The sequence below is a fragment of the Scomber japonicus genome, chromosome 23 (genome assembly GCF_027409825.1).
Source record: "Scomber japonicus isolate fScoJap1 chromosome 23, fScoJap1.pri, whole genome shotgun sequence".
Lineage (NCBI taxonomy): Eukaryota > Metazoa > Chordata > Actinopteri > Scombriformes > Scombridae > Scomber > Scomber japonicus.
The window spans coordinates 15,142,974-15,431,331 of NC_070600.1; the positions used below are offsets into that span (position 1 = coordinate 15,142,974).

Consider the following 288,358-nt stretch of genomic DNA (forward strand, 5'->3'; position numbering starts at 1 on the left):
GTGTTTTTATGAGGGTGTAATTGGTTTTCCATATGATTTATAGCAGTGAAGAGGAATGATTAAATTAAGGCCTATTTTTTGTTTACCTCAGCTCTGCTCAAACAGCACCATCATCACTACAGAATCATGATCCTGATACCCATTTTAGTGAAGACAGTAGGTAAGTACACACACAGAGACACACACAAATTATAGCTGTATGATTTAAAATGAGGAATGACAATCCAGAGAAAGTCTTGTTATTCCCAATAAAACAACCTCAAGCTAAAGATTTAGAAGGAGGAAACTGCATTTGTACTGGTATTCTTTATTATTCCCTGGGCCTTCTTTTACAACATATGTTCACTTTTATATAGCTCATTTACTGGTACTGTAAAAGCTGTGCACAAACACTCAGTGAGTACACACAAATACACCCACTCATAAATTCAGATTTTATGGCTTTTGCTGATTTTTGACTCCCCAGTGTGTACACTTGCTTAATAAACAAGCTTACCACACAAATTGGCTACAAATATCAGATGTTAATATAGTATGTGTGTGTTGTGCATGTCCACGCAGTTTATTTTAGTATCTTCTCTCCAGAGATTACATTTTAGATACATTTGACTTCTATTAAAATGTATTTCATGTTCTCAGAAGGAAAGTTTTACTGAACTTGTGGAAAATCTTCAAGTTCTGTCAGCGTGGTCAGAGTGATATATACCTCCAGTATGTACAGTTAGCATTACTCAGCCCTTCAGTATTTCTATAAAGGATTCCAGACATCTATGTGCTTGTCAGCACCACTCTTCATAGGGATGTGTCTCTACTTGTGAGTCTCTGTCTCACTTATTGTAACAGAGGAATCTGTTGTATTATTGGGATGGGAGTTTTGCTTTTCAGTGTGAGTTTTTTGTGTGAGTGTGTATAAGTTTACATGACTGAAATAAATAACATAAACTTGTACCTGTTTGTTAAATGAGTAGCAATCCCCAAATTACACACATTATTGATGTTGAGGCATGCATGCAATTCATTTTGTCATCATTCCCAGCACCAGCATGGGAACACTGGTCCCTCTTGGTATGATGGTAACATTTCCAAAGGCATTCTGCCCAACTGTCTCTATATTTTATGCAGTTCTCTTCTTGGCACCAGTGCCTATAAAAACTTTATTTTTATTTCACTATCCACAAGATACCTTTCTCTGCATGCATTTCTGACCCCCCTTTCTCTTCTTGCCTGTCTCTTTTTTTTGCCTTCTACATGTGAGTTGTAATTCTCTCTGTTCTTTCTTTTATTCGTCACACAAACAGCTCAGATGAGTCTCGTGCGAGTTCAGTGTTGTCTGTGCCCAGTTCAGCCGGGGCGTTGTCTGTCCTGGGACACACCTTGGAAACACACAAAGGTTTGATGTTGTTGTTGTTTGCCATTTCAGGAATTTTCTTTTTATTGAAATATGGAGAGAGCACAGAAAACAGAGACAGATGGTGTGCGTGTTATTTTTGAACAATCAAGGAAGAGATAATTTGGTCTTTTGTTGTAGTATTATTATTATGCTTTTTGACACTAATCCACATCATCTATATTTTCCCACATAGTTTTGTCATTTATTTTAGTTTTTTGAGTAGATAATAAGAACAAAATCAGATTACAGTGTTGATGTGGCTCTATATCTGTGCTTTTATCAAGTCAAATATTTTCATTTCAGACCACATGACATCTGACCAAACTCCTGATGATGCCAATCCAGGCACAGATCACCTAGCTACTGTCATTACTCCCTCTTCTGAAAGAAGGCCTGGATCCAACATCAAGCCCATCTTACCACCAATCCCCACTGGGCGCAAGACCCCTGCAGCACTCAGCCTGTCTCCCTCACCCAGTCCTAACCCAGCAGTAAGAGAACAAGGAGAGGCAGACAAGGAGGGGTAGCTTTTAAGGTTTTTTCACAATCTGACGGCAACTCAAGCTGCACATATTCACAATTAAAAATGTTTTCAACATTAACAGAAAATGTAATCAAGTCTATCAATCATTGAAGCTCTTGTTCTTCATATGACACAGTACTTATATGATGAGCTCAGCCTCAAGATAACATCAGAAATTTGTACAGTTGACCACAAAATCACAATCTTAACACAAACTCTACAAACTGATGTGATACAACCAAGCCAAACACTTGAGGATAGATTTCACTGTCAGCACTTGCCTTTTCCTGTGATCTGTTGCTCATGCCACAACACGTCTGAATCTTTTGAACTAGCTATATTGCGAATTCACGATGAGTGATGACGTTAATGACCATCTATAAGGTGACTACAGTATAATTACAGGCAAAGTTGTGCTATTCCTCTTCTTGTAACAATTGGCCTGCTGGCATAAAGATGCACAATGTTGACACATGTCATGATGCAGTTGACATTGACACTCATATTTTGATGTGTTTGTCAGTCAGTCATGCTAAAAATAAGTAATATAGAGAAGCAGCTCTTCTTGTGTTTTAACCTTAATATGTACAGATTCATTATGGCATCTGGAAAAGTTAATGGCTTCAAAATATATGGTGCATGTCATGTTTATAAATGCAGCATTCAATTTAATGACAAGGAAGTGGCATTCTATTTCCTACTCTTCAGTAATCTCATCAAATTGGATCTGCCATTGACATGTTGATACTGATCATTTATGTGTTGCATGGAGCTCTTGTCATTGGATGATAAGTACATCATTAATCTTTATCTCTTCTGGTGGGATTATTTATTCAACTGGAAATGTGTTCACATGCAAGTTGTTGACAGGTATTGAACAGTGAGCCATCATAAACAAGTTTGTGTGTGTATGTGTCAGGGATTTTTTATTTTGTGTGTGTCTTGCACTCAGTATGTGCACCCATGTGTTTGTGCATTTTTTGTTCATTTTTGATTCACAGTAAATTGAAATTGTCATCTGTCACAGATGTGTGTATTGCTTATTTAACTGGTGCCTCAGCCGGTCTGCTTGTAGACACATGCGAATGTGCCCATACAGTATGAATGCTCTGTTATCTGTGCTGTACGTGTGTGTGTGTGTGTGTGTGTGTGTGTGTGTGTGTGTGTGTGTGTGTGTGTGTGTGTGTGTGTGTGTGTGTGTGTGTGTGTGTGTGTGTGTGTGTGTGTGCGCAGCACTTCTACACACACACACACACCAAAAACACCTGGCCATCCATCACTGTCTGTCTTCCTCTCAGGCAGCAGATGTTGCAACCGTGTCATAATTCTTTGGCTGTTTGAAACCAGACAGTGTCTTTAGGGCCCCTGGGGTCTAACCTACTTACACCGCAGTCTGCACCCCTTACTATAGCTCATCATGGACTAAGATGTTGCCTTCCTGTGCACTAACACTACATTAGATGCAACTATGGCCAAGATGAAGTATGCAAAGGCCATTTAAAGAGAAGTACAGAATGACAGAGTGATGCTGAGTGACTGAGAACTTAGCTCCCTGCCAGTGTTGATGTGTAATCATATTTATGTTCTGTTTTCCAGTCTGCTATCATACAGTACCTACTGTTTGTTAATCTATTTTTGATGCATCTACATCTGTTACTGTCTGTTGTCTTTGTGCTTACTTGTTTGCAGTGTTAGATTACATGAGCGCAGCATCCATAAATGTTGAACTGAAAGAAAATGAGTACTGTACATTGTAAATTTCATGGTTGCAAAAGGAACAGTTATATTTCTATCTCTCTTTACATCATAAACCACTGCAAAGCAAGTTCATATCAGAGAAAGTTTATTTTAACAGCTTCTAGTATGTGTGTGCACTACTGAACCTCTTGTCTTCACCAGCTTATGAAAAATAAACATGTCACACACTTTCATCCGGACATTACTCCAAAATAAAGCAACACTTCACCAAAGAGACAAGGAGAGAACATTTTGTGGGAGAAACAGACTTGCTTGCATCTGAGATTAATGTCTGCAGGAAAGAGTTGTCATTGGATAGATATGCACAGGCACGTTATCAATTTTCGCCAAGCTGAAGTGCCCAATTGTATTAATTTATTTTAATCATATTTGTTAGACTTGGGCTATGGAATGAGGGAGCATTAATCTATACTTTGAATACAAAGAGGATTTTGTAAGAAATAACATGAGTCACACTATCATCAGTTTTACTGACTGAAAGAATAACCAGGTTTTGATTCTGGATTGTGGTCTTGAATAGTTGTGTCCCTGTATGAATCAACAGGATAGAATGAACACATCAAGACTCACAGAATCAAGGATATGCATGTCTAAAAATGTCTACATGAAAAAAGAGAGTAAAAGGACTTCTTGAAAATGTATATTTTGAGTGATTTTGTGACTAGAGTACTGCTACACTATAACTACTCTATACTATTACTGTAATTTGTTATACTATGACTATACAATTTACAATGCTACATATTATATTTTAACCTGTCATCTCCTAAATTAACCTATCTATCTTAGAAACTTCACTAGAACTTCAACATAGTATACAGCACCAATCAGAAGTTTGTATACACTTGATAATTGAAGTGAATAGGAAAGTACCAAGCCATTATTTAACTGCACTACTACATTGTTATATAACATTTTTATTATGTTATACTACACTAATCTGTCTTAACTATACTACTACTGCTTTAATATACTATACTATACTGTACTGTACTGTTCTATACTATAATGTACTATACTGTACTATACTATACTATACCACTTTTTCATTCTCCAAATTTTCCCAATTTAGAGCTGAATATAACACTGATTATACGGTATATAGTCCTTATGCTAACATTTTGATTTATATTAAGGAAAAAACATAAACAAAATTGTGATTTAAAATGTTCAGCCTTTTCAAGATAGAAAGTTTAAACTATAGGAGATGGTTGAAACTGTAATAGATGGTCTTTAGACAGCTAATATTCAGCCATGTTCAGCAGTCAATTTCAGTTTAATGATACCCTTTTATTGCCAGAGCTATTTCCACACTCCATTTCACTGTGCCAACACAGGATAAAGCTCTGACTGAACCTGCTGTCACTCTGCGATAGTTCACAAAAACGATCTGGAATCATCAATGGTTGGCCTAAACTGTGCTATGTTCATGTACTCCGTTTAAATATAGTGCTGTTTTTGAGAGTCAAATATAGACCTACTTCTCCATTTACTAACTATTTTGACTGCTTGCCTATATTCCCACAGTGTTTTTTTTTTCTCACTAGGCTTTCTCACCAGGTGGACACGACCACCATCGAGCCTTATGAGCTGCCACAATATTTCAAACCACTTTCAATTATACACCTTGCTTTACAGTGACTGTGATATGTTACAAGATACAGGGCGGCAGCTAGTTTTCCCTTTAAAATGTCTTGTGAAAAGACAGGAGGAGAGTGGAAATGTTATGAGGCTCTAAACCGACTTGGAAAATAGTCTGTAAAAGTACAATAATATGTTACTGGTGTGGCTGTAAACGTGTTAACTAACCTTTGCACATATTGAATGCACAGTGTGAGGTAGAAGCAAGCACGCACCTACTCATTTACACACACTTCTTTCCTACAGAGATGCAATTATATTCTCCATCTTTGATGATTCCTGGCCCACATCACAGTCATTGGCTGCCTTTCTTTCCTCATTCCCAACATAAGAAAAGAACGAGTGGTTTGAAGAATCAATATCACTTGACATTAGCTTGCATCAGTAGGTCTGTTTGTGTAAATCTGTTTTGACAGTTTCTTGAAAATAGAGGAGAGAGAATATTTCGGTAAAGGACTATGAGGGAGGATGGGTCCCATGTGTTTTGGATTTGTGCTGAACTTGCTGTTTTGATTACCAGACGTTTGCATGGATGAATTACTGTTGCACTGTCCTTTATGTTCTGGACTCTCCACCTTTCTTTCACATACCTTTATCCCACTAATTCACTCCTTCAATCAATCTCACACAGTGAGGTAAAGTAACCATGTAAATTTACTTTAGTTCTTGTACTTAACTTGAATATTTCCATTCTATGCTACTTTGTACTTCTACTGCTACGCTTCAGAGTGAAATATTACTATACTACTGCAGTGTGGTGTTGCTACTTTTACATAAATAGATGATCAGAATATTTCTTTCACTGCTACTATTACATCACAAACCCATACATGCTTTTAACACAAATAGTCATGCAAGAGTTAACCAGGCTATACAGTATTCAAGCACCCAAAGGAACACTGTTTTAGGCCTTTTTTAATGTGTATCTTTACTTTCCAATATATATATGTACTTTCAGTTTACATCACCCACCACATAAGCATAAATGATGCTTCACCTCAAGGGTAAGAGCTTCAGATTGGAGGCAGTAACCATTGGCCAAGAGTTTGCTGTTTCAGCAGGAACACTCTTGAGTTTATCTCTGCAACTTTTCTCTCTGTGTGCTTGTGGACAGGATGTTGGAATAGGTCAGGGTGGTGATATAATGAAAGCTTAAATAAGACACACAAACACACACACACACACACAAACACACACGTCTGCATTAACTCTGCAGCATGAGGTGGCGCCATGCTCAGTAACTATGGCAACGGCACTCTGCACTGCACCTCCCCATATGTGTGTGTGTGTGTGTGTGTCTGTCTGTGTATAACTCCTCACTGTGTTCCCTGCGGACAGATTAATTCCCTGCCAGATTCATTCCCTGTCAACTTGCTGAAACAAAAAGTTTCTGTTTTAATTAGTTCGGTGCAGTGTTTCGCTTCATCTATTTATCTGTATAGTCTCTCTCTCCCTCTCTCTCTGTCCTCCACTCTTCCTCTTGCTCTCTAGTGTAATTAAAGACAGTCAGTGTGGATAATAGAACCGTAATCATGTGTAATTGCAATAATCAATACACAGTGCATCCTAAAGAACTTACCTTTTATCAATGTACAGATAAAGAGAGAGGAGGCTGGATGTCTCACAGCAAACTTGGCCCTTGTCCATGTGCTCATTATTTATGCTACATAATAGTAAGCTAGATATATATGATGTTCTCATACAGTAAGTAGCAAGTCTTATACTATTTGTTTCAATGGTGTCTTCTCTAACCTTTTCTGGATAGACTACTTTTCCAGTGACAGGCCTATACTCATCACATCCCACATTAGATAGTACAGCATTTTTGGAAATATGGTTATAGTTGTTGAGAGTTACAAGAGAGAGTGTATATATGTACTCTCATGTCTGTATGGTAAATATGGCACCACAGCCATGAACTGATTAACTTAGCTTAGCATAAAGAACATGCTAGCTAGCCTAAACTAGCTTTATATGAAGGTAGATAGTTCTTCACATAGCACTCCAAAACACTTTTTATACTTTCCTGTGTACAGACTAAACAAACAAGATAATGTATTCATTAGTAAGGTCTGGAGACTTTTAGTACAGGTATTGAACCTCAATATATGTCGCTGCAGTCGAAAATGCTTCCGTAACAAATATTGAAGGCTGCCATCGAACGTCTAGTCGGATTTGTAATCTTGTTCACTTGATTTAAATTCAAATACTAGACTGTTTGGTTTGGACAAAGTTTTTTTTACGGCTGCTTGTGTTCAGACATTTACCTCTGAGAGCTTTGGCTGATTTTGTTAAATAAAAAGGAGGATTTGTAGGAAAACATGTTTATTGCTCAACATAAAGTATTGAAAACAGTATTGTTGGTAATCTAATGAAAATCAATATTATATTGGCAGTGATATTGAACAATTTCAAACAATAAGACCCTACTTTACACTGCTATTATGCAACCGGGTAGCCTATGTCTGGTGGTGGTCATGAGCATTTGTAGCTTCTAAACAGGCACAGTAAATTATATTTCTGAGATGTTTCTTGCCTCTTTTTTATTTTTATTTTTTTTACTGATTTAATTTTGCCTTGTGAATGTCTCAATGACAGTAAACTGTAAACAACTGGGTGCACAGACACACAAGAGTGCATGCATTTGCTTTGTTCTTACTTGTAATTTGCATATTTTATTTGTTTGTTTGTTTTTAAATTGGCAAGTGACACATACAGAAACAGCTGTCATCTTGGCCTCTTTGGTGGAGAATTATGTAGCATTTTCACATTCATGAAGCAGTAAGAACATTAACAACAGTACATTATACTGCTGGTTCTGATAAGGAGTATAAATACCCCTTTCTTTCCTCTCTGCATTGCATACACATACACGATAGATAGATAGATATGTTCGATATTCAAAGGTTTATTAGTCCACACAGGTTAATAACGTGAAGTATATTTTGACAGAATATATTAAGTACTTTGCACTGTACGTGCGGCTTATATTGATATAAGAACTCTGCTCTTTCACCTCATTAATAAACCTTGTTTCTAATTCTCCTAATTTCCTAACTCACCATGTCATATCTTGACACCAGTAATTGGATTCACAAAACTTTGATGACAATAACTTTTCTCAGTAATTCACTTTTCCTACATCAAAGACCCTCTCTGAGAGTTGTAGTATCACAAAGTTTTCCAAGTTTTCTTATGTAAGAACACAAACTTAGCCCCTGCACTTGAGCAAAATTACATAACGGTATTTTTGTACCTAAAATGTTTCGCTTTTTGTCAGCTTGCAGAGACACTGGACACTACAGTTGACAAGCCAGCACAGCAATAATGTCAAAAAGGTCAACAGAAAGAAAACTAAAATGTACAGAGAAATAAAAACACACACACAGAAACACACACGTGTCTATCTTTCTCCCTGTCATACCTCATCTGACTGGTCACCTCAGGCTGTGGGTCAGGTGGGGGGAGATCTCACTAAGTTGACATGCCTGGACAAATCCCCTTACTGGAACAATACTGCCCCCTCCAGGGTGGGCTGACCTCACCTCAGAGCCAGGGAATGGTAGCCTCAGGGGAGCAGGGCTACAGCTGGGCTGAACAGAGGAAGGGAAAGGGCTTTGTGGGTTTCTATTACAACTAAGTGGGATTTCACAGTTTGTGCATGTGTGTGAGAAAGGAAGAGAAAGTGTGAATGTGTTAATGTGGACACTTATTTGATCTTTTCTTTGATTTTTAGAGGTTTTGACCCTTGATCATACTTTTGACCTTTGAATTGTCTCTCCAACAGTTTTAAACCTTTTATCTCCCTCCCATCCAACCATCGTTTCTGTCTTCCTCTTTCTCTTTTCCAGTCTTTTCTCCATCTGTCTCACCTTTTCTGTCCTCCCTCTACATGTGTTTCTCTCTCTCTCTGCAGATGTTATTCTCATTAGTCTGCTTCTCTACCTCCTCTACAGGTTGTCTCCATCACTTCATTTCTCTGTCTCCCACTCTGTCCTCTCCTGTGAGAAGTGCTGAACCATACAGTGATAGAAAGATAGGCCAGACTGGACCATGTGTTAGCAATAACCTTGCTTTCTGGGTCATTATTTCTTTCTTCTCCTTTAATGCTCCATTTCTCTAGAATCTTTGTACTTCATGCCGTCATTCAGTAATCATTACTTTTCGGCTGCTGTCCACAAGCCTTTTCCATTTCTGTGACACTCCAGCCTCCAAGGGCAATTCTAGGATCAGACCTTTAGGGTTGCTAAAAATAAAAACAAAAACAAAAAAACTGCTAAATCATCTCACTGAATAACAATGAATACATTCATATTTCAAATGTTACCTTTAGAAGAAGCAATCTAATTAGTTGAATCGTCTATTGTTGGTTATAATAATAGTTCTAAATGAACACATTTTAATATCCTAATATTCCTGTTTCAGAGAGGGCTCTCATGCAGTCAGTTAATGAAACCTGAAGCAGACTCAATGACACTGACCAGAACTTTACGTTAGCAAACCTTAAAGTAATAGAAAAGCAGAAATAAGGAAAACAGTATTAAACAGTGTTTCAGTCTCTGAACTATACATGGGGACAGTCCCCCAAATCATCAAGCAATGAAAGGACCATCATGCAATGTAAGCTTCCCTCCAATCTGTGCACGTGGGAAAGATGCCAAATGGAAAGAGATAATCTGAGACCAAAAACAACTTTGAAAAAGTTCAGTAGCTGCAAGAAAGAGTGCCCAAGTCACATTTTCAGTTCCAGTGCTTCAATTCACTGCCCATAAATGTGCTGGAAATATACAAGGACCAATTTCATCAGAATAAGAAACACAGTGACAACTGAACTAAAATGATGAAGTACACTATAGTTACCTTGTTTGCTGGTAAGTGTCAACTGATAACTTCTTCACCTATAAGCCAAATACATAGAACAGTACAAACAACCAATCTGACCCAATGTTTCATCTCAGAACATTCAAACTTAACATCTCACACGTTAAGTTTGAAAGTAGGGCTCAGTAGGAAGTCAAACAGTGCTGATTTTCAGTTAACAAGCACTTAATGCCTCAGACAGGTTTACAAAATCTAACTTTAGAGTAAAAATACTCTAAAATTGCAAATAGCAGCCTCTATCTCTCATTGTATCCCTTTACTGCTTCTTATTCCCAGTCCAAAGTTGTTGCCTTGTATACCCACAGTCCACTTCCCTTGAAATTGAGTGATCCACTGAATGCCTCAGACTGTCCAACAAATTACTGTCCTTGTACCCCCTACTGTGCCATGCATATTAAATTAGACCAAAGTGGGACATTTCAAAGGGCACATGGAAGAGGAGAGTCAAAAGACAAGATTACAGCAGAGGCAGAGTTAGATTATGAGGACAAAGGTTATGTGATGGTTGTGAACCCCCCCAGGGTGTCCCCACTTTGAAATCTTTCACCCCACCGTATGCATTTGTGATCCATTTTCTCCTTGCTAGTAAGAATTGGTGGACTTCAGTGACAAGGGCTTGATGTGTCAGTGGATGAAGGAGGGTATGTACGCATGTGTCTCTGTTTACCTTAATTTTGTTTTTGTTTCCATCAAATCTGAATATTGTGAAGGTCAGTAAACAGCAACCTGGCCTGCAGTTAATGAAAACACATGCCAGGTCATGGATAATGTTAGGAATTATGCTAAGATCTTTTTTCTAAATTGCTGAACTGTATTTACCTCTCCGTATCTCTGTTGCCTGTCATGTTTATATGCAAAAAAAGTACTTTTCTGTATTTTTATGCAAACACTTAGTTATGTATAATGTGCATGAAGCAGCAGCTTTCATAGCAGCGGTCCGCCCCCCTGGCCATTTTCCATTCCATTGAGTACTGCCGCAGAGCTCCAGTGACCTGCTCTCAGCAGACATACAGCAGACTTGTCTCTGCTTGTGGGTGTGTGTGTGTCATCTCTCAGCCGTGGCCAACATGAAATATTATACAATACAAGACACATTCTACTGAGTTCACTGCCTGACTGATGGAGGGAATTTTTTTTTTATAAGTAAGTGTATTTATACAGCATGAATTCCTCAGATATGAGCTTATATCCTGGTTAATTGTAACCAGTTTTAATTGTTTGTGTCTTCAGCAGGAACAAATAGGCTGGAGGCTGATTGAAACAGACAGGAAAGTATTGAGAGATGAAAGTTGGGCTTTTTTTGTCTTGCTTTTTTTTTAAGACTTGTTGACAGTAATATAAAAGACACAATATTGCTAGCTTCGTCTGACATCAGAAACTCATATCTATATTAAAAAGATGTAATGTGTAGCCAAGTCTTCTTCAGAATACTGCACAATGGTGTTGTTCTTCAAAGTTCCCAAAGTCATACTGCTCTTAATTTTCCTCGTAAAATTGTACTTTTCCAGCACTAATGTGACTATACTGCATACCTGAATAAACTTTGCAGTGTCCTTCACAGTCCTGCTTGGTGAGCTCAGTTAAATCCAGTTCTGCTCTGCTCACTAAAGCTGGATTATGTTCAGCTGTGCAGAAAAAAGCATTGAATCATAATTCTTGCAGTGAACTCCTTCAACATGATCACCTTTATAACTGAACTCCCTTTGTTTTTCAATAAATATTGCATGTTTTTACAAGGGATCAGGATGAAGAATCAACCTTTTGGATTAGCTGGGTGACAAAAACAGACCAGTCAGTTAAATATACAGCAGTAGTTTCTACATGTCTGTGCTTATCTATATTTATTATCATAATCATCAATGTTTTATTCAAATACTGAATATTCAGCAACCAGGGATAACATTTTCTGTCATTTTCTGCCAACTGGGTTGTACAGAGGTTGCTCATTTTAAGCATTTACCTTAACGCACTGTTTATTCTGTCAGTTTTCCCTTCTACTCTCTTAGAAGTTTAATTAGCAGAGTTTAGTCAAAATTCTCATGCTTTACCAAGCAGTATCATTTTACAGGAACACCTGGGTTTACAAGTCAGTAGCTTAACCTCTCTGCAGTTTGTGCTTTGCAGCCAAATGTTTGGACTGCCAAGTGAGAGGAGTCTGTATGAGACTGTATGATAGGGTGCAGCATTCAGGCAGGCAGGCAGGCAGGCAGGCAGGCACCTCAGCTAATAAATCATTCAAAATAACTAAATACTAGATAAAATAAATGAAGGTGCACACACACGCACGCACAGCCCAACTACTGAAGGTTCTTGTTTTCCCCTTGAGCAAAGCTTCATCATATATGCACAGTTTAAAACATTATCTCTAGACGTTGCTTCAACAAGTTCACTCAAATCCTCTGTGAGTGTTGGAGTATGATGCAGACAGAGAGGGATGTTTGGAAGCTGGGCAGGACTTTTCCTCCTCTGCACTGAGCTATGATACTGCAGTTATAGCCCTTCCATCAGTTGTAAACTTCATTATTTTCTCTGACAGACACATATTCACAGAGGCAGAGACATTATGTCTATCCTTACTGAATTCAAAAAGTTGCTCTGTTCACTGTCTCCTTTTTTGACAGACAAAATCTATCTCTGTCTCTTTGGTACCTGAAAGGTTCAAAAGTCAAGTGTGGACAGCTGTTGCCTTTTGACCTTTAAAGATTATCAAGTTCCTAAAAATCCCACATGCATGTAAAGTATCTCTCCAGGTCAGGCACACACTCATTACCCTTGAGATGCAAAGGGTTGTCTTCTGTTATCAACAGCCACGATCTCTTAGATCTGCTGTATTCTGCATAAAGCTACATGATCTGCACTCACATTTTAATCGACTAGATGGCTTTTAAAGTCCCTAACTTTATGTTGCTATATAATTAGCATAATTTCATCCTTACATTTCAGTGTAATCTATATAATCATGACATTATGTACCATGGCTAAATGACATACAACAGACAACTGTACAATCTAATATTCATAATGACACACTGATTTTAATCTCTGGTATTTCATTTGCAAACAAGAAATGAAGCTCTTGTGGTTATGTTATTCGTAGGACTCAATTTTAGGCTTAAATCCAGAACAACAGAGAGTAGTTGTTTCTGCAAGGTTATTGACTCACATTTCTACATGTGTAGCTCTAGTTTTCTCTTTGTGTTGAATATTGGATTTACTGTGACACCGTGTCTTCTTAAGTACAGTGAAGAGAACTGGTTTTGTTCATTATTTTTATATCTGTTGTCGGCCTCAGAGTGGTAGTCTAATTGGACACACACTCATGACTAATTCTTCCAGCCCAGACTTCTGCTGCATCTCAATTCTATGCTCTGGTGTAGCTTTTCCCAACAAACCAGCCCTAATGCTGCAACCGCTGTTTTCTTCTGTTGCCATGACAGCTCGTATCTCAGTCAGAGTCGGGAAGTCGCATGGCTTATGAAATGAATTTATCATGAGGAAAATTGTCTGCAAGAGGCGAGCGAGAGGGTGTGGATGTGTACGTCTGTGCACATGTCTTTTTTGGTCACTGTGGCTTTTTCTGACTGTGTGAGTCTCTGCTCTGCGTGTTTGTGTGTGCATGTATGTTTGTACTCCTAAAAGGCTTGGCACAGAGAAGACCTTTTGTAGATGGCAACAGCGGGCACTGTGCCCAGCTCATATGGTTTGTAGATGTGAGTCAGAATTGCATTAGCCTCCAGCAAGAGAGAGACGGCCCATCCTCCTGGTGTGAAGCTCCAACCAATGTGCCAATGCTGACAGCATTAAACAGAAACTGATACAAGCATCAAACTTGTCTGACATGCATCTCATGCTGTCAGTCTATCAATAGTTACATTAACAGCACACAAATGGAGGCAGGAAAACAAATTAAAACAAGCCTCTGAGGCTGATTTCACGCTACAGCAGCAGGTGAAATGTCCCGATTCTTAAAGTTTAATTGTAAAATGTACCAAAGTGTCGGCGGTCAAAGTTCAGCTGATATATTTTAGGAAAAAAAGCCCTCTACCATATCCATTTTGAGTTCAATCTAATGATATTACTGTAATATACCCACCAATTATACGGAACACTGTATATGAAATAATCAATTCTGAATTTTAACTGAAAGTCTCAGCTTTACATAATTAAAGTGCCATGTGAGAACTTGCACAATTAACAGAGTGCCTTCCAACCAGCGGCTGAAGTAATGTTTGATTCTCATAACCTTTGTGATGGAACCAGTGGAGCGCAAAAAAAAGAAGAAAAAAAAGAGGAGAAATGAAGATTTCAGAAATGCATTAAATCTGTATTTCATCAAATTAGAAGAAGTAGCTCCTTGAAAAGCTGCCACGAGGCATGAATGGTGAATGACCAAGGCTCCTCCAAACTGAATATTAATAGGTAATTATATTCACTTGTACCTCCATTGCGTACATCATCATGGCCTTGGCAGTAACACAGTAGTTATGGAATTGATATAGCTTTTAAGAAGAGGGAACTGTCATGAACAAGATGTCTGCATAGTTTTTATTTTGACCTTTTTGTCATCTGCATTTTGGGAGGAGAAAGGATGGAGAGAAGAGTTTTAGATCATATTTAAAAGAAGTGAAACCAGGGAGATTGAATTACCTGAGATTGATATGTTTATTGGGCTGTCATTTGGCCATCATTCCTACTGTTAAGAATGACAACCACATACCTGTGTGCTTGCATTTGATTTATTCGTTTTTCTTCTGTATTTACTCCCAGTTCAACCATGTACCTATTATAACCCACCCAACTCACACCATTCCTCCTGAACTCCCGATGGCTTTGCTAATTTACTGTGCTTTTGCTAGTTTTCCCTCCCTCTTTTCCTTTCTTCCTCTCCCTTTTATTCTTTCTCTTGACTCCCAATGCACATGATTGTTTTGTGGTTAGCCTACAGCATGAATTTAATCAAAGCTCACTTTCGTGCTGGCACCTCTCATGACTGGGGGGGATTTAGGAGCCCACTTGGAGAAGGAGTGCAATTAGCTGAGACAAGGCTGGTTAATATTCCCCATCTGAATACCCCCAACAGGTCCACAACACCTTTTATTTCTAATCACACCTGCTATTGAAAGATAGTTCAGCTCATTCATCCATGATGTAACCAAGCTTGAGAAGCTATTAAGACTGTACAGTGGTGAATGTTGTAGATGGTTTACAGTGTAAGGTACCTCCAGGTTATATTTCTCTTAAAGTCTGACCTGAAATCAGGATTGACACCATAATATAACCCTAATAAAGGCTTCTCTTTATGTTGATGCCCATTTTACAATACCAGGGTAAAACAATGATGTGAAAAGTGGTTTACACACAGACACAATCACCTTTGACTGTCTAGTGAAAGTGGTCCTGATTGATGCGCCCTCCTGAACTTCCTTAACATGCACAGAAGGTCAGCAGCAGGGCAACATGTAGCTCAGACAGCCCTGAGGCCAAACCAAAGTATACCACCATATACAACCTCCCAACTCCCCCATATATGATGGTCTGTGTACAGATGCACATCAGATGATTTATCAAGTACATGTTTGCTGCAATTCTGCTACCTTGTGACACCAACCCCAAAAGGGTTTGTTTGGAAGTGAATGGAGATGATAGTGGCTGCCAGCGTAATTTTGAATGTGTTTTAGATATTGTAGCTTACAATTGGGTAATTGCAAACATATATCGTTGTACATTGTACCTTTTTCTACACTGTCATCTAAATTTGTATCAACCAGATCCCACTGTTGTCCTGGCTGAAGAACGTGTGTTACTGTTGAGTTACAGCATGTCAAGACTGACAGCTGGCTAAACCCTATTAAATTGGTCACCACATTCCTGGGGTCCACCATTAAAGATGACCCACTGCCACCCTATATATACACAAAACACACACACACACACATGCACACACAAACTAAGAATGGCTTGTAAAACATGACTGATTTATCCTCTTTAGGTGTTTGCTCTACACCTTATTTGGGTTGGGTTTATGTTTAAGTATACACACTTGAATACAGAGGTATGTGAGTAATACAAGAGCTCTGGCTTCAACAAATTGACGTCAGCCGTGTTTGTTATTTTTATCATCTGGTATTTCACTTATTTTGGCAAAAGGCTTATTGTTAGAGTGAATACAACAACATGTACAGGCAGGGTACTAATATGGTTGAAATCACAGCATAGATCATTTTTAACGTCAAAAAAATATTTCAGTGCCATCTCAAATGGCAGAAATGAAAGAAGCAGTTAAAGACACGTGAACAGCACTGAATGAGTCAATTGTCAAATCTTGAATATTATTTTTACTTCATCACAGAGGTTGCTTGCTCATGCTGACCAAAAAGACTGCAATACTGTTTTTTGAGTGGATTTTCACATTCCTGACTTAAAGAAGATCAAACTTACATTATGATTATCTGCGATGACAGACTTAACCTCTTAGTAGTTTTCATCATTTTACTTTACTGCTTGTTCTGGCACCCTGAGGTGAAAGCTTGACAGTCTGTGTCTCCATGCACTACACGAATGTACATGCATGTGTACTGTAGCACAGTAGCAATGCGTTTCTGACAGGGTCAAAGCTCTTCAGTAAACCTCTCTCTCTCTCTCTCTCTCTCTCTCTCTCTCTGTCTCTCTCTCTCTCTCTCACACCCTCTCACTCTTTCTCTCTTTGTGTCGCTCTGTCTCCCCCTCTCCGAGCCAACAGGTTGCAGGAGCTTCACCCCCACCCCTCTTCCCAAACTTTTCTGCGCTTCAGCAGAGCCCAGGAAAGAAAGTCTCATTCATTCACTCTCATACACATTTAAACACACCTACCACCTCTTTCACTCAGATGCAGACAAACACATACACAGATTAATTCTCATGTAGCATTCAGTTGATTATCTCTGATAACCACATTTGCAGGAATACAATATCAATTCCAGATTTTCTTGACTTGACTTGGATAAAACTTTTTTGTTTGTTTTCGGGGATATTTTTCCCCTCAAGATATCACCTGGATTGGGAAGATAATGATGATACACTTGTCTGAAGTGGTAAGTGAGTGGCCATTTTAGGGCCATAGTCAAAACTCATTAGTTTTACTGCACTTTAATACTGTGCTTTACAGAGTAGCTTTGGATTCTTAACTGCCCGGATACCCATTCCACAGCCCAAGTGTGTGGACTAAGGCCAATACTTTTTGTATTGTGCCTTTACTGTTGCTCTTTACAGCACAATTTCCACTTAAGCAGCATAAAGTGTCTGGTTTGTATTTGCTGGTTGCCTCCTTTCTGTTTGTCTCAATTGCTTTTCGCAATAAGTTTAAATAATTGCTGCAAATGTACCGTCTGACTTAGTCAAAGATCATGTACTTGCAAATAGACACACTGTCAACTCAGTGCCTGATGTCTTGCATGTATGCATTCTTCTTTGAGCACTCTGCTTCTCAGCAGGAGTTAATGCAAAGATTTTACAATTCAAAACTCAATGGGAGCATAAAACCAAGATGTCTTGAATTTTACAATCACGTTAGCTTGAGTGCATTTATGAATTATAAGAGGATAGCAGGTTGTGTTGTGTCTCTGTAAGAGCGTTGTCAGGAGATGAAAGTATGCCCCCCACCACCCCATGCATAGACTTGTCTGTGTTGTCTGACTGCAAATGCAAAGTGATATTACAAAAGGGTGTACACTGCAGCTTGTGAGCTGTGTATTTGTTACTGTGTGTTTTAGCTGTAAATCTGAATTATGTTGCACCAAAGATATCTGCTATCATAGTTCTGAGCAGTGTGTGTGTGTGTGTGTGTCTGTGTGCGCACACATCTGTGCGTGTGTGTGTGTGTATGTGTGTGTGTGTGTGTGTGCGCGCTTTCACTGTTTCCAGCTTCCCACCTAGAGGGATAATCCATCCTGTGAAGTGGTGAGGTGGAAAATGCCATTATGTAGAAATAGCTGACGCACAGTTAGACTTGCAGGGCCTTCGATGTGTGAGCGAGTGTGTGAGTGCGTGTAAAAAAATGGAGATAGGGAAAAGAGAGGGAGCACGGGGGCCAGAGACAGTAAACTTCATTTTATAACATTATTTAATCCTCGAGGGTAGTGATAAACTAAAGGCCTTAGACACACTTACTTTCTCCTTGGCAAGGCTGGACAAGGTGCTCGTGATCCCAGCGTGCTGTGAGTGATGGATGCATTGTTATGCAACAGTTTTTTTTTCTTTTTTCAAGGATATGTTTTTGAGCAATTTTGCCTTCATTCAACAGTTGACAGTGGAGAAGCAGACAGGAACCAGGGGGGAAGGGAGAGAGGCATGACATGCAGCTGTTTTGGATGTTGGATCATGCTGTCTAACTCATAATAGCAGAATGTCTAAAGGTATTATTGGAATGAGCTGTGATTGATGTAGTGAAGTAATTGGTGGGTCATGTTTTAACTTCATCAAACCTTTTAGAAATTGTTTTGTGACTCACATCTATGTTGATCTTTTTCTCTTTTTGTTCAAAAAATCTCTTTCACTTTTGTCCTCTGATGACATGAAAAGAAAAAATGGTTTCATAATATTGAAGCCATCGTAAAACTCAGGTTCTGCTTGCCTGGAGGTTTGCTGTACTCCCGTGCAAACCTGTTTGAAAGCCAGTTGTAGGATGGATACAAAGTAGTAAGTGTGTACTTCTGCACTGGCTGTCATTCATCAAACCACTTGTGTTTGAGTTTCCGATCAACACTCCAGTAATAAGAAGATGCATGCAGAGACAGATCTCAGATCTGCATTGGTATGTGAGGGGGGAGATTGCAGGTTTTTGGCTGTGTTACATTCGAGTTCAAGCCCTGCCAGCCCTCACTTTCATCTGCAGAGGTTGTAAACGAATCAGCCTTCAGCTATTCTGACTTTGTTAGACCAGGTGGTCAAATCACTGTGAGGAATTTTCTGAAATTCAAATTGCTTCCCATTGATCTGATTTATTTTTCTCTTATTATTACATTCATTTCTAGTTGAAATATGGCCGCATGAAGGCATCACTGGAACAGTGCAGTACAGTATCAGTGCATAGGTGGATAGCTTGATGGATGGAAAGTGGAGCTTTAAAGCCAAAAAGAAATCTGTTATGTTTTCATCTTGTGCATCGGAGTTAAGTGAAGGCAGATCTGTCTTTGATGTTATGCTTATGAATTTGCAAAAGCACATACCCATACAGTGCACACATGCACTGACATTTAAGCACACACGCACACTTATGTGGAGACGTGTGGAGGATATCAAGCTAATGTAAAACATAACAGCATGAACATTTCCCTAGATCACTGTTAATGTGTCGAACGTGCTGCTCTCTGATGGAGGTTCATTCATTTCAAATGGGATAATCCGTTACTGCTGCATGATTCATTTGCCAGGGTATCATGTGCTGATTTAAGTGTTGGATTTACTTTACTTAGGCAATAATTATGCTCACTTAACTGAATGGTGTTCAGCACTTTCTGCTGATACATTTCTGTGGTACTCACTACACATACAAGAGGTTTTAACACTCATCACATTTTGGCCACAGAGTTGAATTTAGAGTGTGCAGTAAAGTAGCACAGATGTATTAAAGACACTGCAATGAGATAATATCACTGCAGCATACTTCCATTCTCTTCGATGTTGCTTCCCAAGGTACATGTGTCAGTGGGAGATAACGTGCCAGTAAAGCAGCTTCAACGTTTCAATGGGACAGAATTGCCTCCACTTAGTGTATTATGCCAAGTCAAAAGCTGTAGCCTTGGGGCTAATCTCTGTCAAGCTAATCTGAAATTTCCTCTGTCTGTCGAGGAAGAAAAAGAGGAGGATTTTCTTTATCCTAGAGCGTTACTATACCTCCATACCTCCATTTACTCTCATGGACAGCTTGTAGTGTCCATCTAGATTGCTGTGAAGAATGGCTGTGCTTTTTGTCTAAATGTACCTGTCCTCCTGTAATTTCCAAGAAACACCATCTCTATTACCCTATCTCTCACACATGTACAGTTGACTTTTGATTATGTTGATTTCAGAAGTATTGGTAAAAAGAAAGCAAAATTACAGTGAATTGAAAATGAAATGAAACCACCACAGGATCACAGTAAATTTAAGACTAAATAAATTTAAGACCATATTTTGGATTGGAGATAAGACAAAGTCAGGTGAGTGTGTGTTTATTCATCCGTCTTTGTAACTGCTTGAATAATATGCCCACATGCAAGTTGAGATAAGAATTTGATTCACATGGTGTGGTGCATTTTTAACACAAATTTGCTCTGGTGTCACCGTGACCTGGTCAATCATAAAGCACCAAAAGAGACACACTCACACACAAAACATAACAGAGGGCAGGTGGAAACTGTAATTAGTCACACTTGGCGCCTGTTATTGCAGATTTGCTGTGGTGCTATCTTTTTTTTTTTTTTTTTTTGACCAAGCGCAAGGTAGTATGTGTGCACACATCGGAAGCGATTAGCCATGCTGTCCGGGCCTTTGCTCTGTAAATAACTATCTCTGCAGTGTGAGTTCGAGGGCATTGCCGGCCGTCTGGGTGTTTGGGTAATCCTCTGTCTAGGTTCACATGGTCCAGAGGTTTGGCTGACTAGTCCAAATTCAAATGTGGAATCACGCAAGAGCTTCCTCGCACCTGTCAGTCTACTTGGATTAATTAAACAGGGCTTTGTTACAAGCTTTTTCTACTCTTTTTGCAGTTTTGTTTTTCAGTATGAAAAGCATGTTAACCAACCAGTACACAATTAAACTTAAATGTAGCCTGAATTAAAGCAAGACAGACCATACAAACTGTCATTTTCAAGTAATTTCAAGGAGTGGTTTTGTCTCTCAGTAAAATATAATAGTATGATGGAACATTTTATTTTACTTCCATGAGCTTGCTTTCATAGTCAGACCTTTTCGCATTTACATTATTACTGTGTGTTTGAAGGAAAGCAAGCCTAGCATTTAGTTAGGGTGCCTTCATGATTTGAAAATGTCCTGTAACATAAAATGATCTGTTTTATACAAGTGATATGTTTCAGCAGCCATTTGTTGTGCCAAAATTGCCTTAAGCTGCAAGCAGTAATGTTTAAATAAATCGTTAAACAAAGTGAAATTTTATGTATTTCTTTTACGTGTAAAAAGTCATATTCATATTCAATCATTGTAATATTTAGAAGATGGACTTGCTGTGCTTTTGTTAGAGTAGAAATAATAGAAATAGAAAGACTGGCGTTATAAGATTGCACACACGACTTGGTTCCAATTGTGAGTTGCACAGTTTTTATTCATTGATGTGAATAACAGTGGCATGCATCCAGGTCATACTGCGGCTTGAATCAGGGAGTAACTGCTATGTAAGACAGCTACAATGGATTATTGAAGTAATAACTTTTAATGTTCACCTTTGTCTGGACTCCCCAATAACTGGTTTTGATAGCTGGCTTTGTATTAAACAGTTTAAAAGCTCTGTGATGCTTTTATACCCTTGGCCTCATTGAGATCTGTTGTAAATCTGTTTATAGGGAGGACACCTGTCTGCAACTGTAATCATACAATGAAAGGAGCTAGTACAGCATTATTCGTACCAAGATTGAATAGCTAATAAATGCTGCAATGGTATGACTGATTCATACATCCAATGCATACCTCCAAGATGCATATTTTTCTTGTGTATATGGTATGTATTTATTTATATTTATAGCTGTGAAACTAAATAGCATATAAGCTGAGCTGTCAAAGTTGTGTTACCTGTCTGCAAGTCTATAAGGGTGAGTCAGAGTCTGGTACTTTGCACATTTATTTAACACTGTTACTGGAAGGAAAAACTTGAAAGCTTGACTTTGCATTAGAGTCACAAGTCCTTTACAAATTAGAATTGCCTGATTATGTTTTATCTTTGAGTGCCTTTAATGACTTTTCCCTCACTCTCTGTTCATCTGTATACTTTCAGATAAGCGGAAAGAAGAGTTGGAATTGATGATTGTGGAGCACATTTTAGAAAGGGGATTTTTGAAGAGAAGAACCGGGGAAGAGGAGCAGGTGATTGAAAGAGGAAGAGGAGGAGAGAAAGAGTATGGGCCGCTCTTCTGTTTGGATCTTTCTGCTGTCCCTTTCTCTCTCCCATCAAAGTGTCACAGCACAAGCTGAAGGTAATAGATGATTTTCCTACACCCAAATGACACACTCACACACATACACAATCTGTGAATTTGCTTCTAATGTTCCTATTCTTTATTATTTTCAACCACACATATAACAATATCAAGCCTTTTCTTTTCTTTTCTTTTCTAGTTATTCATTGTTCAAAAATCACTTCCTTTTTCTCATGTTATTTCTACTTTAAACCATTCACTCACTGAAGTAAGTGTCAAATACTGCTCTTGTGATACCACCACTTTCTGAATTCAAGTCAAAAACACGTCTTATTGTCAGATTTATGAATTAGAAGAGCCGGATATTCAGGCCAAATAAAGGGCAGGTGCTCGGTGAACACAGTCTGTGCAAGTCCCTCATCATTAAAATCACCACACATGGACTGGTACATGGACAGACACTAACCCAGCTCTACTTTCGCTCCAGACGGGGAATTTAAACATCTGCTTGCCTCATGTAGAGTAACAGCACTCTGTCTGCCAACCTGTCAGACCCATCCACTAGATAGAGAACCTTAGCCTCTGATGCTATTGGATGTCACCAAAAGGTCAATCAGCCAATCAAAAGTTTGATTTTGTCCAAATGTTACGTAGTTGGCAGAAAGTAATTGGTAAAGTTGTTGGGCAGACTTAAGGAAGGACAAAAATAGCCCAAGGCCATATTTGAAGCTACAGCTCCTTTGCTGTATAACTGTTATTTTTTTATTCTGACAATGTTAATTCACATATGAATGTCCTTGCCGTCATATGACTTGTGTTTCATATTACATAAGAACTAGTAGGCCTACCTGGTCAATTTTTAATCAATAAGCCAACTGTCTTCTTAAAGCTCCATTCATCAATATTTATATTAACAATGACTCAAGAGAACCATCACAAGCTCTATGGAGCTTTTTAGCTTCCTTTACTGTAATGTTAGGTCAGTGTTGTAGGCATATGTTTTAACTTTTAAGCACTTAAATAACGGTTGTTGTTTTTTTTACTTTCGGGCAGTGGAATTAAGCTGTTAACACAATTCGATGTATCCTTATAAAGTAAAACAAACATGTTAGCAAATAGTTAGCTAATTACACATCCAGCTAACTAGGACATTTTATGTTACATTAACATTAGCATTCATTTGGAAGTGTATTCCTTTCCAAATGTAAACTAGTTACATCAAATATTCATTCTCATTTCACTCATTTCATCCAAGTTCAAAATATCTTTATTGTCCCTGAGGGGCAATTTGTGGTGCAGCCAGCAGCAAAACAATAGAAATGACAATGGCATTTACAGTTACAATTTAAAAATAAACAATCCACAAAAGTACAATAGAGAATAACAATAAAAAGTAAAAACAAAAGATGCTCAAAAATGCTCAAAAGAGGAAAGAAAGATGAATTTTTTTACAAGAAGTTTGGCTCATATCTAATTTTTCACAACTATTAAATATTATATATAACTGTAATCAGAAGAACCAGACCCTTTTAAAGGATAACCTCTGATCTGGATGATGTCATTGATGGTCTTAGCCATGGTGAACTATAAGAAGGTTAGGTCAACCTACAGACCCCGGATGTTGATAACATGCCACCACGGGCTCGGAGGGGAATAGCACTAACGTATCATAACAAAATATTGTTGAAATGAACTATTTTCGCGGCAGATAATGCGTTATATAGAGGCTGCGCTTCGGTGCCCCGTGTACTCGCATTATACGGATAGCCTATACGCAGAGCAACACTGGAGCTAATTTCGTCCTCCAAATGACACCATAGTTGTCTGGGTGAGTAGCCTAAATGGTCGTATTTTATGCTAGAAATAAACGGGTTAAAAAACGGTAATTATCCATTAAGTGTCGCAAACAACATGCTATTTTATGTATTAAGGAGGGTAATAATGCAAGATTTTAAGGGCTACTTTTTAAAAAGGGAAATATTTATGGTTTACTCAAAATAATATGGATTTGTCTTACTTCAATCATATCAATGTCAAAAAGCCTAAAGAAAAAGCCCATGTGATGCAAAAGACAGTAGGACATACCTAAACATATGCACAGTCAGGGTTCAGAAACAACCAGTTCCAAGAGGTTGACCCAGGTGTCCATTTGGTGTCAACAACCTAAGAAACAGACTGTGTGCTTCCCTCTAGGCCTTTATTTCCCCTTGCATGATGAACTAAGTGAAATTCATATCAGAAGCACAACATTATGAGTACACTAGCAGACTCAGGTCTAAAACCTAGCAGACTGACTTGCTCGTTTAAATCCAGTGACTGTCCCAAAGGTCCAGGTAGGCAGGAACTTTAACATTAATTTGTCTGGATGAAATCTGAACCTGATGCCCCTTTGTGTTTCTTAGACTTCTACTCTCCAACGGCTTAAGTCTTTTCCCCCCTCTATCTTATTTCGACTAATTGCAGTTGTGCATTGTTATTTCTTAGACTATTCCTTTCCTGGCAGATTTTCTGCAGCATATGCTAGAGCCACTGAACTACATCTAATGTGGAAATCAGTGGTGGTCCAACACAGAGCTGTATACAACCTTTGAAATATCAGCATAGATAACCTTCAAGAAAACCATTCTAATCCCTCAGCGTGTGTTATCTCCTTATCCTAGGCATGTGGTTCTCACCTGCCAGCTCATACAGACAAACTTCTGGATAATTGATCATGTTTTCCACCTCAGTCTGTCTGTGTCTGACAGAGACCAGTCTCCAGCTGCTTCCTTGCTCAAAGTCTCCACCTTGTTTTGTGTGCTTTTACAGAAATCTGTGGAGTAAAAAATGTTTCCCAATAAATGGAACAGCCACATGAATATGCTAGAGTGACTGGCTGCCTATATTAGGCTGGATGAACATTGCCGTATCCTGTGAATTAACATCAGTGGTTCTATAACACTATAGCTTTTTTAGGTAAAGATAGGCAAAGCTCTGCACAGGAGAGGGACAGAGAATGGTATTCCCAAGGATAGTTTGTTTCCTTGGTACATGGCCAGAGATGTATAGTGTGTGAAGGAGAACATAATGTTAGGTCGCCATGGGCTGGAGACATATGTCCCCCCCAGTGAATCCTGGGATTGCAGCCAAAGGAAGAAGGGCAAGATAATAGAAGCGAGAAAGCTTGGTAATGAAATAGAGGACAGCAGAGGAGCTGACTTATCACTTACAGAACAATCAGTGGTGCCTATCTCTTATTCACAAGCCTAATCAATGCTGTAGTCACTGTAGTTTATTGCATATATAATGCCAGAATATTGACTCAGAGGGCGTTTGCAGACGCAGCACATCTCTGTGTGTGTATGTGTACTGTACGGGTATGTGTGTAAGTGTGTGCATCTGAGACAGAGTTGTGAGAGCTACACATTGAAAAGCATATGAGCCCTTCCAAACACAGCAGATCCTGACTGTATGTTAAATGCATTTGCTTTCATGTGCAAGGGGACTGACCCTGATTTTGGGTGTGTTTACCTTATTATTCTAAGCGTTCCTCATCGCTGTACTAAAGTTTTATTGCTGGAGTGCTCAGAATATTGATAGTCTCTTCGGCTCACTTGTGTCTCATTAAAAATTCATGGGGATTTGTGTGGTGCTCTGGCTTCATGACAGAGGCAAGTAAAAGAAAAACCCTCTACATGATGGGACAAGACTGCTATCTGGTGGCCAGTGTTGGAATAAAACATTGCTTTAGTTGCACTGTTAAATTACCAACTTTACTCTTAACCTTTGAAAAAAAATTGCATTGGATTTCTTTCAAATCTATTTGAGTATTAAAGGTTAAGGGAAGATAAATCAACTGTCTGAATTTCAAAAAGCTATTGGGAAAAAAACATTTGTACACACACACTAATTAAACCATTCTTCTTCCCTCAGCATGCAGGACGGTGGTGCAGGCAGACATAGTGTTTCTGGTGGATGAGTCATGGAGTGTGGGCCAGACCAGCTTCTCCAGTGTTAAAGACTTCATCTCAGCCATCGTCTCTTCCTTCCAGAACAGTGTAGTGGGAAATGAAGGGGTTCGCTTTGGAGTCACTGTTTTTGGGGATGTCTCAAGGTAAATCTTAAATTATGAACATGGACACAAAATATCAAAGGGTAGCACACAGAAAACAATGTGTGACTAATTAGCATCCAGCCAGGCTTATTTAGCTTTACTGCAGATGAGATTTATTGGTGAATAATCAAAGAAATAATGTATAACGAAAAATCAAGCCATCCTTATAATTTGCTATATAGTAAAGGTCATCCATTCGTCCCAATTTGTGGGAAAGTTCTCCTTATTCCTCAGAGAATTTATAGTGTTTAATTCCATAGATTGTTTTAATTTTGGAGTTCCCATTTTATACCACTTTTTTGCACCCAACCATTATAATTCTACGTAGATACAAGTTGCTTCCTCTATTGCTATTCCACAATACAATATTTCTCGAGAGCTTTCTCAAGTTGAAAATCCAAGGGGAAAAAAAAGTGCCTCTTTTGCCAGTTTTGAGTTAATCCAAGCAAGCAGAGTTATACACACCGATAACAATGTTGTTAGGTCTTTTCCACATGGTCCAGGTTTTCCAGTAAATCTTTCCTTTGCAGGATGCGGATTGCTTTGACAGACTACAGCTCACTGGATGAGGTGCTCAGAGCCATCAGAGACATTCGCTATGAAGGTGGATCCAAGAGGATTGGCAATGCCCTCCATTTTCTGGTCAATCCTGTTTTCAGCCCTGTCATCAGTCGAGACTATGCCCCAAAGGTATGATGCTTTGACAAGTGAGATATTAAGACAGAACCAGGGTATCTGCTTATTTCTGCAATATTGTGATTATTTGGCATGCAGTGAGTGTCTTTCACAGACAAGGTAGCAAAGTTGAGAAAAAGCTATCCAGTATCCTTGAAACAATCCCACAAATCCTGAAGGTAATAGCAAACAAAAGCAAAGGTGAAAGAAGTCATTTAAAGACCCTTAAACTTCTTCCATGCACATCTTAAACAGCAGGGCTTCCATTTTACTACATCTATGACAAAGTGTGGATATAAACACTACAGGGAAGTTATTTTGGGTTACAACTCAGACTGCAAAGACTATAGTTGCCAGCTGACCACCAACATGCATGTATGTATGTATGTTCTTCCCCGCTGGAAAGGAAAGGAAATAACTTTGTTTTTGTGCTGCTAAGAATATTGCAGAAAAAGCTAACAAAACAAACTGGTCTACCATTTTCACACCACTGTGAATCTGGTTAAATAGTCCTGTTATATTCTTGGAACATAAATTGACAATATGTCTGATCGAAACTTGCAAGCGAGAACATATTTTGCTTTGTTTTGCTTGGAGAAGAAGAGAAGGAAAAGGTGGAGGCGATTTTGATTCAACATGCTCAATCGGCTGAATAGCTGTCGATAAGGTACAACTAGTCAGCAGTGCCAGACACACTGGGAAAAAAAACAATTGATGGTCTTCCACGGATTGTCAGTGATGGAAATTGAACTGCTTTCTGACAGGGTCCTAAACATTATGTATTAGATAAATATCGTTCTTAACCTTCGACCCAATCCCACATAAAATAGTCAGTAATTGAATTAAACGTGTTGCAGAAGTGCCTTGTCAAATATTGAAATGCACTTTCCTTCCAAGTGCTCTACTTTTTTATCAGCTACATTTCCCCGACAGTGTTATGCTGTAGTGTAGACTCAGTATAACACAGCTGGTTAGCATTCCAATCAGCTCTCTATCTCTGAGTGTGGAGTGCGAATCATCTTGCACACCAGCACACTGGACGTGGGAAGGCAGAGAATTGAGGATTAGACTGATATATTGAATTTGTACTGTCAGAGCACATGCAAAAAGAGGCTACATTCTCATATTGATGCTTTCCAATGCCCTCTTCATTGACTGAGTGATGAACTTTGAATGAACTCAGTAAATTTTTCCTTAATGGGCAAATTATCAGTGTAAGTTGTGAGCCAGCATGCTTGTATTGCACTTTGTCTTCAGATTTGATTAATTTAATTATGTATTTAATTATGAGCTAAACCATATCAAAATCCCATGATGTCATATTATGAGTTTAATACTCTTGGCAAAAGATACTCTTTCTACCCTGGAGGGTAGATTTGAACTTCAAATACAACCCATACATTTGGTAAAAACCAAAACGCACAATAGTCAAATGTTGATCCAGAGCCACTAAAACTAACACTGAAACCCCTCAGTCACATGAATTAATATCCAAAGGGTATAAATGTGCATTAGGAAACTGAGGAAGTAAGTGATAAATTATGCTTGCTGTCATTCAAATCCCATGCATTGTAGTGTGTAGTGTGTAAGCTGTTGTTATATTACATTAAAGATCTTTACATACGTGATTTTCTGTCTCATTAATTCGTAGCACGTCCGTTATTCATTACAGATTGCTGTTTTGATCACAAATGGACGTTCAGACGACCAGGTGGATGCTGCAGCCAGAGCTGTAGCTGACAATGGGATTTCTCTCTTCGCAGTAGGTGAGTGGGGAGCATGGTATTGTGAATTCCTTCAACATCCCCACTGCAGCGGCTTCTCAGATTTTATCCCAGCTCTGCCGGCTTATCTGCAGTGTTTGCAGTTAGAAATTCATGTCCTGTACATTTGAATTTATTGAATTGAGTGTGGGCATTTGTGAGTATGTGTGAGATTCTCGTTTCTGAGTGCACTCATGCAAGTTTATGCAATGTATATGTATGTGCAAACAAAACAACATCTACTAAATATGTATGTTAGAATAAGTGAGTGGTTAATACAGCTCCATTGAAGTGTATGTAAAGGTGCACTCTCATACTGTGTGTTGCATCAGCATAGCTAGTTTAGCCTACACCTCCCTGCCCATGTATACACTCTGCTGTATATACACAAGTTTACTTACACTTCCCTTCCCTTCTCTCTTTCTCCTACACACACACATAAACACACACAACTCACTCTCCTTGCTGGGAGCGGCGCAATAATTACTGCTCATTAGCCGATGGTGTACTAATCGCAGCCATTTTTCATTAGGCGATTCAGTGTCCCCCATCTGCACCTCTGACACCAAGGCCTGCTCCTCTCATTTATCACTCCTGCAGAGAAGCTCCACATGCAACTTGTCTACCAGTGCGAAACCAATAGGCCTGTAGAGTCTGTGTTGCAAGAACAACACATATGTATTGCATGCATGTTCTGGACATGCAAAGTGCCAGTATGAAAACACATGTTAACTATCTTGTCCAGATGTGCAGTCCAAAAAACTGTAACTGTGAATTATCCCTCTAAGAACTTGCAACACTGTCATCCATGCCTCTTAAAATGTTTTTTATGTAGTTAAGTCCACCACATATTTGCTCTTTATCAGCACCAACAAACCCATGTAATGTCCCAGAAACCCTTAGATTAAGCCTGTGTATGCATTATAAATAAATCACTCAAAATGCCACAGCTCCCCCTAGTGTTGTCTGCGAGAACACCTTTGGAGAAAATCCATAGAAATTATGTTGATCATAGGAATGACACTGCGTAAATTATGCTTGAATTTCACAGAAATTACGGCATGGTACTCAGTTGGTACTCATTATGTTAATGAATGTATCTTTGAAATGTTGCTTGGGCACAGTCCTGTTCATGTATCTACTTTGTCTGACTGTTTTTTCCAGGTGTCAGGGGAGCTGACGAATCAGAGCTGAGGAGAATTGTGTCAGAGCCATATGAGGAGCATCTATTGATGGGTGCTGACTTCACTCTCCTGGAAACCATCCTCCCCAAATTGTCCCGCAGAGTGTGTTTTACTGCCTCTGAACCACCACGGCCTGTGAAAACCTCCCAGCCTGGTAAGTGACATATGAAATCGAAGCTCTTCATAAAGAACTCAGATCTCTGTAAGACACTTCCCTCCTTCTGGCAGCTGTTTGCATTTATATTGATGAATTGTATTTTACCCCAAAGCATGAAAAGTATCATAAAACAGTACAAGTATTTTTCTCTTATTTCAATCTGCCCTGAAGCTTTCTCACTAAGATGGATTTATATTTCAAATTATACATCCAAACCAACTTGCACACTATGGGTTCTTCTCCTCTCCTATCCTCCCCTCTCCTCTCCTCTCCTCTCCTCTTTCTCATCTCTCTTTCTGTACCTTCCACTACCACATCTAGTTGAACAGCGTGTGGTGGGTCCCAGAGACCTGCAGGTCAGTGAGTTGGGCCACAATTCCCTCAGACTGACATGGAGCCAGGCCACAGGTGATGTCACTGGATATCGACTCCTGGTCACCCCTCTCAACTCCAAAGGACATCAGAGACCCCAACAACAGAGTCAGGTGAGAAATGTATCCATGTGCACGATGGTAGTTGTGTTGATATAGAGTTTTACTGTAAGAGCATGGACAGTATAATCAGATTGGAGGTAATCAGATGGCTTATTAGTGTAACTGCTACTAATCATTTTGTGACATTGACAGTAATTACAGAATGTAGACTAAAATGTTATACCTCTATTATGGGGACAGTTGAGAGATGACAGGAAATTAAGGGAGTGAGAGATGAGGGGTGACATGCAACAGAGGTCAAACCGAGGATGTTATGGTTATGTTGCATGTGTTTTAACTACCAGGGCACACCATGTAATCACTGTCTTTTGAGTCGTACTTGAAAAATACCACTGCATTTTAAAAGAAAGTTTAATTTACAGATGCTCCTCATTCTGTTTTTTTAAAATTCAGTTATGCTTGTAAGTTGTGCAATGACACAGAGATGATTTGTTGTTGCTGTGTTACTGTTTTTGTAACAATAATTACCAGTTCAAAAATTCATTCTGAAATGATTTCCAAATTTTCAAGCATGATTGGAAATGTTGAGTAGTGGGCTGAGGGGTAATGAGCGGGAATAATTATTGATGTGGAACTTCAGGGACTGATAGAATAGCAGATATCTCTATGAATCCTTCTGTAACCACTGCAACCTTTAGTGTATCAAGGAGGTCAGGATCATTCTCAGGACTACTTGTGACCTTGGTGATCCCAAGTAATGTGATCCCAGTTCTGTCATCTCTGGAAAGAACTCAGGCTCATAACTGCAGTTCACAAGGCCTGAGTTTATGTTTCCATCTGTGTAACTTCTCAAAGCTGTCAATTATATTGATGCCCATTTCTCCAACAAAAACATGCGTCTGTGTTTGTGTTTGTGTAGATTTGTTTTTTTTATAAAACAGCAATCATAATAGTACCTCAACAGAGATGGAGAATTAGTTTTAAAAGGTGTCATTTATATTCTGCATTGTATGAGAAAGCACAGCATGCCACTTAATTTAAATATATTGGGGAAGAGGGTTTGGACCAGAAGTATAAACAAACAGTATGGATGCTGGTAAATTACTGAGGTAGACGCTTATATTTTTACATTTACTCAAGCATACTCTAGTTCTGCTTTCTGTTCTGACATCATCACCATCTTGATCAATTATCTTTCACTCTCGCTCAGTCTGTCTCACACAAACTCACACGCTATGCTCCTCTTTTTTTCTTTTTTCTTTTTTTTTGATATAACAGATTGATCTGAAGGCAGATGTGAGCACAGCGGTAGTGACAGAGATGAGTCCTAAAACAGACTATTCCCTCACTGTCTATGCCATCTACCCAAGCCTCATTGGAGACTCTGCGACAATCACTGTCAAGACAAGTGGGTGCAACACATTATTGTACATGCCCCTATGTAAAATGATATATAAATAATCTTACAAAATACATACATGCCTTACATTTGCTTATGTAAACTGACTTTGCATCTCATGTGTATAGATGCATGCATCTGTTGGATTTCACTATACCTGCCTCCCCTGAGCAACAAATCTCTGCTTTTTAGCCCCTCTACCACAGGTGTCAAACTTCCGTGTTATTGAGGAGGGTCTGTTCTCTCTGCGTCTGGGCTGGACCCCTCCTCTAGGAAAGCTCAATGGATTCAAGATCTTCATCCCAAGATGTATGCTGACATACCACAATTTAGTTCTAATCAGAATAAAGATTGAAACTGATTGAAATCATTTAAATCTACATTTTTAAATCAATTTAACACGTTCAATAGATGTATACAGTAAGATTTTAATCATGATCAGTCTGCAGTTGCTTTTCATGTGCTTGATACTGAAGGCAGCCTGTATCACAGCGATAAATTATTTGAAAGGAAAACTTTGTTGAGTATTGATTATGCTGGATTTATATTCATCCTGCAGCCAACCGACCAGGCTTTACTTATGAGCAGCTGCTTCCTGGAGACACTTCTTCTCATGTGATTGACAGCCTGGAGGAGGATAAGAAGTACACCATCAGTATTTATGCTGTTTACCCCCAGGGACCAAATGAGCCAGTTTCAATAGTGGGCAAGACGTGTAAGTGTATTGGCTTCAGTTAAATCATAATATATTTATTTATATATTTAAAGAAATTCAGATATTGAACAACAGCTCTGAGATTGCTATAATTACTATATTAAATACTGCAACATGGAATAGAATGGGGCGGGGGGGGGGGGGGTGCAAAGTGTAGTACTATAATATATCCACAGGAGGGAGATGTTGTTCTGGAAGAAATACTGGTAAACATCAAATCTATAATATGGAAGCCTATAGGAGACTATATTAAACAACATTCTAATGTTCTAATGCAGTAAGTGCAACAGCGTCCTCAGTCTTTTGGTGTCAAAATGAAAATGAAAATGCACTGTCTATCTTCTTATCAAGGAGGGCCTTCAGTTAGAATGTCACTTCTTCGTTTATTTATTTGGTTAGGGAGAGACTACCCAGTGTGCCTTGCAGTCTGACAAAGATACCCATGGGAAATGGTGGAGATTTTGAGCCAGGCTGTTCTAATTTTGGCTCTTTACATTACTTTACGTTGTCATTTTAATATAGTCCCTCATTGGCTTCCATACTCTCACACAGCAGAGGCCTTTCATTGTATATTATGGAAGTATATCTAGATGCTGTATTTAGATTAGTATTTTTCTGATGTATTATTCAATTACTTTAAATAATAATTCTCTCTATCAAAAACAGGGTCAATAAAATGACTTTCCATCATTTTGTAAATTATTAAATTAACTAAAATCAAAAAATTTTTGTTTAAATTTGTGGATATATGTGTGTTTAACAGTAAAACTGGTACCAGTTCAGCAGTTCCTTGTCCAGAACGCCACTACAGACACTCTCCAGGCGAGGTGGTCATCAGTTAAAGGTGCTACAGGATACCGTCTGACATGGGCGGCCCCAGGTACCAACTTACACCACCTTTTTTTTTTTTTTTTTTTATTGTGCTTGAGTAGATACAAGCTTCATGAATATCATTCAAAGAACCAATCATTTACATGCAGCTACTCAGGAATATACATTTTTGGTTAATTAAATAGAAAACAAATGTTTAATGTTAATATTGGTACCATCAGACATAAGGCTGCTCTTGATTTCTGTCAAATTGGACATCATTTTATGACCATTTATTTCCTCTGCTTTGTCTTTAAGATGGCCACATAGAAAACATAAATCTCGGGGACAACTATAATTTCTACATGATCCAGGGCCTCCACCTAGGCTCAGAATACACTGTCACAATTAACCCCATCTTCGGAGACATCGAGGGGCCCATCACGACCACCAACGTCAAGACATGTAACTAGATTGCTTGCAAGAAATTACAAAAATGCAGTGATTATAGTATTGAAGACATAAGCAAGACTAGATTTGAAGATAATTTGCTGCCCTCTCTGTCTTCATATCTCTCCCTCAGTGGAAACCAGTGCTGTACAAACTCTGAAGGTATCTGCTGTGAGCACCAACACTGCTGTCATCTCATGGAACAGTGTCCCAGGGGCCACAGGATACAGACTAGCCTGGGGACCCACCACAGGTGATTTCACTTTCTCCCTCTTTCATAATTCATGTTTTCCAGACCTTCCAGTGATGCATCTTTTGATTCACGCCCATGATACAGGCCCACAACCCTTCTCTAGCAAGTGTAGGCGAAAGGACATTTGCTTGTGTATGCTTGCATGGTTTTGCTGGTGTTGTTGCCCAGCTCTTTTTCTCTGACGCACTCACTCTGGCAAGAACATTTGTAATGCCACTGCTTACACTTTGGACACGTCCACCCTGCCAGTCTGCTAGGAGGATGTGTCAGGTGGCACAGGGACTCACTTTGATGAAATACAAATATTGGAATAAAACAAGGCTGATGTTTTCTGCAGAAGAGCAGCCTCAGATGCTGAGCCAAAGTTGACGGTTATTGCAGGACAGTGAGGAATAATCAACTGAAAGAAAAAGACTTCGTGACTGTACTGTTAATGTTAATATTATTTTCAGAGTTTGTCGGTCGAGATCGTCCCAGACAGTTGGCTCTGAATGGCAGCACCACAGAGTACCAGATGAAGAATGTAGCCCATGATACTGAGTATGTCCTGACTCTCTATGTGCTGTTTGGATCCGTGGTTGGGCCTGGCATCCCTGCTACCTTCCGAACTTGTGAGTACCAGTGTTAAGCATGTCTCTTACCCATCTAGAGCTCCATAGTCTGCTGAAATATGCTGTTTATCTTACATTGTTGTTGTTATTGTTTGATGCCAAGTCAACTATAATGATTGTAGTATTTCACACCTTTGTGGTGTCTGTGTTTGATTGACAAGTCGTGTGCTTTGGTTTTCCCATTTTAACCACCAGCTCTGTCCTTGTCACTTGTACTATGTATCAACAAGCTTGAGTATGCAATGCAAGTTGAACACTTCACAACACAAGTTCAAAGGGATTTAATTTTTACTTGGCATATTTTTTCACTCCTGTGGCACAAAACATAAATAGTATAACACTGTATGTCCCTTTATTCATCAAAATCTTATAAAATTACATAAGATCTTCTGTTGTGAAAATGCCAATATGATAAAATGAAAAAAACATATTGAACTATTTAATTACTGCCACAAAGGCAATTTCAGTAAAAGATACAGTAGTTGCTCGTTGAACAGCTTTCCAGTCAAGGTGTACAGACACTAGGCTAGAGTATTATTACAATGAAAGAAACAGTCCACAGTATTCATGTAACACATATTGTACAATATGTGTTTAAATCCAGTTCATGGCCTTTGTTTTTATTAATCATATTCCTTTCAATGACTGTGAACCTGTACAGACTACAGACTTTTGATGTTCCCTCTTCATCTTTTTCAGCTCCATTGGGCTATGTGTCCAACTTCAAGGTGACATCCTACACCAGTACCTCCATAGATGTGGAGTGGAGTCCCATCGTTGGAGCAACTGAGTACAAACTCTCCTGGAACACAGGTGTTGTATTTAACTTTGTTTTCTCCTGGTCCAGCCTTCATTTAGTTAACCTATGGATTTAGATCTATTTGGGGAATATTTTTTCTTAGCTCCCTAATTAAAAGAGAACCATTGCATAGGTTTACAGAAATAATATTATGTTTGTGTATAGGTTGGACAAAAAGCTAGCACGCCTCACATTCACTTTGTGTCCAATAAAAAACCTTCTCTATGACTTTGTTAAATTCAGTCTGTAAATATATCTAAACATTGGCTGTATATTGTGTTTTATTATGTATTTGTGTGTACCTGTATGCTTGCAGATGATAGCAGCCCCCAGTCCCGTTACCTGGACCGCAATGTTCTTTTCCATCGTATTGAAGACCTGAACCCACAGTCAACCTACACTATCACCATCTGTGCAGTATACGGCAACTCAGAGGGACCAGAAATCTCTTTATCTCAGCTCACAGGTACTGAACAGAATTGAAGTCACACAGTGTATTTTCAATGATAATGAGTCATCTTTAGATCTAAATAGCTCTGTGCAGCTGTGCATGCATTGTAATTAAATGGGTTGGGGCAGCGGAGTTCCTAATCCCGTGCCACGACACCCTCATGGTGTCTCTGTTTGACTGACATGACATGTATTTTGTTCTTCCCACTTTAACCACAGTTCCCGCTGTCTTTGCTGCAGTGTGTGTCACTGAGTCAGCAGGGTTGCTATCATTTTATCACTGTCAAAGTTACACGAAGCTCCAAGTGCCAAGTTCATTACACTGCCAAATAAATATGTGAATCAAGCCACATCAATCCATCTAACTCTGTGATTTTGCATTGCCCCAGCTTATTTTTCAGTTTTTATGCATCATGATTTGAATCGACTCTATTTAAAAAATGTAAATGAATTTAAAATTTGTCATCTAAAGTAGTTGTGTGGTGTTATTTCTCAGCTACTGCCTCAGACTCAGCACCAATCCAGGCAGTGAGGGAGGTGAAGGTTGTGGACATTGGAGTCAACTCCTTCACCCTATCCTGGAGGAAAACACCAGGGGCAACTGGTTACAAAATCTCCTGGACACCCTTCCTAGGTACGATCATATACACAGTGTGTCATGTGTGATTACACCCCAGTACTCAAACTCATGTATGCATGTAGACACATACATGTGCTTATGTTGCCCTCAGTTCTGATCAGTAGAGTTTCATTCACAGTTTTGAGATTGCATCTGTCCATTTACCAGGTGCAATCCCAAAGTTAATTCAAGTGTTGCTTCATTAATCTTCCCTTCAAAAAACAATTTTTTTGGCAGTGGGATACTATTTAATATTGTGGACTAAAATGATTAAACATTTCTTGGATGTTTGCATAATTTTTCAATTACTGCAACTGTTCTTTTTTCTATTTGCATAATGGGTAATTCCTCATTACACTTTAAAAAATCACTGTTGGGATTCTTGTGGCTCATTACAGTTATTACAACAAATGAAAACACAACACAGTTGTTTCTCACTCTCCTTATCTGTGCATGCTATGTTTTACTATTCCCTGTTCTAGGTGGTGATGAGAAGTCCCACGTGGTTCCTGCTGCTACCACCACATTTGCTATTAAGAATCTGCGTGAGAGCTCAGCTTACAAAATCCAGGTGTCCTCGATGTTGGGCAACAGGGAAGGAAGCCCTGCCCTGGTCACTGTACGCACCTGTGAGTCCTGCCTGCCCCAAACAGTGAGGAACAGTATGAAACCTGTTCTCAACCAGATGCTCCAGGGAGGTGTTTACACATTGTGTGACACAAATTAATAGTAGAAATGTGTCCAAAGTGCCTCAAACCATAAAGTTTCACTGTTTTTACTCTGTTAAAATTACCTTGAGCTGACACATCCAGCGATTCTGCAACTCAGGGGAAGGCATGCTAAAGAGAACATCACAGTTTAGTTTTAGTGTTGGTGTTGAATTTCTTTTCTATCAGATTTGCATTTTTTTCCACGTTTTATTGCCTATTAGGGGTGCACCTGCTCAATCCACTAGATTGGGCTGAGGGTTAGGGATAGGGAATTGAAGTATATGAATCAATATTAGACAAGAAACATTGCATTGCATGAATTATACCTGATTTTTTTTTTCGTTCTTCATCTGTCTTCTTTCCTGTTTCAGTGGATCTTCCCAAAGTGAATGGCTTTGCTGCTCTGAACACTACAGACAGCAGCACTGTTCTGAACTGGACTCGTGTTGCAGGCGTCTCTGGATATCGTCTTTCCTGGAGGCACATCTCAGGTCAGTGGTAAACCACCACAAAGTTTAACCCAGCATTATATTGATGCAATTTTCAGTCGACAAACTAGCCTGGAGTTTAATTCCTGTTATGTGCAAATATTATTGCTTTGCATATTGAGCTACAACACTGTTTAGTTTAAAGGATGCATGTGTCTCTTTTATTTAATGGTATCATTTGTTTCAGGGTCCTCCAGGTCTTGGAAGAGGATACGTTTAGCATGATGTGTGTTATTGCATTGTGTTTTGAGTCTCAGAATAAGCATCTTTTTACTGAAAGGGAAAAGATGAAGGAGAACATTCACACAACTAATATTGTAATACTAATATGTTTTATTATACACAGAGTTTTTACAAGCTCATTTACTGTTGTAATCAAAATCTGATATACATGAGTTAGAGTGCTCTTTTGGATTGATGTAAAATGTTTGTTGCTTGGGGATTTTTTTTTTAATACAGGAACTGTGTCCATTTAGAAATGCTCACCGAGACAACATTCTCATTTGATTATTTATTTGTTCTAAATCATTTGAAATGACTTCTCTGCAACTTCTTTGTGTCTCCTTTCAGTGTTGGACACTAAAACAGAGACTCTGGGCCCTGGTTTCTCCTCCTATAAGATCAATGATCTTCTCTATGGGAGAACGTATATTTTCACCATCAGGCCTTTGTATGGAGAAGTGGAGGGGCCAATAAGCACTGTGTACCAGAGAATATGTAAGGCAATCTGCATATTGTTGATCACATCATAAACATGAATACCTATCTGATATGATGATCTGAGGGGTAATTAAATAATTAACATAACAGAACATGCAAGCATAAAAAACTTATTTCTGCTACATGAAATGATGATTCTCTTTTCTATATCACTGAGTAGACTGTGGCCAAAAGTGCATCATACTTCAAAGTTTAAACCCACAGTGAGCAGAGCAGCAGCAGTTTCTTCCCTGTGTGTGAATTTACACATATAGTATCCTATTCTTCCTTTATTCCATTATTACCTCAGCAATCACACAGTTTCCCCCCAGAGACATTTTGAGTTTGATTTAATTTTTTGATAAGCGATGTAATGGCTCTCTGCTTCTCAGTGGGACAGGATCCTCCAGTGGTAAAAGTCCATACTGTGCAAGCCACAGTGGCCCCCCATTCCCTTCGTATCACGACTGCCTCACAGACTGTCTCCATTACCAACACTTCCATCGCTCACACGGCCACCAGGACCACCCGGCACCCCATTGCTGTGCCGTCGCCTAAAACCACTAAAAAGCCTCCAGGTCAGCCAAGTGTCACTAAAGCTAAAACTGCAGCAGTCACCTCCCTGCGATTAACCACGTTCAGCACAGAGACAACAGCTCCACCAATACCAGGTATTATACAGAAATGATCTGCTGGCTTATAACATTGAACGCTGAATATGTATGATTAAGTTTTCTATTTTTTGTGTTTTCTCAGTGTGTGGTAAGGCCAAAGCAGACATAGTATTCTTAGTGGATGAGTCCTCGAGCATTGGTGCTAACAACTTTAACAAGATAAAGGACTTTATATTCCGAGTGACCACCTACTTCCCTGCCATTGGTCCTCAGGACACACAGGTTAGTGTCACAGTGAAAAATGTCTTTCTTGTTCCACTTTTATGCTGTGTTGATGTCATGGCTAGAGGTAAATATCTTTTTGGCCGTTAGTTTGTTTTAGGATGGCAGGGCAATTAAATAATAGCTGCCTGCAAGTTAGCAAAAGTGCTGCATTGGGTCTCCTGTGAAGGCCAGTACATTAGTGGGAAAATAATGTGCAATTCTTTCACCAAGTGGGCAGAGTCGGACGTCAACATTGGCAGAAAGGACAAGGCACACTGCCACATGGCTTGTGGTTAGCTGAGTAAAGTGTTGCAGCCAAGGAAGAGACACATCTGATAGTCATGCAAAAACTGAAATTCACATTTCCCATTATGCACAGTCTGAGAAGAAAGGATTTGGATTCAATTTGTTGTATAATTATGGCTTAAAATTTAATTACACTCATTCAATTGTTTCCATCAGAAAAGTTAAGATAATAACATGATTTGTTCCCATCAATCTTCTCGCAGATAGCCGTGGTTCATTACAGCGATGAGCCTCGAATTGAATTCCGTCTGAATGACTACAAAGACAGAAACTCTGTGCTTAGGGCGCTCAGAGGCCTACGTTATGTAGGGGGCAACACCAAGACAGGTTAGTGACACTCACACTTACACAAATGTGCACACTGTTTTCCCTCGTTTTACCACTTTTAAAATGTGTCAGATAAATCCTATGACACTAGTAAGATCCTGCTGTTGATGTCAAATAAAGGAATTCTCAGTCCCGCCAACTTATAGATGTATTAATACTGACTGTTGATGGCACTTTTTCATGTAAAATTATTGTTTCCACCATGCAGGACATGTTGTGTAAACAAAATGTATAAATAGCACAAATAGTACATTTTTTTTCAATGTATGTCATCAGCAATTAAAAGAATAGACTACAAAAGAAGAGATGAGTTGAAATTGTTTGAAGTTTCAAACTGACAGACTTTGCAGTGATCATTTTATAAATGGAAAAAAAAAATCTGCCCCATTTAGTGACTAATTCACAAACACTAATTGATTAGCCATTGCTGATTATAGAGATGTTCATCGCTTAGGCACTTCTATATAGTGCACAGTGCTATATGGTGACCTCACAGCTTTATTTTTAGTACTTTCAGTCCACAGATGTTTAACAAAAGGCAACTCTCTGAAAAGTTAAACTATTTTTTGTACTCACAGGAAAAGGCATCAGTTACGTCCTCCAGGAACTGTTTCAGGAGTCTCTGGGGATGAGGCAAGATAAGTCTCATGTCCTGGTCCTGATTACAGATGGCAGGGCACAGGATAATGTGCTGCCACCCTCCAGAATTGCACGTGCACTGGGTGAGTCAAAGTTGTTGTATAGGTTAGGCAGAGCAATAGGTTATATTTCTTTATTAATTACTCCTCATACCTGGAGGATAACTCTGGTTTGAATCTGTCTCTCTAAAGGTGTCAGTGTCCTGGCAGTTGGAGTTTCTAATGCAGACATGGAGGAGCTGAATAAAATAGCAGCTCCCACCACCTACAAGAATATCTTCTACTCACCGACCTTTGAGGACTTTCCATCTGTAGAGAGAGAATTTATCAACAGTATCTGTAGTGAGGAACTCCTCTCAGAGTACAAACTACATGATGAGGTGAGCAAAAAATGTGAAAAATAGAAACTTTAAAAAATGATTTAGTTTTTTGTTATATTGAGATACGTTTATAGTTTTATCTGGCTGTTTAAGAAACTTTAAATAAACAATATCTTCTGTCCATACTGCAATTTAAGATGTAATTTATCTGCAAAAAGGCTTGAGGATAGCTCAGGTTGTCCAAACCATCTGTGGAGGTGGTTAGACTTGCAGAGTAACTACATACAATTATGAAGGTGGGAGCTTTTTAAATCCACACACAAAGACTCTGCAGGAGGAAACACTCCAGCGGTTTTGACTTAATTATGAACAGAGGAGGGTGTGACTGCAGATCAAATGAAAGCAGGTGCGTTCGGTAATGCAGTCATTTTCCCTCTTTCTTATTTTCAGGATACTCAGCTGGACACCCCAACTGAAGACCCAGAGGAGCTGCTTAAGCCTCAGGGTCCCTGCTCTTCCCAGTGTGGGAAGGTTGGTATTTCACACAAACATATTTATCCTCCTCCTCCTCCTCCTCCTCCTCCTCCTCCTCCTCCTCCTCCTCCTCCTCCTCCTCCTCTTCCCACCGTCACTGTTGTCATCATTGTTACCATCATCTCTGTCAATAGCTTATCTTCAGTCATGATGAAGCCAAATGTGTATGAGGGTACATAATATACACTGATTATGTATGTGTGTGTGTGTGTGTGTGTGTGTGTGTGTGTGTATGTGTATATGTATATATATATATATATATATATATATATACACATACTCACACACATGCTGAAGATGATGATGTCACTGTAAGCACTTATGAATGTTGCCACTGCTTTTTGTTGTTCAATGTGAATTGAAAGCAGCACAATGCGTCTTTTCCTTATTTGCATGATTTTACCCGTTTAAAGTTCACTGAAGGTGCTGACATTTATCTGAACTTCACACATGATGGCTGGTTTGATTAATGAGTTCTTCTCTGTGTAAATCATCAACTATTAATCATATAAATTGTTTGTTTTTCCAGGGTCAGAAAGGTGAAAAGGTGAGTTAATTGAGACATGTTAAAGTTTAAACCAATTTATGAATGGATGGAGAACCAGTGATTTTTTTTTTTGTAATAATCTCCCTCTATCTTTCAGGGAGATGGTTTTGGCATTGGAGGTCTGGTATGTTTTATTAAGATTTTTACAATGTAATACCTGTTAAGCGAAAAGCTGAAACTGTATTCCTACAATATTTCCATACATGCTCCATCTCTTTTTCCTGCATAAATGGCTACTCATTTAACTTCATTAACTTTATTATTAATTCAACTTCAAAATAAACAGTGGTATTTGTTGTCTATGTAGAGATTTAGGCAAAGCCCAGGACAGTTTGACCCTTTCACTTCTTCCAAAGGAGAGAAGGGAGAGCGGGTAAGCAGCAGTATACACACACAAACTCACTACACATTACCCACTACTACTGCCTTCATTGTCATCGTCATCAATAATCATTTGTTGTCAAGAATAGTCTACCTGTCTGCTGTCTGTCATATAAAAGAGTTAAAAAAGGCATCTTTAATTTCATTCCATCCAATGATTTCCAACAAGTGCTTCTAACTGTACTTCAAAACAGTTTCAGTTCTGTTATTCTTTAAGTATTACTTTATCCATAAGCCTCTTTTTAAAGTAATTACATTCATTCATTCATTCATTCTTTCCAGGCGAGGCATAAAAACTCAGAGAGCTCAGATATTACCTTTTTAAACATATCAAAACATAAAAAGATAAATAAAAGTATCCAGTTTCTCTGCAGCTAAGGACATCACATTTGCTGGTTGCTGGTTACTCGTAGTAATGGGGTGGAGGGTGCAGGGCCTGGAGATTCTGTTTTAATTGCAGCCATAAAGACTCATCCTTCATTTAACCTAAGCAACCCAAAGATGTTAAAACTACATTATCTATGTTGGGGTTTGACAGATTTACAGGTCAACAGATGTTTTGGGATATACACACTATGCTGGATGTGGAAATGTGATGCATCCGTTTTTTAGTGTATATGATTAAGGGAGAACATCTGACAGAAATATGCACAGATTAAGGATAATAGCGTTCTGTTCACTGTTACGAAACCCTTGAATCAGTTATGGAAAACTCAGACTTTCAGCCCTCATAGCTCCAGCGTTTATTGTCAGTTATTGTCATCATTACTTTTTCATTTATATTGTGTCCAGTCTCATAACCGTGCTGTGATTGTGTGAGTGTATCGCTGTGGCTGTGCTATTATTTTATTTTCCAGCACGAATGATGACGAATGAATGATTTAATTTAACAGGGACCTCCTGGAACAGATGGTGTTCCTGGGTTGCCTGGACGACCAGGGAGAACTGGACCCACTGGTTCTGCTGGGCAGCGGGTAACTAAATTCAGGGAAAAACAAGACCTCACACTGACGTGGTTAAAATTTATTTCATTCAGGCCTAACTCTGAAAATAATATCTATTGTTGTTTTTTTCAGGGCCCTCCAGGCATTGCAGGTGACATGGTAAGATAAAATATGACAAATGCATTTACAAAAGAAAATCTTTTTAGAGCCTTATGTTGGCAAATACTCATATCATAGAGGAAGTCAGGGAAAAAGTTTTATATTTATTGGCAAACTTTTAAATTACATCAGAATTTTAAATTGTTGTTATTCTCAATACGTTTATGTGAATGAATCTAATAAAAACTGTTCATGTCCCTAAATGACAGGGTCTCCCTGGACTCACTGGTCCAAAGGGCCAAAGAGGAGAGAGAGTAAGTCTAAACTGACTGATGTCTGTACCAGTTGGCAACTCTGCTTTTCTCTCTTGGTTTATCTATTTTCATGTAAAGGGATGAAGTGCTACAACAACCATGAGAAGGATAGGAATACTGTGTTGTACATCCGCTCTAATGCTTTTTCATGTTTCTACACAGGGAGAGCCTGGATATGTTATAGCAGGCACAGATGCAAATTTCGTCCCTGGACGAAAAGGAGAACCAGGGTCTTCAGTGAGTCTTCAAAAAAGTTCAGGATTTTTGTCTGGTAACAGTTTTGGGAAAATTAAATATATTTATTTACTGAATGTTACAGGGTCCCCAGGGGCCAGCTGGTGTACCAGGGGTCAATGGAGCTCCAGGCCTACCTGGTCAGCAAGGTCCATCAGGATTACCAGGAATATCTGTCAAGGTAACATGGAATAACCAGAAAAACAGCACACTGTACTACCTGTGGCTAATTTGTGACGTCTCACCATAATATATGAGGTATAAAGTATTGCAGACATTTCTTGGCTTTACCTCCATATCCTATCACAATGTATTGCATTAGATCATTTCATGTTTACTTACAATATTTAATGTGAAATGTCACTAAATGTTTAAACATGTTTGATAGTGACCAACCAGTTGTATTTACGGTTTGTACTTTTTAGGGAGATCATGGTGAACCAGGAGCAAAAGTAAGTAAAAAGGCTGTTTTGTATCCCTTCATCAGTGTTTAGAGAGTTGGTTATGTTTTTGTTTAATTTTGATCTGATAATACTTTCAATATTTTTGAAAGGGTTTACGTGGGAAGCAGGGTTTGAAAGGAGACAAAGGAGAGTCTGGAAGAGATGTAAGTGCAAAGCTAATACCAGAGTGGCAAAATACATTGCATAACAGAACACTTATACAGAGTTGCCATGTGACGAAATAATGTGTATAAAGTGTGTTTCTCTGTTCTTTGTTTCCTTCTTGCTGTTGCACAAACTCTGATATACAAACACAAATACACACTAGGGCATTGCAGGTTTGCCTGGTCCAATCGGCATTGATGGGGTGCCAGGATTACCAGGTCAGAAAGGAAACAAGGTAAATGTGTCCTTTAATCATCAAGAAATCACAAAGGTCCACTGAAAATATGTGAGAATAACACTGACTCATAGATCTGATAAATAAACACTTTTGTAGGGTGAAGAAGGAATCGGTATACAAGGTATTCAAGGTCCTCGAGGAGCGCTGGGAGAGAAGGTACATCGCATTGAACAGTAGAAATCATTAGTAGAATATATTAATACATATTATGATGATCTTATAATTTTATTCCATTTAGAATACAAAGTTCATTCATGAATTAACCAATACCTGATCCCAGTGAAATAAAAGTTAAGGCTAAGAAAGATTCCATTGATAATGAATAGGAGTCTAAATTTGTAGATTCAAAATTGGTTCATGCTTCTACAGCTAATTGAGTGATGACATAACTGGAATAAAAAATGTAGAATAAACTGCCACAAGGTCTATTCAATGTCAGCATATCACAGTGGTTTCTGTCAACTAGGCTGTGCAGTATAATGACAATAACAAGCTAATGGTGTTATTGGACAGATTTTTAAAGTGATACATGATTGTTCTGAATATGTTTTACTGTTTAAACTTTTGTTTTGCAGGGAGATATGGGTTTAACAGGACCACTCGGCCTAAAGGTACCCAACATTGAAAAGAAATGTCAACATAAAGTAGTCTGTTTACTGAAAGTGAAAAGCTTTTGTTGAATGATAGTGTTTTGCACTTTATCTTTGAAGGGTGAGCGAGGAGAACAGGGCATCCAAGGAGTCATCGGTCCTCGGGTGTGCATTCATCATTATCTCCATTTCAATAGCTAGCAACGAGTTCTTGCATATTTTACCCTCAAACACATATAAATTAATTCCAGTTTAGTGTAATGAGATAAAACCAAACCTTTCTAACTAGGGGAGAATAATGTTTAAGAATCAGTGATGAAAGGATTCAGAGCTGGTGTTTTTTTTTTTGTTTTTTTACCTGCAGGGAAAGAAGGGATTCAAAGGGGAACAAGGGGACAAGGTGAGTTCATCCTACACACACATCTCCTCTTTCTTCATTATGCTGAAAATACTCATTTTATTAGTAATATGATAAAATGTAATAATGATTTTAAGTCAGCCAAAAGTATAGCTAAGATATTGGAATGACACTGAACACCTGAATAAGAGTTTGTATATGTGAGTGAGTGCATGTGTAGTTTTCAAGACCAAATGAACACTTTTTAATGTTTGAACAGGGAGAACGAGGAGAAATGGGACCTATAGGACCATACGGATCCACAGTGAGTGAGAATTACATTCGATAGAAAATGACCTTAATTAACAATAGTTAAATAATAATTAAATTAGATTACATTTTTGAAGCCAGTCAAGCCTCCACTGACTTACCTGAGCACATTTAAATCCACTTTTTAATTTCTTTTTGATTACAAAGAAAGCCTGAGGCAGAAGCAGTATACTTAATGGAGATCCAGTGTGAATTGGACTGGAGATAGTGATGCACTATTCAATAACTGCTTTCTAATGTCTCCTAACAGACTTTTAGATTGATAAATGAACAAATAAGGAAGCCATTTTGTTCTAGGCTCTCACGATTAGGCTCTATTAGAGATGGATTTGATTACATTTGATTATGAGCCAAACTGACAAACATCAGTGGGTATCTTTTATAAATGGACTATTTTACATCGCATCACTGATTTTTAATTTGAGGATGCACAATCCTTCGGAGGAAATTATCGCAAAAATGCCGTCATGAGGATCATCTTCCCGTCTTTTGTAATATAGTTTTCATGTTCCAATTCAAAAAGCAGCTACTAAAGTGTTACTTCACTAATGCTAGAACAGAATAATGGCTACTTCAGGCTACTTTATAGTTTACGATACGTGAAGGTGAATTGAAAATTAGAAACAGTGTAGATATATGTTTTGATTTTTCTGTTGTACAGTGCAGTACAGTACAGTCAACAATGTAAGCACTGCTGGCAGAGAGGCTTAGAGTTCAGTATCAGTTATAGCAGAAATAGAAATACAGAAATTAAAGTTATTTACATTTACCTTTATTATTCCAGGGGGTGATGGGGCCAATGGGGTTAAAAGGAGATGAAGGCCCAAGAGGAGTCCCTGGAGATCCTGCCAAGGGTGTAAGAACACTGTTTCACTCAAACTATATAAATACATGCTCAGGATTCTCATATCTCAGTCTTACTTCTTTCATCACAACAGATTATTGGCCCAACTGGAAAAAAGGGTGCCAGGGTAAGTACCCAAAGTCAGCTTTTTATAACTTTTATTTATACAGGAAAAAAAATGTCCATGGCAGAGTTCACCCTATGCAAGCACTGTAGTCCACACTAATATTACATACAAACTGAGTTGTGTAGCACATCCACAGTTTTTCAGATTGAAGTAATTGTTTTACACCAAAGAAAAAGGCAAAGGTTAATAATCCATGTATATTTTACTTGTTCTTTGGATTTACTGACTCCAGTGATGCTGTGCCTCTAAGATAATTACAATTCCCATTTGCAGTAGTCTTCCTTTGACCAAGTGTAGTGAACTACAGATGCAGGGTTTTAGATGTTGTTCAAAGGTAATAAAGTGTATCTCCTTTCCTGGTTAGGTTTTCCCAATAAGCCATTATTAAATTGAGTCACCAACTCACATATATGTCAAGTTGTTTGCTTGGATTTATCTTCCCCGGCTTAAAATCAGTAAATCAGCTGAAGGGCAGTGATTCTCTTAATGTGTTATACTGTTGAAACATTGTTAATTAATTGTTCTGGGTATTCCTGCATGCTCAGACTCATACCTTTGGGTCTGCTTATCAAACACAATTAAGATTTTGTCTCATTAGCTTTTGCAGAGGGACTGAATGCTTCATTGAATGAGTTCTCTTTAATATTAGTCCACTGGGTACCATTTAAAGTGAAGAGAGTTTTGTTTTGAAACTGTTGCGATAATTTGGCCCAGTGACCACAATCACTGGTTGATGTGGTGTGAATGTGTGCGTGTTTGTGCATATTTCTTGTCCTTCAGGGAGATGTTGGTCCAGTCGGTCCTACGGGTCCACAAGGAATAAAGGGTGAACAAGGATCCAAAGGAGAAAAGGTTAATGATGAGAAATACTTTACATCATGCGTGTATTTTTCCAATTTCTACATGTTTGTTATTCACTCGTGTATGAATAAAGCAAATTGCTGTTACTCTAAAAAACTATGAGCTATGTAAGGATATGGCTATGACGTGTACAGTACGTATGACGTTTTGATGTGTGCAGGGCAGTCCTGGTTTTGGGATTCCTGGGCAGCGAGGACCAAAGGGAGAAAATGGCGAGAGGGTGAGCCACCTATCAATGAATTCACTAATTTAACACTTTAACCCGCTGTTATCCTGTAATACTGAAGCAACCAATAGCTGTTGATTGCTATTATATTATATTATCCTTATTGTTATTTACAGGGAAATGTTGGTTTGTCTGGAAAACCAGGACCAAAGGTAAGTGAAAACTGATTATTTTACTGAAGGTTAACAACAATTAACAATCTCACGACACTGTAATGTGAAAGAGGTTGCAAGAAACACATCTACCAAATTTGCAGTTCCCCTCAACACCATGGAGCATTTTATCATAATAAGTAAAATTGTGTTATGCAGCCTGCAACTTTACTGTTTTGGTTGTCTGTTGAACCTATCATCAATCTTGTAAAACAGTTTTAAGCAAAAACAATAAAGCTATAAAAAGCTCACTACATGCTACTGCCCAGTACCACACTGCAGGTAGACAAAGTTAACAGTAAGCTGGCAAACAGTTGTCTATGACAAGCCTCCATCTATTAAAAACTCCTAAAATTCTAACTTTTACGGATGTTAAAGTTGCTCAATCGATTTGTTTGTACAGGGGCAGGATGGCTTTAAAGGTGACAAAGGGAGTATTGGTTTACCCGGCAATGGTGGAGAACCAGGATTAAGAGGTAAAGATGTAAGTAAATCCTGAGTGGTTGTTTCAGCAATGATACAAGTTGTTTGCAATTCAGATATATCTATGTTTACAAGGGTTTGTTTGGATTCAATAACATCAGGATATGCATAGAACATTATAAATAATCTCTAGATAAGTCAGTGTGTGGTATGTTCAACTAAACTAGAGTTTTGTGAACAATCAATTATGTTTTTTTTCTATATAAAAACTTAATTTATTTGCACAAATTGCTAAATATTTACATTGCACATTACTGTTGACCTTATGTGTAGGGTGCACCTGGAACTAAAGGAGACCAAGGAATAAAGGTACAGTATTAGCTGGTTTAACCATGATTCATACTTTACACTCAGAATTAGACGATATTAATCAGGTGGGTATGAAAATTAACAGATAAATTAATTTTGTCTTTCACAGGGTGAACAAGGATCACCTGGAGAACCTGGTGACAGAGGAATTAGGGTATTTCTTTGGCATTTCCATAACTAAAGCAGCAATGTAGTACAAAAAAAAAAAAAGTTATATTTATAAACATACACAAAATATACACAAAAAAGCAACGGTGACAGAAGCTGTCTTATATAAATAAATGTTGAGAAGATATTTAGAAGAAGTTTAGCAGGCACAGTGTTTGGGGCCCTGATTGCAAAGGTCTGACTAATTAGCCTTCTAGTCACCATCCGTGACTAGACAGCAACTAGCAGCACTTGATCAACATATTTTAGAGGGAACTCTGGCACATAAGGGTTTAATAACTGAATAATACAGTAAGAAAAAAATTAAATCTGCACATTGCTTGGGCCAGATGGTTAGATTGCTGAAATTAAGTCTAAACTAACTTGTCAAAAAAAATCCAAAAAAAACCCAATTATACACACATTTATTTTGCAGTTTGCAAGGACCAGTGCAAGGATACTATGCAGTTTCATTTCATGTTCTCTATTAATGACTTTCTTAATTGTGGTCAGGGTCCACTGGGTTTGCCGGGACGACCAGGGGACCCTGGAGAGAAAGGAGATACTGGGAATATTGGCTCGTCTGTAAGTTTTCTCGCAATTAACAGAAGATAACTACTGCCTGAAAGTTTATTTCTCTATTGAACACAACCTTACTGTCCATTTATATCATTGAGTGAATGTCACTAAACTGCTGAAATAATTTGTCATAAATTGCAGTGCTCCAAGTTAAACTGTGATTTTTTTTTTTTTTTTAAGGGACCTGATGGAAAGAAAGGCGATAAAGGAGAGCCAGTATGTTTGTATTCATCATCCCTCTCACTGATGAGCATGTTTATTGTTTCTCTTGGTTGATCGCCTTGTAATCATTCCTCTATGTTAGTCACCATGTCACGTCTTCACAACCTTTTATCCTCCTGTGACTTCATGATTCCCATTTCGATATGTTGAGTAATTAAGTTTGGCTTTTTGTGTGACCACGCTTCAGTGAACCTTCTATTTTCCATTGTATTGTGAATATGGAGTTTATTTAGCAGTGTGACATGGTAGATTTTAACTGTGTTTTCTTGTGCTTTTATTTTTATCCTGCTGCTGTTGTCACAAAGGGAAAACCTGGACCTCCGGGAGAGCAAGTAAACAAACCTTTATTATCATTTTTGACAGCTAGTCATCAGTTCAGCCATCTTTAACAGGGCATTCGTTGCAACAAAGCTCATGAAGAACAAAAGAAAAAACACACCCTAACCCTAACCCTCTCATAAGACACTGGACAACCAATGGCTCTTCTCAATCAACTGAAATTGTTTGTCATTTAGCAAGTTAATATTTGTGCTTTTTCATGTTTTTCTACCAGATTGTTGCAGACAACAACATACTGACCAGAGTCATTAAGGTAATTTAAGGAATAACTTTCTTTATTTTATTTTATTTTTTCATGAGGGACTTGAAATTTGTCCTCTCCTCATCTCGTCTTGTCTCCTTTTGTTTCCTCTGGTCTCCTCTCCTCTGGTCTCCTATCTTTTTGTGCGTGTGTCTTGTTTTTATCTGGTTGACATGTTTTTATTTGTCTTTAAAGCACAAATGGAGTGGCACCTGTAATCTCATTATATGTAAATATAATGACAATAAAACTTTCTATTCTTCTATTCTTTCAGGGTGAACAAGGAGAGCCAGGTCAGCCTGGTTTGAGAGGAGAAACAGGTCTGCCTGGACCAAGAGTGAGTATCCCATTTCTTGTTCCACAGACAGTACATGTCATGAATGAGCCATGCCTTGGTTCAAATCCTTATATCCTACCTCTGTTTCAAGGACACTCTGCAGCCGCATTTGTTAACTTACTACTACATTGTTTCTCAACGTTTACGGTCACAAAATTTGTGTGTTACAAGTTCCATATACTGCAGTTTATATGCATCTTCACTTCAAACAAACTCAATAAATATACTGTAAAAGTCAACAGTTTTTATTCAACACAGGCTGATTATGAATACCATTAATAGTAGTGCAGTCAAACAAAGTATCATGTAGAATAAATAAATGAACCTAAGGTGATAAAGGTAGGATACTGGCACATACAGATGCAATGACTATTTGTTGTGATTCTGCCATTGTTACTTTTCTACATTTGCTACATTGTGTTTCTTCACAGGGTCCAGAGGGTAAACCAGGATTACCAGGGCCATCTCTGGTATGTGTATACATCATTCAAATTGCATGTGTTGTGGTACTGTTTGTGTCAATGTGACTCACATCTGTGTAAAAATGTGTGTATTGATTTGCAGGGTGGTTCGGGAATAAGTGGACTTGATGGTTTACCAGGGAAACCGGGAGTAAAGGTTACACAAACCTTTAGCATGCTTCATTCAATTCAATTTATGTGAACTGCTTTGATCTTGAATTTCAGGGTTACTCACTAGATTTTTCATACTAACTACAGGGTGAAGAAGGACAAAAGGGAGAGATTGGTTTGGTAAGTGTACCAATGCTTTTTTACTGTACACACTTATACTGTACATGTATATTATGGTCAACAACACATGAAGTAAAAGTCACTCACATATCAGAATATCAGAAATAGAGTTGCCTCACATCAGAGAACATGTGAGGCAAAATTAGTTTTACTTAAAGTGAAATATCTTATTAGTAATATAATTTAAGGCATTATCTGGTCATCCCCAGATGTAAATACCAGTTTAAGCAAATGTGGCAAAGATTTCAGGTTAAAAAATGATTGATTGTACAGTAAAAAACAAACAAACAAAACATTGAATATATACTCAAGAGTTGGGGAAATTAAATGTTTGTTTATGTATGTGTGCCTGTGAACAGACAGGAGACAAAGGAGATCAAGGCCGTGTTGGGATTGCAGGAATGCCTGGTTTACCGGGAACTCCAGTGAGTATCACTCTGATTCACAGTGTCTATGGCTGAAACATTGACTAATCATCCTTTATATGTTTCTAATGGTGTCTGTCAATACTGGAGTCTACATTCACGCCAATATAACAAAATATATTGTTGTTTCAGGCGTGTAATTAGCATGGGCCTTCTGTTTTTTTTATCATAATGATCAATCTGAAGAATATCTCCAGAAATTGTGTTTGTTTTATTCTCTTCTCTACAGGGGAGACCTGGTGTTGATGGGAAGAGAGGACTTCAAGGAAAAGATGTGAGGAACATTTTCATGCAACAATTACGGCACTATGCTCTGTGATACCAACTGCTTTACTTTTATACTGATGCTGAAGTTATTTAGAGACTTTTTGCTATTAAACGGATTACATTTTTCGGGTAAATTACTGAAATTCAAAATGTATTTTCCTACCACAGGGAGAAAGAGGACAAAACGGAGATGATGGCAAGAAGGTCCTTCACATTCATCTTTGTTACCAACTTAAAGATTTATGAAGCTGTTTTTTGAGGACTCTCATTAACTTTTTTCTCATTCCAGGGGGATAAGGGAGATGCAGGTGCAGATGTAAGTGCTTTTGAGATTAAAAAGAGAAGAAATGTGAGAAGATTGAGGTTGCAACACTGAGGTGTTTTTGTTTCTTCTCAGGGTAAAGATGGTAGTAAGGGGGAACCAGGACCACCAGGTTTGCCTGGTCGGCAAGTGCTTGTCACTACAGAGGTAAAAATAATCACTTTCATTTTTAGTGATTTAACAGAGAAGGAGAGTTTTAGGTTTGATGATTTATTTTCTGTAGAGTAATAAGTGTACATAGGGGTATACTGACAGTCATTATCGCTTTGGCTCAATTCTGTTTTTTGATGATTCAGAAAACTATTAAGCAAGTCCACCTAGACCTGCCTGGCAGTTTAAAGTGTACTGTTTTTTACATGGATCTGTTTACAGAGCGCAACTATTGACGAAATTCGAGAAGCATTTCCAATGCCAATGGGTCCTCCCGGAGCTACTGTGAGTTTAATATAACACACATGCTTCTACACATTTGTAGCTCATGAATAATGGCATCATTTCAGCTGCTGCATGGTGCAATTCATATTTACCTGCATGGCATCTGAGTCATCATTCAGCAATGACTCCACAGCATTTATCGTGGGTTGCAATGAGTTGTGCCATTATCTGTGAATAGATATGGCTAGCTTGATGCCATGTCATGCATTGCAGATGCATGTTCCAATGTATTGCACCTCTGTTTCTGTGTGTTTAGGGTGCACCAGGAATGAAGGTAAGATGGTGATGGGGTTGATACTAAGCTGAGTTACAAAAAAAAGAAATATTGACTGTGTAACTCATTTGTTGTTGTTTTTCATTTTTGCAGGGTGATAAAGGAGAAAGAGGCCTGCAAGGAGAGAAGGTAATGCTGATCAGAGTAATCCCTCAAAAACACATGTATATAGAAATGGAAATGACATCACGTTCACCACATTTACTTTCATGTGTCTTTAGGGTGAAAATGGAGCCCCTGGAAAATCTATTGATATGAAGGTGAATACAGAATGTAGTTCCTCCTCCACTAGGACACATGCTCTAATTTTGTATTATTGAGTTGTTGAGCAACATGCATTCCTTCTTATTTAGGGCATTGAAGAGATGTTTGAAGCCTACGGCATCAGGGTGAGCTCTGAGCATGAAATCGTACCTATTTCAAGGTTGACAGAATTTGTGCGAGTATTTCAATTTGACTTAAATAAAACCTGTTTCTCTCCTCAGCTGCCTTTGCTGAAGGCTCTGATTGACAGGCTGCTACAGGATGGAATAGAGGAGGTGCTTCATGTGCTCGGCACCTCCAAAAAAACAAAGGAAAACACTGAAACTCACACATCCAACATCATCACTAAGTATACAGTATGTAAACATGAAAAAGTGTTAGAGTTCATTCATAGTAAATGTATGAGTAGTTTAATGTACCTATGACAGATGCATTTTAATGTGTAAATGGTTGGACAAGTATGTCATCTGTAAGACAAACTCTAAGACCTCTTCAGAGGGTTTGAATGCTGTTCTTTACAAAGACGAATCTATAAATCTTTTACATTACAACATACCACTTATACCAGCTGGTTGTGTTATTTGAACAGTTAAGTTTGACCTTCCAAACAGGCCTTGTCAGACCTGGACACCATTAAGGACCCTGAGTTAGACGGACAGCTTTCAGAATCTTTAAAAGTTGTAAGTAACCCAGCTAATAAAAGTCTCTTGAGTCATTAAATCTAAAAGAAATCTGCTAGTTGTAGAGATTTTTAAACTTATTTCCAAGACCAAGAAACTGAAAAATTAAGTTAAAAGTTTATATTTTGGTTAATTATACCAGTTCAGTGATCTGCTGTATGTTTTCTTGATTGAAGATACTGTACTGACACTAACAGAACATCCACTGTAGCTATAAATGATAAATATTTCCATTAATTTAAAATACAAAATATGTAATAACATCCTCCAATTCACTTTTTTTTTTACCAGTTCAGTATTTATTTTAGCACACCTTGTTGTCCATGTTTCAGCTGTATGACCACATGTAACTTCCTGGACATTGTTGTGTATAAGTAGACTGAGAGCCACTATAGAAAACACATTCCTGGTATGCATGAACATACTTGGCCAATATGTGATACTAATCAGGATGTTGCAGCTAATTTTTTTTTAACTCTCTCTCTGTGTAAATGAGAAGATATCAGCATGTTTTAAATCTCACACTCCTATAAATTTAAAGATGGCATATTTTATTGTACTGTAATCTTACTTCCTGGGTTGAAGTACAGTCACATTCATTTTAAGTGAAGATCTTTGGCTGCCGTCCCCGTCTACCATCTTGTTCTAACTCTGATCAACATATTACATATTATATATTGATTTGATAATATGTTTCACATGAGTTGACTGACTGGATTAAAAAAATCAAATATATGCTTGTGGTACAAAACTGACACAGACACAACTTGTGTCTTTTCACATGCAGGACCCTTTGAATGAAACTGCAGAGGGTCCTATATTACGGAGAGTCACCACACTGAACAGAGAGCAGAAGTCTGGCAGGACTGAGGCCAAGTTGAAGGCATCTGAAGGGAAGGAGATTGTAGACGGGGGCGGCAGCGAAACATCTTCACTCAAAATGAATGCGACTGTACTCAACTCTACTTTCAATTATACATCAACCCAGGAGGTAAGATTACTGTACAGTGAAATATGCCATCATTACATTTATAATTTAAAACATGCATTTTAAAAATGCTTATATTTTATGTTCACAGTTCACATTTCTTTGCAGCAACATCCTGATTAGTGTCACATATTCACATTGCTGATAACATTTTCCCTTGAAATCTGTTTATATGCAGTTTAAAACCTTAATAATATGTTTTTCTCTTTTGTCAATTTGCCCTTGACCCTTTACTAAACACAGAAAATCTGTAAATTAACCCTCAAAACACAACTTCAATCATAACATTAACTGTTGCAAAAGAGCTGCAGGAGCCCTTAACAACTACAATCTTTTATGAAGGGCAAAGGATGAAGACTCAAATCGGCTAGCTTTAATATAAAAAATGATTGTGTTTTTGGGTAAAATTAAGATATTGGAAACGTGACAAAACACTAAAGTCAGAATTTGGAAAGACTATGTACTGTCTAACATTTATGTTCTGTTTATTTTAAATATCAATAAAAACATTTAAATGTGTATGTCAGACGGTTTCAGGGTTACCAGAAACTGTGGTGGAGACTGTTCTCCTCACTCAGGAGGACTCTCTGAAGAAAAATTCAGGACAAAAGAAAAAGAACAGGGAACGTGGGAAGGTAAAGCTTCCATAGACATCTAATTAATGACTGGGTGTGCCCTGAGGGATCGTAGATGAGCATGAGTATTGATTCATCTGTTACATTCAACATATAACATTAATGTGGGTTACTTTTTAACAAGTGTAATTATGTTTCTCGATTGCCATTGGCCATTTAAATGTGTGTTATTATAGGAACATACTGGTGTTGCATGTTTTAGCCCTGTATATATTAATGAATATCAACTCTCCAAGACACATTTTTAGCTATCTTCCATACATTCGCTGATTTCAGATCATTCAAGTACAGAGATTTTAAACTGGCCCAGACATAGGTTACAGAAACACTTCTTCACCATCATGTTTTTAAAAGAAATTGAAATGATGGTATTGTTGCAATGTAATGCCGATGGAGGTATAGGTGCTTTTTGTAGGTGTTTTTAAGGACACTCAGACATCCAGGAGTTAGAGCACACCTGTTGTCAGAATATTAAATCTAAAAGAGTTTAGGGAACACAATTCAGGGCAAGAAGTGCTCACTGTGAAAATATGTATCAAGTCTCTACAAGCAGATATGTATAACTTATTCCTTCTGTTTACTGTAATTGTACTGTGTTCCATACATACAGAAATTACCTTGTAATTACATTGCACCACTTCAATGATTTAACCAATGATTCAATCGTAAAACCAATATAATACTGCTATGAAACCAACCATAAATCCAGCTGCTACCTGCAGGGAATCCTTAAGGAATTTCTCAAAAAATGGTCAACCATACATTTGTAATGAATGGGCTGAAACATACAAAACCATCGTTGTGATCATACAAGTATAAAAAGGTCAAAACTATTTGGTAACTTTTAACACTGAGGGCTCCTAAACATCTTAATCTTTTATAATTATTAACTACTTATTCCCCTCTTAAATATCTGCCTAAACCTATCAACTGGTTGTTTTGTACTTGATCTTCAACAGTTTCTGAAGCATGAGAAACCTTTATCTTTTTTCTCTCTGACTGTGAACTTCTTAACCAGGGCAAAGGAAATAAAGGACGACATAAGAGGCAGAGACAACGCCTGGTAAATGTCCTTGAAGGGGTCAAACAAACTTAACTTCGTCTTTGCCCCAACTAAACCAAAATAAACCAACTAACACAGCTGTCTCACCCTGCAGAATTTAAACACAGACTCTAACACTGGCTTGATATTAACATAACATTATTTGTGTATAAATAACTGCTTTGTTGTTTTTTTTACTAAAATATAATAACAAATAATTAGAATAAATTAACACATTTTAATCAATCAGTAAGAATTAAGCAGTAACTGTATATGTGCTGTGGCTGGTATAAAGCATGCATTTGTCATCCATGTGCTTCTCATTATATTGATAACAGTTCTGATCATTTTGGTTAATTGGTTGCCTTGTACAGTAATGTCTCCTAGTTATTATGACACATGATAAATTATGATCTGTAACAGTATCTTTTTGTAATTATTGTCGTCTTTTCCTTTATCTGAAGACAAGGGAAGAGGATGAGCAAGCGGAAGATAATGAAGAGGAGTTTTATAATGGCGAAGAATACAGTTATGAGTATGAGGTAGGCAGCTTCAGTGAATGACTAATTCTTACAACGTGGGAAACTCAATTTAAAGAGATGATTGATGATATGGGGTTGTTACAGATTTTTGAAGCATTGTCATAGTGAGTGCCTTCTTGTTAACAGCCCTGTCAGACTCATAATCAAATCACTTGTTTTTTCTTTTTAAATAGCATCGTCTCTGGGGACTGAAATATATGTGCCCACATTTAACACCGGAAAGAGTTGATTAATGACACACCCACTACCTGAATTCATTATTAAGAATAAATTAGTTTGTCATCATGGTCCACTGCATCAGCTTTGCACGTCACACTCCCGAGTGTCTCTGGTGTGTTACAAAGTTAGGATGAAATTAATATACATATATATATATATATAGTATTAGTACAAAGTTTGGACATACTTTCTCTTTCAAGGCAATAATAAGGTGTGACTGCACACAATGTGAGGATAGTGGTGAAGGAGAGCCCTCTCTAACACGTCAGTCCAAACTCTCCTATAGGTGTTCAGTTGGATTGACAGTAAAGGCCATAGTATATGATTCATATCATTTTCATACTCATCAAATGTTCAGTGATCCCTCGTGCCCTCAAGTGTTTCATCACTCAGAACAACTTTGTATTGATTTGCAGTAACCCTTCCCTTTAACAGTTCAAGGGACCCTGTTTACTAATGTGTTTCCCATAAATCTAAATGAAGTCACTTTAGTCACTGTTCCTAGAAACACCAGCCAGGTGAGCAGTCTTTGTGACTGAAGCTCCTGCCATCTGTGCCCAAACAATGAACCCTCTTTCAAAGTCACTCAGATCTTTTCGTCTTGCCATGTTGATACAGAATCAGAATCAAGTGGGCCTGGTCAGCATTTTTATACAAGCCACAAAACATGATTGGATGTCAATTGCTTAATTATATCATGAAGTGCACCTACGTGGAAGCAGATTTGTTATCTTTCTCCACTCATTTATTCAGGTTTCAGGTCTCAGGAGGTGAATTTACTGCAAACAGTATACTCTCATCTGTTTCAGCCAGGTTAGGTGAAAGTGTTATGATTCATTCATGTTTAATGCTTTTTTATCATATGCTGCTTCAAGTCCAAACAGACGAATTTCATATGCACTGGATAACAAGGTGTGCATTAATAATTCTATAGCCCAGATGATGTTGGTAATTACAAAAACTCATTCACGATTGCAAGACTGTACTCTGATAGAAAAGGAGCAGAGACAGCTGAGCTCAGTTTGTGATGCTCTCTCTTATGTTTTCTTTTTTTTTTTGCTTTGCAAGAATAATAACATTTATGCCGTTTTATCTGTGTAGGAGGAACACTCAACATCACACAATCCCGTCCAATCAGAAGCGTTGGCAGAGATCTCCATTCATCCTCTGACGTCCCTCTCAGCCGGAGACATAAATTCACAGGTAAAACTACAGTATCTGTGTGATGTATTAGTCATATTGAAATGAATCAGAAACACAAATATAAAAGTATTTGGCGTGTCTGCTATTATTGTAATGTTCAGTAATTTAAATGAATTTAGAGAGATGTCTTGTTACATACACATAGTTCTTTCCTCATAAAAATACTTTGCATCACTGACTTTTTAAATATTTTAGTACTGCCACTAACTGTTGATCAGCTAGTCCTTCTTACGAAATGCACACATGCACATTAAGAGGGGGAGGAGGAGATGGATGGAGCTGCAGCATTGAGCTTTAAAAGTGTTTTTTTTCCAATGCATGTCATGTTGTTATCTATTCTTTATTGTCACAAACAGGATGAAGTGTCACTGCCTATACCTCCCACCACCACAACAGAAGGAGCAGACAAGGTAAGATACAGACTTAAATCTCACCTGAATGTTTCTTAAGATCCTTGCATGCCTTGGAATGCAAATCTTCTTTATTTAAACTTAACACAAAAGGTCTGAAAGTGATGGACAAGTGCTTTAATAAAATGAAGGATGGGCTTCACTTCTTTCTACGTGTTATAATGTAAAGTATCCTTTAAATAAATCATGATTTAAGTGATAGAAATTAAGCACTTGGCATCATATTTCAAGACCTTTTCTTCTGTCTACTTCCTGTGAAAATTTCACCAGTGCAAAAATGTGCACATGTTTGTCTAAGGCTAATGTGTATATTATGGGAATGGAAACATGACAGATTCTATAATCCACGAACATTACCAAAGCATGAGATAGAGCAGCATTTTTGAGCAGCATGCTTTGAGCATGATTTCTCTAAAGCTTGACTGAATGGGAATGATCAGAATTAGTAGCAGAGTTCGACTCTTCAGGAATTATTTACTAAGAATAGATTCCTGAGAGTTACTTTTAATACTTTCTCTCTCTCATTTTTTTAAACAGGACATCTCTTAAATCCAGAGAGACTGTGACTATAGAGTTGTAAGTTTTCATAAGAAAACACTCTACATGGTGAGAGTGAATAAACTGTGAACTGTATTGCGGGTGAGGAGCCCTGAACCTGACCAACGTTTCATGAGGGGGGACTTCTTTTCACACAGCGATGATGTCACTCACCCAAAGCCAAAGCCGTGCCAAAATTCATTCCTTGTACTGGGGCTTTTTTTATTTTTATGTAGAGCTCTATATAAAATCAGGCGCCACTGTTAGACATGAGAATTGTGACCTCGTGTCCAAGTTATAGTCATTCTTCAGTTTGTTTAATGTAAACTCAAGTGTAGCCTTTACTTTACTTACCTTGTCTATGATTCCTAATTTATTTATTAAGGCAAATATTTCTGTGTAACAAATATCACATTAGGTAAACCTTGCTCAAACATGTGCCACAATTTTAATGCATATCTTCCTTGTGTCAAATTGTACTTGTACAACTTTTTATTTATTGAAAAGCAGACAGGTGTGATGTTTTACCTCCCTAAATATTTTTGAATACCAGTGATATTATTCTGAATATTGAAATACTATAAACACTTTTGTAGCCAGATCAAACACTTTTTCACTGGTGAACATTTTCTCAGTTATTACATTGTTGTGTCTGTGTTTAACCTCTCTGTGCATGTATCCCTCAGTAAAAACATGTTAAAATAACTTCCTAAGCAAGTCTGTGTCTTTATTTTTTTTTTGTTATCATACACATCAAGTTACACACAGTGTCATGGATGTTCATGATAGATAGAATTACAGTCATTAACAGTTCTGGGGACATGACAGGTCCCTCAATCCCTGATTAGGGTCAAGAAAAGCGCCCCCTGGCCCAATTCTATGGTAAGTGTCACCTGGTATTATAGAAGACAAATTGATGACAATGATGAAATGGCAGAAGTAATCATTATTTATATTTTAGGTATTCATGCCAGGTGCTCCAGGTGGAAGAAATCGCTTCATGGAGGCACAAAAAGTAATTTTTTAAATACTAGATATTTCCAGTCTTTAAAAACTCAAACTCAAACGGCACTCAAATAAAATATGCAATTTCATGGCTATGGTGAACTGCATGTGAGATTTACCTCTTCATTGTAATTTCAGTATTTGTCCTCTGGAGCTCAAGGTTACAACAGCTGGAATGTAAGTCTACAATCCATGAAGTAGATAATAATTATATTTCCAAAGAAAAAGGTTATTACTCATATGGTTTGTGTCATGAAACTTGTTCTTCTAGATGAAAAAGCAAGGAAACCCTGACCTTCAAACAAATACCAAGAGTGGGAGCCAACAGCAGAGATGGAGACAGCGATACAGTGATATAGAAAAAGAGATTGATCCAGAAACGCAGGGTGGAGAAGTGGAACAGGGTAGAATTGAAGAAGTAGAGGGGAGGGAAGTGGAGAAAGAGGAAGGAGTAGAACCAGATGGATTTAAAGAATCAGGCCCTGATCCAGTTTATGGCGAGGAGGAGATGAGCGGGGACTATGACTGGGAGACAGATGAGGACATAGATCAAGAGAGGGAAGGGGAGGAGGAGGAGCTAGAGAGGGAGAGAGAGAGGGAGAGATTAGCGATGGAGAGGGAGAGGACAGAGCAGGAGGGGGAAAGAGACTTGGAGAAGGAGAGGGAAGAATGGGAGAGGAGGAGGGCGGAGATGGAGAGGGGGCAGGGGGGGCATTATGATGAAGAAACTGGGCAGCCATACCCATATCCTCCAGAGTATTTTAACCTCAAGGTAAGAAACGATAGAACACTGTATAATCTTAACACACTCGCCATCATAAAACCCTTCATTACCTGTTATAATTTAAAAATAGATCAATTACATGTCCAGTTTAATTATGTAAAAGTTAATTATTAACTTACTGTATATTTCTTTTTGCAATAGGGACAACCAGGTGAGAATGGAAAACGAGGACAAAAGGTGAATAAAACTGTTTAAAATCTGATGAAGCTGTGATAAACATAATTATCCTGTTACAGCCACATACAATCAAAAAAAGTTATGATGGGAAACATTTAATTTTGATTTTTTTTTTCTCAACGACAAGATCTAAGAGAAAAGTATTGTTCAAATTTGGCAAGTCAAATTCCAGGTTTTAAGTCTGATTTCTGTCGCTGCCAATTATGGTGAATGGATATTTAGTTAGTGTTGCTCACTGCTTTGAAAAATAACATTTAACAAGAGAAAGGGTTTGCATCTATGCTAGGAGCTCTGAGAGGCTGAGTGACAATGATAAAATGCTGATATTTAGTAGGTAGTACCCAGCCAACATAAACTTATGAAACACTAAAATACAGTTGCAGTGGTGAAACATTTGTTAAACATAAGAACATAAGAACACAACATCTTACATTACATTGCCAACAAATAACTTCTGAACCGTGCACTACAAATAAAATCAGCCACACATAAGGTTCCCGTCCTGAAATGTATAATAATAATATTTCATCCAGAAAAACTTAATCAGAAATAGAAGACAACTACAGTAGCACTAAACACTTGTGCAGTGAGGCTGATGGGCATGTCATTTCATCACAAACCAAAGTATTGGACAAATTAAGATTTTGACCTGATGATGATGATGCTATGAAATTCAGTGGATGGCCAAAGTTATTACAATTCAACACCAAATTTCATGGGAATCAATCCAATAATAAGGGTTGACACTGCCATGCCACGGGCCACACCATGAGCAGAGTTTAAAGTTTCAATGATGAACCCCACAACACAATGCCACAGTCCTCCATTGTACTGGTGTGGAGGCAGAAATTTCAGAGACTGAACCTATGTACATAACAACATTACTGTCTTTTGGCTAGACACCACTAGAGGGGAGAACTGTTGTTTTGTCATTTGTGTGGGACCCTTTAAACTGAAACATATCTTCTGATTGTCAAGATTCGCTGATATCTTCCTACTGAATATCCTGATTAAAAGCATCGTTTTCATCATCATCCCAAGATCATAGAACAGGAATGACAGTTGTCACATGAAATGTGCCACCAGTTCATAAAAATATCATCGTTGCTCTCCCCGCCTACCCACATTGCGTCAGTAAATGACATCAGAGCTTAGGGAGAACTTCTCTCCTGTCTCGCCTGTCAGTAAAGCCAGTCGAGCCCAGGTCTTTGATGTCCCCTGCTCTATTTCTGTTTGACTGTGAGACAGTAGATTAAAGCAGACATGAATAATTCCCCTTGTTAAACATACTGACAAGTCTGCTTATACTTTTGTGGGGTTTTTATTTCAAATTCCTCTCTGTTGGCTTATACTGGTGCACGAAAAAGGATGTTTTGAGGTGCACTCCAACTTTATAACAGATATATGCTCTTTTCATCCACTTTTCAGGGTGAAATTGGCGAAAAAGGGCAAAAGGTATGTACAAGGTTCATGTATAATCATGATTTCTATGATTTCTGACAGAAAATCTTGGGAGTTTAGATTGTCATTTAAAGGCACAAAAGTGAAACATTTTGTTTGTTTTGTGTGTTCAGGGAGAGCCAGGCATTGGTCACAGAGGGCCAGAAGGCCAGGCTGGTCCTCCAGGCCAGAAGGTAAAATTCACTGTAAAAAAAAAAAAAAAAAAAGGAATGTACAAAGCCATGGTCATTTTGATTGACAGGTCTAAATTGACTTTCTCATTACAATTTTAAATTGGAGAATTTAATTGGCCCAAAGATTCATTTGCTTCAATTGTGTATGAGCATATAAATTGATAAAGACCTGAAGTACTTTATTTGAAAGCAATTATTCAAGAGCAATAGACAAGCTGAATAATAAGATTACATGAAACAAGTGACCTTTAACTGTGTTTGTCTGCCAACACTTTTCTTTTTTTTTCTTTTTTTCTTTTTTTTCTCTCCATGCGTTAAAATAGGGTGAACCAGGCAATTCAGGGCCTCCAGGTGCTCAGGGCATCCAAGGTATCCGTGGTAACCCTGGCTTCCAGGGTATCCCAGGAGTTAGGGGTCTCCATGGTGACCCAGGAAATCCAGGTAGAGAGGTACATCATCTTATATCATCCTACAAGTTAGAAGACAGGAGAATGAAAGTATGTACTTATCTATTTATGTACAGCACTTTGTTTCAGCTGTGGTTGTTTTAAAGTGCTATATAAATAAAGTTGAGTTGAGTTGAGTTGAGTAAATAAATGATGTTTGAGTGTGAATGAAATTAGTATAATATGGAGAAACAGGTGTAGAGAAGGTTGTGACATTTGGTTTCAAAGAAACTGTATTACTTCACTGTATGAAAAGTGGAGCAAGGCCAGATTGTATGTGTGTTGATGCAGGGAGAGAGGGGTAAACGAGGTAAAAACGGATCACCAGGAGCCTCTGGACCTCGAGGAGCACTAGGACCTCAGGTTAGCTATGCATCCTTTACTTTTTTCCCCCTACATTTTTATACCTGATTGCAAACTGGAATGAAGGTTAACCATATTTTTTGCAACTACTGCATCTCTCTAATAAAGGGTCCTCCTGGTGTGTCCGGAGTAAAAGGAGAAAAGGTACAAATATTTTACAAAATACATTCTCAAATCCAATTTTATTCCCAAAGGTTTCAACTACATATTGTTTCTCAGTGAATAGATTTTCTCAGTTGGAGGTTATTTTGTTGATGTCACATTTATAGAACTTCAATCGCACATTTGTGATGGAGGGAGATTATTATGACGCCAGTGTCTGTTCAAGGATGTCATCAGAGAAACACTTAGCAAGTTGTACCTTTGAGAATTAATTTTTCTAAGGTCAAGAATGAATCATGATGATATCACATCATGTTATTTCATTTAAAACTAATGGTATTTTGCTCGGTATGAGTTGGTTATGAGGCAGCTTCTCTGTAACAAACCAGCAGGTTCCACCTAGTTAAAATTAAAAGTATTGATGTATGCATGCAGAAGTCACATATTTTTGTAAGAAATGTGTTTATACCATCATAATTTTACAATTGTGTTTGTTAATTCTAAATAGTGCAATGTATAAAATGTTAATTACAACTATCTTATTCTCATCAGGGTGACAGTATTCCAGGAGAGCCTGGGGGCAGAGGGTTGTCTGGCTTCCCTGGGAGAAGAGTGAGTTCAGCATCAGACAACGTCCACTATTGTGTATCAGTGATGCTGAGCAACATTTTTACCAGGTTTAGTTGACAGTATGTGTAGTTTTAGGTAAAAATTCCTGTTCTCAGCTCATGTTATGTAAAACATCACACATGCGCTGTGATCAGCAACAGGCAGCATAGCATAACAGTTTAGGATTGGGTATTATCTGCTGGGATCTTCTGTCATAGTTTTTGTCATCTCTGATGTTTTGCATTCAAAGCAAAACAAATGATGACTAGTTTTATCCACACAACACATAACAAACTAACATAACAGTAATGTTGGCTTATTGTGTTAAATACTTGTTTTATTTCAGGGTGATACAGGGACTCCGGGTGTTAAAGGAACTCCAGGAAATATTGTAAGTGTGTCTTGATGGAAAATGATCTGAGAGCATTTTAATTCCACTCATGTTCACTTCAAGACAAAATTTTTCTTTTGCATTCCCTCATGTTCTAGGGTCCGAAAGGCTTGCGTGGCAACAAAGGTGAAAAGGTGAGTTGTTGTTACATAAAATATCAAATCTTTACCCGTGTTAATATGGCAGCACTTACTCACTAAGTAAGTGAAATTGTAGTATAATTTTGCAAATTATGCAAAATGTATTTTGTTGACACCTGGAATTCAAATAATCATGTTTGGAGAGTTATTTAAAAAAAGATCTTTCTTTTCAGGGTGACCGTGGGTTACCTGGAGTCAGAGGAGAACGGGTATGATGATTTTCATGTTGGTCTATTGGTGAAGCACAGTTGGTTTATTTAACTTTGGCACTGATGCATCACAGGTGCACAACAAATAGCAGCATGGCTTCACATGCAGTACTGAATATCATATAAGATCAAACATAAACACACAAATATACATAAATGCATATTAATTGCTTTATTTGTTGCAAACTATATTGATTGCACCTCATATTCACAATTTCATTCCTTTCTACAGGGAAGTGTGCTTCAAATGCAAGGGCCTCGTGGATTTAAGGGTTCCAAAGGGGATTCGGTGAGATCTTATATAAGTTGTCGTCATCCTATTACGATTGTTGTACAAGTGAAGTAATGTGAATAAAGTGTTTATTTTCCCATTTGGTTTGTTTCAGGGTGAGCGAGGCCTACCGGGTTTTGATGGAGATAAAGGAGAAAAGGGTGAAGATGGTCCCCCTGGATTCAAGGTACTACATCTTAATGCTTTTCCCCATGCTTTTCACAGTGAAAAGTGAAAAGTTAATGGTTCAGTGCCATGACACCTCAACAGTGACATCACTCTAGTCATGTTAAAATCTCTGATAAACCATTAACAGTTTGTTTGACACTTAGATGATCATCAGTGACACTGAATTTGTCACCTGATACAAAATCAATGTCATTATTACAGAAACTATTTTAACTGTTTTGAAAGGGCGTTAAAGGTGATGCCGGGACTAAGGGTGCGTTGGGACGATTTGGGGCACGAGGACCAGTAGGCCAGAAGGTCAGTAAGAGTTTATTGTAATTTCTCAACACTGCAACGTTACTTTGACCATTCAATACTTTTTCTTTGTAGTACTGTGGGTGAATTTGTTTTCTTTCCTACAGGGAGATCCAGGCGAGCCAGGACTCAATGGAGTAATGGTAAACAGCACAAATAATCATACAGGAGCCAATATTATGTATTACAATGAGGGAATTAAATAATATCTATGATGATTTTAAGGGTCGCAACGGGGATCATGGAGTAGATGGAACCAAAGGGGAGAAAGGAGACATAGGACTGGAAGGCCAGAAGGGCAATCAGGTACAGTGGGAAGCTAAATACAATATGATAATTTGCTCATTCAACATCATATTACTTAGTTTTGTTTTTGTTTGTACAGGGTGACTCAGGGGAGCCAGGCTTACCAGGAGCCAAAGGGGAGAAGGGAGAGAAGGTCACTTGAGCAGATACTCACACTTGTCTTTCTGTTCCCACTGATTATTTATCCTCCAGACTCGACTGTTGTGCTTGTTTTGATATCTGTCATATGCTTTCATAGGGATTCAGAGGTTTACCAGGTCGCATTGGGAGTCCAGGTCTGGATGGAGATAAGGTTAGACCTGAATTAGGTTGTCTGATTAGACCACAGCGGTTCTGTCACGAATCGTGATCGTTCTTTTCATGTGATATGTCAACATTGTGTCTTTGCAAAACAGGGAGATACAGGCTTATCTGGAACCCCTGGCATACCTGGACTTAATGGACTCACAGGGCGCAAGGTATATCCACATATGTGTTCACAAACATTTCTCTTCATCTTTTTACCAAATGTAAACAAATGTGTGATATTTCTTTATAGGGTGACAAAGGAGTAGGAGGGACTAATGGTGTTGATGGAGAGCCAGGAGAGAAAGGGGATAAGGTAAGTAAATTAACAGCAATATCACTAGTCATCATTAATCCAATTCCACTATTAATTATGTGTTCACAATTCAGTTCCCATTAAAAATTGAAATTGAAATTGAAATTCACTATTTCAATATTTCTTTTTTAGGTTGTGTAAACAAGCAGGAAAATGCATTTGTATCTTCCCCTGCAAAGAAAGGAACCATAATGTGTTCATTTACTCCCAAACATTGTTCTTGCTCCGTCCAGGGTACAGCAGGTTTCCCAGGTTTCCCAGGCTTTAAGGGGTCAGCAGGGATTCTAGGAAGGGATGGGGATGAAGGACCACCGGGATCCCCAGGGCCCCGTGGGGACACAGGACCAAAGGTTCAATATACCTGCTTTCTCTTGGGGATATATACGGCTGAGTTTGTATCTTTGTTCTGCAGTGATAATGCATTACTGTGCAGATAAATGGAAAGAAAATGGATATACATATTACAGTTTAATTATCTCATTGTATCGTGTATTGTAACTGTTCTCATAATCACAACTTAACTGCTCAATTTTCTCTAGGTGAAAATGAATGAGTCTAGCTGTTCTCTTCTGACAAGCATGTATTTGAATGTTGTCCCTCTAATTGGAAGGCAATGCCATCTCTGCCTGTCGGATCCTCATTACAGTAAAATTTTTGATCCATGATCTCCCCTGACATTGTCAGATCTGTCAGGCTGAGATGACAAGGATAGATTCACAAAGAGATAGTTGGACATTTTGGGAATACACTGCCTCTCTTTTTTGCCAGACATGATAGATACCACTCTTTTATCTGTCCATCTGTCAGACAGTAGCATAGTATAAAACCGGAAACAAAGGGAAACAGCTAGCCTGGCGTTGTTCAAAGGTAATAAAATCAGCCTACCTGCAGTGAACTTCCTGAAGTCACCACAAGGTTGCCTGCAGAGAATCAAGGAAGTCACTGCAACCAGCCAAGAAATAGTCCAGTACCAGCAAATTTTTACACATCAGTTTTTGTACAGATTTACCAAACAAGATATAAAGCGTTAAGAGGTGCTGCTAGATGAATTTTCTGCTGTTTCCCCCTGTTTCCAGTCTTTATGCTAAGCTAAGCTAACCGACACCTGTTTTCATATGAACACATGAAAATGATATCAACCTTCTCATCTAACATGAAATGAAAACGGTATTTGATATCTCAAGAAAAATAACATGATTAAGCCTTCATCTCATATAATAGGTAGCAATAAAATGTAAACATGCACATCCAACTTGTTTCATGAGTTGTAACCTTATAATGACTGTCTTAAAAAAGGTTGATGCTGACCACTCCTCCATAGACTTTTTTTTCACTAGATGGTGCAAACCAATTATATTGTTGAAGTTTATATAGAGGGAATACTGTTTCCATGTTTTTAGAGAGAGTATTCACCCAATCACAAGCCTAAATACCACTATCAGAAACAGAATTGTACACTCATAGTATAGTGACAGCAGTACTACAGCACTGTAAAGCCAAAGCTACTATAAAGTTATATATACGGTACATTATTTGTACTGACGGTACTTCATGTCTATAATTTATATGAAATAGATCTGCGTTAGAGATATTCACAGGACAAATGAGTCTGTAGTTAGGTCTTGCAACACATTGAGGTCATTGTCGATCAGTAATGGGACGTTAATAGCTATAAAAAATATACTTTGTCACTTTAAAAAAACATACAATGCAAAAAGTCCAGCTTACAAGAAAAAAGACTGAACACAGTGGACAGAAGGATGAGCTGAGCTTGATTACAGTCATCACCACATCTGCGTCTAGCTCAGAGAGAATGGCAGCATGCGCTCTGTACACTGCAGCAGTGGATACAGCAGAGACATGTCCTTAATTAACACACACACACACACATACACAGAGGTCTATTTCTGTCTCCAGCTTTCAAGTAATATCTTACTCAATTAGTGCCTTTCAGCTACAATTACTAGACTCTCAGTGTTGACAGAGAGTGGCTGGAAACCTCTAATGAGGATATTCGGAGGACGGACCTAATTGGGAGGGGTCTGTCGTTTGTACCTTTCAGAAGCATAAATGGATGAGCAGGGATGAGTTGTGCTGCATTGCGTTTTTTTCCCCCCTTGTTAACATAAAAGTTCTGTGTTGAAGATTTAAAGAAACTTATAGAGTGTTTTCTTTGTGTGCACTTTTTTATGTGAAACAGGGAGACAGGGGCAGAAGAGGGAGACCGAAACCATGTCAGAGGGGACTACCTGGCACTCCTGGAAAAAGAGGAGAGAATGTAAGAGTCATATATGAACACACACCCATTCACTTCTTTCCCACCAGCTCTCCTCTGTCCCAGTCACTTCTGTAACTCAGTGGATCTTACCATGGAGGGTTTTTACTTTTTTACTTACATACTGAAAAGTTAAAGAATGTTGTGTGGGGTTTCTGTTTTCTTATGTATTATAAAAAAACACCTTTTCATTGCATAAAATATTTTGTGAGTATTCAACCACAGTATTAGCATGAGCCAGCTCACACTCATGTTGTCAATACCAACAGAAATTTTGTTTAGAGCTGCATAAATAGACTTTTTTGGCCACTTGAGAGCAGACTAAAGCTGTGAACACACAATGACATATGATAACCTTGTTGATAAATTGATATGGTGAATATGGTAATAGAATATATAGTTGTCTATTTACACATTCAGCAAACATGGAGCAGCATTATCATTCATTTGGAGTCATGTTTCTTGTCACCTGGTTAATATAAGTCCAATATTAACTCTACTTTTAGCTCTGTTTTAGTCTCTGCCAACTCCTGAGGGAAATATCTGGCTCTCCAGGCTCTACTGCCTGGAATCAACGTTATTAGATCAGCAAGAGTAAACAAAAACTGTAAAGTTGTTGGTGGTATGAATGTGTAAATGTGTTTTTCTTGTAGGGTGCATTGGGGATTGATGGAGCAAAGGGGGCTAAGGGAGAGCCTGGACTCTCAGTATGTGTTTAACACACATTGACACAATCACATTTTTTAAATATACTTTGCAAAGTTTGGAAGTTAATGAAATTATTGATTATTGTCCTTTTCTGTGTCAAGGCTGACAAAGTGAAGGAGCTGGTCACCAAGGAGATGGCAGAAAAATGTGGTAAATGTGTGTGTATGCATATGTGTGTGTGTGTGTGTGTGTGTGTGTGTGTGTGTGTGTGTGTGTGAGAGAGAGAGAGAGAGAGACAGAGAGAGAAAGGGTCCACATTTGTGTGTGTGTGTGTGTGGGTGTCATATTGCATGGACATTTTGAACCCTCTATGTGTGCTTGTACTTGCATGTGCATGTGCATGTGTCCAAGAGTGAATAAACGTGTGCCCCCAGATAGACCTACATATTTTGTAAGTGTGCGTGTGTGTGTGTGTGTGTGTGTGTGTGTATGTGTGTCAGTGTTTGTTGTAGAGCTCCTGCGGCAGCAGCATGGCACCCGTGTGTGTTGTGCCATCTGTTATGTTCTCTCAGAGGAACACACACCATGGTGCCGGCAACAGTAGAGCCATTCACAAACACAAGACTGCCATTAAGTAGATGCCTCACCAAGAATCCACAACACTTACAAAACACTTAAAGGATGATTCAGCTTATCTTCAGCCTTTCTGCCATTATCAGAACTTGCTCATAAGTTACTTCAGTTTTGAGTTTCCTTAGGTGTTTAGCAAGTCTGAATGCTGATATCCAAAATTATTAGCATCATGTAATTTGCTCCATGATTTTAATCCATCCCTTAATAAACTGCAACTTTTATGCAGTAAGTAGCCAGTTTACCGTTTATAGTGACACACTGTTCCTTTTCAGACATGTGTAATCACCTTTTGTAGGGGATGATGTGATGAGAGAATGTGTTTATATTTGTGGGGAAAAATGCATAGATTTCAGCATGAATAGCCTACTTACTGACTGCTTGTTGAAACCACATGTCATTATACCACAGCATATTTAGTGAATGAAGTGGTGGTCATAATGGCACAAACTAAGAAACTAAAGCCTATGTTGAAACTACTTGAAATTTTGATTTACTTGCCTCAGACACAAACGTCTGTCACTGAATCCATTATTTCAAAGGTATGTTGTTGCAAGGAAAGTATAGTTTAAGTTTTAACTAAAACAACATTCTTATGTGGCGCTTCTACAATCAATGAATGTGGATGTGAATATGTTTGGATCATTACAGGGTTGGAGTACAAGTTAATGGTAAAGTCTGAGGATACAAATGGAACAACCACGGTGACCAATGATAAAAAAGGGGCAAAAGATGTAGTAACATCAGTTTCTCATGACCTCCATGAGGAAGAGGTGGAAGATGAAGGTGAAGAAGTGGAAGAGGAAGAATATGGAGAAATGACCAGTCCTGCTCCTGTGATCCTGGGAGAAAAAGGGACCCCACCAAACCGCACTGGTAATAATAATATAATTTAATATACACGTGACACAAGTAACTATCAGCAGCATCCACACCTCTTGGCTAAATGCACAGCTGAGACTAAAATATGATTTTCAAAATTACTCTGTTGTACTCTGTTGAACTTAACAAGACTATTTGGCGACTAAAAATGTTACAATTAACTTTGAACAATTGAAAACACACTGTGAAATAGTTATGACTATACTCTGTTAGTCTGGGGTTACAACATGGATACATTATGTAATCAAAGTTATTACCATGGAAATGAGTTATCAATCATAACGCAGCCATGCCCTTAAGCATACCCTGTATTATCATCTATTTTCTATTATTGTCTATACTCTAAATGGGACCATAATTTACTGAATGAAGAAGACTTGAAAATAGTGATTGAGATAATAAACTCATCAGGAAAGTGTTTACTAATGTAATAAACCAAGTGAGAAGTAGGGTCATTGTCTCATAGATTTCCATACAATCTGACTTCTTTTTGAAGCCACTGGAGTTTCCCCCTGCTGGTCATGAGAAAGAAAGCAGATGTAAAGCACTTCAATATTGGCTTCACTTTTCAGATCAAGAGCTACCTGCTTGGTCACACCATTCAGTTGTGCTCTATAGCACCATCCTTAGGGCAGCTTGCAACTACACTTAGAGATATATTGGGACACTTCAAACACAGTTTCAGTCAACAGTTTACCCACATTCCAAATGGACACCTGACAGCCAGTGGCATGAGTCACCAAAACTGCAACATGCAAGCTGCCATTAGCAGCAACATATCATTTGATCCCCTTATTGATTTCGACACATTACACTAATCAAATTACTACACTTGGGCCCATGCATGAGCATGCAAAAGCAATACAGGCCACTGTATTTTTATTTGTAAGTGACAGTGATTTGTGAAACATATGTTTACCACCATTTGAAATCTGCTTGTAAATAGTGCCTGCAAATTGTTTTTGTGAAATGGACCCAAAGTGTTATGTGGCTGACTACAGGTTGCGTCACTGACTACATAACTATATATGGTTTTACACACTGTCAACACTCTGATCCAAATCAGTTTACTCGTGCAGTAAAAACATATTGAGCAGTGAGATCTGACAGGGTCAATTACACAGCAACACACTTAAGACTTGCAGCTCTCAGACTGTAGTTGTTGCATCAGCATGAAGACAAAATGCAAACACAGTTAAACAAAGGGTCAACATGTAGCAAGAGATCACACAATATTTCATGAAGCTCATTAGTGCACATAGCCCCCAGGCAAAATGTCTTCTCCTTTCTACATCCCAATTTATTGTAATTCTTGCTGTAGCAACTATAACCAGGAAAACCATCAAAGAGTGAGTCTGTCATTGCCCATTGTCAATGACGTCATGTTTATTCACTAATTACAAGTGTTAGATGTGGAACAGTGACATTTAGCTTAGTGCACAAAATAATAAATGTGCTCAGACACAATGCGACACACGCAATAAGAATTGCCATAAATAGACAAGGCCATCTATAAATAAAGATTTTTCTAAATCTAGCAGCTTCTGCACTGAATTTTACCTCCAAGTCTGACTATCATTCATATCAATACACACTTTTTGCTGTTTTTAAAGATAGTTATCAGCTCTTTCCTCTGCTTGCTCCTCAGACAAACTCAATCCCATTGATCACATTGAGCCCCAAACAATGAATCCTGATATGCTTTAAATCAGTTGTGTGGGTGCTTAAGTGTGAAATACTCAAACTCCTTCATGAGGAATGGAAAAGCACTTTGTGAAATAACATGTTAAAACAGGCAGAAATTCCTGCCCAGTTAAGTGTGAGTTTTATATTTCATGTAACTTCATCAGACAAATGAAGCATAGTGTTTATTCAGGCACTGACGTCAAGCTTGTATTAGCCGATTCATTCATGCCTCACAATCACTAGCTCATTTTCCAGCTTTGTGATTATCAGCTGACTAGTGATGCCCAATCATTTGCAGGTGCAAGGCCATTATAACCTGACACTTCTTTACTCTGCTGGTTCACTCATTCCAACACAGTCTGCTCCCACAGCAAGTGTTTCTGTGTTTTTTAGCTGAGTTGTAATGGTCATGCATATGTTTGTTATGGCAAAATCTTAGTTGCTGCTCAGACTCATTTAGAGCTCCCTCACAGAGTAAAACCTTTTCTTCTGTATCCTTTTCTACTATATAACTGCTTTCCATAATTGGTCAATTGACAGAAGTGTCTCTGATGGAACTTTTCCATTTTCGGAATATTAGGCATGTTGCCTGATCAAATCAGATTATCGGCAGTATGGTATGAATTGTATCATTTGTGTCGCAGATTTACAAAGAGCTTGCATAAGAACTCAAAAATGTTGACATGTTGCTCAGTTATTTGGAGAAAGTGTTGGTCTTTTCATTGATGTGTTTTCTGGTCTTCAGACTCTCTTGAGGAAGGGACTATAAAGTTGGGCCAGAGGAAAAAAAGAAGGGTTTTTGGCACAAACACTGCTGGTGAGTGACCCAAACAACAGATTTTCTGTTTATCTTTGTTACCTCCCTTCCTCTTTCCCTTCTTTGCTTACTCTATCACGTGTGTTCTTTGTATTTTGTCCTCTAATTTGTATGATCTATGAGTAATGTGTTACTTGAAATGGTTAAGAACACTACGTGGGAGGGAACGACAAAAACCAAACCATAATCTATTAATGTTCGACAGCTTGTGGCAGATTCTTTGAGGCAGTTTATAAATATATGATAAAAATACAGATCTAAAGTATAATGAATGTTGTGATGAATGAAAATATAACAGTACATTAATAGCACCCACAACTGAGCTGATTGTCATTCATATTCTCGGAGTAGTCAGACACATTGAGAAGTTCACTTATTTTCTGTCTAAAATGTTTTTACATATTATATCAAGTCAAATCCAAGATAGTGTCAGCACTGTTGTGTTTAGAGTTATCATGAAGCATGAACTGTCCACTTCAATAGGAGATCTGACTGCTCTTCTCACTTATAAGCTACGTAATGCATAAACCATGTCAAGGTTTCTATTTTCATACATACTTCAAACATAGATCAAGTCATTAAGAGACATTTGAAGTTGTTGACAGGCAATTTTGAGGGAGCTAGGCTCTAACTCACTCTAAGACAGCAAAGAAGAATGTGTTGGTTTTATACAATTGCCTGACCCACAGGTACAACAGGTTTTTATCTCCTGGAGTCTTTATGACCCCAATTATATTGTCTTCTAAGTAATCTCAAGTTGATATCACTGAACTAACTCCTTAGACATGCTGAAAATGTTTTCAGAGTGTTTTTGCAGGATGTCAAACACCTTAAATTTGCTAAAAAATAAATACATAAATACATACAAAAGAAAGATAGAAAGAAAGAAAGAAAGAAAGAAAGAAAGAGGGATACGGATTTCTAATGTAGCTATAAACTATTTTTTTTTTTAATTATTTTTATATTTGTGTATTCTGCCTATATCAAGAACAGTACAGTAGAGAGGGGAAGAAAGAGAGGGGGATGACACACTGCATAAGTGCAATTACCTAGTCAATGTCTGAAACCACAAGAGACTGCTAGGCCCCAAATTTAACTTATACTCTTACCCCACCCCCCCACATGCAGTTTCAGGGACAGACCGCTGCCTGGAGCCCATGTCAGAAGGGGCCTGCTCAGACTATGTTCTACTCTGGTACTTTCACCATCACTCTGGGGAGTGCAGGCCATTTGTGTATGGGGGCTGTGGAGGCAACCAAAACCAATTCTCCTCAAGACAAGAGTGCCAGAGTTGGTGTAAGATGGAGAAAAAAGGTAGCGTACCAGTCACACTATGAAATATACATTGTAACAGCTTATCCAATCAATAAAAAGTCATGCTTTAAATGAAAGGGAGGAAACTAATCAAATACGATCATTAAGTCTTTACAATATTCTTGTTGACCTTTATCATTGTATTTAATACTTAATTGCATTTTCACAGGCACTGAACCCCGGATATGAAGCCAACAACCCCAAAACAAAATGCAAATTTGTGTATATGATTGTGTAAAATGTGATATTTTACTGTATGTTGTTTTTATTTATATATTTCAACTGACTATTTTAACATTTTTTATACAAACAGCAAGTTGGATATCAAAATGTAAATGTAAAAGAACAGGTGTATTTCTTAAAATATACTGACAGAGTAAGTTTTTGAATGACAATAGTGAGAAATATCAATACTACTGAAAAATTAAATCCGTCTTAACTTTTGTGATCTGTCTTTGTCGTGCCTGGCTCTTCCCTCCCCTATTCTCAAGCCTCACTCTTTACATAACGCTCCGTCACCTTTCTTATGTTTTGTCAATTGCCCCGCATCCTGTGTGGTATGAAAAATAAGAATCTGGTAGCTGATTGCCTGCTGCCACCTCCACCGCTACATATGTTCATTTGGCAGGGGGTGTTATGGGTCAGGCTGGGAGCCAGATGAGGGGCCAACAGGGGCCCAGTGTGGGAGATCACGCAGGGACTGTTTTAGAGGGCTCTCCATCAGACCGACGCAGCAGTAGCAGGGGATTCCTGCGTGGGTGTTGGTGTGGGGGCAGCACGCGCAGTGTGACATGTGAAAACACACGACACAGCTCACATTCTCAAGTTGTCATTGGTTGATGTTTTGAAGAGAATCCCGTTATATTCATTTTTTTAGTTAGTTGTTGTGCATATTCAGTTTCAGTAATGTACTCCCACATACTAGGATGATACATAGGTCAGCAAGACATGGTTACAATACAGTGCAAACTCAACAGTTTTGTTTTCATCATTCGTCTGTTCTCTGAAATCCTTGTAACATTGAATATTCATGGATGTATGTGTTTATTTATTTATTTAGTTTAACATGCAACATTTTGGCTGATTTGCTTCCTTGGGTCAACATAATGATCGTCCTCTTTGATGTGGTTCAATCAGATTGGACTAACAATGCTAGCAACATAATCAAAAAATAGAGAGAAATATGTTGTGAAACTTTATAACTTCATGCACATGGTCATAGTAAGAAGCGGATTCAGATAGTATGTTTCTAGTGTCTTTAAGTAAAGTGGTAAAGTCTTAAAAATGCAACAGATGGCTCCACTAGTATCAAGACAGTGAAGATTCAAGAAGACCTTTTAACAAGTAGATTTGCATCAGAAGTGAAAGTATCTCACTTTTCTGGTTCTATTGTTTATAAATTACTTAATATTTTAAATATTTTGATTTACTCAATACCAGAGTTCTCAACATCCTATTTTAGCGACTAACAGAAACAAAATTAGTTTTCCATTGACATTGAAGAGGAGAAAGTAATTCAGAGATCAATTGCAGAGCGGGAGCAGGAGTGGGAGGACATCTCGTTGCACAGTGTGTCATAAACTGACTTCTCCAGCTGTGAAGACCTACAGTCATATTAATTCTACAATGAAGTTGCTCATTAGAGCCTGACCCAACACAGTTTGATCCTCTCATTCTGTGCATGCTCCTTCTTCATTTTTGACATGGTGATGTACATCACTGCAGGTGTTTTCCAGAGTGTGTTACATGGACAGGTTTTAATTAAAACGCAATGTTGTCCAGATCTCAGATATCATTCTTCTTTTGAAATAAAATTGCCACATATGCAGCATGCAAATTATGGGGGGTATGGTATCATTCACTCATGTGGGTCCATTCACTAAGGTTGAAAGACAACAAATCATTGTCTCTACATCAAAATATGTGTAAATGATATTAATGGAAAAATCTGACAGGGAAAAAGTTATTGAACGTTGTACCTTCCATACAGTTCAAGGTGTGCCATATATATTTTCAAGGCCACGTCTCAAATGCCAAGCATGTGTGAGTTATATTAGTAGTAGTATGCCTTTGAGAGACATAAAAAGACATAAAGCGACCGTGCTGTGAGCTGGGGTGAAAATTACCTCTCTGAAAGGACATGACTGTGGCACTTCCTCCTGTGTATGACATGTTGGGTCAGGTGTCCCCCAAAGCTCTGTTTTGGTTCCACTTTTGTTTACAATTTATGTTAACAACCTGAGTCAAAATGTTCCTAAAGCACAGGTTTATGCCAATGATACTGTCATTGACTGCTGCGATGGGCCCCTTGCTTAATCAATTGAGTATTTGCAGTCTGCTTTTGGTATTGTTGAGTGACAGTTGTCTGATATGAAATGTGTTAAATGCTACAAAAACTAAATTGAAGCTGTTTTCTAATGCCTAGAAGACTCAAGCTTCTCTGGCCAACATTGTAACCTTGCAGTTCACTCAGATTGAATTAGTGTCACAGTACAAATATCTAGCTATTTTAATTGGTGATAGTTGAATTTTTAAACTTCACATTGAAAACTTAGTAAGGATACTGAAGTTCAAACTAGTTTATTTTAGAAACTAATGCTGCTTTTCCTATATTACCATGAAAAACTGGTTGACTATAGTACATGCATGCCCAATGCTTGCATTGGCTGGATGCTACACTCTGGCATGTAGGGTGCAATGGTGAGTGAGAGCTTTGCAGTCTGTGACAAACCTCAGAGTTCAGTAGCCTTCAGTGATCATGTGCAGACTCACTGCTACAGTAGTCCACCCTTGATCTGCTCCCCTCTTACTTTTGTGGGTATATCTCACTCACTAATTTATTAATCCTTTATAGATCAGTTTTGGTTTACACTTTATTAAAAAGCAAGTCACTAGCTCAAAAGTAATGTCTTGCTGGGAAGGATGAAATTATTTGATCTATAAAGCATTAGTCAAGGATTTATAGATCATTAATAAGGCATTAGTCACAAACTAAACCCATAGCAAAGGTTCCTTATTAGAAAATGGTGAACAATTGTATGTTTGCACACAAATACACCAAAAAAGGGTATGATGCAACCTTTTACAAGCCCATATGCCACATAATCTTGGCACATGGGCTTGTAAAAGTCTTAAGAGTGTCATGAGTATTTCAGTAGAAAAAGTAAAAAAACTACAGTTCCTCCATTTTACATTTTATCGACTTGGAGCTGTCCGTGGTGCTGAACAGGCAGCTTCACAGACGTTACTAATCTATTACAATTCAACTAGTTTGCTGGGTAAGCTGTTAGAAATCGTGATGTGGAGTGTAACCACTATGGAAATATTACACAACATCATATTTCCTTTACATCAGTTGTCGTGATGCTTCACTTTCATCGACAGGAGGTCACATTTACTAACTTTTTTTCTTTTTAATTTACCACTACATCACTGCATCACAACCAATGAGATATCACATGGCAAACAAAATGTCAACGGGATGACGTTGTTGCTGGCGTAAGGATGCAGTTTGATGGCTCCTACTAAATGAGTGCAGTGGGAATGGACGAGCAAAACACTGCTGGTCAGACTGCGCACTGCTGACCTCCTCACACATCAGTTTATCAGGATTGCTCATCAAAAATTCACTTCTGAGGATTTTTGCTTGTTTTTTCTCTTCAGGGATACACATTGCTTGCCCTCTTTAACTGTATTCTTTATTATAAGACACGAGTGGTAAGTTTTCCTAAGATATTGCTTATATATTTGTGATTGCCATTTAACCGTGGTCCAAACAACTTTCGATTAAGCAACTTGCCTAAGAGTTTTCTGTTCTCAAAATATTGATCTTAACATATTTAATCAAGATTGAAAAATCTATTTTGCCTAACGATAGAATAAATATATGATAGAGGAGAGTATTTTGCTTGTTTCCAATGTTAATTAACATGTTTAATTTTCTTCAATGGCATCTTCTCCTTTCACAATGCACTTCATTCATTCTCACCACGTTTCTTCATTTGTTTAATACACTTGAGGACAGAAAAAAAACTAAATGGCATGAACATTTTCCTCTGTTGGTCCCAGAGGACACAGCATGCTGTCGTCCCTGAAGACCCTGCTGCTGCTCTCGGTCCTGTGCACACCGACCTCCAGCCTGTGCCTCCGCCTCTACCACACCCGCCCCGACCTCCTCTGTAACGACCAGCTGACAGTCGGGGTCCGGGACGAGAACGAGCCGGGTTACATCCCCATGGACGGCTGGGGATCCCTCTTGCAGTCCGAGGAGTATCTCTCCTCCTCCTCTTCTTCTTCTGCCGAGTCCAGTCGGGAAAAAAGGACTTCAAGTCCCGCAAACTACCGCTTCATGAGCCGGACGAAGCTCAGAGGGCAGATGCTCCGCAACAGCAGCAAGGGGGACCGCAGGAGCAGGCTGACCCTGTCCCTGGACGTCCCGACTAACATCATGAACGTCCTCTTTGATGTGGCCAAAGCCAAAAACCTGCGCGCCAAGGCGGCTGAGAACGCGCGCCTCCTGGCTCAGATTGGACGGAGAAAGTGAACATGGGCAACTTTAATTTAACAGACAGCCATTACCAGTGTTGGCCTCGTTCTTAAAAGTATAACGAAGTACTTCGCATTCATTTAAAGTAACAGTACTGATTTGTCTAACCAGAGGATTTCTTTAAAATACCCATTAACGTTACAGGTAAAAAAACAAACAAACAAACAGGCATTTTAAATATTGTCATGACATAGTGGCTCTCATGTTCTTGTTTCAAATCAATTAGGAATTGGGAAAATCTCCAATTAACTTCCCCGCAACTTTTCATAGCAATCTGAACTAATGATAAACTGTCCATTATTTTTTATTCATTTTTAAAGTTTAAGTGATGTAACAACTTGAATTAAATCTATGCCTTTGTTGTGAGAATGACATATTCTTATGCAGTGTAGCCTGTCTTTGGTTCACTTTAGGATTTTTGATATTCTTTGATAAAGAGAGAATATGGTCAAGAGCAATAAGGGCAAAGTTATTTTACTTGTATCAATGTGACTGGTAATTTCAGTCAGGAAAATATGATAGTTGCTTTTGTTTTTTGGATTGTAAACAGGTGAAATTATAGCTCATCTATTGGCGGATTCCTTTTAGATCTGGAAAGAGGATTTAATGATTTATGGACATTTTAAATGTTACTTTAAGAATACTAAATATTAAGAAGATGTGCATTACAGTGTGTTTACAGTGAAGCAGGAATTGCTTTCAGTGAAGCCCTTTGATTTTCTCTTTCAGTAAAATGAATGTTTAATGTGGTCAGTTTTTTCTCTGTGTCATCAAATTACAATTCTGGGACAAAACAAGAAGAACTTGTGATTATGAAATGGTTTTCCTTTTCCTCAGCAAAAGTCCATCAAATTGTTTTGTAATTCTGTTGCATAATCATAATATTGTATTTGACACTAGGGTTTTTATTTCATGGACATGTTTCTTTATATTTGCTGCTTGATTATTTATTCATTTAAAGAGGTTTTGCTATTCGGAAGTATCACATGAGAGCCTATAATGAGTCCAGATTCCAGTGTGAATGGCACAAATATCACACTGAACACTGACAATGATATACTGTACAAAAAGATCTGCAAGAAAACGAAATACAGTAAAATGCAAATGCATGGGAATGTATGTGTTCATCAGATGTCTGTTATTTTTATACTCAAAATAAAGGATTATTTTTCCTCAAATAAAGCAGATGTAACTACCTACATTTGCCTTTTTATATACCATATGCTACATAATGACATTCATAAATTATTTGTTTTCATTTATTCATGAAAGTTAATAGCTGGCACTGAAATGGCCGATACTATGAGGGATTCCTGCATCAGTGTGTCTACATGTGGGTTGATTAAGTAACTTTGAAAGAGTGTACCCATTACAAAGTTTGTCCACCAGAGAGCACTGACAAGTTCATTTTTGGTACCTGGAAAATGTCCCAGATAATAGACATATCCCACTTACAATTCTCCAGTAACTAAGTAAAAGGGATCCTTGTCAAAAGATGTTCAAGTTTTGTGTTTATTCTCAGACATAGATATAGCTACATATCTGCCAAGCTCTACTACCTATCTATCAAGGAATACCAAAAACATTTTCAGAACAGGCATTTTTCTGGCAAGACCTTAGCTGTCATCATATGAACTTACATAACTTTGAGTTTAGTTTGTATATAATGCAGAGAGTTGGGAATGTCACCAGCCAAGTGATATATCATATTAGAGCAGCTCATAAATGTGCCTATTCCTACAAATCAAAGCAAAGCAGCTTTTGGGTTTTAAAGCTGGGGTCATGTAGTTCAGCTGCCTCAGACAAGACTCCGGAAAAAGAGGAATGTCGACATCATGTGGCTATTTGGAGTAACTACATCCAGGTCACCCAGTTGTGTGTATGAATGCGAATAAATTAGCGTCCTTATATTCATGCTTTTGAACTTGACTCACTTTAAAGATTTGTCCAAATTCTTTAATGTTTGGCCACTTTCAGCACTTTTTAATCTTCCTGATAACTTCCCAAACCCACAGGCTACTGGTATTAGGAAAACCTCGTGTTCCTATTTCTAAATTCACGATTATAAATGCCTCATGCTTATCACTTCATTTAAATTGGGAAACTGGATTCCCCGGGGAAAAAATCTAACGTGTTTTTAAAAATAGTTTTTTTCAACTTAATTGGCCAAATATGCAACACACACAAATAATACACGAATGCAGGAAAACCATCACACACAAAACCAGAAAGACATCAAATACACAGGAACAGTACAATCAGTCAATCAACTTTATTTGTATAGCACCTTTCATGAATCGCAATGTAACACAAAGTGCTTTACATAGTCAAACAAACTATAAAAAATCTATAAAAACAGGAACTGAGGAAACACTATCATAACTCATAAATCTGCAGCGAGGAAACACCAGAGGTAGGATAAAAATGTACAAATTAAGTACACCCAAGCAAAATAAAGGTAATAAAAGATTGATAATTTAATAATTGGGAAAGAATACAATAAAGTCACTATAATGGACAAAACCAGACATGGAGGTGTATTAAAAGGGGAAAAAAGATAAGAGGAAAATAAAATAATAACACAAGTGTGAAGTGTACAGGTGTTGAAGTAGGCTTAAAACCAGACACAAAAGTTGGGTTAAATAGATATATATTAAAAATAAAGCAAACAAACAAAATGAATGCGTAAAATAAAACATATAGCTATTACATTATTATTTTGGTAAAATTAAAACTTGCGAGCAGCGCCCCCCTCCGGTCATGACGTGTAGTGGCACTGACGTAGATTCCGGCGACGTGGACGTTCCACCAGGAAGAGAGTTTACCTTTTGGCTACGTGGAAGTAGCTTCTCTGATGATCGAGGCTGAGAGCATCTTTTGCTTCTCCTCCGTCAACTTCATTCCGATACAATGATTAAAAAGTTTGATAAGAAGGACGAGGAGTCTGGTAAGTTTGGAGAGATATTCATTTAAACCGTGACGGCTTTTGAAAACTGTAAAAATTGTCATCTTGCTTTGTGAGCTAACGCCGAGTTAGCCTGTTAGCTGGCAGGCTGCAGTTTATGCTAAGCTGTCAGGGCAAATAAACCTGACTGTAACCGTGGTTAGCGAGCTAAGATATGATTATGTAGTAGGTAGTTTCTTTAAATTGTGGATTGTAGATGTTGTAAGGGTATATTTAGTGTTTAAGGACCTTTAAAGCCAATGCGAGTTTGCTAAGTGAAGCGTTAGCCGACTCGTATTAGCATTGCGATCTGGAAGCAGTTTTGCTTGTTATTAGACGTGTCCTCATTAACCATGAGCTCAGATGTAGATGTATTAATCTTGCTGCGGGCATGCTTCTAATGTGAAAGGTATATTTCTACAAATTCAAATGTGTATTTTAGTTTTTAATCCATTGAATGAATGCTGCTCAATGACAGCGTCACCTTTGCGTCTGCTGACTTCACATATAATTTAGCGAAGTAATTATAAGAAAAAGTGTTGGCATGCTCAGACGTCTGACCCTACTGTTTTGACATTTAGGAAGTGGGTCAAACCCTTTCCAACATCTGGAGAAGAGTGCCGTTTTGCAAGAGGTAAGTCTACACTAGTTTTTTTTCTCTAAACAGCACATTTATGAGACGAGAGATATGACAAGAAGAAACATGACCACAATCACTGAAATGAATTTAAGCGCCCCCCTTTTGTGTTTGATAGGCACGCATCTTTAATGAGACTCCCATCAACCCAAGAAGATGTCTTCACATTCTCACCAAGATTATTTACCTCCTCAACCAGGTAAAAGATTGCTTGACAAAAGCAAACAGTAGCTCTTTTTTAATATGTGTTGAATTGTTACTCTCTCTAACTCTTGGCTTTATTCATATAGGGGGAGCATTTTGGGACCACAGAGGCCACCGAGGCCTTCTTTGCGATGACCAGGCTCTTTCAATCCAATGATGTAAGGCAACATTCATTTACTCTTCAATTGGTTTTGTCTGTGGTTCATTTTTTTTCACTTGCTTTAATTTAATGTAAGCAGCACAAAACAATTTTATCTGTAATGTTAACATAGGAGTGCAGTACGTTTAAACTACTTTCTTTCTTTCAGCAAACCCTGAGAAGGATGTGCTACCTGACCATCAAAGAGATGGCCAACATCTCTGAGGACGTCATCATTGTCACCAGCAGGTTTGTACCAGACTGTTCTTATTGTAACATTTACGCAGGAGACAATGCATTATTTTAAACTTTAATAATATCGTTTCACCATTTATGTCACACTAGCTGAGTCTTAACAGGTGACAGTGTGTCTTATTTACCTCTTGTGTGTTATTTTATAGCCTGACCAAAGACATGACTGGGAAGGAAGATGTGTACAGAGGACCTGCTATCAGAGCTCTCTGCAGGATTACAGATGTGAGTGATCCCCTTGCTCCTTTGCTTCTTTTTCCTCTCATCCCATCACTCCCTTCGCCTTGCTATCTAACACAGAAAAAAACAAGAGTTGAAGAACTTTATGCTAATTTTTCCTGCTTTCCTACAGACCACCATGCTGCAGGCTATTGAGAGATACATGAAGCAGGCTATTGTTGACAAGGTGCCCAGTGTGTCCAGTTCAGCCCTGGTCTCCTCACTGGTAAGACTTGGCAAAGTTTCAAACTTCATCTAGGTAAAATATTTGTAGTTAAATGTGGATTTGTTTTTGTTTTGTTTTTTTTACATACAACTAGAAGAGTTTGTTGTTTTCTTGACATTTGTGCATTTATTTATATATGTATCAAAGTGATAAGAGATGGCTGTAATGTGATGCCTCTTTGCTGGTTTGTAATGAAGTCTTTGTGTTTGTTCAGCACATGGTGAAGATGAGCTACGATGTGGTAAAGCGCTGGGTGAATGAAGCGCAGGAGGCTGCTTCCAGTGACAATATCATGGTCCAGGTAGGTAGTAAAACAGATGCACAATAATAGCTGAGTTACTTTGAGCCATTTATTTTATATATGAATTGTAAAATAAATGATTCAAAATAAAATACACTAAAATAATTGAAGTTATAGATCTGAACTGGTGAAAAAAGCATTTTAATCATGTCTAATTTAAAGTTGTTGTTTTGTTGTGTCTTGTCCCACAGTACCATGCCCTGGGTCTTTTATATCACCTAAGGAAGAACGACCGTCTCGCTGTGACCAAGATGCTCAACAAGTTCACCAAGTCTGGTCTCAAGTCTCCCTTTGCTTACTGCATGCTCATCCGGATTGCCAGCAAACTGCTGGACGAGACAGAGGGAGGGTAGGTTCATCTGTAGTATTCTAATGCGTATGTCTGAGAACTTACAAAGTAGAGCCAATGACTTATAAGTTATCTGTTTTTATTTATATCATCTCTGATTGGGATAAGAACACATGGCACAGACTGTTGGGTTGATGTCATTCATGCATTTTTGCAGTCACGACAGTCCCTTGTTTGACTTCATTGAGAGCTGCCTGAGGAACAAGAATGAGATGGTGGTGTACGAGGCTGCCTCTGCCATTGTTCACATGCCCAACTGTACCGCTAGAGAGCTTGCACCCGCTGTATCTGGTCAGTATTTTACCTCACTCCTCTGCTACTCCATTATTCTGTGTATTTTCCTGTCTGACTCAGAGCATACATTTTTTAATCTTTTTGTTTAAATTTTGACATCAACAAAACAATAGGCCTGACACATTTGATTGGTAAATTGAGCTGTCTCATGTTTTTACCTGCGAATGATTCTTATTGTGAATGTTTGTCTCCCTGCAGTGCTGCAGCTGTTCTGTAGCTCTCCCAAAGCAGCATTAAGATACGCTGCAGTCAGGACCCTCAACAAGGTGAAGCTACACTCGCCTTACATTTCTAGTTGAACACACATCAGTTGTATGTTTTATAAAAGTTAATATGCTGAACATGTTAAGAAATAAACTCTTTATGATTTCTCTGCTTTTTACATGAGTCAAACACAATAATTCATTGCAAATCTTTTTTGGCAAGACACAATAATTTATTCTAAATTGTTTGATTTTACCGTTGGCTCCACCAGGTGGCCATGAAGCATCCGTCAGCTGTGACTGCGTGTAACCTGGACCTGGAGAACCTGATCACCGACTCAAACCGCAGCATCGCTACGCTGGCCATCACTACTCTGCTCAAGACCGGCAGTGAGAGCAGCGTGGACCGACTCATGAAGCAAATCTCCTCGTTTGTCTCTGAGATCTCAGATGAGTTCAAGGTGAGATTTTTTTTTAACCTTTATTTGATAACAACTAGGAGGATTTCAGCTTCTCTGGCCACAAAAGATTAATGAGATTCACAGCTTTTTAAAATCCTGTTATTTTTGTTCTATTTCATGTTATCCTAAATCTGTCCGTGATACTTTTTTTTCCAGGTGGTGGTGGTGCAGGCCATCAGCGCTCTGTGTCAGAAGTATCCCAGGAAACACAGTGTCATGATGAACTTCTTGTCCAACATGCTCCGAGACGATGTAAGCTGATCATACAATCCTTCACACTTGGGCCTCTGCAGAGTTTCTTTATCAGTACCACAGCTACTTGTAAATGACGTTGACCTGTGTTCATCATATTACTGACCATGTGCAATGAGCAAGGTTTAGTCTGTTGTAGTCTACCCACAGAACATGTTTCAGTTCTGGTTACTCATTGGCTCTCATCTTCCCTGCAGGGCGGGTTCGAGTACAAGCGGGCCATCGTGGATTGCATCATCAGCATCATCGAGGAGAACCCAGAGAGCAAGGAGACGGGTCTGGCTCACCTGTGCGAGTTCATCGAGGACTGCGAGCACACTGTGTTAGCCACAAAGATCCTGCACCTGCTGGGCAAAGAGGGTCCACGCACGCCCCAGCCCTCCAAGTACATCCGCTTCATCTTCAACCGAGTGGTGCTGGAGAGCGAGGCGGTTCGTGCAGGTACTGATCTTTTTATTTGTCAGCACTCCTCTTACTTTAGCAGCACAGTAGATGGTAACTTCCATCCAATCCTGTTATTTAGTGAATATTCACAGCATTTTATTACCACTTGAAACATTTGTTTTTCTTTTCTTCTTCCACCGTCAGCTGCTGTCAGCGCTTTAGCTAAATTTGGAGCTCAGAATGATGATCTGCTGCCAAGTGTCCTGGTTCTCATGCAGAGGTATTTATTCATTTTCATTAGTTAATGTGACTGACATAAAACATTTGATTTATATATTTTTTATGTGCTGTCACTTGTAGAAGCTGTTGTTTCCCCAAACTAGTGAATTTGAACATTAACAATGAGTCTGTTTTGTTGGTGAGAGGTGATACAAATGAAAACTACATGACTAAAATATACTATACTGTACATTGGTGTTTGAGTGAATGAGCGATGCAGTATTCATTTTAGGGTTGAAACTAATACTTATTTGCCATTATTAAATAATCTGCTGGTTATTTTCTTGATGAAATTAATATCATGTGTGAATTGTCAGAATATTGTAAATGTCTTGTTTTGTCCAATAAACAGTCCAAAACAAGAACTGTAGATGTTTTTGGAATGTCTGCTCGAAAAATGATTAAATTGATAAGTCAGTGATCAAAATAATTATAATTTTCTGTTTAATGAATATTTGCAGCTCTAATGCCTTTAACATGCATGTGTTCTCCCAGGTGTATGATGGACAGTGATGACGAGGTGCGTGACAGAGCTACTTTCTACATGAACGTTCTACAGCAGAAACAGAAGGCACTTAATGCTGCCTACATTTTCAACGGTAAGACACACACACTCTTCTGCTCTGTGTTTTAAAGTCATGGATGTCGGTTTGCCCCCCCAAAAAAAACCCAGGAAGCTGGTAGGGTATGCCTTAATTTCCCTTTTGCTTTATGTCACTCTCAGGTTTGTCCGTTTCCATCCCTGGCCTGGAGAAATCCCTCCACCAGTACACGTTGGAGCCCACAGAGAAACCTTTTGACATGAAGACCGTACCTCTCGCTACTACTCCCATCACAGAACAGAAAACAGGTACAGCTCATTTGCTTTTTACAGCTAACAGAACGTGGTCATTACTCACATTATTAAAGCAGCATTTATGTTCAGTTCAGAAGATGATCGATGTCGTTTCTCTCTTCCCAGAAATCGCCCCTGTTGCTACCAGCAAGCTGCCAGAGAAGTTGGCCCCATCACGCCAGGACATTTATCAGGGTAAGACTATAAACAGAGGATACAAGACGACACTGGTATTCCCCTTCATTACACCGGCCCGATTAGATATAATTAATAAGATGTCTGTCTCGTCTTCCCCTGGTCTTTGTTTCACTTCGTTTCTGCTTTTTATCATCTCACAGAACAACTGGCGTCCATCCCAGAGTTCCAGTCCCTCGGCCCACTCTTCAAGTCTTCTGAGCCGGTGCAGCTGACAGAGGCCGAAACGGAATACGTGGTGCGCTGCATCAAACACACCTTCGCCAGGCATATGGTCTTCCAGTTCGACTGCACAAACACTCTGAATGACCAGCTCCTGCAAAAGGTACCAGCTGAGAGATTAGCATGGTTTTTGATATAATTTTAAAATACAATTTTTTCTTAATACTTCATTTGGATTGGGGATTAGTCTTTGCTTGATAAAGCTAAACAATCCAGGTGTAGAAAAGGAACCAGCGCTATATGATTTTAAGAGAGTTTTTGACATGACAGTAGCTGAACTAAAGCAGAGGAATAAATCCGATGTGATTGTAATTTTGTGATTCTTTGTCACAGGTGGTAGTACAGATGGAGCCATCAGAGTCTTACGAGGTGATACACTACATCCCCGCCCCCAGCCTCCCCTACAGTCAGCCTGGTTCTTGCTACACTCTGGTCCGCCTGCCTGACGATGACCCCACCGCTGGTAGGAAAACTACAACATGACTGGGCTTATTGGGGCAGTGACAGCAAAAGCAACAACAGAAAATGAACTCCCATATACTGTGTACATATAAGATAACATTGTTAATGTGTCTCATCTGTCCACAGTGTCTTGCACATTCAGCTGTACTATGAAGTACCTCGTCAGAGACTGTGACCCCAACACAGGAGAGCCTGATGACGACGGTTATGACGATGAATATGTGGTACGTAATCACAGCAGGTCCAGATCAGTACAATGAGCCTAACCACATAATTCTTTTGCTTCCTCTTTTCTTTGCATCTAACTCCTCTCTTCTTGTTTTAAAACGTTGTCCTGTTCTGTAGCTGGAGGATCTGGAGGTGACAGTCGCAGACCACATCCAGAAGGTTTTGAAACCAAACTTTGGAGCAGCCTGGGAGGAAGTTGGAGACGAAAATGAAAAGGAAGAGACTTTCGCTCTGGCGTCTGTACGCACTTTAGACGGTACGCAGAAGTCAAATACTTGTATTGTTATTCTTGTCCAAAAGTTCAAAGGTTAAGGTTTTATTTCTATTTACTTTACTGCTGCTTTATTTTTCAAATAGATGAACATTTTCTTTGAGTTATGTTGAATTTTCAGCAGTTACCAGATCATGCAAATAATTTTTGAATTTACAGAATATGTTAAGCAATGTCATGTAATGCAGAGACTGACAGCCGGTGTCTCATCTGTGGCTTTCTCATACAGAGGCGGTGGGTAACATCATCAGCTTCCTGGGAATGCAGCCATGCGAGCGCTCCGACAAAGTTCCCGAAAACAAGAACTCACACGTCCTCTTCCTTGCTGGTGGGTGTTGGATGTCAGGATGGTGGTTACTGTCGGGGTCTTGAAAGTGTTTTTCACTTTAAATTCAGCCTGAGCGGAACAAAAAGTTGTCTCAAGTTGTGATCATCAAATGCTGTAGATTAATTTCATTTGTAAAAATATGAAGGTAGATCAACCAGTTATTTAAACAGTCGTAATAAGGATCTTAATCTCTATGCTTTTTTTACGTAAAGCATGTGAATTTAACAAACATCTTCCACAAAAACTTTTTTTTTTTTTTTTTAAACATTGGCTCTGTTCTGATCTGATTGGCTCTCTGCATTTTCTCTCAGGTGTGTTTCGGGGAGGTCATGATGTGCTGGTTCGTGCCCGCCTGGCGCTGGCTGACGGCGTCACTATGCAGGTGACGGTTCGCAGTAGTGAAGAGACGGTCGTTGATGTCATCCTGGCCTCCGTGGGCTAACGGCTGCTTGGTGCAGCTTCGTGCCAACGCAACCGCAAGACTTCATCGCTACACAATGAAAAGGAGTCAGAGTACTTTTTCACAGCCGTAACATTATAATGCTATATTGTATATTGTTATGCTGACACCATTCACCTGAAAACCTACATAAATGTTTTATTATTATTAGCATATAAACTTAAAAGCGTTTCTTTATACTGTCTGCTGGTCTTTGTTTCTTTGCTGTAAGAAAATCATCTTACATTTGTCAAATCTATAATAAATTCTGACTGTGCACCAGACTTCATTCAACAAACTGTTTTTTTTTTTTTACAAAACTAGCTTTATTTGAAGAAAAGTTGACATTTAATGTTTTCAATTGACATTAAGAGAAATGTAGAAAATCATATCAAAATTCATTCAGAATGCAGCCGATTCCTTTTTGAGCCCAACTCCAGAACCAAGACATTTTTTTTGAAAGAATCAAAACAAAGTCCCACAGATATGTTCAGTGATCACAACCAACATAACACAATCATGATTCCTAAATTAACACTGTCACCATCATATTAGTCAGTTGCATTAAGTACAATTAATAATATGGTTTCTAGCTCACATTTTTTTTTGTCTTTCACGACAGTAATTTGCAAGTCTTCCATGGAGAGTTGCTGGTAAATTAGCTCCTGGTCACAATCATCAGGGAAGGTCTTTGCTCCATATGTGCATATTTTTAACTTTGGTTCTTTTGCAACACAAATATATTTCAGACAGCTTTTATAGGTTCTAAGTTCACTCTTAGACATGGTCATTTGGTACGTTGTACCCCTTTAGAAAGAGTGAATAAAATTAAAATATGCATTGAGGAAGCCAGTGGGATCTTCCAGCTGGGGGTAGTGACTGATGTGTTCGTCCAAGATGGTGAATGTCGACCTCTGGACCAGCTGCCTGCAGAAACAACAGATAAACACGATTATTATGTACAAAGGGCACAAAAGCTCTGCTGCAGGTCATTTCTGAGAAGTGGCAAACATTAACAATGATATGTTGATGTTGTTGGTCATGCTGGTGGCTGAGGGGTTTTAAGCCCTGTCTATAAATTAACTGCAAATGCAGCCAGGGACTTGAATTGTACATCTATCTTTTCTTTATTTTCTGTTTCTGTTTTTCTACTAAAAAGGTTCCAGAAATACCTAAATAATGAGCTGAGAACCTGAAGGTGGACAAAAAGACAAATGAGGTTCCCAGATCTTTAGAAATGTTTCAACTGGATTTGACTAAGAGGGTCAATCTGAAAAAATATCAGGACAGTACAGCAACAGCAAAAAATAAAAAGAAGTTGGATGTTTGCTCTTTTTGCAATGGTTATGCAGCCATGAAAAGAACACATTTGTAAAAGCAAGTCATGACATTAACTCAAAAAGGGAGCAAGGTGAAATCGCAAAATCAAATAATAATTTCACAGCCAAACAATGAGTTAGTTTGTATCAAATCACATGTAGAGCAGAAAAAAGGGGTTCAGATGATCTCAAACGACCCTTTTTTCTCCATTCATCGCAATTTGTTCTTGTTCACATTGACTGAGCGACATGAAGGAAGGACGTGTGTTAGAGAGAATCTGAACAGGGCTTAAGAATCGGAGGCGGGGCACTCACTGGTAACGGCGGATGAACTGGGGATGGGGGTTAACTGGGTCCAGGGGCCCATAGATCATGTGCACTGAAAGACAAGGAGGGATGAAAGGAGTCAGAGAGGAAAGGCGGAGGAGAAGACACACTGAGGAGTAGGGGAGTGATACACAAGGGAGGTCTTATGTTTGAATGACTCATTTCAAAATTAGAAGGTAAATGAATAGTAAGAATGATTTACAGGATTATAAATTACATATTATTATAACAGCCTGACCCTTCAATCGTTCACCTTTACTCACTAATTCAGAGGAAGCTGACTTACAGTTATTGCCTTTTTTGCTGATTTCATATGCCGTGTGTCAATAGCGCGCACACACACACACACACACACTCTCCCCACTCCCCACTCCCCCCTCCCCTCCTGAGCTCCGGATCACAGATGGACTAGGAGGCTGCTCCTCACAGGCTAAGCAGCTTAGCATCAGCGGCTTTCTGGCCGAGGCCGCTGAGTTAATACACCTTCAGGAAATGTGCAGCCTCAACAAGAGCGCTCTCATACTCCCAATTTCTTTACACGCACATCACGACGTATGATGCACTCACATGGGATGAAGGTGGAAGTGAGTGCGCCCACCCATCTCTCCCTGTGTTGTAATCTCTGGTTGATGTACTGCAGAATACTGAAAGAGAGAGAGGGAGAGGACAGAGTGAGATGCGAACAGAGGGGAAAAGCAGAAAAGATAATTGAGGCTCGCCCATAAACACAAACCTGTCCATAACTAGGTTGCCATCATTGAAGCGTAAACCCGTCCACATGTCCCAGAACTCAGCATCTGAGGGCTGCGTGTACGGACCGAAAACTTCCCCGATCCTACCAGTCAAAAAAAAAACACTTACATACTAGTACATACAATATTTAAATCTCTCATTTTGGACCAAACTCTGCTCTGTTTACCCCCTTTGGAAGATCATATAGTTGGTGAGACGTGTCAGAATCAGAGCCAGAAAACCGGAGTCCTTGAGGAGCTTTTTGGAGATAAAAAACAAAAAAACATCTCAGGCAGAACACGCCACAGCTGACCATGTGACCTTAACTTCCAGTTCAATCTAATCAGATGTTTTCAAATCTGCCTCTGCGGAGCGGCTCAAATTAAAAACAAAGATGACTCACCGTCTGCAGCAGCCGCGGGTGATGTGTTTCTGGGAATAATCCTGTAGGAAATTAAAGTGTCAGCACCGCCTGTGGCCTTCAAGTGCAATCAGACTTGCATAAATTAAGTAAGCACTGATTCAAATATGTCAGTATAGGCCTGCGATTAAGGTTATATTTTCAAATAGCATATTTTGTCATAAAATAAATGGTATTCAATTAACATGGATATAAAAACAGATTTTTTTGCTCATTACATAATTTAAATCATCAATCAAAAGTGTTATTGATATGTTTTTTGTCAATGAATCAACTTTTGTTTTAGCTTTTATTTCAATGCAATCTTGAGCCATAAATTGTCAGTCAACAGCACAATGAGCTCCTTTGTTTTATGTAAGTAACACAGCTGATACAACAGGAACCCCATTTTCCTTTTGACAAAGATTATAATGGGAACCATGATTCAGGACAGGAGTCAGAATAATAGATCTTTTGAATTGAACTTTGAATGTTGTTGCAGAAAACAGTGCTGTACCTCCGTTAGAAAGACACAGGCTGTTGAAGGTCAGGTGCCCTGTGCGATTCTGGTCACTCCTGATTTGGAAGCAGAACAAAGGAACAAACACACAAACAGAGGGAGTAATGGTTAGCGGTTCATCAATAATCAACTCTGTTCTTGGGCAATTCGCATGAACACACAGATACACACACACACACACCTGTAGAGCAGCTCCAGGGCCACAGTGTCTCCATAGTCGTGGGACACCAGATTGACTCGCTGGTTGCTCAGACCCAAGTGGGCCACCAGGGCCTCCACCACACTGGCCTGCTCGAAGATGGAGTACCTGTGGGGTCGCTGGGTGTTCAGACACGAGAGCAAATAAATTAAGAGTACATGCAGAATACGTGTGGAAGAAGAAAATAAAGTTTATCCAATTTAGTCTGTAAAAACAACAGAATTCTACATTCAACTTTAAAACTGACTCACTGGTTTGTCACTGAAGCCAAAACCCAGGAAGTCCAGTGCAATGACTCGGTGGAAGCGCTGGGTGAGTGGCTCCCAGATCTGTGAGAACAAAAACAAACAGTTTATCTCCAGCAGAAACAAAAGAAAACCACATTTCTTAACTGTTGTGTTTTGGTGTTGTTGTGTTGTTGTGTTGCTGAGCTACTGAGCGCGTGCAGTGCGTACCTTGTTCCAGTCGTAGCTGGAGGTGGGGAAGCCGTGAAGCAGAATGATGACATCTGAGCTTCCCAGAGCACCATAGGAGTCTGGTGTGAGGAGAGAAAGGCAACACATACGATATAAGATGATCACACATCCTGCAATAAATGATGTTGACCACAAGCTGTAAACACAACTCAAGCTGTTAGCAAACAGTTGCTGGTAGTGCTTTTGTCCATTTGCCACATTAGCTTTTAATGGAAGTTAATGGACTGGTTTTTTTGGTCTCCGCCAACTCCTGAGGGAAAGATCTAGCTCTTTAGCTGTTAAATGCTTCTCTCTGTTCACCAGCTTTTTACTAACTTTGTCCACCATTTGATGCTGGGAAGGTTGTGTACGATGGTTTTTAACTGCCTGCAGCTGCCTGCTGTGCCTGCAAGCAACAGTTACGAGAGCGGTTAGAACGAACCTGGCCGGAAAAACAAAACAATGAGAATGAAGTTATTATGAAGCCCTATAAAGATGAGGGGAAACTGCAGCGTAAGGAGATTCATTTTCTGTGGGTTTGTCTGTATGAGCAACCTTTTTCACATACAAGTCATGTGATAAAGTAACATGACAAACAAAAAAATAATGATTACACTGAGGATTTAGGACTGTTTTATAATATGTATAAATGTATTTTTAATACTGGAATTAGTGATAAAAGGTGTACAAGAATCATTATAGTACTAGATTATGAAGATTATGTATGACAAAATCACAGTTTCTTAATAATAAATACATTCAAATACAACTGTGAAATATTCATTGATTGCAGCTTTTCAAATGTGACAATTTGTTGCTAATCTTTGTTTTATATGATTGTAAACTGAATGTCTTTGTGAGATTCAACCCTGGATACAGCAGCTGAGAAAACCTTCACACACACACACACATAGGTCCATTTATAAGCTGTTGTTGAGCTTTCAACCATATCACATGATCTTCTTTAAGTGCATTCTTCCAAAACTGATGAAAAGTCCTTAAAATGCTCCCAAAAAAAATCCATGACAACTGGGCTAATTTCAACTGCTGTTGCAGTAGTGGACCTTTTGGAAAAGACAGTTTATTTTAACCTGAATATATTTGGATTTTGGATCATTAGTCATACAAAACAAGGATTATGTCACATCAGCCTCTGGTGATGGATGGTGATCTGTCACTATGTTATGATAGTATAAATTAAGCAATGAATCTTTAATTAAAAAGCCAATTAGAGATCAAATAAATAATACATTTTACATGTCATTACCACAATCTGGAAGTCTATGGAGGTATTTTAACACTGTTACTTTGACTGAGGGGAGACATTGTTACCTCTGTAGAAGACCTTACTGCCTCTGAAGTGGAAGACCTCCCCGGCGCTGTGCCACTTCTGCAGGGCAGGTGACAGCTGAGGGGCGGGGATGTGCAGGTAGACGGCTATCAGCGGGATGCAGATCAAGCCCACATGAATCCACCATTCTTTCATCTTGAGCTCAGCGGTGGGGGAGTCGCATTCCTGCCTCTGAGAGATCCGGGAGTCATGCAACAGTGTGCAGGGACCTCCAGGAGGAATATCATAGAAGACAGATTGTTTTATAAGATGATTTTCACTCCCTTACAGGTGAGATGGAGGCGTCTCTCTCTGCCTCCACACCTGCACTCTACACTGTGATACACTACGGTAATAAATGTGCATCTGTGTGGTGTTATCTGACAGTGAACACCCTAATAAAAAGATTTTATAGATTCCACATTACAGCAAGTTAGCTAACACGGTGGATATTCAGTCAGGGAGGTAATAACGAGCAACGCATTAGAGCCAAACACCTCCTCTGTGCTCATTCTAGGTTATGTTTGTTTTATTTAAGCTGACACATTAGCAGTTTATGGTACTCACAGAAATGTCACGACCGGTCACTTGCAGACCTTCGCCCTGTGTTTCGGCTCCATTACTGCGGGATAAATTCCTGCGGGGCGGAGAGAAACAACGCTTCGCACAGAGAGGAGACGAAAAGCGAAGACGTCTCACTCTGTACCGCTCCCTTCGCTCGCAAAAGAGTGTCAACCGTGATCTAAGGGTTGAATTTGAAACCACATCTATTTAAATTGGATTGAAGAACATCTTTGCAGTGTTGTCGGTTGTAGTTATTCTCATCAACCAAGACGAAAAAGACCGAGTGACTCATCTTCCTTGTGTACAATCTTCGAAGAGTTTCCAGGTTTAGTGTTTTAAGAGGGGACCCGGAGAGAGGCGTGTCGCCCCCTGCTGGTCTGGGTGTGCAGTGGCATATTGTCTTTTATGAGCTATACAGAAACACTGAAACTATTAATCAATTAGTAAATCGACAGAAATGATCTTGCAAGAGTTTTGGTCTTTTAAAAAAAAATTTAATTTAATTTTTTTAATGAAATTGAAAAAAAAAAAAGTTGGCTCCAGTTATCAATCAGTCCTCTATTGTAATTGGCTAAATTGAATTCACAAGCAATTTGTAAAAATATGATTGACTTTCTTTTTTCAATTTTCTGATAGATAGACCAAATATTTAATAAATAAGTAATGATGACGAATAACAATTAGTTGCAGCCCTGGACATTATTTACAGAGGATGCAGTTCAGGTTTTTGGCAACAGGTGAATTGTTGCCATTCAGTTGTAAAATTCATGTTTGGCAAGAACATGTAAACAACCATTGTTAATACATTTATGTGCAAAACAATGGTTGCAACATATGTCTATTTAAAGATATATGTTGCAAACAAAGCATTAAAATTGTTGTCCTGTTGCTGGATATTGCAAATGTCCCAAAGTTATACCTGCTTCATCACTGCACAAAAGCAGAAAGAGGCGGCCTTGTGCAGGAGGAACAACTGTGCCAAACGCTCTCAACAAAGGATCCATTGTTGCAATGCTTACTGCCAACCTGCATGGATTTTGAGCTATCATCTCTCTCAGCCTGGTAGACAACACATTCTCCTTTGTTACTTCAGTGAATGTCACCTCTAACGTCAAAACTGTTCTGCAAAATCTGATTTCCTCTTGTGATGACATATTGCTATTGCTGTATTGCCCACAAAGCCATCGTTTCCTGATGAGACATTTTTAAAACTACTTAACGCTCAAAACAGGTTGCAGGTATTGTGCAGACATTTATAATATAATGAACTGTACCAGCTTGGGTTCATCTGTTCATTGGGTGTAATCTAGTGGTTGCAGTGCATTTGGCACCATTATGCAGGAAGGCTACTTTCTTCAGGTGCACCCAGCAGGAGCAGGACGGGCGGTAAGATGTAATATTTGCACTCTGGAGTGTTCACATTTGAAGGCATCCAGTGACCACACTATGTAAATACTGCACGATAAATAAAGAGCATGGCCCTGCAGTTAGGCTAAATACATTTTTTATTTTTAAAAACCATACACATTACTCGACAAGTTTCAAATGTAAATCCAATCACGATATCCATTTAAAATGCTCAAGATAAACAGACATGAAGTACTTTTATTTCCAAATGTTAAAAGATAAAAAAATAATAATCCATAAAACAGATGGAAAAACATTCGTTCCCGTTACAGGAAGAAGCTACAGAACAAACTCCTCATATGGATTCTGCTTGTCTTTTCAATTTTCTCAGTTTGTACGCAATCCTAGCTGCTATTTTATTTGTCATCTGTAAAACTTGGAAAACAAACTATTTCCTCAGAGAACGTTGTGATTTAACATTTCCACTCCTTTCTCCCCCCTGTCCACTGGCCTTTCAGGTGAAGACGGCCAGAAAGTTGCAGTGGGAATCTGCAGCCTGCTGCCCGGGTCATCCTGTATGGTTGACAAGCACAGATCCAAACATTTAATTAAGAAAAAGAAAAGAAAAGAAAAAACTAAAAAGAGGCCTGTTCTCTTTCACACCATTTGCACCCTGAGATGAATATTCCAGAACATATATTTTAGTGGCCAAAACCCTCCCCATATAATGTGATTGGTGTCAAATCATCCAAAATTGGTTTAGTATGATGAAAGGTATCATCAGTTATTGTCATAAAAATACAAAGGTACATTTTTTTTCTTGTGTGATTTGTATCAAAAATTAGTTTCCCCAAGGAACGCTATGAAATAAAGTACCCTGTGCAGATAGATACCAGTGTATGCCTAGTCTTTATTCTTGAAAAATGCACATGTCCAATTCTTTAGCTTTTCCAGTACATCAGGTGTCAAAAATATTTTACAAACAAATCAACTGCAGCAACATTTATTCGTGGTGAGAGGAGACTTATGGACAGGGTCGAAGAAAAATAAGCCTTTTTTTTCCCCTTGGATTTTTTTTTTTCTTTTGTTGGTTTTTTTTTTTGTCGTTTTGTTTTTTTGATTCTTAAAATGTCAACAAACCAGAACTCGGAGGAGTAAAATGAAATTTTCCTAGAGCATGATCTTAAAAGACTGAATGAAAATATGAAAATAATTCACTTGCTTTTTGACCAAGACAATGTTTTACTCTATCTAAATACACAAAGTCTGAAGTTAAAAGGTTCTTTCTTTTATAGACTCCCTTTAAATTAAATACTTTTTCTATGCCTGAGTAAACAAATGTCGATATTGTACATAAGCAGGGGGCTAACGTTTTACTGTGAAAAACAAAAACGGAAATAATATGTATCAGTTTAAAAAAAAAAAAGGATGACCAGGGTCCATATTTATCAAGCATCCATAGGGAGGAACTTAGTCCTATGTGGCTGATCATTTTAAGAATGAGGCATAATTGTTCCTACTTTTAAAGTGTAGGAGTAACAGTGTTTTATCTGTAAGGAGTTCCCAGGAGGTGGCAAATGGCAGGATAAAGCATCGTCTAAATTATTACTGTAGCCAAGGCACATTCATGTTTAGTCTCTATGAACTTCTGATTAAAAAATAAATAGGCGCATTGGCTGAATAGCTCACAATACAGCGCTTGATTGAACTCAAGTGGTAGTAAAAAAAAAAAAAAAAAAGCAGGTGAACTGTAAATTGTGTGCAAGTCATTTTTAGTGCTTTTATGAGTTTTTGGCAAAAATAATTTTTTTTAAGCCTCAACGTGCATAAATTAGCTTGTGATACACCCATTAAGTGAAGCCGTTTCCTTATTCCTGCATCAAATGATCTCGATCGCCTTCTTTTGAATGTGCTCTAACTATTAACAACCACAAGAAGACATTTTCATTTTTGCAGTTTCAAGTGTCATAAAAAGCCACAAATCTAAAACGTTCAGCTGAAGGTGACTTTATAAGCACCTTATGTCCAACTCTGAGGTAAGACTTTTTTTTTTTTCCCTTGTCAAACGTTCAGCACAACTCTAGGAGTGACTCTGTGATGCTTGCTAAATACGGGCCCAGATTATACTCTAAACTCCCTTTAATGAGTGAACCTTTCAACATGTGGAAATCCTTGAACACAACATAATGAATGAAAAGAGAATCCAGAAGTCCAGAAGGTTTTGTGCACATGAAAACTATCAAGAAATGGAAGAAGTAAATATTTATAGTAATGTTAGTGGACAGAGGCCCGAATGGTCTTTCCCGTCCCCCTCTCCTGTGAAAAACACCTCGCACAGTGGACCTCTTTTCTATACAAGCCTTAGTGTTTATCGGTTTGGCTAGAAGTTTCTATATTTATCTACAAATATATAACAAATAAAACTTGCAGGCAAAAATAGTTAAGTTTCAATATAAAAACACCCTTTTTTTCCTGAAAATACAGCAGTATCTGAAATAATCCTCTCATTCATTTTTTATTCTGTCCCAGTTTTCTGCATCATACATCAGGAAGCTCTTTTGCCTACAAACAGAAAAAAAGTATCTACAAACTTTGTAAACAGACCTGCTTTTTCCAAAAACATAAATAACTCAAAATATTAACAGCCAATGGAGCAGAAATAAAGTTTTGAATGAGCAAGGGCCAAAGAGATAAATATACAACACCATTCAGATAAAAGAGAAGCTAAAAGGTTCTTTCATAATTCTTACAGACGATCTTCAAGCCAGGAGGAGGACCTCCCCATCTCAATTAAAATATAATAATAATAGAATAATAAAAACAGGTCACTTTCAATCTGAGTTTATAATCACCCCTTGTTTACCGAGAAAAACAAAAAGTTACCAAGGGGGGGAGGGGTGGAGACAGAGTCCTTGTGTTGCGGTGGGGGTATTAATAAGAACCAAAAATAAAGAAGACCAAAGCATCCACACCAAGCCGTACATTCCTCTGAATGTTTGCTGTTCTTTTAGTCCAGCCCAAGCTAAGCTCACAGAAGACTCCGCTCTCTCCCTCTAGCCCTTCGTCTCTCTTCTCCAAGTGTTCCTTCTCATGTCTGAGGTGAGCTCCTTGGTGGCGGGCGGGTAGAAAAGTGATGGTAACGTGTGGCGCAGGGCGGGGAGTTTGGGGAGTCAGATCAAAGGGAGGTCTCCAGGCTGTGTAAAGGGCTCCCCGGGGCTGAGGGGGTTCCTGATTTGGTGCCCTCTGGGAGGAGGTGGTTACTGCTCTCCACAGCATTATTGTTCTGGTTTGGGGAGGGAGAGACCGGTGCGGTGGGAGGGCCGGCGGTAGCGGGCGAGGGCGGCGTGGGTGTGGTGTTGCGGGGGCTGGCGGAATTGCGCTTGGTGGGAGCGTCGTCCTCTGCGTCGGTGTCGTCTATGAGGGGAATATGGGGCTCAGAGTCCTCTATCCGAAATTCAGGGTGGGTCATGAAGTTGTGGATTGATGATCGCGACTCGGGCTTCTCCAGCCCCTCATAGAGGGAGATGGAGCTGCGGAATGCATTCACCACCCGGATCTGGAGGGAGGGAAAAGGGACAGGGAACGGGAAAGGCACATTTTTAGTCACATATGGTAATGATGTGTGCATTTTGTATTTAAACACTTGGAGAACACTTGGAGAACGCCTCAGACAAAAATCGAGGGTCCGGGTCAATAATAGGTGAGTTTTAGGGGCTTCAATACAAAAATATTATCAGTGAGGGGAACACTCTTGAAACACGTGCAGGTATGCAGTTATGTCTAGTAGTAAATTCTAACTTGTCACTGAACTCTGTTGCTTGCTGTTTAAGTCATCCTTACCCCTCATCTACACATAAACCTCTGCAAACATTCACACTAAGCCAGGCTTTAAATAGATACTCAGAGGAGTCTTCAGATCAATTCTGTTCAGTTTCACTTCTACCTCTTAATTTTATCTCCAAGACTGTATTATAAAATTAGTATATTTGTTCTATAGTACAGAATAATAAAATAAAAACATAGCCTGAAGTTAAAGTCTATCCACTGGGCAAAAGCCTCAAGTTAACGCACATAAAAAGTATAAGATAGATTAAAGGCAGAAGAGGCTTCTGGTTGCATCGCTGTGGTGACAAACTGGACTGTAAGCCTGTACAGATTACGGTTTTAAAATAAAAATGTTTCTTAAAAATTCGAAACCAGGAGACAAACCTTTCCACTGATCGAGCACTAGGATGATTGAAGAAATACTTATTTAAAAGTGGAAAATTGAGGGTACAAATCAGTGTCAAACCCAATGCAGTGTGTGTTTGTAAGTACAGTGGTAGTATTTCACAAAAAATAACTTGGTAAAGGCCTGTGTCTGATTAATCAAAATGCAAAAAAAGGGAACCAAGAGTCGAGAGGAATGCTGTTCTTTAGACAAGAACACATCGAAAGAGAATAAAAAGTACAGAGTCTGGACATAAGAGTTTACTGTTGTTGGACATGCATAGGAGAGAGCGGAGAGAGAGAGAGAATGAGAGGAAAAAGAAGACAGTAAGACAGAAGAAGTGACAGACAGAAAAGAGAGAAAGACAGGGAGAGAGGGAACGGGGTGGTCAGTTACAGCTCATGTTTTGTGGAGTAAAAACAAAAAAAAAGCTGCGGCAGCCAAGCATGTCTACAAGCTGGTATAACATGTCAAAAACAGCACAAAGAGAAAAAACTCACAAACGAGACCAGAGACTTTGAACCCATGCAGAGCGCGGCGCTACCTTTTTTGTTCAATGGTAGTAAACCTTTGAGTATAGCCCATGACACATTTCACAGAATCTAAAGAAGAATATGTGGGGAGTCAGTGGTATTCATTCGTTTTTGGGTCATTTTGCCAACTGTAGGTGGACACATTCTGCCGACAAACAAGTATTCACATAGAGAAAGAGAGAGAGAGAGAGAGATAGAGAGAGAGAGAGAGAAAGAGTCAAGAAAGTAGTTGTTCCTGCTTTGTTCGCGAGCACCTGAAAGGAAAAGTTCGGAGTTAAGTAGGGAAGCCTTTTAACTCCGGGTCCGAGGTTTTTCAAGGTGCTCCGCCTACGACAGACCTGTATAATTTGCATTACTTTTTTTTTCTTTTTTTTTTTTAACTCAAAAGTTGTAATAAAAACCAGGAGAAAAAAAAACTCAACACTGGATCTGCTGTGAATGTGTCATTCTGCATCACTCTGGGAAAGTCCCACATGTTTACATTCAGGAGTACAGTCATTTATTCCATTAAGCTCTTTTCATGACATCTGTTAGACATTTAAAATCCAACTGCAGGTCAGATGGTCTGTCTGGGAAGATCTGAAAGAGAAATGGAGTCATTGTCAACAGGCGCGCGCTCCTTTTAAGGGCAGGGTCAAGAAGGACCCAGACGAGACTTGTCACAGATCATTTGATGGCGGGATCTTCCAAAACTATGCATTATCTTACATCTGGACAAGCAAACAAACTGTCCTATGAAATGCAGCTGATTGTCTGATATAGGTTGTCACCGAAGCCCTTTCCTGTCTCCTCTCTCTTAACACGCCCTCTTCTCCACAGTCATTTGCTGGCAAACTCCCAGAGGTCACCCGCAGCCACAGCTGGAGAAGGAAAAGGTCATGAATCAGTGCTGACTGACAAGACATCCACTGACACTCTGATAGATTTTCTTCACAGAGGTCCATGTCAAGGTTTGTCTCTATTGTTTTAGACCGTGATCATGGGCATATACTCAAAACATTTACCCGGCTAGAGAGCTGCGACACAGACCCATGAGTGCTACAGGGGGCACAGAGCAGACTGAGGCAGCTGCAGACAAACCTGGTGACTGTCCAGAATATAACTTTTCTGTCAAATAGTAAATGCACACCCCCCCTCCTCCCCCCATGAGATAACAGTAAAACCTTTCCATGTGTGAGACCAAAGCAGAAGCAGAACAGAAAACATGATGACACAGAGAAAAAACACCTTGACGCTAGAAGCGACCTGGTTACAGAGTACATATATATATACAGCAGTGTTATCGAAGCAATATGGAAGATGTGGTCTTTTTTTTTTTTTTTTTTTTGAAGAAAAACAGGGGGAACATTAGGAGAAGCATGAGAGAGTAAAAGTGTCAACGTTAGGTGAGAAGAGAGTGGAGGAGGAAGATGTTAGAAGAACAGAAGAAATAAAAGTCTCATGCACTAGAGGAGAACACGCACTCACACCCCACAGTGGCAGAAGCGGTGTTGGCGGCAGTGGTGGTAGTAGTAGAAAAGGCTACATGTGTAGGGCTAGAAACATTGGTTACATCGTGCTGTTGTTGGCTGGAGTTGGAGGCCTGCCGCCTTAGAGCCCCCTGAAAGGAAGTTCCACTCTGGAAAGCACTCACTACATCCATCTGCAAAGAATCAGACAGCGTGACAGGAGAAAGCCCAGAGGAAAATAAAACAACACACAGCCAGAGGAGAGAGAAAAGAGAGAAGAAAATAAAGAAAAGGCACCAGTAACCATAGAAAAAAATGTCACTTGGAAATAGGATTTCAGACATTATAGTTAAAGAGAGGAAAAAAAGGGATAGTTGGGTTTCAAGGCACTGATCGGAGGGAGCTCTGACACCAATAATCTGACCTCACTTTCACTCTTTTCTCTGCAGAATCCCTCCATACTTCCAGCTCCAGCCATGCCAATATTCTTTGAGCATTCAGCCTGTTCTACGTGCTCTCCATCCAATCCAAGTTCATTTGCTGCTCAAAAGTACCTTCAAACTATTCGTGTTTTAGTGGACAGGTTGGGATCGAGTCAGATAAAGGCATAGGGACCTGCTTTAGCTCAGAAGCAGAACAGAACAATTAGAGAAAAGGCTTTTGTGTTTTAAGGGCACAAGCCATCCTTTAAGAATGCCGAGAGAAACAAACAAAACATACATTTTAAGCTGGAAGAGCAATAGAGAGTTAAAGGGTTTATGGCTTTTGATTCCCTTGGTGTTGGATGTGGTGTTGGTGTTGCGCGGGAAGGTTCGTAGATTGTTACCTGAGTCTGGATGCGATTGAGGCCTCGGAACCAGAGGATCTGGCCGCGACGAAGCTCCCGCTCGGCGTGGTCGATTTCATCCATGTCATCTAGCTCCTCCAGCTCCTCATCGGGGATCTCCTCTTTCTGGGTGCCATGGCCCGCCGTTTTCAAGAATTTTAAGCGGCTGGTGGGTATCGAAGAGATTACCTAGAAGACATCAGGACTCATAAGCAACGCTGACTTACTGTATGATCATATTCCTTCAAGTGGCATTTTATAATTTGCCACGTTTCTGGGCACAACGCAGACATTACAGCAGCCAGTGACCCTGAAAATGAGCTGCTCTGCCAATGTGAGAGAGTCAGTTTGAAGTTGTCTGAGTCTTCGAGCCCATTCCACAGGGAAGTGACAGATTTAGATCACAAGACAGAAGAAAGGGAGGATTCTTACACTTCCTTTGTTTAATTATTGACGTAGGATTCTTCAATCTTGTGAAGGGCTCATTGCATGAGTAGAATATGGACTCAATTAAAATTTAAAAAAAGGTGCAAGTCTGCCTCAAAACCTACAGTGTGATTTGGATTTTTACAATTTGTATCTTTGACTGAGACCATATTCTACCTCTGCAATGAGCCCTTCACAAGATTGAAGAAACACAATGCACCTGAAGTATCCAAAGAGCACCTGTATGTCAGCACCATAAAGACCCAGCAGTGCTTCTACATCAGTGTCTTCAAATCAACAATAATCCTACATGATAATCCTAACATAGGATTATTTGAAAATCTTGATTGACTTATTATGTGCACTGCTCTGCAGGACGAGTCTGGGCATCCTGAGTATACTAGTAGTAAAGAATTATATTATATAATATATATAGTCTGCAACCCTTCATATCTGTTTGTGATTACAACCAGGCAATTATTTTTAACTAAACAAGCAAAATCTAATTATATAAATCAGTCAATTCTTAATGTGGTGATTTTACAATTTGTACAATTTGAACTCAATATCAGTAATCGAGCAGAAATCAAATAAATAAGTACTGAATCAAATCTTTATAATTTCTGTGTAATTTCATTAAATGTCTGAACATTACACTTCCCCTCCCTGCATTTACAGCATACAGTAACTCTGAATCACTGCCATTCGACACCCACTGATCCATTTCCAACACAGGGGGGCAGTGTCATGCCATGTTTTTGCAACAGGCCAACAAAAGAAGGTGAAGCTCAGCTGTATCTGTCACATCATACCTGTCCCCATAGTAGAGAGCCAAAGCCCAGGAAAGTGCACCACAGCCATTGGTCAATGGTCAGAGCCACGCAGCTGAATGGCTTCCCTCCAAACTGCACTATAACGATCTACAGAAAGAGAGAGGCGGAATTAATTAGAGAGCTTACTTTTAGATTTGAGAGTTTAAGTCTCATGGGGAAGATTTAAAACATTTTTTTTATTAATGTATCAGTCACCAAGCACATTCATATTCTGGCCAAGCTTAAATTTGGTTAGTCAAATATAATGCTCTTCTTTGTAGAAAGCACATAACTGTTCCAAATCCAGAGCACTTGATGATTTGCATTGGACTTTCACACAAGTTTCCACTGAGGAAGACTGCATTAACTACTACTGCCTCATTATCAGAATTTTGTACTGTTTATTTACAGTTGCAGGAAGAGGAAATTTGCATTTGAGCGGGGACAGAAATACAAACAAGTTAGCCACAGAAAAATCAAGTCTACTTTACCTGGATAATGAAGGTACCAAAGACAATACTACAGAAGATAAGGTTGTTGAAGATGCCTTCAAAGACATTCCTTTCACCGTGGATCTTGCGGGCATTGATCTCGTTGAAAAGCTGCATCAGTACAAAAGTATTGAAGACAATGGTGTAGTGTTCAGAAGGCGGGGCGTGGAGGGGTGTATTCCTGCCGCTGTCAATGTCAAACACTTTCTCCCCTACAGAACAGTCAGGGAGAGAAGTTGTTATGATAAACAGAGGGATCTACCTAGTAAATGCACAAAAAATACATAAAGAACTACACTACTTACCAGCAAAGAGCAGCGTGAAGATGATAACTAGCTGGTACACTCCCTGGCCCAGGATGTTCTTCATCATAGTGCGAGAAATGAGAGGCTTGTTGCGGCCATATGGCTTCCTTAGCAGCAGGGCTTCTGTGGGGGGCTCAGTGGCCAGGGCTAGTGAAGCAAATGTGTCCATGATCAGGTTGACCCATAACATCTGTACAGCTTTCAGTGGAGAGTCCTGGAGGCAGACAGAGAAAGAGAGAGAGAGAGTGAGAGAGAGAGAGACAGAGAGAGAGCAAATTAGGTTGAGGAGGAGGACGAGGCGACCAGAGTGACAAATTGAAAATATCACTGTCACACATATCATCTCGAATAACACGGATATTCAGAGCATCTATTGGGAGTCTAAATTACATGAATGTGGGAAAACAAATTATTCGAGTCCAAGTTTTTACACTGTAGCAGTATGAGCAATGAGGACTGTGTGTTTTGACGTGAGGTCTAAATGCTGATGGCAGATGGAATAAAATCCTCTAAGTGAAATGACAGCCATTTCAGTTTCTTTGCAGTTTCTGTAATTGGTGTCAAAAAAAGGAGGGCTATGGCAAAAAGACCAGATTTGTATGGAAACTGCAACGATAATTAGGCCGGGAAAAAAAGTACATGTTTATTATAAATCTGACAGTAAATAAAGCTCTTAAAACCCTTTATTATGCTAGAAAACACACCATGTGTTGACTACAAAAAGACAGAAATATAAATCATTTAAGAAATTCACAATTGCTTATCATTTTTAGGCACAAGGAAATTCAATGAATTGGCTAATTAAGAAATGAAATACTCCAAATGAGGCAAATTTGGAGGTGTCGGACAGATAATTGCATATTTTGAAAATTATATTAGACTGTGTGCCTTGCAGATTTTACTGCTAGATCTCCATGGTGAGCCTATGGTGAGTTGGAAACTTCACTGATCTGAGCTATTTCAGTCTGATATTGCCAGCTGTAACCATTCCAGTGCTGTTAAACTGAAGTGTGAACTACTGAACAAACCATTTCACAGTTTAACAAGTTTGCCACCAACACACTAGAGACCAATGCCTTTTTTAACCAAGTGAAACAGGCTCTGTTGGTGCCAACCTGTGTGATGCAGGCTCCTGTAAATGCTACGATGACAGCCACCACATTGACAGTTAGCTGAAACTGAAGGAACTTGGAGATGCTGTCGTAGACGTTGCGTCCCCACATGACGGCTTTGACGATGCTGGAAAAGTTGTCGTCAGTCAGAATAATGTCAGAAGCCTCCTTTGCAACATCTGTGCCGGCAATTCCCTGGAGATAAAGAGATGGTCACAGATCTGTCTACACCTGATCGCAACATATTTAACATGACCGCTACAGCTCAAAATTAAGCAAATAATGTTCAGCTTCGTCCAAGCTGACAAACACGTTTCAAAGGATTACTGACAGGATTAGGGTGTTGCACTTAATAAATGACCTGTGTTAGTTTTTAGTAGTAAAGATAGTAAAGAATGAAAACTCACCATGGCAAAGCCAACATCAGCTTTCTTCAAAGCAGGGCCATCATTAGTACCATCTCCTGTCACTGCTACTACTTGTCTCTGTTCTATCACTGTACTGTCAATAATCCCTAGTAAAAAAAACAAAAAGTAAAATGAAACCCATTCAGCCTTAAACAACAAACTGGTGAAAAACAACATTTTCTTTTCATTATTTAACCCATACCAAAAAAAGGACAGAAAAAAGAAAGAATTACCTTTGACTAGAGTGTGTTTGTCTGTAGGGGAAGAGCGAGCCAGTACTCGTAATTTGGGCCAGATCTTGTCAATGCGTTCCTGTTCAATCTAGAAACATGAAACACATAACTAATAGAGTCCCAAAAGTGAATTTTCAACAGCATCTGAGGTACAGCATTGTACTGTGGCCCACCTCTCCTTTTTCATTTCGTATCCTTCGGTTGAACTCTTTCCCCTCCAGGCAGATGAAGTCATCTCCAGGCAGTAGGATGCCACACTTGGTGGCAATGGCTCGAGCTGTATTGATGTTGTCCCCAGTCACCATCCGCACTGTGATGCCAGCACGCTGACATTTCCTGATAGCATCTGGGACCTGAAGTAGAAGCGGAAACATAGAGAAGGAAGAAATGCATTATTTTTGCATATAACTTGGGATATCAAAAATCTTGTTCAACTAAGCTATATTTCTGATACTATCCCTATAATGTGTAAGCATAATTAGTGCTTTATCATGAGAAAATCTCCTATGCTGGTTTGTGGTTATGATGCTTTTATCATAGAGACATCAGTCTTCTGGTTATAAAACTGCTGACACAGTATCACTTAACATTCAACTTCCTTGCATTACTCAGAAAGACTGGGTGCAATGGAGCAAGCTAGCCCATTAGGCTGCGGATGCTGGCACCATGCGTGGGACTGATGACAGTGCAGGTCTATAATCTGGTAACATGGAGATGCTTGACTTCGCAAAATGTTAAGACTGAAAAAAAAGTCAGTTCCTCTACTCTCTATTTTTGGCATGTCACTCATTTCTGGACAATGTCAATAAATACAACAATCGTGATGTAACCTCACACCAATATGCGTTAGCCACTAACCTCGGGTCTCACGGGGTCTTCAATGCCCACCACACAGAGGCAGGTCAGTCCAGAGAGGATGTCATTTTCATTGTCCCAGTCAGGCTCACCATCAGAGGCAGGGAAATCTCTGTATGCAAGGCAGATGGTCCTCAGGCCTTCTGAAGCCATGGGCTCGATCACTTTCTTCGCCATGTCATCTCGATCTCGTGGCCGAAAGACCTTGGACTCACCGTTTGCTGTCATGATTTTATAGCACCTGGGGGGGGGGGGATACATGAATAAGCATTGAAAAGTGGGCAAAAACAAGAAGTACAAGAGTAAAATAAAACCCAGAAGAATAAAGGAAATAAAGGAGTTGAGTTGGTAAAAAACAAAATTTACATGAGATAACAGGGCAAGGGGGGAGAAGTGAGGACAAAGCGTTTGAATAGTGAGCTGCAGTAGTAAGAAGTTACACTAAGCCTTCTGTGGGTTAAAAAGAAGCCTGCTTGGTTAAGAGGCTTACAGAGTTGTTACCAGCTCATTTTCTCAGCGCCTGTATTTAAATCGCAAAGTAAGGGGCTTGGGTGGGATGCACTTGAACTTCTTAGCTTCTTAAGACATTACACATATCATTTACTGTAAAGTCTGGCCAGCTGTAACAAGTAATAAAAAAACCCAACAGAATAACCTTTCATTGATTAGAATAACTTATCGCCTGTTTTGTCAGAATAATCTTTTTAGTATCAAATTTCAAGACAGACAAAAATAAAGATGAATCACAAAATCACAAAATCACACACATAAAACCAAACATGCAGAACAAAAACCAAAGATTACAAATCGTTAACTTACTTTTTTAGGAGGATTTCTGAGGCCCCTTTGCTGAACATACGGTAGCTGCCATCGGCCATCTTCAACACAGTGCTCATAGACTTGCGGACTGAGTTGAAGGTATAGACCTTGTAAAGTTTTTCTTCAGGGATTTCGTTGCGTATAGCTTGGTAGTCACGCTTCAGGTCAGAAGAAAAGCCCAGCAAGGCACATTCGGTCTTGTTCCCCACCTGGCGAGGCAGGCCCCCTTCTTTCTCTGGAGGCTAAAGGAAGAAGGGTTCAGACAAATACACGGAAAAGCAATATTCATAGTGATAGCAAATGTATTTTAGAGCCACAGTGGGGTTTTTGTTCAGACTCACCATGATCTTAGTAGTGTAGGCGCAGTTGACTGCTATGCCCAGAATCAACATGTCTAAAATGGAGGAGGGGACGCTCTCTGGTTCAGGGACCTTCCTGTAGTGCTTTTCAGCCATGAAGGCCTGCACCACAGTCATGCGGTTCATGGTCAGTGTTCCAGTCTTGTCAGAGCAGATGGCAGTAGCATTACCCATAGTCTCACAGGCATCTAAGTGACGCACCAGGTTGTTATCTTTCATCATTTTCTGTACGAAGATAAAAATATATAGAAATTGATAAAAGGAAACTTAAGGAGAAATTTAAAACTGGACAAAACCAACATAACTCCAGCTTGTAGAAAACAGAAATTAGGACAAGGAAATACGTACAAAGGCTATAAGATTGAAATGAATACAGTCTTGATTAGATAAAGCCCTCTGTTGGCTAACAACTCAGGAGAGGGGATCATAGCTTGGCTTTAGGGTATCAGATAGCCAAGTCTCCTTGTCTTAACAGCCTGGCCTGCTAGTTTTAATAGGCTAAAATGTAAGCTGGTCAGCACTGGGCACAGGTCACTTGGCTAGGGGACTTTACCTTAACAGAATATGCCAGGGAGATTGTTACAGCAAGCGGGAGGCCCTCAGGAACAGCTACCACCAGCACAGTGACGCCAATGATGAAGAATTTCACAAAGAACTGAATGTAAATGGGTGTGCACTCCTTGATCCAGGGCAGATTCTGGATCCAGAAGGTGTCTACTACAAACAGCACCACCAGGATGATAACAGTGATGGCCGACATAACCAATCCTGGAGGGAATGAGAGATTTGAAAGAAAAGGAAGAAAGAGGTTGGTAATCAATCATGATTTGCCACACTGGAGAAAGTCTGTGGATATTATTTACCGATATGTTATTTCTAATGGGATTCATTCTGGAAAGGAAACCTTACAGGAAATTAAAGATGTAGAGAATGAAGGAGACAGTGAATGAGGGAAAGAAGGGTACAGGCCCATAAAGTCATCATGCAGAAAAATGTAGCCTTCAGATGTGCCAGAATCAAGTGGTTTTGTTTGACTCACCTGCTTTGCCAATCTGTACAGCTAGTTTGGTCAGCTTGCCCTGCAGGACAGACTTCTCTTTCTTTGGCAAATTGGCCTTCTTCTTATCCTCTGCATCGGCTCCCTCATCACTGTTCAGAGGTTGCATTTCCATCGCAGCGCCATCCTGTGCTTTAGCTGTAGCAAAGGGCAAGAAAAAGATGTTGAATGCAATGAATAGCCTGCCAGTTACAGTACTGTACTGGCTCTTAGGATTTACTGGTGTCAGGTGGTGCACACAAATATAATGCAGATGCAGATTACAGAGAGTGCACTTTCTGATCAAACCAGTTTAGCAGTAGTAACAAATCAGCATGACCCAAAGAACAAAGAAACTGTTATTCTATAGTCTGGCGCCACATAACATTTAGATCCACCTATTTGCTTACATTTGCAAGACCTGAAAGGAAATTGTCTTCAACCTTTTGCTATTACATCAACAGTGAATGAATATACCCCAGTAACGTCGACAACTATCTGTATTTTGTTGGAGCTATTTCAACTTAAATATTCAGATAAAAAATAACCTTTTTGCAGATTCCCCATGTAGGTTGTGATAACTAGAACAAGTAGAACAAGATAAACAAATTCAAACTTGTTTTAATTCCACATTTATTTGAATATCTGATACAACAAGTTGCAGTTTCAGAACCCTGTGAGAATTCTTTTTATGGGATTATGGGAATATGTCAACATAAGAGAGTGGAGCACTACACTTTAATGTAACTAATGAAAAGTGACTTCCAAGAGGACATGAGATGTCACATCACTCAAAATATTTTAGCATGCTTTTTGTGCCTCCTTGTAATCCATTGGGAACTTAGGAAATGTCACTGTAATTATGTTTGCAGTGATCTGACAGCACAGTAATTAGAGATGTAATTACCATGCCCCCACCTCAAGATTTTAAGAACAGGTTAGCCCGCTGGTAGCACTGGGATCTGTGGAATCACATCGTTTTTGGACAGCAGCCACAGCAGTTGCCAGTTAAATTCCCATAAATCTCTGTCATCTGTTCCTCAACATCCCTCTGGACCCCCCTCCCTTGCTCACTGAACTGACGGGAATCCCAAACCCACATCTAACCAGGTAACCTTGGAGACACAAAGTCTCTAATGGCAAAAGAGGGAGGAAAGGCAGCCGGCAGGCCAGCAGGGGCTGGTCTCTGTCGTGTCACTCGCCACGATAAAATCATTAGCTCTGCCGGGCACCGAGGCTGCAGCTGCTGCTGCAGGACAATTGACACATCTTTCCCATCTCTCTTAACTTGTGATATCAGTGCTGTGTGTGTCTTGTTTCATTTCTGCAATCTTGCTTTTACAAACATAAGCAACCCCTGTCCATGGCATCAATGCAAAAGCTTTATTTACTATGCTATGAATTGTAACATGGTATTGTGTGTAGATGTATGCAGCAGGGAGAGGCCGGGCATTAACACTGGGCTACTGCAGCTGCTGTGGACTGTGGCTTGTTCTGCACTTACATGGCCTGTGTAATCTCAGTCTAAAGGATTACTGTTGATTCCTGGCAGGCAGAGGGAATCTGTGCACCAGGGACTAGCGCCAGGGTGGTGGTCACAAACCCAAGCACTGCTGATCATAGTGTCCCAACAGGACTGCATGGCTGGCTAGCTGGCTCAGATACCACTAAACAGCCTCATTATCATTGCTATCAGCCTGAAATTGCACCACTGCAAGTCTTACAGTATGACTCTGAATAGTTCAGACTGGGACATCAATAGAAATCAAATAGTGGGGGCCTGAGGGGGAGAGGGGGAGAGGGGGAGGGAGAGAGAGAGAGAGAGAGAGAGAGAGCGAGAGAGAGAGAGAGAGAGAGATGGGTGGGAAAGCAGATGTTCTGGCCCCAGAATTGTTGCATGGCTTTAATCTCCTCATCACTAATCGCTATAACTGGATTCAGTAGCACCTGCTGCTCAAAGCGCAATGTGCCAGGGAAGGACGAGAAAAGAGGAGAGAGACAGAAGGGAGGGCCAGACTGTACAATGGGTATGCAAGAACAGCCAGTACTAAGTATACACTGACACAGGGTCATGCCAAAATATGCAACTCTTCATTACTTGCATTAAATCACTGTAGCCAATTAACACTGGGTGCTGCTTAATGGGGAGGGATGCTGATAAAACCAAAGGCTAATACATAAAGGTTGGCAACAGGCTGTAAGGCAGTGATAAATGCTCCTGTGTGTGTGTGTGTGTGTGTGTGTGTGTGTGTGTGTGTGTGTTAGCAATTTACCTTTCTTACGATTTTCTACTGATCCATCCTGCTTCTTGTCTGTGTAAAAATACACCATGGAGTTAGCAACAGTAAGGAAGTAATTGGTGTGCAATTACCTGTACTACTACGTACCCTTTTTAATGTATAATATACACATTCTCTGAGTTAATAAGGCAGAGAACAGAAGCTTGAAATTAGCAGGATTGAAAAGCAAAGAAAGGGAGTAATATAAGAAATGTTATTTTAACACAGGGCTGTCCTTTAAAATTGAAAGTGGAAAGAGGATTTAAAGAAACTAACATTAAAATTGATCCACTTTTTAAAGCTCAGCCCTGAACTTTGGACGTGCCTCTGTACTTGTAAAGATGGACAAGTAGTCAGTTCTTTGATTTTTACACACAGGTTCAGTTTCTTTTGGTTCAAACATAAAAAACAGTCTCAGTGGGAGAGGATGTATCAGCACCAAATATGTAAAACTGGTAGTAATAAAGGGAGTAAAAAAAACCAAACAAACAAACAAACAAACAAACAAGAAGATACCAACTTTTTCTCTGTTTCTTCTTCTCCTCCTTTTCCTTTTTCTCTTCCTCGTCGTCCTCATCGTCACCGGCCCCGAGTAAAGTGAAGATAATTCCAGTTTGAGAGTTGACACCCACAGCAGTCACCAACATTCTCCCTGAGCCCTCCATGACATGGGTGCCTTTGGACACATGAGGAAATTAAAAGAGGAAGTGAGCAAAGTGTAATTAAAATATCTGACTAAACTATAATGTGCCAGTGTCTCGGTTTATACTTTGGTGTTAGCTTTTAGCTTGACCAAATTAACATTTTGTAACTCATATGTTGTTTGACTTGCTTTTTATTTTGGTTGTTGAGCTAGATTCCTTTGCTTACTGAGAGGGTGGTTTAGCCAGACTTTCAAGTGGCATGTTCAGCTACATCCAAGAAGGAGAAAATAAATGCAGGTTTTCAAATGCAGGCAATAAATACAAAAGAATGCTGCTCCGGCAAGTAAAAAGACAAAGAAGCACAGTCACTGATGCAAATATCCTACAAACCTTTAATCAACAGCCTTTAATCAAAAGCCAATTGTCAGTCTCAGTGAATTAATGGAAGCCTGAGAGGGAGGCTACAACAAGGTTTTCACCAGAGTTTAATATCTCTGGCTCGCCATTCCTCTCAGGACACGAGAAAATAACGCAGAAGAAGCTGATAACACAAGAAAAAACAAGATAAAAGAGTAAGAGAGAGAAGCAGTTAGAGTTTCTCTCGTGCCAGCGTCAATTAGAGGATGTTGTTTTCCTTTCATTTTTGAGAGTGATGGCAGAGGGGATTCAGCCTGAGCTAAGGGAAATCAAAAAGCAGTGGTGGAGCAGTGTGTACAGTACGTCCATACAAAGGCACACACAGTAGAGTGCAGTGCAGTGCAGTGCAGTGCAGTGCAGTGCAGTGCAGTGCATTGCTCTCTCTTGGAGGTGTTGTGGTAGAAAGCCAGAGGAAAAGGTGTTTCTCATAGAGAAAATCTAATTATCATCAGGGCAGTAGCGGTGTAATATATTGCTGATAAATTTGTGGTGCTCTTATTTTCAATGAGCATTTACAACATGTCCTTTGTGTAATAATTATTTGAGAATAATGAATTATTAATACTGTATGATAAAATAAAAGCATTACTGATTTAACCTGGTTATAGCTGATTTAAACCCTTATTTCAGGCTTGTTGACATGAAATGAAACACTTCACACAGCTCAGAAGCTTTGTGAATTTAGGATGACAAGTTGGTCTACAAGCTGTCTGTTATCTTGTGAGGTCACTAACCTGCGAAAGTCAACAGTTCAAGTTACAGTTCAAACATCGAAACAGTAACTTTAAATAAAGCACCTGTGTGACAAGTTGATGCTACCAAATCATGAGTGCATCTACGACTGGAGTTTGCCTTACTGACTCAAGTATGTTTTGTTTATCAAGGGAGCACTTTGGGTGTTTCTCACTCAACGGGTAACATATGGCATTGTGATCCAATAATGTCCAAAAAAAGTAATATTCATAAATCAAGGCATATTGTTGACGAACCCATTTCAATTTAAAGATTGAATTTTTTTATACCAAGATTAGGGTCAGTTTCCCCTTTGACCTCTTTGTGCATATGACCAAACAAAAAATCTGTGCAATTTCATTAATGTGAGGTCAATTTGTTTTTACAAAGGCCATCTATGGCATTCAATCTGAATTAAGACCAAACTCACATAAAAAGAGACTTTAAAGATTATGTGCATTGTATATTTCAAATAATTAATTAGTTGCAGATGTCAATAAGCATTATTAATAATTTATAAAATAACATGCTAACCATGCAATCCATCAAATCTTTTTTTTTTTTTTTTAAACACAACCTAAATTGTCTTGACGTTAATAACTAGCAATGAGACAACTTTTTAAAAATTTTTGTTACCGGATAACAGCATTGGATCTTTTTCTTGTGTTTTCTTGACATGGTCCGACTCTCCTGTGAGTGAGCTCTCATCTATCTTCAGATCATTGCCTTGGATGAGGACTCCATCAGTAGGCAAAAGATCACCTGAAACGCAAAGGAGGCACAAAAGTGGACAAAATTAGAACTGCGCTATCACATTTGAATGAGTCACGGATGAGATTATATCCACCGTAAGAACCAAAAATAACCTCTTACCATATTTTATTTGTGCAATGTCTCCAACCACGATTTCAGCCACACCAATTTGGATAACTTGTCCTCCACGGATAACGGTAAATTTCTGCTCCTGCTCAATACGGTTTTGGAGGCCCCTAAACTGCTTCTCTTTACTCCAGTCATTGAAAGCTGTCACCAGTACCACGCAGACCACGGACAAAAGAATAGCGGCACCCTCAATCCAACCTGCTTCCGACTCATTTTCATCCTCCACACCGCCAGCAGCCTTTCCACAATCTGCAGATGGACAGAAGCAAATCAGTAACAACCACATCAACCCAGCACAATGAATTACACAAATCTGACACAATAAATGCAATGCAAATCATTAAGAAGAGAGGGAAATTCATTCACCATAAAAAAACTGACTAGATAAAAGCTGACAAACAGTTGTTTAATATAAATTTATATTACCAAAGACTAAAAACATGCTAATATCCCTAAATAATAACAACAATCAATAAAAAAGAGGAAAGGGTGATTACTTACTTTCTCTCTCGGCACCTGGAGGTTTATAAAAAGAAAGGCCTAGTGAAACTATGGCTGCCACTTCTAGGATAATCAGTGTGACATCCTGTAGTGCCTCCCACACTAACTGTAAGAAAGTTTTGGGCTTTTTGGGTGGTATTAAATTTTGCCCAAACACTGTTTTCCGCTTCTCAATGTCTGCAGGCTGTCCACTTAGACCTGCAGAGGGGAAACACAGACACAAGATATTTTAAAGAAATTTAATTTTAATATCTGTCTTGGAATTAGAAATATTACACTACTATATTTTCACTTCATAAAGAAATTAATTAGGCAAAGTATTAATTATGTGCCACATCATTTGCCAACAGATGGATGCGGTGGTGTAGACAGAGAGAGCTTTAAAAAAAAAAAAACATTAACAAAAAAATAAAAAATAAAAAATCAGTGATCTGTATTCTCATCACTGGGCATCCAAAAACATCTCCAAAAGGAATCAGCATTTCTGACAGGATACTGTGGAGGCGACAATGCTGGGCAACAATGACACACATTCTTTGGCCATGTCAAACATTTTCACCTCTTTCAGGCATCCAAGGGAATGTGCAGACAGAGGTCAAATGTAATCCCATAAATTGCCTTTTTGAATACAGTGAGCGGCCGACTGGAGAAGCTGAACCAACTTTAGACTCACAGGTTCAAATGTATACTACTGTCCTGTTATAGAGTCATCTCTTTGACGTATTACACATCTGGCTGGCTTGAGATCCATTCATCCGTGTGTACGGAAAGGATTCTGCAGCCACCCATTCAAATGCCTCCACATTCAAGGCACAGTCATATATTCAAAAGGGCCTTCGCACATTTGATGATGCATGACAGTTTTTCAGTTCTATTCATGCCGAACGACTGTGTGTAGGTGGCTGTGCAGACTGGATGGAGCTGTGTGTGTGTGTGTGAGAGTGTGTGTGTGAGTGAGAGAGAGAGGCAGAGAGGAGGTGGAGCAGAATTGGGGGCCAGGGAAGAGTGACTGTGTGAAACTGTTACTGACAGGCAGATGGGAGTGGGTGGGGGTCGGGGTGAGGGTGCAAAGGACTGAGACTAATAAAGAGCGGAGCTACTGACGGCTGAAGGGAAGCTGCACTGGGAATAAGATCGTCTTAATAGGGTTTAGGATCAGCAGGATCAATGGATGGACAAAAAGACAGAAGGGGACACACAGACACACACACAAGAAGTACAGGTACAATGCAAATCATGACTGCACATTTGGATAATGAGTCTGTGCAGTGACAACAGCACTGGGAGTAAGGTACATTGTTCCTCATTGAAAAGAACATTTCTTCATCTGCTGTGTATAGACACTGATGGTGATGGCTGCTGTTAAGTTTATGTTCAGTTTTTTTCAGGCAAAGGAAATGGCATGAATAAATATCTCCACATTTACAATATCTGCTTCACCGTCCTTACTATGGTTTCTTCCTTTGACTACAATATAGAAGTGCACTGGGACATCACTGACACATACATACTATCAAGTTAAAATAAGTATGTAAGTTATCTATTTTGATATATTCTAAAGAAACAGCAACCAATGCCACATTATCCACTTTTCAATGTTAGGCATTGTCAAGTTAACATTGTAATAGTTTTGTGACACCATCTTAGATTCTCACCCCCCGTCCACGGCTATAAATACAGAGCCTCTCTGTGTCTTAACCAAAAGTAAAAGGATTTTTTTGGGTGGGCTGTTAAAGTGATCACATGACTACCAAATCTGAAACCGACTGAAGTCAGTTTTAGAAGTTGCAATCAAGGGAACCCTCTTTAATTAACGCTCCTCCATTCCCACAAGTATGTGGAAAACCTCATTGTTTCCAAATGTCAGCTTTTTGAATGTCTTGACTTCTGTCCTTTAAGAGCTGGCAACCATTTTTCAATTGAACTGATTGCAAAACAATCAATAGCACTGTAATCAGCAAGATTACAGGGGTGTAATTTATTATTACTGTATCTTTCAAATATAAATAATCTCCATTAAATAATCTAATGTCACTAGTTACTTGGTTAATTGACATTACAACCTTGTACCAACACATACTTTTCTAAAACGGAGGTGAGAAGAATGACGATGACTCATCAGCACAACTCCATTAAAAGGCTATGGGGTTTATCCTGCATAGCTGCCTGTTGCTGCTCCCTGGCTGTCACCGTCTGCTTTGATTCTCTATGCCTCTAATGAAAACATGCTGACAGCTAATACCCCATTCAATTTTACACCACATTTTCCCTTCGCATAATGCAATAAATACAAGTGACAGGGAACGATCAACATGTCGTCCCTCCATTGGATACACAAACAGAAAATAGTCTGGCCTTGGCTCCTCACATCATTTTAGCGGCCAGAGTGTGTCTCAAGTCAGGCAGCTAATCATTAACCATTTAATTTGGATGCTTGTCCCCAGCTGACCCCTGTGAGCACTGTCATTTTAGCCACTGGTGAGGGGGTCAAGGTAAGCCTTCACTCTGGGTCTGTCATAATCAAATTAAATAGGGACACAGCTTTTTTTTCTTGCCTTCACATAAAATGTTTACAGAGAAGAACACACTGTTCAGTACAATAAGATGATCCCATCTATGGACAAACAACTCCAAAGATATCTTACTTGTACATTTCAGGCACAATATACCAGTTAAAGTCAATTAAACGGCACACAGTCAACAAACATTTTTAGGGTCATTTGACATTCAACTGATGTAGGTATAAGAAATGCAAATAAGACAACAGTTACTGTGACTAGAACAACACTGTTAGGAAGTCCTCAGTTCCTGTCTGAATGCTTCAAGTGTATGTGGAAACATTTTCAGTCGTAACGTAATGTAGGTGCTATTCAAATAGGGGCCTACCCTAGCATTTACCTAGTGCTTGTCATTTCTCATAAAAACGTTCTTTATGTCAACAATTCTGCTAAACAACTAAGTTGAATCTTGTTGGTTTAGTCAATCAGTACTTCGGGTGAATGTCCTCTGTGACCTTTGTTAACACAGGCTAGACAAACTGAATAAAATATAACAAAGGTGTTTCAACATATCCACAGATCAGAGTCTATTAATATGATATTATGTTCATCCGAGTGTAATTAGGATAACTGGATTAAAGGATTTCCATCAACTCTGCTTAAGTCATGATACATGATAAAAGTAATGCTATGACTCATTGCATTACTTTTATCATGTGAAGATCAGACTACGCAGGTTTACATGAAGGTACCTGCTAGTTCGCAACAAATACATGGAAATGGATTTTCCTCTAACACGTGAAAGCTAAAAAGAAATTGGGTCCTCCAAAATGCACAAATAAGGTGAGTATTTCACTTTCCTTGCAGTTTTACCAAAAATATACTGTTTCTATGATATATTAAATTAATATCTAAGGGTGTTCTTATACTTCCATTATGTGCTGCACCCTACACTACTAAAGCATGATCATTCCTCTTAGAAGAATTAATGTTATCGAGCGCATCATACAAAATTGTGTTTTGGTAGCGTACTGTGAAACTAGTATCACCACCCTAACCCTACTTATGATTTCTGAATGAGATAATACTCCGCCTCTTCCTTGGTGGCCCCTCTGATACGTGGTGCTCCCCAGGGCTCTATCCTTGGCCCCCTCTTGTTCTGTGAATGCTGCCTCTGGGTCATATAATTCATTAACACACTACTCAATACCATTGCTATGCAGATGACACTCACATGAATGTCCTTAAATAATTAAAGACCTGCAAAGAAGGCAACTTTCATCATGTATTATCTTGTCTGTCAGAAATAAAGTGTTGGATTTCCCAAAATTTTCTTCAGCTAAATTAAAACACATCAGAAATAATTATTTTTAGTCCTCTAAAGTCCACACAAATTTTACACAAACAGCTTGGCTCCCTGTCTACAAATATTAAACCTGTAGCCAGAAACCTGGGTGTAATATTTGCCCTCATGTTTGAAAAGCAACAACAGTCATTCAGTCCTGTTTTTATCAACTAAAGAGCATTTTAAAAATCAAGGCCTCTCTCACTCGACCTGATCTCTAGAAGGTCATACATGCTTTTATATCATGTTGGTTGGATTACTGTAATTCACTGTATTCATGGTTAAGCCAAAAAAAAAAAGATCTTGCGCCTTCAGCTGGTACAAAACCCAGCTGCACAGATTTTAACAAATACAAGAAGACCGTATCTCACTGGTTATGAGTTGGTTTTAGAATTGATTTAAAGATTTTACTGCTTACCTTTAAAGCACCTTTAAAACATGGCTTAGTGCCCAACTACACTGCAGACCCGGAGAGCATTACAACCCAGAAAGCAAACTCAAATCATTCCTCAGGCAGGGTCCTTCTGCCTATTGCTGTATTTTATTATATCACTTATTACTCCATAGTACTATAGTATTATATAACATAGGGGCATTGGATTGTGTTTTATAGTCTGATTTCACTGCTTAAATGTAGTACTTAAATATGTTAACTATGTAAATCACTTAAGACAGGCAAGACTACAAATTACAACAAGACCACATTTGCATACATGATACTAAAAGCATAAAAAGTTTGTACTGTGATCTAGTCCTGTGATTTATCACTTATTACTCACAGCAGCATAAATAACATGGATCAGATTTAATCTCTTGTTTACTGCACAGATGAAGGCTAAAACCACTAAAACAATATAAAAAGCCACCACCTAAGCCACCGTTTCCCACCTTTAATAACTTAATACAAGGATATACAAGAAACAAATTGTACTCACAAATCACAGCTTTCAAGCAAGGGATTACAACAAGTGGATAAACATACCTCCCCATTTCCATGACACAGGGAAGCGGGGTCTGGCTCAGTGCTATATCCAATTGTTGCGAGAGGCTATCTATGCACATCATTTTGAATTCAGAAAGGAAGACAAGCTGTTCCAGCCCCCTAAATTACAATGAGTAAACTATCATTTAACAGTCTGAACCTTCACATTGAATGAGGGGGTGTGGTGTCTAAAATGACAGATACAGGGAGCCCGTCAGCTTTTGTGAACCGCAGCCCAACTGTGGAAGCCTCTCAGCTCAGTCAATTGGATCAATAGGCTGGAACGCAAATATTTGACTACACTAAAATAGCAATCAACAGGGAATAACTGCAAAAAGGGAAAAATCGGGGAACGCTGTCAATAATATTGATGTAAAGTGGCCTTGCCCATTGGATGAGTCTCATTATTTAGAGGAAACAGGGGGGTCCCCTTGGGAGAAAATAAATGCTGCAGTGCTAATATAGGTTGCTAAAAATATTGATACTATGGCCTGATTTAATTTTGTCTAATAGTACAGCTGAAAATGACAGACGTTTGACACCTCTGCCCCCCTCCCCCTCCCTCCCTCCCTCCCTTTCAACTTCACAAGAGTCCCTTCTGGGTGTCTATGACCGCTCCGCTTGACCAAACTTTGTACTGCATTAGAGCAACAGCAGCTGCGAGTGCCAAGATGCCAGTAACTTCCAGCTTAATGCAGACATCTGGGTACACTTAGGATTACAATACTATGACCCTTAGCTGAGATATTCAACGCTGAGAAAATGTGGTAAAAGGGTGGGAATTTTTGTTAAAACGGTACTCCAGTGTTTTAGTATTGATGTTACACACAGCTGGGGGACTCACAAGAGACGGCTAATAAAACAAGAACGGTCACAACTGATGTGGCATAGACTGAGATATCTTGACTCTTTAAGCAAGACCGTAAAACATAAGAAGAGCTCGTACAGCAAGTACGGCAGCCTCATTTTTTGTAATCATAATGCCGGCAGAGTCAATACAGTGAGAACACCCATTAACTCAGTTGTAAATGTCCAATGTATGAGTCATGCTACAAAAACATGCCTCCTACACTTCCCATAGTGCAACTCAATAGTCTTTTCATTACACCCCACAAGCCCAATCAATACCCATGTCTTTCAAACTCCATGCCCTAGTATGTCATGCACGCTTTCGGTTAGATGTGTGTAATCTCCGAGACCAAGCCAAGATAACCCCGGTGACATCATGGCGTTATTTTCTAAGGCTTGCAACAGAGCACATTATACAACCGTTTTCACAAGCTGAGCGTAGTACTACCCGTGACAATATTGATGTGTAAAATCTAGTAGATTTCCCCTTTAAATGTTACTGCAATTTATATAAAAAGGGACTACGCAACTAGAAAAAAAAGAGAGAGAGAGCATTGGGGAGGATAGGAACTGAAACAAAACTGATTTTTTTATTATTGTGGTTACTTCCTACTACAGAAAAGGCCCCAGAAACACATGGCATGCACGAAAGTACTGAACTCATTCCTATAACGCCAAGTCAACTGTCAAAGAAGCACGTATCGGTGAGCTGTCTCTTTCCACCACACAAGGGGATTCTCACCACTACAACTGACACAGGGATTTTTTGAGACCATAGCGAGAAGGATGCATGTTTTTAAATGACTAGCTGAGGAAAAAAAAAACATCCTAGGTTTCATGATTCTTATCCGTTTCGTATCTGTGCCCTATTTCACCTACACTGCAGCACTTCATGTGGAAAGCACATTGTACAGTGAGAATAGTTCAGTTCATTTCAAACTCCAAGTATTAAGATGTTAATTATCAACATTAATTCAAATCACAGCCGTGTGAATTGAAATCTAACTGAATTTGGGAGATCTTTGGTGATACCCAGTCTTGTGTGATAGCGTGACAAATAGCTGTGCCAGTGAAATGATTAATTAGATTTAGCCTACTCCAATCAGGTCATGCTTTAAAGTCTTACATTCTGAAAACCAGTTAAAGTAGATTGGCACATTAATGCAAAGCTGCAACAGGAAAGTTCAGTAAAACTTATTTGGGCGAAGAAAAAAAAAAAAAAGAGCTTGGAAATGTGGAGGATTAGCAAAGGATTGGCTTAAGAGGTTCAGGAAATGACCATCCAACTAATTAGAAATCCCTTTTCAATTGTCAAGCTCCTGTAATCTTAAATGATGGCTTAATTTCCCAAGCCAATGACGAGTGAGCTGATTGAAACTGCAAGTGTCAAAACTCTCATTGGCTGCGTACCAAGTGGAACAGCACCTGCTGAGAGGGGGGAAAAAAAGCGAACCTGCTCAAGCTCATCAATAAAAATAACACAAAAATATCTAAACACTGATTAAAAGCTGCCATGGATTTGCAGGGTAGTAAATGTATCACTATATTTTCATTAGAAAGCTAATAACAATATAATATTTTCTCAGTTTTAAATAAGGTATTTGATCATTAGAAGCTGATGAATACAGATTGCTGAATACACAGCTAAAGGACAAAGCCACATTCTTGTCTTGTACCATCATCTAGACAGAATGAGCAGGGGAGGACAAGTACTTATGAATCAACGAATGTCATGCATGCTACAAATATGACAGGACTCTTAGACTCACCACCTTGACACCACCAGATGCATGTCTGAACAACTCACGCTCTCTTTCTCAACAGCCAAATTCCCATTCAGCAATTTCTTCTCACATTTCAGACAACTGTCTATTGGGCTGTGTAATAGTCAGGGAAAGCAGCAAAAGACAGCGTGGTGTATCTTATACACTTATATCATTTCCATAAATTAAATGTCAAGAATTAAGTAGTGAGGATAATGATTGTTGCTAGATTAACAGATGATTTGCGCTGCTGTATAGCCCGGCTTTGACAGCATTCCTTTTGGTTAGATGAAGCCCAGGAAATTTTTTCCCTGCTTTGGGACACTGCATACAGAGGACTGTTGCTGCTACAGTGAATGTGCGGTGCTGTTTTAATCTGGGATCAAACTGAAAATCCCCTCCCATAAGAGTTCAGTCAAGGTCATACTGGCGATTAGGCAGACTGTCTATAGAGAGACAAACTGAGACAGAATGAAAGACTAGTAGAAAAAGGGAAAAAAAGAGGTGCTGTCAACCACCACTGCCCCAGTGGTGATCTAATGTTACTTAACATGTAATTTTTCCAAAACTCTTAGCGTGGTCTTCTACTATATGGCGAAGAGAGTTTGGTGACTAAAGAGTAACACAGAAGAGCTATTTAAAAGATGAACTCACTCCTTCCCTAACATGTTCAAGTCATTACTTCCCAGCCTTAAAGCCTCCTGTTTTGTCCGCCACATGTGGGACACTGACCTGCCTGCAGCCTGGTGCGGTGCCCAGGCAGACAGCTGGTCTGTCTGAAGCTCTCATGCGCACGCGCACACACACACACACACACACACACAAACACACACACACACACACATATATGAGACACAGAGGTGAAAAGGGAGAGAGGGAGGGTGTGAGGGACATATCCACAGGCCTTGAAATAGAGCAGGACTGGCCCAGGTCAGAGTCAGCCTGCTTGGCCACCTGTCTGGCATATGAGTTTTCCAAGGAAGTGATGTCAAGGTATCCACAATGCGGATGACATGACTAATGACACGCCTCCTAAACTATGTGTGCACCACATTAGCATTCCAACAGTGCTTGCTACTAGCAGTGTTGGGAAAACATCCTGCCTTTGATCCAATTAAACAACAGTCACCAAGTTGAGTGTAGTGAAAGTGTTACTATACCATCTATAGGTGATGTTTTTAATCGGCTGCAGAGTCCTTGAACATCCCCGTAAGTTTCCCCAATTTTGTTTATCGCCTCTGCGCCTCTCAGTTCCATTAAGGAGCGCAGTTCTTTGAGCGTGCAGCCAAAGTCTCCATCGTGGTTGGCCTCCACCATGGAGTTCTTCACCCCACTGTACGAGTTGTTCGCCATTGCCTCCCCGCTCTAACGCAAAGCGTTGCTGCTTTGACTGAACAGAGGGACTAAAAAAAAAAAAAAAAGCAAAAAAAAGTGTTGCCGTAGAAAAGCTTAAATCCTCAATAGTGCGAACACAGTGGTAGTTCCCATAAACAGCTGATAGGCCCTTCAGAGGCAGCTGGAGTCATACGGCAGGTAGCAGGGCAGGGATATTACAAAACAAGCCATTTCCCTTGGAGAGCTGAGTTCCTAGTCTTTCATGGTGACTGAGGATCACCCAGAGCCGGAGATCACCATGCATGCAGATCTGCAAGAGAAGAGCAAACATACAAAAGAAAACGTTAATAGTGACACCAGCAAGCATTATTTCATACACAGCAAGGTTTGCCATACATTCATTGATATCACAATCATTTTATGGATTTTTGAACGGTTCAAACAAATTAATTCAAAAACCTTTATAGGTTAATTTATCCCCTTTCACTTTGTCTTACATCTTCAATACGTTTGTGTTTCACCAGGCAAACAATGATGAGAATCAAGTTTTCTGTTTCTCTCTGTTTCTGTCTGGATACTCATATAGATAAACGCTTTTTTTTTCAATTTCACTGCATTACCAACATGTGGTTTCCCTTAGTATGCTTGACCTAATACTGTGAATGTTAACTATGATGCCTGCAGCACACTCTGACATCTTGAAATACTTAATTAATTAATTAATTAGTATCAATGCTCTTGTATTTTTCTTTCGGTCACAGGTGGAGCTTTTGTGTAACAAGTCTGCATTTGGATGTTTCTGAAATACGTTGACATCACCGTTTGTCCCTCTCCGTCTCCGTTATCATACAACTACATTAACAAAGACATTTCTGTTGAGACACTTCGCCGCTGCATAAGATGAAACAAGGAAATGTCTGGGCAAAAGCCAACCACTCAGTTACCCAAACGAGAAGCAAAGTAATTAGCAAAACTGCCTCCAGCTATCTGTCGACAAAATTTTTTGATTGGTTGTACTTGAGCTGTAATGAAATCATAATTATTTTGTTATCTGGACAGAACCCTTGTGCAGTAATGTGCGCTCGCCTTCCTGGTCGGAGTATGTGAAAGTAAAAATAGTCCTTTCCCCTCTGCAGACATAAATCTTCTTGGCTCGGCTTCACAGTGAAGAGTTTCAAGCAGCACATCTATGTTTCTTTTACTCTGTTTGATTCAAGTTGACTCGCTGTGTTTGGTTTAATTTTGATATATGGTAAAATGACTAGTGCATAAGATTTATATTCAATAGTAATGAAGAAACCGAAATGGTATTAATATTGTAGTAATAGAAATAAACCACGAGACAAATTGATATTAACTATAACAATTATGCTATTTTATACTGTGGTCTATGAGGATAAATTTGATTGGCCAGAGAATGCACATTAATCATTATCAGAGTTCAAACAGCAGAAACCCAAGTTACACCAGATAAACATCTTCTTCCTCTTAATAATGAAAATATTTGTTTCAGCCCTAGTTTAATTGATCATTTTTCATCCTTTTGACATGTACTGTATCATTACTCACATCTTAATATTGTACAATTACTATTTAGCTGCTGTTAAAAAGGATATTTTATAAAATGTAATAATGCCTCTTTCCTTGCTTCACACCCACAGACTGTCAGTCCTGTGGGAAAAGCTAAAGTTTGGTAACGATCTAAAATATTACACTTACTTTACAAAGCGCATGATCACAAACAGCATTTTTTCCCCACTGGCCCACTTGGCCTGTAGATCAGAGTTTTACTGGTCCCTTGTATATTTTACTTTTATACTTGTTTATTTTTTCACTGGCTTGGCAGCCAAAAAATGAAAATAACTTTCTTTCTTCCAAGTTTGGTGATTTATTCATTGTATAAATAACACGGACAACAGTGAAGTTCCCTTTAGAGTCGGTTGTTTTCCTTTAGCTATGGATATGTAATGATGAAACACTATGTTAAACAAATGCTAAATATATAATTAGGCACATATAGGATCAGCTTTCTTCATATGCACGTACTGCTGGTAGAGAGGAGGGGCAGCCTAAAGTCTACAAGAATCCAACTAGATTTAAGATATTTTGCTAATTAAACTCAACCGTACAACATCCAATGAACGTCTGTTTTGAGCTCATTCATGACAGTGTGGCTGTGAATGAGAGGGGAGCTCACTGCTGGAAGTCAAAGACGTCATATTTAAGTTTATGTTCTTCTCGTTTCACAGCAAGCAGTCGTAGTCAACTCCAGTAAAGTATAACCAAAAGTCTGTTTCATTCTGTGCACTCTATATGTGTGTGTGTGTGAGTGTGTGTGTGTGTGTGTGTGGTTCAGCCCTGCCTTCGTGCATACAAACACTGACTACGATACAGCATTTAATTAAGACCCAAAAACCTGTGCACATAAAAAAAAACAAGCAGGCATGTGCACGGTATCTGCAAGTGGAACAGCATCCTCGCGAGGGAACGTTTCTGCTTCGCGTGCACAAATATGGTCCCAGGAGGATCAGGCTGTGACGAGTGTGAGCTCCATGCTCCCTACACGCTCGCTAGTGCTCAACGTTCGTTACCACGTCGAGTTGACTTTTGAGATTTTAGAAGCATAGATGGAATAGACAGCGGCTGATATACACTATTCTGAAAACACTCCTGCACAATATGTCATCTGAACAACTCTGCAACATTTCTCTTGTACCCAGTTAATCATTTGGAGTGTAATTTTAAGTGTCTGCCTCCCTTGTTTTATATCTAGAACAGGATGCCCAAAAAGTTTAAAAAAATAAAAACATGCTCCACCATTTCCTGTAGTCCCCAATGTTCACACCTACCAATAGCATGCTTATCTATAATGTTTATTGTACAGTTCAGACTGGTGTGACTAAACCTCATCCTCCATTCTATATCTATCGCTTCCATTCATTTCTCCTACTTTTCTTTGAATGCTGTAGCAGTATTAACCCTTATTTCCTCTATCCCACTCTCCCTGCCACTTCTTTTTTTTCTGATTTAATTAGCCTTGCTGTATTTTACTACCATACTTTTTTCTCTTGTTTCTCCTTATGCATATTTATCTACCAGCTCATTTCCATTCACACCAATAAGCACAGGAATCCACATGAATTTCATTTCCATTCCTGCCCCTCTTCATTCTGAATATTTCTTGAGTTATGTCAAGTACTGTGTCTTGCCTTGTATCTGAATTAGGCTTTACACAATCAGGATTTTTGGGGCCGATCACCAATCAGTGAGTTTAAATAAACCGATCACCGATCACGTCTTCTTTGTCCATGCTCCGTTTCTTAAACTCGGCATGCTCCTCCTCCTGTTCCCTATCCAGGTACATTTGTGGTGTTGAAACATTTTGCAGATGCTTCCCCACGAGGTACTTTAGTGTTGCACAGATTGCAAGTAGCTTGTGTTTTATCTGTCTGCCCACATCCGAATCCAACAGCTAATGATTCAATATTCAAAAAACTTTATTGTCCGTTACATTGTGACAGGGCTCAAAACTAGCTGTCGGATTCAAACAAACATGCCGGTGGTGTGGAACTTCTTCGGAGTAAATGAGACCAATAAAACACAAGCCATCTGTAATCTATGCAACAGGAGCATCTGCAAAAAGTTTCAACATGACGACTTTGATCAGATCGGGGAATTAAGACATTACAGCCGATCTCACAAATTGCATAAAATTCTAAATAAATATCGGCCGATCAGATATAGCCGATCAGATCAGCGTAAAGCCTAATCAGAATGCATGTGTTTAATACTGGAATCTCTATCCAGCTTAGTTCAAGTAACTGCCTTTCTTCGTCTGTGTCAGTGATCAAACCAAACAGCCAAAGGTCATGACAGTATTCAAAGTGACCAATCAAAGGAGTGGAGACATCAGCCGCCGTCTACTCCGTCTCCACCTAAAAAGTGTCAAAATTAAACTTGATGGGTAAGTGTTGACTACTTGTGAGTGTGTAGGGAGGGTTGAACTCGTGCTTGTCACAGCCACAGTGTTTGCATGACCATATTTGTTCACGAGAAACAGAAAGACCCTCACTGCAGAATGCTTTTCCGCTTGTGGATGCAGTTCTGTGTGCTCGTATCACGGGCACGTGCCTGTTTTGTTTTTTTTATGTGCCAGGTTTCGAGACTGATTAAACACCATACAAAGAGCAGAGGTGAGAGATAGAGAAGCAAACATCCCATTCTCTCCCCACCAGCTCAGTCAGCTGCTCGAAGTGGAAAAAGTACATATTCGTCACAATATGAAATTTTAACAGTGGCGTTAAGGAGCAATGCTGCGCCACACAACAATGTAAACCTGGCATTATGCTGTGACTCTAAGTGGCCGTCCAGCCACTGACCTCAATTTATTTGTCTGCCATGACTCTGATTGCATAAACTTGCATAAACTTTTACTGGCCCCAGGCCATCGGTTATATCTGACCTGGGCACCAGGTGCTAAAGTACAGCATTAGAGTCAAATCCTTTCATCTACAAATCTCAATTTGTAAGACTGTATCACAGTATCCTGTCATGTCAAACAGCGTTGGTCTGTCACTAAAATAATCAGAATGAAAATGAAAAAAAAAAAATCCAGCAGCAGCTTCTCTCTAGTTGTGCTGGTGGGGTAACGTAGTGAGCTGGGACCAACTGACTGATAACCTCAGGAAAAGCCTTCTGTTAAATCTAATTAAGACTATCTGTGGCATCAGGGAGCTCCATGGTGCTCTACATGGGAGAGTCCATTCTAATGAGAGGCTGCTGTCCATTCAGCTTTAATCAGTAAAACACAATGACGCTGATTCATTCATGTTGACCAAGTTGATAGGAATTTGTCTCAGACAGAAACAGAGACAATAGACAACAAGCCACACAGCAACACAATACAATTACAGAGGCTGAAGAACAGCATGTGCCAGCATGTTTTTTTGAAGGAGAATTTGATTTGATGAATTTCTTAGAATCACAGAGGACATAACAGAACAGGGGAAAGGGGAAAAAGTTGAACAAGATGGATTTTCTAGTCTGAAATAGTTTTAGGAAACAGTAAACCTACATTGTACTTTCAGGTGAAAAGCCCTGTCACGCTATAATCTGCATTGCACCACAGGGGAAACGGTTGTCAGATCCATACATTTTTTTTTTTAAAACATCAGTACAGACAGACAGGGACGTTGCTCCTCGTCTGTAACGACCAATTGCAGCAGTTTTTACTCCCTTTATGTGTTTCTGTAGATAAAACGAAGATCAAAACGTGGTTGAGAGAGAGAACAACCATTCATCTGTCTTTACATCAAACAAGACTTCAAACTCCAAACTTAACATCCCAAACCCCTGAAATATGTGAGAACTTTAAACTGGGGCACAGATGCAATATGATAGAAAATGTAGCCTTTATAATTGCTCACTGCACAAATAAATGCTTGCAGCTTATTCCATTGAGATTCTTGGAAACTATTCTGTCACATGTTGAGATTCTTTTTGGAGCCATCTGCCATGGAAAACGGGACAGAATTTATTATTTATTACACAGCATAATTGCAGGGCCGGGTGTATTATTGGAGGTGGGAGACATAGACACAGAAATCCCTATTTTGATGAGGAAATACTCTTGCACCTCTTGTACTGGTACTGGCTTTGGGTGAGATTAGGTGTGGGCAATAAGGCAAAAATAGTGATTTTTTTCATGCTGGTTTTTAAGACTACATTGCAAATTACTGACCAGTACTCAAGATTTAAAAAACTTGATAGAAATGTGTTAATTACATTAAAACACAAACTATTTCATAAATAAATTAGAGCATTAAAAAATAGTGACCGTCTATTTGGCCTTGTTTAAAATGGATATATCTGAGTGTAAAACCAAAACTAACACTTTCAACCAAACTACTATCACAACTGAAAATGAAAACAGCTCATGTACGTGTAGAAGCGTACGTGTTTTATTTTGGATAACTAGCAGAATGAGCGTGCACTGTTACAAAAAAAGGTAGTCCCACACACACACACACACACACACACACACAGCACACCAGAGCTGACATTGTGCTAGTTTGCGGCATGACAGTAGTTAATGCTAACATGCAGCAGCTTCCTTTGAAAAAGATGGTGAACCGACTGGTGAGCTGGTGATGTGACAGAGCTCAGAGAGGTGGCGGGCTAACAGCCAGGTCCAACGCAAGCGCTGCAGCGGTATGTGTTCTCATAGTATTTACAATTAAAGCAGCATGGGTTTCTGATTTGAACAATGCAGACAGTTTGCTCATTTTTGAGCTGCTTTTTACTCGTCATCCTTGTCACTGGAGAGTCATTTCCTCCAGCAGATTGTAAATGTGGTGCACACGGCACTCAACACGTCAGAACTGTTCCCCCGTTAGCCTCCTGCTAGCAGACTGCAGGCTGTCCGTCACGAAGCTGAGCTGATACAAAGTGAACTGTAGCACGATACTAACGATCTCTCTGTACAGAAAGATCGTGGAGACATTTATCTGACACTCCTAGCGGAGATATCTTGAATCAATGAATTTCACATTTTTCAGTTTTTAATCACATGGGCAATTATAAAGGACAATGCTGTCCTGATTTTGGCTTTTTTCTTGAGTAGAAATGCAACTTTTAATATAAGGGTTAGGTCTGCTTTAGGTTCATCTCTTCATAGTCCAAGTTATACTTCTCACAGTGCATCCAAGTAAGAATATTAAACACTTAAGATATACTGATGAACTTGCCCCTTTGTATGGATGAACAAGACATTACAATGTAGTTGAATAACTATACAGACTAGAGAACTTAATTTAAAGAAATTAAAAACTTAACTTGAATTGTTGGGAGAGTAACAGTCTGTGTGTTCCTTGTGCACGTCACTAACAGCTTTTTGTCAAATTTAAATAAATGGAAACAACAATTTCAGTAATGTTGAATCTTCATTCTTGCGATAACATTTAGCGTTTTAAAATGTGTAAATTGTCTTAAAATGGCAATAATTTCTTTCACCTTGAGCAGCAGCATATAGTAATGAATGTAATTCTTTTGCCTTCTCCGTGTCCCTGCCTTCATGTCTTATTCTATGAGCCCTCTCTCACATTCACACCCCCTAACCCCACGAGCTGCAGCGACGCCAAGATGAAGGAAGTGCCAACATTTGCTGTGCAGCGACAGTTTCGGGTTGCGGAGCAGGTCACATGTCACAACAGTGGAAAATCATTGTGATTGGATCTCCAACCCAACAGCTGGCATGGTATGGTTGAATGACAGAGGCTAAGGTTAACCCTTTGCACACAACAGCGGCTAAAACGCAGCTCGGCAGGCACATGAGGAACAGGGACTGGAGACTTGTAAAGTCACAAGTCTCTCCTCTGCTCGAGCTATTTAAGGCTGCGATCACACGTTAGATGTACACTAAATCCTCGGCCCAGAAGGCTGTGGCGAGTGGAAACAAGTAGTGAGGACATCAGTGGTGGGCATCTTAGAGATATACTCCTGTCTTTGACACTAAGGAAACCCTCTGGCAGTTTCTACATCTCTTTGTGCCAACAACTCGATGCAAGGTAGCAATTCTAGGGATCCCTTCTGCAATGGAGCTGCCTAATGTGAGGGGTGGTATTTTTAGCTTCCCCCAGACTGCCCCCTCCCCCCACTGCTAGCCGTTGCTGAACTGGGTCAGGCCATGTACATGTGGAGGGTACAAAGCAGAGACACCCAGCTCTCCTTGTGCTGCACGGCTCGCAGCTGAGAGCACTACTTCAACCCATAGACGGGAACCTCAACAGGGCTCTTCAACACCGTCGGGCTGCCAAATCATAAGGACACGCAGTCCAAGGTGTCACCGTCAACACACACACACACACACACACACGTACACTCGACCTGCAGCTCTTCTTATTTAAATTATCGAGGCAAATATAACAGAAAATACACCATAATCTTTTTGACCTGTAATTAAGGTGTGGTAATCAAACAGGTATGAGGTTGTGTACAAGGGTAATAGGGTAGCAGGTGTGGATATCATAACTGTGTGTGCTTTTTGCAAAATGGATAAGATAGTTTAAAAAATGCTTTATTTAATTTAGTTTGGATGCATTATTTTTTTAAATAAACATCAAACAGGCTAAAATTAATGTTTTACGTTTTCTGACAAGCAACACATCAGTGGGTTTAATAATAAATGAAACATTATGTACTACGATGTGTTCACTGGTAACTAGTACAGTAGTATTCGTAAATGTTACGTTTTTCAAATGTACAGACAAAAGGAGAAAAACACAGAAAATCCATGCACAGTGCTGGAGCAGAGGCATAAAGTGGGGCAGATTTTGGGCTCCTTACGTAAACATAGAGGACATAACCTTTTCTAGCTTTTGATCAAACCAAAAATACCCAAAGATGTGCAATATGAGGGCTTCTAATCACCTAAAAAAAAGGAGGAGAGGGTTTATAATTGCATTTTCAAAACATGTTCATAAGTGCCTGTTCACAAAAACATCAACATTCAAGTCATAGTCTTGCATTTTTAAGTTAAGCTGTTTTTTGCTGAACATGAATGATGAAAAAAATCCAGCAATTGTTAAAGTTGGACTTTTAATATGAACTAAAGTCAAAGCAAGAGGAAAATCCATGATGCATCAGTTCTTGCATGTTTTAAATATGACATTGATGCACCATGTAATAAGTCACCCACAGGTTATAGTATTCCAGTGTTTCTACACATCAATACTTCTTCTAATCAGTGAGCCGATGTCTGCGCAAATAGTGACATGTCATCTGGTGCAATCATTTGTGCAACGATATTCACGTATTGCTGAGTCCTGAAACACTATCCTGTTGTTAATATAGGATTAAATCTGACTGGCATTTTTTCACATCATTAAAATAAAGAATATACAGTTAAATGTGCTGATGTTTCTAGTCCTTAGTATTGTCAATATAAATAACTGTATAGATTAGATTTCAACTATGGAAATGATTTTTTTTCATGAGAATTTAACAGTACCATTAAAACCTTGCTGTCTAAATAATGTGAGGAAATTTCTAAGTAGTTAGTGTGAGAATATTATAATTGTCCTTTAGAGATAAAAGGCAGGATGGTTTTATTTAGCAGCGTCCTTGATGTGCATAGCATGGAAAATATTCCAAAATGAAACATCTTTCATCGAGCCACTTTGAAGATGAGAAGCTCTCTGTGGTCTTTGTTATATGTGATTGTACGCAGCAGCTCAGCGGCCTGGAGGTCCTGCCGCCCTGCCACAGTCTGACCTTGCCATCCCAACCATTACAATTTCGGACACACAGAGCATTAAGCTTACTTCACCAATACCTATGGTGCAGATGCAATTTGTGCTAGCCAAACATATGTACAAAATGTCATTATGGACTAACACAGAGAAGCAGGCGGAAGTAAATTAAGTCTGAAAGGTAATACTGGCTCAGACTTGGTTGCTACACAGCACTTTCACATCCATCCTGTGGAAGTCTGCCAAACTTGGCAAGCTTGACATCATTTTATCTCCCAAAGCCTATATCACAACAAATTTCAAAACTAGAGAGTGAATCACATTACTAATTACGTGGGCTAACTTCATCCCTCAGAGGAGGTTATATCCAGCGATCCGCAATTTCTTGGCCACTGAAACTGCGTTCAGTGCAACTCTGGCACTATCGTAATGAAGGCATCACCTCATATCAAACACAAAGCTGTAGGAGGATTAGTCTGTGGAGACTAGAAACCTGACAGCTAAGCTTGAAAAAGGTATTAACAGTGAAAATGTGTTTTTTTTTTGTGTGTGAATATTGTAATGCCATGAAGATATTAAAAATGATTACTGATGATTATTAAATTGTAAGATGGAATTTTGGAATCACTTTTTCATGAGGACCTGCATGAGTGACAATTGCTCACTCATTTATTACCTTAATACCAGTACGTAAATGATGTGTTACCCTAATACCAGTACATAAAGCCATGAGTGGGCAGTTGGCTTTTGTCCATAGGCAAGGTTTTAGATTTTTCAGAAAATGGCTAAAATGACAGTAGGGATCTGTATAAAAGATTAGGGTAGATAGGATGGGGCACTGTAAATCATCTGTGACCAGACATCCCTCATATTTAAACAAATTTAGAAATGAGGTTATGTTTTATTTACTGAATGATGATACGACTAATGAGCAAAATGTAATAAGAAAGCTAAATCTACCTAAAAGTTGATATTTACATTTATCATTGGCATGTCAAAGCAAAAACATACATGCCTGGTACATTGACTGTAGCATAGTTAGACCTTTGATGACTATCTAATGTGTGTGCCTTGAATTGTTTTAGTGGACTGAATCAGACCCCCCCCCCAGTAGCTGAGCCAATATTTCATGTTATAGCCACCACTGATCTCCCAGCTCCTACAATGTTAACACCAGCATATCAACTGGTCACACGTGTGTAGCTTTGCTCTGCTAGGCCAGATTTGAATGAATGTGTAGTTATTAAACACCCTACATGTAACCTAAAACCCCTGGTTGGAATAACCTTGTCCTTACAATACACACGCACACACGGAGAAAAGAAAGATAAGCAAAACCCCCCATCATAAGTAAATAGTACCATAAATACATTGTACTTGATACTCCAAAACCAGACTATATTTAGCTTTCCATGTCACTTTACATGGGGCTCAATGTCACCTTAGAATACGACCCACAGTGGCTAGCTCTCTATAATAATGCTTTAGACTATGTATGTTACAACATTTTGACTCATGAATACAGACTGAATCAAGGACCAGTGATGAAAATTGTGGTTATTAATAATAGTTATGTAATTTTTTTTAGGCTGTGCTTACAGCTGTAACGATAGCCACAATACCGCAGTAGTGTGATGCTTAACACGTGGTTAAATTCTTCACTGTCATCACTTCAAAATGTTTTTTCTTTAAATGCCAAACACAACCAGACAGAAATACATTGGAGAATCTGCGTTGCCTCAGTTTGGGCACCGGGCTGTAAGACTTTGGCATCGCCCCACGAACAACCGCCCAGGTGGCCGCTGAGAGCAGTGCCCGAGGAAGCGGAAATGCATCTAATGGCACTTTTCCACTATACAGTTCTAGCACTACTCGGCTCAACACGGTGCCAGGAACGACCTTTTCCATTACAATAGTACCTCCTCAACGTGGGCGGGGTCGTCATATCACAGCTGCGTGAAACTGCTGTGACTTTGTTTTATAAGCGACACAAACACATAAACGATGGTGTACTTGCTGCTCTGCCTGTGTCTTTTGTCAGACACAAAGCAAGAGAAGAGAGCCGAATCGCTTTAACGCTGTTGCCGGTTTTTAAAAATGCCGGGTTTGATTCTTGTGTGGGACAGCTCATGACTCTTCTACTGACGACTCTCTGACCAATCAGTGGCCGGCAGTCTGTTGACGTCACATTTAGTATCGGCTCGGCTCGCTTGGAACCTTGGCAGAGTAGATACTAAAAAAGTACCAGGTACCATCCCTAGTGGAAACGCAAAAAACAACGAGTCGAGTAGTGCTAGAACTGTATAGTGGAAAAGCGCCATAAGCTAGGCTAAAGGCGAACCCTGGTTGACCAGCTCTCCCGTCAATCTTCCTCGCCAAAGTCAACTCTATCGACGATAAACTAGACTACTTGAGACTGCTTCTGGCCTCGAAGAGAGAAATGACAATCATAACATATCTCTTACACCACTATCGAGCTAGCTGGGCTAACCACTCGGACAGGACTGCTTCATTGTGACAAGTGGTTATATTAACAGAGACTGATATAGCAATCCTCTCTGCACACTTGTCAGCATTAGCAGAGGGTATAGCAGTCAAATGTTGACCCTTTTATCCATTAAAGTCATTATTATTTTTTAATAATATGTCATTCATATTTTTTTTCTTTAAATAACTTTGTCTGTATTGGCGGTAAAGCGTGAAACCTCAAGTATTAAATCCATACAGTCAAAGCCTTCAATATGCTTTTAACTGATTTAAAAGCAAAGCATGAAAATAAATTGAGGGGACATATGAAGCAGCTGTAACGGGGGACTCATCCAGGATAGGTTACGGGCTGACTTGACAGGTGATAACTGCCTGGGAGAAAGTGTACTCAGTCAATATACTGCATTACTTCATCGTACATACAGCTCTATGACAGCTAAATACTCCCATGCCATGAGAAGCAATCAGAGCTTATTTTAAACAGCAAGCTGTAATGTAAGATAGAGATAGAAGTAGAAATCACATAATCTCCAAAATGGATAATTAACTTCATATGCACCGCCAACAGGAGGACCTTAGTTGCAAGTCTGGAAAGGTTGTTGGTCTACAAATGTAAGCAGGGAAAACACTATCCAACTTAATCACCGAGCCAAGGAGGTCAGATGATCTGGTCTCTTAGATATAACCATTTTCCAAAACAATTTACAAAGCAAGTGTAACAACTACTGACTCATTATGCTTTGTAAGTCGGGCCTGGCAGCGCTGCAAATAGTCAGCCAATATTAAAAAGCAATGGTATAGCAAGGAATAAGAAAGGATATTTTTGTCATTCTTGAGTGACAGCAACAGTCTGAGTTCAAAGGCCTCAGACACAGCTACAGATTGTATTACTGATCGTTTAAGTGGATCATTAAACAAACTCTGAAATATCTAGATGCTGAGGTTGACAGATAAAACTAAATGTCATTAATTGCACCAAAAACTTTAAATGGGGGGGGGGGGGTTATTATGGAAATGTATTCCAACAAGTGTCACATCTGACATTTACCCTACAACATAGTCTTCTTGGCTATAATGCTTGGCCTTGGCATTGCTTTGCTTTCATTATAAATTACAGTATCTCCAGATAACTATACATTACTACAGTGAATGGCACACCTTGCACCATAGATCAGTTCATTCACTTTAAGCCATAAGGTAAAGTTAAAGTGCGTCTGGATAGCGAAACAACACAATGTGCAAATCACTGCAAGATTACATGTAATTACACAGGAAGACACTACCGGCACTGCAGCAGGCTGGGTGCTATTTAATTGGATAAGGAGTGATCCCTTCAACTAGACACCAAAAGGTGCTCGGTGGCTGCAATCCACAATCAACCTGGATAACTTGTAGGTGAAGTTAAGACGTGCGAAACTGTATTATATTATCCATCAAGGTCATGAGTGCAATGTTAACATGCGTAATCAGAGATAGGAGGCACATTAACGTTATAAAAAGGTAGCTGGCATGGTAATTTAAAGCGACATGACAAGGTTTCAGCTTTACCGCTATTTGGATTTCCAGCTGCTCATCATAAAAATCATCTTAATAGCGTACACCGATGTAAGTTTGCATGACATTTAAAGCTAACAACTTAACTTGACATAAAAAAGAGAGCGAGATAGAAAGAGGGAGAGAGAGGGAGGGGGACACGGTGCAGAATAATGTTTCCCCTCGTGGTTGTGGTTGGGGTTACTGGGGTTGAAGAGAAGAGCACGAGTCGACGGGAAAATACCGGTAAAGAAAAACATGATATCGCACTTTGACAGCCCGGTGAGAGGCTTTACTGGTAGATAAAAGGTTACCACCGATAACTAAGTCGCTTTAAATTACGCATAACGTCCACTTTGACTCTGCCAGTAAACCGTGGGTGTCGCTACCAAGATCCAAAAAAGTTGTCCAACACTCGAGAGAAACAGCGTGCCAGGCCGGGGTTCCAATATTATAGCCCCGGCAGCTTTACCTTATACTGTGACATGCAGCATGGGGAGCGAGATGGTTCAGAATATCAGAGCAGGTCACAGAATCTTATGGGTCACCAAATACGGCATAACACCGGCATTATCTTTCCGCTTGTAAGTTCGTCTATATTGATATTAAACTGATTAAAACGCGAGGATTTTTAATGTTAGAATGAAATAGTGGTCACTTTCTCGTAACGCTATAGACCTTATTTCACAGACAACCTGTAATATAATAAGCCTCCATGCCTCAAACGTCAAACTGAGGAGTGCTGTGCGAGGAGTCCAACCTTAAAAATAAAAAACAACGTTGCAGGCTAGCGTACAATGTTAGCCAACTAGCTCCAAGGCGTTAGCTTATGCTGATTGTAAAGAAGGGAAACACACAAAAGCTGCTTCCAGCAGATTGACAAGTAGAAAAAACTTAACCCGAGGAAACAGAAATGTCTAAGTAAACTAACTTAAGCACATGCAGGGGAAAAAAAATCTTGCAGCATCCCGGCTGATTAGCCACCTGGGCTGGAAAACGAGACGCCCAATGTCAATTATCTATCCTAGATATAACGTAAGCTAACGATGTTAGCTGGGTATAAAGCTAACTACCCAAGGCAGCTACCCACCAGTGGCTGGCCCTCGTTGTTCATTGCACACACACACACATGCATACATACACACACACACACACATACACACACAATGAAGACTTCACCGGCTAAGGTTTTTTTTTAATTTTTTTTTTTAAATGCAACCTCTAAAAATCACTGTTAAAGCAGCCCCTTAGCTTGTGGAATTTTTATCGCACTGGCATAGAAAAAACAACCAAAGAATACTTACTCCGTTCTCTGAAGAGCAACCCTAGACCCCTTCCTCACTTTAACTCCCCCTCAGTCTCACCAAAGACTAGACTCTCTCCCCTGATCTGAGGTAAAAGCCCGCCCACTGCGCTGTCACAACCACAAGCAGTCTAAAGCGTGAAGGGTCAAGATAGTTCTCCTCCCATCCGAGCCCAAGAACAACCCATGTCTACCAAAATTAGAAATCACTGACACATGCGCACAGCTGATTAAAACCGCTGTAATAAGACTGAACTGGCAACGAAAACACAGAGTTTTTAATTTTGTCAGATTTCACAGCAAGGCTCATAAATGAAATACCGCTTTAGTATGGCACATGTGCACACCAAGAGCACCTGCTGTTCATTTCAGTAGTCCAATGATATATCTGTGTCTTACAGCGCTATAGCCAGTTATCTTAAACTTGTCGTGTTAAACCTTTTTGTGAAAATATACTCGACACTGTGTGGGACGCGTGAAATTAATGCAAATACATAAAGAAATATATCCAAGGATCTGCTTTATTTCAGCGAGATTTGGCCGAAAGCGGAAGTGCGCGGATGTGAAGCATTTCGCCTCTCCCGGTTCCTTTCTGTCACAACACCGCCGGGGACATGTGATGCACGTCAAAAGGAGGATGGGTATGGACCGCTGGTGTGGATTCCCATTGGCTTAGCCAGCATATCAGTCGCCTATGGAAACGGTTACGTCATGATCCCCTCGTACTCCCTTTTTGCTCCCGTGTCGCTTTATAATAACAGGATTATTCACCCCCCCCCCCCCCCCCTTCTCCACCCCCACCCCCCAACCCACCCCCCCCCATCATATGATGCAGCATGCAAAGAGTACCCACTGAAACCTCACTGCTGCATCGCTTCGGCTTGTCTTAACTCCACCTAGGCTACACAAGGCTCTTCCCTCGGCGCCTAATCAAACCTGACGTCATTCTTTCCATGACGTAGCGCTTTTTTTCTCCTCTCCGGATTCAATGCCTGTATTCTTTGCAATTCTTTTGCCCCGATGAGAAGGAGTCACACTCTGTACAAGCAGTGTCTCTGTTACTGGGGCCAACTGTCAGTGACATCCATTTAATTGCATTCCCTTACAAATATAAGCAGGTCCTTTCCTCTTTCCTTCTTCTCCGTGGACTTGCGTTTATGCAACAGATAGTGAAACAACATATTGATACTGGAGACAGTAAGCACAAAATATGCTTCGGGATCATGTTGTACCCTGTGATCACATTATGCACATTTTTGTCTCAGCTATTACCTTGATGAATGGTTTGAACAGACCTGAGAGCTGAACAAGGTGCTGAATTAGAAATACAAAGTGCATGATACGGGATGTGTAATGCATGAGGGCAGATAATGCATTTCCAGTCAAGGTGAATAAATCATCATATATTTTGACACTGCAAAGACCAAGTAGGCTGAGATATAACTACATGCTTGACCCTGGGTTTAAAAGGACATGAGTGGTGGTAGATGATACACAGAAAACAAATCCCACTTGAGGTCAAACCTCAGTGTAATATACTTGCTGTCTTGACATAATGGGATTTATCATTAACACAACTGCCCTGAGTGCACAGAAGCATTTACCACTTTGGATTGGTAAACAGGGGGAAAGTTCAACATGTTTATGCCTGTGTGGAATTTAAAAGTTGCAAAATGTCATTTCAGAACTTCTGAGTCAGATCTGCGTCAAGTGGAGCAAGAGATTTGGAAAGAAAGAGGAAGAGAAGAAGCAAGAGGGGAAAAAAGATTGATTTATATAAGTTGACTTGTGCAATCATTAGGACTTCTGGCTGTATGACCTAACTGAGCTGGGTCAGTCAAAAGCAGAAAAAGAAACCAGTCAGATGCATATGTATATGTATAGATAGAATTGTGTATTTCTTTGACTCATAATATACACACTGTCCTTTAAACAGATGAACAGACAGTATGCACTGTTTAACCCTGGATTATATAGCATTCAGTTGTGGCGTGTACTGTCTGTTGCAAAGACTATTTTTTGAGAGGGAATATGGGCATATTTGTAAAAGCAGCCATCACTGACATGATGCAGTCAGTGAGGTCTGAGTGTCACATATGTTCCCCCACACCCTTCACACATTTCTAGCTGTCAGTCAATCTTCTTGAGCTTAAAGGTGGAGCTGTTGCATAGCAATGCTTCAGCGATGACGTTTATCTTGTAGATCCAACATTAACATAGGCCTCAGCTGAGCTGGCACTTGAAAACAAGCGTTGCTCTGCAGGCCTTCAGACCCTGTAGTGTTGAAGTAGAAACGACCTATTTTTATTTGCGCCTTTTTTCCAGTTGACTGTCAGTGGTTTTGGTGGTTTCCTGACTGGCAGCCTACAGTGCTTTGTGTTTGGCCAACCCTGAGCAGATGTCCTCCTAACATGACACTGATGCCACCCATTTCTGTCTCATTCTATTTATCTTTGTCTGTCCATAAGTCTGTGTATACACCTCCCTCCTTATCTCCTAGTAAAATACTGCAGAAGTCAGGGGAAACGTTTAACATGAATCTGAACGTATGCTAATATACACTCAAAATGTCCTCTCAGAAACTATTTATAAGGTCCTGGATTTACAGAACCTTGCTCAATATAATATACCCAATAAGCACAGTAGATTAGATTTCTCAAACATGAGGAAAGTTGTCTGTATTAGGTAAATGTACTGTATTTGGTTGTCTGTAACAGTTTGCAAAATAAGCTTTCTAACAGAGTAAGATGAGACGATTGATGCCATTTTCTTGTCTGTACAGTAAATATGAAGGTACAGCAAGCAGCCTGTTAGCCTATCTTAGCATAAAGACTCAAAACAGAGGGAATTAGCTAGCCTTGCTCTGTTACATCTGCCTATTGTTTAGATGTTCTTTATATTATTATAGATCTTCTTTATTTCATCTTTTATATATATACCATAAGTACAGTATTTTGTTCTCTTTCATGTATCTACATGGCTGGAATGACAATAAAAAAATCCTTGAATCCACAGCTGCCAATTAGGATATATCTCATTTGGGATTATACACTGAAATATTTCTTGGGTTGGACCAGAAACTTCCTTGAATATTCACTGTTTGTCTGGTATTTGCTCCAGGGCGAGAAATAGTCACATAACCCCACATAAAACGCCAAATTGTCGGTTTTATGATCAGTCCTCTAACTTTCCACCAGAAAGCTAGTAAATGTGTTTCCCAACATGTTGAATTTTTCCTTTTACATACATTATAATTTAGGTATGTGAAACATAAAAAGGCAATCACAACAAACACAAAGAGAGCTGCACTCAAGTATCAACAAAGAAAGGCCAACACATACAGTATAATCAGTACACGATAAGTGATTGAAAGAGTTCATAAAAAATCAAGCAAAAACAGAATGCTTCATACAGGACACACTGACTCCCAATGACATTTTCCTCTTCGTCAATGTCCGTGGTGTCTATTCTTCATCTGACAGACAATAAATTGGAATTTCACCTTGTCTGACTGACTGTTTTCTCAGTTGATACCACTTAATCTCTGCCTCAATCCATTTAAACGCTTGGTACCGCAGGAGTGTGCAAGATGGTAAAGCCCCACATGACGGGCATTTTAGCTGTATCCACACAGCAATCTGGGAGCTGTACAGTCCTTTGACTTGATAGGGGAGAAAGAGCACAAGAGAAGTAATTTTAGAAAATGAACAAACGCAGAATAATTTATTGCAATGAATCCTGTTCCATAATCAAAAGAAACTAACTGACATCATATCTTTGCATATACTTGAATATTCAGAGCACCATGTCAATAGTTTTGTTGAGTTATTAAATTGGGGAGACCAATCATTTTCCCCACAGCTGTTGTCTGAGTCTTGCTGTTGACTCAGTTTCGTGGTGGAAATTTGCCATATGCTCTGGAGCATCTTGTGAACTACAGTAAATGTCAAGTGTCATTAGCCCTTGTGCATGCTAATGTGTTGTTCTTGCTGTCTGAGTAAGCATTAGTGCTGAGGCACGCCAAAACTCTCAAAAGGGGATGTTCCCTTCAGGGTAACTTTTGCTTTTCTTTTCTTTTAAAAAAACCCCATTCAAAACAGATCCAGTTTATTCATTTAAGTCGAAAGATAACACATGATTTCACAGAGGAACAAAAGAGAAAAAAAAAGTTTGGCAAAGTGTAGTCACTTTTGAGCATAAACAAGAATGCTGTGTGTTCACACTGTGTTCATCCTAACATAGGACTTTAATTACTGGGGTAGAGCGCTACACACCATGAGACAAGATAGCTTGACAAATAATTGCAGGTTCAGTTGAAGAGTGTCTAGCAACTGGCAGTGTGTGAATATGTCTGCTGCTCTAACACAGGAGGAACTTAGTTGTGGACTCTGCATCTTATCACATTTTAGATAGCAGGCTGCTGTGTACTGATTAAGCCATTTACACAAGAAACAATGCACAACTGGAAAACTGAAGTGGATGGAAAAAATAAATCACAAGCCACAGAGAGATTATCAGTAATTTCCTAAACAAATTTTAAATAAACATGTGACTTTGATGGAAATGCCTATGGTGTACTTGAAGATCATGTGCCTCTTTACCCAAGGCAAGTGGAAAATGCAAACATGATGATGTCTCATTAGTCAACTTACACAAGCAGGTCCCTATCAGTGAGGACATGCTGTATGAATATTGCTTCCTTTGGTCAACTGATCTTTCTACACCACTTTGTTTCTTGAACGGACGTTGGATTTTCCACTGGCTCAGCACATTGGCAAAGAGTTAGACATGGAGGGGGAGTGGGCTTCCTCCTTTGAAGAGGAAGAGGAAAAAATTGTGTTGCATAGTTTAAAGAAAGACTGCTGATCAGGTTAGTGCTTATGATATGTGAGAATTTTCCTATTGCAAATTAATCAAAAGTCCAGTTGTTACTAAATCCCAAATATGACATTTGCTTCTGTTCCTCAGTTTAGAGAATATGTCATCTTGCTGATCTTAGTTTGAGAAGGCTGCATTAACATTAAGCTGATAAGATCTATTATTCATGCTGGACAGTAGCTATGTCAATAAGACAAAGTTTATATTAGGAGAGGGTCTCACACATTGTAATAACAAACCTCCCTTATCTAACACGTCATTAGTCTGACACAATTACTGTAATCACATTTTTCCTGAAATCCACAAGAGTCCAAACATCAGTTTATGTCTGCTGAAGGAGTCCCCAATTATATGATTAACATTCACACTCTGCTGACTGGCATAACAACCAGAGACACAAACACATGAATTACATCTATGATGCAGGTAGGTGCTTCACAAGAGAAGATCTAAAGAGAGAACTTGTGAAACAGTCACACAAAGACCCCCTTGTGTGAGGGGAAAGCTGAGAGAGAGGTGGTGTTGGTAAGGAGGGGTCTATCATGACTGCATGAGCTGCTTGCCCTAGGCTGGCGCATGTTTGTGTTTCCAACTACCCCTGGAATTTACTGCAGGCATTGGCGAGGGCAGCCGCAGAGAGGTGAATGGCCTACAGGAGAAAGGCCAGAGTTGTTGGGAAAAAGAGTAGTGGAGAAAAACTGAGAGAGGAGAAACAGAGGTTGTAGAAAAGGAAGACAGACAAGGAGTTATTGTAAAAGGCAAAGAGTCAGCAAATAAGTGTGAACTGGAAATAGTGATGGTAAAACTACAGCTGTGTGTGTGTGTGTGTGCACGCACGCAGGGTAGGAGACAGTGGTCTTACTCAGCCCTGAGCCAGCAGCACTGAGATTATCTGGCCAAGTTTCCACTCACAAACAATAATTCACCTCAAGTGCCCATTGAAGCTAGACTTTGTCAGGACAGCGACCCACCCAGCCCAGTAAGTGGGTGTGTAAGTGGTAGAAACTGTGTATGGTTATAGTATTCCTACACCATATAAACTTGTGTGTGTGAAGACATAGAAGAACCATAGAAGGGTGTTGGCGGGGTTGGGGGCAGTGCCACTGCCCTTTAGGACATGTTTTCCATGGTCTGTTTTCTGTCGATATCTTCTGTATTTACATTTGGCTTGGCCAGCGGTGGAGGTGGAAAGTGTATTTCACTCAGGCCAGTGAACATTTACATGTCATAGAATGTGGGGCATATAAATAGTCTTGATTCAATTACAGTCGAGGCAGAGAAACCACCTGAGATTCCACATTTAGACAGAAAACGCTGCCATTGGAATCCAACGGGACTGAAAGTGGAAAACAAAACATGCAAGACACAAATATTACAGTCAAACACACGCTTTGTGTGTTTCAGTCTTGAAAACAAGTTTGCAAGAAATGATGTATAGAGTACATGATTAGAAAAGGTAACAGTGTAAGGTGTTTATACACATTATCAAAAAGAGGAAACTTGTTTGCTCAAGTGCAGCTAGACAGTGAGGGCTGGTTAGCGTCTGGCAGAGGTAACTTTGGGTAAATTAGTGGTAACAGGCAGTAATTAAGAATCGTTTTCACTGTGTTTAATCGTTCAGTTAGGCATGGAGCCCATCAGCCCTATAAATCTGCTGTTCTCTTACAATACTCCCCCAAAGTCTGAGGAGTGCCACAAGGGACCAGGCAAAACAATTAATGGCAACTTAATTACAGTGCCACATCAGATTTTTGCTTAACCCACAGAATGTGCAGAGAGCAAGAGAAGGGCTACTTTAGAAGTGCTTGATTTCAGGAGCTTTTGAAATGTCCAAAGCAATGTGGCATAGACTGGGCACAGATGGGGCATAAAGGAGTGGATCCAATGGGAACTCGGTGCCCTTTACACCCCATTTCTTCCTTTTCGCATGGGGGCTTTTCCCCTGGGAGGGAAAGAAGGCACGAGGAGGAAGAGAGGCAGGACCTATGTTTCTTGGTGCAAAACAAAAAAAATCCTAGAGCATATGTGTGCACACACTCATGAGTGAAACAAGCCAAGTGTGTCTTCAATACAAATCACAACTGATGGTTAGCTACAAGATATAAATATACTGTATATGCTCTGCATAGCAAATTACATTGATAAATATCCAAATACCAATACTTTTCAGGTATCAACAATTTCAAGCAGAAAATTCTGTATCAGACAGTTTCTAATTTAAATGACCATGTCTAGACTAACTTTTTGTTCATATATTCATGAGGAAGTGAGATTGCTCTCAAAGTAACATATTCAAAAAAGTATTGGTGCTGCAATTAAGGCATCACATTTGCACTAGAATAGAAGAATTTCAAAGGCTACCCAATATGTAAAGTATGAAAAGGACTATGAGTATACAAATAATGAAAATGCAAGTATTATGACGCTTTTTGATTTGACTGCTACACACAAAGACAGGGAGGCAGACAAAATAGGGAGGATTGGGAATATGTGGGCAACAACAGACACAATCCATAAAGAACCAGTCATCCTTACAGGATTAAAGGATTTGAAGACTTTCAACTGTCTTTTTTCATTTTGTTGCACAAAACCAGGCCAATATGACATGTTGCTGAAGAGGAGATGTAAATGTGGGTAAAATCATAGCTCTGCTTAGTTACCAAGCTGTGACCAACCCCGTGATTACATGTCATGTCCCCATCATCATTACCACCCTTACCCCGATTTAGAGAGAGGGAGACAGAGAGAGGAAGATCCAGCATGATCCTACCACAGCAGATGGATATGTCAGATATGCCTGCTTGGGCTTATGGAGATGCTTAGTGGTAAATGTAATGACCTGTGTGTGTGTATGTGTGTATGTGTGTATGTGTGTATGTGTATGTGTGCGTGCGTGTGTGTATGTGTGTGTGTGTGTGTGTGTGTGTGTGTGTGTGTGTGTGTGCTCCTCAATCCACTGTTCCAATTACCCTGGACCGTCCAGGGAAAACTCAGTCACTTTGCTGCCACGGAAAGGCAGGACACAGCCAGGTCCCAGTTATAGCTTAGATTCTCCTTTCCTAGACTGAGGGACCAGAGAGACAGAACATTTTTGTCAGTGTCAGACAGAAATAAAGAAACAATATTGTTTGTGCTTAAAAATGCTTTAAAATGTTCTCCAAGTAAAAATGTTACAACCAACGTGTGTCCATCACCTCTGCCTGTGTAGAAGCATTGGCTGCATGAAGAAAATGTAAACATGTAAAATTTGAAGGCTTCAGCATTCATGGTTTGAATGAGGAATACTCAATCTCAGCCTTGGTCAGTTTGGTCTACCTAAGTTTAAAAGGAACACAATGTGCCCTGCAATTAAATTACAGAACACTGTGACAAAGTTCAACAAGGCCATGGTTCAATTAATCTGATTCATAACACCAAGGCTGCCGATCAGTTGCTTGAAAAGTCCTTTACCGTTTTCCATTTGCTGTGTGTTGATTACAGACCTTCTAGGATTTATTTAGCCACAGATGACCTTTTGGAAAGACTGATCTGGTTGAACTGAAGGTTTTATTTTATACAACCTTTCCAGAAATGTTCACCTTTGGTTACTTTGAGATATTTAGCATAATTCAATTCACGCACATATTAACTCTAATTTTCTTCAAAATATTACAAACTCAATGACTCTTTCCTCTAGTCCTTCAGGCCCCCCTCTCCCCACCTACCCCACCTCCCCACTTCTAAACTCACAACCTTCAGCTGCTGTCCAATGGTTAATGGAAACTTTCCTCTCTGTTAGTGTGTCATGTGAAGGGCAAGGCAGGAGTTTTCCAATGCTCTGTCTTTAGAAAAACACCCAACCCTAGTGTGATGTATCAGGAGCACGGAGAAAGGACGGCATGTTTGTCAAAGCTATTTTGATGGGCTTCCTGTTTTGACCTACAGGAGGGCAAGGATTTGTGTGTGTGTGTGTGTGTGTGTGTGTGTATGGATAAACGTGTATATATGTGTGTGTTTGGGTTCTGCCTGGCATCGCAGTGTGTTCTTGGAAGCCCCCCTCCACCCACAGCTGAGCCACCTGTGATGTAATGAGAGTATGTCTAATTTCACTAATGACTGACACAATGACTCAAGTAATAACTAAAAATGTTATCTGAGGAATGGCTCATATCTAGTCATGAAGCACTGGAGTTGCTCCCTCCATCATCTTCGCTCTCCCTGGTATTTGTTAAATGTCGGCTGGTGCAGTCTATCCATTAGCCTTGTCTATGTAAAATTCCACTCAGATCTCCAGTATGTGAGAAACCATAGAAACAGACTGGCCTTTGTTTCTTGTGCTAGGGAAAGTGTCCTGTGAGCTGAACTGAGTAATACTGCTGTGGCAGATGACTGGCCCACTCACACACATTCAGAGTTGCAGGAGAAAAAAAAAGGGTGAAAAATTATATTAATAAAAGGTGTGACATTTTGGAGGGCTGGGGATGATTTTCCATCAACTCTTCTTTCTGATGAACTCCCTCTTCAGGCAAAGACTCATTGTACCAGTCAGAAGCAGAAATTGTGAAGATTAAATTTGTGAAAACCACTTTCTGCTGGTAGGGGGTCTGTCCTGCACTCCTCATCATCTACCCCCAAAATGCATAGCCAGTTTTGACACAGCTTAAAGAACTTGTCAAAATCTTATATTTCAACTCTTATATAACTATATTTCTTTAGCTGTCTACATGCCACCAAGTTTGACTAGTAGACAGTTAAATGCACTTTTTGGAAAACAGACCTTAGCCTCATTAGAGTGACCAGGCTACATGAGGCCTCGTCGGAGTAGTCTGCATATAGCCTAGTTAAGGGCTACCCTACTTTCAGCTCCAATAGCCCAGTTACAAAAACACCCAGGCCCAAGAGTCAGTCTCTCCGTGAGAACACGGTCCAAGTAAGTAATGGCAACTCTGAGCTAACGCTGGAGCCCTCGCCCTAAAATAAAGAGGAGAGATTGGGCAGAGTTGTCATAGGGAATCAGAGCTGGGATGGGGATGTATTACATATATTACAATATTAATATTTCAGGTATGTGTATGACAAGCTTATCCTCAGTGATTTACAGGATCTTGCTCAAGGACACCATAGCAGTACACACAGCTGTTAATGAGCACTGGTTGCAGTTGTGGGGATAAAACCTAGGACATGAAGTTATGGGATGCCACTGAATAATAAGGACTCACCACTTTATTGTCACTTATGAGCTCATATATTACTCAACAACCTAGAAATCCACTAAAATATTAAAAAGCTTTGTTGTCTGTCTGTGAGACTCACTAGTAAGTTTAGTGATTTAACTAATACTATTAACTGCCTTTGATGTTATGACTAAAAAATCAAACAATTATCACAAAATCAAACAAACTTTAGTACAGTTTGCTTAATTTATTATATGATTTCCTGTTATCCTTTAATAACAACAGGTCTAGCTGTTTTCAAGGTCTAGTTGGCAAACATTAGCCAAGACCGTTGATGTGCTCCAGACTGGAACGAAACATGGGTTCTTTCCAGTTTACTTCCCAATGTCAAACAAGTGCTGTCAAATGCAGGGGAGCTGTGACTAAATACATTCCCCAGAGCAGTAGCATCAAGGAACTTCTTGCTATAAAAGGAAAAAAAGTCTTAGTGGAGGCTCTGGTTTGAGGCTGCAGGTCATCATTAGTGTTATTATCTGGAACTGAATGTTGACTGTACTTCAAGCAGGGATAGTGCCAATTTTAGTTGCTGCTAATTGCTATGACTATTGACAGACTGTTTGCTTAAGGTATAAACTGTGGTACCCATAAATGATTTAGTGATAAAACTCTAAGTGCTATCAAATAAATGTGATTTCTTGTTCTCAGAGTTTCAGAGAAGTCATCATCATCTTTATTGTCACATACATTTCCTCCTTTATTACAAGAAGCAGTGAATCCTCCTGTTTAATCACTGCTTGTGATTCAACAGGAGGATTCACTGCTTCTTGTTTTCTTTCTCAACATCTCACATTTTCTCTATCTCCCCAAGACGTTGTCCCTGCTCCTCGTTTATGTAGGTCAGAGCCCAAAGAGAAGATAAAGACGCTCCAGTGGAGGTTTCTGTCAGGGCAGCCGCAGTGGCGATGGTGTGAGTGGTGGAAGGGGAGAGCATTGGGAGCATCGGTTCCGGAGCCATGTGGCATTGTACCTGCTCATCCATAATGGATGAGGGGCAGCAATAATGGATGAGGCTGGTGAGTAACCTGAGGATGAGGTGGGACATGGAGACTTGCTTCGGCCTTAGCCTCCTTTTCCTCCTCCTCATCCTCCTCCTCCTGTTGTCAGCCAACAAGCCTTTCTCAGAAAACACAGAACATGATGCTCACCCGGACACAGCTACATTGAAAACAAACATGGGGGCACTCAAATAAATCCATATTAGTGCTGTGACAAACAAGCTGGCTAGGGATACATTTACGAAGGAACATTGCGATAAACGGGGGAGAGTGGGGCCCTTACATACAAAATGCAAGGGCTACATGCCGCTTTATTCATTCATATTTTTTCATGTATTTACTATTCATGCACTTAAATAACGATTAGACAACAATTATTTCAAATGTCATTGCCCTGCCACATACTGCCATTCACTGAAGCAAAAAATGTCACTATATAAAAGACAGCATTTAATCTAGCCAATTTACTGTTCATAATCTGAATCGGGTAGCATGAATCTGCCTGTTATCCAAGAGCTAGCAAGTATTAACTGTCCAGGATGAGACTTTGAGTCAGCTGGTCCCTACAAAAGGAGCACTGTACCCAAACAGCTGCCACTGCCCACACCAGCCCCATAGTTTACTGCAGTCATTCGAAATTCAATACTGCAGGGCCCATCCCACCTTACAGTAGCAATCAATGACCAGCACTTTTGACAGGCGACACTGCTGTCTGCTGAGTAGAGGGTGACAGATGGGAAACAGGGATGGCTCTGTGTGTGTGTGTGTGTGTGTGTGTATGTGTGTGAGTGTGTGAGTGAGTGAGTGAGTGAGTGTGTATCTGTGTAGGAGGGAGGGTGGGGGGACTAGTGAACTGGTGAGGCTCATCCTCAGTCACACTGACAATGGCATGCTTAGTCACACACCTGATGGACTGTGAATAGGAGACTGTGTGTATGTGCGTATTATTATGCAAGCAAGAGTTCAGGTGCCAAAGAGGGCGACTGACTCACAACCGCACCGAGGGTGGGATTCCGAAATGACAGACTGCACTGCCCACCCATGGAAAGAGAACTGGATACAGGAAGAGCACCAGGCTTTGAAGCCAATTTGACATAGTGGCCTAACTGTGTAATTACAACATGATAGTATTGGGCCCAAAAATCCTTTTTTCGAAGAGACTTCTGTAAATCAGTGGTTACGTGAAATGACTCTATAGTGAGCATGCTCCATGGGCCAATACAGTGTGTGCAGTATGTTTTCAGGAAGTGACTTTTTTGACTTTATGCAGCACTGAGTAACTTTCATAGGAATGAACAGTGCCCCGCCTCCAACGCTGTATCCAATTGTCTTTATACATCCATTTGCCCACCTGACTTTTACCCCTTTCACTGTTCTCTTGTGAGCCTCATCCCTTCCCCAACTCCGGCAATGATGCGCTCCATTTATTTAATTAGGGCCCCCTCACTTCTAAGTGGCTGCCGATTGATTTCTACAGGAACTCACAAGCAGAGGCAATGTCACTGCTCTGATGAGTGGACCAGGAGCTAATGAATCTTTAGGTGTTAAAGTAAAAAGGATTTTCAACATACTTTGTGTGATTACATAGCAAAGCTTTTGTGGTTGTGGGCGTGTAGGTACAAATCTGCCAGAAAATCGATCATGCAGTGGCAGCATAATACCATGTGAGCATATGAATCATGAGTGAGCATGAGAGAAATAGGTGTTGGTACAGAGTGAGTGTCACTATCAGGGAAAATGAGAGAGAGAGAGAGAGAGAGAGAGAGATAGCAGTTACATTTAAGGTTCTGTGGATGAAAAGCAAACTATAACAATGGGACAAGTATTCACAAACATGTGTCCAGCAGAGGAAGCTGTACAGGAGGATTATGACATTTTATTCTTATAGCTGGCACTCTCAACTAAACTAAAAGATTCCTTACTTATATGTATACTTTAGTTACATTAAGTTTTAGAATGTAATCTAGACCTCAATGTACCACAGTTAAGTCAAACAAACTGTGGTGCATTTGTCAAGATTTTACAATAGATTGTTGATTAGTTCATCAGTAAATATACAATTATAAGCCGTGCAGGCATCTGAACTGACAGAGTTTGTTATATGGCACATTTAAGTCCTGCTCATGTTGATTGTAATACAAGAGTTGAAATCTTGACAAAAATACAGGTTTACTGAGTTGGCAGCAAGAGTATTTAATATTTAACACTGAAAGAAATGACTGAGTCTGATTTTCAGGTTTTTTTTATTTCTTTGGTAACCCTGTAAACCCAGGTGTGTTACTTTTCAGATGCATCATCACTGATTAATCGTATCATCCAATTAGTAATTTTGTAGTTGCAATCTAGGTTATACTCATATTTGCTGTTCACTCGACACACTTTAAGACCCTAAACTCACTGAAAAACTCATTAAAATTGGCAGTAAAATAAATTGGAATAGAGAGGTTTAGCAGGCACTGTGTGGATAATCATATTCACACTGGAAACTCCATTTTCACATGAAGGCGTTTATTTTACATCTGAGTAATTGATTCAATTAAAACAAAACATAAAAATTATTAAATAGCTTTTTGTCATGTAGCCAAAAACATTACAGAAAGGTTCCTAATTCAACTATTATTATTATTAGCATCTGATATGTTGCATTTTATTACAACTACTACTGTTTATTTTTCTAGATGCTCTACTGACTGTAGATAGAGTAGATCATCAGTTTGTATGCAAGTGATTCATCATTAATCAACTTGTTTTAAAATATCAATCAGTTGTTCCAAATTAACTGATTTATTTAAAGACAAAGTCATCTGTCACAGACATTATAACGAAATATTAATGAAATTATTTAACCATTCCACTGGAGGTGGCATCTTTATTTGAACCTGAAGCAATGAAATAGTTGAGTAGGAGAGGTATTTGACATCTTCAGTCTGATTAGACAGGAAGATGAAAAATTCTCCCATCAATCGAAGTTGACGTGACACTGGCAAGATCCCTCTGATTGGACATTTAACTACTGACAGTGATTGATGAGTCATCATAGGCAGGATCACCCACTGGCGGCACCTCTGGGTCGATTCCTCCATAAACGAAACACTGGCTTAATTGACAGGTAGATGAAACGTCAAGGGTGGAAATCAATTGGAATGGGGTAATTTTGTTTAAATATAAATCTAGATTTAAATGTATTCATAAAAATGACAGCAGAAAGAGACACTGCTGCTTACCCCTACAGGTCATTTCATTTCAGTTGTAACAGACAGCTTAACATTGCTGAGCTTAACTGCTCCCTACACAGCCAGTCCCTCCCCCATTCACATGGATTTTACAAAATAGCAGAGTACAATATAAACACATAAATCATGCAAACACATGAGTAAAAGGTTGACTAAAGAATGATTTGAAATGATGGGTTCATGTTCGCTAAATGACACATGTCTGGTATGAGCATGAATCATTTTTTACAACCAGTCCTTCATTACAACATACTGACAAGCTCAATTTGAACAAAATGTTTTAAGAATATGTATTGGGTTTAAATTGATTGATTGTTTCCAGTGCTATGCTGGGATGAGTAACAATTTGCAGCAATAGTGTGAAATACTTTATCTCGTCTGTACAATCTTTCACGTTCACCACAAGACTGAAAGTTTCGACAAATGAGTGAAGCAGATTGCCTGTGAATTCGAGCTCTGAAATGTCACAAGTTTTCTGTCTTCAAAAAGCCCCAAAAAACATGGGGGCGTGTTGAACACAGTTGTACACTGATGTATGAAGCACTGTGGTTTCTGATCTGGACACATTAGACACATCATGAGAAACGTTTGTATTGTTACCAAATCCTCTGGTTAATTTTCAATATCTAATGTCCTGATGGCCTGTGGCTGCATCTGGTAATCCACAGTGATGTGATTGGTGAATATCTCAATATAGTGACCTATTTTCTTGTAAGTTAACACGGCTGGCATGCCAGCATGGCTTAACTGATCATATAAACCCGTAACTAGATGGTCTGCACATAAGTATTTATAACTGAACAGAAGCAGATCAAGTGTGTGTGTACGGTGTCTACACTTTGAGTGTGTGCAAAGATGTGTGTGTTTGTTTCCATGTGGTGACGTGTAAGACAAACACAGTGTATGGCTTCAAGGAGGAGAGTAGCTTGTCCCTTTATTGTATGCAGCGTCGCCATGGCAACACAACAGGAAGCAGTGCGCCTGTAGAGAGGATGTGACCCCTGTGATAAAATCAAAGGTAGCATCACTCACAACGCCACAGCTCTCCCAGTCCAGCACACACACACACACACACACACACACACACACACACACTACAAAGAATTAAACACACAACTGATGAAGCAGCCAGTTTTTCAGGCACACGTATATAAGATATCTAAATAAAGGTCTTTTTACAGACGCAGAACAACCCTGGAAAGCAACTGGTGTGTGTGCTGTGTCCTCAGTGAGACATGAACGTAATAGGATACAAGGGGAGTTGTACGTACCCTTGAGCACAAAACACTTTATAAATAACTAGGAGATGCCCGCGGCTCATTAACATTATCATTCCAACACACAAGTATGTACACGCACACTCACACACACACACACACACACACACACACACACACACGGAGGACGTTTGAGATATTAATAACTGATAACGTGGAATTAGCAGGGACAGACGCTGCACACAAAATTTGGTGGTTGTGTGTGTTTGTACATGTTTCACAGTATAAATCAACTCTCTAAATAATATTTTAATAAACAATTAAAAGAAAACTGTGAAGCCAAATACTATTTCTTAAATTAGAGCTAAAATAGGCTGGGTTTGATGATTTTAATGTCAACTAAGAGACATTTTTGAATTATCAGGACTTGAAATTTGATATTATTAGCAACTTAGTTTTGGTATTGTATTCACACACTTGGTTCATGTTGTTATGAAAGTAAAAATAATATATATATGAACACTAACATCATTTTAAACAAGACTAACTGCCATGCCGTTATCCTTGTGAGGCTGTAGCTAAGCACAGCGCTGCACTTAGAGCTAAATGCTAAAAGGCGGCATGCTAACATACTCACAATAACTATGTTAATACGCTGATTGTTAATATGTATATCTATCACGTTCACCATCTTAGTTTAGCATGGTAGTAAGCTAACATTTGCTTATTAGCAATAAAACAACTGATAGAGAATGAAATTAGCTTGTAGTATTGGACACAATTTTCATCAAAACATTTAACATGAAGCTACAAATGTAAACTTCATGGTGGTATGGTGGATGAGGAAAATTCAGGGAATCACAAAAAGTATGGCTTCTTCCTCTGGAAACTATGAATGTATGTTGACAAAAAAACTATTCACAATGTACAATATACAATGTACAACAATGAGGGCAAGACCACTACTACCATGGTAGAGAGAGAACTAGAAATAAAGAGAGTGAGAGTGGCTGGCTGAAGCAGAGCTTGCTTAGTGTAACTCAACCACTGTGACTGAAAGAATGCCGGCGAGGAATGTAAAAATGGAGGGATAAGGGCTTGAATGGGGATTGGTTTGTTACAATATAATCAGAAATGAATGTCTGTGAGTAACAAATAAACAACAGTTTCAGTTTACATTTGGAATTGAGTGAATCCAATGTGAATTGACTGTAACTACAACAAGCACCAATGTGTGTGTCTCCCCTGTGGTGAAATGAGATATAAGAACTGGCAAGGACAGGGGTGCAGGTGAGGGATGGGTGGGGGGTGATGGGTGATGGGTGAGGGAGAGAAAAACGGCAGACAGTGTGGAGGCGGACGTGCACCACAGGTAGTAATGAAGGTGACAGAAAATAGACACAATCATTCCACTTCAGCAGACGCAGGTTGTCAGACTGAGAAAAAGCCATCCAACGATGTGGCAGAAATGTTTTTTTAAACTTTAGTTAAGAAATGAATGTGTAGGATGATGTCTTTGTGTATGTGCGTGTGTGTGTAGTTGAACAATGTGTTTGTATCCTACTCATCAATTTAACATTTTAAAATTTTTTTTTTCTAAATTCAATTTTGTACATCGAAAAATATTAAAAATGTAAAAAACTGAGGTAGCAACTAATGATTGTTTTTTTGATTATCCAATTAATAATTGGCTCTATAAAAAGTCAGATAATAGTATATAATAATAGAGACTTAATTTGTCCAATTGGTAGTCTGAAACTCAACATCTCTCAGTTTACTCTTGTTGAAGACTAAGCTAACTAATCTTCAAATTTCAGCAGCTGTAACTAGTACATTTTTAGACAGTGTTTTAAACAATTAATAGTTTTTTTCTTTACATTCACAGTTTTGGGTTTTAAAGTTTTATTAAGGTTGTACAGTTTCCTTTCCATTAGATAATATTCCATTGATTCATAGATGAATTGTTACACTCTGTTCGTGTACTTACCCATTATGGTATTTTATTATTATTATTTTTTAAATTATTATTTCTGTATACTATTTTCTATTATGACTTTACTTTCCTGATTCACCTTAACCCCCCCTCCCCCCTTTCACTGAAGGCATTTTTGTGTACTGACTGAGTATGTATGTATATCTGGTTATATAAAACAGCACAGTGATCATGCCTTTATGAGATTATTATGTGATAATACTGCAAGAGGAATTCAGGCAGTATCACTCATTCTTTTTGCGACAATGTACATTATCTGATTTAAATCTATCCAAACAAAAGTGCAGATTACTGTCCAACATGAGTGTGCGTTGGAGTGTGTGTGTGTGTACAGTAGGTATGTGGGGGTCTGTCCTGAACTGACCCCAGTCCAGTGATAACATCATTACTCTGCAGAGCTGCTACCTCCACCGGCCAGCCTGCCGTTTCCAAGGCAATGAACAGAGCCACTCACATTCCACCTCAAATGCATTACAAGATGTGTGTATGCGTTTGTGTGTACTGTGTGTTCTCTTAGCCGCTGCACATTTACATACAGTACATGTGAACGGTGGTATCTGTCTACAGTAGTTTGTGTGACAGTGTGCCTCAGTATGTATGAGCACGTGTCTGCAGCGAGAGGTTTGTTCATGTTTAACAATGTTTAAACCCTGATGGTCAATAGGTCAACCTTTTTTTAACCTTTCCATTCTCTCTCTAATGTAGGGAGAGTAAATATATATTTGTGTGTGTGTGCGTGTGTCTAATGGAGGACTGAAATGAAATCTGTATCAACAGAAGCCAATAGATTCACAGAGCCTCAGGGTTGGAGAGGTAAAAAAAATACAGCACAGTCACACACACACACACACAAATGCAATCACATTGTGGCTGCTGAAATACACAGTGTAGATAGTGTGTAATACATTTCTGTGACTACCCCCTTCCTCCCTCTGTGCATGCCTGTCAGCTGCTGATACAGGAATTCAGAGGACATTTTACAAGCCGCTGTGCTGACACTGAGCATTTTCCACTCAAAAACATTTTTAACCAGGTCTCAAATTAGTGAGAAGCCAGCCATAAGTGTGTGTGTATGGGGGCTTGTGGCTCCTACAAGGTCTCCAGGTAATGAGAACCAGGCCAACTCGGCTCGGGTAATGACTGCCGAGATACAGTATTGCGTTCCTATTATACACTTGCCTTGGAATCTTTATGATGGATTTAATTGGATAGAAAAAGCAGCAGGAATGTGTGTGTATGCGGTTGTGTGTGTGTGTGTGTGTGTGTGTGTGTGTGTGTGTATGTGTGTGTGCTTGCAGGCTTCTTTTACAACTGTTTGGGTGGCTATTGATTAGTAATTAACTGAGGCTAAATTGCTAGAAATGGCCTATAGAGCCCTGTGAGGCAAGGCTATGCTCAACTGGGAAAAAAAGCAAATTAAATGCCTGCAAATATATTAAACATTGAAAACATAACAAAGTTAATCAAGTTAAATAGAAGTTAATGTGGTTTTGTGACTGCTGGATCAAATAAATGAGATTATGCAAATATGAACATGAACTCAGAGTAGAAATAAGACTGTAAAAGAGAGGAGGGCTTGTGTTTAATGACTTTATTTACAGTGTTGTCACATGGTTGTGTGTGAGAAGGTGTACAGTACATAGCGTATGTGTTTATATGTGTATGCATAACATTTCAAACATGAAACTATTCTTTAACTTAACTGTAAGAAAATATCAATATCTGTCAAATATACTGAATCAAAATGGATGAGATGATTTACGAGGAGAAAAGAAAAGCAGAAAGCACAAGAGATAAAACAGAACACGACAAGACAGAGTTTGTTAATTTGTCTTTCCATGACAAATAAACCCAATGGCTGCAAATGATACAGGTCAGTTTCATTGAGCAATGGAAACATGATGTAAGGGGCGAAGGCCAAACAGTGCAGATCAGTGTGTGTATGTGAGTGAGTGTAGAGGGCAATGTGGACAGACAACAAGTCACGCAAATCTAAGTGTCTGAGGATGCATTGAAAGTAAAGATAGGTGAATGGTGATGGCAGAACAGGAGAAACACACCATGTGACTAACTATCAAGGTTTGAAAAACAGCTTGGAAAATCCAGTGAGACAGAGGGAGTCTGGGAGTGAAGTACAGACTAAAACTGGACTTGGAACATTCTCAGTCTGTGGTTGCACACTGTGTTAAAATCAAACACCAACACCTCTGCAATTTCAGGTTTGTTTAATGGCGTCAACATTAGACGAAGGAGCTTGGAAGTTATGTTGGGAGCACACAAGACTTGCAAAGTCAACACAGAGCTGCTTGTGTTTGACAAGAACAAGGCGGAGCGTCTGCAAAGCTGCATGACAGATATCGACAAGACTAACAGGTGCAGGCCTATATTGGTTATGTAGGCACAAGGGGAGCAATGGGACAGGTGCCTGAGCACCAGCTGGCTCTTAAGAGTACACATGACAGGACTACATTAATAATACTCCTTGTGAAAAAGTTGACAGCGAATAGTAACCAATATTAAAAAAGTACTATAAACTCAGAACTAAAAGAAGGAATTATAGAAAAATAGAGATATCAAGGACAGCTTGCATTTGTTCATCATGAATACTGTAACTGCACTGGTACACAAACTGCAATTTCAAACCTTTTGTTGCAAACATCAGCAGTGACTTCAGCTTCCCATGATGGTGAATATTACTCATTTGTCCTTGGAGATAAGCTCTTCTCTTTCTCTCTCTTTCGTGTACATGTGCAGCATGTATATATAGACACAGTGGTTTTTTAAAATCTAACACAATGAATTGTTCATGTTGAGTGTTCTTTATTTCCCATTTGTGTTATCCTGCATTCAGATTTGTGTGTGTTTGTTAGTCGTAAGAGGTTTGTTGTTGAACGGAGATGCAATGTGAGTGTTTGTAGATAAAAAAACAATATAATTTATGTCAACTCTATCTCCATGTACATCCTCTGTAAATGCTGTAAATGAGAAAGTGATGATTGGTCTGCAAACAAGTAGACAGCAGGTAGGAAAAAGACACATATCCAGGGTTGGGCAGCGGCCAGGCATGCTGGGATTGATGAGTCTCTGGGCAAACAGATGTCCTTCCAGAGCAACAGTGGCGATGAATATACCGCTTAGTGAAGAAAAATGTGAGAAAGAAAGTGAGAAAAGGAAAGAGGACTTGATAAAAAATACACATGGGAGTTTGTGATGACAATGTGTTTCACATTGAAAGTCTAACTTTATTTCTGTTGTATGCCAGGAGGAGTGTGACCATTGGGTTATCTTGGTTTATTCCATATATTGTGTAAAATACAGTAGATGTTAAATTAATTATATTTTTGTTTTTTAAAATGAACTGGTAAATGGTTTAGTCTACAAATGTGAGAATTCCCAGAACTGTAAGTGATGTTTTCCTCTAGCTTGTTGTGTATGTCCAGCAGTTCAAAATCAAAAGATATACAATTTTGAATTACATTGGGCTACAAATCATTCTCATTCTCAATCATTTTAAAAGCTGCACCCCTCAAACCTGTGGCTTTTTTCATGAAATAATACAGTTAACATTCAATTTATTATCAAAAATGATCAAATTATCCTTTCTGTACAATAAAATTTAAACATTTTTCAGTATCTGCTCTACTGTCTTTGGTAAAGCAGGTTAAGAAATACTCTCCTGTACTGATACTAATAAAGTCTTGTGTCAGATGTTGTGCTTTGTGTGGTTTATGCTGTTTCCTTACTGGGGAACATTTTACAGATTAAGTTAGCAAACTCTGAGCTCAGCAATTTCTGCATGTTGTATTTAAGTAGAGGAAAGTGGATGCAAAAAAAAAAATGCAGAGGATTTGAGATTTGAGATTCAATTTGGGTGGCAGATCTGTGAAGATGCAAACCATGGCAATGTCCTATGGGCCTCCCACACAGCCAGAAGCCAACTAGCTGTGTAGGAGTGAGACAGACTGATTACAATTCTCCTCAAAGCACTGCTCTGCCCTCACTGACATGCAGAGGGTAGACTTCATCCGATTACTTTATGAGGTGAAAAGAACAGGCTGCGCTCATTTTCATAGGGCTGTTATGTACTGTTATCTTACTGACAGAGTATGCTTGTGTGATAGGAAGTAAAGCCATGCAGAGGAACAAAATAGAAATAGAGAGAGACAGAGAGAGAGAGAGTAGGATACCGCTAATCGTAAGAGAAGACTTGCTTGGTACCGTTAGTCATTTCAAAACCGACTGATTGTGCAGGCTGTTCTGCACTCCAACCTAAAATAATACTGGGTTGCTTTTGGCTGCCTCATTGACAAGCCGGTGATTCACTCTTACTCATACGAAGGCTGCAGCAAACATAACATGGGAGGGAATAGTTTCACACAAAATTAAAATTTAGCCACAGAAAATCTTGTGCTGTTGAAACCATGCATTTGCTCACAATAAACTCTCCTTTCATGATACACTGTTGTATAATAACACAGAACTGGAATATAGTACCACTTGGGACTTCTCACTCCCAAAACAATTAGGAAGTGTGAAACAGGAGTTCCTGTGACCTTGATTAACTGTGTTTATTATCATCTAGAGATAGCTTACCTGATCTCACAGTGACTGGATGACAAGCACATTCACTTTGGTGTGTTCAGGTAGTTCTTCCATCTCACCAACTGGGAATAATCTAATTTCATCCATCCAGTTTTATTTATTTTCTCTCAAATACAGGACATAAACACCTTTTATTGGGTCTAAGGAGTTCATAGAGGGCTCCTAATAAAAGCATGGTTTAGATTAGAGCACCGTGTGTGAATGTGAGTGAGAGAGAGAGAGAGAGAGAGAGAGAGAGAGAGAGAGAGAGAGAGAGAGAGAGAGAGAGGGGGAGAGAGAGAGAGAGAGAGAGAGAGAGAGATGGTGCACACAGGGATGGCACAGCTGATTCTATCACAGGGTCTACTTCCTCTCCACAGGCTTTCTGCTTCCTGTTGTGTTGCCATGGTGCTGCACACAAAAGAGGACAAGCTCTTCTCCAGGAAGCCATAAATAATTGATTGGCAAGTGGCTTAATCAGCCCTGAGGCTGCCTGGCAATTCCGCGGCTAATTCCACAGCTGGCTATAAATAACTCATTACGCTAATTACGGTATGTGAGCACACAGCTAGCCTGCGAGCGCAAACAAAGTCAAGCATGACTACTGTGGGTTCAAACACGGTGTCCGTATGTCAGTGTTCAAGTTATGAACCTCCATGATCAGCAGATGCTGCTGCTGATGGACGCAGTTCTGGTAAGATGTGGGAGTGAGAGGAATTGCTTTTACTTCTTACTTCTGCTACCTGAAAACTTTTTGAAACTAAATATCCGCCTTACTCGTGGTCTTGGGTGAAGGAATCCTGGCAGATTAAGTTTACTAAAGATAAACTGCTCAGATACCCTTATGCTTGACAAGGACAGTGAATGTGATTCTCTGTGACAATGACCTATCAGAACTCTCTAATCATGACAGACATCCCCTGCTGTGACTTTGACACATCTCAGTACTACTCTCATTTTGATGGAGCCTGTCTTCCAGACGGCCAGCGGTGACAAGAGAATTCAGATAATGGTGAAGTAGAAGGAGAAGCACTTAAGAGACCTAGGAGAGGTCTCTCACCTCTGGGCAAAGCAATAATGACCTTACTGTCTCTGTCTATGTCAATTGCACTCCAGTGTCCATCTATTTCAATCACATCCAGACTTCCTGCTAATGACAGGAAGTGCTGATAATGCACAAGAAAAAGTCACACACGGCACTGTGAAGGGCACATTTTTGGAAAACACTACCAACTACACGTTTATTGTCTACAAAGGAGTCGAGGATAGGTGCAGCACAAGACACGCTGACGTCAACAACCTTGTTTTAGGGATGCTTATGGGTGGTAAACGATCAAATAAAAGCAGTACACGTACAAGCTCATACAACCTTTTAGTACAGTTAGTTCCTGGGGGCAGAGTGGTCCTTCCTAGAGAGAGAGTGTTTTCGGAGCCTCTATTATAATCTGCTACCGCTAATGCAGTCGTCCTCCACAGAATGACACGTTTGTCCACTCTCCATCATTCATCCTTCCCTCTTCCAATCCACTTACAAACACACAAGAACTTTAAAAAAGGACAATGTAAAGATCTCGAGGCAGAAGCTCTTGACTCTCCAAGGGAGGCTCAGGAACACAGTTTTAACTGTGTTGTTTAATGGTCTGATGGGACAGGTTAGCACTTTGCATTTGGCCATGAAACACCAATGGATTCACTAAAGTTACATTGTAGATTAAGCCCACCATCAACACTCTTTGAGACAATCACTGCAACTGACTGAGATAACATTACAAGTTAAGAGTGTGGCTCTCTGCAAGGTAACGTCAGTTGGTCTGTCGGTTGGCTCACCACTTTGGTCCAGACTGAAATGTCTTAGCATGGACTGCTATGAAATTTTGTTCAGACATTCATAGCCTCCAGAGGATGAAACTTACCAAAGTAAGTGATCCCGACTTTTCAGTTCCCCGATGAGGTTGTCATGTTTGGTTTTAGGAAAAATGTGTAAAAAAATCTTCATTCACTTGTGTGCAATATCATTTGTTATTGTTCCAGTCTGTAGCTGACAAACAGAACATGAATCATTTAATGTAAGATATACCATATACCAAAAGTCTGTGCTCCTCTGCCTTTAAAAGTTCGTCGAAAACTGTACGTACAGTGGATTAATCAAATTTGTGCTTTTTAAGAAACTTTTTCCACATTCAATGATATCACTTTTCTGTTAACTCAAAAGTGTGTTTCTGTTTCTGTTGCTTTAATTCTGTTTTTTTTCTGCAGTACTTTGTCCTTACAAGCATCTGCAGTTGTCAGGAATATTTAAAGCCACTGAGACCCTGCGTTTGCACTCCTCACTACAGGTTACTCATAATGTTTGTGATCTGGGAATTTCAGCTGATTCTGCAGTTGCACTCACTGAAACTTAGAATGCATAAATACATCAGCTTAAGAGGTAAAATGCACCTAAGGAAGAAACATTCTTTCCCAAGTTAATCCTGTCTGTGAAATTAGTCACTGCAGCACAATACAAAGAAATTTCAGTCAGGTGTGAAGTGAAGACAGCACAACGGCCTTTATCTACAACACCAACCAATTTGTCTGACCCCTTGAAGCAGTGTGCCCGCTCACGGGGGGAGGAGGTGGCAGCGGAAACAGGCAGGATGCAATGCCAGAAAGGCAGTGACACGAGGCCGGCACCATGCCAACCACTCAGTGCCCACTTAGGTCCTCTGAAGTGGATTGAAACTGTTTAAACGGGTGGTCAGCAGTTAACACACATACAAACCTGATAGGGACATTTCACAGAGAGGGACAGTTCTAGTTTAAAACCTTCCATTTAAGTTCATGCAAATAGAGATCAGCTTCTACAATGATTTCAATCTGGTGGTTATACATGCCTATTCTAGGAAATTGTGGTGCATCTAAAAAGAGAAATGAAAGTCTTTAATCACTGCAAATGATAAACTTAGTGCTTTTCTTACAAGATAACTATTAAATGCAAATTATCAAGCAATGGAATATGTTGTTAATGCAAATTTGCTTCTCTTGTATCCTTATCATTAGTGAGCGAAAACAAATTATAAAGCTAACATGACAGTCAAAGGGAGGTTTCTCCTTTGTAGAGCTATCCTTTTAAGATAATTAAGATAAAGTTTGTCAAGTTCAGTTCTGGATGTCTGACAGAGTCATTAGTTTTAGACATACCTTATGATGAATGGAAGTGTTGGATAAGTGGAAATTTTTACTGTTGGTGGCGCCGGACAAAAAGTCAAGTGATCACAGAAGTCATTAAGATTCTTTCTCTGGGGGTCATAAAAGCGTGAGCCAAATTTCATGACAACCCATCCAATAGTTGTTGAGATATTTCACTCAAAACAGACTGACCAAATCAATGTTGCTCCACTGCTAGTGTGGCTAGAAAACATAGCAGCTATTATTACCTGCAACATGTAAATGATCTGTCATAACACAATGTTCCCATCATTTTATGCAAAGGAAAAGAAAATGAGCAGGAGACTGTTGGTGGCCTCAATATTCTCAGAGACATCTATCACATGGTTACAAATGATCAAGCTCTTTTCCAACCTTTTTGTCAGCTCTTATAAATGACCCCCAGGTGTATTGGGATGGGATGAATAAATCAGATTGACACATGATGCAACAGAGGATGTATATGTGTTCTATTAATAGACCCTTGCGCTGAATGTGTGGCGTGATGACCTTATTACATAGCGACCCCGAGGGTAAACATGCCCTTAGCCAAGTTGTGAATAAACATTTATTTTCATAGCCTGAGCTTACTGAATGGGTTAACAAATGGGAATGCATTTACATGACTGCATCTTAACACTCATCGCAGATTCAGGGATGCCTTAGACCCTTCAGACCACAAAAGTAATTTTGGTAAGAGTTAAAAAAACACAAAAAACTATTTGATGTTTATCGAGAAAAGTACAAAAGAGCTTGAGGTTAAGGGAGCTGTAAGGAGAAGGTCAAAAATAACTAGCAAAGAAGGGAGGGTGACAGGGGTAGAGTTATTTCCTTTTCCTGAGGTCATTGCCAAATATGGTCATGATGCTAGAAATAGGCTTTTTCCAGCTCTACACAGAGATTGTACTGTCGTTTGGGTAGAGGTGCATTAAAACATACTGTAATTCCAGTCCAAAAGAGAGTTATTTTTGCCCTGGCTAAATTGCTGCCAGAAAGTGGGGTCCAAATCGCCGTCCTCCACTGTGGCTCCCAACATGAGGTTGACCACGTCTCCATCTGGCATCGCTGCTTCCTTCCCAGGGTGCACGACAGCACAGAAGAAGACGAGGGCTGGTAGGAGATAGTGGGTGGAGGCAAACCAAAATATTTACTGGTATTTCGCAGTGAAGAGGATGCACGATGCTATATCAAAACAGAGGCCAAGAAACTGGACACACGTGCGTTAACCTTCCTGACCTTTCTCCTCAGTGACAGTTGTGTTCCTTCAGGGCTCATGGCAGGCTATGTGCGCATTTGTGTGAATGTGTTTGTGCGCTTTGTGTGACGTAACATAAGCCCTTGCTATGCCCAGATTCTGCACAGCTGGGCTTCTCAGTATTCCAGATTACAATACGTCACCACTTTGCTCTCAGCCCTCCCTTCTGCCCAGCACACGCTCCAGTACACTCACTTCTACTTTCAACACATGCATGCTGACACAAACCAACTCCAGTGATGTCATTGAATTTGCCTCTCTCTTTCCCTCTCTCTCCATCTGCTTCCCTATCTCAGTCTCTCCATCATGCATACAAATTTGTTTACCCTTGCTCCTGTCAGTTAGGCTCTGCATATTCACCCCATCTCCCCTCATCTCTTTTTATTTGATCACAGATTCTTTCTTTCTTTCTTTTTTTTTAAGATGTTCCTCCTTTACCGTTCCTCTTTCTGTCTCTGTCTTGCTAACCCACACAGCTTGCATCAAGGTTTGCCAGATCATAGCAAACCACTGGCCAGATGTCAAGCCTTTGTGTGAGTTATTTGTACCAAAACACATTCTGAGAGAGGAAAAAGCCTTAAAATTCAGCTAAATTCTTTGTTTTAGGAAAAAGTAAAGCATGAAAAAAAAAGTCTCAGATTTTCAGTATGTGTGTAAAACTAAAGCTTTTCTTCATTTAGGTATCCTACGTCTGCAACACATTTGCTATCGGGAATTTTCCAAAGCAATGACAAAGCCTGTTTTTTCCGTCAACACTGAGGATTGTATTCATCATTCATTCTAAGGTGTATTGATGTTTTTCTGTGTGTGTAAGTGAAGAGAGAACTGAGCGTGTGATGCCTATAGTGTCTTTTTATCTCTAAATGAATGAAAGTTGACCTCTCAGAGATGCATAAGATATATTCCTGTAGAACAGAAGGGATTTACATTTTAGTGCGAGTTATGTTGTGTGGCATACTGTAGGTCATGCACAATGTTTGCATCTTTGTGACTCTAGTTCACAGGGAAACCACATTGAAATGTTGGCTTGGAAGATTCTGTTTGTTATAGCATTTGTAAAATAGTTTATGTAGTTTGTATAAAATAGCACATTTCTGCAGGATGCAGGCCTTCAAATCTGATGTATACAAATAGTCTGTTATCTCTTTGCCCCAGGAACCCGCCCACACTCATCCACCCGTACTTGCAACATGTAGATTTGATAATGTAGATGATGAATGGTGCTGCTTGTCAGATGATCATTGCTTCTTAGTTAGAGCATCATTTTTTCAGCATCTGAACTTCTGACTCCTGTATGTATCCTCACTCTAAATTACAGCACAGATTCTAGCCTCATCCTTTCTGAATCTGTATATAAGCATGTTTTTTTCTCTTTAAATGGGAAAAAATGTATTTTAATCGCTAAATCACAGAAAAAGCACCACACAATTACTCACGCCTTTCTTCTTTCATGCTTAGCGTTTTCTCACCGTGATGTCCACGCGACTGACAGAGAGCATCCTGCCACATCCATTTTCTACGAGATTAGGCCAATTTTCCAGAGGATTGTATCAATTTAAACCAGCTATCATGCTGTCTTTCTTGCTCTTAGCTTGACAAGCCTTCAGTTTGCTGGCAAGGTCATTGTCTACTGGATGTACCCTGTTGTTAAAGAACACATACACTGGAGGAGACAGGAAAGCGGTTGGGGGAGAGGAAAGGGAGAGAAGATGTAGGGAGGTGAGAAAAGTGAAGGAACAGAAAGCAAGAGGGGTGATGAATAAGAAAAAAAAAGATGGCAGGGAAGAACATGTGAGAAACAGACAGTACAGGAAGAAACAGCTACAACCACGCACACACAAGTGGACTTGCTGGCTAAGCTGTGCGCCATGCCAGGGAATGGGATGATAGTGGACTGCAGGGGGTTTGATAGAGGCATTTGGCTGGTCTGATCCCTCTGTGTGTGTGTGTGTGTGTGTGTGTGTATGTGTGTGTGTGTGTGTGCGTGCGCTAGTGAGCAAGAGACATAGACAGAGCACATTTGTCTGTGATTATTGCATTCGATCATGTTAGGACATAGAACATACACACATGGATCATATGACTGTATGCATACGTTCGAATTCAGTGCACACATACAAGACGGGCAGACAAACACACACAAACACACAAACCCACAGATAAGTCCTACACCATCAGACACACCAGGATTAGACTCCTACCCCTCCCCGCCCTCCTCTCTCTTCCACACACAGACACAGAGCAGAGATTACACTGCCGGTACAGCTCTACTATCGCTTCTAATGGTTTTCGAGGCATCATGAAAATCACGAGTATCAAACCATGATGTCATCTCTTTTGTACAGTGGTACATACAACAAACACACACACATGAACACACTTGCTGACACACACACACACACACACACACACACACGAAACACTCACATACATGTTTACACGTAAGATTTTATTCAGGGGTTGTCATGGAATCATCGACCAAAACCATCAGTTTGAACACATAATGTATAAACATTTTAACATGAACTGCAAAATGAAAACACCTGTGAGTGAGAACTTTCCCTTCTAAGTCTTATGTAAGCTTCTGTCTGCACACAAACGATTGCAATCAATTATGATCTGAATTTATTGTAGGGCTACAATTTAAAATGTATTTTCATCTTTGATTATCCTGTCAATTAATCATGTCTCTAATTATTCTATTAATCATTTTGCCCATAAAATGTGAGAAAACAGTGAAAAATGTGCTCAATAACTTACGAACAATTATATTTTTTATCATCGATCAGTAGATATTCAGTTTACTGTCATTAATAATTGTCATTTTTCCATAAAAGTGACCAAAAAGTCTATTCATTTATCTAAATAGAGACTCTAAGTTGGTGAGCTTGGTGTCTTTTCCCCTTGATTCAGTGTCTTTTCACTAAGCAAAAAATCCAAGCAAACCAGAATGCATCGCTACAAGCCATGTGAACTTCACTTCACTCCATTTATTGGTCAGATTTTTTGGAAAATAAACTGTGAAAGAAGGTCCTGAAGGAGGTCCACTGGCCAAATATAACATTCTTTATTGTGCTAGTCTAGGTTGGACTTCAATTGACTCTCCAGTTAGCTTGTTAGCACTTGCCCATCCACATCCCAGCAGCAGAGTGCACCTTTTTTACAGGAACTGTGTAGGTCAAACAGGGCACGCCAGGTAGGTGGGTTGGATGGAGGTCAGATAATGTTGCCACCACAAATGAACTGCTCCAGACACCACCTGCTATAAAGGGTATCAGTAGGGTTGATTTGTTCCTGAGTACAACTTCTGTGTTTACACCAGCTGAAACAAATAGCACCACGGGGGAAAACAAACCAGAGTCCAAATCTACCAGACGAAAAAGTGCAGGTCTGAAAATGCCCTTAACGCTCTATGACCTAATACTGTACAGCTTAATTTATCCTAGTAGCGTGCATTTGTGTTTGTGTCCATGTACGTGTCTGCTTTATAAGCTGGCCTATTGACCTTGTGTGTTTCAGCAACAATTGTTCTGACTCTGACATTTTGTCTTTGTCTGAAACAGCAGACAAAGAAGATTTTTAATGAGATATCTGGTGGTTTTGGTCATGTCAAGCCACATGACCTCTCCAAATATCTGGTCATGTGTTTCTAATATGTTTTCTATCAAAAATGAATTGTAGAAGTCTAACCAGTCAGACTTTCTACTTGTATTTACTATAACCACGAATAGGATAAACAACTAGCATGAATTTAAAGCTAAATCAACTCTTAATCTGGAGCAGCACAATCATTACTGACCAAAAATATGTTGCTGCATATTGGCTGTTGTAAACACTGAACCCCATTTCCCAGTCGACCTCACTTGTAAGTCACATCCTGTATTATGCATATTCAGACATCCCAACTCTCCCAGAAGTTCTAGGAGTCTCCCACATATTGATAGCACCTCCCTAACACCCGCAAATGAGATACAATCTCCCGGAATCTGGAGCGAGCAAGCAAGAGTGTGCTCTAGAGAGTGTCTGCGCATGCGTGTGTGTTTGACTATCAATGCAACGCGTGTGAGAGCAAAGCGTCCTGATAACTCTCTATTGCTGCTTATTAGACCCCCCCTCACCCCCCCCTGGACCGACACCAATCGCAGGTTAACCCTAACCCAGGTCCTGGTTAAGTACCATGAGTCAACACAGCTGACCACTCAAACAAACACCATGGTGGTGACACTGAAAGAAATGTTTGATTGATTTGGGGAGAGACTGTCGCACAAACATACATGCTCTGTTGCAGCTACACTGCACTTCACTTTCACACATTTCCACACATTCACACCTGTGTGCTGCCAAGTACAACCACTACCTACTGTTGGCTACTGGGCAGCTCCAATGAAACAACTGGGATGTTGAAACACCTTTGACCATAAAACATTGCAAATTCTGAGTCAAAGCATCAACTCCCACTTTACTTTCTTTCTTTCTTTTTTTTTTTAATCACACATAGTTGACCACAGCCCAGACTAAAACAAGATGACACATTGTTTTCAAAAGTGAAGTGAAACTCAATGATAGTTGAATGCTTTGACTTCCTGATTACAGAGCATTTCAGTTGCTTGCTCATATACAAGTACAATCTGTTGGGTGTCGCAGTCAGACATATAGTACTGCACATACATATGAATATATTCTCACATATACAGGATGCACACGGCAAGAAACACATGCTGAATTTATCATTTTTCTATCTACTGCACACACACTTTTATGTATTAGAAAAACATTTTCAGGGTCAAGTGTAAAATCTGTGAATAGTTTTCTTCTGCATTACGTCAATATAACAAGGAAAAAAAAGCTCTTCACTAGAACTATAGTATATGAGCACATTCACACAATATAACAAACCCAGTGAACTGCAGCTACAGTACTGCTTCTATTTTACATATATTTCTTTTGAATTTTAAAACTGACAAAGCAAATTTAACCACACAAACAAGAGGTTATTTTTCTCTTCTCATCCTGAGCAAATCCTCCCCAGGGTCAAGCTGCTAACATTGCCATACACATACTCACCATCTATCCATAAATACTGAGAGGGAAAATGATATCTCAACAACAAGCTGTGGTCGGAGTGAGTGCAGGGAAGCTTACATCATTACCTGTCTCAGTGCCATGGCTCATCATGCTGTGCTTGTAGGGGCGGCACAAGTGTTAACGTGTTGCCACGAAGCGGTATCACTGTCGGGACGTACGGGGTGGCGAGCCTGTCATGCCCTGACACAGGCGAGCGGCTGAACTCTAAGTGCTGAGTGAGTGGAATGCCAAGGTCCAGTAAGCCCTTGGGGCAATTAAGGAAGGAAGTGGAGATTCTACCAGGGACCGAGTGTGTGTTCTTCTGTGTACAAGACAGCGAGTTGGGAGAGTAAGTAAGTTTCCAAGAGCTCATTTTCAGCCAGAGAGGCTAGTGAGCAAAAGGGCACATATGCAGTCAAGACAAATACGAAGCAAAGTTCAATCTGCTTTCCCAACATAATAATACAGCACCTCCCAGAGAAACATCACTGCATCGACACATACATGTAGGCTCACCCACTCACCACCCCACCAGCCACCACACATGCATATAAACTGGGAAACTTTCTGGGAAGCACTGGGAAAAAGCTGGCAATACCAATTATTTCAGACTATCTGAGTCATTCTAACTGTGAGCAGCTTTTAAAAACTTTTTTAACTTCAAAGGCAGTATGGCCATGTCAATCAATATCTCACCAACTATTGGATTGCCATGAAACGTTGTGTGCAGATTAATGGTCCTTCGAGGATGAAGGCAACTGACTTTGGTGATACTTCATGTCTTGAGAACTATTGGATGGAATGTCATCTCTTGATAGTTTAGTTCAGTCACATTTTATATCCCCAAAATCATGCATGTCCATGTCCTACTCTTAATAGGCGATCTATATAAATATACATCTATAAACATTCAGTCTGCCTTCAACTGCGCAAAATTCTGCTATCACTGCAACACTGCTTCCTGCTTTAACTCCCTCCACCTCCCCAGCCTCCTCTCGTATTAGAATTGTGTTGTTTGTGAAGTTGAACATTTATTTTGTCTTGTTCATCAAATGTTGTGGGGGTTGTGTGTGTGTGTGTGTGTGTGTGTGTGGGGGCAAGCGTCAAGCTTGCTCAGATTTTTCCTGAAGCATCACAAAAAACATTTTAGTTTTCTTCTTGTTACAATAAATGTTTAATATGAGGTGAGTTTCTAGAGAATGAATCGAAGTGATTTTAGTGATCCTCTACTTTTCATTTAGCTCGACTAGTAGGTATGTTAGATATAATTTCCATAGAGCATTGATGCTTCATTTCATCCATCCATCCATCCATCCATTTTCTTTCCTGCTTATCCTACAGGGTTGCAGTCTCAGTTTACATTGGATGAAAGTTGGGGTACACCTGTACAGGTTGATCACAGGGCTAACATATAGTATAGAGACAGGCAATTATTCAGTAACTTAACCGGCATTTTTTTGGTCTGTGGGAAAAAGTCAGAACACTTGGGGAGAACCTACGCAGGCATTGGGAGAACATGAAAACTCCACTGACTCAAGAAGGGCACTTTGATCAAACTTCTGCTAATGTAAAATAGATCTGCAAAGTAAAATGAGGTTTGGAAAGTTAAATGAGTTCATGGTGTAGTGATCAGTCACATGTTAAGACTCATCCTCTCCCTCACCTCATATACAGAAGGCATCGTCATTCTGCTACGAGTCTACAGCAATTGGAGCAGAGGGATATTATGCACATGTTTAACTAGGTCAGCTGAGGACATACTGTAGCAGTCTGGTCAATTCCCTGTAGAATTATTTCCATACTGATTGGCGTTAACCTTTTGCAGACACAAACTCAACTCAAACACTCAGAGATTAAAACTTAACCGGCATCAACTTGCCACAGCAGAGAAATCTTTTGCTTATTGTAGATTTTTAATGCTTCATAAATTATGAAGATTAGAGCTTGAGCTTTCAAAGGCTTATCGACATACTGTATTAGCACAACAAGGTTATTTAGCTCTTTGGCTTTGGCTGAATCCACATCCCATCCCCAACAACATTCATCTCTTCAAGACCAAAGGGCTCATATAGTGGGTCTTCTCAATAAACCAAAAAGATAGTGAGATATATATATATATATATATATATATATATATGTATAAATATGCACTGATGTCTCATACATAACCACAGGTTTAAGAAGGAGTGCACAAGGTCAAGTATCTGCAGTAAATTTAGTAAACAGGAGCATTTGAGCATGGATTTTCACCATTAGAGAAATATCTTATCTTTCTACATACTACAATGAACATGAGAGCAAAGCAAACAGCAATACAATTGCATTTCATCAGAGATATTCTACTGATAACTACTGGAAAACCAGTGTGAGCAAAAAAATGAACTCTGTGCCCTATCTGAAGAGAACATACTTTGCCCTAAGCCAAGCCACTGCTCTGCCACCTTTGGTCTTTGAGTCTTTAAAACCACAAGATGGGTTTAACAGGTTGGAACAGTGTCTTGCTTAGTTGACAGTTTCCTTGTCCCTTGATGAAGGGTTGATGGTGTAATTTGGAAAGGTAATGCCTGTTTATTGCAGGGGAAGGAAACAATTTAGTAAGTGGAATATATGATGAATGAAAGGGATCCGAGATAGCGGAGGCCCATATCTCTCTTGGCCAGAGTTCAAGAATGAATTAATTTGTCATTGTAAAACAATAAAAAGAGGCCATATTGATTAGGAAATGGATTGAGAAGCCAGGAAATTCTGTTGCTGTGGTTTTTTATAGTGCATTTACAACTCCTGTCAGAAGGAACTGAAAGAGGATGTGCTGCTCACTGAGTTGTAGTTTACTTCCTGTTTGCAAGTGCACCAGTTTACCTATCCCACATGCAGGCCGTGAGTATACAGAAAATCAATCAATGACTGTCAACACAGTACAACATCAGAATGTCTGCTGATGAGCTGATTAATGTTTAAGCTGTTGCTGCAAGATAAATTATTTCACAGAGCAGCTCTTGTACTTTGTGTCCTCCACTCTTCCTATTTTAGGATCAAGCTTGAAACATCAAACAGGTTATGACCTGTTTTCTGATTAACCGAGGCCGCCATACTCGATAGCTAGAAGTGTGACAAGACATCCAGCACCCTGCAGCTCCAAGGCTGTAGACGTAACAAGGACACTGCAGGTAATCAATTATGCCCTCTATAGTATACTTTCTGTCAAACTGAGGGAGTACAAATTATGAAATGGTCATTGAAAACAGATTCTTTTGCCAACTACAGTTTGGACAGGTTTGCAGTCAGACCTTGAAATCAATCATCGTGAATGAACGAAGGAGGGAAGTTAATTCCAGTTGTGGCACAAGTGGCAAAGACCGCTGAAGGATTCAAAGTGAGCTACACATTATTTGCTGTGGTTTCTGGCCTTGGACCTTGGATTTAATGTTTCAGATTGAGTCCCAAGTGCTGAGCAGTGATTTTTTTCTGGACATGCTGAGGGCCTACCTTGGATGCTTCTTCAGTGAGAACAATTTTCCTGATTCAGTTGAAAATGCTCAACAGGGGTTTTTTTTCTGGTCATGCTCAGAGTGTAGATCATTTCTGACAAAGCCCTACTTGCCTGTTAGTGTGCCTGTTGGTGGAAGGAAAGAAAATACAAAACAACTGGAAAGCTTTTTATTCAGATGGACATCTGGGCTCAGAGGCTTTATTACCAATCTGCAAGGTCCCTCCAGATTTATTTTGCCCCTCTCTCTCCTGCTCTCCCCACTGTGCCTCTGTCTTCGCTCTCCTGTATTCTTTAGTCTGCCTGCCCTCCTATATCAGAGCCACTGCTTCTATTGTGCCCCCAAGCACAGTCACAAATTGACATGCTGAATTCTCAACTGGGACATTAAACCACAGGGATCAAGGATGCAGAGAAAGCTCTTTTATATCCTCTCCCTCTGGAAATTGTTTATGTTCATCATAAGGTGCACTAGGTGGATTTCCACACAAAGGACCAATATGCCTCTTCTCAAATCTGGTGCCAGGCTGCAGAAAAAAAACCCTTTGCCTCCTGAGGCATGACAGATTAGGACAACTGGGGATAAAAGCCCAAATAAAAACACTTATTTCACACTTTTATTCCTTGCTTGATGTGTCAGTAATGCAACAGAAAGCATAAAACCTAGTGTCCTAAAGCTCACCTAAGTAGAGGTATAACCAATGTAGGAGGGGGTGGATGTAAGATGTAAGAGGGTACATTCACACCCTCATTTTATCTTAAATCATCAGCTCCATTAACATTATCCCTCTTTCTCTTATCACTACCCCATAGCTGCATGCCACTTTGTTACTGCTGCCTCCACTACATTATTTATACTTTCGAGGGTGATGATTTTTCCAAATGCAGAAAGACAGCTGGGACACGGAGGAGAATGATGCTTCAATTGTAAAAAACATGTCACTTTGATGCCTCAGTTTGGTTGTGGGTGATGGATGCAGGAATGCACTGGGATGAAAATGCTGCCATGATAGCTCTTAATCCTAAAAATAAATGTGTGTGCTCAAACCTACAGGCTGATAGTCATACAAGTGTACAAGTGTGACATATTGCGTTAGAAAGGTACAACTGGGACACATTAATACTATATGTACATTCTCTCACAAACCTACACCTACACACACACTCTCTCTCTCTCTCCTTGTCTTTTCAGGTCAGCTCAGTAGAGAGCACTCTGCGATAATGAGCTGCTCCACTTTCATGACAGATGGAAAATGTGCAGTACGCCGCACTCTGCTCCTCCCTTCCCTTCTCCACTCCTTCGTCCGGCTCGTCCGACCATCTACCCGTAGGCCTAGGTGCTGCCCCGGCACAGCGTTGTATCAAATGATCGGGACTAGCCAGCAAGAGGAGGAGCTGGGAGTTGGGGCAGTGGAAAAATCGCCTCACCCTCCTCATCAATATTGCAGCCTTACCTGGTGAAAGCTAACACCGGCCAACATATTCCATCATGTCATTGGAAGAGAGGATCAGATGCCTTAGCTTGACATGCCAACATTGTTACCCGTACAAATGATGACGCAAAGCTTACTTCATTATTCATGGCCTCTTTAAAGGAGGAGGAAAAGTTTGGAGGGAGTGGAAAGCAGAGGATGTTCAAGAGTCCAATTATCAACAAGTAGGTCATGTTTGTTCTCGGCTGAAATGCTGAGAAGCTGCAGAAACATGAATACGAGCCTCCTCTTTGAGCAACAGGCTAAGAATTGTCTTCAGGTGTATCCCGGTGTGGCGTGGGTTATGATTGTGACAGATAGTAAAGACATATTCACATGCACACACACAGACACAGCCTGTGTGTCTGTGCGTGTGTGGGTGTGTAAAATGGTCTGGCTGAGGTCAGGGTTAGTGCGCGTTTAATCCGCTTTCTGTTTCCAGGCCACTCCAAGGACTTTGACACATTGCTTCTGTATCTATTATTCACAAGTGGCCAGAGACTTTCATGTGTGTGTGTCTGTGAGAAAGCAAAAGAACATGTACATCCATCTGCGCGTGCACAACAAACTGTCCTTCAACAGCACAAGATAACCCAAAATTCCTCTGAATTTTATTTGCAGCTATAATATCAACTCTGTTGCATAATCACACCATTTCTACCACATACAAACTCACACTCACACACAAGCACAGTGTGCTCCCGCTCCAGTTGCACAACCCCTGAATTTTAGGGATAGAATGGCCTGGTTTCATAAGCAGTCTGCTGCCTACTGGCAGCTGTGCTGTCAGATGAGGTCATTACTTGGAGCAGGCCACAAGCACAGACAGGGCATAATGTTGGACACATCGGTAAAAACTACTGAGTGTGAATGAGAATGACAGCTAGGGGCAGCCATAGAGCTCTGGTGATCCTGTCCGGGGCAGTTGTACGGCGTTTGTTTCTGTTTTGAGTCGTGTTACTTCGCTGGTGGTGCAGAGATGCATTGAAGTAAACAGGGAACCATGGGGTTGCATTGATGCTTGTGTGTTGGTGTGTGCGCACAGGCTGGTATTACTATCACCTCAGTGCCAGGATGGGATGAATGGCTTCAGTGCTATCTCTGGAGCACAGCTTGTTTACCCTAATGAACACAACTCGAACTCCACTCCAGCCAATTGCAGAGAGGGCATTTGCCTATTGACGCTGCTCCAAAGCTAGAAATTACTGGGGATATGAATATACATGAGAACAATGCCAGTGCTCCTCATTCTAGTACAGTGAACAATTTTTGTGGATGCTTACATGCCCACTTAATATATACCAACAATAGGCAGACACTGAGGGGTCTTTTGAGTTCACTGATTCCCATGTTTATAGTAAGTAAATAAGTAAGTAAAGTTTATTTCTAGAGCACATTCAAACACAACTTAAAGTGACCAAGGTTCTGTACAAAAGGACAGCAACAAAATGACATTCTAATATAAAGCAAAAAGTAAAAACACAAAGAGAAACATACCCATGACAACAATCAACAAAGGACAAATACAAAATTATAGACATGACAACAGATTAAAAGATTAGTGGGCCAAAAAGGCCAGTGAATAAAAATGTGTCTTTAGCCTAGATTTAAAAGCAGAGATGGAGGGAGTACATATAATATCTACAGTAACAGCAACTGGTACCGCAGCTGTAGAGCAGCAAATGTAAAGGCTCTGTCACCTTGTAGTTTTAGTCATGACCATGGGACATACAAGATAGATTTGTTGTCTGTTATTGGAGAGACCTAAGAGCTGAGCACCAGTAAATAAGGTCTGTGATGTAAGATGGGGCCAAACCATTAAGAGCCTAGAGTATATGTCTGCAAGGTCTTCAATTGAATTCTAAAATGAACAGGGAGCCAATAAAGGGAGGCACAGACTGGGGGGATGTGCTCGCACTTGTTCAAGTCAACATCATTGCAGCTGCATTTTGAACCATCTGTAGGCAAGTTAATGCAGACTGGGGAAGACTTAAATATAGGGGATTGCAGTAAACCAGAGGTGATGTAATGAAGCCATGAATTACTTTTTCCATATCATGGAAAGACAGAATTGGCATGAATTTGAAAATGGTTCTTAACTGATGCAACTATTTTTTTAAACAAAATAAATAATTTGTTTGTCAAGACAGCAGATCGAAGATAACACCCAGTTTTTTTTGCCTGTGACTTTACACATCGGGTGAGGTGGCCGAGCTTACTGCTGAGATGGCTTCTGGACTGAGAGGAACTAAAGATAATTGTTTCTGTTTTGTCATCAGAAAATGATGTGCCTTCCAGCTTGTAATGTCTTCTACACAGTCCAAGAGAGGTTGTAGGGAATATTGTGGGTACAGTACAGCTGTAAATCATCAGCATAGAAGTGACAGGAGATATTATGCTTCCTAATAATGTTTCCAAGAGCAAAATAGAGGTAGCCCAAGGATGGATCCCTGAGGTACCCCATGGGTAACAGGGTAGCCACTGAGAATGTTCTATGTTTAAGATGGAATTTAAGTGCTGTACCTTTAATGCCAACCCATTGTTAAAGATGTGCCAAAAGGATGTCATGATCCACAGTGTTGAAGGCAGCACTAAGATCTAGTAAAACCACAATGGCATTTTCCACAGAGTCAGCAAAGAGTAACAGGTAATTTTCCAAATTTTTATTAATAGATAGCCCCTTGAGATGAACCATCTCGTTTTCAAGGGGGTCCGCTCATTTGTTATCTTTAACAGAGCTGTTTCAGTGCAATGGTTGCTGCTCTGACTGGACAATGGTCTTCATTATTTTTCATGCAAATGGTAATTTAGAGATGGGCTGATAGTTACTTAAACATTTAACATAAGGCTGAGCAGGAATTCATATGAATGCTAGTGCCAGTTACATGAAAAGTATAATTTGGAGGCCACAACATCATGGAGGGAGGTAGTGTTTTTTTAGTTAATGTGTTCCTCCACTCAGAAAAAGAAACAGGTTAAAACTGATTAAACATAGTCAGGCCTCCTAAGTAGTGGGGCAGGATGTCAGAGGGAGAAGTAAAGAACAGTGATCTAATGCCCTCCATTTTTTTTCAGTGAAACCCATCTCACAGATATATGTGGATGCCTCAACAATGTGAGCAGTAACAGAGATTAGGAGCAAAATTTACAGCGTTGAACAGAATTTAAGGTCTGTGAGAGTGTTTACTGTTTATCCCAGAGAAATATTTAGCCCTGGCTTTTTGGCTGCTGTTTGGAAATTAGCCAGACAGTTTTTAAATATTTCAAATAAAATTGAGACATGATCTTTTTTCCATCTCCGCTCAGTTTTCCAACAGGCCTGTCTAACAGAATGAGTTGAATCGTCCAACCAGAGATGGGATTGAAGTTGAGATGTCTATATTTTAGGGGGATTACAGAGGCCAGGATAGCTGAACAGGAGGAATGGAACAGGAAAGATAATTTATCTGGCCTCAAAAGAAGCTCAGCAGCAGAAGAAATACAGGTTGCAGTCGTATTTCTTTGACAGGCTTCAGCAAAATGAATTGGCAGTTAGAACATTTATGTCATCGGAATAGTAACCAGGATTTTGGCAGTACACAGAAGACTAGGCAGGGTAACATTAAATACAATAGGCATGTGATCAGAAGAACATGAAATATGATTTTATCAGACCATAGGACACAATAATGTCCAGAGATTGGCCTTTTACATGGGTAGCCATATTTATATGTCGAGGAAGACAAAAAGAATCCAGGACATGTATGACATTGTTTGCCATGGGTTTACCTGGACAACATATGTGAATATTAAAATCACTCAAAATGCACAGTCTGTAATGCAATGGGAGACAGGAAGTCAGGGAATTCTGCTATAAAGTCTTTATCTGGCTTGGCAGGCCTATGACCAAGACACAGACTAGAGGGTTAGTCACAGTTTCTATTTTTACAGTCTGTGAGTCAAATGTAGAATAGCTCCCGAAAGAAAGTGTCTGTAATTGAAACCGATTCTTGAAAACTGTGGCCACTCCACTCCCTCTGCCAACACACTTAGAAGTGCTAATGAAGAAGCAGTTTATGGACACAGTTCACCAAAAATGGTGACCATGTGTGGCTGGACTGTGTGTGGTCATTGTATGAAATTGTGGCCAATTTGTTACAGTGATAGTGTCTATAATGTGAATTCCTGGATATTAAATGTTCATCTATTATTCTCTGTAATGGTCCCAATAACATTTATTATTAAAGTGTACTGATGTTGCATATCACATGACATGGTTAAGCTACGTTTGAGTGAAATAACAAACAACAACAAAAAAATGCAGTTGCAAGAACAATACTTTCCACTAATACCTTGGGATGTTTGAATTGAAAGAGAACATATTTTGAATTCAAACTATTCTTTTTCACTCTGCAGACGTCTCGTTTTTCACTCTGTATTGAGTGTTTTGTCTGAGTGATTGTTATTTGGGGTCCTCTAACTATGCGCTCTCCCTCATGCCTCTTTGGGCCTTTTTTCTTTTTTCTTTGTTTGTTTTCTTTTTCCTGGTCGATGATCATTGAGGCTGTGGTAGAAATTGTAAATGAAAGTTTTCGCAGCATTTGGGTGTAAATTCAGGAGGCTCATCTGTGCTCAGTTACCTCAGTTACAGTATAGTCAAATCAGCCACACCTGCAAAGCAGCCGCCCCTATACGAACCTGATATAACAGCTACATGAGTCATATGCTTTATCTGAAAGACTTGTGTCTTAATGCTGTTGTTCATGTTTGTGATGTGAAAATGTCAGAGAAATAAATAGCTTGCAACCTGGTTTTAGTTCACTTATGAAATCCAATTGCACCGTGGAGCATCTCTCCTGCTGGATCGATCACACTGGATGGTAGAAGAGGATATGGTAGAGATGCTGGTATGCATCTGTTCAACCTGGAGTTTAGCCAACTTGACTGCTTTTAACACTAGAGCTGAGAGCTGAGAGCAGGTTACACAGTTGCTCTGCTTCCATCAACTGGCACCAATTCATTTTGAAAGAGCAAAGGCCAATGGGGACAATCAAACACTCGGATGGCCAGCCAATGGTGTAACTTCATCACTCAGTCACTTACTCATGGACAGCTGCTGTTAAAGGGCTAGTCCATGGCTGGTTGACGGGCCGGCCAACTGAACTTAAACAGAGATAATTTTATGCCTTTCTGAGAACTTTTTTGTATTGGTGATCAGGGAATGTAGAGCTGCAAAGTGCTGCCCTCTTAGCTAAACCACTTATTTTGACATCTGTACCAGGAAATGGTTTCAGCTCTTTCCATGAAAGTAAAGACTTAATTTAATGTCAATATTCAACATGTCCCCGAAGAAGACTTCTGCTAATACTGCAGCAGAGTAGAGCACTCAAATAATTCCATCCAGTAACTAAAGCTTCTTTAAATCCCTCTAAACATGAATTTTTGACCAATAGCAAAATAGTTAATATGACGGGAATACAACTCCACTCCATCCAATAGTCGAGCACCTCAGTTGTTTACCCAAATCTCTGAAATCCCTCTGTGAATGTTTATTCGGCCAATGCTAGGGCAGTTGCTGTGGTGCACAAGGACAAATGTCTGCCTGTGGGTCTATGGTGATGTTGTACAGCATAAGGCTTTACTATGGCATGCGTGTGACCATTACATCATGGCTAGAACCTGACCAGTCCACACCACACACAATCACATGACCTCCCTATGACATCTCAGGAGCACTGCTGTGCTGATCTGACTTTTGTGGTGAGACGATTTCCTGCTGGCATCCCGCTGTGTGTGTCTTAATCCCTCTGTGCTCTCGGTTGTTTGGTGGAGCGGGTGACTACAGAGTGTGATAGATAAGTGCATGTGTTTTCATACTTTTTTGCCTGTCAACATTAGTGTTAATGCAAGTATATAGGTATGAGCGTGTTAATTTTTTCCCTTATTGTAGATTGTTTTCTGTGTCATCTCTTTAACCTTTAGCCCTCCACTCTGCACCCCGCCAAAGCCGCTTTGAGCTCTTTGCTATGACATCACCATAGCCATCATCAGTGGGCATGGGGCAGACCATTAGGTGAATAACAGGGGGGAGATTACAAATCAGAGCACTTTAGTTTAGCCTTGGCACAAAAAAGAGTCTGAAAACCTACCTCAGAATAGAACAATGGTAATTCGCAGCTTGGGGATCTTTATTTCAAGCTCCTTTTATAAACAGCTGATGCTTTCATAAACAAAAAATATGCTAACATCCCCAGGGTGCAGAAAGAATGCTCCAAAAATCTCTGCATCAGCAGAATGAAACTGCCATTCTCCCTCTGGTTCATTCTCCATCTTTTTGTACGGAGTTGTTCCCGAGTGAGAGGTCATGACCTGTGGACTGTGCTGACAGTCAGACTCAGAAAACAGGAAATAAAAAGAAAGACACAGAGAGAGCCGAGAATGAAAATAGACAAAGTATGAAGACATAATTGTCAGTGTCTACTTGAGAGCGTGTTGATGTTTCAGCCAGTCAGCGCTAAGCCAGTTCCAGCTGTAACTCCATGACACCATGACACTTCGGCACAGGAGCCAAAGATGGACAGTGGAAGTTTCCGACTTCTCTGAAAACCTATCCTTATATGATAGAGGTTTCAAAGTGACATCCCGGACTGCTGTTTTCAGTGATGTGACATAGCACAGGCATCACTTGACTCCATTAATAGGGCTGCTATTTCACAACTGGCTCCTCCAGGCTTCTTAAGCCAACGGTATATTACAATAGACTAACAAATATTATTGTCAAGCATTTGTTCGAACTGAAATTTATCTAACAGTGCATACACAGGCTAGGACAAGAAAAGACTATTTTGGTTGTTGGTCATGCGTCTATGGTGTGATACATCACTCTAAATTGATTTTTTATTTTATTTTAAATTTATCAACCAATTGATTAATTGACTAATTGTTTCAGCACTAAGAAACAGGTAAGGTAAGTTGTGAATCATAGAAATGTTTATTATGTCATCATTAAATGCTTTCCTGTTTTGTAAATTGCTGTATTTCCCTTTATGGAAAGAGAAAATACACTTGTCTGACATCTGACTTATAATTATCAAAGTTAAAAACATTAAACAACTCCTTCTCCAAAAAACATTTTACCTCCATCATGGTGCTGATGATGCCGAAATGTATGAAAATATTTGGTGAATGAACCGTGATGTACTGCAGAAGTGTTGTTATTGATGGACTTGCACTGAAACTCACCTTCTCAAAGTTAGACCTTATTTGGATAAACTAAGCTGTTAGAAAATGTTAGCAAATACTACTTGAACGTTCTATAATGAGACAAACATCACAGAAAATACAGGCAGTGAATGCAGGTGCTCACAAATCATCATCATTTTGTACACAACAGCTGCTGAGACCCACATAAACACACCACCGACAAGATAGCAATGTTTAATTCCTTATTTCATTCTGACCGTAAGAGACAAGATAAACCCAAGATAAAGTCTCTAAATTTCCAGTCACCAGGCAAGTTCTCACAGTAACAATCAAGCATATTATAAATATCCCAGTGAATGCACTAACACACTAGAGAGTATTATATGGGCTAATGTCTTCACGTGGGTTGCTAAAAAAGTGTGTTTTCTGGAAAGTCACAACACATGGAAACTATTTCAGTTAAAAAGAACTAAAAAGCCCTAAATGAAAGCAACATATAAACTTCTACAAACAGGCACTCACACACAAGCAGACAGATATATACACACAGACTCCGAAACACAAATTCATTTTTTACCCCTGTAGACCTGCGGCTGACAGGACCTTTGACACTGTAGCCTAAACATTAACACCTGCTTTATCAAAGGAAATGGAAACATAATCCACAAGCTAAACAGAGCGCACACAGGCAGCAGATACAGCTGGCTAAAATTCCACATCTCCAGTTAGGACTACTTGTTGAAGGACTTTCCAGGTTACTGCGTATATCCAACACTTGCTGACGTAATGTTACATTAACAGATCATGTGGATGGATGATTCACATTCCTTCTAGGACACCCTTGGCATGGTATCACTACAGCTGGGAAGCCCCACTCTGGAACCCCCTAAATGTCCCCAGAACTTCCCTGAGCAGCTTGACTTTAGCCCCCATTCCAACTTACTTACTAAGCTGGCACTGGCTCTGGCTGGGCAGTTAAAAATAACCCGCCAAGACGCCACATTGGTCCCGATGACATGTGTCTCCAGGGCAACCCTAGATGACAGGTTGTCAGGGGTCAGAGGTTGGATCTTAAGAGAATCATGTGACCTTGGGGACATGGAAGGCTGGAAGTATTGAGGAGTGGACGTGGGGGCAGTCCCCAGGAAAAGAATGAGTGTGCCACTCAGTTGGGAGGGCAGCTGCACTACAAGGAAAATCCCCTTGGTGAGAGAGAGGGAGATAGAGTGAGAGAGAAAGAGAGAGGGCATGCCTTCTCTCTTTCGGTCCCTGCCCTCCACTATCACTCATTCGGAAATATAAACATGCCCTTTGCAATTGAGCTAAAGTCATTATGTCATTAAGCCAGCAGGGGTTTTCAGCTGGACATTTTTAGTTGTGTAATAAAAGCCATTCTCTTCATCCCTTGCAAGGTACAACAGGTCCTTTACTCTTTAATTTGTTGGAAGTTGAAAATGTGTTGAGTTTCCCTGGGGGAGATGAAGCCCACAATCACTTTGTTATATCAACCTAGAAATAGAGAGCATAAGTCCTGATGTCACCTCTGGGCTAAACACTTTTCCACTTCCTTCTATAAGTCATTGTTTCTTTCATCTACCTGTCTAAAAATCTGACCTGTGTTCCTGTGGTTTACTAGTATTAAAGACAAATGACAAAACTCCTTTTTTGTTATTCGAATTAAAATCCTTAATTAATGTCAAACAATATTTAACTTTAGTGATTGAAGATGAAGAGTGCTTGAAAATATCTAAAAACATTACCATTAGGACCATTAGTTAAGATTATTTTAAGCTAGGGCTCTCATGAGGCATTTCCAGTGCAGCAACCCCTGTATTACAAGGCCCTGTTCACACCTGGCATCAACATGCGTCTTGGGTGATCTGATCACAAGTGGACAGCTCCAAGCACTGGTATGAATGCACCCCCCAAGACACATTGAGGACACATTGAGATCCAATTGCTCAGACCACATTGGTAGGTGGTCTGGGCTGCATATGGCTACCTTTTTGCAGTGTGTACGTGAATATGTTCTGGGTCACCCTGAAGCATTGCCTATTCTGTCTGTCGTCCGTGTAAAAGGAAGTTAAGTTTCTCCTGTATCTTCAATCCAGACTAAGAATCCACAGCCAACGCTAGCAGCTCTCTGAACGTGTACGTAGCATTTAACTCAGTGCACTGCTAACTAGCACTAAACACCAAGTGTAGCTGAAGCTGATGTAAATGTCATTGGTTTTGCACATAAGTGGTTTAAAGACTTAAGTATTGGACAATTTCATCCTGAGGGTTCTATGAACATCTCTTCCAACATCTGTAAGATCCATCCAATAGACATTATCTAAGGACATTACCAAAGTGAGGAAGATTTATTCTCTGGCCATTGTTATCTGTATCAATTTTCATGGCAATCCATATAAATATTGTTGAGATATTTCAGTCTGGACTAAGTGGTGGAACTAATGACATTGCCATCCCAAGAGGTAAGATGATGTGCCTTTGTCACAGCCAAGTCTGGACTAGTGACATTGGCCAAGTCCATTCTCATAACTTGCTGCTATGTTTTTTGTTAAAAATTTTCTAAAAACAGAAGCAATGAAAAAAAGTAACACTGAACCTGAAATAACTACACAACATAGTGTTATGTTGGCAAGTTTATGTTGTAGGGCTAGATTTGCCATGTCATTTTGAATTTGCTTTTCTTACTTCTGCAACACAACTCAGTAAGCCCAGTTTCACTTTGGTGCTTTATCAGTTGGGGAAAACCTGCTGTAGAATGGGTGAATCCCCTGTAGTCCCCCCTGTGGTGGAAAAACCTAAAAGAAGAAGTGAGAAGAAGGGTGGGACAAGGTTAAGGAGGGAAGGGAAGTACATGAAAGGTGGGTGGAGGGGTGAGCTGAGGGGAATCCCTCATGTGAAAATGTCAGTCTTTTTGTGTCATGGCGGCCCCCACACCCTTCACACACTCTCACCCCCAGCCTCCCATACCTTCATCCCCCAGCCAGTGGATATTTTGAGCTTGTGTGGGTGACCCCAATGCTGTTGTAAAAAGAAAGGAATCACATGCCTGAGTTGTGTAAGTCTTTCACCTTTGAGATGCAGGGCTGAAGACTCTCTCCTCACATGGCTTCAGCCAAATACACATACAGACGTAGTTCATTCCTCACTAGAAAGATGTTGATAAATATATCTGACAGTATGGCAAACAACAAGACTGTCAAACTATCAATTATAATACTTGGTTGAATCTGTTGTTGACTGCTTCCATATTTCTCCCCACTTTCCTTTTGTGTCACCAAAAAAAAAAAGATTATTTTTTTATGGATTTTTGGAAGTATGTAAGACTGTGGTTATTTGCGGTGGGATTTTGTGTGCTCCTTTTACTGTGTGTACTAAGAGTCAGAGAAGAGTAGAAGAAAAAGAGAGCACTTGAAAGGCTTTTATTAGCTTCCATTTTGATAGATTTGGTCTGTGCCCTGAACAGAGACCCTGCAGCAGTCACATACTTTGTTATCTCTGTCCTTCTTTCATGCACACACACCAACACACATTCTTGCATGCGCACAAATATAGCAACCTTCAGGCAAATGTGGGGTAGACGACAGGTCATTGCTGTCATATATTCATTTTGGAGAAACTAACTGGCTGGAGTGAATATTAATGCAGTAATGTGGTAAAATGTTGTTTAAATTTGTGTTTTCAACCCAGAAAGAGATTATTTATGTTTACTAGCTGACAGCTGACATTCTACCCAGAGATATAAGCTTCCTAAAATATGGAGGACCCATAAAAACACAAAAGCTACCATTGCCACTAGTGGTTAAAAGGAGTCATGTTAATTAAGACTATTATCATCACATGTATTATTTGGGTTAAATATCCTCCTCATCCTCATCTTACAAAATCCAACACAAGCTCAAGCCCCGCCCTCTGCCATTCTCCAAAACTGTTACTTAACACTGTCTTGCATGTTAGAAGTCATGCAGGAGGTGGAGAGAAGCTCAAACTGGGTCAAACTGGGTGCAAAATTACTCCTCAGTAAAAAAAAACTGGCAAAGGTTTAGGTGGCAGGAGTTCTCATGTTAGTACTTCAAAGACGACGGCTGTGAATGGAAAGCAGAGATCTTGGGGGGGGAAGTGAGTGGTCGGAGGTGTGAATTACTGCAGAGGTCACAGGTCCTTTAACACTCTAGATCTGCTTTTACACACAACCATACAGACAGACTCACTTTTTTATTCCCAGTATTGTACATACAAAAATAGATAGCTGTGGAGCGCTGCTAAAAAACACGACAAATACAGTTTCTATACATATGCAAATCTGAGATGCTATAAATATTTACACACCGAATCACAGGAAAAGCATAGAGAATTAATAAGCAGAATGCACACACCCATAAGAATGCCTTATATTTATTCATGTGATCACAGGGGAGCCTACATTGGGTGCCACTCGTATATAATCAGAATGGAATGAATTAGGACTTAGCCTGGTTAGACAGTATAGGAGATTCCCCAAAAGGCAATTTCATCATCCAATTTACAGTCCTCTATAGCTCAAGTGAAAGCTTTGCTTGCTGATGTTGGTGCTCCATGCAATTATCCTCTAGGCTATAAGGAATGATTGTATAAGCCTGCAGAGTAGGAGATGTGCACAGGATGCTCTGCAGAAGGGTCTGTTTGGTTTGACTCTAGCACAGTGTATGTGTGTGTGTGCACCAAGGTGTGTTTGCTTTATGAATTGTGACTGCCAAACCTAATGGTTCGTGTTTAATGAAACTAATGGAGTGTGTGCACGCCTACAACTGAGGGGTTAACATCTATGCATCTCTCTTAGCCTAATTCTTCCCTCTCCCATCGCCCCAGTCCTTCGCCATCACTCAAGCAGGTCAAGGTTGCTAAATAAAGCACTGCCAAACTTCTTCTAGCTCAAGCTTTAAGTCTGCCGGCTCAAAATGAGGAGTATGTTCAGCAGGCAGGAATTTCAGGAACTTACACACGAGATAAACCTGTTCCTCACCTTTGACCTTCACACTCTTTTCACCCTTCTCTGACATATATTAGGATCTGAAGTGCCTTATCTCGCTTGCATTGTTGCCACTATACTGAGTATGTGCAGATCCTCATGCTACAGTGTTTAGGAAATCATAAAAGAGGTCAGCATCAAAGGCACAACAGCTCTATTTATGGTTTTATTATGTACAGAATATAGTCTAAGTTTGGCAGGAAGTCTATTGTATTGTAAGTTGGGGGTCAACATTTTCTATTAAGCACAGCTGATGACCCAGAACCCACCTGCGTATTAGTCATCTTTTCACAGGACACAGTGAATAAAAGAAAGAAAACAAAAAAGCACATAGGACAAAAAGGCGAAGCTTAGTCACTGCCTGCTCACATGGACTCAGTAAATCACTGTTTCTGAGAATCAGCACTGTGACCTTTCAGCATGGTGTGATGCCATGTCCACAAGCTCTACATGAAAAGGTTAAATTTAGTAAATTAAGGGAGGTATTATGGTGCTTGGGAGTTCATGAATGAGAATGACATGTCAAATTGTTGTTCAGTGCATCATTCACTTTGGCAAAGAACATACCGTTCTGGCTGTTATTAGCACTTTTTAGACAAAGTTCTATTCAGCATTTCAAACTCTTGCCCAGCAGTGGGATACATAAAACATCAAACAGATACAATTATTAAAAATAGCCAATTTAATTTTCAGTCATCAACTGCTTCTGAATGAGGCCAGCATGTACAACACAGAAAAGGCTACTTCTCCAACTACATTTATTCATCATTTGAACAACCACTGATTCATTTTATCTCCCTACCTGAGTTACCTGAACCGGGTAACTGGCTGACACAGTAGTCATTAGTAGAACACATTATGCTTTGATATTGAAATTATCCTCAATATGAAGGGGCCTATTCTCAATAATTTCATACTTAAAAGGAAAAGTCAGCATAAAACTATTAGAGCTACTTTTGAAGTATTTTGGTACTAAGCTGTTGGGTAAACCCCCCAAAACCCAACACACATATGAAAACAACATTACCTCAAGAGCAAAGCAATCATCATGGAAAAACAAGGCTCCATGAATAAATAAATAAATAATAAGAATTGATTACCATGCTGCAAAGGGAAATTCTATATACTGAACATGATATGATGACACTTGTTTTTTTAATGCACCTGCCTTTACTATTCCTGTCACTGATGCAAATACACAATGTGTGAGATACAGCACAAGTACTCATGTACTAGTAATTGACTAGTAAATCCTATTACATCTGTTGTAATTACTTTATAGTATAATAGATAATTTATGCACTGTACTTATGTACTATGTACTATAATTTATAAGTAGTAATTAAACAGCTAATAAGTGGTTTATATTACAGATGTAAGTGTTTATTATTAGTCAACAACTATAACTCCTCTTGTGGTTACCCATTACTGGAAGCTGGTATATAAATAGATAATGAATGACACAATTGTAATAACATATATTATGTATTCAAAGGGTAATTTCTGGCAAATACTGTGCATTAATAAACAATTATGTGTGTTATAAGCTAGTTAATGTTTATATATTGCTGATAAATGCTAATTAGGGGGGCTTAATATGTGTTAAAAGTTGCTTAAGAACAAGCTCAGCTATTTTTGTTTTTGATGTGAATATCCAGACCATGGCATGTTCAGTATTTTTTAATTTAATTTAAAATATATCAAAAGAAATAACAAAATAAACAATACACATAAGTCATGACAATATAAGCAATCCTGACATCCTACATTAAAGCAGGTTAAAATAGTGCAGTGTGTTATCTCATGCACATAAGAGTTTAAAATGATTCCTAAAAAACAGCTGAGGTCACAAGTGCATCACCAAACCTTTCTAAAATATAACTGACTCACACAAACGTTACTGACTCACACAAACACTTTGTTACATGTCGAGGAAGTACTGCAGGATCTGTAAACGTGTGTGTGGGTGCATGCACGTGAGTGTGTGTCATGGCAGGGGAAATAACCAATCATGTGGATTTAAGGGGGATTAAACTGCATTAGAAAACAATGGGATAAAAGAGGACACATGTACACACACACGTACACACACACGTACACACACACGTACACACACACACACACACACACACACACACACACACACACACACAAACACTACTGAGGTAGGTATTCTCTCACACTCAGAAACTATTAAATCCAAATACAGTCACCACACACAAACGCACACACACATTAACACACATGTCCATTTCCTAGACTGAAACCATTTCTCAGCTGGCGACAGCCCAGCACTGGCCTTTTGGTCTTTGTGGCATCTCCCTCTGATTGGTCGGCCCAGCACCGGCCACTAGGGACCAACGGGGTTGTGAAGATGAGGTGGCTGCTAAGAGACTGAGTCACAACATGCAATGCTCTCTTCTCCCAACAACGTCCATGCACACTAGTGACAGTTACATAAAGACAAACAGACAGACTCAAGACAAGCGCATTACTTTCATTTCCACTCTGGTTTTAGTCCATCAGTGTCTTTTTGTCTTACTGCATGGCTTTAAAGATGATTCAAGAAAGCCCTTACAGTACTCTGCCTATTAAATCTACTGCTTTTGCACATTAACTGCTTTGCCCTGAAGATAATGGTAAAGCATTAGATGTCCAGTAACAACTCCACCCTGGATCAATGACGTTACATAAATCATCTCTGACACTGACAAATACTGCAGTTGTAAGCTACTATACTATATTCAGCTGTTGAGATGGAAAATGAATTCTTGACCTTGGTTTCAACTGTATAAAACAATCAGCAGATGACGTTTGCACAGTTGTCATGGAAATGTACACATTGAAATTTCTATTTGTCTGAACACTTGAAGGACTTCTTATCCATGCTGGCTTTTCATGCACACATATTGTGATCAATATGGGTTATATAAGCAATGCATCACACATATATGACTTGACATGAGTGGATTTCTTGGGCTGTTGTTTGCATCCAAAAGAAATGATCACAAACTGCTGTACAAAGACCATCTGAAATGATAACAAGATATGTTTTAATGTCAGTGCTCTTCGTTCATGTGGATGTGAAGTGACAACGACCAGTTTCAAATACAGACTGTATACTTCAGTTAGAGGGGATGTTCATGCAATTTGGCTTTGTGTTTGGTCATCAGTTTTGACAACATACAGACAAAACATGGCTTTAATAAACATAATCTCTACTTGCCCTAATACTGTTGGCTTTCTTATGAGATGGAGCAGATTGTGCTCTCAACCTCTCTGACCAATATGTCTGACAATTACTTAAAGGAATAGTTCAACATTTTGGGAAATACACTGATACACTGAGTTTTGGGCAAGCAGCAACTACCACGGCTCGAGGCTGAAGTCAATGCCAACTTTTCTTTAGAAACACTACGTTTTTTGGTAAATTATGGCCCTCTATTAAGTGTGCTAGTGGTCATTTTGGAAAGGATTGCTCCATTATAAAGATTTGAAAAGTTGGTTGTGATGTCTGCCGTGTGATTGACAGTTTGTTCACTTGCTGTTCTCCCTCGGCTCTGGGACTTGCACTTTCGCAATATTTCGGTGAGTTTAATGTTATTTGCAAGTGTGCAGCACTCGATGTTCCCCTGTAAGCTCCAAGTAGTAGGATGTGTTTCCATAGCTTGAAAGGCAACACACCGCATTCCTTATTTGGGAGGTCCTAACTCCAAATAAATCTAATTCCCAAAATGTTAAACTGTTAAATGTTTAAACTAGACATCTTGACAGAGGGAACATGGTACTTACACCTAACTGACCATGTACATGTAACTTAAAATAAATAGCTTATATATGCTTTTCATGGCCTCTCCGAAGCATTTTTGTAATAACCATTTTTTACATCAAACCAGACTGGAGTGTGTAAATTAGTCTATCTCAGAGTTTTGCATTCTCTACTGATCTCTTTGATTGGGCTGTAATGAGAAAGAGTCAAATGAGGGCACAAACACACAGCCATACACACACAGAGACACACACACACACACAGTGGTGAGACACATATAGAAAGAAGAAGGCACACGCTTTCTTCTCTCTGGCATTTCCTATTCCTCCCTCCATCCAAACAAGCCTGTCGGAGCTGCAATTATGGGAAGGAAACCATGTATTTATAGCCAGGCGAGGATCAACGGCAGAACAACTAGTTGTGTGGTACGGGAGGCGGTTATATTTAACATGCCGTGATGTCAACACGTGGCTGGTACGTTTCCATGGTTTCTCCTCTGAGACAGGGCGGGCACTTTCTTATCAGTACAGCACAGAGACAGATGAGGTGGCGAGGGAGAGAGAGACGGAGACAGACAGACAGATAGGTAGACAGATAGATCGACAGCCAGACTGAAAGGGCAAGAGTAAGAGAAAATAAAGATAGAGGTGTGAGGATTTACAAAGGGATACACACATAACCTTCCAACATAATGCACAGGCTGTATAGGACATTGTTTGGCTCTTACACAGTGTACACTATATGCCATCCATTGACCTCTCAAGGCAGTACTTTCCATCACCTCAGGAAGAACTGCATGAGAAAGTCCTTCCTTCCTATTTTCTTTCCTTCCTGCTTCTCCTTCTAAGTCCTCTTTTCATCCCTCCCACTCCTACTCCTTCCCTCCACGTGTCTTTTAAGGTTATCTTAGATGCTATCTGCAGTCTGATAAAGGTTAAAGAGGCTTCTAGCTGGCAGCACCTTTGGTCTCCAGCTTGGGTTGGCATCTCGCAGCCTGCATAGTGATAATCCTTTGCCTCATCGCTTCACTATGGATAGTGGATTCTGAGAAATATAAATGCACCCATAAGAAAACAACTCAGCCTCTGCTGATGTTTATTATCTAAGTTTTAGAATCCACAGTCATTCAGGGGATTGATCATTTCTGATGCACCATTTCATAATGATAATAAAAATTAAAGCCACGACAGATTGCACCAACAGCACATAATTAATATGAAATTATACTGGAAAAACAAATTTCCCCTGGGTATCAAGTCACGGAAAATGCTTCAATACAGAAACTTGAGACATGATGCCTGCTGCTGCTGCTTCTATTCCCTATTCTCAAGAAGCTAAAACACACACTTGTCCCTGCAGAATAAATAGAGATGATGGGAGCCGACAGTGTTGATACACGCATGAGTCTACTCAGGCCTCAAACACCATGAAGCTGACAACAGTAATGAACCCATTACTGTTTAGCCATTTAGCTCCCTTTAGCCAGATTCAGCTAACAAACCGTTTAATATTAGCCTTGTGTGAAATGACTGTGTGTAACTCACACTCCACGTTTAATAGCCCTACAGTAGGTGTCAGGGCTCATGTCATGCCTGCACATTATGCATTCTATAATGCCGCAGTGACAGATCCCTGAGACTCTGAGCCAAGCCTGTGTTATCTACAATGGCACAGAGGGTTGTGTGGATTTAGCTGGAATGGGCAATAAACTGAGCAAGGGAGCAGGAGAGAGAGAGAGCTTCTGGAGGACGGAGAGAGAGAAATAAAACCTAAAAAAAAAAAATGCACCGATTAGCTAAAGCTCCTTAACCTAACTGGTTTCATTAGCAAGACGCTACAGAGGATGAGAGGTGTCATAGCTGAGGATGCTCAGGCTAAAGGAGATGCTACATTAGCTACCAGACAGGAGGCAACAGTCTAGGAATCGGGGGAAGCTGTGACTGGAAAAAGAGAAGGAAGACCCAAGTGGAACCTGCTAATATTAATTCACATTTTCTGTCTTCTCATCTATGGTTTCCTGCATTGTGAAATTTAGACAACCTATAGCAATACATAGTATATTCAAAATAGTTTTTTATATTTTGTTCACCTTGAATTGACTTGAATGTGAGATTAATAGTGTATTAACAATAATTATTATTAATGGCACGTTTCAACCACACACAGTAGTTTCACCAAGCTAGTATTTCTTGCATGGCTTTTGTACTGTATTGCACTTTACATAACATATTTTGTTTCCAGTCACCGAGTCTCTATTTTATTAATTCTGTGCCTTTAGTAATGCAGAAAAATACACACTGACACAAAAAACCCCCAAAAAACATGACACTAATGTGAGCTTAGAGCTTAGAGTGTTTTTTTTTTTTTTTTTTTTAATAGCAACCTTTTGCGGTTTGTGTTTCAGGATTGTCTGGGAGGAGGTCAAATGGGCCCAACAGTACTTTTCTAGGGCATCATTGCTCTTTCCAATTAGGACACATAAACAATTCAGTGAAATATGTGCACTTGTTGAGCACAACAAAATTACATTGAAATTATATGACAATTGATGAAATGTTAGAACCAGGGACATTTTGGCACTTTTACTGAAAATATTCAAAAAAGCTTTTATTATTTTTATTTATTTATTTTTAGATTTTTTTTAATAATCTTTTGTACCATAGACTGACTAAACATTTAAGCGCTACAGTGAAGAAATTACATTTTATGAAGTCATGTAAAAACATACAGCCAACAACAGATAAGTGTGTTGTATACTTTAAATAACTAATACAATCTAAGCATTGAGTCTCCTTTTATAGGGAACACCCAGGACATTTGTTTGTCATTTTTGCAGCCACAGGTGCTGCCTTTTGTTTTTCTGCAACCTTTTATCATGAGACTTTTTTTTTTTTTACAATCCCGCAGGTTTCCCAAATTCTTACATTAATAATGACAGATAGATTTAAAAGGTGACAGAAAGAGGATGATGTGAATTTCTAAAAACGTTAGCTCTTTCTCTGCCCCTTGCTTTCCTGTCAGCACTCCACTTTTTTTCCATCTATAATCTCCTGCTCATCCCCAGTGACATGACTCTCGTACACAATTACATCACACAGGCTACTCAGGGTGTCCTCGAAGAGGAGAGCAGGATGAGGGCAAGAGGTTTGAAAGCATGGGAAATTATGTATAATATTTTACCTACACCTACTGTAAAGCACATTGAGTTGCCATTGTGTATGAAATGCACTATATAAATAAAACTGCCTTGCCTTGCCTTGCCTACAGCTTCAACTTGCAGGCTATACAATTGGTACAGGTATGTTTGTTTAGTGAGAAGGGTAACATTTGAAAGAAATAAAAGGGTAGAAAAATATGAAGTAAATGAGGAGATGCAGCATGACTGAACAACAGAGTGACAGAGTAAATCAGGACAGAAAAATGGAGCGCGTAGAGTGAATGGATGTTGGAGAGCAGCCATGTGGAGTGATTCACATCTATTTTCCACCAGCAGGCAAACAAATTGCATAGTCAAAAAGAGAAAAAAAATAAAGTAATCTCAAAATAGTTTTTTCCCCATTATGTATGCATGTGCGGCTTTTTCTCCCTCTGCGAGACAAAGGGCACACATCAAGGGCGTTTTATTACCAGGCACGTGAGTCCCATGTGCTGCTGCACAAAAATAGATCATAAGTCTTCTCCAGCGGAGCTTTGCCTCATCAAAGTGAATCTATTCTCCGTAAATGCTGATCCATAAATAAAATGCAATGCTCAGTGGAGAGCTGGAAATACACAGATTGGGGGATATGAATGAATGAAGTGAATGAAAATGCTTGAGTAGCAAGACCCTGAAGGATCTTCTTGAATAAAGTTCTTGTTCTTGAATAAACTAATTATGTATTCAAAGGAATGATTCAGTTATTCAGTGACCTTCGGATTGACAATGCGTGCTCACACAAGGAGGCAAACAAATACGTCACTGTGTGAACAGCCTGCAAAAAAATATACATTCTCAAATATCTTCAAAAAGATGAGAAGAGAAGATGAGGCATAACTTGAATAACGTAGGACTACATATGCACATGGCTTAATTGTGTGTTTAAATGGCCCTTGGTTGCAGGTGAGAAAGGCTAGAAACAATAATTTGGGTGTGAGGATAGCAGAGGAAGTTTGTCATCTCCATGCTCTCAGACAGCACGGAGCTAAATGGGTTATGTAAGGATGCTGTTAAAGTCAGTGGATAATTGAGCTGATGAGGCTGACATTTGGAGCCTAGAGACGAGGGTGTGGTGTGTGTGTGAGGGAGGGGTGTGTAGTGGAAAGAGATGTAATTACTTTATATGTTACAGAGGAGGAGGAGGAGTAGCCAGGGTGAGGGAGTCAGATTGTGGTGTTAACAGTGGCGTCAGCTTACACCAACTGGTATTGGAGGAGGGATAGACGACAGGCGCACAGACACTGTATTCACTGCATGACACGGTTTACACCTTGAATCTGGACTTTCTGCAGCAAGAAGACACAATGTTTATGAACACTATAACACTCATTGCAATAAATCATTAAGACAAGCAGTTTATTAATTTATTTAATCACTGGTCACTAATCAACAAAATGAGCCTACAGTCGCACCACTTTTCATGGTACTCCATCCAGCAGCTCAGGGTTAAGACTTTTCAGTTGGAGCAGACTGAGTGACAGACAGACATCGCCACCCCTCCAGCCTTGCTGCTAGCATAGCTAAAATAATCTGACATCCTTTAAAATCAATTGTATCTGAGTCATCTCATGCAACATACACAGAAGGTATAAGTGGCTAAAGTGCTCACTAATATGATCTCTGCAGCATTGTAAATTAAAGTAGTAGTTAAAACAGACATGATTGCATCATCTTCTTTAGGTAAAGTGCTGATGTTAAATGATCACTCATAAACTGTTCAGGGTATGGGAAAAAAGGACATTCCTGCCATCATAAGCATTAGTCTGTGCTGTAAATCCTTATGAGCACACTTATGAGCAGTTGTAATTAACTGTAGCTATAAGTATTGACCCTCTGCTGTCTCCACCAGACTCCTCCCCTCTTAAACCGTGTTATCAATGGTCTATAGTTGATTGAACAGCAGGTTTTGGTAATGCAGGTGTTGAAAATCATAACCCACTCATAGATTTGGGTAACAAAAGGTTTGCTGATCTTAAGTGTTACGTCACCTGCAGTTGTGCATTGCTGCTGCCTGAACAGTTTCACATAACTCACCGTGATGAATGGTTCCGTTTCACTGTTGTGGGAGATTTTTGGCAATCTACAGGGTGATGATAAGGATTAAATTAAATTATAGTGGAGCAGACTGTCTGCAGTGAGGAGGACACATATGTCCACATGCTCAATGTAATGACAGCTGTGCAAGGGAGTCTGTGTGACAGGTGTCCTTTATGGAATCAAGAATGGTCCATTATGGGTTTCTTCATGTTCGGTCAAGCCTGCATTCGAGGGAACATGATGGATGCTGCAGCTCTGATATGCAGGCAAGCTGTAGAAATGTACACACAAAATCATGCATGCATTCACGCACATGCTATGCTCTGTCATGCATTATTGTCATATTTAAAGTGAATAATGTATAATCACTTTCTGTTTTTTAAACTTTATTGATTGTAAAGATTGAGGTAAAGCTTTTGTTTGAATGCTTACAGTACATGGACTTGCTCCTCATGGGTTCTGCAAATACATCAAGAGACTAAAGACTTGCAGCAGGTCCACCAGAACAACTTCAAATAGCAACTGTAAAGTTTCATTCCACAAACCATCTTTTGCTCTGACAGCTTTTTTGTGAGGAGTAAAGTCCTTGTGTCTAGTTTTCTGTTGCTATGTTGCTACTAAATATGTTTCATTGTATCTTGATGTGATTAATTTCCCATATTTTTAACTCAATCTCCTATTTCCCACTGTTTGAATCTCGTCACAGATGTCCATCTAGAGACTGATGCAAATTAACATCTGCTATAAACACTATGATAATTACATGGGATAGCTGTCTTCAGATTGTCTGTGTACATAGTCCCTATCAATAAACTATAACTAAATAAATTAATAATGTATCAATTATGTGTGCAGCGTAGTATGTGCATAGCAACATGCACAAAATTACACCCAGCAACTGGGGCATGTGAATGTGCTTGTGCAGCTTTGTTTGCATAACCCACACACATGCATGCACATGCACACAAAAACATACATTTATTCTTCCCGCAAGCCTTCAAATTGATTTATCCATTTGATGCTCTGTGAAGTGTGAACTCAACGAGGTCCTCACTGCTCTTGGCAAAACACGCACACACACTATCACACAAAAACACACACCTGAATGGGTATGAATTAAATCATAGTGTTAGTGGAATTTCAGGAGAAGAGCTGCAGTATGACTTTAGCTACAGAACAATCTCAACTATGGACACACCGGGAAAGAGAAGAAGAGAAAGAGCAGGTGTTTGGGACTGACAACTATTTACACAATCAGTACACACCAAAGATGGCGCCTTTAACAGACAGACATGTTTTGACTGCGAGGTACAGAGCAAATGCATTGATTTACCGATCAGTCTGTGCTAATTCTACACAAACACTACATTTGAATAGTTTTTTGCTTTTAAGCAAAGCACTTATTGTATGCAACTAATGCAGTATTCACTTATGTGAGTGGGAGCATTTCAGGACTGTCTAAACTGTGTAAACATTCATATTTTATTCAGTGCACAAATGAGAAATGACAGCTGCATTTAGTTGGATGCATGAGCATTAACAATACAGAGACAGAGAATGTGAGAAAGATGAATCCTCCATTACAAATCAATCCTGAGCAACAAGCAAAACTTTAGAGATTCCCTGAATCAGTTAGCTAAGATAAAACATAAAACAATATAATCAAAAATCAATGAAAGTCTATGACTGGGAAACTACAATTATACAATGCCAAGAATAAAAAAATGTATGAAATGTTGATATCTAAAATTGGAGACAACAAACAAAGACAAACTCCAGCTTGAGTAATCATTAAACTAAATGGCCATTGAAACAGGACAACAACAAAAATGGCTGGCCAAAGAGAACTGCATTAGCCAATTAGGAGAGGTGGAAAATGTGAGTCATGCTGTTCGCTTTTGTCCAAAAATACAGATTAGAGAATTTTATCTCGCCAAAAACCACTGCTAACATCCCCACTTTTCCTTTCCTATCATAGACTGAAAAATGTAAGACTTCAAAAAATTGAAACAGTAGTTCAGACATAATGGGACTGTTTGTTACCAGATGACAGAAATTCAGATGAATAACAGATTCATATATCTTTTACTACAGTGATTTACAAGCATTCTGTAATGTGTATTGTTTCTGTAATTTATTCGACCATTTATTATCAAACTTCTTGTTACATATTAGCTAACTGGATACTTACATTATTGAGTAATTCTACTAATCATTAGGCAAATTAGTCAATTAGTCAAGTCCTAATGTATTTACATCTGTGTGTGCTTGTGTGTGCATGAGTGTGAGAGAGCAAGAGCAAGTGTTATCCTTGAAGGGGCAGTGTGATGTGATTGTAATGTAATGTGAAAACCACATTAAGTCACAGCCCATCCACAATCTTTGCAAACTTGCATTAGCATCACAAGAGAAGACCATACAAACACACATGCATACATGCATGTACAAGCTTACAAATGCATTCAGACATGCAGCTCACTCTGTCTTCTCATGCTATATTTCATACTGTAGGTAGCAGCAACCTCTTATGCACTGTATGCACTCACTGAAGGGAATGTCACTGACAGAATGATAGAATGCAGTCTGCAGAATAACAACATAAAATACCTTTTCCCTACATGGTCTCTGATGCCTTTACTGTAGCCTGAGGGTACACATATTGCTCCTTCCTCTTAATTTGCTTCCGTCAATGTGCAGTCACAATAACTGGGGGGCAATGTAGCTTATTTTCCCATGTGTCACAGTGTTTTTTTTGTTTTTTTTTGGTGACACTGCAGAACACAGTCATGTTACTGAAACACAGCTGGTGTTATAGTTGCAGACAATGAAACTAAACCGGACAGTGACATCATTAATGCCGGGGTATGCTTGAAACAAACACACAACTTGTTGTCCAAACACGTGTCAAGGAAATAATGTGTGTAAATTCTGCATTAACTGTTCAAATGGTGATTAAGGTGCATACTTCCGGACAGTCATTAAATCGTGGAATTCATGGTGTTGAACTAGTTGTGACCATGTTTTTGTCTTTCATCTTCTGACATTGGCGAGCCATGTGTATGTGTGTGTGTGTGTGGGGGGGGGGGGGGGGGGGGTTCTCAGATGCTGTAGCAATCCGACAACCACTTCATCTGAAGAATATTGAATGGAACTTCAATATTTCTCATGCAGCTCTTCCCGTGAACTGTTGTCCATGCCTTTGATGTAATGGTAAGCATCAGATACCCAGCATCAAACATGGTACCCAAACCACTCAGAGCATACTGTGGTTGAGTGTACAGCTGCAATGATCAGGCAATACAAGTCATTAAAATTAAATTTCATGAAACTAGGTACATTTAATCTATAAAAGATAATGATTTCTAGATTACATTAGTGAGCTGTTTACTGTATAAAGAGTAATGCTGAAGCTATTTTGATTAATCAACATTCATCATATGAGAATTCATGCCATTTGCTGGAAAATGCATTGGGAACTTGTAATAAGCATCTTTTATAATTTTCTGACATTTCATAGCCAAATAATGAATTGATTAATTGACTGATTACTGGATGAGGAAAATAATCAGTAGCTGCAGCACAACTGTAGATAAATAGAAACATTGATGAGATTGTGGTTTGGCCTTATAACAGAGAACATTTCTGATTTGCCAAAATATTCGCAATGTAAATGTAACTTTAACTGACATAAAATTAAACAGGAAAACATTTATTATGTCTTCAGAAGTGCATCTGTGTATGTGTATCAATCCTTTCCCTCTGTCCTCCTGACTGATTTTTCTCTTTCTCACAACTTATCTGCTTCCCCATCACTCACTCTCCTTTGCTCTTGCTGTGTCCTACCTGTACACTCATAATGGTCAAGTAGACGCAGAGGCTCTGCAGGAGGTGGATGTGAGAACTGAACACAGTCAGAACCAATTTCTATCATCTTCTCTTGCAGCCCCACTGACATGGCTCTCATTTCCAAACTGTTTCCAATCTCCACCACACATCCACCCGCGCATGGTACAGGCTCCTTTTAAAATGTAATCTGTTACGGATTACCGAGCACCCGCTCGAGATTTGACCCAGCAATATAATCCTTTGTGTTGATCTAACATAATCTGATTTCTCTCAATTACTTTGTCTCCAAAATACATGGAATATGACGCTAAATGAACAATGTACTCCAGTTATAGACTCATTTGAATGGCATAGTTATCATCATCTACATCTAAAATTATTGCAAACTGTGTACAATGACGCACAATCACAAAAGAGAGCATGATTATAATATCCCAGTCAAATTTGACATTTTTACACAAACACTAACGTATTAAAGTGACCAATTTAATATACTCAGATTACTGTAATCCTAGTACATGTTCTGTGTTATTCATCTTACCTTCACACACACACACACACAGACACACACACACTCACACCACAACCACCCACTGTCTCTCCCCTGCAGTGATGTTTTTATCATCCCTCCTGCACACCAGGAGTTGTCTTGGATTCGTTCTCCACTATGGCTCCTATCTGACAGCCTGATGATCTGAATCGCTGCTCTTTATCTCCCTGGGCTTGAGCTGAATCAGAGGAAGACAGAGCACTTCTAATCTTATCGCGATCACACTGGAGACCCGCACAAAACTCAAGGACATTTAAGATTTTTGCCAGACAGATTCAGGGTGGGGGGGGGGGGGGGGGGGGTAAATGTCATTTGGTGTTATCTGAGAAATCATCACATAATGGCAGATGATTTCATAGTCAATATGTGCACCATATAAAAGTTCTTATATCCCAGCCAGCAACAAGTTTATAAAGGGATTTCAGTTTTCACATGTCAAGTCAACAGACTCATGCAGATGTTCCTGTGGTAAAACATCAAGCCTGTTTTATATTATAAGATGCCTGGGGGTGAGTATTTTTACTGATTGTGTCTCCTTCCTCAAAGGGAAATTAATTATGGCAGTTATTTTACAAAACCATGATCCTTTTGGCTAGATATTGACATAAATAAGTGATGTGAGGCTATTGTATGATGGATTCTGAGTTTGACTTCAAAATGTGATGCAGATGCTGCTGTGAAGCAAAACTACTCTGACGGTGAGGCATGTAAAGGTCGAAGCACACAAGGACAGTTTCAGATTGAAAGATGCAGACACCTAATGGTCTTTTATTTCCAAAGCCTTGAGAAAAATATTCTGTTCATTCATCCACTACCTATTGCATCCAAGAAAAAGTATGTTTCTATAGAAAATATTAGAATTCTCCTAAAAGAAACTAATTGTTCTAAACTGATTTTTCCTCAATTTTTTGTCCCAACACATCTAAAATGTAATTTCATCCCATCAACAGCTCAAAATCCAAAAGATATTCAATTAACTAGCATGTATGACACAGAAAAGTGTCAAAGAAATCCAATTAAACCAGCATTGTTTGTGTGCGTTTTTTGTTAAAAAAAAAAAAAAGAACAAAATTTGCTGATTAATTTTCTGTCCATCAATTTATCAACATATTGTTGCAGCTCTAAGAGTATGAGTAACAAGTATATTGGCCAATATCTCATCAGTATGCATACAACAACATATATAATACATGTTCAGTTATCATTACGTATTTAGATTGTCTTGCAGAAATCCTTTAAAGTCCAAAGCAAACATCAAGAACAAAACTGTCAGCATACAAAACAATTCCATTAAGGGGGGAGGAGGAACATTAGTAGAATATTTATAGCCTTTCCCACACTAGAAATAACATGACACAAGCACATTAACACACACACACACAGACACAGACACACATGCTGTGACTGTAATGTGTGTCTTTTCCCCCAGAGACAGATCTTTTAGCAGTGCCTGTGAAAAAGATGGCCTAAATAATACATCAAAGAATATTTTAAACATGTTCATGTAATTCATATTTTGCGTCATATTCTGTAGGTGTGGCAGCCTTCTTGTGTCATAAACTCAATTTCAGCGGCCTATTAGAAGAACAGAAATTGCGTCAGCAGTCATGAGGCGGATAAATCCTATTGGACACTGAGGCTACGGCTAACATCCAAGAATGAGTAATGCGCCAGAGCTTTATAGCATCATCATTGTTTGATTGTAATGATATTGATGACCTTCCTAGGTCTACAATCTATTGATCTGATCTTCAAACCAATTTTAGGCCAGATGGGAGTGCATAACAGTGCCCTCATAATGCAATATGGGATGCATGTCCGTCATTTGTCATGGTAACCAGACTTAGATGAGTTAAATATAGAGGCTTCCGATTTAGCAGAGGAGGGTTTTAAGGTCTATTCTTAGAATTTAGAGCTGGTTTATGCACAGCAGCATGCAAGCTGCCCTATGTATCAAAGCAGATGATGACATTTCAATAAACCAAGATTTGAATTTTAAAATGTTTCTTTCAAATGCAAAATATACAGAAATAAATTATCATACTGCATCAATATACCACACTGTTTTAATGTATTCTCTCAAATTATTTTATAATAATTACTGATTAATGTTTAAAAGTAGTATGTCAATCATGTTTAACAAGCAGCTAGAATTACCATTAAATGTAATATGAAAAGACCCTGTGTGAGGTTTTGCATTAGATATTGAAACTCTGAAAAGGGGAGTATGAAACCTGCACTACATTTCACTTATTTCTGTACGATGAAGGAGATGGGAGACTATAGACTTAGGTAAACAACAACAATTTACAAAGTTACCTAGAAGCAAGCAGGAAATTTGGGTCTAAAAAGTGAAGCCAGTCTAGATGTACTTTAAACCTGCATTCTTTCTAATGGCCAGCACGGAAGTCTGAAAATGGACACACACTTGGGCAAATGACAACCCATAACAAAGAAATTTACTCCTAGTCTTGTTTACGATGTTGAATGTTCATATTATGGGCGGCCAGGGTATCAAATAGTGAGGTAAATGTACGTAGTTGTAATACTTGTTAGCAAAAATAACTGGCTTCTGATGGCTCTGAAGGCTCAGTTTACGTTTTTATCTACTTTCAGTTCAAGCTGATATTAACTCATGACAAATTAAAAATTTCCACTCCAAAAATATTAACACGGGTAGAAAAAAATGTTGCAGGAAATGATGGGTTTTCATCAGTAGTAACAGTAACACTAGTCTGATGAGGCTGCTCCTCTGCAAGTTCCCTGAACGCTGGCCAATCAGAGCTCAGTGGGCTCATTGGAAGGGGGGGTCTTAAAGAGAGCCAAGACTGCCTATTAAGAGACATTGAACTGAGGGGTCAGCATAAAGGGTCAGTATAAGGTAAAGGAGTTATTTGAACTGTTAATCATGCAATGCTGCTCTTGTGGAGTTGCAGAATAAAAACTTAAAGCTGAAAATGAGCATAATAAGTCCCCTTTAAGCACTCCACAGCTACAATGTTCTGCCTACTTGATGAATGCTTCTGCACTCTCCCCCTGTTGTTGACATCCCACTGAGCTATTTAAAAATGTATATTGTATTTCCCAACACAGTGTTGCTCAAATGCAGCTTTAACCACATTGTATGTCTTTTAATTGGCAGAACTCCCAAGATATCATCTGTTGCATCTCCCATATAGAAGTGAATTTACCTGATGAATTATCCTCCCCTCCCTCATGAGTGTATCTGGCCAGGTCCCATTGTCAAGCACTTTACAGGCTCAAGCAGACTCGCCGGCTTTCTCTGTCTTTGACAGCATGCATTGTTCATTGCTGTTTTCTGCTCTTATGTTTGGCCATTAAGCTGTCTACTCACTGAGAAAAACATGTACAGCTTATAGCAGAGAGGAGCACAGAGATTTTTAGTTGTTTTTCACTCTCTGACATCATGTATGATGAATGAGACAAGACGCTATGGAGTTAGGTGAACAACAACAATTTACTGAGTTACCTGGAGATCACTTACAATTGTATTATGAGCACGGTAGTCTTTACCACTTCAATTTCCGCCACAGATTCAGAATCAATAAGGTCAAGTCAAGTCATTTTTATTTATATAGCCCGATACCACAGCTCACTAATTAGCCTCAAGGGGTTTTGCAATCTGTAAAGCATACAACAACCTTTATCCTTAGGCCCAATCAGATAACAGCATCAGATATAATTTTGACCACCACAGATTTTGCCATAACATTATTATGGTAGCTGTCTTTTTAATAGCTTCTAAGGTTTATTGAGCCATTTTCAGTATTTCAGTCAAATCAGCTGACATTAGCTTATAGCAGGAATATATCTTACCAATAACTACCAAGTAACAAGTAGCACAGAAATGACAAAAATGTGTGGTTTGATATGTTTGAGGTAACAGATACCATTAAACAATGTAGTTTGCAGTGAGAAGTTTATTTTTCAACTTTAAAATGTTGCATAAAAGTGCATATTGGTCCTAATTCTTCAAAAAAGAAGAAGAGAAAAGAGAAGATAAGATCTCTCATTTGATGTGTCTGATAAGTTGAAACTCTCAAATATTGACATTGGCCAATCAAAATCCTGGGACTGATTGATGGAAACATTTTTTTGTTTGGTTATTGCATCAATGTGATGAAGTACTTTTATTTTTCAGATATTTAACTATTGACTTCCATGTCATGAATGGGATACCATTCAGCTAGAATGAAGCCCTTGTGTTTTTACAGCTGTAGGAAATAAGTTAAATGACCCTTCAAAGGTGAAATTTAGTGGATGCTGAGCTGAATAACAACAATGCACAGAACTGGAGCATTCATAAATTGATCTACAGAAATGGTGACCATGACACGCAAAGCAGAAATGTGACACCAGCAAACAAAGACATTTCTATTGAGGATTTCCTGTAGAATGAACTGACAAGATACTAATAACCAATTAGAGTGAAGCTGGTAAGAATAGCAGGATCGCCCATCAACACCCAGTGACAGGTGCTGCAGTGAGGAGCTCACCCTTCAACATGGGGACCCACCTACGCACTCACACATACACGCACGCAAACGCTGGGGCTCAGGTGTTTTCTGGGACTTGCTTACACTTACTTCCCATGTGCCATGTGTCTGGCTCTGTCCCCTGCCAACAGCACACAACACATACACACGCACAAGACGAGATACAAAAGCACACACTCATGCAGCCAGGAGGCAGGTTTAGAGCCCACACGAACTCATACGCACGCATGCAAACCTTACACACAGTGACACTATTATCCCCTGGCCTTGGATGCCAAAATGAGTACAGGGAAGCAGTACGTGTGTGTATGTGTCTACAGCATGTGTGTGTTGACAGATGATATGCTTAAAACTGACACCACCCACACTCTCCCATTGACAGCAGGTTTCATCACAAGGGCCAGACTTTTGTGAACTTCAACGCTACACAGTAGATTGGGAACAAAACAATTTGTCATGGTCACCTTTTCACACATGTAGCTATAGTAAAGCATCTGTAATGGAAAATTATTTTTCCATGTCGTACATAATTTATCAGCTGTAAAACACACAGGATGTGTCGCTGTGTAACTGCAGTAATGCAGTAAAAAACGTTTGTGATAGATGGATGGATGGATGGATGGATGGATGGATGGATGGATGGATGGATGGATGGATGGATAGATAGATATTTGATCTAAATCTATCTGTTCCAATTCAGCGGATACATGTGACAGGTAAATGTAATCTGCACCTCTGTCTGACCCATGTCATATCCTGCCCCATTATTAAGTGAGACTCTTGTTCTCTTCACTATTGCACATTGCTTCTAGGGTATGTCAGTATGTCGGTCATGAGTCCACCACAATGGTACAGACTAACATATCTCACTAATTGTTTTGAAAAAAAAAAAAAAGTTAAATTTTGGTTGGGGAGGGAAAACGCACATTTGAGGGCAGGTCTTGCTCAAATAGCATACTGTAGCTGTTTCTTTGTATTATTGAATTTATCAATGTATCTATTTCCTTTGCTCTAACACAGTATGTAAGCCAGAATCAGATATAATATTGTCTGTTGTTAACTAGTGTTTGATAGCACAAATGATACAGTACAAGAAGAGAAAACATTTCTAATTCTACTGTGTGACCACAGAAAATATAACCAAACAAAGGCAACACAAACTAAACTATCTAAATAATGCATGCATAGATATTTCAGCAGTGTATCCTGCAAGGCTCACCTTTCATAAAAGTTTTAGATTACTATTTTAAACTGTCTTTCAAGCCAGCAACATCAATGAAAGGAAGACTTGTTGCAGCCATACAGGCTCATTCCATCTCTCGGTGTTTGGCCAGATATTAAGGCACCTAGATATATATATATTGTGTGTGTGTGTGTGTGTGTGTGTGTGTGCGTGCGTGTGTGTGTGTGTGTGTGTGTGTGTGTGTGTGTATGTGTGTGTGTGTGTATGTGTGTACGCAAATGGCCTTTGCAGTGGATTAAATAATTTAGTGAATCAAAGCAGCATTATGAGTGTCCCCTGTTTTATTTGATGAAATTGCATTTCATAATCATGGGTGGTGAAATTAAACCTCAAAGCAGCAACGTGAGTCAGCGACCCCTTTTACCTTGGCATTTCATTTCACTTGGTTCACACGCAACCATTTCAGCATTACATAATAAGACAATCTCTTCACTCTCTACTTTCAGGATGTCAGTCAGAAATTGTGGAGAACAAAGGGTGAGAGCAAAAGTTTGACTAAATTAAATGTCACACCATGAAACTGAATTCCTCTCCATGTTGTGTCTGAATGAGTGTGCATCCTTCCCCTTTCACACGTGCGTTCTGCCAGGACACAACATGTCTCCTGCATTGTTCTGCAATGGAGGCAGGGTGTCACATTAGCTAAGGCAGTAGCTGTTGCTAGCTAGAGATCTGACGTGCTGGTAATTAGTTTTCCTTGGCATAGTGTGGGCAGGTGGGGAGGGGTGCCTCCAAGTTGACAATACCAGCTGTCAGAGTGCCAAGCACTTTAGCTTCAACTCTGTCCCTATCCTCTCGGTTTTTACACCTCTCCATTGAGACACTTTCCCCTTTCATTCTCTTTCCCATTCTATTTTCTCTCTCTTCTTCTCCTTGAGACAGATGATGAGGTGATAAACAAATTTCACAACTTCAGATGGGTTAAAAATAGAGGCATGCTGGCAGGCCAGTGGTCTAAGATACATACCATGTAACTGTGACATCACTGGACAATTTTGGACACGGTCCGTTATGGCAAAATTGCCATAGAAAAACTATTTTTTTATGTGTGTTAGACAATATTGGTAATTTCTACCAAAATGATGGGAGCAAATCAGCCTTTTGTCAAAGTTTTCTGTCAACAGCATGTAGCTTGTGAGCTCAGTCAAACACTGACTAACGCAGTGTGGGACCGCAAAATAAAGCTAGTAGCCAGAGCTAGCCTAGCCATGAGTAGCTACTGTCGGACTCTTCATGTCAGTGCTGGGGAGACAGGGAGTTCGGTGCTGCTTTGGCTGTCACTAGAAGCTAATTAATGCCCCTTTGAGAGAATTTCTGTGCGGGTACCTGTGTAGTAGTTGGGCTAACGAGTATGAGAGACTCTCTAGTGTGTGTTTCTGTCTGTGGGAGAGAATCAGTACATAGCTGTGTCCTTTCTCTATGTCCCAGTTAAGTTAATGTTACTTTTCATCAAAACTTGCAGTTGTTTACTGCCAAAGAAGAGGAATAAGTAACTTTTTCATGTACACTGTTGTCTCTCCGCCAGCCCTTGGGAAGCCTTGCTAACATTAACAGCAGATATGTTTGACAGGCACGGTCAGCCAGTATCCTACTATTTATATTGGCATGACAGCTGCTATCCAGTGTTGCCAGATGGGAAATGTTAAAGTATCGTACCAGAGGCTTAAAATGATCATATTTGAGGAAAATTATCACAAACGAGTCATAACTACGAGAGCAAATGTGTAATTTCAGAAAACGTGTTTATTGAGACGAACGCCTTTTTGATACCTACTACACATCTAGCCACATAACTCATATGATGCATGGAAGTTGGCAGTATTTCGGGACCCACTCAAAAAAATGTCCCACCATTGAAAACAAAAGCATAGCTATTCAATAAACTAAGGGCCAAAAACATTCCTGTATGTTTGTTGGCAATGCTTACTTATTGGCTGTCCAACAGCCTCTTTGCCTCTCCCATGTCCTTACTGCCCTCACCTTCCTGTTCACCACTTATATTCTTTGCTTTGTTTTCACATGGATGCAGCAGTAAGCTATATCACATATGAAATCTAGCATAATTGGCTAGAAAGACATCATGTGAGAAAAGACGCATAAACACAAACGTGAGATCCATATTTTACTATCCTGATGGTGTTGGGAAATTGATAAAATAAGATAAACCTAAACTGATTAAAACTACTAATACTAATTGTCACAAAATAAATGATAAAAAAACATTGTACGTGGGCATCATTGATCAGACATCGTACAGAGGGCAAAATTATTGTACAAATACAATAATTATCATACATCTCGCAACACTGCTGGGGTAAATATACCAATTATACCTTTTAGTCTTGGTTAATTTGCTATTGTTAGAGGGAGCCACAGAATTTGAATGAACTCAACTTTCAAATCCAACCAGAGACAGTAAAATATAATATATGAATAGTGTATCTAATATGCCAACAAGAATCAATGTGATTATGTGTACAGTGGTAGAGATCCTCTCGAAAGGCTTTGGCATATCTCTAATAACTTTTGTTCAGTGTACTGTACACTACGAGTACAGATAGATGGGTGGAGTACATGTGGATCGGATGTAATGGCCAGTCGGGGTGGAATCTACGGTGCTGTTCCTTTTTATCCCCCTCAGTGTTGTCCCTACAGACTATCGCTACTGCATTTAATCCTTAGAAGAAATAAGACAGGTTTGACCTCCGATACAAATCCATAATTCCCCACAATCTCAACCAGCACTGTTGTAATCCATCTCATTTGATAGCAAAAACACTGCAGAAGACAGTAGGACAGTGCAATAGATAACTAGGAATGAAGGGTGATAGGGGACAGAAGACAAAAAGGTTGATCTATTTCAGGACTGGTAATCTGTCTAGAACACACAACGTCAGCGACGCCACATGTGTCTTTACATGTCACTATGACACTGTGAAGGAAAAAGCGGTGCACTCAGTGGTAGGGATGAGCTAGAAAGGAAAATAGATCGGGGAAATCAATGGATGCAGGAGCTTTTCTTAGCATGGACTCACTTCACAGACATGCAGCACACATCATGGGGTGGCCTCAAGTGTGTGCATGTGTGTAAATATGAGAAAGGCAAAGCGTGGACTAATCTGGGAGTAATGCAGTCATGCACAGCACCGTTTCTGTTCATGTCAAGCTACTGTATACATGTATAACCAATCATTACTGTACAATGAGGAATTTCAAATCCACTGACATTAAAAGGAGAGGTAGGGGATAGACGGTGGGTGGTCTGAGGTCGATGTGTGTGACAGATGAACCGTGAACCTTTGGTATTCTCACATCAAGAAAATCATCGGTGGGGCCTGGAGAGAATAAATGCTAAGAATAAAATGTGGAGCAACTCCCCTGGTGAATGGTCTGTGTAGAAAATAGAGCAAATGAACACAGACAGTGACATTCAACAGAGTTTGACTTTGACAGGGTTACAATCGCCAGTGCTCGCCAGTCCTCAGAAGCCCTTCTCTTAATGATATTTACTCTAGGTTTGATTATGAAACAGTTTAAAATGATTACAGAAGTAATCATGGACAAATATAAACTAATTGCAACTAAAAGACATGTAGCGTAACAACTGTAACTTAGTCATTGAAGAGTTAGTGGATAAGAGGCAGCATTAGGGAGACTCTATATTCTGTACTGACTCCATTACATTGAATAGTCATCTGTATTGACTAAGTACAGACATGCAAATTTTATTCCAAGGATTCAGAGAAGATGAGAGACCGCATCAATAGAACCCTTAAGCCGCTTTAAAATATCTGGCATAAATTCAAGGTACATCAACAATAGATGTTTTGAATGGTGTTAAAGTGCTGAGCTTTTATTTAAAGAGTGTAATGCCACATCATTCCCCATCCTAAAGCTCATGCCCTGCTCTAAATAAATGGAAGTAGTCAATCCTTTTCTCGGGATGATGCTTGAGCTGAAACATTGGGCATGTAAGCTAAATCATGATGTGCTCCTTGGTGAGATGAGCAACAAACTGTGCTGAAATGATTAATTATTGAGAAAATAATTTAACAATTAATGGTTTACATCATGAATCGACCTAAAATATCACACATGGAGGATTAGTTGCTTTTCTGTGCTTTATATCAATAATGTAAATTATTATGTAATATATTTTAGGTATCTGTATTATTTGGGTGTGACTGTTCATCTGAGAAATTAAATCATTTTAACTTTAAACTCTAGGAATCTGTGATAGGCAGTTTTCCCTCTTTTCTGAAATGTGATAGCTTAAACAATTAACTGAGAAGAAAATGGGGCAATTCATCAATAATTAAAAGAGTCACAAGTTGCAACCCTATAAAAATGTGACTGGGAACTAAAGTCAGGCTTATCTAGGAGCACAATATTCTACAAGACTATGGTTGTAAGTAAACACAGTGGTGAGCTAAATGCTAATTAGCAACAAGTGACAACACTAACATGTTGCGTTTACAAAACAGTAATGATTAGTCAATCAGCATTAAATTAACTATTTTGTAATTTTTAAATAAAAAATAAAAAATGTCCTCTGGGTCGAGCTTCTTAATCCCAATTTCCACCGGGTCTGTGAGCGGCGCGGGAAGGCTGTGCCGCGGTCACCAGAGCTGATAGGTGCCACTCTAATTAATGAGAGTGTTTCCACCGGGAGCGTCTCAGGAGCGTCTCAGCAGCGTTCCAGCAGCAGCTCTCCACGTCGCAGCTATCAATCGTCGCTATCAATCCGCAGCATTTCTATTTTTGATGGAGCCGTTTCTAAATCACGTCAAGCTCAACAGAGCAGGTTGCACCAGACAGGAAGTCAGACACAGAATCGGCATAATAAAACTTCCGTCTTTCAAAATAAAACAACCCGTGCAGCCTCCCGATCTTATTTAAGCAAGAAACACTAATAAAACAGACAGATAAAGACACAATCTATCTACGTAGCCTACTGACAACTTAGCCTGTCTAACACCAGACTGTGTCTCAATCTCATGTGAGATTGAGGTAGGGTCTGGCGAGGAGCTGTTCATTTCCTCGTATTTGAGGCAGATTTCTCTGCAGAAGACGGAGCAAAAGTGTGGCACAGCCGTTCCACCCCCCCGACGGACCCGGTGGAAATCCCAGGTTAGATGTGACAATTTTCTGCTTTTCCTTGTCATGTATGATATACAGTAGTCGAAAGTTTGGGCACACCCATAAAAAAACAAGACTTAACTTAAGTCATGCTTATCCTTTAGTCCTGGAGCACAAAATCCAAACACTTCCAAGAAACATAACAATTCTCACCAACACCACCACCCCTAACCCCACCTCCAGCAGTCTTCACATACATCTCTAACATGATCAGACGCAGTAGTGCTTTATGAGCATTTCTTGAAAAAAACATTTATATGCATTATTTGAACCAAAACCACTACATAAAGACAACAAACATTTTAAAGTATTCTGCTTAAATCTTAACTAGTGGGACAAAAAAAGTAATACAAAAAATATTCTTGTGTTTGTCAGAATCCTCAATCATAATGCACAATAAGGCAGCTAAAAAAAAAAGTGGGGAGGAATACTGCTAACACTTGGGACTGATTTTGATACCCAAATCTGTTTAAGCTGATCCAATCCTGACTGGCTTTCATTGAGAATGAATGCAGTATGATGAAGTCATTCACTACACCCCATTTCGCCGCTGGATCTCTTAAAGTAGGCCCAGTACAAGAAAATGATCATGCTCATCCAAAACTATAATACATATTTTCCGACAATGCTCCGTCTGGATTTGACTGACTGTGTCCCGGAGAACCATGAACAAATGAAACACAATGAACTCAATCCAAACCAATCTTCCTAAACAGCCCAGTCGTTAGCCACCCCAGATGTTAATACATGCTGCTCATTTGCATATGGTAATGAGCGAGATGATTAAAAAGTGAAATTAGGGGTAAGTGCTTGTTGCTGTCTGAATGTTCATGTCAGCGCTGAGATTTTGTATCTTCCACTGAGCGAAAACTATTTTCTTTTGTGTTCTTTAATAAATGCGGATCTCCCTCAGGAGTAAGCTTCAAGACACATGCAATCTCAAAAGATTAATGCAATCGTGTAAGTGTGCGTGTTTCTAGTATTTGTATCTGCACACAAGATAATGCCTTCAGAGACAAAACGGGATGTTTCCTAAGGGAGGCATTTTGTTTCCCACGGACAGCATGGAATATTCAATGAAGCCAACATTGAATCTCATGGTATACAGCATTAAATTGATTTGGGAGCTGGCTGACAAACAGAATGCTAGTTTTAGTTGCATTGCATTTTATGCCATCAAGCACAATACCCATTGATTTTACCCTTGTGTGTCACAGTTATGCCATATCAACAGAGAGAGAGAGAGAGAGAGAGAGAGAGAGAGAGAGAGAGAGAGAGAGAGAGAGAGAGAGAGAGAGAGAGAGAGAGAGAGAGAGAGAGAGAGAGAGAGAGAGAGAGAGAGAGAGAGAGAGAGAGAGAGAGAGAGAGAGAGAGAGAGAGAGAGAGAGAGATATGAGGTTTTTTTGCGAAGCCCCTTTAGCAAGGTTAGCTGAGCTTAAACTTACATTCAAAAGAGAGGCCAGAATTTTCCTCCAGGAAAAAACTAAAGCTAAAATGGGCTGATGAACACAAGGCATTTTGTGCCTTTTGAAACCATATGCCTGAATATGGGACAATAAATCAAGCTTGTTGCACTCATTCAAACCACGCTTTATTGTGACCCTGGCATTCAGAGAGTGAATGAAAGCCGTCTTCCTAATAAAGACAGAGAAGTACATTACTCCTGACTCTCTGGAGGGCATGCTGCCTCTCTGACTTGATGAAAAGATGCTACCTTGGCAAATAACAAAAAAATAAGTGAGCTTCTTTTTTAGACTCTGCTGCCGTCACTCGATTATGCCCAGCTTTTTCAAAAGAGGTCTTTGTAAAGCTTCAGCCTTAATGCAACGCATTCATCCTTCTTTGCTTTGATGGGAATGCACTAACTTTTGTGTATTCCATAGTTTTTCAAAATAATCCATCAGGGTGATTGACTTCTTTCTTTTTCAAGGACATTTAGTCAGCTATAGTGGCCGAGTTTCAGCAAACATGTCTCTCCCTGTTTTTTTCAAAGAACTGTCTTCAACATTGGAAATTCATAAGTGGATATGCTGAAGGACATGGCATATTACACAAACATGACAGTTTGGAAAAAAGCCCACTGCTTTGAGTCAACATTTATTCAAAGAGTCAGCTGTTGTGCTTGCATGATCCATTTTTATTGATGCTTTGTATTGATACACTAGTGTGTTTGCTTTCAGATGACGGCAAACAAAACCATCCTTACTGACAAACAAGACTGTCATTGCTTAATATGTTGTAGTCATTTCTTTCTTTCTTGAACACCATATGTGCCTATAACATACATAAGTACATTTATAGGTAAATGCATAGTCTTGGCTGTAATGTCGATTAAACATGAAGTATATCAAGAATATAATGATGAATATATCAAGAAATTACAGATTTGTGAATTAAGTTGAATTAAAGATTTTTTCATGGCTGAAAAGGAAGGTCACTCTCAAGGACTTCAGTCTTTTAAAAGCACATTTTCTTTTCATCAACCTCAAAGTCGGCTGAGACAGTTGCCTGTTAAATTGTCTGTGATTATAATGGAACATTGACTAGGAGTCGATTTGGTGACGACTTATCTCTGACGCCACTGAAAAATCGCAGGCACTAAGCAGCACAATAAAAATAGAAATATTGCATTACAAGAAATTGCTGGAATTGACCATTCAAATAATTGTACAGTTTCCATGGCAACAGCACTACTCCTCGCTGCATGGCATTGACCGACAGCTGCACACGCCTGGTCTGTGACGAAGTATCATTTAAGAAGCTATATTTTCTGCCGACCTCTTACTTACTAGTAAACATAAATTGAACAGTAATTATATGCTGGCACTGTTTTCTGTCATCAATGAATCAGACGAGCACAAAGAACAGAGCTTCATAGACCAGTCTGTTGTGCACAGCATGAATTTAGGTGTATTGGTGGTTTTATCAGTGGCAAAGAGAACCATACCTCCACCTCTAAACACTCATTTTAGACTCTCAGTCCTCAGCTGCAGGACACCTGGACTCACACAGCATGCTCAGATGGACCATCAGCCCCCTACCAATAGCTCCATAGTGACTTCAACCTCAAAGGAAGGCTGACAACCAAAACATCACAATATTTCTACATTTAAATGCAGCCTCAAACAAAGAGCTAGACAGGAACATGCATACAGATATTTGGCCATGTCAGTGATATGGCTTAAGGGATGGCATGGTTGGTCTCTCAATGGTATGAGACAAAACCTGGATGGATTAACATTTAGCATCTAGTGCTACCTGCAGGTGAAAATGTTCACTTATCTAGTAAAACATCATAATATCCATGAAAAGTCAAGGTTCACAATAAAATAAAGTCAGATGATTTTGTCATTTAGGGGAACAAAAATCAATAAACCTAATACTGAGTTATGCCAAGGTTAGATTACAGTAATGTGCATTTGATTTGAGAGTTAAGTTAATTGGCTCCTTATTGAAAAAGAAAAGAAAGGAACATGCAGCTTGCGGTGAAGATAATAAATTCATGGAAAAAGCCAACATTAGCAAACAGTGTATGAACCATAGCACACCACAATACTGTGTGTAAAAGTGAAAATGTTTGCTGGTGAGTATCTAGCGTGGCTGTGTTAGCTAATTATAGAACATATGGGTATGCATATTAATATTGTTATACTTAGAGCTTAATTATTACAATTTTAAGAACTCTGCTGTCTCTTTCTGGCTCATGAACTAATGTTACAACTCTATTTAACGCTAGGCAGCTACTTGTCAGTTGGGTAGGAAGATGTTTTACTTTACTTGACACAATAATAGTGAGTAATGGCGCCTTGGTAATTATGACGTCTGACATATTCTCAGTTTCAGCACGGCTTAATGCACCACTTGAGGGGACTGAAAAATAGCAGCTTAAAATAACAGAAGCAATGATGATATTAGTTTTGCGCCATTTAGTTACTGATTCAAAGTTAATCAGGAAGGAATGACTGAGAACATCATCAGTATGTAGATAAATGCATATCTAAGAACTAATTATCAAACACAGGTTGTTCTTTAATACAGTATTTAGTAGTCTCCTCCTCAGCTAACCCATTATCTATTATGTAGTACTTAGTTTTTTGACACACTGATCACAACTAACCCTACATCATGAGCCTGTATGAGGTATGAGGTGATTGTTTAGTGCTCTCCAGGCTTAATTTGAGATGCATAATGCTTGCTATTTATCACGCATCTATTTTTGTCAATTAGAGATAATCAAACACTATGAGGTAAGATTATGTGGAGCCAACAGAGCGTAGTGGTGTTTATCTCACTAGAGAGATAAGGGAGCGGCATTTCTGTGGAAAAAATGTGAGAACTCAGCGAAGAAGGCAGTGATGGGAAAGAGTCATGCTTGGAATAACACTGGAAATGAACAGGCTGAACAGTGAGAGAAGTTCAGCTGGCTTTGCTGTGCGCAGACGGAGAGCTGAGCCAGTGTGCTACATCGCCCCTTTGTTGTAACAGAGTCTTCATGTTTATTCATTTTGGCATCATGGCCAAGAGGTCAACAGAGGTGTGTTTACAGAAATCTCCCAATTCCCATAATGGTATGCAGGCAAAAGATACTATCATAATACAAAGAGGCAGCCAAGTTCAAGCCCTTTGAGGACTTAATCTAATAGCCAATTTGATAGAATTAGCATAGTATTACATAATGTCCTTTTTTCCCCTGTGCCTTTGAAACACGTTGTTGGCATACCTGAAATGCTATGTATAAGTGTATTGTTTAAACACCCACATGACCACTTGACCTCAAATAGTCCATCTTTAACAACTGCTGATGTGACCTTTGAGCTTTTAGTTCACAAGGGCAGATGAAGAGGCATCACCTGGCTACACCCCCATAGCTACAGGATGCAGCACAATGGCCATTGGTTATTTTGGACAAATGTCACCCTCCCTGCAGCCAACCGTGTCCTCCCTCCCCCACACAGTCAGGAAGTGCCAGTCCACCAGGAGGTACTCGCATCCCTCTGATTATCTTCCTGAAGCCTGCAGCGTCAGACGCCTCGCACCTTGCCCCATGTTTAGCTTCACACTCTGTAAATACAGCTAGCTTTCAATTAACACACAAAGCTGAACACAGTGAACTCTCTCTCTCTCGCTCTCTCTCATATATCTATATCTATATCTATATATAAATATATATATGCATGCATCTACATATCTAGCTGAAATGACATGCACTGGCAGATTAAATTACACCTATGATATCTATACCAACATCACCCACCCTCTCACAGCACCATCTTTCTTCAAATGTCATATGTGAAGTGCTTGCGTCCCTGGGACAATGAGGGGTATAAGGTTTCCTAGCAAGACTTAGCAGCACCCAAACTTAGAACTGACTCCCTAAGGATGTTGGTATGTGTATGTGTGCTCATCTGTTGATAGGAGGGAGAGATACACCAAACAGTAAAATTAGCCTCTTGCCAACAGCCTTTGACAGTATGTTCCAGTAATATCCTTCCTGTATTGTGGAGGTTAGAAACTCACTACAAACTCACCTAATACATGTATGAGGATCTTCTAATTCTGCTACTAGACTCACATGCATATGTATGTATGACTTATTCACATACACATATGTTGACAATGTTTTTGGTCTCTGTAGCCATTCCTCCTGTCCATTCTGGTCTCCCTTCTTAATGTATAAGACGGGGGACAAAATCCACAGTTTTCACATTGGGCAAAAAGTCGTGTCAAAACTGCAGGAATACTTCAGTCTGATTTAGCCATAACAAGTCAGTATCTACAGTAGAAACACACCTGTGATTCCCTGGATAGTGTTTCATTAGTTGGTCAACAAAAAAAAAGTACTATTTTAATAATAATTTGATGAATTGCTTAAGTAGCATTTTAAGAAAACATGCCAAATGTTCAGTGGGTGCAGGTTCTGAAATGTGAGTATTAGTTATTAGCTAGTTTTCTTGGTCTTCCATAATAACCAGCTAAACTTTAGACTATCAATAGAGCAAAGCAAAAAGAGAACTTGAATGTGAGGACTTGGGGTTTTTGGAGATTGTTATTGTCATGTGGGAGCAAATGATTAATGAGAAAATAAATGACAGTGTAATTGATAATGGAAATAATCTTTGGTTTCCTTACAGAGGTGCGGTGGAAGGATACACTCCAGCAGCTGCATGTAGGTTTGTTAATAACGTCCTGATGACTGCCTGGATGACGATACACACTTGATTCAGTTAACTCTGACTACTGGTGCCATATATTAGCTTCAGTTGAATTTCTTTGCACACATTTTTGGCCCCTCTTTTTCTTACAGTTTATTTCCATTAGGAAGGGATCACTTTGTAGACAACATGGACAAGAGGAATGATTACAGTCACTGAACAGTCCTTTAAAATTGTTGTAATGGAGACTCTTGTTTTGGCTTCACTAGGCGAGCCAGACTCAATCACTTGCAGGTGCGGGTGCGGCAGAAAAGGAAACATGAATACAAGACTGACTTCACACACAGCTGTATTGTTCCCAAAGGGTGTTTGTCCCCACCTCAGATCAGCATTTCAAACCAAAGATTATTTGAGATCAAAACATTGATTTATGTGGTGATAATAAAATCCTTTGGGGAAAATATGGCAGTGTGTGGCATGAGCTTTCACATATTTTTTAACCGTCACTGGCAGCATCAAAGAAGCCTATCTGCTACATTACAGTCAGGGTTTTCGAGCAATAAATGGATCACTAAGTATTTGCAGACCACCTTCTTCTTCTCATATATGCTCATTTACTTAATCTTCACATCACACAGATCTATCTATGTCACTTCCAAGCTGTAAAGAGCTTTGATATATGTGATAAAGGCAACAAAATGACTGGTGTGATGCTATCTCATCTCATTCAAATCCCCGGTGTCTACAATGGCACTAATGACCTATGGAAGGAAATGACAAGATCCACTCATCTTCATGCAATGCTATCAATCACATCAACCTTTCCTTCAGAATATCTCGGTTGTAATGAAATAGAGGGCAGTGTGTAGAATGTCAGAGCAGAAAACAAAGGACAGTTTCAGCACATGTCTTAGTCTAATCTGAGAGGTCATCATGCATCACATTATGGTAAAAAATAACTGATTGTGGTTTTTTGCTCCCACAATTAATTAAACGTAACTTTCTGTGATGCTCTCTATTCATAGTCACAATCTAAAATGTCAAAATTACTATTTGGTTCCTTAAAAGAATAAATAAATTGTGGTGACCTCAGTATTAAGAAAAAAATGGCACTCTTTAGCCATAATAGTGCACCCTGAGTGAAAGGTCACATTTATTGTGTATGATAATGTTCTGTTGGAAGATGACAGTAATGAACTAAAAATAAATACTTTGAGAGCAGTGGAGTGTGTGTTTCTGCTTGAACGAGAATGAATGATAGATGCTATACAGTAACACAAGACTGACTGACGAGGTTAATGTGAGGTAAGGCGCGGGTTTAGTCCACAATATAAATTATACATTGCATGCATGCACACAGTATTGGACATACAGCCTGAGGGCACAGGATGTGGTGTACCATATGTGAGAAAGCTCAAAGTAAGCCAGACTGTAGGACATCACTATTGACAGCATGAGTGGGTGTTTGCAGTCGAATAAGTTGATACTTAATTACCTAAAGCGACAGTGCATAATGTGTCGCAGAATGACAGACACGCCCACGATGTGGAAAAACAAACTGAGCCACACCAAAGTATAACAGGTAGACTGTCAGGGGATACTAGCCGAGGTCACCACGCTATACAGTGTTTCTGTTAGGTGGAGCAAAGCAGGTGGAGACTGCAGAGCAAGACTGAAGAATAATGTCTTATGATCATATTGACTGAAAAAACAGAACAGTGGATGCAACAGAACTGAACTGCAAACCAGGACTTAATACAAACTGAACCAATGAAACAACAAGGAACAGGTGGCAAGATGGAAATGCAGGCTAGGAGCTGATTGGCTGGGCTAATGAGACTGATGCAGAGCAGGTGTGGAGCACAGGAATGCAGAAGGGAAACACAGAGCTAACAGAAAACCAAAAAAAAAAAAAAAAAACAGAAAACACAATATAACCAGCATAAACTATCCCAGAACTCACATGAACACAGTGCACAACAAGCACACAGCAAAATAAAGCATATGTCACTGTTGACAAATGTTGACAATGTATGAATAAATCAGCCTGTCAAACGGAGCGGCTCATATATTCAGCCCGCATGAAACTACATAAAATGATCTAAAAGACAACTGCAGCTCTTAGTAACATAAACTAGTGTTTCAGTTCACTTGAGCACTTCGTTCTAACGAGAGTCAATGTAGAAAGCAGCAGTTTCTCAAGTGGTCCTTAAATATAGTCTGCAACCTCTCTTATTTGTCCTTCTTCCCACTCAATCCAGTTTTAAACAGGCAGAGGAGCCTGAGGGCATCTGGTGGACTAGTGGAGGGACACAGAGCCAGACTGGGACAATAACAGTTTCAGCATTTATACAATCCATCTGATCCTGTGACCGCCACTACTAGCAACACTCTTGTAAAGCAGAAAGAGGTAGGATTTTCAGCATTTCTGTCCTTACCAAAGCAGAAGTCAGTTTTGCTAATTTTGTGAGCTTATAAGGCCAATTAAATATGTCAATATGTTCCCTACAGAGAAATATATATAGAATGTGGAAAACATTGCATTTAAAACTTTTTCCTCTTTAAACTGGTGAGCTTGGAACCTGATCATTTTAAAATATTATAGCTTCCAATACAGCTTATTACAGTCCTGCAGGTAAAGTGGCACTCACATGATAAAAGCTACTTGTCAAAGCGATGCGGTGTTCCATAAGATGTTAAAAATGTATCTAGCGTTAAAATAGCACACTTATAATTGCTAAAATTGAAACCCAGTTGCACTCACCTGAGACCCCTGTTGCTCTCTCTGTGCCTCCGCCTTCTTGTCTCTGTCCTGCTGCTGGTACATGCTTTTCTGCACCTAACAAATTCATGCAATACTGTATGATGAACCAAAATCTGTTTGAGGGCTACAGCCATTTCATTTTTTTAATATAATGATGAAATGGGTCACTGGGAATAGACAGAGTGAGGCAACAACATGAGGCAATAATTAAACTGGTTTCCATTAATTGGGCTCATAAGAAAATTATTATAAATTATTATGTCAAGGAAAATTAGATAATCATTTGGGGATATATTCCCTTCAACACATCACCCCAGAACAGCTCCATCTGCCTCTGCTGCTGGTTCCTAGAACCTCTTAACTTTTAAATTAGGTAAGATAACATTACCTACTTTGTTGTGGTTATATTTGCCTAACTTACCTTTCTTTATGGTAACTTTTTTATTGTGTGTATCATAAGTTGAAGCTGTAGCCAGTCAAACTAATTGACCAACTGTTTTCAAGGTCATAATGCCTACAGTGTCTAAACTGGAAGTTATGGCATTGACAGATGCAGGTAGCAGATGGGAGCCAATTAAACTGATAAACGTGAGTGTTAACCCCTCGTGGAGCAGATAAAATGCATATTCATTTACAGAGACGCCTTTTGAAATGCAAAAACATATATTGGTTAGGACAGCCACCAAAAACAACATTTAGGCATATGCAGGACATTATTTGTACTAGAGTGAACCACCATGGTTAGTTTTGTCTTATAATGAAACTAAATCTATGGGTTGATAGTAAGATCATAGATGACTTAAATTAAATGATTGTGAATATGTGCTGATTATTTTTTATGAATTCATAAAAAAAGGTGTGTCTGACCATGTAGGAGATGAAGTTGTCAATCAAGCTTTTCGCAGCATATCATTTCAGCAATACTGGCACATAAATCAATAGGAGCACAAGAATATAATCTATCATAGAGACAGTCTAGATACAATCTCTTTCCGACAATCTACATCATGTTATATGAGAAGTGAAGGTGTGACCAAAATAGAAATTGTCTCACTACACACAAAATCACTCTCTGGGGGATTTTCAGGTGTAAAATAACCAATAACTGATAAGTTTGCCTTTCAAACCAGTCAATCAATACTGCACAAGGTACAGATATCCCGTGAGAATAAACAGAACAATGACTGAGCCCCAAAAATCTGTTAAACTAACAGAAGAAAAATCTCTCAAGAGGTGACGGACACCGTATCTAGTAGATGTGCTGCTGGAGAACAGGTCTGTTACAGGTCTGTGATTGATTATACTGGGCCATTAATGGTTGCTGTTCAATAGCCATGTTCACAACAATGAGAAGCACTTTGGAAGACACACATATCAATATATGTGTGTGTGTTTGTGTGTGTGCCAGGGTCAGTATAAGTGGGAGAAAATGAGACGAAGAGAAAGGTTGGTAGGTGTAGAACAGGGAGGGTGAAGGATTGATTTTTGTCTTTCCTCCTCTCCATCTCACTCCCTCTCCTGATCTTTATGAACTTGTAGCTGTGGTCCCCTGTTGTCTCTTTCTAACACCTCTCCTATGGGGACGTGAGCAGCTGCACGAAAAAGCTGTGTTGTCCTGTCAGAAATGAAAAACAGATACTTGTCCAAAAAAATAACTAAAAATCCTGACAACAATCTGATGAATCGTTGTTGTTCTCCTTTCCTGTGTGTGTGTGTGTGTGGATGGATGGATGCAGGGGAGGGGAGGAGGGGGGTCTGTATGAGCGAAGAGGGGCGAAGAGTGCGACAGTGGCTACTAAAAATAACCCTGTGTGTAGGCTATGTGTGTGTACATATGTGTTTGTGATGCAGAATCAAATCAGAGCCAATCTACACTCCTTCTCTTCTAACTGAGCACACAGGCACACATGCACACACACACACACACGCACACACACACACACACACACATATATTCAAATCACACAAACACAACCAAACACATTTGAATACCCTTATTAAAATCCCCCCGCCCCGACACAGGCATGTGAGTGCTGATCACACTGACTTTCTTTTCGTTTGCTGCCCATGCGTCTCCTCCACAGGGCATTTCACTGCGCTCTCTGGAACTAGAAGAGACAAGCCCCCATGTTCTGACTGGGGGCTTCAGGCTTCCAGCTCAGACAGAATTAACCAACTCTCGCTCTTGCTTCTTTTCCTCTTGGCCTCCGTCCACTTCCCTCCATCAGTTTGGCTAAACTGAAATATAATTAATTCCGCTCTGAGTTCAAATTAGAAAATTCACCCTGTATCAACTCATATGCTCATGGAGTGTTTTTTAGTTCATGTGCATGTGTGTGTGTGTGTGTGTGAGTGTGTCTACAGAGGTTCAAAGCAGCCAAGCCATACAGGCCAGAAGCAGCACTGATAAAACGTTCCCTCTCGTGGACTGCAACACAGCAACATGCCACAGCAGATGGTGTGACATTCAGCCTCTGTCAACAGAAGGGGGAAAACAGGGAGAAGCACAAGAGGACATGAGAGATTGTGATGTAGAAGAGAGGAGAGAAAAGTGGAAGAGAGGACTAAATCAGGTGAGAACAGGAACAAGACTTAGGGACACTAAAGAGAGATTTGGTGTTGAGTCAGAGCGCCACCATGTGGTCCAGATGGACCTGCCGTCTGGACTCTCCAGAGCCAGCCATAGAAAGAGACTCGTGATTGGTTTTCCACACAGTCAACAAAATGAATTTGCCATGCAGGGTAAATAAACAGCCTCCCATAGTAATTTCTCCAAAATACACACATAGATGCACAATCACACACTCATAACCAAATCCCCACAGAGCTCTACCTGGCAACGGCACATAAACAGATTTTCTTCCCCTCTGTCTCATACAAAATAACATGCACGCTCCACTCAAACGATGAATGACTGTGTCTATTTATTCCTACGTGAAAAAATTAAAAATCAAATACCTAACAATGTAACATGATATGTGCTGTCAACCTGAATCATCCTGCTGTTTAGCAAAGCAGCAGTCAGTGAGCATTGGGAGGAATGTGTTTATGAGTCGCACAGATTAATCAGCATAAATTAAGGCAGCCACTAACCTCAGCTGTGTTGAACTGCATTTTTTAGTGTCTCCACATTTAAAAAAAAATATTTCTAACAACAATCCCCATGTGGGTGGAAGGGCTGGCTAAAGGCGCCTGTCATGTGGCTGTGACGTCCTACTGTGGGTTTGATTCCAGACTAAGACTTTGTCACATGTAATTTCAATCTCTCTCTGTCTCTGGAATTTCAAAAAAAAAATGAAAGACCCAGAGGCACCAGCTTTGAATTTAAACCTCTCACCTTCACTACAAGCTTCATAGTGTCTACAAGGATCAGTCTGTACATACAAGCATTGACTGAGCTCACACACAAAAATAAAGTAAAGGTTTTGTAATTCATCATCAAATGGTCTGCATCTGTGCGTTTGTTTAGTATGAGGAGGCACAAAGAGAAAAAGACAGAGAAAGAGAGCATTATGAATGAAGGGGACTGAATTATGGGTGTTTTTTCTCATCAATACAAGCAATGGACCATCTCCTTCACCATAATTAACTATAAATATATAATATAATTTATATAATAAGAAATGCCAGTACATTTCTTTGTAATATTTTAATTTGACCCAAGGATGATAATGTATTTTTTCAACTTTCATCTTCTTTGTGGCATAACAGATGGCTGGATGAGGCTTTGAGCTAAATGCTAACACCAGCATCGCAACATGTTCACAAGGCTGGTGATTTTTAGCAGCTATAATTAGTTTTTCACATAAAGAAAAGTATTGGACTAATTAAAATATTGACCGTATGATGGCAGCAGAGGGAAAGTAACAGGGATCATCCTGAAAGGAACATAAATCTATGATATGAAATTTAATTATAGTTCATCCAGTGGTAGTTAAGATAGTTAATTTCATACAAAATCACAAAAGTCAACCAAGTAGTGGCACTCAAGCAAAAGTCAGGGGATCATCAAAGTATTGTATCCTCTGGAAACCATGAATCCAAGAGCTGAGATATTTCAGTTGACTTGACAAGCAGCATTTCCATCCAGTGAGATGCACCACTATTGAGACAAAAAAAACTATATTGCTTTCTCATCTTGGTCCTTCCCCCTCTTTCCCTCCATCTGCCTCAGTTGCCCTCTTGAACAGCCAACGCAAATGCTCTTAATTGGATTTTAATTGGACTAATATAATGTCTCAGATTAATATAGCCCAAAGTGAAGTCTGTTCATTGATTTAAGTCGAGCACAGCACGGGGGCTGTTATGCCCTCCTAATGGATGACAGAGAGAGAGAGAGAGAGAGAGAGAGAGAGAGAGAGGTGTGTGTTTCTGCATTTGTGTGTGTTTTGTAATTGCAGTGCACGGGTCTCATTGACATTTTAGCAGCAAGCCTGGCAGGGAGGCAGACTCACAAGATTGGCTAATGACAGAGATGAGATAATTTGCAGAGAGGGCGAGGTTGAAGGCACGCTTATGCAATGAGTGTGATCTCACCCCTCCCCTCTAAACACACATAGATTGCATTTTCACAAAGGGACATTGCAGGTAAATGCCAACACATGGGAATTAGCACAACTAGTACAAACTGACTCTGACTGGAGTCACATCAGACAATATTGTCCACCCAGTATTTTTAAATCTCTAAGTATTAAGCTTAGCAATGTGAGAAATAGCCTTCAGGGCTAGAATAAAAGATTAGATGGGGACAAATTGAATAATAGGCAGTGAGAATATGAACATTTATAATACAATTAATAGAATAGTTCCACATTATGGGAATACAAGAGCTCTCTAGTAGCTTTTTCTTTGAGGGATAGATGAGAAGAACAACACTATGAGAGCCATAGGTTTATTTTCCAAAAAAGATCCTTTTAAGTAACCGTTTCCCCACTGTGCCCAGTGTTTATGCTAAGCTAAGCTGACTGTCTCCGGCATAGCTTCATATTTTACTGACAAATGTGAGATTTGTATCAATCCTCTTATCTAACTCACTTTAATGTGTTAATGTATTTCCCAAAACGTCTAAATATTCCATTAACTTATCCAGATCTTAAATTTGTGTTTGACAAGGCACATATCTCCTTCTTTCTTTCCATTTTTTAGTGTATGGGATGAATAAAAACAGCAAGGGAAAAGATGGCTCAAGAAGAAGGAGACAGAATAAAAGGATATAGGCGATGATTGAGCACAAAGCATGCAGAGAGAGCAGCAGAGAGCACTGAAAACACTTTCAAGGCTGCGTCTGCTGGCATTGAGTGAGATGTCCTTGCTTCAGTTTAAAAATGCTTTTAGGTGATAAATTGAAATTGACTGAATTTCAGAACCAAAGCTAGAAGAGATGAAAGAAGCAAATGCTGGATGTAATTAGTGATTCACAGCTGTCTGCACAGTAGAGAGGATCAAATAACCATTTTTTCTACCACCTGACCAACCTGTTTAAGTTTACAGTACAGTGTACCACACAGGCAATGAATGGTATTTGCACAGCTCTTTAATGGTTGTTTTAACCTACTTGCAGTGCCAGATGGGTGGGACTGGTCAACACAGGGATGTGAGGTATTACCCTACACCCCCATATATAAATATATTACAGGTCAGACTTCTTTCATGTACTTTACTATAACTGAATGTTACCAAAATATACATTTAACCCGAGTGCACATCAATAAATAATTGTATTGCTCTTGAAACATTTGGGCTCCAAAGCCAAGTAAAACAGATACACTAGAAGCATATTAATGAAAGTATTTGTGTTATGACAGGCACATCAGATCCCATAATCACATCATGTGTGTTTAGTGCAAGTTAATAAATAGACTGCTAATGCAAAACTAAGATGGTGGAGAGCAGGGGAGGGAGTCACTACAGATTTATGGATAGGGGGGTGAAGCCTTTACTAGAAGGGTCTGAGGGAAGATTTTTTTTTTGATGGCCCTAAAATGTCTGTTCCTCATGAATTTTTACAGTAGTAATACATGTAAAATCAATCAAAAATATGGCTTTTTGGTCAAGTTGGCACACAGCAGATCTGTCTCGTCATAGTTTGTATCAGGGAAGGGTCTAATAGGACTTAAATACTCTCCGTCCAATCACAACAGACACAGATTAAGCAAAGTCAAGGTATGCTATCTTCTGTCTCTTAGATGAGTTGCAGTTCCTGTATCATGTATAATGTTAGGATTAGCTAAATGTCAAGGATGGAAGGAATGATAACAAACAATGGTACAGCTTTATGATATAGCATAATTCCTCCTTGCACAAAGTCCTAATATTTTAATTCCACAAATCATGCCTACCATCAGTCAATCATGATAACTGTCACATATCACTATCTGTATTTGATGCAGATCTGAATCCAGATGCATATTAAACATTCTATCATAAAAGTAGCAGATCAGATTATCCAAAAGGGATTATACAACATTGATGCAGGTGCTTTCTAGATCTACAGTATTATGTGTGTGTTTTGTATCTACCTGATAGGGCATATGTTCTTCTTTCTTTGCTTCTTCTCCTCTTCAGGGACAACCTCCCATCCAAATTTGAGTCAGCCATCCAACCATCCAGCCAGGGAATAATTCACCTAAGCAGGAATGTAGAAGATAGGAGCAACATTAGTGAGTCAGAAAGTTATATGGGTCAAATGTGGTGACTCATGGCCTACTATAGTTTTTCATTTTTTACCTTCCCACTATTTACATCTACTGTGTGCCCTAAAAAACTACAGAAAAACAACTCTGAACAACAAACATCTGTATGAAAATAATGACACACACTCACAGTGCAATATGGGATACATACAGTGGGAATCCAGGAAAGTGAGGACCTGTTCTTGCTCTTGCACAGTCTGCACCCCCAACAGTCTGGCTGTGATGAAGCCTTTCCCCTCTCTCTGATGTAACACATGCACTACATTCAGCTGCTGCAAGTGTCTTCAAGTGATCTAGTAAATTATGAGAGGGGGAACAAGCTATGTGTGCTGAAGCTACAAGTTATTGTAGCTTCAGCACAACAACTGTTATCATGCTTATACATTTAACTGATCAATTAGTGAAAGTTATAAAGGCCAAAATACATAGTCCTCCAAAATACACAATGCACTGATCAGTTTAATTGAAGCTAATATGAAGCATCAGCCATCTAAATGAGTCAAATCAAGTAGATGCTAGTCTTTTTGTTACTATACTCCCACCACAGCTCAACAGAGAGAATTTGATGCTAAAAATACTGTAAATGTGTCAGATATCCACTTAATATGACTAACAGCTTCATTTAAGGTTCAGATAAACTTTTAAATGTATGTTTGTAAAAAATGAAAAATATGGACAAACTGTTGCATTTCTAGTGTATGCTATCAAGACTTTTTTTGTGTTTAGCATGATGTTTTGTTATAGTTACATCACATTACATTTCAGGCTTAAGTCAAATGAGTCAAGCACTGCTACCATACTCACCATAGTAACCCTGACCCGTCCTCACGTTTAAAAACATCAGCATGTCAAATGGGCAGGCGGCTACATGGTCTGGGAAGCCGAGTTAGTCGCTGAGTTAGCAGATGAGTTAGCCGCCGTGCTAGCATCCGAGTTAGCCGCTGAGCTAGCAACTGTGGGGGGCCCCCTTGAGGGGGATTCCGATAACAGTGTCGCTGCACTTTCCTGCATTGACCATCATAGCATTTAAAGGGACGCGCACACAGTTTGTCGTTGCATTCAATTCATAACCAGTCGTTGTCTGGGGGCCCAAGGCAATTGCTTGGTTTGCCTGTCCTGTTGCGATGGGCCTGAAAACAGGTGGCAAACAAACACTTCCTGGTTGTATGTTCTTGATGACATCATCAGTGATGCAATGTGTTAAACCAAGTATGAAGTTGGGGAGGGAAAAGATTATTGTGGGTTTAATGTTTTGTTGATTGTAATTTGTATATTTGTGATATTCTGGCAAGTTGGAGAGGAATATTTAAAGTTATGTTTGTGCAGATCGGTCAAATGACACAGTTAATTTTGTTATTTACTTGTTATACGTCTGAGACACCCCTGATAGCAATATGGTTCTGACTAAACCGACAATGCAGTAAATTGTAGGACCTATTTAAGCAAGCTGTGGTTTGCCATTTGGGAGAGGAAGAGGAAGCCATGTCTGTGTAGAAATGTTCACACAAATAAGTTCCCTCATTTTCATCAGGTAAGCTAAGTTTATTTTAGTTTGTATTTCTTTTCATCTTTCTTTTCATCATCTTCTCAAAGCTTCTGCTCATAACCAGCAGATCCAGCCAACCTTCAAGTTTTGTCCGTGAAGTTTTCCTCAGGAAAGCAACGTTTATTTTAGTTAGTTCTTCTTTTCATCTTTGTTTTCATCATCTTCTCAAAGTATCTGCTAATAACCAGCAGGCACAGCTGGTCTCACAGCCAGAACACCTGCTCTCATTCATTTGCTGTTAGCAACAGGTGAGCAACACAGAATCCATAGTTTGTCCTCCCATTGTTCCTTCCTACCCAGTAGAACCATTATAAGGAGCAGCCTGCACCATGTTTTCTCAAAGAATGCCAACCTGTCCAACATATAATTACACACAAAGGTAAAACAATAACAATATAACTGTATATAAATTCCTGCACATGTCCTGGAAAAAATGTACCTTTTGAATTGAAAATCCCCCTCCACTCGGTTGGATTTTGTTCTCTTCACAGTGCAGAATGATGACCATGCCGAGTTTGTTGCCACATTCATCTAAATGGAGGACATTTGTGTTCACCTTCCCTATCCGAGCCACTGGCCTTCGTGCCATGACAAACGTGTATTTTCTAAAGCCTTCCTAAAATGGATCTAGGTACGCACCTGTTGGAAAGAGTAAACATTATACAATTAAACATTGGCATGTTAATATTGTCATTGTGAGCAGGGTAGCATACTGATGTTAGCACTTAGCTCAAAATGTAGGTATGTGCAGCCAACGGATTTATTAAAAGAACCAGAAATGGCACAACTGTCCAGACTTGCTGCCAATTTAGCATTTTCCTTGACAGGACAACCCAAACTACAAATCAGGTCAATTATTACTCTTTATGATTTTCATGATTTTTTAATCCATGGTTATTGGTGGTTTTATATTTGTAAAAATATGGACTGAGTTGGAACTTGTGGTTGGGGGCAGCATGAGAAACGCTCCTACTGATGCTCCTACTAATGCTCCTACTAATGCTAAAATTCCATATATTCAGTAGGCTTCACAATCCTCCCAAGCATTCCCATAACCCATTACACCATGCTCTATGTAGATTTGCAGAAATGTTTACATATGTCTTTGGAGAAGTATAATTCTGGCTTTAATAGATATTTGTACATATTTACCTAACATATTTGAAGAACAATCATATCACCACAATGACTAGAATCATTGTATTCAGATCCCTATTAACCAAGCTGTAATGTTAAAAAAGAACATCACCATATATCACAAGTTCATATGTTTTGTACTTTTTACATGAATGATTCAGAAAACCAACAACAGCAATAGCCTACTTGTGTTCAGTTCAAGGATACAGAGAGAGAGAGAAGCAAATGTGACACAACCGAGGTGTGAACAACTTCACAAATTTTTCAGAAACAACCCAAACTCCAGAGTGCTTTAATGGTCTCATGAAGGACACTTTAACCACTGGCTCCTTGACAGACTGTGGCAGCTCCTTTCTATTCCTGGAAAGAGCGGAATTACACTGATGGACGAATGGGGGAAAAATGGAAGGAAAGAAAGGACTGTTTGTTCTGCCTGAAAATGGAAGCTGGAATGGAAAAAAACAGTTTGGGTGGTTGGTTGATATGAAGTATTAGCGCCAGCGGACCAGAAATGACTTCACTGACCGTAGACTCTACAGAAATAGACCCTTGGAGCAAACTATTCCAAAGTGTAGGAAGAAAAGGCAGAGAGGAACAAAATGTCACACTGTAAAGCCTATGTTCATTTCATTTCTTGATGAAAGGGAGGGTTCAATTTAAAAATGGGATTACACCCACATTTCCTGGTGTACAGTTGTGTTCATTTAAAAACTGACCTTTCACAAATTTGGAAAAATAAATGAGTTGTGACATTCAATTAAACTTGTGCCTCCACCTCAAACAATAATGATAGCCACTTTAGATAGACAAACACAGAGATGGTTGAAGGGGTTGGCTGTTTATGAGCATCCATTTGGCCCACAGATCCATATCATTTGCATAATTATGAACAGTAGATATGGTTGTCAAGGGAAACAGACTACTGAGATATGACGGAGACAGAGAGTGCTGCAATGCTGAGCAATGAACAATGTATTCTAGCAGAGGGGGAAAACCGTTCTTAATCTTGTCTAAATGATCCAAATAAATAATAAATTAAATCCAAGCATGAAGTCGAGAATCTGTTAACTATCATCACATTTCTTAATAAGGTTTAGACTTCACTAAACATAAGTTGTGTTTGGCACTCACTGTTACTGTAGTTGATTAAAGCTGCACCGTGTTGAATGTGAGAGGTTTATAAGTAATGTAAATGAAACGGCAATCTTTCACTGAGGTGACATTCCAGTGGAAACACACTCACAATGTGGACTAAACAATGAACAATATAAACTGTCTAGATTTAATCTAACCACATGGTGAAGGAAACACAAAATGTAAACAGCTGAAATCTACTCAACATAACTCAACTTGCCCTCAAGCCAGAAAACCTGTTCCTGATTACAACAAGTCAAGACATTAAGCACTAAAGTAAGGTTTAAAGACTGCCACAAAACTGCATTACTTTATTGTATAAGGTGTGATTTATCATAACACAATTTATTGTTCACCACTACATGATACTGTATGCTGAAAACCCTAAAGAATAAAGAAAAATCATTATAGCTCAGCTCAGTTAGAGATCTTAAATATCTGTATAAATAACAGTGGTTTCTGCAGATTGAGACAAGGTGACCTCTAGAAACTCAATGAATACTGGTTAGAAATGAATTACTGGCCAAATCAAAGCAATTGCATGCGTGAACATGGGGGTAGCACAGCCAAAGAGACATGAAATTCTTCCCAGGCCCATTGCCTTAAACCCAGTTGTTATATCAGTAATTGGGGGCAAGTGTGCTCTGAAGGCCTACACAAATGTTTTGCCCTCTAACACAATATCAGAGAAAATAATTGGCAGCAGAGAATGGTGTGTTTGCTGTGCATGTCAAAGACTCAATGTGTGTTAAATAATCATAAACATTAGGTAATAATAACATAATAATAATAACTTTATTTTGTATAGCGTCTTTCATGAAACCCAAGGTCGCTTCAAAATAACAAGAAACACAGACAAAACACACATTTAGCTGGCAAAAGCCTGTAGGAACAAGTGCCTTTTCAAAATGTAGAAATCAAAAGCTAAAAAAAGCAGTTAGTTGAAGCCTCTTATGTGAAGAAGTTGCTCTCAGTAGGAGATATTCTGCCATTCACATTGCACTTTTTATTAAATCAAATGTATCCATCTCAGAAACAGACTTGTTTAATTGGACCATCAAGGTTAAAGCCCCCGCTTTCTACTGAAAGTGGAAAGTTTCTTTGCAGTCACAGAAGTAAATTGTTCAAGGTGCATACATATGAGCAAGTGATGTAATGTAATGTAATATCACCTTTAGCCTTGAGTATGAAACTTTTCTTTTTTTTTAACTTTTGGAATCAACAATATTTGCATATTCATAGGTTCTGTTTTTTAATGTGGTAGAAGAAGTAGATGTCATTTAAGAATTTCTGGCCAGGTCAACATTTTTTTTTAAATATGTAAAAACCATATCAGACACACATCTGGACGGGTTCAAATGTAACTTTTGGATGTAAGATGCACTAAAGATGTTTTTGCATTTAAGTTGCAAGTGGGACCATGACTAGTAAAAACAGGCTTCTAGTGTCCGTCAGTCACATACAAAAGAAAATTACTTTTGAATACTTTCGACTTGAGGGGAACATTAACTGGTTAACTCATTGTCTCTTGTTGGGCTCAGTGCTGCTCATCCTTCCCTTTACCTACCTACAACACATTTATCCCTCTTCTCAATCAGCCCTATGATTCCTCCTTCATTCAGCTCAAAAAACTTTCGAGTCAGTTTTGGAGCATTTGGAAATTAGCACCATTTCCAGGTGTTTTCCTTTCTAATTCATTTGGAAACATCTGTGATCTTTCATTTCATCCACACTTTTTTGATCTGTTTTCTCTCCTGAAAAACACATTTCAATCTGAATTCCTTTTACCTCCAGTTTAAATGGGGACAGGCGGTGCTGTGACAACATCATGCATATTCAGAGAAGCACCTATGAATAGATAAATGTTAAAGAGTGTTTCTGATGTTGAAATTACTTTTGGTACATTCAATTCTTTCTACAAGGCTGCTACCCTGCATGAAGACACATAGTATACACAGGATAATGTGCTGTAGGTTTTTGTGCTGTTGACCCTGAACTGCTATGTTTAATGTGCTGTTTCTATTACAGTCGTTGACAATTTTTCAATAGTATCTCTCTGCCTGAGTGGTTTAACAATTTATTAGACACGTAACGTCACATTTGTGGTGACAGATTATCCAGGCTGTGGAGGCATTTATGACTGGCTTTGATACAGATCCTGAATGACAAGTTGACACATTTCTTCTGGGAGTGCTCACAGAACCAAGAAAAAAAGGTCTCAGGATAGAAGAGAACAATTTTAGATCTAGTCATCGGGAGTGTTTTGACAGGAATGGCACCAAAGGCAAAAGTGCCACTGAGGTCTAAGGTCTATGCTGCAGGTCTGCTCATAAATAAAGTGTGATTAGATAAACCTTTTTTAAAAAAAAATCATTTAATCATTAAACTTACAGGTGATTAAGGTCCATCTTCCTACACAGATTTCAGGAGGAGTGTTTGTATGCTGCTGTTCTGTCACTTTACCATTTTTTTCACATCATCTTAAGGCTGTGAGACACTGTGAGTCATCCTTCACTGCAGAGAATTTAGCAAAAATCAATTTTCTTCTTTTATTCCTAGGACTGGCGAGGCAGCGTAAGCAAGATCGATTCCACAGATTTTGTGCTCAATGCTGGTATCTTCTTCCATAAACGTGTACTGTGTTTTTTTTTTCTCTTTGTTCAGACATTTTGGGTATTTATTGTGCACATGTTCACTACATGTGACATGGGCGGTGGTCACTGTCCACACATCGGCAGAAATAATTTGTTTGTGTAGATGCATGTTCATGTGTGCATTCGTGTGCGTGGACCATATGCATGCGCACACCTCTACACTATATGTGCTTCAAAGAAAAAGTAAGGTTGCCAGTGACAGAATGATTTTTGAGCGTGTGTGTCTCCATGATTGCACCTCTCTGTGTGTGCATTAGGTGACAAATAGCTGACAGGCAGCGTGTCCATCGGCAGGTGAGGGGTGGGGGTTGGGGCAGACTCATATTGTCCTTGGCACTCTCATCATATTGATCTCCTTCCATCTTATTTAGCTCCTGCCAAAACTCACAGCTCTGTATTGACTCAAGCTTATTACACCTCATTTTTACTCAGCCAAACAACAAAGTCAGAACAAAGTGGCTGCTGGCAAGTTGAATTTCCTCAAATGCCTCCAAAACAAGTGTTTTCATCAAAAGTTCATTCATTGATCTCTGGAGAAAAATGATTAGTTTTCTTGAGTTCTTATTTTTTGAGTTTTTGATTTCTTTGAGTTATCACTTTTAGTGAAAGATGCTGAAGCTGTAGCTAAGTTATATTATGAAAACCGTGTGAATCATAATGGAAAATAAGTAGAGAACGTGTTTTTCTAATTTAAAATATATAAGCAAGACAAAGTTAAGGTTCTGTAATTCAGAGGTTGAATCCTGCAAATAAACAGTAATCTTCTGCTCATTTGAGAATTTGCAGTTGCTGATTATCAAATCAAATGCTGTCATTCAGGAATAAACACTGACATATTGCTGTTTTAATGCCATTACATTAGAGTTTTTTTACTTTTCATTTGAATGATTTCCAGAGCCCTAAGGAGGTAAAACGTGCAATGTTTTCAAAGTCAGATTTATTATAATTGTAGCACTCATGTGGGGAAATCTTAGATTGTTTAGAGATCCCTAGAGTCCAAACCTTCCAGGTTGAAAATCATTGGTTTAAATAAAAAACCTAGACAAATTGATCATTTTGAGACTAAAACTGTAATTAATGGCTTTGCAAATTAATTTGATGCAGCCTCTACAGGCTCTTGCAAAGGATAAGTTGAACTTAGCTCTACCTTTAAGGTCATGGGTTTACATTAAACTATGTGCTCTGTCAAAGATGCTACTATCCTGTAACTACTGTCCTCTATAGTCTTGTAATTTGAGGCACAGCGGGGACTCAATATGGTTATGTGAAGGGGAATGGGATATTACCGGTAGTGCTCTAAAGGTATGATTGACTTTTCTTTTATTGAAGATGGTCTCAGAAGGCATTTCTGCCTTATTGGATGTCATATAGTGACGCATAGTCCTTGAAGGAGTTCAGAGGTTTAAGGGCTCAAAAAGGGGCACAAACAATAATCCACAATCCTTCACAGAAAATCAAAAAGCCCAGAGAAAACACCTGAGCCCACTGAAATGCAGAGGTTATTTCATAAATGCTCATGGCTGCTCAGATAGTGACTGTATCTACAGACTGCCATTGTGGGGCTAAACACTGAATGGCTTGGAGTTGACATGCTGTTCAGGTACTAACTCAACCATCTGTTGTTTACACTCTGCTGCCCTGAACAATATCTGACAATGACACAGCTGTCCCTGCCACAGCAGAGACAGGAACACTGGGTTAGATAGCTCAGATAGCACTGTCACTGATCTCCGCACCTTTCACCTACACTGGTCAAACAAAACTAACTCTGGTTAAGCGTGCACTGAGAAATATCACTGTTTAAATGTACAAAATTACAATAATATATCTTTTAAAGTTTGATTTCTAGTCTATCCACTCAAGCATGGTGTTACATACAAATGAGCACAGATGCGGTGGCAAATAAAAACTGTATAAACGAGCACTATAATCTCATGTTTCTATTGTGTGTCTTCGTAGTATTTGACTACTTTTCTTGTCTATATGGTAAAAACATTCGTTTGTGCCAGTTAATGACAACCATTGGTTTGTGGCAGACACCTGTTGTGGCTGTTAGATTTTACTGTGTGCTGACAAGGGGTAATGAAGGTCATAGTTAACCTATGCTACATTCATATGGTCAGAAGTGGAAGCCAAATTACAGACCTACAGTAAAGCGTTTAATTTACAGGCTTAGCCAACTATTATAGACATTATTTTACGAGACAGGGTTTGAAGATGTTGTTTGATTTAACAACATGTAATTCATGTAATGAGTTGTTTTAAAAGCAATGACTGTGGGGACAGCTATTTGGCATAATGACCACAATTAATTTTTCAGGACACATGACTGAGTAGGTCCAAACAGGTCAAATGGTCTCTTAAAATAATTATTTATTTTAGACATAGGCAGTGTTAGGCAGTAATGCTAACGTAAGCTAACGTAACGCATTACATTAACAGTTATGGGATTACATTTCAGTACCAAGAAATTTAGGACATTATAATTTCAAATTCAGTAATCCTTTTGCAGTTACTAACGCACCATATGGGGTCAGATTGTTTGCTTTCTGACCGGACTTCAATATATATGATTTCCTTCTCTGTGAGTTTGATGACTGCTGTGAGGCACTCCTGGTGCGAGGTCAGGAGGTATAAAAAAGGCTTTAGTCTCTACTAAAAAATAACCATATATGCTTCCTGGTGGGTCAAAAGTTATGTGTATGTTGTGTCTTCTTGGCAGCTAGCCATCATTAGGTTTGCCTACATTTGGTTGGCAAGCTTCGAGGACAGATCAGTCACCACGGCTAAGCTAATATTAGTTGTTAATGGTCTTAAATACCTCATAACTTTAGGCTGACAATTGAAGGAACTGTGGCAGCTTTACAAATGGAGTGATTAGTAATGTAAATAGTTTTTCAGTTACTAATGTTTAATAAGTGATTTAATGATTACATTTTTTCTTGGCCAACCCTGGACGTAGTAATTCGAATCCTGAGTTACAGCTTATAATTGATTGATTGAGGTATTCTCCTTTAAGCATGTATGGCACAAAATAGAATCGATTAATCATGATTCAGAACCTGGCCCACACTACAAATTTGCGTGAAGGACGGTGAAATTCAAGTCAAGTCACCCAGCCAGAAAATGACAACAGCTGACATGGCCAATGGCATAGTTGTACTATACCAAGATAGAGCACAACCACTCCTCCTCACCTGCATCCCCCAATCACAGTCCAAGAGCAGCCATGACTGACAGTCTGACCTGGCAACCTGTTATAAAACAAGGTCTTACATGAGAATCCAGCACCCAGGCTACAATGCGGTCGTAGAATTATCGGACAAGACTGGCTGTCTGGTGTTTGTGTGTGTGTGTGTGTCTGTATGTGTGTGTAAGCGTGAGAATGGATGAGTCACACTTGGCATTTGCGCTGTACTCACAAATTAACACAGCATTGATCAAATCGAGGAAAAATGCCAACTGCTTTGTGTTTGTGTGTGTGTGTGTGTGTGCCATAATATATTCAAATGTACCAAAAATGCACGGTTTGAATGGCAATGTAAGATCAGAGAAACACTGTGAATCCTGCATTTTATTGACAACTAAAGCAACTTGGTATTCACTAAAACGTGCTAGAAGAGGTACCGAAAGGAGAACAAATCAAAAGAGGCCAGAGCTCTGCTTGTGCTCAGTGGAACAGCAAAAAGATGATTTACTTTGGAGAGTAATGTTTGAGTTCATTTTGGAATGTGTGGGGAAAGTATGACTGAATCAGGTCTTCTCTCACTCTCTGGCTTTAATAGGTTTGTCTGTTCATGTCCTTGACACAGTTAGAGGACTATCACTGCATGTGGCAGATTCTACCCCTGGACACAGTGTCAGTGTCACATACACACACACACACACACACACACACACACACACACACACATATATATACTTCTCTACCTGCCCGTTTCCCTGAAACTGCTGGGTCAACGTCCATTAATGCCCTTCACTTAGTCTCTGCAGAGAAGCAAAGCGAACTGGGGAGCTGGGGACGGAAATAGATGTGGCACAAACATCCCTCAGTTCCTCGCCTCGGACTGTTTTGACTAATGAGCCAGTATAGCAAGAGGGGTTAATTCCCAAAGGGTGCACAGGGTAACGCCAGTGCCCCCTTCTCCTTGCCCTATTTTTCTTTTTGCATGAGTCTGTGCTTGTCTGAGTGTATTTTATGTGTGGTTGACTGGGCTGGGCAAAGCTTGGATTTTTTCTATTTGGGTCACAATACAAACCTCTAATGGCAAAAGTGAGACCAGCACAGTGCCCTTTATTAATACAAATCACACAGAGAAGGACACTGAGAGCTGGAAACATGTACACAATACATTTTTTGTGTGACCTAGGTCACTTAAACTCAGGATTTGGTGTCCTGCAAGCTTGTGACTGTAGGAAAGTAGGTTTTATCCCCAGACAGACCAGAGGTGAATGGGGCAAAATGCAATAGCCACTCTTGAGGTGTTTTTGAGCAAGACCCCTTTAACCCCCAACTGCTGTGTGGCCAACAAATTTGAATGTGGCTGTACTGCATTACAGGTGTGAAAGTGTTACTGTGTGACTGTGCCACCAGCTGTTCCTGGAAAATGACATTCATGCTAAACAAACACCTAACCTGGATAAATAAAGGTCACTCAGACTGTTGTCTGAGCAAAGGACAATGCTGCACATGCTACAGTACATTCAAGCCTTAAACCAACTAGAATACACTGCACTTTCCTACTATTTCCTTATTAAGAAAATAAAAATGATTTGCAGTGACCACATACATGTAAAGAAAACAGGTATGTTTATGTAGTTGTGTGAGGTCAGAGTCCAAAGTACCTCGAGAGTATCGCATATGTTTGGTCACCCTGTGTGTCAGCAGGTTAACATGACCACCTTAGTGTCCCTCAGCACTTTCCTTGTCATTTCATTGTGAAGGTCACAGCAAACAAGACATGACCTCCCTTCTCTCCCACACCTCTTTCTCTTTTCTAGATACCCCACAGTTCCCAGAGAGAGTCAGTGTATTGAGTGTATTCTCGGATCAGTGCATGCTACAAACACAACATATAGATCACTCACTTTTCTTCACAGCATGCCTTGGTAACGGGGGTTGTTTGTATTGTTACACAACACTTCACTTCGGTTGTATAATGTCTAAATCAATTGAGTATCTATCTTGGGCCAAAAATACAATACAATAAACAAATAGCATTCTTACTGTTGTTCCATGTCATAATGTACACCTATTAAATGAAACAAACCAAACCAATCAAAAAAATCCATCAATCAATCTTGTTGTCCTCAAGAGGGGAAGTTGACCAGTTGATGTCAATGAGTCACATAAAACAACAGTGAAAAACAGAAACAGTAACAGTGGTGAGGCATATAACACTTTGACATCAAACTACCTGAAAGTAGAATGTAAATAAAGATGAGAATCCAAAAGCAGTCCAGACAAACTAGATTTTGTAACATGTAAAACATGACATTTTTCCACAGTCCAGGCAAGAAAAAAAATTGCATTTTTTTGTTTTTTAGAGGACCAGCTATAAATTTCTACATCATCCATTGTTCTATTTTTTTTATACTAATCCTTGTTTGTCCCATGTGTTTACAACCAAAATCATGCCAAATAATACAAACTCAGTGACTATCAAAATGCTGTTTTCTTGTGATTACAAAGTTTTGCCTTTATGCAGAAGGTTCCAGCCACATAAAATGACTTCATTTTCATTGCTCTCAGCACAGAGATAAAACATAGAACATCCACTCTGAGATTGGTGATTAAATTGAACCAACAAACCTGCGTCAAAAAATATGAACGGTGGAAGAACCATGTACAAAATGATGGGAAAGATTAAGACACTAAAAAAAAGTGATCCTGTCTGTCTGTTAAGCACAAGATGGCTGCTATGAATCTTTCTGCTGCCCCCTACTGTACAGTCAAATATTTGAAACTCTGCCAAATTTTTGTCCCCTCTGAGGGAGCTTTTGATAGGATTTACAAGGGTTCCCCCACAGGTAAAACCATATATTTAAATAGTAATACATGTGTTAGTATTTACCCATCAACCTATTTCCACATGTAAAACTTTATTTTTCTTTGCCTCATTGTGGGCTGTATCTTCTTCAAAGCCTTAAATATTTAAATCAGGATGTTTAAGCCACAGTGCTAAGCCTATTGACGCCCATTTGCAGCAAATCGTTTACATGACAAGGATATGCTCTTAATGCTAATCATTCAGCACTCACCTACAACCCACCAACACCAATTCCAGTTTCAAGTCACTTTGAACTTCCACCCATGAGTGGAAAAAATGCCATTTTACTGAAATATTTACACTTTAGTCACTTCTCTCAACAACTGAGCTCTGCCAGAATTTTTTCTCATGGGAGCTTAAATTGCTACTGCTTCCTTTGTTTTGGTTCATGTGAAGAACTTTTTCTAATCTGATTTCTCCCGGGTGCGTCCTGAAGTTCACGCAAACACACATCCGCATGCACAGATAGTCATCGGTCGTTGTCAGCTAAGCCTTCATGTGGGGTGTAGAAGGATTTGAGGATGAAGATTACCTCTTAATTCCTTCCACACATACTGTAGCTTTGACATTTATCCTTGATGTGTTTTCACACTTTAAGTAGAGCTCTAACACACACACACACACACACACACACACACACACACACACACACACACACACACACACACACACACACACACACACACACACACACACACACACACACACACACACACACACACACACACCAGATTCTTTTAACGGCTTCAATTAAAAGGAGGCTGTGTCCAAAGTCCCGTCACAGCCAAATCCCAACTCTTGGCTAGCTGCCCCCTCTCTTCATGTGAAGCCAAGTGCCCAAACTTCCTCCCAGGAGCGAGTGAATATCTCTACTGAAGTGCAGCTGGGTGTAACTGAAAATGACCCTTCCTGGAAAGAAAATTTTAAGACATGTAATGATATTTGTAGAGGAGTTGGAACCTTGCTGTCTGCTCTGCACCTGGCCAACATATACAAAGCTTCGTAAAAACCATGTCATTTTTACATTTCCTTTTTTAGGGAACTTTAGAGCTGCTGATAGACAGATAAACAATATATTCACTGTACAGACATGAAAGTGGTATCAAGCTTCTTATTTAACTCTTGGCACAAAGGGAATAGGCATAGTCAAACATTTTCTTCAAATATTTTGATTTTGTTCATGTCGTTTATTCTGTTATATAACTATCACTGGTATGCTAAATTTTCTGTAAAGTTTATTTCCCTGCATTGCTGTTTTCAAGCCTTCTCCACAAACTTTGCTGGGGACGCATGTATTTGTCTTTTGTTTCCCTAAAGTTGGTAAAAATATAAATGTATTGAGTCAAAAAATATAGGAAAAATATTAATACTCCAACGTGTGTGTGAGTCAGTTGTTGTACAATGATAACTTCCTCCAGTGGTCTCTAAAATCCCCAGACTGTCTGGAAAAAATACCAAGGACGTAACCTCAGCGTCGTCTATGCTTCTCACCTCACAAGGAGTGCTTCATGGTTACCCTGTCATCAAAGTTGGGACTTAATTCAATTGATTCATTTTTTGCATTATGTCCTCATATATATTTTTAAATCATACATTCCATGATTCTATTAATTTGCTTGAAATGTCTGGTGGTTTCATTTAATGCCCCGTACTCATTTCCCAAGATGTGTCTAAGAAAATAGAAACAAAGAGAGACTTCTGAGACTGCTTACTTCAGTTGGAGTTTAATCAGCTGAGTAGACTTAATAAACAGTTGATTATGACCAAATAAACGCACCATATACACCCCAGTAATTATTTGTTACTGGAAACTTAACTCTCATGTTGTGCTTCCCAGCAGACAAATTCAAAATTCTTAGATGTTTGGCTGACCTACTCTGGGGTTAATGAATATACTATCTTATGAAGCTTATCAATTGGAGTTAATTAATTGGAAGTGTGGGCTACTGATTTTCCCTATTTATACCACCAAATTACATAGTGCTTTTAAAGACCTTTCAGTTGGATTTACAGGTATGTATCAGTTCCCCCTCTAGGTAATTATAGGAGACTGGGAACTGCACCAAAAAATATCACTGAATTAGATTGCACATTGAAGTTTCTGAAAGAATGGCCAAATGGAAACAAAAGTGAGAAAGGCTTATGCCTGGACCTGCACACAGCACTGCACCAATCACAAGTCAATCGATACTGTGGCAGCCCACAGGAGTATCCATTAATCAGCCAGCAGCAGTCCTGTCCAAGTCTCTCCACACACACAAACACAGCGGGCCTTTAGGTGTAATTGCTGACCATCACACTTGGCAGCTAGACCACAGGGTGAGCTTTTAAGATTGACAGGCACTGAAACCAGGCAGCTAACAGTGGATCTGGGCCCAGCAGCAGTAAGAGAGAGGGTGAAGCCAATGCGTCACTCCACAGCAACAACTGCAGCCATTTCTCAGAGCTATCAGCCTCTGAATCAGACAGGCTGAGATTGAAAGAGAATCAAGATAAGTGCACTGCAGCTCTCTCCCCACTGATTTTTCTCCCTTAAGAAAAAGGGAACTTTAATCTGCTGTTGTAAGAGCTCCTCAAAGAAGCCACAATAATTTCTACATTAACCCCTCCCTCTTCATACATCATGTTAGCTCCACACAGTAGTTATAGAAACAGGGGTTGCCTTTGGATTGAATTATTTATTGAAAGGTTTTCATCTCATTCAGTTGCCACACTAGTAACATGAGTTGTTTGTCCCTGCCAGCCTGCTGCCATTAGACTTCATCTAAAAAAGTGCAGCAGCATATCCCTCGCTGAAGCAAATGCCATGCGACATGATCTAAAAGTAGACCACCAATAATCAACACCTCTCCTTCTGGCATCAACTTTGAGTGACCTGCATGAGTTCTTCCCTTTCTGCTCATCAGGTTTATTGGACAGTACTGCCACCATGTGGTAGATTTAGAAATTACTACTCTATTTTGGGTAAATGCCTCACCAGATTGCAGTCAACATGGAGGGATAAGGTTGTGTAAAAGGGATAATAGTTTTTTTTCCTTTGGGGGTGGGGGATGGGGGATCAACAGTGTGTGGCAGAACATGCCAGAATGGTTTGCAATACTCTGGGATGCAAAATTTCTCAGCTTTGAAGTTGTGTCAATGATAGTATTATAATGCAAATAACTGTCATTTATGTGACCTTTTAGAGGACATGAGAATTTTGGAATGAGACAGTGGTAGAACTACATAAAACATTTTGAAGTATTACATCTATCTTTTGAACTGTGCTTCCTTTAGTGTCATGCCACTGCAATATTTTTTCTGGTTGATTATCTATTCAAATCAAGGCTATGTCTTTTTATACTGGGATTATCTGAAGTTACTCCATGTACTATGATAAAGTTCTGTTGATCTAACAAGAGCAAAGTATTTCAAATAGTATGTGCCCACAGTCCAGAAAGGACAATTTGGGTAAACTCAGATATGCTTCATTGCCTTACATTTAAGGACATATCTTGAATAAAGAAGGTAATGCTATAAGCCTCAGAACCACCTAATACTTTCCAAAGAAAGTATAGAAATGAGGTTCTGATTCAGCTATTTAAGTTTGTTGACTTTACCGCTATAAAAACAATTCCATTTAAATGAAGTTGCCTAGAAAAGATATTGTACTTTAGCCTCTGCTTGTCTACAGGCAAACCCCACAGTTCTTAATATTCAGCTGACCTGCTCTACACCATATGTGGGGGCAATTACTTGGAAGTGTCATTATAGGAATCTATGACAGGCCTTAAATATAAAAGTTTACCCATAACTCAAACTGCTCAGATTTATCTGAATCTCCCTTATGTATAGTATCACCGATATACATATCATATTCATCTTGTGCTGTGAAACTGCAAATAAAACCCCAAAAATACCACAATAAGAATCGTTCAAGGTTTCCCACAAAGCATTTTTATTGAACAAGTTAATCAAACCTCCACACTCACCATGAGTCACATACTGGTTTTACACGTTGGTGTAAGGGGGATAACATTTCACCAAGATTAAAATATGACAATCAAGACTTCAGTTCTCTTGAAACCATCAAGAGAAACGGGCATTAAAACTGTCACCTTTTGTCAGTCACGTGAAGACCGACCCTCCTTTGGTATGTTGCTCCTGTGCATCTCACAGCCAAGCCATTTGTCCTGGCAGGGGCGACCTGGAAAACGCTCAGACAACAGTGACTGTGGAAAACACTTAGTTTTCAGCCCAACATCACATCATATTCTACCACTATTGCCATCAATGACAATGTAGTGCAAGAATACCTGCCCGGGTTCTTTTTACCTGGATTTCACAATCCGTGGCCGGGCCAAAGCTCAGGGTGCGTTTGGTTCGTTCCTCTGGGGGGCGCGGCGCAGGTTTCAGGAGCGCTCCCTACTGGGCGGGCAGCGTCCAAAGCGCCGCTGTGAGACAAATAAAGCCCAACCATGAATCATGCGACAATTATGTTACATAACCTGGCGTGTGCACATACCATAAATAACACAATCAACACAAGTAATGCAATTTCACACTTATTTAGAAGTATTTACATGCAACTCATCACACCTTTTGCATTTGTCCTTATTGGAAAGTCCCTCCTCGAAAAAGCGTCAGAGGAGTTTCACAAGCAAGGCCACAGAAACCGGTTCATCTCGGTTAGCAGCACTGGTGAAACACTTCCTCAAAGTCTCTCTGTTGAAAGGCGAGACAGCTCTCATAGTCGGCGTCTAGTGCTGAATACACACTCCTCGGTGAAAGGGACTCGCCGTACAGCTTTGCAGATATTTCGTGTGAAGCGGGAAGTGATTGGAAGATGTTTTCTGACAAATCGTCATACACATTACTCATCAGGTACTGCGTGGTGTTTTCCGGCGCCATTGCCCCTGGTGAATGACGTTGCCTTTCTTCTTCATACACGGACTCCATTTTCTCTTTCTTGCCGATGTCTCCCACCAGGGCTTTGGCGAGTTTAGCCAGCTGTGCCCGCTTCTGTTCCCGGTGGAGATATTTTCGGATGGTCGCCTTCACCGCGCCGGCTCGACACGGCTTGAAGGCCTCATCCCCCTCCGAGGACACACGGAGCAGCCTCCACTTCAGCTTAGATGCAGGCTTCATCATGGTTCTCTGTAGACAGTTGGGTTTCGTGTGTTTCGATCTGGTATTCATTGCATCCACACACATCTCCGACCAAAAATAACTCAAAAAAGTCGACTTAATAGTCAAGTTACTTAACAGATTGTGTCTCTTCAAATAGCTACGTGGCAGTTGTCTTCTTCGTAATTCAAAAAGTGCAAACAAAACCAAGCAGTAAAAACCTTAACAAACAAAACTGTCCTTTCTCTAGCAAAAAAAAACCCTACAAAATAGAGCAATTTGGTAAATACTCGGAGCTCAAGCGTACGTGTAACGGACGTCGTGTTCCTCTGATTAAGTAATTTGAACGTCGGGCTTGCGTTGCATTTTATCACAGAAAATACCCACAATGCTTTGCGATCGGAAACTAAAGGCGGGGCGCTGCTGCCACCTACTGGTGTGGAAGGAGACGAACCCCACCATCACTTCACATTACTTAACATTATTTCACATCAAAATGTGTTTGGATTCACTGATATTTTATCACTTTGTGGGTTTCAGAACTATGGAAGCCAGTTTCCACCATTGTGATGAAAAAAGTTGTTATAATTAGAGACTTGACTTAATATCTAAAAATAATAACTTAGTATCTCAAAATAATGACTTAGAATCTTAAATAAGGAGAAACACTATCTCGAAATCATGACACTATCTCAAAATATCGACGTACTATCTCAAAATAATGAGAAACCTTCTCAAAATAATGACTTACTATCTCAGAGTAATGACTTATCTTATGACTTATTAATATCACATTATTTTGAGATAGTATCTCATTATTTTGAGATACCAAGTCATTATTTTGACATAAGTCTTTTTTAAAAGTATTATGTTGACGTACAGGGTTTTTTTCCCCATAACATTGGCAGAAATTGGCTTCAATACAAATAATCTCAAAGGGTTGCAATTGAAAATCAGCCAGATGATTAAAAGTGGGAGATTTATAGAAATTCTGATGAATCTGTGTTGTCCTTATAAATACATGAAAATAAATGTTATGTTTTTTTTAATTTAATTAATTAGCTCACTATTTTGAACAATTTCTAAAATTCTAAAGCAAAAAGCCAACATTTTCCAAGCTTTCTGTCTATATTAAACAATACATTTGTTCAATATATGTATGTTGTGACGGCCTCCTGGCCTCTGACCTAATTTCTTATTGGTTGTAAGGGATCTGGGAAGTGGCTCATTTGGAGAGATGGTCAACACCTGGGGCCTTTCTCTTCCTTTTTAGTTAAAGCCTGCAATCTGAAGGTGCTGTCACACATAGTGTGTCCTTTTCTTAAAGAGTCAGTTAATATTGAAGCACAAATACGAAGCAGAAATCTCCGTCAGAGGATGATCAGACCCCACTGGGATGTTTTATCATTCTCTGATGATGTTCCGTTTGAGTGTTTCCGTTTTTCTCTACAATCGATCATTTATCAGAACAATATTCTCAGCCCTTGTATCGTCTCGTCTGTACAACACATCGTGGACATGCTCTCAGTTCAGAACAAAGTCTTTGTGTTGCACTTTGTTTTTTCTTTGCCTCTGTCTGTCTGTCTGTCTGTCTGTCTCTCCATCTCTCTCTCCCTCCATGTTATCTGTGCTCCATTGATGAAGGCTTGGTATCTCCTCATGCATATGTACTTTAACTCAGAGTTGATTGAACTAACTGTTAACACTTGTTCTGAAACTGAAAACTCAGAGTTAGTTAACCACTTAACACACGCCCCTGTTTTTTATGCCGTTAGCCTAAACGACATGCCCAAGTTGTGAGCAGCACAGATCCCACATAGTTTTAGACTCCGAGATGTGTCTGGTATCATTGGAAAGGAAACACTCTCAGGATTCTTGTAAAAGTGTCTGTGTGATTCTGTGACTTACTGACAAAGAGTGGCAGAGGTTACAATAAGGGGGTTGTTTACTCGCCCATAGGTTTGCCTTTACAATGACGTGTACAGACATTCAGGGACCTCTCAGCAGGATATAGACACAATGAGGCCACAGCCACATGTCTTGGCTTCATGCAGTCCAAATTTGGAGTCAAAAGACCAAAAGATGAATTTTTCAGAATTATTTTTCAACAGGTATGTCCATGCGTTTTCCTCAGGTCCTTTTTGGAGACTCCAAATGGACACTTGGTTACCAAAGCTGTATAACCGCAATCAAACACCTATAACTTCACATCCCCTTTGCCTACAATCAAAATCTTGGTCTCTAATGAAAGCTGACGCCATATTATTATTATTATTATTAATATTATTATTATTGTTATTACATATAACCATATTTTTTTGTTTGGCCATATCTATCTGTTTATTTTGGTATAAGTCATATGTTAAGTCGAAGAAGAACCAACCGTGTACCAAAATGCCGAGTGCGTAACGATATATGGTTCAACTCTTTTACGCACAGGGCGCACACCTGTTACGCTTGGAGTTTGTTTATGGACAGCCAAACTTAATAGCTCAGTGTCGGTCATACACCGTTGGAAACCTCTGACTATTGGCTAAAAGGTTATCAACGTCATTTCACCGAATATTTCCATAGGCTAGAACTGCAGTCAATCAAAGCCATGTCGTCATTGTTGTCGGTCACATGTCCTCATTGGCTTTGGAGACATGTACTGCCTAATCCTAAACACCGATTGGCTTGTGTGTGGTGTCGTCAGAAGCAGAAGAGGCTCACGGTCGTAAACATCTAGTCACGTGGTCTCTGAGATGGACGTGCAGGTCAGGAAATGACGTAAACGGACCGTATATGGTTTGTTATTTGTGTTATTACGTTACGTGTTGGACTAAACACATGGACATATTGAGGAAAGTATTTCGGTTTTATGGAAACGGATTTCATATTTCACAAGAATGGATATTTGGCGAGCTGTACAGAAAGTGCTGAGTCATAAGATGATCGTTGTGGATAAAGAGAAGATTTTGAAGGTATGTAGGCATTATAGCTGTTTTTACTTTAGCTAAGTGGCTAGCCGAGCTAATCGCTAATAGTGGCTAGCCGAGCTAATCGCTAATACTATTACGGCTGAGTCATATAAGTCGTGAGTGGTCTTGAATGAATCAGGACAATCTAAGCTTTCCAACGATGTACGGCATGAATATATATGTTTAAGGGTTGGTGTTTAAAACATTAAGAAGAACTTGTGGCTACCTCCTAACATCCGTCCCGTCCCGTAGACGGAACAGCGTGCGTTAAGTGGTTAAACCTGCTTCCTGAAACAGGCCTGTTTGAGTGGCTGGGTTTGTTTGAGCTTTGGTTATTTATATTTTTGTCTGTTTTTGACTGTTAGTAGTTTACAAAGTCATGTATGGTCTCCATCTTTTGTCCTACCCCTGAGCCAGGTTGTGACAAAACACACACACACACACACACACACACACACACACACACACAGCTGCATAATCACTGTAAGCTTTACAAGATATTCATTTAACCATTTCTTTTCTTTTTATGATAACCTTTAGTCCTCTTGGTATGTTTGTGAACGTAAACTCAAGTTGCATTCACAAAATGTATAAAGTTGTTGTATACCTGCTAAATAAAAAAGTACATTTTAAACAGAGACACACAAAAACACATTTTTTTCCCTGTTTGCAGCCTGTTTGGAGCTATCATTGTAGTTGTGTTTTGTTGTGAAATGTGTTTGGGTCAACGGGGCAGTTAGCCATCTCATTAGCTAGAGAGCCAAGTTTCTAGTTGGGATAGCATGGTTTTTGTTGTGTTGTTATGGCTGTTATTTGTTGACATTAGTGGGACAGAGGCAAGGCAGTCATGTATACACAAAAACTTCTGGCCAGGGTAATTAAAATAGTAATAACTCCACAGACTGTTACAGGCAACCGAGAAAGTCAAGGAAAATCTAATTTTTTAAGTTACATTAGTGCTGTTCATTCATTGGCAGTAAAAAACCCTGAATAATATGTGAATTGCTTCACACTTCTACATGTAAACCTTTAAAAAAATCACTATAAATGATTATCAAAATAGTTGGCAATTAATTTAATAGTTGACAACTAACTGATTAATTGACCAATTGTTGCCCCTGTCCAGGGATGGCTAGATTACAGGGTTACTGAGATGATAGGACAGGATAAGGTACAGAAAAACAAAAAACAAAAAGACCCAAACATATTTCTGACACACAAAATGTTTTTTTTTTCAAGCTTTCCTCTAGTCTAGTTTAGGCTGTAGCTTTTATCCCCCAAGCCCCTAAAAGTTATTCAAATAAACTAATAAGTCCTGTTTTAGCTGACACACAATGCAACTTGTGACAAAGGGTCTCAGGATGACCTTGCTTTATCTTAAGGGTTCACAGGCCAAAAAAGTTTGGACCTGCTACTAAAATGTACTAAAGCCAGTAAGTAGATCAAAAGCATAATGCCCACAGTCCTTCCACACCAATCATCTTGTGGAACTATTCAAAATGTAGTCATAGGAGCAACAACAAACTTGCACTAGGTTTATTATGTAATTCAAGAATATTAAAAGTGATTTTTCATTAGTTAGTTTGGGAGATTATTTTCTCAGTCACCACTAGAGGGCAGACTTGAACATGTGCTTTTTCCACACTGGAGTAGTTTTTACTCTGTAACACCAGAGGGCAACATTTAGATCACAGAGTACTCATTGTGTGATGAATACAGACACTCTCTTGTGGAGGTCTGTTTCCCTCATGTTCTTTTATGGGCTCTGAGTGTCTTTGAACAAGTGGTATCCTCAGTCTTCCTGAGGCATGTCTTTGAGGCAGTGGTAGGTAGGCTGTGCCTTAAGTACAAACCTGAGCCTCAGTTCTTTGCAAGGGTCCACATTATAGTGTTAACAATGGCAGATTTACAAATTCAAACATCATCTTTAATTTGAAAATAATAGGTGCGAGATTCACAACAGCACCTATAATTTGAGAATAACAGGCGGCAGCTTTTTCATGATTTTAATACACATAATTTTACATACTTAGACAAATTTTCTAGCATTCAAATTTGGCAGGATGATTAATAACACGTGTCTGTGATGTGACTAACTCAGAACACAAATATATTTTCTCTTTGTACAAACTTAGAGATATTTGTTATTGAGCAGCTTTGTTCATAAACAGATGACCATAGGTTATTTGACTCATGGAAGTGGTGACACAACGGAAATGTGATAAAGGTATTTATTTGACATCCATAACTCCAAACTCTTTAGATAGAGAGTATTGCTCTTATTAAAGCTCAATCCATGTTTTGTCATTTTAAGAAATCAAAAGCGGAGTGGACAATTGGTCAATCATTCACAGGAGGGGTTTTAGTGATTTTTGCTGATGATGGACTCTTTGCTCTTTAGCTGACCCTGTGCTCATGGAGCGCAAAAGCAATAAGATTAATATCTCCTGTGGGGATTTACAGAAAAAGCATTATTTGTCTGCCCGCCCCCAGCATATCATACACTGCCTGCTACTTCCATAGCTTCTCTGACATTGACTTGCGCAGATTGGGGTTGATCTCTGTATCTCTGTACCCAGTCTAAACAGACAAGGTGCCTTTCATCCTCAGTTTTACCCCTCTTTGGATCCCAGCTTCATTTCAAGTCTCTGCAGTTTTTCTGTTTATCTTTTAGTGATGGAGCTCTAATTCTTGCCCTTTTCCCAATTCACCTGCTTGTGTCTTCTTTCTGCTCCTCTTGTGCTTTCTTCTATGCTTTGAGGGTTCTTAGTCACAGATTTTGTCCTAATCCACACAGCGTTACATAAGACTCTCCTCAGTGCACACTGAATAATATATTGAGGGAAGCATGCTCTTATAAACAGCTTTGATTTCACAGAGCCATAATCACATCTGCAAATTATCTGAGTTGGGTAATAATTTGTAGCCATAGGAGAGTTAATCAGTAATGATGTTGTCAGCATAAAGGACTTTGTCTGTGGTGTAGATTGGCAGCAGTATACTGAGAGCTGTAGTTGTAAGCTATGTCATGTTATAATGTGCTTTCTGTAATATGGATATTGGAATATGATACTTGGGATTGAATCGCAATGGTGCTTTACTTCTGGTTTCACACAATGATTGACAAATGTACTCACCATTGCTTCCTTATGGTTGCTAATATAAAACATATGATCAGTTTGGAAAGCTGTTAATATTCACTGGCATTGTGAAGTTTATGACAGCAATAGGAGTGAAATCCAACTAAAATAATGAGCTGAAAGGTGCTGAAATGCTCCACGGAGCTGATGGGATCTGCAAAATTGGGTGATAATTCTCTGTGGGTTCATCACTAAGGTTACAAAAGGGGCAAACAATTTATGATACATTTCCGGTAAATTTTCAGGAACTTTCTGTTGGAAGTTACGCTGCGGAATTTTGGAAATAATCAAATTTGGAAACTTTCATTATTGTCTGCAAGGTTGGGACAGTGCAGTGCTGTGCATGAGTGATAGTCATGGGAGCTGGGCACAGTTCAAGTTTCCTCCGCAGTGCAGTGGCTCTGTGGAGAGAGTGAGAGAAACAGAGAGAGGGAGGGACAGGGATGCTGAAAGAGAGAGACAGAGACAGAGACAGAGAGATGGCGATTGGATGAAATGCTCAACTGCACACCCTTAAAAACACATCACTAACTGTGCATGAAAAATACCAGCAGCTTTCTCATGCATACATGTCTCTCATGTGATATTATTATCTTCATGTGTGTGCCCAATATACTGTATGGGGTTGCACCTGTGACTGTTGATGATTTTGCCCACAGTCCTCCATTATGCCCATGCGAATGTATTTTCCAAGAGAAAGATATCCTCATCAGTGTCATATAGTTTACAGCCGTCCTATTAATCCACAGATTAGAAAGGTCAGTTGTATATCAAAATTAATGATTAATAAGCCATGCTAGTCTGGACCAGCAATTTTCAGCTCCATTATTGGCAACTGACAGAATGTCAAAACCCACAGCACACAACATGCTGCATTCAATGGATTTGAATATGTTATTTGGAATAAATGTAATCATCAAAATATTTTCAAGGGCTGTTAATTTCTGATAATTAATTTTAATTTAGTTCAGCATCTGAAACTTTACAGTCATTCACATAGCCATTTTGTGTTCTAACTGTATTGAAAAAAATAATAATAATAATAAATTGTAAAGAAACTAAAGACTCATCCAGTCTTTGAACCAGCTATTAATTAAGTGAATGGAAATTGGCCCGTCTGACAGGAGAGACCATAAATAACAAATTATTTCTTTTTGACTACAGGCCTTCCTGAATTTCAGTCTTGTCTCTTTTTTTCTTTTCTTCAGTCAATTAGTTGAGTAGTTAACAGAATAGTATTTGTCTGTATATCCCAAAAAACAATTCAGGAAAAGAGGTAAAAAAAAAAACAGCAAAGGAAACACCTCATTCTCTAGTTTTAGCTTGTGATAGTAAACTGAATATTTGGGGTGTTTTGGACTGTTGTTTGCAAAAATTAGGAAATTGTGGTGCGCACTTTTCAGTGTTGTCTGACATTTTATAGACTAATAACTGATTAATAGAGAAAATGTCATTTATTCATAGTGAATATATTCATTAGATGCTGCTGTACGTCTCCCATGTTCTCTTTTCTTCACCAAGATTTTTCTGTACAGACTACAGTTTATTGTGCCAGAGGCAACATGTATCCAATAAAAAGACCCTGCTCTCCAGGGTTTGGTACCTGTTGCCATGCCAACACAATGATTAGCACAGAAAAATATCTCCTACCCCTTACTGTAGAAGCAGAGGGACATCATCAGCATCCTTTGTATCAGCTTCAGAGGATTTACTTCACCACTCTATGTGTGGGCACGTGTGTGTGTGCGTGTGCTTTGTGTGTCTATTTGACCATAGCAGACTCCCCCGTCCCTATACCCACTGGCCACCTGCTGCAACAAATGTATGCTGGGATCTCTCAATCAGACAGATTGAACAGAAGATCAGCCTAAACAGTGCCTTCTTGTACAATCTGCTAAAATGCCAAAATCGACTCAAAATATGGGTTTAGAGGAAGCTTCCAATCCTGCGATTAAGAATTTGGGGTAAAAGATTTCTGTTGTCTGAGGTAGATACTGACAGCATCCTGTCATACATTATGATCCTGTGTCTGCAGCAGGTACAGGCTAAAATCAGGTACCTGTGTGTGTATGTAATGCACCACAGTGTGTGTTTTTTGCTGGTGTGAGACGCAAGTCTCTCTCCGTGTTCACCTCACTGTGCTGTGACCCTGGCTCTAGCAGGATGTGTCTAATGAGAGCTATAAATATCCTGAAACAGACCTGGTTGGCACTCACAAGACTGCAACCTCTGCACACACACATACCCATTGTGTCACGCATGCACTTATTCCCATTGCTCCTACAACAGAGGACGAAGACAGAGAGAGGGTCAGGAAGTGAGAGAGAAACAAATAAATTATGAACAAAGCTCTTCAGGCACTCAGACGCAGACCCCCTGCCTGTGCTCCCACCCACTCGTCTTCTCCAAACTCTGCCTGCGTGCCTCCCAGCTCTAAACATTATGAGTCATACCTGCTTGTGTGGGAGTCTAAAGTTCCTGTCAGTACCTGTGTTTGCATGATAAACAACAGAGCACGTTTTTGAATTGGGGGTGGGGGCTGGGGGTGGGTTGGTGGGTACAGAAGAAAGGAAAAGAAAGATTATAGTCTTAAATGATTAATCAGGACTCTCTGACATCTGTCTGATTCTGATGACTGAGCCCCCCCCCCCTTTTTTAAACTTTTTTTATTTATTTATTTACTTTTTAAATGTATTTATTTAATTGCAGTTCATCTTTATTTATTTTTTCTCGTCTTTTTCTTTCTCATGTATTGTTTATATGTATTTAGTATTATTAATATGCCCTTAATCGTTGTACAACGATAACTGCTCTCCTGTGGGTGGGATGGAATAGTGGGAGGGAAAGATAGGAAAAAAATTGAAGTTCTCTCCTCGGCTTTGCACTATATGTATATTATTGCCTGTGAAATTGCTTCCAATAAAGAGAGTTATAAAAAAAAAAAAGATTAATCAATATATGTAAAGTAAACACACAGGCTCAGGATGTGAGAGTGGCCTGATTAGGAGGAGGGAGGGGCCTTAATAAGATAGGAGCTAAAACAGCGGTGGTTGCTATGGGGCCTGTTTCAACCTTTGAAACAGGCCCCATAGCAACCACACTGTGAAAGTGTGGTTGCACATGTCATATTTACAGTGTTTCACATGTGTAGAGATAGAGGAAAAAGGGGACATCATATAATGACAAGAGGCACGTTTATTGCTTGGACCTATACACTTATCATAAACAGCTGGTCAAGTATTAGCTTTACGTTATAGCATTCAGAACTTCAGAGGTCCTGGCTGCAGGGTTCAGACACCCTTGAAAATATATGCTGACTGCTGGCAAACACCAACAAACAACATTAATATGATAACTTTGAAGTTACTAGGAGGCACATTTCTCATTCGGCTACTAGTGATAATCTCTCCCTTTGACACTACTTTCAGCAGCTAATATACCCCAATCATGTCAAACCTATCAAAGCAACAGGGCGTCACTGAGATTAGCAATTACATAATGGTAACTTATGATAACTAATGATAACAATGTTTTAATCAGTAAAACGCTTGCCTACGTCTATCTAACCGTAAACCTGAAATACGAAGGAATTACACTCTCCCTTGATCGCCTTTGTGACTTTCTCCCCCTCTCTCTTTTTTTTGAGACACAGTTAAATGAGGTTTATACATCAGCACAATTGAATGCACTTTCATTCCTTGTAGCAACAACAGTTTTCAACAGCCATGCAGCCTCCTGAACACATCCCAACTGAAACTTCAGCTTAAATGTATAAAAAATAGTCATTCTGCCATGGTTCAGAACAGATAGTTGGTTCAAAAGTCAGCTTGTTACTCAAGGTCAGATTTGTAATTATCAGGAAGAGGAAGATAGCAATTGATAGACAGGATCACTACTATGGTAGTTTAACATTATATCTTATCTTCTCACATTCTTGCCAAATGATCTAAAGGAGAGATGTCTTTATCAGTGTTGCACACAAGCAGTGAACACAGTGACCACAGTGACAAGAAGGGACAAATGTAGGAGATTATTAACCACAAATATCGCGGCAACGTGCTGGTTAACCCCTAACCCAGTTTTGACCTATACGTTACTTGAATGGAAAAACTTATGTTCTGTGCACTTAAAGAGAAAATCATGTGGTTTCAGCTAAATGAAACTGAATTCCATAAATTGTCCTGCAAACACATGCCAAGTATTTAGAGCAGAGTCCAAGTTTAAATACTGAATAACATTCTTTAGCTTGAAGTAATTTTATGTTATCATCAAAAGGTTGTTTGGTCCAGACTTTGGTTTCCTGGAAAGTAATAACATCTAATAACTCATTTAAGCCATCAAATGGTGTGTTGTGTGTAGTTTTCAACAGTTGGCTTTTGTCCTAATGGTTTTCACTCTTAGTGTGAGTGTCACCATTCTTCATGGTCTCAATTTGTTTTTTTTTTCAACTTTATGAATCAAAATGTGGCATTACATTCAAAAGATTCCATAGAAAAATACTATTTTCCAGACTGAGCATTTACAGCACATTATGTATAGAACGGTACATATATCACAAAATAAAATATAATAAATAACTAAAATAAAAGTCAGAGGTCTAATCATAAATCAATACATTCAGATTGTCATAAACAGTTTGTTATTTCATTCATATAAACTAAGAACAGTGAGTGATACTTCATGAATTTGCATCTGTGGATAAATTGTTTGGCAATAATAATTAAGGTGTTATATATCATTTCCCGTTTTTTGGTTTTGTATTATAACTCCATACTTAATGTCTTTGTATTCCAGCTTGGGCGATTGAGTGTCCTTTTCCTTTCCAATATTGAAAAGCTTCCCAAAACACTCTGGTATAAGTGCAGTTACAAGTGTTCTAAAGTCTCAATGTCAGAATCACAAAAGACACAGTTGTTTTTATCAATGTTGAATTCAAGGCTGATTTATACTTCTGTGTCGGAATGATGGTGTACCTACGCAGAGCTCTCTGTGTCGACGCAGACCCCTACGCCGTAGCCTGACGTGCACCTCCAAAAAATCCTAACTATGCGTCACGGCAACGCTTACCGCTGTGATTGGTCCGGTCAAAGCGTCAGTTCCTCCGGCAGTTGCTTTATTTATTAATAATGAACAAAAGGTATGTGTTTTCTGTTATTAGCACACATAGCGCAATGCTACAGTGACCGGAAGATAAACAAGGATACAGATAGACTCCTCTGAAACCACACACACGCACACACACACCCCCTAGCAACACGTTCCATCAACGCAGAACTTTGAAAGACTTCTGATATTGTCAGTGGGAGGTCATCCCTTGATGAAGTCAGTTTGGTCATTATGGATTGAGGATGGAAGTATCGTTTTAAACTGGTATGCCAGTTCCTTGGAGATGCTTTTAATGTCTGGGTAATGATATTGGGCAGTAACTGTAGAGAAGAGATGGGTCCTTGTTTTGTTATAATAAGATTTTTATAAGAACAGTGGTCATCTGGATGGGGTGAGTTTGAGGTGGATGGGGGGGTTTGACCCTTCAGTTCCGCTACCATTTTTAAGAAAAGTGGGCTCAGTGTCTGCCAGAAGTGCTTAAGGAATTCAGCAGGGAATCCATCTGGCTCGGGTAATTTATTACTGACAGCAATGATCTATTGATTGACAGAGTAGAGCAGTGTTTCCTCTAGATTTTTTTTTTCAGGAGCGGGGGCTAAAGGTTTCTTTGTAACTTGGTGGTGCTAATATGTAATTAAATAATGAAAAATAAAGTGCACTTTATTACAAAACTAATTTTAGAACATGTTTTTATACATAATATATACCTACAACTTATACATATGTATTTTTTTAAACTGTAATATTAGTGATATATTATTAGTAATTGTAGTTTAGTTTAGAAATGTATTAAAATGACTGTATAAATGCATAATTCTTAGCATTAATAATTAGTTGAGATTATAAGGCATTGTAATAATACATGGTAATAAAAATCACATAGTGGAAGATATTTTAACTGTAAAATCCATCAAACCTAATGGTAGCAAGTTAAATCTACTCTTTTCTCCCCTTTTCTTAATTTTTCCCTCTGTGTGTCACCATGTCATGCATCAGCTACGCACTGTACTGTTTAAACAGAAAACACATGTACCATATGGTGATATTTTGATGTTTCTTTACTGGAAATGACAATGTAGACAACAGGTGTTCAACGAGAAACTTCCAGCTTCCTGCGATCTCTCTCCAACCAGCTGCTTCCACATTTATGTTTTTGGAAACTAATAAGGAGGTATCATAGAGAGGTATCAGCTGTTTCTCGTCCATGACACACTTTCATCTCGAGCAACAGGAAGTAAATACAAACAGGCTGACCGACAAAAGTTCAGCTCGTACATTGCACTGCATAACGCTGTGCAGTGCTGCATCACTCGCGGCTAGTTAGGACACTCCAATAGAAAACAAAGCAATTAAACTGATCGGCACTCGCTTCCACTTGTCTCCAGTCCCTATGTCCGTCATTTCAAAATAAAAGTCCCTTGCTAAGTCGTGTAATTGTTCTCATGACATTTCAGAAATGTCTGAAGCAGTGGTGGCCAGAGTTACTTATGCAGTTTAAGCTTTAGCATTAGCTTACTCTATAGCTATGGCTGATCAAATCTGCTAGACAGCACAAACTGTCTGGTAAATCTGGAACCGTTATTATTGTAAACTGCACATTGCTTTGCAGAACAGAGAGCTTGACAGTCATAGCAACAGTAACTGAGTCGGGCAGGGCTTAGCAAAAAGCCAATTGAGATCGCCTCACTGCAGATATCCTTTTTACAGTAATGTGACACTACTCTGCTGACAATTTACACCTGGGACAGCTTAGCTTTTAAGCTTGGGTGACCTGTAGCAAAATCTCCCCGTTACTCTCTCTCCAACCTAGAGTGCTGCACATTGATTTGCCGGTAAAGATCTCAGACTCTCAGTGGCTGCATTTTGTCATCTTCCTTCCAATTACCAATACTTTTAACCACATTGACTGCACTAAGGAAGGTCACACTGAACTTCAAATACATCAGCCAATTTCATTCACTATGTCTAGTGTTTGACCACAGCTGGCTTCAAGCCAAGAGGTCCACTGGCCTGGTGCCAGCTGATAAAGTCAGTGGTGGTCTAATGGGGGAAGGGAGTCATTGGTCCAGAAAGAGCTGGACAACTTGGATTGGGCCAGAGGCAACCTCAGTGCTGCCACTTTCATTCCAACTCCTCACACAGCGTCTGCCCATGTTTGACTCATCGCCTTTTTTTGCCTGTTGCCTTGAACTTGCTGAGGCAGCGTTAAAAGCACTAACTGTCTAGAGTTTGCCCTCCACAGTTACACAAGATGACTGTGGGACATTTTGTAAAGACTGAGCCGAACAGAGAAACAAGTAAGAGTCAAAAAGCATTAGCAAGAAGAACTGAAAATAAAGTTTTGAGTTGGCTCTCAGCTAAATGCTCTTCCTTCAGTGATAATGAAAGATCATATCAATAAATGAGGCATGGATTTTACAAAGGCAATTAGCTTTCTGATAATAGAGTTTAATAAATGGCTCAGCAGGTTTGTACCCCGTGATGGGTACAAATCATAAACATTTGTGAATTCTGAGCTCAGTATGTGTTGAGTATGCATTAAAATAAACTCAAAAATCAACTTAAAAATGTATAGATAGATTGGCCCATCAGGGCAATGGAAACTAGCTGTAAACACACCTTTTAAGTTGATATGTTTCCATATTTATCCAGAAGCCACAGCAACATTAGCAGTCCTATATTCACTCTCCTTCTAGCTTTGTTGTCACTCCACCAACTGCAGAGAGAAATATCTGGCTCTTTGGCTGCTCAATGCTCCACAATGTTCTCCAATACTCACTAACGTTTTCTGTCTGCCGTTTGGTGCTGAGCAGTTAGCATACAGTGGATTTTTAGGGCTTTTCTCTGAAAACTGTGTCTGCCAACAATGAAAACAGTGAACTGAACCAAAATGTTATAGGCACAGACTGTAAAACCAAAATGAGTTTAATAAAATAAAAAAGCTTAACTCCCATGAAGAGTTGCAGACTTGGGTGATAGTTATTACTATGAGAAACCCCTTTCACATTATGCAATCATTTCATCCATTATTCAAATAAAAATATTTGAGACAGGGAGGTTTAACTGCTTTATTTCCTATATATGTGCTTTGGATTCCATTTGTTAGGCCACTCATGGTTTGAGACACTGCCTGAGAACTACAATCTGCTGAATCAGCTGATTTCTCAAAGTGGCCAAAGTTGCACTGTGGCCCCTAAATTGCATCTCATCTCCCTCCAGTCCATTCAAATGGACCGCATGGGCCATCTCCAAATTACCCTCCATTCTTTGGAAAACATCCCGAGGCATTCTGCTGTTGCATTCCTCCCCTGTTGGCAATGTGATACATTATGGATTGGATGGAAAGATGGTGGCAAGCCACAAGGGAGAAAGCTAGAAGACTGAAAACTACAGATAAGAGTTATTTTCTTTCTCCATATTCATATATTTGAGCAGAAACAGAATTTTCCACAAAAAAAACATTTTTTTTGTCACGTGGAGACATGCATTTAACAAAAAAAATCCCTGTATTTTATGCAGTTATTTTCATCTATAATTGTACAGTAACACTTACCAACATGTTCTTACCCACTTGCAGCCGTTGTAACAGCTCTAAGCCAGATTTGAATAAAACCAGACAAGTCCCTAAAAGACACACCACTGAATATCTCACCCTCCCTCCCTCGGATTCCTCTAACCCACATCGTCTGTCTCTCACACACACACACACACACACACACACACACACACACACACCTACCTCAGTCCCTATGCATGCATCATTGGCATGGAAGTAAAACTTAAATTCAGATGAAATATAGAAAATTGAAGCATTATGTCGGTATTGTTTGAAGCTTCATTTTTTTTTTTCAGGATGATGTGTAAAATGTGTATTTTCTCTTATCTGATGCTTGAAAGGCTAAAATTCTGACCCCATATACATCAAGTATCAGTAGAAGTGTCTTTAACTCTCTCCTTTCACTAATTGAAACATTCCTGTGCACCACTCACCTCCCACCAGTCTCCCTTATTATTCCTCCATAATGTCAACACTAGAGAGGGGGTTACCAGCAACCAGCCAATCACATAGCTTTGAGAAGGGCAGCCCTGTGCCATAATTGGCCCAGGGGCCCTGCTGCTGGATGTAATGAGAGCTGACATTGGGCGCCGGTGGGGAAACATGTTTTCGTTTGCATGTCCCAGCGGCCTATAGGCAGCCAGAGAGCTCAGGCAAGGCCACTGTGCATGCATGTGTGTGAGGGTAGGGTACATGTGAAGGGGGCAAGATCAACTGGAAGACAGGGTACTGACCCAAATCAACTGAGATAATTAAATATGGATGAAGGGACATGAATAATGAAGAGACAGAAAAATCATTAAAAATAAACTTCTTTAAGAACTATTCACTACTGGCTGCACAATGACCTGACGGACAAACCAGACAATATGGTGCATTCATGTACAGTAACAGTATGTTGTGAACATTGTGTTTTTAGCCATGACAGAGGCATGCAAGGCTGTGTGGGTGGTAATCCAGACTGAAATATCTCAACAACTATTGGATGGATTGCCATTCATGTTTCCCTCAGGATGTATCACTTTGATGATCCCTTGTTTTTTACTGTGATGTCACCCCCTCCCCCTTGTACTCAGGGTCAGGGACAGAAGGCTGGTGCGTTTACTGGGGAAGACACAAGGAGAGGAGGTCAAAGCAAGCAGGGTTGAAACCAGGGAATCAGTCCATGAATTAGTGCTGGAAGGTCTGGCATGAAGCAAACACAAATGACAATCTGGCAAAGAGTGAGTGGACAACAGGAGTATATATACAGGCTTGATTACAGATGGGGTGCAGCTGAGAGTCCAGGTGATTACTGATTAGCTGCAGCTGAGAGTCTAGGTGAACAGAGTTAACTGATGAGGTGGGTGTGGCTGATTAGCAGGAGTAGAGCAGGGGTTGGGATCATAAATTGTGAGATGGATGGCTAAAGTGATAAACTAGACATCATATACATTCACTGAACAGAGATTGTGAAAACAAAATGCATATTTCTCGCTAGAAATGTCATCAAAACACATTTTAATGCAGAAATTATCTTAAAATATTACATTTTACACTGAGAATTAAATGAATCGCAGCCCTTTTATTTGTTTTCGCAGACAAAAACTTGAACGTCACGTGATGTGAACGCAGTCCTATAGAAAAGAATAGGGCAGAAAAAACGTAGCCATCTCACAATTTATGATCCCAAATTGTGAGATGGCTACATTTTGCACTGTGGACCAACGTAGCTGTGATACGTTTTGCTGTGAGACTGGGTTGTAACAGCAGATTTAAAGGATTCAAAGATGATTATTGAGACCACAGAAAGACTTGGATCAACCATAAAGACTATGATGGGAAAGGGAACATGCCATAAAAGGAAATAATTGCTTCTACTCTGCATCAGTTGCTGATATGTTTTACAAGGCTAAAAATGTATGTATCGAGGTTCTCAAAGCTAATCTGAGAAGCATACTTACACAAATGTTGTTATTTAATATACTATTAGATACTAGAAATGCACATCATTGTAAATCAATTTAATTATACACAATCTAATCAGTCAGCAATAAGCAGCTATTATTGATCACCTATATCAAGATACTGATCTCTGTTCCCAAAGAAATCCTGACACAGCACACAACTAAGACTATATTTCTGTATTTTGGAAAGCAGAGGGAGGTTTCAGTCTACATAATGCTGGTTTGCTTGTGAGGTTTGTCTTGTGCAGAGGGATGAATTTACATAGGCTTAGGAGACTGAAATGGCACAGTATAAACACAGCTTTAATTTTCTTTTCCCTGTGCAACCACCCTCTATAAATATCTCTTGTATATAATCGGAGAGGACTACAATGGAGGCAACATCTTGAACTATTATACAGCATGTGCCTGTGTATGTTACATCTGCATTTGTGAATTGGAATGGCCATCTGCACCTGATCAATAAAGAATAATACCATCAGTCCGGGTATCAGTTGATATATTATGCGTAATGGCAGCGACGCCTTTAATGCAGGTCTGCTGGTCATCAAATATTCAATACAGCTCAAATAGCTTCACTATGTTTATTAGCCAGTGGCCTTTATAAAAAAAAAAAATCATGAGCAGTGGATGCAAAGATGTTAAAAATGAAATGAGGGACAGTAGACAGCTGCATTTTTAACAATTATACACAATTATTAATCAATAAACACTTTTGTGGTGTCATTGTGGTTCTGATATTTAATATTTAGAGGAGTGTTTCTGATATCTGAAGCCCTGTAGTGACACAACTTCTTCTTTTCATAGCCTCCATTCACACTATTGTAACGCTAATGCTTTTCCCTGCTGTTGCCTGGTTGCTCAGAGGCGCAGTGGTCATATCAGTACAGTAAGGGAATAAGTGCCTGACGCTGAGATTTTGTCTGACTGTCTGGAGGCCTGCAGTATAGTTGGTGGGTGTGGGGGGGCTATGAAATTTAGGGGAAATCCACTGGCTTAACACAGACATTGAGTCATGTTTGTGTGTGTATGTGTGGGTTTTTGGGGCCAGGGGTGTTGTCTGTCAGAGGCTACTTTCAGGACACATTTCACTTAAAGCCAATTAATTAGGGATGGCTTGTCCAGCTGGGGACAAAAGCTGTGTCACCAATTGGTAAAACACTGATTTTTTGGGTCACTGGTTAAGGGGTGATTGTAGGATCAGACCTTTAGGGGGGCTTAGCTCCTAGTGAGAAGTTGACATACAATGCCCTGGAAGTGTTCCATCCCCTTGTTGAATTACTCATTTCACTGGATAACATAAATGATGACAAGAAATATCAATACATACTTGAGCGATCTATAGTGTATAATAATTATGGCTCAGAATAAACAATCCCAGATTTCTAGAGGACCCTGATATAGTTAATGAACCCTGAGGGAAAGACAATGTGAATGACAGAGCTATCCAAACATTACATTACAGTACATTAAACGTGTTAAAATAAAAACCATTTGAACCTGTAGCATAATAGTTTGTCCTGCCTCTAACAGACAGGCTTGCAAAATAATTAAAGTTGTATAAAATAATTCTTAGAAAAAAAACCCCAATAATTTATCTTACTTTTAGGGGTGCTGAGATCAAATTTAGGGGGGCTTGAACACAGGGTCTAAAATTGCCACTGGTTAGGCAAGCAGTGGTTAAGGGTAGGCCTCGAGGGAAATTAATGTAAGTCTATGTAATGTCCATGTGACCTAGGACAACGTGTGTGTGTGCGCCTGTGCCTGTAGCTTTACCACTAACAGCACAGACGTCCTTCAGATTTCCTCAGTCTGGGCTCAGCTGTTTATATATTTAATAGCACCATAGCTCGTCTCATCCATATTTCATTATAGTGCACAATAAAATAATTTAGTGGAGAGTGGAGAGTATCAACCTGGTAGCCTTAGTGTACATTTAAGTGCATTTTAAGTATCTTAAAGGATGTTGATGGTTTTTGGAAACAGTTTATAGTTAAGATTCAGATACTCTTGGTTACAAGAATAAAGCTGACCAAACAACATACAAAATGTAGACTACAACATACAAATGTGACCCTATACAGTACATACTCTGCAAATGAAAACACAATATTCTCGTTATTGGCCAGATTGGAGCTTTAGTTCCCCAGTTTGTACTGAATTTGCCTTGGTTTCATTATGATCACGGTGGAGGTGCAGAGACAGCTTTTCTGATATAGTGGTGCCTCTGTGTGTTGCTCAAAACTGTCTGACTTGAACAGGAAGTTGTATCAAGTTGAACATCAACATTAAAACCCAGGGATCTCTCAAACTAATTAAACAAAACTATGAGATGATCATCTGTTTGCATTTTTTCCAAATCCCACGATTGGTATATTGGCTATATGTCTTTGTTGACATTGTGATAAACGCCTAAATGAATCAGCAGTGTATTAATTAAGCTGCCAGATGGCTTAGATGGAAAAGAATCAATGCCTTATCATCAGCGGTACCATAAGCAAATAAGTAAATAATAACTAGACATAACCCAACTGTTGCTTGATGCTATAGTCTTTCATTATAGTCTTAAAGAAGGTGATCTGACTATCCAAAGTAGTGGTTACAGTTTGTTCACTGTCCAGTCACCACTAACAGCAGAGTCTAATGTCTGTGACAAGAATGAGCAACACACTACACATAAAACGCTACTGTATATTCAGGTTTATGTTGGTGCTTCTTTGCTTGAGCTGAGGTTTCCAGCATGTCGAGTGTGTTCTGGGTGTATGCTGCGGAAAGGAAAAAAACACTTATCCATGTCCAAGAGTTGCTATTATAAGCTTTAATGGTGCAGAGACAGCGTGTGTGAGACAGACAGAGTTTCTTAATCCCACTCCAGTTTGAAGGTTAGCTACCTTCTATGGATAGCTTTCTCAAGTGCCAGAAATAGAAACAGGAAATAGAGATTGTAAGTTGAGGAGAAACTCCTGGTTACACCTTTTGGCCTGCAGTACCTCTGATTATTCATTTAGTTCATTCATTCATTTGAGTGAGCAGACTTTAAAGTAAATGACAAACAGTTATATAAGAAAAATAGTGTGAAGCTACTTCCTTTATGTACTTAGGTTTGAGTTTAAATTAGCACATGTACAGTTTTTTTTCGAGCTATAGGTTCACAGTTTTCATCCAAATTTTACATTAACCATTAAAATTGAGATACCAGATTCAATAAAAATGTGCTAGTGTTCAATGCCAACAACATTTTGATTTGTGTTTCCAAATAAAGCTGTTCTTGAAGTTCAACAGAAATTAAATTACATTTTTATTGACTGCTACTGCTTACATATCTGCTCTGTAAATCATGTGTCTCGTGTTCGCATTTGCAAAGAACTGGCAGGTATGTTACTTATTATTTCATGATATATTTGTGAGGTTATATAGCTGGTTTTGCTATGATTACTTCTGTAAGGTGACCTTGGGTGACTTGAAAGGCGCCATCATTAACATAGCTGATCGCTTCTGATTGGACGGTGCGACAGATTTTTACTAGTCTTTATCAGCTATGATGGTTTATGAAGTTTACAAATTGGCACACAATTTTAGTAATGCACTTACAGTCTGGTGCAACCCAATTGAGGGCTCTATGTCGAAAAAATCTAGCACATTATATGTGTATATATTAATAGCAGCATGTACTGTAGATCAGTTGAGATAACGGTAACGGTACAGTCAGTAATTGAAGTTACGCTACCAGAGAAAATGTGAATTTGTATCATTCTGGTATAAAAAGAATAAGCCTGATTGTGTGAAGATGTCCCAAAAGTGGAACTGTCCCTTTACAAGCGATGCACACACACACACACACACACAGACACACACAGACACACACACATATTCACTCATATCCTTTAAAATTCCATAATTAAATCTCTATCATTCTCAATGTGCTCCGTCCTCTTGGCTATCTCTCTCCACCAGATAGACAAATTAGGGCCTTGATCATTAATACAGAGCATGTGATGCTTGATGGTCCAACGCGGAACAAGGTCACGGGAGACAGCTGCACAGCTTTATATGACACATCTTTAAAAATTCAGTGGCCAGAAACAGGCCATAGAGACACGGTTGTGGCAAGCTGAGGTTTTCACTGATGACTTTCAGACATATCCACAGCTGCTAAACAAATTATCAGGGCAGTAGAATTCCTGTACACCCACACAAAGGGAAGGCGCAGAGAACAAACTTTCACACAAAACAACTTGTACACTTGTTGAAAGAAAACCACACAGATGGAAATGATTTATCATTTTCCTAATTTATTGGATTTGCCTTGTATATGAATATGGTTGTTTTCGTTTGTTTTCTTCTTTTTTAACCTTCACAGTTTATTCCAGGTGGCACATACAGAACTGCCGTTTTGATTTACATGCTCAGGCAGGGTCGTTCACATGAGATGACTCAGATGAACTGAGGAGATGACAGGCAGGGTGTTGCAAACAGCAATGCTTACGAAAAGTAGTCTTTTTTTTCTGTAACAAAGTCAGTCGGTCAAAGAAAATAAAGCACATTTATATATTTTGTTTAAAACAATCAAGCTTGGCATAACAACAATTTAAATATGTAAGAAAGTTGTGAACTCTTGACTGATATTTATCAAATCCAGGTCATAGCATATGTTTTGACGTAATTTACAGCATCACCATAACTAAACTGGTATGATGTAAATCAGAGAACGACAGTATGCTACATTTTAGATACACTTCATTTAAATATATTTATTTGGGATTTAATCTAAGTTTCTTAAAGCCATTTATAAAATTCCTGGCACCCCTGATAGTATCAAAAAACTCCAAAAAGCACCAACTTTGATGCAGATTGTCTCATTTTTCTACAGAAAAATTGGACAGAATAATTTGAAATTGGTGCTATAATCACAGTAAAATCCTGAACTTGATGTTTTTTCTGCCTAAACAACTTAGTTTTATCATAACAACACAAAATGCTTTAACTACTTGACAACACTAAATTAAGTTTTTCTATCTACGATTTTTTTTCGGTATAAACACCTTTATTCAGGAGTTGACAGACAGGAAACATGGGAGAGAGAGGAGGGTGTGACATGCAGCAAACGACCTCTGGCTGCGCTCCCTAAATTATGTTTTTCATGTAATTTATGATATTGTTTGTCCTCATACTGTGAAGACATACCAAACTTGTCCTTTGAGACTCTGTGCTAACCCTAACCACTTTTTCGACAGCCTGGATGAGGAATTCTACAAGGACTAAATATGAGTTAAAAATAGAAGAAGAAATGGTCATCATGACATGGACCAAGCGTACAGAACTAAAGGTTTATCACACACACAGCGAGTGTCTTGTTTAAGGACACTGCAGCTAATCATATGTCTGTTCCGGGGGATCTAACGTGACCTTTCCGTGACCACATCCGAACCAATTGGTCACAATGCAGCCATACATACTGTAGCTTGATAAATGTGACCAACTGGCCTGAGATGGGAATGGAGATGGATGACAATAATACCACTGTGGGTGGATCTTCCTCCATTTTTTCCTGTCTTTTTCCACTTTTTCATTTCATGGACCTCACGTTCACATTGGTGGCTTTAAAGAAAAAGTTTTGGAAAATGATGCTCTTCTTGCAGAGAGTTAGATGAGAAGATTGATACCATTTAAATATCTGTATCCTAAATATGTGAAGCGACAGGCAGCAGTCAGTTAGCTTAGCGTAGCATAATGGCAAGAAATGGGGAAACGGCTAGCCTGGTTCTGTCCGAAAGGAACAAAATTCACCTATCAGCACTTCTAATGCTCATGTACTTAACAAAGCAGATATAGTTAAGTGTTAATTAGTGAGCTTTAGAAGTGCTGGTAAGCTAGTGGTCTTCCAGTGATTATGCTAAGCTAAGCTAAACACTGCATGAATGTAGCTTCATATTATAAAGGATCAAACTCTTCTCCTCCAAATCTTAGCTCATCTCAAACTGTTCCCTCCTGAAATATGATCCTGACAATGTGTGATAAAACACAGGAAACACAAGCATGATGGAGACATAGTGAATACATGTTGGCGTGTTCAACCAGATATGAAAGCTGTGACTGTAATGAAACTCATCATTGACGGTATTGCTCTTACATGTTCTTCCATGCTATATCAGTAACAGAAATCATTTTAAAAATATGTGACATCAGAGTCAATGTTTTAAAAGTTGATTTACGAGATACACATGATAAGTGAGTGTAAGCAAAACAGATTATAGCAGTACCAAAGAGTTCCCTGTTTTTTGGTAACAACAGCTGCAATTTACTGGGTGTTAACTTTTTAAAAAGTAAACTTTTCAAGAATGATTGGAGACCTAAAACTAGTTCGTCATCAAAGAATTAAAGACCAACATTCACTTCACAGATTGATCTCCTTTCCATTAAGAAATCTCAGCTTTGTAGTGGCTCCTTTAACAGTATGGAATGAAAATATGACTCTGAACATAATGGAAATAGATATAAAACAATATCAGTTGAGGTTGAAACTATTTAACAAAGAACATACACATTAAAAATAATCATGCTTACTTAGATTCACATTATGTTGCATCTCATTCATTCACAATATTGGGCAGGAAAACAAAAAAACATATGTGCAAATAAGAAATGTCACAATAAGTAAAACAAAACAAAAACAAATTGGTCAAAGTGTCCATCAATTTTCATTTTTGAAAGTGTGCATTTCAGTGATATATCACATATTGTCAAAGTGATCCACAAATCCAAGGTTAAACAAGAAAATCACAGACAGGAGGATGTTCAGCATGAGGAATATCCCTTGTATGAATCATTTTGTTTTGTTTGTACCCTAATATATCTCATAGGCACTGGACCTTGTTCAGTTTAAAAGACATAGAGCTGATAAATCTTAAAGTGCTAATCTATCAACAATTTCTTTAACAACATGAGTCTGAGGAGTATTTTAAAAGATTGTGGTACACTCCATGCACTTTCACTTCCATGCAGCGTCATCCTTTGTTGCAGTATTGACAATATGGCACGGTCACATTTATCACTTTAAATAACTTTTCTTCTTTTTTAATTTTTTTTTTTTTTTTTTTTTACAAAAAACAAAACAGAAAACAAGTTAAGTAAAGTACATTGCATTTCAGCTGCAAGTACCTAACATTTGTCTGTTATGTTGGCTTGCACACAAGCATTTTATTCTTCCCTTGTGCACAAAAAAATGTCAAAATATATCATAAAAATGAACAGAACAGATGCTTAGTTCCTTCTGTTCACCAATGCAAAATAATAATAATTACACAAATAATGATATGATTAATCACAATTTATCATATGAGGTGTACAACATCTAAAAAGAAAAGGTAAAAGTCCACTCTGTGACATTGAGTCTCTAGTCTTTTTCTATCACTACTACCCCTCTTTCTAGCAGTGTCTCACCATTTGAGAGCGCAAGGACAGTGGAAGACTGTGTATCAAAGAGACCACTGTTCCCTTGGCTTGGCACATGGCAAGTATAGTACAGTTACAAGAATTTCAGCAGCCCCTCTTAAGAGGTGAATTTAAGGAGCCTGCTTGTGATTTAATTCTACCAATTCATCAGTTATGTTTTTTTTGCAGCAATTGTTCTTTTCTGATAATATATGTTGATAATGTTTTCTTTATAGCCACTGAAAACATAGAGACCTAAAAGAATTCACATTAATCCAGAGATTCACATCTGGCAAACAAAAACAATATGCAGACAGCACGGTGTACTTATTTTCCCTTTTCAGTGAAAGGCTAAGCAATTTGGCTAAACATTCTAGGGGATATTGTACTTAAGACTCCATTTCTAATGGCTCCTGCTTTAACTAAAGCTCTATTTGGCACTGAAGAATGCCAATCAAGCGCTCGGTTAAAGAAAAATCCTTTTATACACACACCAGCCAGCTTTCACTCTTTCCCCTCCCTGCCATTCTTCTTTTTGTCCTCCATTAAATTTCAGTCCTATTCAAGCGAGGTACCAGGACACCATTATCTCTCCCTTGTTCCTTGCATTTCGCCAGTCTTTCAGTGTGCTTTATTACTCCCCCTAGTCCTCCACGCCTTCTGTCTTTGTTTAACAAAGACCCAGAGGGGGGTTTGGTCCAGCTGCCCCATATGTCAGTCAGATACAGTAGTCAGTATACGAAAAAAAAAAAACATCCCACACCCATCCAACCCCAGACGTGTTCACCTTTATTAGTTCCAGCTGAGGCTTTCTGTAAAAAACACACATCCATGCACACACACACAATTTCAGTAACCAGGGGTAAAGATATGGCAAGTTTTGGGAATGTATGAATATATTTACATCATGTGAATGCCTGCATGTGTGCTTGCTGGAGGACATTTTCATAATATTTAGGGATGGGGGAGCGGTGTATGGACACAGATGCAGTACCGGGGGTTCCTCAGAGGAAATATTATGTGCACACGTGTGTCATGACATCAGCTTCCTGCTGGCTTGCAACCCTTAAATCTTCATGTGCTTTCTGTAACCAACTGAACTTCCTTTCTCCTGAGGGGGGCAGTGTCCCACCCTCACACGGAGCACACCGCTTTTGTGCAGGTGCCAAAGTCGGACAAACTCCTCCGGCATGGCATGGAACCACTTATAGGGCAGGATGTTGTCGTAGTAATGATGACTGACTGGCTGCTCGTCTAGGTCAACGGAAAACGGCCAGAAACCGTAAGTCGTCACTTCCTCGCACAGCCCCAAGGCCAAGCTGACCAGGAAGAGCCCCGTGGAGAGGCGTTTGGCATGCACGCCGCGGGCCTTCCAGAATTTTCCCACAGTGTGCAGGAACTCCGGGTTGGCAAAGAGCACGGTGAGGTTGGAGGAGGTGTCTGCCAGGGCGTAATGCGCCCGCATTGACAGGTCGGTGCCAGGCTTCATAGAGAATGCTGGCATGTAGATGTAGCTGGAGCCGTAGATCTTCATCTTTTCCACAAAATCTTTTCTCGACAACAGAAGGTTCTGAAACCTAAGTACAGAAACAGTGATAGGGAGAAAGTGCGGGAGTAAGTCTAATTGTTGTCATGTAACGACAGATGTTCTACTTTTGAATCCACGTACTGTTAGAGTCACCAGTAGAGTTCATTTCCTGCCTGGATGTCATTTGAAGATGCAATGCTAAAAAATCATAATAGTCTGTGCTGTGTGGATTATACACAGTTTAGAACAGGCTGTCTGTTTTATTCAGTTTATTTTATTTTACCATTTTTAAATCCTATTCATGCCTGACTTTTTATGTCACAGTGCATCTCTTCACATCACTGCAGTGCCATTTCTATCTATGTTAGTAAATCTACCCAGTACTATTTGAGAACAGAGTTGATTATGCCATTCTGAATCTTAAAAAACAAGCTGATTACCTTTTCTCTATGATGCTGGGGTTGGCTGTCACTAGATGTGTTCTGTTTCCAACATCCCCCATATATTCCTTTGAAAGTGGTGGAAGGTTACACCTAAATGAGTAAAACACACAATATAGCATTTCACAAACTTGTCAGTAAAATGTAAAATGATACCCATGATAATGATTTATATAAGCTAACCAAGCATACACACACGATAAAACTATTCCTTGATTTGTCATCATGGCCATTAACCTGGCTACAATTATAAAATGGCTATAATTATTAACCTCTTGATTAGATTCAATTATAATTGCAAGCAGAGAAGCAGATTAAAGGATAGATCAATTTTTAAAGTTTGTCATCCCCAAATGAACACTGAAAGAGATTTTCTTCACTGTAATCATTCCTCCTGCTCATACTGACTATTACAACTGCTTCCAATTTAAGTGATGGGGTCAAAATCCAAAGAAATAGCCAAAAAATGTGCAAAAATACATTTAAAGGTTTATCTGAAATTAATATGAGACTTCAGCAGTCTGAGTTAGTCAAGTGGATATATATATTTACAATCTTTTTTGGCATCAACTTCTGTGTTTCCTTTGGCAGTGTTCCCCTGTTGAGCGGCAGTGGAAGTACAGTAACAAAACTAGGGACTTTCATACTAAAAAGACTGTAACGTTGAAAGATGTCTATATGATTTGACTCATTTGGACAGCTGAGGTTTCATATTAGCTTCAGATAAAAATGCATTACATCCATAGTCCCCCTCCTGTGCAAAATGTAGAGATCTTCTAATGGTCAGTATGAACAGGAGGAATGATTACAGCAAGAAAAACCAAACAAAAAAAATTCAATTTGACAATTTGAGCACCTGTTGTTTTAAGAAAGACTTGAAAAATTGTGAACTCATCCTTTAATTCATTTCCCATTTGCTTGTGTCACAACCACAGACACACAAACAGTGTCTCAGATTTACTAGTATCAACCACAATTATGTTACTATATTAAATTTGCGTTTCAAGCTTGCAAGATAATGTGTTTAGTTGATTCCATTACTGTAATTATAGAGCAATTTCATGATGGCTTTAACTGTTTGTCTCTTCTGCCACAGACAGGATATTTATGGTTGCAGCATACCCACAAGGCAAGAACTTAAGGACAGCTAGGAAGGTCAGTTTTGGGGAAGTGCCATTGTGTCTTCGCTTGTGTTTCCTTCCTCACAGTTTTCCACTCGTGTCTTTTTCAGTCCTGCTCTGCTTCAAAAATGTTCCATAGTAACCCTTTTCCTTCAACTGTTCTGCTATCTTTTGGGTCCCCCTGATATAAAACAGCTGATGCGGCCTAAAAATGTTTTGTTTCAGTTTGGCATTAACCTCCAAATATATGATGAGACATTTTCTTATCTCTACCATGCCTAACTGGTTTTAAAATCACAATACATGTTACGTTGTAGTGCAATAAAATAATAATATCCACCGCAAAATGTTGGTCATCATTGTTATCAGATGATTGATGTAACAACACAGAGGTTTGTGTGGTTAAGCCTGGTATCCATGTGCGATAACCTCTGTGACAATACACATCAGTCACGTTAGAGAGCACAGAGGCAGTACATAAGGGCATGCAGCATGAACAACATGCAAGCTGTTGTTACTAGACGTCGCCCGGGCTGGCATCCACCTAAAAGTCTGGATGCAGCTCCAGGCAGGACCGCCCCTAAAATGAAAAGTAATTCAAACTAAACGAAGAGAAGGAGAAACAAAAAAAACAAAGAAATAAATTAAAATAAAATAAAATAAATGAAAACATTGGTAAGAAAAAAAGAGGAGGAGGTAGGAGAAAAGAGGTGTGTGTGGGGGGTAGCCTTTCGCTCCCCGTTTGGCCTGCTTGGGGCCTGGTGGCGGGGGCCTCTCACTCGCCTCTCCATTCCCCTGTCTGGTCTTGCCTCCTCTCTTTGTATTTATTTTTTATTTTTTATTTTTGTGTGTGTGTTCAGTTGTTTCCTCTTCTCCTTCCATTTCTTCTTCTTAGTATTATGAAGATGACTATTATTAGCTATTATAATTTTTATTATTACACTGTAGTCTAGTCTGTTTTATTGTATGGTATTATATTATACAATGATTCACCATATTTTATTACATTACAACATTAACATCAGACTGTCTGTTTTTCATTCAGCCTAATGGTAGTATACTCATTAACTTAAACTCACTCTCTCTTGTAGTTGTCACAGTTTCCGGGAAGATAAGGGTTTCACACTCACGCCTCAACTTTCTCACTTGCCCTCGCTGTGGCCCATTTTTCTCTCTCTGCCTCTCACCAGCTCTCATTATCACTGATGGCTGATAGTGTTTGGTTGCTTTCTTCAAAACAGCTGATTCAAATTTGGTGGAGCAAAAAAAGCAGTCACAGATCAACAAAGTCTCTTGTTTCTCACCGCATGATGAAGTCAGCCTGGTCAATTTCTCGCCCGCATTTGCTGTTCCTGAGGATGCCGCCATTGCCCACCACCGCACACTTCTTCAGGGGTAGCGGCAGAGGGTTGTCCTGAGCAGGAAAAAACATACAGCTGTTATTGCACTCACAGACACAAGTACCTTGACATCCACATACAAAACCACATTCATTTCTCTTGACTTAGATCCTAAAATTGAAGCTGGTTTAAGAATCACCATGTTCAGCAAAACTCCAGAACTTCGAAGGTGGACGTAAGCAAGCAAAGGTCATACAGCGACTGACTCAGATTCTGTGTCTGAGTATGCTCCTGGAACAACGTCTACATTATGCGTGATGAAATTTAATCAGGAATAACAAGCCAACATAGACAAATCTGCAAAGAGAAAGCAGTACTGTAAAGCAAGGACATAAACCGATCTGCAAATTCCATCTGGGCAAGAACTAAATAAATTTGAACTTTTAACCAAAGGTGCCCACATTATTTGTCTATAAAACATATTTCACAAACAGGAATCTTCCAAAAAAGTACCCTCAATCTGTCAAGTCTGTAAATGTCTCACTGCGCTCTATACCTGGTCCTTATCTCACAGCTTCCTGTAAGATCAACTCAAATACTCCTTTGTCTCAACAAGCACTCATCCTGCTACAGATTGACTGGATGTTAAATTATTTAAAATGATTGATATATAACAGTGAATGTTAAGGTTTGTTTGATCAGGTTTAAAATGGACGTTTCAACAATTCATCCACTACTTTTAGCTAACTATTTCAAGCTAGTCCTTTTAAGTATCTTCTATCTATTAAACCATTTGTCCAATATTCTTAGCCAAATGTTTCAACTGTATTTCTATGACATACTATAATAAAAGTAAGTTTGAACAGTTCATTTCAACTACCTATTTCAAATTGATCTTTTAAGCTTCTTTTAGCTAACTCTTTTAATTCATTAGCTCATTTGCTAACTGGTTTTCATGCACTCTTCACTGCAACAAAAAGTGAGTTGGTGAAGATTTATGTATTACTTATTTATTCAATAGGGGCAATGCACAATAATCAACACTAACATTTTAACAATGTCCATGTAAATGTTCTGAGGTTAACAGCTAATTTGCACCAGTAAATTCTGATAAATGGAATTTAAAAAAACAAAAAACTTTACACAGACTAAAGTTGTAATCAAAGTAATTATTGGATGTATTTATTTATCTGCATAAATATAGTTTAAATCAAATCATATTTTTCCAGATGAACTGAGCTACTCTACAATCTTTCCACATACCCCCCTGGAAAGTACCCCCGTTTGGGAATCACTGTCTGAATCACAGCCTTGTATAAGGCAGTAATAAAAGTGGTTACATAGGACACTGAAATGCCACGCTTCATGTGACAAGGGCCAAAAATGTCTTTCTCTTTGTCTTGGCTGTATTTAAGGCATGGATTAAATGAGACGACGGAAACAATTGTGCCCATTATTCCCTGTGGAGTGCACACACTTGAGAATACACACACAAAAGTACAGACACACACCTCTCCTTCCCTCAGGGTCTCTTTTGGACCGTGACAGGGGGTTGAGTCAGAGACGACAATACTCTGCTAACAGCACATCAAGCTGCGGAGGGGAACCAGCAAGCTAGGCTAAAACTTGAGATGGGGAAACTTCTAGTATCACATGGTCCAACTAAATCTGGAACGTTATCACTACCAATAATCCAAATAGCTTATTAATATTCTGACATATTTTGGATTGGTTCATATGGTATATTTTTGCTTTATATTAATGTTACTGTACATATATATATATATATATATATGTATATGTATATGTATATGTGTGTGTATATATGTATGTATGTATGTATGTATATATATGTGTATATATGTATATATATATATATATGTGTGTATATATACATAACTTATAGAGGAACTATATAAGGAATCAACTGTACAGTCCACTGAACTGTATGGTTGCTCTGTTTGAGCCATTGAACAAACCAGCAATTAACAGTCAAAGCCCTAATTGGCACATTCCCTGGCAGATGCCCAGATACTGTAGCTGTTGCCAGCTTGGTGTAGCGTGGCTGTCTGTCTGTGTTCAGACCTGCAATCACAGCAATGGTAGTTGAGAGTGTGTGAGAGCGTTGTCCACCCCACCTAAATACTAGGTACCTTCCTTCTGGGAAACACATAACTCGCCACAATTTATGAGCTTGATGAGAAAACGCAAGCAAGCTATAAAAAAAGGTAACCCTATCTCCGCTACACACAGTGTAATGATTAGCTAACAGCACATCCAAAAACAACATATATTAACTTACATGAGCAGAGTTTAACAAATGGTAACATGGTAACAAAACTGGTAGAAGTCTAACTGACTCTTGCATTTTGTAACTGCCTTTTCAACGGTCAGTTTGGTGAAATGTCACAAAAAACACTGTTATTATCTTTCTTATCCTGAGTGGAATATAGCCTTGCAAATATTGTGGTCACAGACGTGTTGAGATATCTACAGTTGACATTCTGCCACCACCCAAAAAAGGTAGCTTGTCCAAACAAACTGGGACATGTTGCTGTTGAATTTTTTTAAATGTAAAAATAATTTCATTAATTCTGAATTGAACTGAGATGGTGGCAGAAATCTTAACATTGAAAATAGCATTTCAAACCCACTTGTAAGTGGTAAAATACATGTTTAGTTATCCTAGTGGCTTTATTTGATCCAGACTGAAATATCTCAACTACTATTTAACAGACTGCAGTGAAATTTTATACAGACAACCAATGGTGTCCAGAGGATGAATCCTACTGATTTTGGTGGTCCCCTGATATTTCCTCAGCCAGTCAAAATTGTGGCAAAATCTACATAATGGAGTGGGAAATAATGTAGTATAGGCATTAATGTCCCCCCAGAATTAAAGAAAAACTTTGATGATCCCTGAATCCTGATCCTCCTCCTCTAGCACCATCAGCAGGTCAACAATTTAATATTTTATTTGTCCACATATACAGAATGCACACATTTATCCATATATATGAAAAACAACAGCTACACTTTGTGTTCAGTCTCACAGTGCTTCTAGCATGGCTGCAAACTCAGAAGTCTTTTTTGTGATTCCAATGAACAAAATATTCTTGATATAGGACATTAAAACATTGCATTATCTCTACATCACAAAAAAACCCAGTTACATTAAAGTCTTTAAACCCACTGGTACATATTCATGCACACACACACACACACGCACCATGGTTTAGCTTGGCCATTCACTCTTCATATTCCTTTTTTTATTCACCCTCACCTCCCCCCACCCCTCATGAATGAACATTCACAGCTCACGCTTGCAAATTAGGGTCAGATAATCATTACATTTTACAACCATTTTACAAATATTTGACCTCAGATCTGCAGCATCAGTAATAGGGGTCCAATCTTGATTATTCGTGAGACACAGGAACAGTTCCTCATTTTGTCCCAGGAACAAACACACCTATCTACATGTGCACACCCACATACTGACATAGAACCATGTAACAACCCCCCTACAGACCTTATCTGAGAATAGATATACATACACTGAGACACAAATACACATTAGGTACAAGTTTCGACATACACTGTTGCAAATGAATGCGGAAACTTGAAGCAAACCACTTCCAGTTTATTACTCACAGTTTCAACACTCCTAGATTAGACTGAACTTCACTGGATCAATAAAGTATAAATGTAGAAAGAAACCCGATTTGCTGCTAAAAAGCAAACAAAAACCCCCACAAATGATATTTTGATCATTTTTCATCATCTGCACCTCTAATTCTACATCCTGTCACTGCAGAAATTGATTGGTGCTTAAGTGACAAAAAGGAAGTTAAAAGATGCTTTTATGCATTTACAGCATCTTTCATCATCTTCTTGCTCTAGCAGACTCTTCTGCACATCTCCACTTCTGAATATTGACTCCTCTCACACAGAGAACACTATACCAGTTATTCTGTCTCGTTCAAGGGTGTCCGTCTGCTCTATCACTCCCCTCCCCGCCTCCATTATGGATCAACAAGGATCCATGTTAAAACCCACAGTCCCCACAACAGTGTCATATTGCGCTGAGTGGCAGAAAAAACATTTTCCATCATCTGGCTGTAGTTACTTTTCAAGAACACAGCTGTCTATGTCAAAGTCATGTGTCTCGTGGCGAGGGATTCTCTGGTATTCTGTGGCTCTCTGAGGTACAAAAAACCCCATAAAGAAATGCATTACACAGTCTTTAAAGAGTAAGTGAATGTTCATTTTCATTGCATGTGATGACTTAACAAACAGACAGCCACCACAATGTTGAAAGCACTGTTATATGAACATTAAGCTTGTAGTTCTATTTATGGTAATTACATGCTTGCAGTCTCGGGCTTACCGGCACAAAGAGTGGGTAGGTGTCATTGTTGACTGTGTGCGAGTGGTAAAACTCGCCATCGTACCACAGGACCTTTCCTATTGGGGAGTTCTCCTTGGTCACGGCAAACATCTTCCGTGGATCGCAGCATTCTGACAGCAACTTCCTGTGCAGACAGAATGAGGGATAATAATAAATCTGGTGCCTGGTGATCTCTGGACAGTTTGACACAAATTGGATTGAAAAGGACAGCTAAGATTCTGGTAAGAAACAGGCTGGAATAACTGCTTAATTATTTGACTTGAGACATCCATTAAAAGATGCATATTTATATGGGTAGGACAAAGAACCACTGAGCATGAGGAAATGCTTTGGATTATTTATGTGGTGATTAAATAATAAACAGTCAGTTTTAGTTATCAATTCTGAAAAATCTATAGGACAAAACCTTACTAAACACAAGTTCTGTAAAGCTGTATGACTGGAAAAAGCACAGAAACCCCAGCTCCCTATAGGCCTTGGTCTCTGCTCTGCAGGTGTCACCTTCTCTGATTGTCCTAATCGGCTTTGCCTCAGAGAATTATCTGTGCGTATTCTCCACTGAATAAGATTTAATAACGTAAATAAGGCTGCAGCAGTGTAACTAACATGCTCTGTTGATTTGGTTTGCTTTACAGGGTCACAGCCCAAGTGAAAGAGTATAAAGTGACTGTGGTGTTTAATACAGTCTTTGTGGTGTGTTACTGTAATATTCATAGATTTGTGCAATGGTTTGACGAACACAAACCTCTTAAAATGTGTTTTTGGGAGCATTACAGGCTTTAACGCAATAATAAACATAATTGCCTTATGGGTGTCCATTACAATACAACCTCACCCTAATCATATCATGCCCAGGGACCCCCAGCACAGACAAAGGAGGAAGCGGAGGAGACTACAGGCCATCAATGACAACAATGTGAACCAAGAACACCAACTGAGGATGTTTGTTGCTAAATTAAACAGTAAACATTTAGTCTGCGCTAAAGTGGATGCAGTGTAAACAAATATGAACAAATGGATAGTTTCTTCAGCTCTGTAACTTACTGCTACTTTATAACCCCCTGCAGCCTACTGAAGGGCCACTATGGTACAGACTGCGGACAGACATCTGAGCTTTGAGACGAACCTGTACAAATCGATGCCAGTGTGGTTCTTCTGCCACTGTTCCCCTTGCCTCAGCACATCTTCCACTATTTCTTTATCGCGTGGGATCCTGTAGACGGGGAAAATATAAAACCAGCAGAGCACCAGCACGCACAGAGCGGCCCACACCGACAGTTTGCCCCGATAGCATCGTACGAACATCTTCCCCCCCCTCCTCTTGTCACTTTCACGGCTCAAAACAGCCGGTCCATGCACACTGAAATCCGTGGCGGCGCAATAAAACGCGGGCTCGGTTCAAAGCTGATCTCTGCGTCCGCTGCAGTGCCCAGTCTCATCCCGCAGACGGGCATAAATGGAGCTGCAAAGGTAAGACTGTTGCCCGGTTGGTTGGCTCCAAGCATCGGTGTGGGGAAATTTCGATTTTGTATGTTAAAGCTCTGATGGAGAGAAGCGGAGGTGTCTAGCCCTGCAGTAGCGGGTCGGTTGTGGGTTTGCAGTGCAGCAGTATGTTGTGCTCTGCAGGAATCCGTTGCTCTGATCTTGGTGCATCACCACCATCATTGTAGGGAATCATGCGGGCCCCCTCCCCGCCCGGTGTCCCCCAGCATCCCAATCCAAAAAAAGTGTCCCACTGTCTCCGTAGGCTATACCCCAAAATCAGGGTCCACCTTGATTCCCCTTCTCCCGTCCCTCGGTACTCTCCTCGGGGCCTCTGCTGTCTACTGCTGCAGGGTCTGCGGTGGAAATGAACCGGGTCAGTCCAATACAGTCTCCCTCACCTCCCCCCTCTTTCTTCTGTCAACACCCCTCTCTCCCTCCGCCGAGACAAAGTGCTTCTTATGCTGCTGGAGGAGGAGGAGGGTGAAGCTCACCACATGTGTGAGAACGGAAGTGTATTCTCAAACTAAAAGCACATAAGCTAAGGATATCTATTTTTTTTATTGCAGCCTTGAGATGCAACACACATTTCACAAAATACAAAATATATCAAATATCAGACATGAGCCAAAGTTTAAAAAAGAAAATTAAAATGTAACTACTACAATTTTCCCCAAAGATGATTTCTGTTATTTTAGGTAGTTTCTGTTCAAACTATACACTCAACTTCAACTGAAATATTAAACATACAAATCAACAACAAAAAAAAACAAAAAGGTCTCACAAAACTATATATGTGGGAGTACAAACAACAAAGGCATTCAAGGAAAATGTTTAAGTCTTAACAAGTGTTTGTTTGTTTGTTTATTAAATGTCTACTGTTTTAATTGCTTTACTATTCTTCAGGCCATAAAATGTTTCAATATAGTGTCTGATTTCTATTTTGAGCACCTGCACAACTCTACTACACAGACTATGGCTCCATGTGTCATGTCCATAGACTGTATATAAGAAAGGTCATGTCACACAAGAATGTCCATGGAAAGGAGACATTTTGGCCAAAGTCTTGGCTTCAGTTTTATTCAATTTGCATGAAATCTGTTTTACATTGTCAGAAACCATATTAGATACATATTATAATTCAAAGTAGGAGTATTTGTATGTCTTAAAACTAATATCTGGAGGGCATCTTCAAATAATTTGTCATAAAGGTAGCCTATTATTTTGAGAATCCCATGTCTACATCCTGTTTTCATATCCACTGACTTGACACTGTAGCTGCTGCAGAAATCTGCCTCGGTTTCCCGCTGAGATCTGTGATATGAGGCATTGCTGCCCCCTGCTGGGATTTATCGGCACTGACTGGAAAAGCTGCTGAGTGCTGATTGAATAAGACGTTGCTGGTCACAGTACCACACCCCGACCCCAAACGAATCCCCATGCATATTATCACATTTCAATCTATTGCCATTCTACTATTACTGTTCTATAAATTAAATTAAACTCTTTCTTGTTTTATTCCTGATCAAAGTAAAGATGTGATGTCGCTGTGTAAAGGTCTGCTGACCTCTTGTGGACAAAGTCAGAATTTAAAATAAATAAATACATAAAAATCTTATGAGTGGGTGGAGGCACACATCAGACATTTTTAGTGAGTTCATTTTTTAGAAGTGCTTTCTCTCTGCATGAACAGTGTTTTTGAGAAGGTTGGTACCTATTCAGTTTGGGTCTTCTCCATTTGTGAAGGCCACAAATAGTTTATTGGACTGGGTATGGAAACCACAGGAATCCAAGACACTGTGTTCAAACCCCCAAAATCTAAAATTAACATATGCAATATGTAGCCTTTAAATATACACTATAATTACAAGAAAAAAAGAATGAATTCTCATCATCGACAGTTCTTGAATAGTTGGACGGACTTTATTAGCCCAGGGACAAGATTAGACATGATGAATGTTAGGCTATGCGTTACACAGATATTTGCATTTTCTCATTTCTGTCTATAAAATACAACAAAACAGCTGAATTGTTTTTCAGTAGACTTGTTTTCCCCCACTTAAGCCCTCTTATGGAACTGCTATGTGGTAATTCAGATTTTTCAGTTTCTTTTACTGTGACCCAAAGGAGAAAATGGTACTGCATTGACTGAATTGCTGAATATAAAGACAGACATGTCAAAAAGATGCTTAATAAATTAATAAAAAGAATAAGAATTCCAAAAAGCATATTCTTTACCTCTCCCATTCAGAAATACAGACATAGTACCTTAACAATTTACAAGCATATAAACACACAGATGACAACAAGCAATAATAACATCCATCATGCAGTTATTGTTATAACAATTTAGGATTATACTGTATTACAGATGTCTTATATCAGACAATGTGTGTATGTTCCTGTTTTTGCATGACTGTGTTATTTCATCCTGACTCAATGGTTGGCTGAATCTGGCAGAAGGAGAGTTCAACCATTGTGTGGGGGTTAGAAATAGGTCAGGGGGGTTGGCACCTATCTTTGAACTTCTGCTTGTCTACTGATAAAGGGAACTCAGAAAACGTTATGATGCTATCTATGGGGTATTTTTGCCAGTTATGGGAGGGGACTGGGACAGCCCAAGTAGAGAACAGTATAAAAACTACGATCCATGAGGAGCCTTTTCTATTTTAACTCTGTCTGTTGTATTGGTAAAACGCTCCGCTTGTACAAGCTAAATAAATTCAATTTAAACTTTGATATTTCGAATCCAGTCTCCTTTATTAAAAGTAAATCATTAATTTCATATAACAGTTATCTCATAACTCCTCCTACTGTTTTGTTTGGATAAACTGACTAGGCTGATATATACACTGTATGAGGGTAATGCGGGCCATTCAGGGCACTTGCTACACCCTACTGGGAAACTTTGAGGGCAATGTCAAGGTCATACCAACAGGCAGAGGGATGCCATGGCAGGCCACTTGGCTGAAGTCATATGTCAGCTGTTCTGTGTGCCCTGTGTCCAACAAAGTGCAACTATGGAGGATTGTACAAGAGCCAAAAAAGTGTAAGGAGAGAGGTACATTGGCACAGAAACAAAGAAAGGGAAAAAAGTATCTTGACTAATAATACCAACAATAATGATAATAATAATAATAAGTGCATTAATTATTATTTTGTCCATCTTCTTATCCTCTATTGATTTCAGAGGGGATAATTACCTTTACTTAGACTTACCACTGAAGAATAAACACTGGTGGAAGTATTCAGACCCTTTTACTTACTAAAATATAGGCTACTCATAAAGTAATCATCATGCAAAACCCTTTCCAAAGTGATCTATTAGTGTTATTACAATATATTTATAGAATCATTATCAATATTACTGATTCCGTTTTGATGTTGTGTTTAGTCAACGTGGAGAATATTGTAATTACTTTAGTACTACTTAATTTAGTAGTTGAATTATTCAGAATGCATCATATTTCATACACTGATCACAGGTTTTGTGTGTAAAATCCTAATCTGCAAAGCAGCTATAGCTTTCAAATAAAATAAAACGAATTGATGTACAAATGATGTAGTGAACAAGAAGTATTCAGTGGCATAAAAAAATGAAATACTCAAATTGTAGCACTTTGAGAAAATGGATTTACTTCAACACAGAGTATAAAAATATAGCAGACAACTGACAAAAACAAATAACACTCCAAAGAGCAGGAGAGGATAGACTAGAGTCCTTGAAGATCACGCACTGGCAGCCTGTCCTTGAGGATAATGCAGCTGTAGCAGATGTCCTCTTGAGGTTCAAAATGAGTTTAATTGTTCTGATTTACGGCCACATAAAGAGAACGATGGGATGGGCTGTCACTTACCTATTTGTGAATGCAGATACAGTAGAAAGTGCATTACAAGCAGTTCCCCCCGATACTGTGGCCTCCCTATTTTTTCCTTTTTGTGTATGTGACTGTGTGGAGACAGAGGGGAGTTGGGTTGCATCAGAAATAGCACTCCCACCTGCTGAGGATCACTGAGAAGAAAAAAAAATGATGACAGAACATTTGTTGTCCCCCGCGTCTTCCTCCTTTTATTGGCTCTCATTGCTCACTGAGGTATTGTCTCACTGATGTATAGCTCTTGTGCCCCCCTGTTGTATTAGAGGCTGAAACAAGCACTGGGTGTTTGGTTGTGTTTGACACTATAATATAACAGGAACAGGACAGCAAATATTAAAAGAATATTGCCCTGCAACAGTATAGGGATATAAATTTAGATGAAAAACTTTGAGGCCTGTGAGGTATAGTGAAAATCTCAGCTAAACCTTGAAGACATTTTCACTCTTGTTTCTAATCTGTGAAGCCCTTTACAACTCATTGAGTCCACATAGGTTCATCCATGTTTCATGTGACTCTCCCGAAGATGTCCTTGTAGCTAAAGCTTTGTTTACGAAAACCATCTTAGCACTCACTTCAGGTATATGGGTCGGTGGAAAGAAGAGAAACTTGATGCTCAGGAGTAAAGTGATTTGTAAGAAGTGTCACAGCTCAGGCTGAGATTAGCACTGATGCCCTGAAATCTTGATTAAGTCCAGCCAAGAAATGTTGACAGCAGGTGTAGAATACGAAAACACACATGTACATAGAACAGAAGAGAGTTGTTGACAGAGTTGAGGAGGTCAGAGCAAGCACAGGCTATTTTAATTAACAAATGAATGAATAAGTGAGCAAGTTTAAAGCACTGTATCTGTTTTATGGGGATTTATTTAATGAACAAGGTATGACAGTGTTTAACAAAAGCGTGAAATAAGGTGAAGATTTAACCATCATTATCACTACAACCTCCAGGGTAGAGACGTGTCCCAAATCCATACTACATACAAATTACTGTTTTCTGCAATGCAGTACACAAACAGGACATGGAGAAGCTGAAAATTGGGAATAAAGTTGTGGGTGGTTTCAGAAGAACTTGTGGAAAACAAAAAAGTATCAAATCCTCAGAAAGTTGTTTAGTTGACAGTAGTGAAACAAACAAGTATCGCACATCATTTCCTGTTTGTATAAAATGGTGAAGTATGTTGATTTTATTTATTTATAGCACATTAACCTTAAAAACAGTGAACTATGACATACATGGCAAATTACAACAAAAGGTGGCAAGAAGCAGAATGTGTTGACCATGAACTGGTAAAAATGGTCCTGTTAGAGTCTCTGAACTTATGTATACAGCATTCAGTATGTATCTATATATATTTGTGCCACACTTTTCATACAGTGAAACTCAAAGTGCTGGTCTTTCTGAACTCCCCCTGCCCTCCCCTTTGTGTGTGTGTGTTTGTTTTAAGGAGTCCATCATCCACCCACCAGACAGATGTGCTGGCTCACAGAAACAATAGCTTCCAACATCAGCTTTGGCACGTAAACTTGAGTCTTTTGCAATCTTTCCCTGAAATGATGTTTCCGTTTATGTCTGTTTATTCACTGCCAGGATGTTTAACTGTGCCAAAACAACTGTTGCTCATCTTCTTCACATCCCAGAACTATGAACTGTTTTACATCATCTCTATAGATCTCCTGAGATGTATTCAACAGATCCATTACAGATTACTCAGTTTCTCTCTGGGGAGATAGGGTTGTACATGTGTCTAAATGCGTATCCTGCTCCAAGGAGAGATTGTTGTAAGGAGTTTGGACCAATTCAGATGCAATTTTCTGCTTCTCGCCACAGCTGGATGCAATTTCTTCTTTTTTCCTCTTTTTTTAAAGACTGACAGTCTTCTTTGTCTTGCTTGTTGTCTTCACTTTCACTAAAAAACATTGAATCTTAGATCTTTTTAAGTTGTATTTAAGACGTTTCCTCTCCTCCTCCTCTTGCCAAATCTCCTAAAATTCTATGTAAAGTCTGAATCATTTTCTTTAATATATTCACTGTAGCAGCTATACAAACTTCCTTTTCCTCCTACTTCTTTTCCATTTGAACTCAAAGCCAAAAATGGAACAACCTCTTATTATTTGCCTCTTACCCTCTAGTTATTTTAGGGGCCCTACATAATCACACCAACCAGTATTTTCATCATAATAACTGTGATTAGAATAGAACGAATGTCAAAGGAGCTAATTCCTGTTATTTAACCTTGATAATGTCACTCTACTAGTTCCCCTTATGATAAATCAGAGTGGCAATGACAAGAGCTAACAGTTACTGCATGGCTGCCATACAGCCTGCATGTGATTAGACTTTGATGACATGTTTGATTCAATACCCAAAATTGTTCAGAAAACACACAATAAATAATTGAGGAGAATAATATCTTTGAGTCTGATCCTGTGTGTTGACAGTGTTACTAAATTCATGCTATCAAAGTTAACAGCGGCCTACAACGGGGGAAAGAGGCCGGACCTATTCTTAGAATATGTTTCAGTGCTTTTGAAATGCATGGAGGCTTTGGGGGTGTATTAGACCCATTGTAACCAACAGCATTATCACTAAGAATTTAAACTCTCTCATTTGGGTCATTACACATATCCTAACTGTAATCAATCTTGTAATTATTTACTAGTTAAGCTAAAAGTACAGTGTAGATACAATGATGTAAGTGTACATGAAACTATTACATGATTTCATATGAAGACAGATTAATTTTTTTTTCTTTGATTGGTCTAAATTGGCTTTTTTTCCACGTAATGAAAGACAATGTTTGGACAATACCATTAAGGTAATGCTCATGATTTATTATTACACTTCCCCAGTGTTGTCGCAGTGTCAGTGGAGGTGATATTTCATGCCTGGTCCTGTGCCAGCACATTCTTTGGACCAGACGTTATATCTGCTGTCCACTCGCCACCCAGCTCACATAAAAAGCTGCCCATTGTCCTCAGTAGCTGCTGTTTGACTCTCTGCACCTCTGCAGATACCCATTCCCAGGTAAGACATATTTTTGGTATGTATGTTTGGGTTCTGTTTTTTTCAGTAAATCCTCCACATTTTCATTTAGTTTCTAATAATTTTCCAAAATCATTTGTTCTTTTTTTATGGTTTAGGTAAATGGAAGTCTGACCAGTATTACCAGAACTTTTTAAAATATAATAGCTATTTCTTTACAAGGTTTTAGAATGATTGATGAAAGATGATTGTTAATATAGACAATAGAAGAATGTGTCATCAGTTTTGCAGCGGTGAAAGTGTAACTAATTACAATGTCTTTGCTGTTG

The 288,358-nt window shown here is 39.4% G+C and overlaps 7 protein-coding genes across 9 annotated transcripts in view; 4 read left to right on the forward strand and 3 right to left on the reverse strand.

Moving 5' to 3' along the window:
- The window catches only part of lrguk (leucine-rich repeats and guanylate kinase domain containing), a 14,867-nt gene extending 12,950 nt beyond the window's left edge, over positions 1-1,917 (forward strand). Inside the window, exons 20-22 of the mRNA XM_053313783.1 lie at positions 92-160; positions 1,299-1,390; positions 1,694-1,917. Coding sequence (XP_053169758.1) covers positions 92-160; positions 1,299-1,390; positions 1,694-1,917 — 385 coding nt within the window. The remainder of the gene's footprint in view (positions 1-91; positions 161-1,298; positions 1,391-1,693) is intronic.
- Positions 1,918-22,278: 20,361 nt separating this feature from the next.
- On the forward strand, positions 22,279-76,706 carry col7a1l (collagen type VII alpha 1-like). The gene is given in 105 exon segments (XM_053313784.1): positions 22,279-22,354; positions 26,210-26,390; positions 26,921-27,080; positions 28,738-28,831; positions 29,993-30,166; positions 30,491-30,654; positions 31,882-32,011; positions 32,195-32,311; positions 32,562-32,717; positions 33,481-33,597; positions 33,846-33,992; positions 34,111-34,230; positions 34,683-34,841; positions 35,541-35,654; positions 35,957-36,106; positions 36,587-36,724; positions 37,192-37,338; positions 37,791-37,910; positions 38,478-38,624; positions 38,999-39,277; positions 39,363-39,502; positions 39,994-40,117; positions 40,696-40,839; positions 40,948-41,135; positions 41,526-41,606; positions 42,139-42,156; positions 42,254-42,280; positions 42,464-42,529; positions 43,431-43,511; positions 43,614-43,640; positions 43,850-43,894; positions 44,057-44,131; positions 44,214-44,309; positions 44,554-44,580; positions 44,682-44,735; positions 44,900-44,971; positions 45,071-45,130; positions 45,550-45,585; positions 45,685-45,729; positions 45,929-45,964; positions 46,182-46,226; positions 47,016-47,087; positions 47,170-47,202; positions 47,983-48,054; positions 48,224-48,283; positions 48,406-48,441; positions 48,845-48,925; positions 49,198-49,233; positions 49,343-49,387; positions 49,894-49,965; positions 50,140-50,175; positions 50,487-50,513; positions 50,735-50,773; positions 51,036-51,098; positions 51,530-51,568; positions 51,663-51,716; positions 51,818-51,850; positions 52,210-52,275; positions 52,505-52,549; positions 52,711-52,746; positions 52,832-52,858; positions 52,940-53,011; positions 53,237-53,299; positions 53,556-53,573; positions 53,667-53,702; positions 53,795-53,833; positions 53,927-53,962; positions 54,059-54,197; positions 54,406-54,450; positions 54,453-54,517; positions 55,305-55,508; positions 56,033-56,140; positions 57,159-57,203; positions 57,647-57,724; positions 59,045-59,146; positions 59,503-59,556; positions 61,237-61,275; positions 61,370-61,870; positions 62,024-62,059; positions 63,488-63,514; positions 63,634-63,693; positions 64,017-64,142; positions 64,431-64,502; positions 64,611-64,646; positions 65,157-65,216; positions 65,560-65,604; positions 65,703-65,738; positions 65,918-65,953; positions 66,186-66,242; positions 66,340-66,411; positions 66,639-66,710; positions 66,815-66,850; positions 66,933-67,013; positions 67,093-67,146; positions 67,252-67,305; positions 67,409-67,471; positions 67,552-67,614; positions 67,848-67,964; positions 69,815-69,892; positions 70,543-70,596; positions 70,699-70,747; positions 71,819-72,043; positions 74,481-74,552; positions 75,681-75,866; positions 76,495-76,706. Coding segments are annotated over 105 exon segments (9,072 nt in total).
- A 3,238-nt stretch (positions 76,707-79,944) lies between these two features.
- On the forward strand, positions 79,945-80,409 carry ucn3l (urocortin 3, like). Its single transcript, XM_053313956.1, has one exon. The coding sequence runs from the start codon at positions 79,945-79,947 to the stop codon at positions 80,407-80,409; it is 465 nt and encodes a 154-aa protein (XP_053169931.1).
- A 2,826-nt stretch (positions 80,410-83,235) lies between these two features.
- copg2 (COPI coat complex subunit gamma 2) lies at positions 83,236-90,834 on the forward strand. The gene is made up of 24 exons (XM_053313952.1): positions 83,236-83,359; positions 83,938-83,990; positions 84,112-84,192; positions 84,284-84,355; positions 84,506-84,585; positions 84,738-84,813; positions 84,941-85,033; positions 85,248-85,334; positions 85,526-85,683; positions 85,841-85,974; positions 86,176-86,243; positions 86,453-86,641; positions 86,798-86,893; positions 87,091-87,334; positions 87,482-87,557; positions 88,052-88,155; positions 88,281-88,406; positions 88,518-88,586; positions 88,730-88,911; positions 89,142-89,271; positions 89,397-89,494; positions 89,616-89,754; positions 89,999-90,097; positions 90,409-90,834. The coding sequence occupies exons 1-24, from the start codon at positions 83,323-83,325 to the stop codon at positions 90,537-90,539; spliced, it is 2,622 nt and encodes an 873-aa protein (XP_053169927.1). The 5' UTR covers positions 83,236-83,322; the 3' UTR covers positions 90,540-90,834.
- Positions 90,835-90,850: 16 nt separating this feature from the next.
- Positions 90,851-96,466, reverse strand: mest (mesoderm specific transcript). Its single transcript, XM_053313955.1, has 12 exons — positions 96,386-96,466; positions 95,821-96,048; positions 94,489-94,568; positions 94,285-94,362; positions 94,016-94,152; positions 93,832-93,890; positions 93,318-93,358; positions 93,102-93,172; positions 92,916-93,017; positions 92,750-92,826; positions 92,171-92,234; positions 90,851-91,463 (listed from the first exon to the last, which is right to left on the reverse strand). Exons 2-12 carry the CDS (start codon positions 95,972-95,974, stop codon positions 91,346-91,348), a joined length of 981 nt encoding a protein of 326 aa, XP_053169930.1. The 5' UTR covers positions 95,975-96,048; positions 96,386-96,466; the 3' UTR covers positions 90,851-91,345.
- A 1,403-nt stretch (positions 96,467-97,869) lies between these two features.
- atp2b1a (ATPase plasma membrane Ca2+ transporting 1a) lies at positions 97,870-140,463 on the reverse strand. 3 transcript variants are annotated; one of them, XM_053313948.1, is made up of 21 exons: positions 140,401-140,463; positions 125,654-126,138; positions 117,057-117,254; positions 116,547-116,804; positions 116,310-116,435; positions 114,401-114,556; positions 113,875-113,913; positions 111,605-111,760; positions 111,119-111,333; positions 110,548-110,790; positions 110,207-110,448; positions 109,391-109,628; positions 108,706-108,885; positions 108,533-108,620; positions 108,300-108,406; positions 107,896-108,087; positions 106,781-106,994; positions 106,476-106,687; positions 105,985-106,092; positions 104,747-104,935; positions 97,870-101,285 (listed from the first exon to the last, which is right to left on the reverse strand). In XM_053313948.1, the coding sequence occupies exons 2-21, from the start codon at positions 125,844-125,846 to the stop codon at positions 100,905-100,907; spliced, it is 3,735 nt and encodes a 1,244-aa protein (XP_053169923.1). In that variant the 5' UTR covers positions 125,847-126,138; positions 140,401-140,463; the 3' UTR covers positions 97,870-100,904. The 3 variants fall into 3 exon arrangements, with proteins under 3 accessions (XP_053169923.1, XP_053169925.1, XP_053169924.1); XM_053313950.1 differs by lacking the exon at positions 140,401-140,463 and adding an exon at positions 103,998-104,114 and having other exon boundaries at positions 125,654-125,852; XM_053313949.1 differs by lacking the exons at positions 116,310-116,435; positions 116,547-116,804; positions 117,057-117,254; positions 125,654-126,138; positions 140,401-140,463 and adding an exon at positions 114,751-114,763.
- Positions 140,464-271,780: 131,317 nt separating this feature from the next.
- On the reverse strand, positions 271,781-281,076 carry st8sia1 (ST8 alpha-N-acetyl-neuraminide alpha-2,8-sialyltransferase 1). Its single transcript, XM_053314074.1, has 5 exons — positions 280,813-281,076; positions 279,666-279,810; positions 275,240-275,349; positions 272,815-272,907; positions 271,781-272,423 (listed from the first exon to the last, which is right to left on the reverse strand). Exons 1-5 carry the CDS (start codon positions 280,989-280,991, stop codon positions 271,913-271,915), a joined length of 1,038 nt encoding a protein of 345 aa, XP_053170049.1. The 5' UTR covers positions 280,992-281,076; the 3' UTR covers positions 271,781-271,912.
- Between the last annotated feature and the right edge of the window lie 7,282 nt (positions 281,077-288,358).

Coding starts and splice junctions, on each gene's coding strand:
- ucn3l (XM_053313956.1), top strand. CDS start 79,945: ATGCTGTCGTCCCTGAAGACCCTGCTGCTGCTCTCGGTCCTGTGCACA.
- copg2 (XM_053313952.1), top strand. CDS start 83,323: ATGATTAAAAAGTTTGATAAGAAGGACGAGGAGTCTG. Junction 84,193..84,283: donor TTATTTACCTCCTCAACCAG/GTAAAAGATTGC, acceptor TTATTCATATAG/GGGGAGCATTTTGGGACCAC. Junction 90,098..90,408: donor ACACGTCCTCTTCCTTGCTG/GTGGGTGTTGGA, acceptor ATTTTCTCTCAG/GTGTGTTTCGGGGAGGTCAT.
- mest (XM_053313955.1), bottom strand. CDS start 95,974: ATGAAAGAATGGTGGATTCATGTGGGCTTGATCTGCATCCCGCTGATA. Junction 93,891..94,015: donor GCCCTGGAGCTGCTCTACAG/GTGTGTGTGTGT, acceptor CTTCCAAATCAG/GAGTGACCAGAATCGCACAG. Junction 92,827..92,915: donor GGCAACCTAGTTATGGACAG/GTTTGTGTTTAT, acceptor TCTCTCTTTCAG/TATTCTGCAGTACATCAACC.
- atp2b1a (XM_053313950.1), bottom strand. CDS start 125,846: ATGGCGAACAACTCGTACAGTGGGGTGAAGAACTCCATGGTGGAGGCC. Junction 116,436..116,546: donor CATTGCACAAATAAAATATG/GTAAGAGGTTAT, acceptor TTTGCGTTTCAG/GTGATCTTTTGCCTACTGAT. Junction 106,688..106,780: donor CTTCACGCTGCTCTTTGCTG/GTAAGTAGTGTA, acceptor ACTGTTCTGTAG/GGGAGAAAGTGTTTGACATT.
- st8sia1 (XM_053314074.1), bottom strand. CDS start 280,991: ATGTTCGTACGATGCTATCGGGGCAAACTGTCGGTGTGGGCCGCTCTG. Junction 279,811..280,812: donor ACTGGCATCGATTTGTACAG/GTTCGTCTCAAA, acceptor CTGTCTGCACAG/GAAGTTGCTGTCAGAATGCT. Junction 272,424..272,814: donor CCCAGCATCATAGAGAAAAG/GTAATCAGCTTG, acceptor TTCTGTACTTAG/GTTTCAGAACCTTCTGTTGT.